At 42.1% G+C, this 288,358-nt stretch overlaps 8 protein-coding genes across 24 annotated transcripts in view; 5 read left to right on the top strand and 3 right to left on the bottom strand.

Moving 5' to 3' along the window:
* The window catches only part of BDH1 (3-hydroxybutyrate dehydrogenase 1), a gene marked incomplete at its 5' end in the record, with an annotated part of 13,352 nt that extends 11,812 nt beyond the window's left edge, over nt 1–1,540 (top strand). Inside the window, one exon of the mRNA XM_084267252.1 lies at nt 915–1,540. Within this exon, the coding sequence (XP_084123378.1) occupies nt 915–1,384 (470 nt within the window). The 3' untranslated portion in view covers nt 1,385–1,540. The remainder of the gene's footprint in view (nt 1–914) is intronic.
* A 48,145-nt stretch (nt 1,541–49,685) lies between these two features.
* On the top strand, nt 49,686–194,001 carry DLG1 (discs large MAGUK scaffold protein 1; the record flags this gene model as incomplete). Of its 17 annotated transcripts, XM_084267345.1 has the most annotated exons (26): nt 49,686–49,704; nt 50,005–50,136; nt 62,838–63,004; nt 102,662–102,826; nt 138,088–138,186; nt 141,963–142,016; nt 145,539–145,589; nt 146,558–146,682; nt 147,808–147,977; nt 148,589–148,725; nt 149,085–149,229; nt 153,382–153,508; nt 155,339–155,495; nt 156,590–156,692; nt 168,142–168,256; nt 172,204–172,380; nt 173,017–173,086; nt 177,604–177,703; nt 180,960–181,001; nt 182,519–182,554; nt 184,071–184,125; nt 186,608–186,705; nt 186,954–187,126; nt 190,520–190,629; nt 191,002–191,093; nt 193,663–194,001. In XM_084267345.1, the coding sequence occupies 26 exons, from the start codon at nt 49,686–49,688 to the stop codon at nt 193,767–193,769; spliced, it is 2,826 nt and encodes a 941-aa protein (XP_084123471.1). In that variant the 3' UTR covers nt 193,770–194,001. The 17 variants fall into 17 exon arrangements, with proteins under 17 accessions (XP_084123471.1, XP_084123462.1, XP_084123472.1 ...); XM_084267336.1 differs by lacking the exons at nt 138,088–138,186; nt 177,604–177,703 and adding an exon at nt 178,414–178,447; XM_084267346.1 differs by lacking the exons at nt 177,604–177,703; nt 182,519–182,554 and adding an exon at nt 178,414–178,447.
* Nucleotides 194,002–195,080: 1,079 nt separating this feature from the next.
* Nucleotides 195,081–221,744, top strand: MELTF (melanotransferrin; the record flags this gene model as incomplete). The annotated part of the gene is made up of 15 exons (XM_084267182.1): nt 195,081–195,210; nt 204,632–204,786; nt 208,243–208,342; nt 208,969–209,151; nt 209,471–209,627; nt 210,522–210,589; nt 211,307–211,494; nt 211,673–211,853; nt 212,746–212,897; nt 213,285–213,381; nt 214,238–214,432; nt 216,068–216,224; nt 219,194–219,261; nt 219,366–219,553; nt 220,361–221,744. 15 exons carry the CDS (start codon nt 195,081–195,083, stop codon nt 220,637–220,639), a joined length of 2,298 nt encoding a protein of 765 aa, XP_084123308.1. The 3' UTR covers nt 220,640–221,744.
* Nucleotides 221,745–222,556: 812 nt separating this feature from the next.
* On the top strand, nt 222,557–224,808 carry PIGZ (phosphatidylinositol glycan anchor biosynthesis class Z; the record flags this gene model as incomplete). Its single annotated transcript, XM_084267461.1, has 2 exons — nt 222,557–222,674; nt 223,256–224,808. The coding sequence occupies 2 exons, from the start codon at nt 222,557–222,559 to the stop codon at nt 224,806–224,808; spliced, it is 1,671 nt and encodes a 556-aa protein (XP_084123587.1).
* Nucleotides 224,809–227,325: 2,517 nt separating this feature from the next.
* Nucleotides 227,326–228,134, bottom strand: NCBP2AS2 (NCBP2 antisense 2 (head to head)). Its single transcript, XM_084267748.1, has one exon. The coding sequence runs from the start codon at nt 228,114–228,116 to the stop codon at nt 227,835–227,837; it is 282 nt and encodes a 93-aa protein (XP_084123874.1). The 5' UTR covers nt 228,117–228,134; the 3' UTR covers nt 227,326–227,834.
* A 177-nt stretch (nt 228,135–228,311) lies between these two features.
* Nucleotides 228,312–230,493, top strand: NCBP2 (nuclear cap binding protein subunit 2; the record flags this gene model as incomplete). Its single annotated transcript, XM_084267423.1, has 4 exons — nt 228,312–228,392; nt 228,506–228,687; nt 229,422–229,560; nt 230,112–230,493. The coding sequence occupies 4 exons, from the start codon at nt 228,312–228,314 to the stop codon at nt 230,181–230,183; spliced, it is 474 nt and encodes a 157-aa protein (XP_084123549.1). The 3' UTR covers nt 230,184–230,493.
* Nucleotides 230,494–242,741: 12,248 nt separating this feature from the next.
* Nucleotides 242,742–262,263, bottom strand: CPB1 (carboxypeptidase B1; the record flags this gene model as incomplete). Its single annotated transcript, XM_084267670.1, has 11 exons — nt 242,742–242,929; nt 244,082–244,166; nt 251,942–252,144; nt 252,831–252,921; nt 253,020–253,130; nt 255,418–255,519; nt 256,267–256,368; nt 257,744–257,843; nt 260,289–260,413; nt 262,022–262,097; nt 262,193–262,263. The coding sequence occupies 11 exons, from the start codon at nt 262,261–262,263 to the stop codon at nt 242,742–242,744; spliced, it is 1,254 nt and encodes a 417-aa protein (XP_084123796.1).
* A 24,741-nt stretch (nt 262,264–287,004) lies between these two features.
* AGTR1 (angiotensin II receptor type 1) lies at nt 287,005–288,109 on the bottom strand (the record flags this gene model as incomplete). The annotated part of the gene is made up of 1 exon (XM_084267181.1): nt 287,005–288,109. The coding sequence occupies exon 1, from the start codon at nt 288,082–288,084 to the stop codon at nt 287,005–287,007; it is 1,080 nt and encodes a 359-aa protein (XP_084123307.1). The 5' UTR covers nt 288,085–288,109.
* Nucleotides 288,110–288,358: the final 249 nt, after the last annotated feature.

Genomic DNA, 288,358 nt, shown 5'->3' with positions numbered 1-288,358 from the left:
GAAGCTGCTGGCTGAGTGCTGTAGTACCTCAGGAGCCAGTAATGCTGAGAGATGGGGTTTGTATGGCAAAGGAACACAGACCTGGAGCTTGCATGGGTTTCAGCATAAAGGGGCAAAAGCTGTCCTGTACTGGGGCCAACTACCTGGCTAAATGAGAATTGTTTTTACTCTTGAGGCACCCACAGACATGAACAGTTGTCATGTGCTGCAAACCTGGGCAGTGTGTGGCCTAGGCAGTATTTCTTTTGCCATGGAAGGGTACCCACTTCTGTGGTCTAACACAATTCGGAGATGAGCACTGATAGAAAGTGTAGAGAGCTGCAACCTCTGCAGCATCCTCAGTCTCCTCCCAGCATTCTCCCTAGCCACAATGGATGATTTCTGGAGAGGGGTAGGGCTCTGTGCCTGGAGCTGTAATCCAGCTATCACACAGAAAAGAGTGCAGTGGATTCAATCAGTTCCCTTGTAGTAAACTACCATTGGATCCTGGATTTTGTACCTTTGACTTGCAAATGAACAAGCTCAGCCTTGGTGCCAGAGGCTTCCCTTGCGCCTGTTCCCCTTGTGTGAGCTCAGCCCTGATTGCTGCTGAGCAAGCCTGTTTCCCACCTTGCAGGCTCTGTCCAGCCTCTTTTGTGTTCCCCAGAGCACTGAGCTTTGTGTGTCGCTATGTGCCTGTTCACTCAGGTATAACAAGCCAGGGAGCACAAGAGCTGGGCTCGTTCTCCTGCCTGAAGGCCACTGAGTAGGACAGCAATACTCACATAGAGCCAGGAGCAGGTCTGCTGTGCAGCCCCTACGATGTGCAGCGGGGTGGGTGGATGTGTGCTCAGGAATCTGTTGGGTGGCGTGTCAGGTGTCTGCTCTGGGTCGGGTACTGGAGCTCAGCTGTGCTTTGCCTGGCCTCTGCCTAGGTCGTGTGGTGAACATCAGCAGCATGATGGGTCGGATGGGCAGCCCTGCCCGCTCGCCCTACTGCATCACCAAGTTTGGTGTGGAAGCCTTCTCCGACTGCCTGCGGTACGAAATGCAGCCCCAGGGGGTGATGGTCAGCATCGTGGAGCCTGGCAACTTCATAGCTGCCACCAACCTGTACAGCCCCGAGCGGATCAAAGCCATCGCTGACAAAATGTGGGACGAGCTCCCCGAGATCGTGCGCAAAGACTACGGCAGGAAGTACTTCGACGAGCAGGTCAGCAAGATGGAGACGTATTGCAACAGCGGCTCCACAGACACCTCGCCCGTCATCGAGAGCGTCGCCCACGCGCTCACCTCCACGGCCCCGTACACCCGCTACCACCCCATGGATTACTACTGGTGGCTGCGCATGCAGATCATGACGCACATGCCCGCTGCCATCTCGGATCGGCTCTACGTCTACTGAGAGGCCTCGCGCTCCCAGGCTGCCCAGGTGGGGAATTTGGTTTCAAGAGAGCATTGTGCACACTTCCCATTAGTCATGTTAAAACCTTTCTAACCTCATTTCTGAGTACTGTACTGTAGCTGTAAAGGTTCATTTGAACATCTGACATATCCTCACGGGCGGTGATTTGCGAGGGATGCTTCACAGGCAGGAATGTGTTACGTCTGTACAGGGACATTAATTCTTTGCTGTTGATTTCCTGTAATCCTTTTTTTTTTATTTCCCACCTCAAGTATCAGAATCATTATTTGAGCTGCAGATGTCCTGAAGCGCTTTCAGAGTAACTCCTGCTGAAGGCTGAGCACAGGCTTCACAATTCCTGCCTAGGATGCAGCCTTCGCACCGTAAAACAGAGACCCTCCGTGCTGTAATGGCAAACCACTGCCTCCTCATGACAAAGAGTGTCCAACAGATTTTTCCAAGCCTGGTCACAGGAGCCCAAGGCAGAGCAGAGACTTCTTTAATTTGGGGATCAGAACTCAAAATGCTCGACGTGCTGAAACTGAGCAACTGACCCTGTCCCTTTCTCTCAGAATTACACTGATGAAACCTTAGAGAAAAGGAACCAGTCTGCTTTTCTTGCATGCTTTCTGGCAAAGGAGTTCGATGATCCAGGGACTCAATCCTGCAGACCTTTCCCGCAGGAGTTTCTTACTCATATGAGCATTCCCATGAGTGTGAGCAGCTTTTTACGCACAGGACCGCAGGCGTCAGGATTGGCCCACACTATTGTTTCTCTTCAACAGTGATTAAACATCAACTCCAGACTTAGTTTGGAGTAGAGCTTCTCTCCAGCTCCTGTAATTTGTGAGGATCACTGCTGAGCAGAGGGAAGCAGAGGCGGGTATAGTCCCCTCAATGAACACTCTTCTTACCACTCTTCTTACCAGGGCCCTCAAAGTTACACCAGGTATTTGTACAGCACCTTGCACAGAAGGGCCTCAGCCCTCACAGGGGCCTTAAGGCACCATTGCAGTGCAGGTGAAACAATTTTAACTCTCACTGAAGAAGTCATGGAGCTGAAGTCCATCTAACACGGCATAAATCTAACAGAACGTCCATAGCAATGAAGTTAACTTTAAGAGCAGTTGCAATTCTGTGATGGTTGTTTACATGTCTGAGAAATGTTTGTTTTGTACTGTAAGAAAAGAAAAAAAAGTGAAAGAGCCTTTCATGAGGAATGTAGGAAGAGAAGGGGTTTTAAGCTTGAAAGGCAAAAAGAAAAAAAGTAATGAAAATAACCATTTTTAGTCAAGTTTAAAAGAAGGGATCTCACGTGCTCTAGTAACATACCGTGACATGATCAAGCTCCTTTGGCTTAATAAATGTATACATGAATGGTAATACAATTCAGAGGCTCCCTCTCTTTATTTTCTAAATACTTAAGGTGGAAAGCTCATCTTTAGTGGTGGGGTTTTCGGGAGGGGGGGATTGTTTTAAATTAGGTGAGGTTCATGCCTGTTACGCATGCCTACTGCGCTCAGTGGCTGATGTGCAGTCCTGCACCTCAGGTGTCTGTGTTGGATGGTGCAGGAGTTCTGTACAGTACCAGATGTATCCTGCATCTTGTGACAAACACACCTAACCCCTGGACCCTGTGCATCCACAGCACTCAAGCCTGCACCTGGACTGGACTCCTGCAGATTACAAAGGATTATTATGGATTATAGTCCATAATAAAGAAACTGGGCTCTGAAGAGGGGAGGGGGATGGTTGTGATTGAGCACGCATGCAACAGGTCACTGACAGACCCTAAATAAAGGCCTGAGAGAGACTTGCTGGCTTTCCAGACCTTTGTGATCTTCTCTCAAGTCCCAGCAGTGACAGCTGCAGGGAGTATGGCTTCATTTCCCACCCTCTGGGCTTGCCTCTGGTGCAAAACGTAAGGGTAAGAACCACAGGAGACCCAGTGGGCACAGGGACAAACTTACAAGGCAGAGCAAAAGACCTGCCTGACGCTGTTTGCTGCAGATGGCACAGCAGAAGGAGGTCAGGCTTTACAAGAAAACTTCTTGTAGTCGGAAAATGTAGCCCCAAGATACCAAGTGACACATAAAATCACATCCATGTGGGATGTGAAGCCCCAGTTTTACAGGTAGTGCTGGGTTTTAACAGACACCAGTGAGGCTGGATACGGAAACGGCTGCACAGCTGAGCACTTGCGGTTTAGCTCAGAGACCCCTGAGAGCCAATGTCGCAGACAGAGATCTAAGAGGGGCTGTCCCCAGACAGAAAGGTAAAGCCAAACAGCAATAGCTCTGCTCAGGTCTACACAGCACCTCTCCTGGGGGCGGCTGGACCCTTCGGCATGAGGGTCCACAGGGCGCTCTGGAGCTGTGCCACTGCTCGAGGGCTGGGGGAGATATGATGGTACTGGGGCTGCATGCGATGGAGAGGGGATGGCCAGGATGCTCCTGTGCACCGTGGCTGTTACTAGGTTTCTGTGCAAGTTTTCCTAATGCCATCAGAGTTTGGTAGTTGATCTGTGGGCAGGAGGGCAGCAAGCTGCGTAGTTCTCCCGCAGGGACCTTGGCAGTCTCAGAGTTTCCCCTGAGAAGTGCACTAAAAGCTGATCCCCTCTGGTTCTGCACGACTGTTCTTGTGATGCAGTGCACTCAGGGTCCTGCCTGCGTGGTGCCACTGTGGCTTCAGCCCTCCAAATTTATTTGAAAACTGAAAAGAACAAAAGTGTAGTGAAACAGGACTTGGCCAAGCACCTGGTCTTCTGAACTCCCAGAGCTGCCTCAGTGGGGCTTCTGCCCTCTCAGGAGGGGCTGGGGAGCCTGGAGGGGCCAGTAGGCAGTGGTGCCCACCCCTGGGCTCTAACCTCGCCCCAGCTGGCTGCAGGGAGGGCTCTCCCCAGATTTCTTGCTAGGCAAAGATTGTTGGTGATGACGCAATAGATCTCACCGTGCAGCATCCCTTGGGCAATCTGGAGTTAAAAATAACTTTCCCTTGTGTGGTGGGAGGCAGCAGAGATGGGGTAATTTTAACTGCAGCTGTTACATCTTGTTCTGAGCCTTAATGAGGAAATCATGAAGTCCTACCTCCTTCAGAACTTCTTGCTCCTACTGCTCAGGGTGGTCAATGCTGCGTTTGAGACCAGTGACGCCTTCCTGCCACGTGTTCAGGAGGAAGTGCAGGGATTTCCCAGTTAGAAAGAAAATCACTTTCACAGCAGGGCTCTGGGAGGGCTGGTTCCAAGCCCGTGGCAGCTCCCACACCCTGGCAGAGGTCTGGGCCAGGCTCCCTCACGGGTCTCAGCCCTGTGAGCCTGGCTGAGATGCACAGCCCTGGGCTGGCAGTCCGGAATCAGGACTGCTGGGAACAGGACAGAGAAAAGCACCACTGCTCTTCAGGCAGCGTGAGAGAGCTGAGCTCAGGGTGTCTTCCCTGATTCAATTAAATATAACAAATAAATACTTAATTAAATATATGAGTGGCTCAGTTGCTGAGCTGCAAAGTCAAATCCCTGCCTGTACTGATCCGGGAGGGAAGCCAAGGGGCCTTGCTGCAAAGTGTACGTGCAGCTGCTGGTGCTTTGTGGGCTCTGGCTTTGGAAAGAAAGTCTCTTCCTACCAAACACGAAGGGAATCACAAGCCTAACACAGACATGTGATGACACCTCCCTGGGGAGATACCTAACCCTCAGGAGCACAGCCCCAGTCTCTTTCCCAACAGCGATGCAGGGCTTGCTGTCAGCCTTGGGGTGCTGCAGACGGAACCTGGTGCTCCCCCATGTGAGGTGAAGCACTGGCCTGGTACCCCCAAAGCAGGAAATCTGCCCCACTGTGCATGAGTGCGAGAAGCAGGAGATGCCAGGGCCAGGAGCAGCTCATGTGCCTGTTGCATGATGGCGGGTAGCGCTGGCTGTGCCATCCCCTGCTCCTCATCACCCTTTGCCTGGACATCACAACCCTCACTGGCCGGTGGTGAGAGGGGTGCTGCGAATGTGCTACAATTCCGGCACCCAGCCAGGGGAGCACCGGCTGCCGACAGGACAGGCTGACTGCCTGGGGCTGCCTCTCCATCACCCGCCAGCAGAGCGGGGAGGATGGTGATGGCAACCGTGTTACTGGGGGCTTCTAACCCCGACCGCGCAGAGAGGGATGTGCAGCGGCACAGTGCCATCCTGCAGCTCCCCTGCAGCTCCCTTGCACCCTGTGAGGGGCAGCTGGAGGTGGCCATCACCCCCTCTGACCTTCCGAAGGGCCCCAGGACTCGAGGACTGCCCGAAACGCTGCAGGGGAGGCTGCTCTGCTCCCGCAGGCAGAAGGCAGCTCGCTGCGGCCTGTGGGGAGCGTAGGGGTGAGGAGCCTGCTTGGGATGTAGGTTGCCAGCTTAAAATAATTTCTGCTAACACAGTGTTCTGTTTGCTACCGAGTGTGATTACCCAGAGATGCCTCTTGTCAGCATCTGTCCCCGGTCACGAATGAGGCTCTTGTCTTTCTGGGACTCCACCACCGCAGTGAACTGGAAGAGGGACTGGACCAGATCACAGACTCCACCAGCCATCCTCTCCCCTGCCTTCCTCACCTGAAGGTCATGTATTATTTGTGTGGTATGGAGCAGCTTTAGCAGAGAAGCTTGGGAGGTCTGTCCTCAGCCACCCCGAGTCGCAGGGTAGCAGAGCTCTCCTGGGCTGGGGCACTCTGTTTTCACAGCCGTGCAGCAAGTGGGTCATCCCACCTGGTATCAGACTGTGGTACCAAGGAGCTGTGGCCCCACTGCAGATACTCCAGACCCGTTCAGCCCTCAGCAGGGACTTCAGCCCATCCTCCCTTCACATTTCTAGTGAGCTTCAATGTGCTGGTCCCTGGGGTTTTGCTCCCCTCACTGCTTACCTCTCCTTCAGTGTATGGGGATGGGCACTGCAGAGGGGTCATGCCTTTCCCAAGGGAAAAGAGAACATAGAAGACTAAGATGCCCCTCCTGGGATGTGCAGGTGTGTTCATCCTTGAGCACAACCTTACTTCATTTTCCAGACAGAATTGCAAGTTGGGAAACTATCAGGAGCCTGATCCCCCCTTCCCCAAATACCAACTGACCCTCCAGAAAGCTTAAAGCTGGGGGTGAGAGAGGAAGTGTTCCTGTCCTCACTTCTCCCTCAGCTGTGAACGTCAGAGCAGTAGCATAAAACATGCAGTAATACCCAGGGCCAGCACTGGGGTGATATTTCTGCCCGCCTGGAGCAGGGTGGACCATGAATCTGGTGAGATAACGTTGCCACAGAGACTTCTAGACATTTTTTGAGGTCTTAGGAATGCAGATGCTGCTAGTGGATCTGAACCAGCCCACCCAGGGCTGGGCATTGCTGGCACGGAAAGCAGGAGGTTTCTGTTGTACCTGTGAGCACAAGGTGAGTACTGACCGCTTTCCTTATCGTGGGATCTTTGAGGTACTGTGGGAAACCTTGCCAGGATCCAACCCACAGCACAGTGAAACTGCAGCATTTGCTGTCAGGAGACTGAGCCTACAGGAGAGACCAGGAAACATTACAGGTTGGTTCAAGAGAAGCTTTGGGTTATTATTGGTGTCACCTCTGGATCTGCAATGAGTTTGAATCACTGAGAGATCTTGTGCCCTGATGGATCATCAGGACCTGACCGGCCTCAGCTGGGACCCCTGACCCTGCCGTGGCTGAGGATCCCATGATCCTGTTTCAGCCCTGCCTGGGGCTGCGTGTCCCTGCTGGGGTGGGGATGGCAGATGCTGGTCTTCAGCCCCACTGGGCTGGATTGACCCCTACAACCCTTGCCTACTTCTTTCTTCTGAGGGGAGCGTGCATGATCCTACTCAGGGGTAAAGGGATGGATCTGCTCTGATGAGGATGCTCCTGTCAGCACTGACGCTGCTCTTACTCAACCTACAGCTCTTGGGAATGGTCCTGGTGGCACCGGGATGTCCCCCTCCCTCCTTGTCCTCCTGCTGCTTCTTAATGCTGAGAGGTCCCTGGTTGCCTGTAGCCAGTCCGTGTGCCTCTGGCTGGGTGCTGCCACTCAGCAGAGGGTGCTGGATCCACAGTAGCAGAGGGAGCTGCCTTCCTCTGGCTCACCAGCGCTTTCCCTGAAGTTCCTCTGGATGCCACCCTGCTCCTAGTGTGCCTCTTGGTGCCTGCTCTGTGGGGATTAGCCATGCTTGGCAGAGACCTTCACAGACAAGGGGCTTTGCCTCCACCCCACGGATGCAGGGACTCGTGTTGCCGTTGCTGTCGCCCTGAGCCAGCTCTGCGTCTCTGTCTTAGGAGTTTTCTGTAGCACTGAATCCCTCAGCCAGGAGCAACCTGCTGTTCTTCCAGCTCAAATGCGGTGGAGCAATGCTTTACACCAGCAAGACCAGCACGCCTGGGAAGCAAGTCCTGCTTGGGAGAGAGGGGGTCAAACCTCTGACCCAGCACAGCCCAGCCCTGTTGTACTGCTGCTGCCGGGCAGCATCCCCCAGGGATGTACTCCTTCCTCCTCCTCCTTTGCTTTCTTCTGGTCCTTCCTTTGTGTCTCAGCTCCTGGGAGATCCCTGGGGTGAATTGCTTGCCCTTCTGGCTCTGCTCCCACACTAGTTGGCCAGTGGCTCTGGTGGCTGCACGTCCTGAGGGGCAGCAAGTGGCTTCTGGGCTCCTCACAGCTTTTTGTCACTGTGCTGGGCCAGTCTGCTGTCCTCCTTTGTGCCCGGGTGGAGGGAGGGTGTTGCCAGTGCAGGGGTAAGTGCTGCGTGGGAAGTCATGGTGGGTGCACGCTACTGTGTGGGGTGACGTGTTCAGGGCTGGGGATTTGGGGGTCTGGGTGTGACTGGAGGCAGAGGGGTGTCCCTCTGCTTTGCAACATCTCATGGATTTGGGGGTGCCCAGTCTGCTTTTTGTTGCTGGGGAGACAGAAGCAGGCAGGCAGGTGCACAGGGTCTTTGGAAAGGTTTAGCTCAGCTGTAGTTAGCCATGCAAAATTGTTCCTGTGCCAGGGGGATGATGACCATCTCTGGCTGAGGTCTCTGAGCTCTCTGCATCAAAACCTGGCCACACACCCACAGCTGGAACTGGTGGCCCTGTGCTGGGCAAGGTGAACATCATCAAGAGCATCTCAAAAGGTTGGTGGACTTTTTTCCCCCCTGTTGTTCCTTAAAGCAAATTTCTCTCACAGACTCATCAGGCGTGGGTGGGTGTGCCATGGGGGCAGCATGGTGGGGTGACATGGGCACATAGAGAGGTGGTGGGGTGCTGCAGGGGACAGTGTGGTGAGGCTACAGGGCACAGGCCCCCAAATGCATCGGGTGTTGGTGCTATGGCCCTGCCAGGTGCCACAAACACGGGGTGCCCCAAGCCCCGGGCAGAGGTGAGCAGCCATCCGCAGGCCCAGACAAGGTCCCTTTCAGCCCTGGCAGAGGGAGAACAACGGGCAACGCATCGGTCAGAGGCAGCTCAGCTGCCGGCACAAAGCGCAGACAGAGCCGAGCCGTGTGCCGGCGCTGCCGGCGCGCGCGGGCTGGTACCAGGCCGCAGGGCCGAGCCCCAGCCGCTGCCCGCTGCCCTGAAAGGCCTTTTGTAGCCCCGGCTGCTGCGGCCTGACCCTGTGCCACCCATCTCCCTGCCCAGCCACCGGCTTGCAGCAGGATCCCACGTGTGGATGGATGCTTGTGTGACTGACCTGCTGCAGATGTGCTCCGGTCTGCACCGTAACCGAAACCTACACCAGAACCCGCCAGGGATCCTTGGAGTGAACACTGGAGCACCAGCAACGGGGGCTTTTTTTGGTTTGCTTCAGATGTGGCCACTCTTGACCTGCACCGGGCAGAAGACCAGTGTCTGGGTCATGATGCTGTCCCAGGGCACTGCTGCCCCTGCATGCACGTGTCCCACCTGGGTGCCACATGCCTCGCATGGTGCTAAGGACCACCAAACACACACACATGCCAGAGCCACTCATGCTGCTCTGAGGTCTGTGCCCAGGAGCTAACCGTGGCTGTGCACCAGCATGCAGCTCTGCCCAGCAGCACGGGGACGTTGCTGCTGGTGGCTCTCTCATGGGATGGAGGATCTGCCACTAAAACAGTGGCTTGGGAGTAACTGGGGCCTTATACGGTCCCAGGCTGGGCTGGGTACCGTGTGCCAGGCACGTGCAGGGGGTTGTGTTAGGACGTAGAAATGGGGCAGATGTGCTGTTGTCTGGAGACAACTCTGAGCACTTTTCTGTCCTACTTCAGGAAAGTGTTGGTGCCCCAGAGTGCAGTTTTCTGAGTGCTGTTTCCCTTTTTCTCTAACTGTTTGGAAAAACTCAGGTGTGCCAACTGCATCCTAGAAATGGAAAAAATGCACCTGGATTCCCAGCCCAGCCAATAGCCAGGTCTCCAAGGACACAGGACAAATGATACAGCCCTTGTGCCCAGTGTCTCTGGCAGGATGCCACCCAGGCTGAGCTCCTGCTCCTGGAAAACTGCTTTGGCGCTGCCTCCCAGCCACCCGGCTCCAACCAGCGGAGACAGGGCTGCCGACAGTGCAGGGATCTTTGAAATGTGCTTTTCAGCAGGCTTCATCCCGGCTTGATGCAGCAGAGAGAAAAGGAATCCGCAGGGAATTACCCAGGGGCCTGTGGATGTCTGTTAGACCGCAGCGAGGATGAAAGCAGATGAGCTTTTTTTAGGACTCGGCTGAAACGCTCTTTAAGATCCCCTCTCAGCTGTGCTTCGGGCTGAGCTGCCGGCTTTGATCCTGAGTGCAGTGGGAGAGCTGGCAGGAGCTCCCGTAGCGCTGCGGCAGCGAGCAGCGGGCAGGCGGGAGGTTTGGAGCTGGTACTTGTGATCCCAAAGCCACCGCAACTGTTTGGGAGGGTTTCTGTAGGTGCAGGCAGCAAACAGGCTGAGCTGGAGTTTTAGCCAGCTGGCACCCGGGTGGTGGATGTGTCTCGAGCTGTAACCCCACCAGAGCACCTCGCACCCCCCTCAGCAGAGTTTTAGAACACCACATTCCCCAGAAGACCCAGTTTTGGCAGTGTTCTGAGTGCTGTCCGTGCAAAACTGACTGAAGCTTCTGCACGTGGCTGCTTGGGGATGCTGCCCCCAGCCTGGGGGTCTGTACCCTTGGGGGTGAGCTGTGGGTCATCTAGCTCAGGCTGTGACTCCCCCGAAAGCCAGCTCCTTGTCATCCTCCCACCCTTACGGGATCTGCCCTTTCCAGCCTGATTACAGGCCTGGCTGGAAATGCAGCTGGCTCATGGTTTCGGTCTGAGTCACTGAGGGTTTGGTGGCTTTTCTCTCCCTGCAGCTCCAGGCTCTCGTTGGGTGGCAGCGTCAGCCTCCTCACCCTGAGGAAGCAGATCTGCTGCCCTTGTACTCCTGGAGAGGAGTTTGGATGCGTTCTGAGTGGGCTCAGGGGAGGAAGTAAGAGTCCCGAGAGTTATTTTTAAGACCTTTCCTCTTTTTGGGGAAAAGAGACCCCTGAGGCGGGTGGCAGGGAAGCTGGGCTTCCCAGGGATGGGGAAGCCCAGGGATGGGGAGATGTGCTCCCTGGGCCGGGCTTGGTGCCTGCCATGCTCCCTCTCCCGGCCCCAAGGCAGGCAGAGCCTCTCTCCTCTGCAGAGAGCACAGAGACCTGCCAAACTTGCTCCCCTCCATCGGCAGGAGTTCCTGCTGTGCCAGGTTTGCAGGGAGAGGCAGGGTTTTTAATTAAGCAGACTTATGGTGGGGGGGATGCTGACCAGTGCTTGGGTAGAGAAACCCTTCCCTGGGTCTGTGGGGCCAGCGCTAGCTCTCAGCTCTCCCTGTAAGCATTGCCTCGTGCTGCGGGGGACAGAAGCAGCAGTTCTGGTATGCAGAGGGTTACCCCAGAGGTCATGTAACATCTGGGAGGTAAGGGGAAGCCTGGCTGGTCATAAAGCACTTCAGAGAGGAAACATCTTACCTGCATGGTACATGCTGCTGCCTTTGGTTTAGTGTGCTGGGCTCAGTGAGAGCACGGTGCTGTGCTGAGACAGGGACCTGCAGCTCAGTCCTGTGGCACACAGGCTCTGCTGTCAGACATGTCCTCCACTCCCTGGTCTCCTAAGCCTCATGTCCAAGCACTGAGCACCCGCAGGGCTGGGCTGGGTCCTGGTGCTCCCAATGGACGGGTGCAGTTTGCTCAGGTACCACTGTGTCTGGGCTCTGTGGTGTTTGCAGCATCTTCCAGCTCTGCAGCAGACAGGACCATACAGAAGTCCAGATGTCCCACCATCCTCCGCTTTGTAACCCTCCCTGCCTTTCCTCTGACCACCACCCTGCTGTGAGCCTCCTCCCCAGGCTGGAGCCCAGCAGAGATGGGTGCTTGAGGCTCAGCTGGCTCTACCAAGGTCCCTGCTCAGACTTATCCCACTGTTATCAAGCTTTCTGCATGCTCCAAGATTGCTCCCAGCCATCAGAAATGCTGATAATACCCCTTAGTACTCACATACTTAAAGGGGCTTGAGGCAGTTATAAACTGGGAGCTGTCTTTTGTATAAACCATTATTATTTTGTTTGTTCTAAAAATAGCTTGGAAGTGTTGTCAGTGAATAGATATGGAAACACATCCTGAAGCAACCTGAAATGTCTCAGGGTGAATCTGCAGCAGGCACCACCGATGCCCTGCCTGGAAGCCCAATGACCCCAGCACCACTTCTCCAGCTTCGGTTTGTAATGTCAACATATCCCTCCGGAATAGCAACAACCCTGTCATATATGCTTAATTATCAGTCTATTTATAATGTCTCTAACCAAGACCACTATTTATTGGGGTGAAGGTGGCTATCCAGAGAGGCTGAAGTCTGCACAGGGTCAGGAGGAACATGTATGCTCATTTTCTCATTCTGACACCGTAAACTTCCCAAAGGCAAAGGCTGTCAGTGCTATTAGCAGCGTTACTGCACCACAGGAAGACAATTAACTGTGGGAGAACCACTTCTCCTGGGCTTAATGATTCACTAGCACATGCCAGTGCTGCTAATTCCCAAGGGAGCGGGGGCAGGTGGCCTCATGAACATGCTATTCCCTGCTCGAGCGTTGCAGTGATGCTGGTGACGCTGTAGAGAGGTTCTCCCTTTCTCTGGGTATCTCAGAAAATGCTCTGAGAGGGTGCAGGGCTGCTGTGGAACTCACAGGGGTCAGGTGCTTCAGCTGGGCCACACTTTGGGCTTTTCCTGCAATATCTGCTACCCTGGAATGGGAATCCTCACTCTCCTGATGGGGTCTTTGCCACAGAGCAAGGACTGTTGTTGTGGTGGCAGCCATCCCAGGAGATAAGCTCAGCACATTCAGTTGCCTTTTAGGTGTTCAGAAGGCTCCTAGACCCTCAGTTGCTCACCATGGGAGAGATCACAGCTTGGCTTCATGGACAGGGCATGTTGAGCCCTCCCCTGACAGCAGCTTCGGCTGTGCCGCAGCCCCTGTGCGGGCTGCTGGGCTCTGCTGGGGCAGTGCCTGGGGATGCTCCTCTCTGCCTTTCTGGCTGTGGGGCATCCCAGCTGCAGCAGTCGAGTCCTGCACGGAGCTTTTCTGTGCCAGCTGGTCCAGTGCACACAACACAAGCTGGTGTGGCTGTGGAGGAGTCAGTTTGTGATGGAAATGTTCCCTGCAGAGCTCCCTCTGCTCCTCAGCAGCACTCCCGGGCCTCATACTGCAGAGTTTGTAGGAAATCATAGGTGATTTCTGAGCACGATAGGCACAGGTAAAGGTCTGGTGATAAATGGAGGAGCTCACACTGAGGCTGCAAACTGGAGAGATTCCCCTTCCCAGCAAAGGCTTGTCCATTGGATTTGCTGACTGCAGAATGAAGGTTTATAAGAAAAAAATGAATAAAAGGACCTTTTTTTTTTTTTCCCTGGTAAAAGTCCATGTTCAAGTGCAATTTGTTGCCACAAAATATTTGTCTGACATTTGTAATTGCTGCTAGTACCTTCAATGTCTCTTAAAGCCCAACTGCCTGAACTTCTCTGTTAGAAATGAGATCACGCAATGACTCTCCTGTAACAGCAGTTACTTCATCCCACAGCAGCTTGCTCTGCCTGCTGTCTCCTCCTTCAGCTCTGTGTGCTCAGGAAAGGCTGTTTGCTGGTGGTGCTGTACTCCTGTGAGCCTCTGCCCAGCACGTGTGGTGGAGCTGGGGTGCGGGTGGTGATGGAGGTGGGAGGCCTGGGGGAGGAGTGGCTGTCCAGGACCAGGAAGGCAAGCAGTGACACAGGAGAGTTACATACAAAGAGTTAAACCAGCACAAATCCTTCTGGCACAGAGATCCCACCAAGCTGATGATGGGCTGCTTTTCAGGGTTTCCCTGGCAGAGGGCCCTTGGGATGGGTAGGGAGCAAGGACCCTCACCCAGCGCAGCTGAAGGGTGTCTGTGCATCCTCCTCACCCTGTTGCAAGAGATGCTCCTGTTCACCCAACCCCTTGGGTGACTGGGTGCTCACGCAGCCCCCGCAGCGACTCAGTAAGGAGGAATCGCCCCCTGGCACGTTGAGAGGGGCAGCATGCCATTAAATTCCTTACCCACAGATTAGTTTTATTCCTCATGTAAAACACATTTTGTGTCTAATCTTGGTAACACAATGTCCCTTTGCCACCAGCCAGGCAGCGTGCTTTACTGCTGACGAGTAACGAGAGAAGCTTCACTGTGAGGACGAGAGCAGCCCTGCTTGGCAGGCACATATGGCACCCTTTTTCTGGAAACATTTTCCCCCATCAGGCTGTTTTGAGCTTCTTTAACCTGAAATCACCAGCACTTGTTTTACAACGCATCACATGCTGGGTGAGATGCCACCTCTCCGGCTCCGTAGCTGGGTGGATGCGCCCTGGGGATGACGTGTGAGGCTGAGCTGGGGGTCCAGTCCTGGCTGCTCACAGCCTGGGAATATGTGTGGGGTTCGGTGCCCGTCAGGAAAGCCTTCAGCCCATGGCATGTCTGCTCTCCAGAATGAGCCACAGGAGCCATGTTAGACCGGGACAGGGTTCATTTCTCCTTATGGGCACCAACAGCTCATTTAAAAGTATTTAAAGTAGTCTGCAGAGAGGAGCATCTCTCCACACTACCAACAAAGCAGCCAGCACTCTGCTGGCCCCATGGACAGAAAACCAGTCTTCCTTTCTTCACCAAAGGCAGGTAGAAGGAAAGCCAAGCTTTTATGCATTGTACCAGGCTGTTGGGGTTAACCAACAAGAAAGCCAGCCCCCAAGAGAGGCTGCAGAACCAGCAAAACCACTGCTGGGCAGGGGCTGCCTGCGCTCCCCACACCCTGTGGGGCAGGGGCTGCCTCCCCACACCCTGTGCCAGCTCTGCCCCCAGCCGTGCAGCATCCCTGGGCCCTCCTCTCCAGCTCTGCTCACTGTCCCCTGCCCTGAGATAATCCCAACCACACATTACTATTTGGTTCACGTTTCGGCATAGGGGGAGGTGGTTGTAGCATCCGCCTTTCGCTCCCATCCTTGTTCCAGAATGAGTCACCGGGATGGAGGAGCTGAGCAACAGGCGAGAGGATAATTCGCCTTGTGATGGTGATTCAGCCTCTGCAGGCTGGTGACAGAGTGAGCAGAGCTATTGTTTCTCCCCATCAGCTGATGACAAAAGCGTTCTTGCCCCTCTGTGGCATGTCATTGCAGAAGAAGAAACACGAACAAAGTGATGTATGAAATAATGCTGAGTGAAGTCCCTGCTTCAGGGAACACCCTCTGGCTCTCAGCCTGCCCTGGATGCCAGGGCAGCTTGCTGTGCAGCCAGCCAGCCCTTCTCTTGCCCAGGGTTGCTGTCACTGCACTGCAGGTCCCAGGAGCAGCTTGGTGCTCGGGAGGGATGGGAGCCAGCTCAGCGCCTGCAGCTGGAGGAGCATTCTGCTGTGGCAGCCTCGGAGTGTCACACGCAGAGCCTGTCAACAGATTCCTGCATCTGTATGTCACCCAGCATCACCTCAACCAAGTGGTTTATCAGGGACACGACACAGTCGTGCACTGTCAAGATGGTCAGGGGTTTGAAGGGCTTCCCCATGAGGGTTCAGTAGCTTAGGGCAGTTCTACAGACTGCAAAAATTAATGACCTGGGGAGAATATTACAGAAGTCTCCTAAATGCTGAGCACTGTGACAAACAGGGAATGGTTATCCTTCTCCTCTTCTCATGTGAGGTTTGGAGGCATCAGGTGAAACTAGCAGCAGCCTGTTCACAACAACAAATGAGGGGACAGATAGGTTCTTTACAAAATTAGGAGCTAAGCTGTGAATCTCTTCACTGCATGGCACGGAGGCTACTGAAATTTTACAAGGACTCAGAAAGTCATTCACTTCATTCATGGAGGAAAACATTCGGTGGTCACTGATTCAGATACAATTCTGCTATGGAGTGCCTGAACCAGGTGCCAGCAGATGTGGGGGGGACATTGAGGAGACACAAAATGCAAGCTCCCCTGGACACTTACTCTTCCCTTGGCACACACTGGGGTGATGCACCACTGGTCTGGCTCTCTGTGGCTGGTTCCACATCCCTTTGCTCAACACACATGAGAAGTTAGAGGTTGTGCATATAGTCACACATGCATAAATGATAAGTGACCTTTCAACAAATACTACCCAAAAACCCAGAATGGCAACATGAATATGACGCTGAACTGGGAAAGCTTAAATCAGCATTTACAGAGTGTTTTCTCTTCCTGGTTCTTTGTGTGCTTTGCATTTGCATCATCGATGCAGTGCCAGGAGCTGTGGGTAAGCTTGACACCCGATGGATAGAGGCTTCAGGATGTTCAGGCAGCAGAAATGAGTCTACTATTGACAGTGAGTATTCATAGGGATAGATCAGCTGGGAGGGTTAAAAGACACATCCTGGAGGGGTGGATATAATGAAAATGGGGCAATCAAGTAAATGAAGCAGAAAAGTTGTAGCTTTACTGGCCCTTTATTACAGTCACTGCCTGGGCCTCCTTCAGTTCCTAATTACTGATGCTGGAAGATAACAGCTATTAGCAGTGCCTACAGATCCCTGGGCTCTTTGAAGTCCTGAACAATGGACCACAGGAGGTGCTATGGGACCTTCTTCATCTTCTCCCCAGTCTACACCAACCCTGGGTCGTGCAAACAGCTGATGGCTGTTTCCCCCAGCAGCTTTCCCAGTCGCCTTTGATCGCAGCCGCCCTTGTAAATAGCTTCGAGGAAAAGGTCCCATTTTGGTGGAATATAAATCATTTGTTGCCTGATCGTATGAAAACAGCCACGAGGAAGGGAGTCCCCATATCTGCCTGGGCAGAGAGGGGAGGTGAGCTTGTTTGGGCAGCGCTGAGATCCTGCCAAGGGAGTTTCTCCCCTCCCGACTGCCTGGTTCAGGTCAGTGATGGCAGCACCCCAAAGCCCAGGCTGGGAGCACCTCAGCCATGGCTTAGTGTAAGTGTGAAACAACACTCTGGGCTAATCCTCAGGTCCAACAGGCACAGTGAGGTGCAGAGAGGTGCACAGGAGGCCAGCACTGACCTCTCAGTTAAACCTGTAATCTAATAATAAAATCTCAAAATCAAAACTAACACGGCTCTTTGATTCAAGTGTGTTTCCTTGATTGCTAGTGACACACAGAGAGATTCATCCTGCACAGGATGAGGGCTGTAGATACGCTTCAGTTTCTCCATAAGAGAAAATCCCCACTGCACTGTTTGCCACAGGGTTTCGCTCCAATTCCATACCATTCCCACACCATTCCAGTGGTTGCACACAGCAGCCCCGTTATTGCATGCCACAGGGGTATGTGCAGATGGTTTGTTGCCTGCCCACTGACAGCTGATTTTCTCTGTTTGGTCTAAGGCTTTGCAGCACCAGTAATAAATGACTCAGGCTGAGCATTTTGTGCCTTCCATGTGCAGAAACCATAGGAAGGATGGAGCTCTCCCTTCTCACATACCTCACACCTGCCAGGTGCTGCCCAAAACTTTCTGCACCCTTTTGTACAACATCCTTGGTACAGTCTAGGAGCCTGTATTGGTCCTTGGCAGGTGGGGATGTTGCCTTGGTCTCTTTGCAGGTGTTCTCCCAATTAATTAGCTCTGACTGTGGATGCATGAACACCCTCTCCTTGGATCACAGAAAATAGGTCAGGAGGAAATTCATGGATCCTCAAACCTGATGGCTTATTACATTAAGCAACCAGATGATGCAATCCCTTTCACACACAGAGGGGCTTGTTCTGCCCTGTTCCATTATGGAAGCTGCTGCAGACACCCACAGCTCTGGTGGATAGCAACCTTGGGCAGGGAGAGCATCACAGGGTGAGTTTTAATTGTGGTCAGGTGATATCAATTTGTTCCTGTGGCAACCCCAGCCTAGACAACCCTCTCACTCCTGGCTGCTCAGGTACCTGTTAGTATATAACCACCACTGTTCAGGGAGGCATTTCTATCAGTGAAGGGCTGAGAGTGGTGGGGGCTTCTCTGAGCCACCAGTTTGCTGTCTGGGTGAGTACATGATGGGGTGATAGCAGCATTGTGCAGTGTTGTAAGCACTGTGAGAGGTGGTAGAGGGCTCTGCAACAGCTGGAGGTAGAGCTGCCCTGTCTTTGCCTAGTTGGGAGACATTAAAAGGTTTCTGACCCCCAAAGCAGTGCTCTGCTGTAACTAGAGTAAGGCTGGCCTTTGGACATGGCAAATGCAGCTCTCGCTGCTTGGTTTGGCTCCCCTTGTGTTCTGTGGGGTGATAGAAGGTGTTGAGCTCCAATTTCACTTCCTGCTTCAGCAGGTCTCAGCATCTCCTGAGCCACAAGTCTCACTGCAGCACAGCCACCCTCTTTTCCTTGCTCTTATGGCCAAAAATCTGGGTGTTGTTTGCTAACTCACTGCTAACCCAGCGCTGCCCCCCTGCTACCCCTCCCCACCTGGCCCAGAGCTGCGTGATGCTGCAGGGTGCCCTGCCCCACTAGTTGGAATGGCTGTGGGGATTTTTGTGTGTTACCAGCAAGTCTGTTTTCCTTGTTATTTTGGGTCCAGTTTTCTCTGGGCTGTACAGCACAGAGAGCTGCTTGGCTGCTGTGGGTACCAAACCACCCCTGTGGCCTGCAGCTCTGCTGTGTAAGAGGCTTCCCCATGCCCATGTCACCCCAACATTTCCCTGCTCCTGTCGCTCTGCCAAAAATCCTGCCTTGCCTGGGAAGCCAAAGGCTCCTCTCTTATCCTGGGAAATAGGATGTGGCAGGGCACTGGTGACCATCCTCTGTGCTGGAGCTGGCTTGGGGCATGTGCTGTGAGCTGCCTGAATGTGGGTGGGTCTGTGGTGGGTGTTTTTGTGGATGGAAGGAGGTGAGGAGCTGTTGGAAGGGGTCTGGGCTGCTGTGGTTTATAGCTGGGTAGCAGGTGGGCTGGTCCCAGAAGTTCCCAACCTGGAGCAGGGGCTCAGCCCTTTGGTCAACCTACACCAGCCACTAGTGTTCCCCTTGAGATCTCTAGGTCTTTTCTTTGATTTCTTTGTACTTTGTGGACTTGTTCTTTGGTTTCTGATGTGTGGTACAGAGCTGGCTCTTGGTGAAGTATTTGAAAGTTTTGGGATACTGCAGATGTTCCTGCTGCCCAGGTGTGAAGCAAGTGGGGGGGGACGACTTGCCCAGGCCTGTTCCTCTGCTGTGGCTCCATCAACAATCTTGCTCATGGGGATGGTGTGGAGCGTGCTAGGCTGACAGTGTGTGTGCTGGAGGGCAGAACTGGGGCTCAGAATAAAGGCAAATTGAGGAAATCTGGAATCTGTGCTGTATTTATGCCATAGACTTGGCAGAAAACAGAAACTTGGACTTTGACATCTGTTACTACCAAATGCCTTGTTGGCTTTGCACTCCTGTGTTGCTGCAGATCCTGTCCTGGAGGCAGGAGGACCCTGATGGCAGCATGAGAGCTGTCTGGGGTGCTTTGTAGTGGGTGTATCCACCATGAGATGGCACAGGTGTTGCCTTCTGCACAGCTGCTGGTTTTCCTTGTTGAAGATCCCTGTGTCTCCTGACACTGGGCTGTGCTCCAGCTCTCACCCTTGAAAAACACCCTGTCAATCCCATCTTGACCACCCCCTCCCAGCTCAGTGAGTCAGACCCTCTTTGGCTCCTGTCCTCTGCTGCTTTCCCCCCACTCTGCTGCTCTGATCCTGCTTGAGTTGACAAGCACAGCAGAGTGAGATTGTGGCTAGGATGTGCTCCAGAAATAATGTTTCCTTTTTAAACCTTTGGTAACTCTTTGGTAACTCTCTTCTCTTAGTGCTTATATTGTCAGTGCTGTAGAAGTTGGGAACACAAGGTTAAAGCACATCTGTGCTGATGGCAGTCAAGTGGAAGGGGGGAATCACATATGTCTGAGCTCCCCAGCACACTTGCTGGCAGGTGTGCCCCTGGAAAACAAGCTGGGTGTTGTCCTGTGGATGTGGGGTGGCAGAAGATTGCAAGTGGCTTTAGCAGTTGTATACACTGAGTTGTCTTTTTCCTTCCATTCCAGGGCTCACAGTCTGGGGTTGAGTTTTTTTGTGACCCTTCTGGCTTACACCCCTTTGAGTGAGTGTCGCTTCCAGCGAGGGGACTGCCAGTGAACTCAGTTTTGGCAGGAAAAGCTAACAACGTAATTTCAGCTCTGTGGGAAGTTTCCTGGCAGGGTCTGTTGCTGTTTGAACCTAGAGAAGTTCATTAAAAGCAAGGACTATCTGACAAGGCTGATGCTCTGCTGCCTGACACACAAGCCTGTGGTCTCCTAGGTGCTATCAAGGGGCCCAAGCCAGCATCCTTAAACCTTTACCCACATTAAATCTTTAACTGGCCCCTTTATCAGAGTTTAGCCTGGGCCCCTGATTTAATTGCTTCCATGCTGCTGCAGATCTGTCAGCTTGCAGCTGTACATTGCTCAGAAAAAAATAATGTGTGGGTCATCCTGTGAGTTCTGGAGCTCAATGGCCTTGGCCTGTTCTCCTTCACAGGCAACTGATGAACGTCAGCACCCAAACAGAGCAAAGACCCAGGGAGTGACAACTCCTCACAGATGGGGCTGTGAGCCAGGAGAAGGGCAGCTTTCCTGGGAGGGGATACTGAGCAGCCTGGGGATGGAGGGGGAGTGGAGCACTGTGTGCTGTCAGAAACTTTGCAGGTGGCTGTAGAATTCTGCAGCTCTGACACTCAGATGGTCACCAACCTCTCTTCACTCACTCAGGGCCTTGGCCAGCATTGTAAAAAAGCTGATTATGTGGCATGCTGCTTTGCTTGAAGAATAATACAAAGTACTCACATAACAGTGACAAAAGTGTTCTAAAGCCTTCCTCAAGCATCTTCTCACATATGCCAGTCCAGAAACATCCCTTATGCCATGGAGAGTCCAGCACTGGTGCCTCTGCTGTGTGGCATCCTGTTCCTGTGCATTATTTCCATGCTTTTGAGTTCTCATTCTCCTCAGCATCTGATGTGTGTGGTGGGAGAGAAGGCGAAGAAATGAATAAATCAGAAGAAAGAAGAAGAAAATTCGCTCTATTTGCATTCAGAGCTTTGAGCAGCCTCTACATGAGTCTTCCTGAAACCCAGGATGTGTGAGTGCTGGTTGTCAGCAACGAGCAGCATCAATAGACAATTGCAGAAATATTCTTTCCACAGGAAAGGGCCTTACAGCCTGAGGCAATGTTTCCACAGTCATCCAGGGGCTCTGGTCACTCATAACGGGTTTTCTCTGTTCTGTGCAGCTGTGGTCTGGCACGTCGTGTGACAGGGAAAACTTTCAAGCTATGTTTTGCAGACGCTGGTTATTAAGTAAGTCCTGGACAGACAGAATAATAGCTGCCTGTGTCTTGTTTGTTTTGAGTTGGAACAATTTTATTTTCCTCTCAGAAGAGCAGGGTTTGAATGTCTGGTTTTTCTAAATACAGGATGATTCTGATGTGTGAAAACATGCAGGGACTCCTACCTCTGCTCTTAGCACACAGGACAAAGTGTAGAGGCTCCTGGATTTTGTTTTTGGTTGACTTCTGTAGAGGTCAGGTAGTCAAGTGCTCTGATCCTTTCCTGTCTCTATGCCTGGGACACTTACCTGCTTCCCATGTGTCCTGAAAACAAGCACAGTAGAAATTGGGATGCTTGTGTCTAAGGCCTGAAGAACAAATGACTGCTGGTTTCTTGTTGTGTTGGCTCAGGTCTGAGGCTGATGGTGTGTCATCCTATGAAGGTATAGGTTAAGGACATCCAGCTTTTAATTCTGAGCTTTTCTTTTACAACTTGGACAGAGCTAAGTATGCTCAGTGCTGTAACCAGCAGGAAATAGGCGAGTGCACCTTGTCATGGCCAGATGATGGCCAAGTGGGGGCATGGTTTGTGTGGCACTGCAGCCTGCACTAGCAGCTTGATTATGTGGGATGGAACTGCATCTTTGGAAAATGTCTCACTCCAACAAGGCAAAACCCCTGGGCAGTGACAGAGTACAGCAGCCCTGTACTGACCCAGGAAGGGGCAGCTCACCTGCCAGTGCCCTGGTGGTGTTTGTGCTTTGCTAACACAGCTCTTTGCTCCTGATCCTCCCTCCAGCATGTCAGGCTCCTGGATCCCACCTGTGAAGCTGCAGGGGTGTAATAGTGTGAAAGCCTTGCTTTGAGGAAAACTCCAAGGAACGAATGAAGTGACAGGAATTCCATCACCTCTTGATACAAAGACTTTTCTGGGGAGTAACTCCCCCTCTTGTCTAAACTCAGAGGAGAAGGCCCCTGGCTGGCTTTGGGGTTGATGTTTATCACTAGAAGGGTCTTGAATTGTTTCCCCAGGCACTGACCCTCACCCAGGCCCTGTGTCTGGCAGGTGTGGGCATGTGATGGCAATAACATCTACCATTGATCTGCAGTGCCTCATTAACATGCACTGAGTGGCAAGACTCTGCACTAAACCTACTGAAAACCCAAAGCAAAACATCCCCAAGGGTGTCTGCTTTCACCTGGTGTCAGGAAAGGAGTTTCTAAAGCAACACCAGTGCTGCTTGTCTAGAGAAAAGAGCCAGGTAGTTATTCCCTGCCTGACACAGAACTGGTTTTGCGTGATTTGCAGATTCTGATCCTTGTCTCCTTAATCTGCCTTCCTTCTCTCACCACCCACGCAAAGCTTTTCTTTCTACCTGCTTCTGGCTCCTGTGTGGTGATAGGAGTTATTACCTCCATTCATAGTGCCAGGCTCCAAACATTCTGTGACATCAGTTTGCTGCTGCAGCTGATGGAAGCAGCCCTGTGTGCTGGACACCTGGTGAGAGCAGCCCATAACCCAGCAGCTGTCCTGACCTGCTGCATGGCTGCAGGTGCTGACCGCTGTGAGAGCTCTCCCTTTGTCAGCAGAGCAACTGCTGCTGTGCCCAGGGCATGAGTAGGTGTGTTCTGCAGGCAGTGCTGCTGTTCTGCCTTACACAGGCAAAACTGGCAAAAACTCAAGTTAATTTTGTCCTGGTTCTGGCCAGGGCAGAGGCAGCCTCCCCAAGCAGCCAGCCCAGGTGAGCTGAGTCAGCCTGGGCTGTTTCCACACCAGCTGATATCACTTCCCCATAAGAGGGGCTGGCTGGGGAGGGGTGCTCCTGGGTGCCTCCAGGGCAGTTTGAGTGGGGTCAGTCCTGGCATCAGTGCAGTTCAGTACTCTGTGTTACTGTCAGGACAATAAGGTAGTGAAATTTGCATTGGGCTGCTCTTGTTCCCCTTTCAAGGTGATTTTGTCAAACTGTCCTGATCCCAACCCACAGATGCTCTGTCTGTTTGTCCTCCGGGAGTGAGTGGCATGTGGTGCTTAGACACTGTTTGGGGGCTGAACGACCTCACTGTTCAAACCTAATTCTGTTTAAACCTAATGCTTCCAGTAAAGACTTTTTTGTGAATTGCTCCTCTGTGTATTGTTACCAGGAGGAGTAGTGTGTTGGTAGCTGCATGAAGATGCACAGGTACAGCAGCAAACAAAGCTCAATAGGAATAAGATTCATACTTCTGTAAATATGAATTTTTGCTGACTATTTTTCAACCAGAGGAATATACTATAGGCTGTGGCTTGGATGAGAGCCCTTTCTGTGGATCACACAGAGGTACTTTCTATGGAAAAGCCATGTCAGAACACTCCTAACAGACCATTCTGCTGCGACTTCCCGTGCTCAGAACAGTTGAGTAAGGCTGTTCCATCTGTGATGCACACCCATTCATAAAATGCATGTCACCTGGAAAACAGTCTTAAGACACAGGATGGTCATGGCAAATTACAGGAGCAAGATGCAGATGGTCCTGCACCAGGGCTGTTCGTTGGGAAGAGCTGTATCTACTTCTCTGCTTCCAGAGAAGAGGTGTGATGCTTCTGGGGTTGCACTAAAGGTCAGGCTTGACCAGAGTCAAGTCACGGGGATTTTTGCCAAGGAGTTGCTGCTTCAGACAAAAATGAGAAGGAGAACTGGGGCTAGGACTTGAAGTTATTAATGTGAATTTACATATGAAAACTTGTTTTTAATAACTTCCCACATCACAAAAATTTCTTGCCAGAGAAATAGGTCACTTGATGAAATCACCTATTTGAATATTGTTCTGGTTTTCTGGGAGACTTAGCTGTTCAACACTGCAAATATTTAGCTATTAATTCAGCTGGCACTGCAGTGAGTTATAAGCCTGCAAGAGGGGAAATAAAAGAACAAAGATGCCTTGATGACATGCAATTCTCTGAATAAAATTACTAGAGAAGACAATAAATTTCTCTATAAAATAGGGTTTGGGGTGGGTTTTGCAAGGTTGTTCTTTTACAAAAAGGGACAAATGTGTCAGTTTGTTACCCAGATGTTTCCAAGGGCCTTTGTGAAGGTCAGTCCTCCTGAGTGCAAGACAAGTGATGCAGGGGCAGCAGAACAGAAAGATAGTGTGCTTGCAGGGAGGTGTGATTACCCTGGACAAACCCTTGCTCTGCCCCAAATGCTGCATGTGCATCTGCCTACTGGCTCCTGAAAAAGAAGCAAGTGTTTCTCTTCCAAGAAGTGTTTATGTAACTGCTGCTCTTAAGGGAAAGAGAGCTTGTAATCAATTTAGAAACAAAGCTGTGATTGCTATTTTTTTCTTCCTAGCCAAGTCCTCTCTGAGAGAAGTTCTGGCCTGTTTGGGGAGGGGGGCAGCTCACTTTGGTCTCTGGTGCTTGCTGCAGCAATGCTCATTTTCTTCCAACATGTCCTGTCCTCTGGTAGCCTGGCCAGAGCAGATGGGACCCTCCATCCCTTGTCCCATGACATGCTGCAACAAGTACACAGCAGATATCACCTCTCTGTGTTTCTGCTGAGTTTCCTTGTGTTATTTTCACCTGTTGAAGCCTTTTGGCACTTCTGCTTCTCTCTGCCTTTTCGCCTTTTCATCCAAGGATTCCTGAAGGGTGGGGGCTGCTCTGCAGTAACAGCTGGGAAAGCCACATCTCTGCTCTGATACTTCCTAGCTGTCCACCTAGAACTCTGCCAAGCTGGGATTTTGCAGTGGAAGCTTGTGGTGTTCTGATTATTGCTCCATCCTCTCTAAAACTGCTCTTTCCCCAGCCATTTGGTGGTTTCGCTGTGACCAGGAGGGGTGGAAACTTAACTGGTGGGACTGGGGATGCTACCAAGAGTCAGGGCTCAGGAGGTAGAAAGCTTGTCCCACATTGCTGGGTTTATAGATTGGGAGCAGAATTAATCTATGTATTCCAGTGTCACTTCATTCTTTGGCTGGGGAGAGCTGAAGGTGTGTGGTATTGCAGGCAAAGCCAGCTCTGGCAGGTGAGGGGGCCTTGGGGGATGTAGCAGGGGCTGATGTTTGGATCGAAGGGGTCAAAAGCAGGGAATAACTGAGGGGCAAGTCCTGCAGGCATGCCCAGCTTGGAGACCAGCACTTCCTACTGTGGACTGCCTCAGTGCAGCAGCCAAGGGACCTGCTGCTCAGACCCTGGGAGTAACTTGTCAGCTTTGTGAACTGAGCACAGCTCTGCTCCTGCCTTGTGTAATCAAGACCTAGAGAGACCTGCTGTGGGTGACACCAGGGAAGGCTGATGAAAGCTCAGGTCTCCTTCCTGAGTGTGGCAGAGGTGCCAGTGTTGCCAGTAAGGCTTTGCATAGAGATTGCTGAGCTCTGGACCCTGCTAACTTGTACCTGCAGGAGCCCTGTGCTGCCTTGATGAAACCCAAACTGCTTGGGCAGTGCTAGGTGTCCTTGTATCTGCCTAATAGAGGAGAGGTGCCCATTTGATTGTGTGATGCTAAATAATATTTTGAAATGTTTGGTCTTTAAGTGTGTTAGTGGGGCAAAAGCCAATGGGAGTGCTCCTGCCTTCCCTGTGGCTGTGGCACTGCAGGGGCAGCAGTGGCACCATGTAAATGGAGCCACTTTGTGTGCCCCCACATCAAACCCCTTTCTGCATATCGATGTCCTCTGTAGGACTGGGCTTTTTTAGGTTCCCTCCCATAGCTCTGAATTGCCAGGGCTCACTCATGGCTACCTACAATTCCATGTAAGGTGAAGTTGGGCCAGTAAAAGGCTTTTAAGTCAGTAACCTGACACAGAACTCTGCACCACTAGCAGGCAGCAGCAGCCTTAAGTGAGCTCTGCAGACTCATGGAAGTAAAGAGATGGTTACAAAGGGGGGGGATAGCTTTTGGACAAGGAGTGGACAGCCTGTATGACCACATTAGGTAACTAATAATGGCAAGCAACTGGCAAATGGCCACAGCGAGCTGTGAGGGATGGAGTGGGTAGTCCAAGCTGTTGAGAAGCTTGGTCTCTGAAGGAGATGCAGAGTTCTCTGCACAGTTCCCACGCTTGTACCAGACCAAGCGCTGTTAATTTTCTGGCTGTGCAATTAGCCTTGCTGTGGAAGCTCAGCAACGGATATTTTACCTTGTCCCTTGGGAACCTGGTTCATTAGTTTATAACTTTAATTAAAATTGTGCTGCTTAATTTGGTTGAGCTGTACTGGCTTCACTGGAGCGGTGCCATTATCTCGCAGCGCAGGAGGACACACCTGCTGCTGGCTGGATCGAGCAGTTACTGCAAGTGGTCCCCAAGGAAAGCCAGGAGGGCCTGGAGCTTCTTGTGCTTCCAGGCATATGCTGTTTCTGTGAGCATTTTCCTGCTATGTGGCTGTTGCCACCTCCTGCACCCAGCCATTGCACCTCTGGGTCCCTCTGCTGCTTCACCCCACAGTGAATGTCACTAATTCCCTTGGTGCTGCAGGACACTGGGTACCTTTTCAGTGGTAGACAAACTGGGTTAGAGATGCCAAGGGGCAGTGTGACCAGCTGGGTTTGTGGCATCCCATGGTGCGTTGCTGGCTGTGGAGATGGGAGAGATTTAACACTGGGGTAAAGAATCCCCTACACCTTAACTGGTGGTGCCTGTCTGATGTCCAGCCATGTCAGTCAGAAACTTTGCTGGAGGTTAACAGGGGAGCTCTGTATTAGAGTGTTCTGCAGAGCCTGAACAATGAAATTAACCTCCAAACAAGGAAAGAGTTTGTGCCAAGAGATTTTTATCTTCTATGAATGAGCTGGATACTGAAGGGCTCCTGGCTTTTATGAAAGGCAGGAAACTCAAGCTACTATTTTATGAGCCAAGAGGTTTGACCACCATGAAGCAATGTCTGTATCATTAGCCTAGCTAGACAGCCTAGAATGTGTCAAGACAAGGGCAGTGACTAATGCTGCTAGAAATGCTCCCAAATGACTTCAAAGCAATTGTTCCTGGAGCACTTGCTGTCATCATGGGGTCTGTGCTGGCAGCACTGGGTGCAGAGCACCTCTGCCAGCTCCTGGGCTCTTCCTGCCAGTGCTGCTGGTACCATGGCTGCCCACGTGCTTTGGCACAGCCTGAAGTGAAGCCCTGCCCAAATACAGGTGGAAAGAAGCAGATGGCAAGAGAGAAATGCTGTGTTTCTAGGGAATGGGATGGCTTTGCTGGTGTGGGTGTCTCTGTGGCACTGTACCACTACTCTGCCCTTGTTCTTCCCAAGTGAATCCCTTTTGATGAGCTCTGGCTGTGTGCCCCTGTGGTGAGTGGGCTGCTGATGCACACCAGGCATACCCAGCCAGCCTGCACCCCTGCTATTGGTGCCTGAAAGAACTTTTTCCTCTTTTGTGCATCATTCCTGCTCTCTTAGAGGAACAGGGTCTCCCCTGTTTTTCTGTTGTAGCCTGGACCAGCCAGCCATTTAATCCTGCTGAAGCAGGCTGGTTTCTTGGTGGTGCCCTCTTTTGTGTCTGTTAAAATTAATCCAGCTCTAGTGAACGTAGCAGGCAAGAGCAAAACTTCACTTCTTGTGCCAGAGACACCAATGAAATGTCCAACTCGATGGCAGACCCTTAAGGACTTGTGATCGTAATTCTTCTGCAGGCTCCCCCTGTCTCTGTCAATGCTGTTTTTCACTGCCTCCCTTGTAACCGGCTCCTTCCTGCTTTGTATCCTGCCTGTTAGCAGCAGCACTTTCGGTTTGTTAATCTCCCTTTGATGCCGTGACAGCGGCTGCTTCTCTGAAGTCCAAAGAGATGAGCTCTAAGGGCCTTCTTTTGGCTTTCAAAGGAGGGAAGAACAAAGTCTGACAAAACTTCTCTTTGCAAAGGCCGTGTTTAATGTTATTGTCTCTTTCATTATCCTGTATTATTTCAAAATTTAAACCCCACTGCAGCCAGACCAGTGTGCCTCCAGCTTGCTTCACCACTTCTCCCTTCTGCACTATAGATGTTCTGAGTTTCCTGAGCTGTATGGTGATGTCCCAGGCATGTTCAAATACTGCTGTTCCTGCAGCCTCGTGTGTCAGTCTGCTCCAGTTGACTATGTCAAGCTGCTTTTTCCTCATATCTGGGCTGAAACGTTACCCAATTATTTATCATATTTATCCTGTTGCCCATCTGCCTATCCTGTTACCTTACTCATAGGAAAACAATAATGTTGAACATAAGCAATGAGTTAAGTTAGCTTGGGGCCATCCTGAGATCGGTATTTACCCCACTGCCTCTGTAAAAAGACCCTCCCTTCTCCTTTCTTTGATCTCCTTCTCATATAGCTGACTAAACTTTTATGTTTAATACCTACTGTGAGGTGTCGTTTGATCTGAGGATTGCCAGAGGTGATGACCAAATGTGTTTGACCTGCTGTGTGTTGGTACCTTTGCTTTTATTCCCTATTCCTTTTCAAGTCTCTGCATGTTCCAGCTGCTCTTCCAAGGTGGAGCAGGGACTTGAGCTTGCAGTGCTGCTCCAGACCTTGCTCCTTTTTGTGTGAGATTCAAGTCCCAGAGTGGTCTAAGAGCTTTGCTTCCATTTTTTGGTCCTCAAATGCCTCACCCTAGCTGACTTCTCACTTTCTAGACCTGATCAATTTGCCTTTTGTTATTTGGAATTGGGAATCAGACCTATGTTTATTAGAGGTCTGGTCTAAATCAGTATGTGCTCAATTGATAATTTATTTTTATCCATCCCTTTTTCACAAGCTCTGGCACTATTGCTGGAACAACTGTCACCACGTGTCCCTCATGGGTTACATGTACCTTTGTGGCTTTGCTGTGTCCTGTCTCTGCACTTTGCATTCCCTCCACGCTGTCTTCAGAACTGCCCTCATCTTTGCCCCTGCTTTGCAGGCAGATAAATCCCTGCTCTCCTGTTCACTGCCCTTGGCTGGTGACTGCTTAACTCCTTTATTCTCCTGCCTCCATCCGCCCTGCCCTTTCACTTAGGGCTCAGCCAGTTCATGGTCCATCAGCTGAGAGTGAAGCTTAAATGGTAAAAGGCTTATTCATGCGCATCAGGTGATGGGCACTCCTGCAAAGCCTTGTCTGGAGAACAAAGAATTTTTGGGGCTTGTCCAGTTGCCTCTGAGGATGCAAAAACCACCCCCTGTGCAATTCCTGCCGTAACAGAGGAAGTTCAAGCCTCCCCACACAGCCATGGGGCACACACGATTAGGTAGGCACAGTGACGCGTTGGTGGTGGCCATGCCTTTGGAGGAGCTGGCAGAGGTTCACAGCTGGGCTTTAGCTAAAGCTGATAGATCAGAAGCCAAAATTAATAGCATGTGAGCTTCCACTGCACCCTCAAACTTGGGCAGCCAAAGCTTTCCCTTGTTGCAGTTTGTAGATGTTCACGTTCTGGTTAATTATTTAATTGAGATGTTTCCAGTGATTCAAAAGATTTCTGACTAAGATGTTGGCATAAAGGGGGAAAACTGAAAGCCGGAGTCAGGGGGAATCAAGAATTCAACAGAAGCCTTTGAACCAGCTTGTGATTTACATATGAATAACGCTGAGCTGCAGGGGGAATTGTGTCCAGCCATCCCCAGCGGAGGCACCAGGCAGGAACCGGGTCCTTGCTGGGAGTGCTCCCCAGTTCCTCCTAGGATTACTTTCCCTATCGTGCTTTCATGACCATGTGTTTCTACCCAGTTTTGTAGCATGTGGTCCAGACATGAATTCTCTTGATCATGGGGACACTGAACCAGAGCCCAGAGTGACTGTGGTGCGTAGAACAGGGACAGACCAAGTCCTGGGGTATCACATACTGAGGTACAAGCAGATGCAGCGGGGAAGATGTTCAAGTGCATCAGTGCTTGTGGTGGGACCGTCTTGCTGGGACGAAGCTGTACCTCAGCTTCTGGTGTGGCTGGTGATCAGTTCTGCTGCTCCCGAAGGTGTCAGAGATGAGGGACTTTGCAGGTTTTTGCTTTACTTGGAGGCAGCACTGGGGCATAACATACAGCCTATAAACTGCTTAGGAGACTCTAAGCTTTACTTACAGTTCCTTCTGGGGTAACCAGCGTCACATGCCTCGTCTGACTAATGCTTTTTAAAATGCAGTAGATTAAAGGTGAACGTGTGGATTTAGCAATGAAGTGACAGCACTTCTCATGGCTGCTCACATACTGCTTGTCAAGGAAGAGGAACACTTCCTCTTCCCGAAACCTGCCAGTCAGCCTGAACGTGACAACAGCATTCAGTGAGCATCTCTGCCCTCCTCACAGGCAGCTCTGGCACCCAGCTGTATGCCCTTGCTTTGTGCTACCTGACGGTTGTTTAGCAAGTCAAAGCTGTGAATTTTCATACAGGTGGTTTTATTTTTCTGGGCTTTTTTTTCTGCATGTTACTTAGAAGATGCAGTCAGTGGGGTTGTTCCTCGGCATTGTCACCTGCTGACATGAAAGGGGGAGGTGGCCAAAGGTGTTTCAAGGAGTGAATAAGAAAAGACTTGCAAATACCCTGCCTGCCATCCCTCCCTAAAGGGACTCTGTGGCCACAAACCTTAGCCCGGGTTGCAGTAATGTTAGAGTAACCGAGGTTTAAACAGTACCTTAATTCCCAAACGGTCTGTGCAAATCCTGTTTGCATGGGGATGTCACTCCAGATCCTTCCAGTACTGTAGGATGCTCAGTGTTGTGTTTGAGTCCCAGTGCTAAGGTGGTTTCAGAACACACAGGGACCCTTTGTATTGAGTTCTTTCCTCTGCCACCTGCCTTTTCCTGCTTCAACCTTATCTTTTCCACTTGCCCAAAAAATATCTTTGGTGCTGACAGCTTATAACAAAATTAGGGTTTGATTTGGGATTCCTTGCTCAGAATTTTTACTTGCAAGCGCTGTGTGCCAGCAGTACGCTGCAGGACATCACATGCCTGTCGGTGCTGGTTTAGACTAACCCCACATTCCCAGCAATTTATATTTAATCTGCTGTCCAGACCTGGTGTTTGAGCCACTTCAGTCCATGCGCCGCCTTCTCCTTCCTATTTTGGGCTCCTGGGTGTGCTTTGACGCTTCTTCTGTGTAGCTCAGCCTTCCAAGCTTCAGCTTACGTGAAATCCCCAAGACAGCCAGCTTATGTCACCATCAGCCATCAGGGACAGCCACAGAGAAATCTGCAGCTCAGTAGAGCTGCTCTTGCTCTTGGTCTTCTGGGAAGGGACACTGTAAGCTTAGTGTGCAGGCAGGCATGCTGCAGAGCTCCACATGCATCACAGTGTAAAACATGCACTTGTTACAGACCCCACCTTGGAATGTGTTCCAAAAAGCAATTGCTTGTTCCTCTGTCAGAATAAAAAAGTCAAGTCAAGCATCATGTACAGATGGGGTTGTTCTCTCAGCAATAGGGAATTAGTTTATTCATGAGATGATGGGAGTGTCCCACAGAGCTTGTCTGAGCATATGTCCTGGGAACCACACACAGATAATGTGTATCTCCTGGTTCTTCCTTCAGTGGAGCTTGACCCTATCCCATTCCCCTTCTGTCCCTCCTGGCAGGGCAGATGGAGGCTCTAAGTGAAGAGCTGCAGCCTTCTCTTGTTTTTTCCAGAACCTCGAAGGGTGCTACCTCAAGGGCTGTTCTGCAGAAAGCCTGACAGCTGCTGTGTCCTGCCACAAATGTGCTGTCCCTTTACCATGGCAAGCTCGGGGCACTGTCCCCAGGCCATGGTCACCCATTTCAATAGAGCTTTGCGTGCTTGTGGTCAGCTGGGTGATGCTTGAAGTCCTTCCCTCTTGGGTCACCTCTTTGCTGCTCCTGGCCCTGCCAGCACACAGGGACAGGACTGTCCCTGTGCACAGATGAGAGACAGCCCAGAGGTTCAGCTGGCCCCATGGGCTCCTCAGCAGGTACCAGAGAGAGCAGAAAGAGCACAGGACCAAGGCATTGTAAGGTGATTGCTGCACTGGACAATGCAGGCAGAAGAGAGGCCTGATCTCCAGGCAGGTTGCCACCACAATAGAGGTGATGGGCTGATTTTATGTATCAGGTAGCTATTACCTGCTTCTCAAACCCTCCTGGCCCTTCCCAGATCCATGTGGTATTTGTTTCTTAAACAGCCTCCTACCATGCTGTTAACTGATGAGAATTTCACGCTTGAGGAGCTGCTCTCTTAAATGGCTGTTGTTGTTCTGTGTTGCAAATTAACAACATTGTCTTGGGTTTGTAATCAACAACAGTTAATTTGCCCCAGAGATTGCAGGAGAAATCTTCAGCCCACATCAGAGGCTCTCCTGATCCTTTCTGCAGTGCAGAAGGCCACAGTTGCCAGCGCCTTGCACAGAAACACTCTTGGCTCTTTCCTGTGCAGAGCCAGGGCTTGAGGGGTCTGCAGGGCTCTGTCCCCTGAGCCAAAGGGAATAGCCTGGAGGTGTGTCCCACAGAAACTCTCTCTGCCCCTCTGTGTCCTTTGTGTGCAGACCTGGCTCGCACTACACCTGTACCAGGCTGACCCCTCCTCACTGGTGGGAGGATGAGTGGCTGCTGGGGTGCCCCAGTAAGCTTCAACTCCCTGCAGATCCCCCTGGTAGGATCACAGGAAGCCCACTGCCTCCTACCCTCACCTGGCACTTCTCTGAGATGGCCTTGTGATGGAAACAGCTCCTAAAAATGCACCCAGGACCTGCGCCTCCATCCAGGGACCTACTAAACTTGCACTGAGTTCTCCTTTTAATGAAGAAAAAAGGCTCCTCTGATCCTGCCCTTCCTGGGCTGTGCTGCTGTACTGAAACCCCTCCGTTAGCTCCATGTTGGATCAAGGAGATCTCTACCCCCTGGGCTGGAGGAGCTTGTCAGGCTTGTTGCTTAGGGAATGTGCCATCCCTGGAGCAGGGCTTGGTGCTCTGCCCCTCTGATGACAGCAGGGACCCAGCTTACCAGCCAGCTGCTTGTGCAGATGATGGCAGTATCAATGAGATATAACTAGGTTCCATTTATTTCATGATCAGTTATGCTCAAGTTCTTACTGAGACATCTTTATTATGTTAAATTAAAACTAATTAATTAAATTACTGATTCTGAGGAAAGATTGGCATCTAAAAGCTATGTAAGATTTAGAGGGCTTGTCTGTTTAGTAGTACTTCAGTTATTTCTACAGACCTGATCTTGCTAAGTTGAGAGTGAACTATGGAGTGCATCAACCACAAGTGAACCAGGTGTAGGACCTGCACAGGAGTTTGCATTTGCTCCTGGTTCACTTCTCCTGTTTGCCTGAAGTTTCCTGGATATAAACTGGCTCTGCTGGTGGATGACTGAGGACACATCTGATGAGCCTGAGAAAGGAAGCCAGAAGACAGTTTGTTTTGGGGTAGGGCATTAATTTTGGTACCTCTGTCAAGGGGTGCTTGCCCACGTGGAAGTGGAATTAGCTCTAGTGTCTCTCTCCCACATCAGAATTCCTCCTGCAGATGAGTGCTGCCTCCATCCTGCCCTGCCCACTGCTGGCAGACAGCTCCTGTCCACACAGATGAGGCAGGTTTCTGGAAGGTGAAAAAATATTTCCATTTTAACCTTAAGTGTCCTGAGATTTCAGGTGTTCAAGTGTCATAGCTGCCCAGGGAGCAGAAAGAAAGTCTCTAATCCACGTTCTCTACATCTGCTAACCACAAAAGGCAGAGCAGCACTGCTCTCAGGCTCTAGTTTAACTTCTTGTACCAGCAGTGTGTTTGAAAGCAGATAACATTGCTCCTGCAGAGGCTGACAGGAGATAGTGGATGAGCACCCTAATCAGCCTCTGAACACAGGGCTCGTTGTTCAGTGTCCATACTTTTCAAATAGCTTTTGGAAGTGAGTTTTATGGCTGATCACTGTTTTGGTAACCTGCTCTCTCTCTCTGCTGTCTCCCTGCCTGTTCCCATATCAGCATCAATGTTCTGACAGCTCAGGCCAGTGTTTTATTTCTGTCATTCCAGTTTTTCTCCTGTGTTGTTAGATCAAGATGGTTGTCTCTGTCTCCCTTGGCTGAATCTGCTACAATGCAAAAGCAGCACTGACAGAAGGGTATTACCTCATCTGCAAGCACTTATCAGCAAACTTTTCACTTACCCCACAAACAGAGATACTCTGTGCTATCTGTGGATGTCTCCACTGTGGTGAGAACAGGGTTTTCCATCGCAAAAGCCTCAGACCACAGGATGTGCCATATGTCAAATGCCCCAGAATAACTCTGGCTTCAAGCACAGGTCTCAAAAGGAGATTTGCATCCCACTGCAGAGGCTTTCTCCAGGATTTTGATGCTTTCAGGCAAAACAATCCCTATTTTGGTGGAAAGTTTTTTTGGAGAGGGACTCCAAGTAACACTTGCACCACACAAAGGAGGTGTCACTCCAGCTCTGCAGCAGATCAGGTTTGCTGTGAGCATGGGTCCCATCTCCAGACACCCAGCACCCATGAGACCCAAACGAAAAGCAGGCGCAAACTTCCTGTTCTTGGGTACCTTTGGCTGGCAAAGAGACAGGAATCCATTCTGATTTCCTCACATCTCCTGCTTGTTTGAGGTTTGAGCCTGAAGCTGCAAATGTGTCATGTCCACCAGCTGCCATGTTGCACCGATACTGACTTTTAACTAAAAATTTAAGTCTCCATTTGAGTTCCAAAACCTGTAACCACTCTTTACCTCCTCCTTTTCAGTGTCTTTCTGGGCTTTGGTGTATGGAAAGAACTTGCTGTAGGAAAAACAATGTGAGAAAAAACATCCATTCTTTCCCTTCAATTCATTTTTGTCTTGTAAGAAACAAATGGCAGGCTGCAGCTGTCAAACCATGAAGGGGCGGCATATATTCATCATGCAGCATATCCCCTCTGCTTGATTACGTCTGCCCTGGCACAGGCTACTTCTGTAAAATCACAAAACCCACCACTCTTTTACCTCCTGGTTTCTTCCCCCTGAGGGAAAACCACCTCTTAAATTATTGTGGCTCCTGGGGGAGAAGGGGAGAGCATTGAATTCCTTGGTGGTGTAGCAGCTTTTCAGACTTCCCTCATCCTCAGTGGATGGGGAGTTTGCACTGTCCAGTCCACGAACTGACATCTGCAGCCTAGTCTCTGACTGGAGAAGTTCACCTGAATATTTAATTACAGTATTTCATAACACTTTTAGACAGGACTAAGCAGGTACAACTCCTTTAGCTCTGTGGGTTAGGTGTCTTGCTCTGGATCCAAGCTTGGCAGTTGATTTTTAAACATCATTATAGTTCAGATGAAATTGCTTCCAGCTGCTTTCACAAAGCCCAAGTAGTGCCATGGTCCCAGAAGATGTCCCTTTTCTGCCAGACCATTGCTGCTTCAAGTACCAGTTTCAACAAAACCAAATTATTTTGGAATACAATTGCCCCTCACCCCTTTAAATTGCACTGTGCTCTGAAGGGTTTCCTGTGGAGAGATGCTGTCCTGCAGAGGAGCTGTGTTATTCTGCGGCGCGGACGGAAGGCAGCCCTCGCCAGGCTCTGCTCCATTAGCAGCTTTGGACAGGCGGTGCTGAAGGAGCTTGTTATGTGATAAAACGTCACATTTCTCCCCACCACTACCACTTGTGCCGAGATTCAGCTCCTGCAGGAAACCATATGGCTTCCAGAAGCCTACCCACATACCTGTGCGTGCCTACGCAGTCTGTGAGTCACTCTCACTGTTTGGATGCTCCCTGAGTCATGCTGAAAATCTGTGAAATTTCCACATCTATTTTCCATGCAATCTCTTAAGAACTTTAGACAGTATATGCATAACCATTTGCATATGTATGTTTTTTTTTCCCTATTCTGCTTTTAGTTTCATGGGTGGAAATGTAATGGTGCTGCTTATTTTGAAGGAAATCAAATCTAGACGATTGCAGGGCACTGACTGCAGCTGTCTAGGGTCATGGAATCAAACTGGTAAAGGGAGAGCCTTCTGAAGGTAGAGGGGGCTTTAGGAACAGAAACTCCAACACAAAACCCCACAAACTGGGTCAGGCTCAACTCCAGTTTCTTCAGACCTTTCTTGCTGCTGTGGAAGGACCCTTGCCCGGTGGGTTTCTGTGTCTGAAGGCTGTTGCCACACTGCCTGTGGTAGGATGCAGGTACCCTGGAGCCTTTGCTGCTGCTTTGCTGCAGCCTGGAACAGATGGAGCACACTCAGGCTGCTCTGGCACAGCCTGGGCACTGACCCAGGGCAGTGGGGCATGTGTCTATCTTCATGCCATCAGGTCCTCAACTGCAAGGACCCCAGTCTCAGACAAGTCCATTTGCCTGTTATCAGTCTCATGACATGGTGATTTCCCTTCCCCAGCACAGCATAGGCAGCCTGTAAACTCTCCCTCTTGCTTTTTGCTGTTGGAAGTAGAGAAAAGAGAGATCTTCCATCTTCCTCTACAAAGGGCCAGCACTGGAGCCAAAATAAAGAACAGCAGCCCTGAGGTCTGCTGCCAGAGCTGTGAATGATGTAATGAGCCTGTCAAGAACAGAGCTATTTTTGCAGCTGTACCTCAAATGCTAGTGGTATTAGGTGTTAAGCAGAAAAATCTTACAACTCATCGAAGGGGCGGGGATGTGTAGGCAGGATGCTCTGCTGCAGAGCATCCGAGCTGGCTGTTCCCATTAAAAACATCCATGTCCCCTCGTAAGCATGCCCTGGCCTAAGGATAGTTCTGGGGTCTAATACAGCCTGAAAAAGTGGCAAAAGCCATGTGGACTTTTGAAGAGCTGGAAGGAACAATGTGAGCTTGCAGAGAGCTTCTTGCTGTAATTTAGTGTAGTAAAAAAGCCAGAAATATTCATTAGGGCAAAATAACGTAGCTGCCTCCCCCGCTGTGAGAGAATGTTGCTTTACAACTCTGCCCAAAATGTTGCTCAGTGGAGGCAGGGACTTCCCTAGTGTTACTGTATTATCTCAGGTGTGTGTGACCTGGAGAGTCACCCATAGGCACACAAACCCATTGCTAATTTAGACCCCTCCTCCCTCCATTTGGATTGGTACTGGTTTCAAAAAGACCCAAACTGCTCTGTGGAATTAAGAAATACCCAAACAAACCCACAGATGTTTTGAAAGAGGGTGCTAGTGGATCTGCATAACTTGCAACAGTATTCTTGATCATATAATACTGATAATTGGTAGTGACTGACAGGAGTTAGTCCGATGGCTGCTCTGGAAACAACTTGCTTCAGCCCACTTCCCAGAGGCAGGAGGAATGAGGGCAGGCAGTTTTGGTATTCCTTATCAGCAATCTTACCCCAGGCACTGAAGAGGAAGTGTTTGCATCCTTCCACAGCAATGTTCAGGTGCTTTGTAATAGATTTTAGTTTGGCTGCCTGGACAGCACCTGTGGTGGGAGATGGAGTTTGGAAATGTCAATAGTCCTTCAAATGCTTTAACAAGATTTCTGTTGATATCAAGAAATGAGGTTTACTATTATTTCAGTGAACAGCAAGATATACTGCATGTGAATGGTTATTAGGATCATGGGAGGTGGCGGGGTGGGGTGGTGAGATGACAGCAGAGCTTCAAGAGAAAGCTTTGGTGAAACTGCTTGGGTGCAGGGCTGTACTGCCAGGGGAATGGCTCTGTCTGCAAATGGCACAGCATTGCCCAGTATGCAGCTCCTGGAAGCACTGGCAATAACATGCTAGCCAGTAAGAGGAGGAATAAAATGTTGACGTGTAAGTAGAGACAAACTATGCAGTCTGGATGTGTGCTTTCACACAGGAAACAGGAGCTTAGCTGGGTGGTTGCTATCAGAGCGGCAGAGTTCTTCCACCAGTGCTGCTGGAGGCACTGGTGTAACAGAGCAGACTCCACATGGTGAGAAGAAAGTTTAGAGGCTGTTTGAAACAGGCTGTGTCACTGTGTGACTACAGCAAAACAAATGCTGCAATGGAGTGGCTGTGTCCCAGGAAGCTTTCTGCTCCCCCCTGAGGGGTGTCCCTGCCAGCTCTGGGGCAGCCCCAGCACCAAGGGGCACTTCTGAAGCTCTCTGGCTCAAGCTGAGAAAGCTGAAGTCAATCGGTGAACACAGGTGCTAAGCCTGCTCTCCCCAGATCCTTGCTGGCTTGTGCTGCTCCTTCCACACACACTACCTAGGGCTTAATTTGCACTTCCCATGCCACTTCATCTTTCCTTCTAGCTGAGTGGCTTTCCTAAAATGGTCAGGGGAAGTCTGTAGGCTGGGCTGCTTTTAACAGCATTGTAAAAGTGAACCAAGAAATGAAGTTTAATGAGTCTAAAAATGACTCCTGAGGTCTGCATGGACATTGAAAAGCTTTTAAGGGTCTGTAAAATGAAAAGCTCTGTTCTGCTTTCAATATATACATTGCTGAAACTGTTGTAGTATGAGGCTGATGATTTAATTCTGACTGTGGTGATTGTGGAGTGATTTCCTCAGCTTTAATAGTGATACTGTTGAGAGGGATCGGACTCTGCCTGCCTGGGGCTGGCAGTCTGCTTTCCATTGCGGACACCAGCAAGGACATGGAGTTGGTCCATGTGTGGGCTGTTAAAATCTGCAGGGTATTTGGAGGAGTTTTATGTTTTCCACATTTTCAAAAGCACTTTCCATCCGAAGAGTTTACAGAAGTAACTTGCCACAAAAATATAACAAGCAGCAAGTGTTTGTATGGGGTGGGGATGTTAATTCAGACTTACTGGGGCTAGACCACATAGTTTACTTACTAGTGTTTACTGCACAGGTAGTGAAATTTCTGAAGCACCGTGAGTCAATAAGGGCTGAAAGCCAGCCAGGTCTCCTTCAGTCCCCTTGCCAGTATGACTGCGGCCAGGAAGGTGCCATGACCCTGCATGGAGAGCAGGGTGCTCTGTGTGCTAGGGCAGCACGGGGCAGGGGAGCAATAGGAACAAATGCTTCCTAACTAACTGCAGCAACTCAAATGAAGTCCACAAGCAAGGAATCAAGCAAGGGAGATCTGAAGGGGCCACTTTATTCTCATGCTATATCCCTCTGACACTGGTAGTTCTGTGGGCCATCTAAACCCCAGGCACGATGGGTATCTAGAGCTAATTCCAGCCACGGATAGGAAGTAGCACACTTGAGTTGCTAATTCCTTGAAGCTATGAGCTGTTTCTGATATAAATATGAGCATGTGGCTCACTGTGCAGGGACTACCCACAAAATTATCATTTTTAGTTACATTAAGCCAAGGCAGAGGGAAAAAATAAATCCGCAGAGGCAAAAAAGCATCAGAAAATCACTGGAGCTGTGCCAAAGATGTACGCTGCAGAAATAGCCTTAACAAGTGGTAATTAACACAGCCAGGCTGCTTCATCAGATTGTATTGTTAAAAATATTAGAAATGGAGTTAGTTAATCCCGTCTGAATTGTAATGTAATGCCATAAATAATGATACAGCTTGCCTTGGACCGCTGGCTTAGCTTTAAGTGACGGAATGTCTTCAGAGAGTCTAAATTAACTGTTCCCAGCGACACCGGATGCTTCCTCCAGCGCGTGGTAGAATCATAATCAAATGAGATTTTAATTAATAATTGAGGAAATCCTTAGTGAGTTTCTGTGATGTGAGGCAAACTCTGCGCCTGCATGATGCCAGGAGATCTGTGAGAATACTGAGCTGTTTCTGATTAGGAAAGTGAGTGGGAGACCTTGAATCCAGAGTGCTGATGGCAGGCTGGGCTCTTCTCTCCAGTCTGCCCTCAGTGCACAGGCCTGGAACCTCATAGCAGTTCTACAACAAGAATGAAAGTTCAGTGCAGCTTTGAAGAGAGGGATGCCACTCTTCCTCATGAGCTCATTTCTGTCCCTTCGTATTATTAAGTATAAAGCAGTAAAAAACCTCAAACCTAGCAGAAGTTTTAGTCTGTCCTGTCCTGTGCACCTTACAGCAGAGGAGTGTATGTAGTGTTTCACTGTGCCAGAGCTGTGCTCAGGACTCCTGGCTTTCATCAGGTTGCTACCTTCGCAGCGCTGTCTGGGCCACCTACCAGAGGGCTGGAGAAAGTCAAGAATGAGAAACAAGGTGAGAGGGATAATTTACTGGCATAAACCAAATCTACATCTTTGTACCATTGCCCCTCAATACAGAGACATTTCAGGGCAGATGCAGCCTGAATCTGGCTGTGCCATTTACTTATTAAATACGTGGTGCAGTCTGAGTATCCTGGGTGCAAGGCACCAAGCCTGCAGGACGTGGAATTGAAAGGACATCGTGTTGTGGGGCTTCATCAAGCCCCAGCCTGAAACCATCTTAGTGATTCTCTGTACTTTTTGAGTTAGGAAGCAGCTCCAAACCTCACTGCTCTTGTCCCAAGAAGCCTTCTGCTTTCTGGGGGGCCTTTTTCTTTTTCCTCCATAGCCATGCTGTCCTTCAGGTATCCTCTGAGGCATTCCACTATGGTCATTATCCCAGGAAGGCTCCTCTGCCTTCTAGGGTGAATTCACCTTTGTGGAGCACAGATGGCTATTGTTAGATGCTGCTCTAGGTGAGGTCACACTAGTGTTTGGTACAGGGCCATCAGGATAACACTACCTGCTGAAAATTTCTCTCCTGAAGCTTGCATCAGTCATCACCCCCTTTCATGGTCACACTTCAGTAAAGGCTCACAGTCATCCTGAGTTGTGTGCCCATATTTCTTGCTTCTCCCTCTTGCCTGATGACTAACTACACAACTTCACAGCGTTTATTTTGCTGTAGCTCTTCGTGTTGCCCCATGCTTCTGCCATAACTCTGTCTCCATGGAGTGTAAAATATTTACTGATGAAAGAAAAGGGAAAAATATTTTACCTCTAAGTCCTATTCCACATCTCCACAATCAAAAGTAAATGAAGAAACTTCAGTGGGCTTGGCATTAAGCAAACAAATAAATATAAACCCTTCCAGAGAGGGGCCAGCACATCATCAAGTTTATGTTTGGGTTTTTTTTCTGCCACATTTCTAAATTATCAAGGAAATAGGACAAGAACTGCAAGCATACACCTGTCTTCCAACTTTTCTTGTCCTTAATGAGTCAGTCCTGGTATCAGACAAGCTAGTTACTCAACACAGTCTGCTGTTGCAATAGTGTAGATCTGAGAAGGAATGTGGTATGGCCTCTGGTGATGTCACTGTTTACCTTGCAAAAACCACAGCTGTGGCTAAGTGGAAGATCCCCTCCCCACTCACTTGAAAATCTGAAAATAAGAAAGGCTGATGTTTTATTTAAAACAATGCTGTGTTTTGAGGACCAAAATCAAATGGAAGGAAAAGAAGATCTCTGACCGTGCGTGTTTGATTATTGCAGCCACCTTCCCTGTAGCTTTCTGTAGCAGGGAGAAATCCTAGATCCTTGGACTCAGCAGGAGGATTTAGCTGTCCCTGCTCCCCTTAGCCAACAGCAGCAAAATGCTTAGGTGGGTTAGTCCAGAAGTAGTTCTGATTCTGAGAGTCTGAAATTAACTCCCTGGGAACTTACCAACAAGCACTGTTAAAGCTTCCATTGACCTCAACTTGCAGTAGTATTTGATGAGGGAATTGGGACCAGATAAGTGATAAGCAAGTTATAATGCTTAAATGAGCTATGTATCACAGGATTTACAGAAAGGACAAATGGGAATCTGCTTGTGAATCAGTAACAGGTTCCTTTGATAGTGTCTTTTATATTCAGAAAGAGTATACACAATATCACTAGGATTTAAAGGCTGGCTTTTACAAAACCCACCTGAGTGCTCTCTGCAAAGTCCTTCCTTGGAAACAGAACACGTTTACAAGGACTTTCTATACCTGAACACTTAGGAAAATATAAGACAAGCTGTGTAGGCACTGCAGGATGCTTGTGGTGAATAGGAGCTCAGCACCACTGACTGCTCACTTCAGGCTGCATTAAACGTGAGCAGTTTCTGCAGCCCTGAGGTCCTTTTCATCAGTAGATCCCTGCACAGCTGGACACAGTTTTGCTGGGTTCTTCACCACTCAAAGTTGCTCTGCAGTTTTTCACTGGTACACTGGAGGACTCACCCCTCAGCTTCAGTAGCCTCTCCCTCCTATAACATAAATTATTCATAAAATTCCAAGCAAGACAAAACTTTTCTTGAATTCTCCAGCTGCATTCCTTTCCAGCACCATTATTTTTTGTACATGTAGCTGAGGAACACACTTACCTTTACCCTTACAAAGTTTCTACTCAAACATTAAAGGGAAGGTGTGCCTGATAATTCAATTGCCTGCTGGAGTCCTGGGAGCCAGCTCAGGACTGCTGAACAACTCCTCTCAACTGATCCCTGGAGAAAGCTTCTACAGTCTTGAGCAGCAGGGCACGAGGAGAGGGGAAGACTGTGCATTGGGTGACTGTAGCATAGCCTGTAGCTAGCAACAGGGAAGAGTGTTACAGCAGAAGCTGCAGTTTGTGAAGGTCAAAGCAGCAGCCTGCTCTCTGTACTCTCATTAATAGCTCACAAATATGTATTTCCCCTTAAAAAGGTAGGTGTTAGCAGAGGAAGAGGGAACTTTAAAGAAGCTGTCTGTCATCCCAAGAGAAAGAGGGGTTACTGTGAGAGCTCCACATGCTCAGTGTGTTACTGTAGTGTGAATGAGAAAGTCTTAATACCTTGCAAGCAAACTTTATTTGGAGATATTCTAAACTGTTAAAAGAAAGTACTTTGATTCCCATAAAAATCACTGCCAGACTCCCTTTCTAGTCTTTCCACTCACCTAATCAGCTACGTGTGCCTGTAATCCCAAAATACAAGGACTTCTTATTTCTTCAGGTGCAGGTGATGGACAAGGTGGTGTTAGCAGCTGTATGTAGATCTCACCCTTGTGTGTAGAGGCATAAGGCTGGGCACAAATACTACATTGTTTGGGTTGGGAAAACAAGGGTATCTTGATGTGATGCGCTGTGATGTCATATTGCTTTGTGCTGCTGGATGGCATGGTTCAGGCACACCACTTCCTGTATGTCAGGGGTGATGAGGGTTCTGTGGGTGTCTGAACTGACATTAGGTGCAAAGACTCTGGCCAAAGGGGGCTCCTCCAGAGAGCAGCTGCCTGGAAATCATCACAGAGTAAACAGGGCTGTGGGTAGCGGCTCTGCTTCACGGTGTGGTGTGGGCTGTGCCACAGAGATAAGGAGAAAGCATGAAAGTGGCTTCTGTGTTTTCTGGGAGAAGGTTCTACTGTGCATGGTCTGTGTCCAAATCCCACAGTGAGGTTTAATACCACTTCTTGTGTTTCATCTGAATTAGGTAACCTTGCTCTTTAGGGGGGAACTGTTACGCGTTCATATGATGTGAATAATTTAATTTACTTTTAATAGATTTTGGCTTAATTAGGCAATACATTATCATAGAAAAATTCCCAGATTAGCCAGGCTCTTCTCAGGGATGTCTGATGATAGGACAAGGGGCAATGGGTACGAGCTGGAGCATAGGAGGTTCCATGTAAACATAAGGAAAATCTTTTTCACTGTGAGGGTGACAGAGCCCTGGGACAGGCTGCCCAGAGAAGTTGCTGGGGTCTCTTTCTCTGGAGACATTCAAAACCCATCTGGACATGTTCCTCTGTGATCTGCTCTAGGTGATCCTGCTCTGGTAAGGGGGTTGGACTAGGTGATCTTCAGAGGTCCCTTCCAGCCCCTAATGTTCTGTGATTCTGTGATCTGTTGGTATTTCATCAGGCAAACCCCAATGCAGCTGCTGGGCTCCTGACAGTGAAACTCTGCTGAAGAGCACATAACCCACTCTCTGAGGGTTTGCTGCTTGGGTTGGGTTTCCACACAGACCAACTCATTCCATACAATACACCAACCTCGCTGCTTAATTTGACTGGGAAAGTTAAAATAGGCACGTTATATAATGATGTTTATCTTTACATCAGGAAGTCAACTAAGAAGCTGTTAAGCTGATATTATATAACACAGCCCTGATTATAGAAAGTGTGGAGGAAGATGATCTAGGTTGATGCATGTCATATTGGCAGTAATTGTTAATGGTTATAATTAATATTGTTTTGTAGGCTTTTGTTTTTGATGTTTTGCAGCCCTTCAGAAGGCGTTGGCGCATTCGCAGCCAGGCACCCAACTTTAATTGCTTATGGAAATTCCAATTACACTGTTCTACACATTAGGTGAAGATATTAAAATAAAACATGCTGAAGAATGAAATAGAACTCGCATATCATTTCCTATAGTGCTCTAGCTCCAGAGGTCGCTTGCTCTTTTGTAGGATTGCAAACTGTCCCAAATGGAATAGAAACACCTTATTACAAGCGTAAAAGAAAGCAGAGATGACTCTTTACACATGGCACACAGTCCCTATTCGAACAAGAGCTCAAACAACTTTGGAACACACAAACTGCACAATGATAGGAAAAAAGGGGCCTTTTTTTAGACTAAAAGAAAAAGGCCAGTTCTCTCTTAGTCTTCTCTGTAAACAGGAACACGTTCATCTGCTAGTCATACTCAGCTGGACTCTAGCCCTAAGAATAAAGGCATCCTTGTATTCTGATCCAGATCGAATTAACCTAAGACAAGTTTCAGTTATGAGGACAAACACTGGATATAGAGCTCACAATTTAAAAATATGAAGCCTGTATTACTGGGGAAACTGTGTTCTCTCTATAAGAAAGATAAAAATCTAACAGAGATGTGCAAGATGATCCCATAAGAATTTTGTTGAGTAAGTTTAATTAAATAAGTTAAAACTGTGATTTTTTTAATAAAACTTTAACAACTGGAATCAGATTGGATCCTTCTGTGTGTGATAGGCACCAGAACAAAGATGATAGAAAAGAGTGAGCTTGCATTTTGACTGTCAACAGCATATATGACAGGCACACAACTCATTGGCTGGTGTGACACAGTAACTGCACAACCTAATGAAAAGAGTAGTTTTAATGTTTACTAGCCTCATGAAAAACAGCTGTATGTAGTAGCTCTTGCAGAAAAAAGGCATATGCTGCCATGTGTTCATTCAAGCAGAATGCTTCTGTTAGAAGTTGTTTGCATCTCTTATAACCCACAAAATTACAGATGATAAAGAAAAGGCAGCTCCTGGAAGGTAAGGCTGTAGTGCATGATCCAATCTTATCAGCCATCAGAGAATCCAGATGAGTGGAGGCATAATGAACGAGCTAACTTCACTCGGGCTTCACTCCTTATTAGCCAGGGGAAATTAGGCTTCATTAGTTTCATTGCTTCCCCAGTTAGCTGTGAAGCATTGCAGTACGTCTGCAGGGGACAAGTGAAAGCTATTCTGCAGCTGTCAGAGATCCTTTTATGAGTAACAGTTCCCAGCTCTGTATGAAAAAGGGAAATCACCTGCTCTGTATACTGTATAGTGACTTTGAGATTGAACAGGTGACAAACATAAGATAGAAAGGATTAAATTTCTTGTGTTTTATTGTTACTCCAGATGTAATGAGTTTTACTCATTACTCTTCAATTCAATTACTCAGCAATTCTTTTTGCTAAGGTTTAATATTATTGATTCTAGCAATATGCCACCTTCTGCACCAGTGTCCAACTCGAGTGTGAATACACAGGACTCAGTGAGTTCGTCTACCCACCTTCTGCTGTAGTGGAGTTTGTCTCAGCTCATCACTGTTGTATTTTCTTGGCCATACTGATAGCTGAAAGCTCTTGCAATGTGGTCATGTCCACTGTCCTTTTTTGTCCTGGTTTTCAAATGGTTGTTGGTGTGTCGACTGGTGAGCTATGTGTGAATCTAGTGAATGTTTCTTGAAGTCTCCTGCTCTGAGTTCATCATACCTCTCCACTTACTGTGTGGGGTGCCAGCTACAACACATCTGCTTAGATCATCACTTTGAGCAGTCCACGTGGTTGTCAACTCCTTCCTGTGGGACTCAAGGGGTCTGCCAGGTAGCTGGTGTGAAGTCAGAGCCCTCCACATGATATTGCTCTGCCCGTGTCCGAGGCATGGCTGCTGCCAGGCTCAGATGCATGAGCCTGACACCACTCCTGCTCCCTGCAGTTGGGTGCCAGTTGTATAGGTGACATTTCAAGAGCACAAGAGCCACTTTCAAAGTGGCAGCTGGCCTGCTGAGGAGGTGGGAGCTGGTGTACGGTCAGGTACAAAGCAGGTGATTTACAATAATTTTCAGAGCAGTGTTGCCAATAAGCCCTGACAGTTTCTTGAACTGGAAAAGCACGGGCTCTGTTTTACTACAGGTTTGTAAACTGGGTTTATCAGCCTCTGGCTTAGGGCTGGCTCTTTCCTCTGTGCACAAATGGCATGGGCTGGGATCAGGTGGCTGTTAGGGAAAGTTCCTCCACATCTGGGCCACATGCTTGTGCTGTACTGGCCCCTTTGCTGTTAACAGCTGCCTGCCCCTGTATCACATGTGTCCCCTAAGCACCATCTCCTTGAACAGGCAGAGTGACACATCACTGCAGCAAGCTGCCTGTCCCAGCCAGAGGTATGGCTGCAGACTGAGGGTCCCACACAGGCTGCTGGCAGGGGTCACAACAGAAGGGTTTTAATGGTGAGGTTGGAAGGTAGGCAGAGGGGGCTACAATGGCGACAGGCTACTACTTGGTGTAATTGTTCTGGAGTTCCTATGCCAAGGGTCATTCTGGAGCACGGCCAGGCTGTGTTGAGCACAGCATAATGCTGACTTGTATGCCAACCACACCAGTGGTGAATTTAAGTACAAGCCTTTCTGTATGCTGCCTGTAAGAGTTTGATTTAAATGATACAGCTTAAACTGTGTCATAAACAGTGCTCTGGTTCATACCCACTTTTTCCCTGCCTCCAAGGGAACCACACAATTTCTTGAAAACTGGTGCCTGGAAAAGCCCGTGTGTGATACATGATGGTTTGCTACGCTGTCTCTTACTGCTATGTGCTAGTAAAAATGCTGTTTTCCACTCAAGGGATATTTTCTATATCCACTGCAATTTCAAAACCACTTTATATACTGCAGTTTAACACTCTGCTTTCTGGTTCAACCACTTTCAATCAACAAATACCCTCCTAGAACTGAAACAGAAGCGCCGTGAACCAGCACCACTCTCTGAGGTACAATAAGGCTCACCTAATTGCTTCCTGGCTTGCTGATCCGTCATCCTGACCCCTTCTTTGATGTTTTCTTTCTTTTTTTTTTCCTGGACCATTAGTAACAAGTGAGAAATGCTGTCTCAGGGTGTTATATGTGGGATTATTTCTCTATCCTCAGCACAATGACCGTATGTAATGGGATTATCTCTTATTTGAAACAAAAAAATAATCCTTGGAAACATCAAATCCTGTTTATGAAAAAGTAGTTTCTTTATGGTGGTTCCTTTAATTGAAAAAAATGGGCTTTTTTTTTTTTTGCTTTGTAATAATACCTTTTTGTCAGTCAGCAAAATCAACCTAACTGCTGCAGATGTCTCCTTTCTGCTAGCTAAATTTAGGCTGTTCTTCCTCTTCATATATATTTCTCTGACATCAAGAGGACTATGGCCCCTTTAAAGTGCATTTATTGCTGTTGTAAACAGTGGAAACTGATGAGGCCAGATGACGGAGGCTTCTGCCAATGCTCTTTCTTAGCATGCTTTCATTTCAAAATATGGGAACTGGTACCAGTTAGTGCCAAAACTCTGAAAATATGAAAATACAGCTAGAAAGGAGGAGATGTGTGTCAGTCAGCTCTAAATGTATACTCTGTTTTCCTCAATGAGCTCTGAGGACAATTTTGCAGTGCATAGTTGTGAGAGGAGGAGAAACTCCTGGTCCAAATCAAAGTACAAAACATGGGAGTGTTGGGGGAGAGAGAGGATGGAGGCCTTGCCTAGATCTGGGCTAGATTTGTTGCAGTCTAAGTTTTTTTTTTAAGGGATTGGACTTTGCCAAAACCAAATCTACTCCTGATTTTTAGACTTCAAATTTGCAGGAGCTGCCCAGAAGGTTATTTTTAGGTACCTGGGGTAAGTTCTTGTAAATTTTTAGTTGTGTCTAAATAAAAAAAAAAAGTGTAAACGGAGATGCAAACTTGGATTAAAAACAATACCATAGCAGGATTTGCTTTGAACTTTCACGTCTCCCTGGTGCACATACAGACAGTTTGAAGCATTTCCGAACTGAGGCTCTGATCATCCATCCCATTGAGAAAGAAGCAGCATCCCCCTCAGTACAGGTGTTTGAGTTACCACTGAATTTAGAGGCTTTAATACGCGTTTTCCTTTCCATGGGCATCTAGAAGATGCTACAAAGGTCGTTTTTACCTGTGCACGTTTCTCCCCAAGCCACCCATGTCTGTGCCTTCGAAGGTGCCAGCTTTGAGGCAGCAGCTCTCCTGATTCCCGTGAGCCGTTACCTCACCCGACACAGACCATTTCTTTACTTTTCAAACAAGCCAGGCTTTTGTGCTTCTCCCGTGATGTCCTTACATTCAACTTACGGCCTCTGTCAACCACAGGAAAGCTACAAGCCCTTCCTTTCCTTCTCATGCCGCTCTGCGCCAGGATGGCTGCAGGGAAGCCCAGCCACAGGCGGGTCCCATCGCCTCACGCCGTAAGGGGCTTCAGGTTCCCGGAGGAAGGGGCATCTCCAGCTGCGTTTCTGCAGCGGGAGGCACTAGGGGAGCTGGCCCGTGCCTGGGACTGCCAGCACCGGGCGCCAACCCGGCTGTTTAAGCCCTTTGTGCCCGTTAACTCCTGTCAGCGGCACGTAGGTTTGGTAAACGGCAGCTGGAGGGGATAAGCGGTACCGCCCGGTAACTGGCAGCACACCTGCAGCTGTCCCGCCGGCCCGCCCGGAGCACACTCCGGCTCTCGCCAGCGACTCGCCCGGCAGCGCCTCTGCCCGCGGCCGGGACGGCTCCCAGGGACGGGGCGCTCGAGGGCGGTTTCGGCGGCAGGACCGTCCCGGCGCGGCCACCCCGCCTGGGCCGGGGGGCGGGGCAGCACGCTGCCGCCGCCGGCCGCGGTCTGTTCACCGCTGAAGGGCCGGGCGGAGCAGCGAGCCGGGCCGGCGGGAGGGCTCGGGGGCGGATAGCGGACTCAACCTCCCCTTCCCGCGGCGGACACCCCACTCCACGGCCCCCTGAGGGGCAGCCCGGGCGGGACGGGTCTTAGGGACCGCCGCCTCCTCCCGCGGGCCTGGGCGGGGCCAGGGGCGGCGCGCCAGCCCCTTTAAGGCGGGCCCCTCGCGCTCACCTTGCCTCTTCTCCGCCCGCCCCGCCGACTAGGTACCGGCCCCGAGCCGAGCTGAGCCCTGATTGGGCGGCCGCCGGGCCCGGTCACGTGGGAGGGGGGGGCGCGCTCCCCACAGCCTCCAGGCCGCCATTTTGGCTGGAAAGTTTGGAATTTCCAAGCGGTGCGAGCGGGAGGCGGCGGGTGGCGTGAGCGGCTCGGTCCTGCCTGTCCCGGTACGGGCCCGGCCTGTCCCGCCTTGGCTCGGCTCGCTCCGGCCCGGCCCTTGCGGAGGCGTCGCGGCGGGCGCCGGCGACAGCCCCGAGCGAAGCCGCTTTGCTCGCCGGCCGGCGGGCGTGCGGGTCGGTCGGTGGGTCGGTCGGTCGGTCAGGCGGGGCGGCCGCCGTCCCGTCCTTCCCCACCCCAGCGCCCGGCCGGCGGGGGCAGCCGCGCCGCCGCCCCCCGCCGCGCCGCCCCGAGTCGGGCTCAAAGTTTGTGAGGCGGAGCCCCGGCCGCCGGGGGAGCGGCGTAGCCCCGGAGCGCCATGCCCGTCAGGAAGCAAGGTGAGCGCCGCACGCCGAGGGGCTCCGGCAGCTGCCGGAGTCGCCGGTTGACAGCTGCGGCGGCGGCGGGACGGGCGAGGAGGGGCGGCTGCCGCCGGGAGTCGTGGGTCCGCGGGCGCTGCGAGCCCGCCGAGGGGGCACGGTCCCGCCCGCGCCCTCCTGGCTGCGAACAAAGGAGCTGCCGGGCCGGGCTGGGCTGGGGCGGTCGTGGGCGCGGAGGCTTGTTGCTTTCTCGGCGTGTGCATCCCCGGTCCTGCCTGGTGCGCCGGGGTCACCCGTGTCTCTGGTCTCCGCTTGCAGATACCCAGCGAGCCCTGCGCCTCCTGGAGGAATACCGCTCCAAGCTGAGCCAGGCGGAGGACCGGCAGCTGCGAAACTCCATAGAGCGTGTCATCAGCATCTTCCAAAGTAACCTCTTCCAGGCTTTGATAGGTAAAGGCTGGCTGCTCTCGCTCTCTGCTCAGGCCGGTCGGTTCTTGCTAATGCTGTCGCTGGCAGTGTGAAGCGTGAAAGGTATTTTGCCCTGACGGCAGAAACCATGTGCTTTTTAGTCGTTGTGTTTTTGTTTTGCGTAGTAACACACACGTGCTGCTGCAGATCAACAGTTCACTGTCTCGATGCTCAGTTTGAGGCTTTTGACTGGCCCTAGCTGCTCAGAACTGTAGTGCAGTTTTTTCTTCTGTGGCTTGTTATCATAGCTCACTTTATGTAGGCTGGTTTTCCACATAGCTTTATTTCCTTGAACAGTTCTTAAAGAGTATCTTTCTTTTAGTCCATTTGTTATAGTTTAAAGAATGAGTTAAAACGACTTTAATACAAGCTAGGACTTAAGCAAATGTTTCTGCTGAAAGATATTAAAAAATCAAAGTGTACATCTGAAGTGTGAAGTTAACTTAAATGAGAAGAAACTTCTAATGCTTTCAGCAATACTAGTGTTGTTTTTCTCTGTTGTCTGTTGCATGTTAAAAGTGAATTAATTCTTACTTCAGAGTATTTGTAGTAATTCACTTAAAATGTTCCCATAAATCTTGTTGAACTACTTACATGTAATTTTGAATTTTCTGTATGGCTGTCAGGGGGGGGAAAAAAAACCCAAACAGCAGCCAGCCAACCAACAAACTGAGCATAAATATGACTATCAGAATCCTTACTTTATTTGGAAACTTCTGCAGGGAAACAGTGAGAGTGGTTTCTCCAGGATTGATTGTTACTATCTTTATGGCAGCTGATGAATGAAAGGGATTTGTTAGTTTACCTTTAGGAGGAGAAGTTGTAAAGTTCTGTATCCTTGTCTTTTAACAAAGTAATCTGTGTATGAATTGTACTAATAACAAACACTGTTGCTAAATTTGTTATCTGGCTTACTGCTTAGTGTCACACAGGTGTACACCTTTGTAGTACTGAAACTGCTTTGAATCGCTTGTGGTGGAAACGCAGGTACAGGCAAAACATTAAACATGCGTTGCTGCATGTGGAATATTTTCTTCTGGAGCACATATTTAATCATCATTTCTAGGTTTTCAAAAAACAGTAATCTTTCTGTGTTGTTTTGTCATGCAAGTTCATGAAAGGTATTTGTGAAGATAGGTCAGTTAGGGAAGCCTTTTACTCAGAGGAACTCTGTGCATTTCCCTTCAATACTCAGTTGATGCTGACTGACTTGATGACAAGCTAGCCGTAATCGTTGTGGGATACATAGGAACAGGATTCAGTTATTGGTGGATCAGGTATTGTGCTGCAGTTGGGTGCTTTTTTCACCCAGCAAATTTCAATGTCGACTACGATGTTTCTTGTTCTGAGTGTGTGTATGTGTGCGGCTTTTTTATGTTTTTTAAAAGCTGTCTTGAAGATCCACACAGTACTCCCTGTTCTCCCTGTCACTGAATTCAAATGCCCATCTATTAGCCTTGGATCTTCTAACCTGCAAGACAGTTTCTTCTCCTGTCCAGATAGGGTTTTTCATTGTTTTATTAACTCTACACCTAGTTGTAGTAAACTTGAAATAGCAGGCAGCCTCGTAAGTGCTGGCTTCGTTCTGCAAGAGCAGAAAGCAGAAAGCAGCTGTTGCACGGGTGTGCTGCCTGGCCTGTGTTCTGCTCCTGTAAGAAGTTTGAAGCTGTAACCGTATGACCCTGTTTTGGTTGAGTTCAGCTCATCTGAACACAGTAGGTGCTGTGCTGCTCGGGTGAGTTGTGTGAACTGTGCGTTTACTGGCTCGCCGTGTCTGTTCCGGAGCGTACGTGTGTGTGTTCCCCAAGTGTTTGTCTGAAAGGCGGTAACAAGGCCAGTACTTTCCAAGGAATTTATGCAGTTAACTTGAGTCTCTCTTGTTTAACCTGTTCCTCTCTGTGGAAGGACGCCAGGGGAGTTCTTGTTTATGGCAGGCTGCTCCTGGTTATTGTTTTCCCGGAAACATCATCTTATGGTGTGACTACAGCATGATGGGGGTAGAGTGAGGTGACTCCTTGGGAAAGATGCTATCTGGAGGATGGCTGCAGTTACTGGGAAGACCTTGAGTCTGTTCCTGCCTGTCGTCTTTCCCTAGAGATTTGGAAGCAGGCTGGATGAAATACTCAGTTGTGCTGCAGGTTTATATTACCTCATAGCAGATTTTCAGGTGTGTCTTTTAGAGGAGTTGTGATGTGTCCCCAAGTTAAATAGCCAATGCTATTCTGACAGAGAGCTTCAAGCTCAACTACCACATTACTTCTGATATAAATATTTCTTCCAGAAAGCGTGCAACTTCTAGTTTCTATTTTTTTTTTTAAATAATACTAAAAAAGCCAAAATCCCAACAACTTCATACATTTATTTTCCTGCTAAGTTACTGCACTTTATATCCAGGACCTGCTTGTCCATGATAGGTGAGAATGTTTGTGAAAGCTGCAGTCAGGATCTGTTGTCAACTTTGTGTGTCTTTTTTAGTAGAATTTTTAACTTGGCAATCAAATGCTGTTCTTCTGAGCAAAAAATAGACATGACTTTATGCACAGAAATGAATCTTTAGATTTATAATAGGGGAAATAAAATACTCCTGAAAACTGCAGCCTTATAAATACTTCATATATTTAGATACATCTAAAGGAATTTAGGCTTTTTCTTCTGTGAATTTCCATTTCGATGCTTAAGAATAAATGGTGATATTTTCTCATTTAAGACTTTTTTTAAAATGTTGTTCTCTCCAATTAATTACATCAATAAAACTTCAGTTCAATCTACAATCTTGGCCTGGTTCTTAAATATGTAATTATGGCTTTAAATGGTTTGACTTGGAGCATTCACTAGTCAGTGTGAACAGCCAGTGAGTGTTGTGAAACTGACATTATCGTGTCAGATCTTAGTGAAATAACTGTAGGAACTTCAAATTAGTAACAAAATGGGTAACCAAATGTGTCCTCCTTAAAACAGTCTCTGAAAAAGCTCACTTAAATTTTCTGTGGCTTCTGTAACGTGGTGTTGTTTCAACCAACCAAATGTCATGATGTCTAGTACTTTAATTAAATGGATAGCAGTGGCCTGTAATTAAAATGAGCTTGAGACTACCGCCAGTAAATTTCTTCCTGCACAGTCTCAGAATGGAGTGCTATCTTTTCTAGCATGTGATTTCTTGCTTGTAGTCAAAACAGCTTCTTATTGATATTCTGATAATTGGTAAGGTGACTCATGTTTATTGAGAGACAAAAGTAAGATATGCATATACAGAGGCATGGGATAGACTTAATTTCACTTTGGTAAATAATTGATATTTATCTTCAACTAGTTTGGTAATAATCCTGCAGGTAAGTTCTGCCTGTAATTTAGGAGTTTTTCTGCCATCTTGAGAAGATACAAGCCCTTGTAAAAGTACAGATATAGGATGTATTTGTCTTTTTTAAAAATAGGAGAGGAGGAGTACTTGCATGCATAAGCCAAACACTTCCAAGGGAAAAACATGTGAAGCAGGCTTCTGTTTACACACGTAATCTATTTGTGTAATTAAAGCCTGTTTTTAATGGGCTGTGTGCTGCAGTTGACTGTATTAGAATAGTGTTATAAATATTACTAGTTATAGCTAGGAACATGAAGTAGTTTACTACTTTAAAGATGTTCCTTTTCCCTGGCAATAACTTAACTCCATTTGCACAGGTGTCAGAAAGAGGGAATTCTAAGAGTCTCTACATACCTTGGCAACGCAGCTGCCTGTGCTGCCTTTCTTGCCTTGTCTGTCTGAAGTGTTGGTTGTCTTCATATATTATTCTATAGCTCTGCATATAAAACCTTTTTGATATAAAATTAACCACTTTGACTAGGGAAGTTTGAATGTGTTGAATTTCATATGTGTAAGCAGCGTAACTTATTTTGCTTGGAGAACTTTTGCATGAAGATTTGCTTTGAGTATTGTGCTTACACACTGGCTAATCTTAATACTAAATATCCAGTGTGGGAAATTTTGAAGAAAAAATAAGTAATGGTTTCAGTAATCCTTACTGAACCAAAACCCAGCTCTTCACTAGTAGTTCTTAATTTTTTTTAACTATAGATTGAATTAATGAGCTTTTTGAATTGGACAGAATATACTAAAAAATGCTGTTAATACATTTTTACACACCAAAGAAAGAAATCCTGTCTCTGAAATTTTTGTAAAATTGGTGGTTGCATTAAGATAAACTCTTTGCTCAGATTTATCAGCAGCCTGACCCAGACTGAAGCATCTAGGAATATGAAACATTCTGCATGTATCTTGGATCTGTGCACACTGGTTTTCTGAACTGAATTAGGGAAACAACCCTAGATGTCAGACTGGATTGGGTCAGCACTCTTTAAATGTAGTCGCCTTTGGAGTAGATTGACGATGTTTCTGCTGGGTGACACATGGTCTCACCTCTCTGAGCTCTGTGGTATCTAGACTTTCTTGTTCTTTCAGCTAACACTCAGTTATCCAGCATGGAAATATTTTTCTGTGCTTGCTGGCTAAATTAAACTAGAATACAGTTAAAGCAGAAGCTCTTTTTCATAAGTGAAACCAAAACTACTTGCTTTTGGGGAAACTTCAGTGTCAGCTTTTATTTCAGTGATGCAGTTAGTTAATAGAACATATGGCATGGTGACACAGTCAACTTTTTTCAGCTTGGGCCTCGGAGAGAATTTCAGTTGTGGGTATGTGTCACTGTAAGTCAGCTCTTCAGTTAACTTGAGGAAGGCTACTCTGGACTGCCTCACATTTTCTAAATGTTACTGAGGTCCTAGCACAAGCTTTTTTTAGACTCAGTTGAATAATATTTACATTAAGAAATCAGAAATTCTTGATGGTAAGTTGAGGATTGGGTTAGTAAATCAGTGAATATTGTTGGGTTTTATTTTTCCTTTAGTAAATGAAAGTTTGGAGTGAATAGGTTCTTTTGTTGCATTAGGTACCGATGAAATTGTTGTAGATGCTAAACAGGGTATTTTCACATTGAAGTCTTACCCTTGTCACATTTCTGTGACCCCTTCCCCATTTCCCCCCCGATTACCACTTCTGTATTTTATGCATATTTCCTCATATTTGAGGTGGAAATATCCATGGATGTAATTCTTGCAACTTTGAGGTATTTGTTGTCTTTTCAGAGAATTTCCCCAGGGGTGCACTATGATTATGCTTACTGTGGTCTCCTCCTGAAACTTAGGCAAGAGTCAGTCAGTTTTAGAGAGGTTTCAGGTGTCTTCAAAGGAAGTGAAGTACCTGATTATTTTCATGTATCTTTCTTTATCCAGATGAGGGGGAGGATAAAACACTTCCATTGGTGTCTAGGTGATGGGAGTGTTCGCTTGGTTGTTGTTCGTGTGCTTCTGCCATGTAGTGTGTCATTGCTTCAGAATGTCTCTGTTTTTGGAATAACTTCTTATGTTCCTCTTTAAAGAACCTAATCGTAAGCGAAATAATCTCATCGCTTCTCCATTTTAAAGCACCACTTAGTGTTTGTATGTAATGCAATTTGGCAGTGTAACAAGTCCTGGGGTGATTGCGTGCTTGCCTTAAGTATTTTTCATGCTGTATATGTGTGTGCCTGTGACAGTGCAATGTATTGAATTTTTAGGATTAGGTGCTGCTTTTGGTAGCCTAAAATAGCAAGTAAGACTAGTGTAAGTTGAGTAGCTACTGGTATGCAGATAAATAGTATTGTGGCAAAAGATTATCCTTGTGGTTATTATACTGTGTATTCAGTGCTGAATAGCTGCACTGTAGAATTTATCAATTACTGTATTATTCTCTGCAGGGTTACCATTAAAAGGGGCTATTGACAGGAGAACTTTGTCAATAAATCTGCTATTCATCCAGGGGCTGAAAAGAAAGTTGGGAGTAATTGGTATAGTTTCCAGATTTTGGAAAAGTTTATCTTCTGTCCTGTTCTTGTCTCACTTTCTTTCCTATGTTCTTTCACTTACTTTGCTAGTTCAGATGCTTATCTCCTCCCATGCTGCTGTGTACCTGGTTTCCCTCCTAATCTCCCTCAGTGTTTGCTTCAGTGCTTGGGTACCTTGTAGAGGAAGGGGTAAAGTGCAAGAGAGGATATTTAGTCTTCATCTCAGGCCTGCAGCAAGGTTAGAACATCTTGTTCAGCTCTGCAGCTGTAATGCCCTGAACCTCCTTTGCATCTAGTTGCCTGTGTCTTGAGGGATGTTTGTTTTGGTGCAAGTGGAATGGATCTTCAAGGAAGCTGAGCTTTAGCAGCTGAGTAGTATTCTCCTTGCACAGATGGCTTCCTCAATTATAACTGGGCCAAATTTGCAAGAATGTTAAGAGACTGCAGAAAGTTTAGGGCAGACACTAGAATAACCTCCTTAGCTTCATGCTTGTTCTCCAAATTAGGGAAGTTTCTAGAGCTCTTTGGTAAAGCATTTATAGGAACCCTGTCATGTGCAAGTATTTTCCTAGCCATGTCCTCAAAAAAGCTGAGTTATTTTGGCTTGAAATTAAAAGGTCAGCCTCAGACAGAGGTACAGCCAGGAAATCTTGTGAACAACTAGTAAAAGCATTGCAAATTGAAGTCCTGTTTTCTGAAACTTGAGTCAGAGTTTGGCTGCAGGAAACATGCAAGTGTTACTGCTGGTGGAGATGGCATCCTCATGTTGCCACCAATGCTAGATAATTACCTTGAGGTCTGTGAGCTTAGTGGTGGTAGAAGAAACAAATGCTTGTGCTGCCTCTTTTAAGCAGAGCTACGAACCTGTATCAGAATTCAGCTTGGAGTGTTGAGTGAACTCATCCTCAAAATAGTGTGACTTTTTAATGCATTTGTCTGGACAGAAACCTCTACTAGCACTACTTAAGGGATGTGCTGTGAATAAGGTTTTTGTTGCTACTAAAGACAGTAGTAAAGCCAACCTTGTAGAAAAAAAATGTGCATTATGTTGGCTGCTAATTTGCAAGTGGGTTTGGATATTCTTAGCTTCACACAGCAGGTGAAGTAAGCATGCAGAATTGAGAATTCCTTAAAATTAGGAGGAGTTGCTTTACAACTAAATAATGAAGGTCTGTAGAAGTGGGAGACTCTTTTTTTGCTTGTTCTGGTAGTGATCATAACTCAAGTTTTGTCTATACATTTTGATGTGGGGCTGCAAAGGATTTGGCAGATGCCAAACATCTCAGATTGCCCTGAACTGAAATAACATGTTAACCTTTAGTTTCCTTTCTAGTGGTGTTAAGTTTTTTGGTGCTTCAGGTGCTCTGGTAGGAAGTCCTGAGTAAGAAACATGTCCTTCCCAACCTCCCTGAGTGGGATTAGAGAAATACTTCCTTTGAAAGGGGTTGACATTTCTTCTTGGACAATGTAGAGGTGGTCAAATTCTTAAGACCTCTTGGTTTATGAAGTTACTCATATTTGAAGAATAAAAAACCTAAACCAACAAAGTGACCCTTGCATGTGCTGTATTTGAGTAAGTGTGTTTGGAGTACCTCATCAGTGCCAGTGGGGAATTAACTCTGTATTTGGAGTGCATAAATCCTGGTCATGCTGCTGCACAGAGGGATCTCAACAGGCTGGAGAAATAGACTGACAGGAACCTCATGGAGTTCAGCAAGGAGAACTGCAAAGTCCAGGACCCAGGGAAGAACAATCCCATGTACCAAATACACTGTGTGCCATCCAGCTGGAAGGCAGCTTTGTGGAAAAGGACCTGTGGGTCCTGGTGAGCATCACATTGGATATGGGTGAGCAGTGTGCCGTTGGCAGAGGCAGCGAGTAGTCTGGCCTGCGTTACAGAGAGTATTGCCAGCAGTTGGAGGGAGGTGACCCTTCTCCTTTGCATTTTGTAAACTGTGAATTCACATTTCGGTTTCTGAAAAACCAGAAGACAAATACAGGCTTCCTATATTTGCTCGTGCACCAAGATGTTAACGACATTAAAACTTCAAATGAGGATACAGTTAATACAGATGTGCTTGTTACCTTCATGTATCTGGCGGTAGCAGTTTACAGCTTTGTGTGGTGTATGGTGTACAAGCAACAGGCCACTGTGTTACATGCAGTGTCCAGTGGAGTCTGTTGTAATAAATGTGTCAGTGTTTTAGTTCATGAAATGTTAAGCTTGAATGGAATTTCCTGGCATTTACTTAAGAAAAAACACCTATAACCCACAAATGGTCAAGATGCTTAAAGTGTAAAACTACAAAGCCAGTAAGCTACTGTGATCATCAAAGGACTGCTTTTAATTTTTTTAAATACTTTAAATAAGCAGCAAATGTCAATGACATTTTAGTGATTCCCTCTATACCATAACATTAGAAGTCCTATATTGGAAACCTAAAGAACAACAACGTGTAGAAATAAGAGTGAGTTGCTTAATACTTGTTAGAAAGCCAAACCATATTAAAATATGGTCAGAGAAGAAGAGGGAATGGGAGACTGTGGTACAGGGAATCCTTCCCACTGAGATCTATGCTGTTGATGGTTTCTTCCTCCTCACTGTTGCGGTTTCTGGAAGTTATTTTTGTTTGCTAACATACTCGGTGCTTTATTCTTTTTTCATGACTTTGCAGTTCCATGTTAAAGTTCTTGTATATTCAGGGTGTTTTACATATACTAGATGCTTGTTCTTTGTTACCCACCAGTTTTTGCCTGGTTCTCAAGGTTGGTTGCCTTTGACCTGTAATTAGCAGTTGGTGAGTTGTTGATAGCCTTGAGGCCTCTGGTATCACCCTGTGCCTTTATTTTCAAGGCCTCTACAGTCATTCTGTTTGTGCTCCTCTATGATGCTTTTCACTCTTGGGTCATAGTGGATTAATTCCCTACAGAATAACTACTTGTTAGTGATATCCATTAGTTACAGAATTGCAGAGATGTTTATTTGTATATACAGTCTGTGTCTCTGTCCTTACGTATAGCATTTACTTCACTTTGGATAATTGTGCAATGTGAGACCTATTGGTTTTACATGTATAAAGATATAATATCTATGGAATATATAGCACCTATATGAATATTATTTATCTGTGTATAATCTGTGTGTTTTTATATAAATATTTATAAAAAGAGGTGTTGGATCACACAATGGTCTGAAGCTAAGTAAAAGCTATACAAATTAGATAGTGTGCCTGGTCTTTAGATAATTGTGGTTAGAGTTGGACAAGCTCAAACTAAGCTCCAGGGAGGCCAAGACAAGTCCAGAGGTCTGGTTGTTAGCTTAGCCTGAGGCTGGTGGCCTGTTACAAGCATTGTCGATGTCTTGTTTATGGGGTTACACCGTTCTCTTCAGGAAATGCAATTACAGGTGTCCCATCTTTGACTTGCAAAGTTACAGCTGTCAAAAGGTTTATTGCATAAGTGAATGCAGAGAATAGATCTGCTCAGCTTCATTTTACTAGCTGACTGTATTAAAATGACGTACTCCTTTCTGTGGGGAAGGTGTGTGTGGAGAGCTTGGCTTGACAGGGAGATGTTCAGAATGCGCGCTGGTCTTACGCTGTCCTGATCACAAGTGTAGCTGCTGTTGCATATATAGCAGACAGTATCAGACGCTCCACGTGCCAGTAGAAATGGCAAGCAGAGGCCTGATTTCTAAGGAGCCGGGAAGAAATCTATCTGAAGGACTGGTGTCACGTTGCTGGTTGGAATCCTTGTCCTCGGAGGCAGATCCTCTAGTCGGGATTGATGCAGGCTCTTGAAGTGCCATCAGATACACTCAATTTAGGAGATGTTGCAATAATTTGTTTGCTTCTGCGTTTCTGCTGTTTTAATTACTGTGTTGTGGTTTCTAGTGAACCTGAAACTCCCTTGTGATGTCAATTTGGGTTTCAATTTATGTTTGGTAGGTAAGTCTCGTTTGCTTTAAGAGTGAACAGGTTTTAGCTTCTAGTGTATCATGTTACTGGTGAATGAGCCCGTTCAAAGAACAAAACTAAGATGAGTGGAGAATACGAGAAGGGGGAAAAATACACAGCAGCAAACTGCTTGTAGTGGGTCAGCTTCTACCGTAATGAATACTGAATAAATACTGTGCTTGTCAACACTGCTGAGCTTTGCACATTGCTAATAAGAAAAATGTTTTTTCCCCTCGTGTCTTAAGTGTTCTCTTTTTCAGAACTGGTGGTATGTCACTTGGCTTGCCTAGACTTTTATTCTTGTTGCCATCAAACTTATTGCTGATTTGTCTGCTTTATGTGGTTTTACTTCTAAGCTGACACAATTCTAGGATGTTTTTTTCTGTTGCCTCTCATTCATCACTTCTTGTCAGTTTGGCTTTCGTGAAACTTTGTGCTCCTGTTTCTCAGTGTCAGTCAGCTGCTCCCTTAAAGTTCGCCTTCTAGTTGGAAATGGTCCCCACCTATGTTTTCTTTTGCTATTTTTCTCCAATTTAGTTATCTGCAATTCAGTTTGAGCAACATGGAATTAATATGGGAGGAAAGAGCTGGGACATGAGAAAAGCACATCTATGTTGAAGAAAGAATCTAAGCGTAAATGTAACTAAACAGTATTTTACCACCTGCTCTGTGTAAGAAGTAGGAAAATGTATGGTTTAATATGATTTTGGTAGATATTTAAGTGTGTTCATGTGATGAAACATTTTTGTGAACTGATAAAGCGGTAGATGAGAAGAAGAAATTTTTTAGGTTGAATTTAGTAAGGTCTGTTTCTGGCTTTAAAAAATGTGAATGTCCATCACTTGTTCCTTGTGGACCTAATGTGTTAAGGGTTCAGAGACTGCCTGCACCAGTAAGTACTTAAAGGTTGCATTTTGAATAGTAAGAATGTAAATAAACGTGGGTTGTTTTTTATTTTTCTTAAAGAAAAGGTAGGTATTATTTAGACACCAAGTTCCTAGGAAGTGTGTCTGTGGATTTGGAGCAAGCTCAGGATAAACAGAAACCAGTCCCCTTATGAAGTAGTGTGTATATTTCTGACCTCTTTCAATAGTAAGTCTATTGTGGTGTTGGTTGTAGAGAAGTTGAGAAGATGTATGGGAAATAACGTGCTTTTTGAAGCAAGTCATTCTGCAGTATGCATAAATGGCTACCTCCACAGGAAGGGACTTAAAAGAACAGTAGCAGAATTGAGAATTGGTGCCCTAGATTTCTGTTGCAAAACAGTTGCACAAATAACCCCTTCCCATAAATAATGTAGTACTCTTCCTGGCTGGGTTGCTGTGGATTGCAGCTATAGAATCAATTTAAACCACTGCCTATTTTAATATACAAAGTACTCTCTATTGGGGAGGGGGGAAGGGGGGGAATCTTTACTCTGTGTACTTGATTGATGTATTAATGCAGCTACAAGACAAATTTGAGGGAGCCAAGACAAACTGAGGGAGCTAATGTGAAAGATAGATTTAAATGCAATTTGTATCTCTCAGGCTGCTTTGGTCCTGTGTATCTAGGTCACTTAACATCTTCTGCAACCTTCAGTGCTATTTCTTCCAATCAGCAGCGCTAAGAGCAAGTATAACTTTAAAAATTAATGTAAGCAGTTGTTAGGAATTTGACTCTTGCTCAGAGAAAAGATACAAATGGAATTTGAGAATTGCAATTTTCTGAGCTGGTACAGAGCAAGAGTGCAATGTCTACATAAAAAAAACCAACCTAAGACTGGAACACCAGCGACAGTAAGATGTCTGTTATTTGTGTAGTCTTTCTTTTATGGTGCAGCTCTATAAAGAAATTAGTTATTGTGCCTTGGTTACTGACTGAGAAGCTGCTGAAAAGCTACAAGATTCTGCAGATTAGAGTCCTCCTTATTCACAGCTGGGTCCTGTTTGCTATTTGAGCTAACCATGTCTGTATGCTTGTCTTCTGTGAAGTTGGTGTAATTAAATATGTGAGTTTACAACTCCTGTTCAGCAGATTTTAACTTTGAAGCAAGACAGCTTTTTCATTTGTCTTTTCTTCTCTTAGCCTATACCTTTTCAGATTTTTTTAAAAATGTGTTTATGGATGTGATGATAGTTGTTTTGGTGTTTCACATCCTTATACTTCCATAGAAAAGTCTTTGATGCTTCTTTAGACTGTTATTTTTATTGGCACTTCATGTGGTGCATAGGATGTCAAGGAATAAAAAACACTAACGTAGCCAGATTCTTCTTCCCCAGAAGTTTCCACTGGAGTCTTCAGGGTTATAGGAAAAGCTGTTCATTACCTCATAAGTATGACTTGTATTTCATATTGCTAAAGCTTCATCCTCTTTCTGTTACTTAGTGAAAAAACAGCCTGATTGATCGTTTTCCTAACTTACTGCAAATTCACTCTTGTTACTTCATCACTATATTTATATTTCCATGAAAATATGTATACCACAAAAGAGACCACCTAATACTGCCCTTAAACATTAGATTTCACCTAACCAGAGGCTGCACTGGCTGAAATTATTGTATAGCATAATTTGAAGCATAGACAGCCATCCCTTCCAGTATTCCACATGCAGTTATTCCATATGCTTCCGCTCTTCCTGCTGCAGAATTCCAGAGTGAGTGGGGCCACTTAAATTCTGTGATATGGGGCACAGAGAGTGAGTTGTCTGTCCTGTGGGGAAGTTCGTGTGAGCTCGGTGTTACAGCTTCATCACTAACCAGTAGAGTAGTAGGTACCTAATTTGTTTTGTAGGGGTAGATTATATTAAAATCAGAATGTTATAGTAACTACAAAGTCTGACTGCTCTTTTTTTTTTTGTTTTTCATGTCTTTAGATATTCAAGAATTTTATGAAGTGACCTTACTGGACAATCCAAAATGTATTGATCGCTCTCAGCCCTCTGAACCAATACAGCCTGTGAATACCTGGGACTTCTCCAGCCTTCCCAGCACAACAGTGACATCAGAAACACTGCCCAGCAGCCTTAGCCCGAGTGTAGAGGTATGATACAGAAATCTGGTTTGTTTTTCTTGGTGAAATTATTACATTTTTATAAAATATTGATTTCCATAGAAAACTTACATTATTAAGATCAGTAGTCACAGGGGATTTAATTATCTAGATCTTTGTTGTGTGCATTTTACTTAGTCAAAAATTTATAAACTTGTTTGTCACATATACCATTAAGTGACCATTAAATTGGATTTATGCTCTGAATTTGGAACCTTGCTGACAAGCTTTGTATGCCTGTACTCATCCATGCTGACAACTGTTCAGTCATTACTTCATTAGTAATTTGGGAAATCTGAAGGTGTGTCTTTCTGATAGTAAATTTTACAGTCTGTTTGTAAGAAATTATCTGCTACTTGTACAACTGTGATTTGGAAGGACTATTTTTTTGAAAACTGCATCAATCCAGTTGTTACTAGTGAGTGGTGAGAAAACTGACCAGGGAAATGCACCTTAATGCATGTTTTCAGGAAATCAACATCTCTGCCCAAGTTACAGTTACAACATTGCTTGCTTTATTTATTTATTTGAATCACACCTGTTACTTGTCTCCAAAGAGGTGAACTTTGTTTGAAGTGCGTCCTTAATACTGATAGCATTGGGAAAGGGGTGTGAACTTTTTTGTGGTAACTGAAGGCAGTGTACTGTGATGACGTGTTCTACTGAAACTGTAATAGAACTCAGGAAGAGCACTGGGGGAGATCAGCCAAAAAACTATTGGTGCAGCTTGTAGGGAAGCTTGTATTGCCCAGCAAGATAAGGTGCTTAGGGTGCCTTGCTGAGTGAACTGTTTCAGAGGCTGTTGGGATTGTGTAAAAAAAGCCCACTTAGCTGCAGAGCAGAAGCACTCCTGATTTGGTAGTGAGATTGTGCAGTTAAAAAGTTGTTGTGCTTATTGTAGTGTTTCTGAAATTTGCCATATTGAGGCTAATATGAAATGTGTCAGAAATGCCTTAAAGGAAACTACAGAGGAAATCCAAGACTTGTGCTGTGTTCATTCAAAGTGGAAAATGACTAGTTAATAAACGCCCTCCTCTCCCCAGCTTTTAAGCCTAGCCAGGGTCAGCAGTGATACATTGCCAGGAGCACTCATTACATGTCTTTTTGTGAAAAAACTGGGCAGCCTAGATAGACAATATTTTTCAGATTTGTAAGTAACTGAACACTGAGAGATTAAAATCGAGTTGAACTGACAGTCTAGGAATGGATTATTTTCCTTTGATTTTTGTGCATCTTGATTATACACTGGAAAACTTGAATTATATGACTCTCTGGAATCTTTATTTACCTGAAATTGCATTAAGAGGGCTGCTGGTGTCATAGAGAAAGTTTTCATTAAGGTGACTAAAGAGTTGTCAATTTTGGAGAAAATGGAGTAATTGTGGGTATATGAGAAATAATATAAAAAGAGCATTGTGCTATTTACTTGTTTGACATCACCTAAATCTTAAGCTTAGAGCTGTAGAACTTACCTTTCTGCAGATTTGGTGGAAATGGAGTCTCTGAGAAGCTGAAACAAAATGGACTGTAGACAGTTGTGTGGGCAGGGATAGGCAAAGTTTATTTTGTCTGCTGGCATGTTTTGAAATAAACTGGTTCTAATGCATTTCTTGTTTACACGTGCAAAGAACTTAATGAGGCAGTTTAAGAGTCGTTACAATTGTCTTTAGTCACAGAGGATAGATCAATCTCTGGGAAACTGCAGATGGGCAAACTATCTTTTAAAAGGTTGATATAGGAGCAAGGCAGGAAAGGAGGATCAGAGTTGAACAGGTACAAGGAATGATTTATGGTCTCTCTAGTTCCTTGAAAGCAATAAAGGAGCCAAATAATAGCCAGCATAGTTGTTAACAGTTTTGCCAAACTTAGTTTCCCTATAATGTGGTAGTACTTCTGGTAGTAGGAAGAAACAGTAGCTGTGAAGAATTCTGACTTCAGTCAAACTTTGCCATGGTTTAACAGGCTATATTTTGGGATAGTATATCACTTAAAGTTTCCAAAAATGCATCCTGGTTGAGTTGTTAGTGCAAATATCTTAAGCTATAAATTGATCCATGGGAGGAGAATGTTGTGTTGCTGCTTCAGAAGCTAAAACTGGAATGAAGCCTTGAGCAGTTGAATGAATTAACAGGCAGGCTCTTGTTCAGCAAGACCAGTGCAATGTCCTGCACTGAGGTGGTAGTTCAGTAGCACCCGTGGAAGTTCAATAGTTAAGAAGCAGCTTATCAGAAAAGATCTGTGTCATTTTTTTAATATCAAGTTGAGTCAACCATGTCATGTTAATACATGAAAAGAAACACCTGATTGACATAAGTGTGGTGAAAAATGTTCTGCTCTGCTGGGTCTGTATAAGGCTTTGCTGGAGATATTATAAAACTTAAGGTACTATGGTGCAAAAACCAGTAGAAGAATCCAAGTACTTAGAGACTGACAAGGTCTAAAGCTTGAGAAAAGAAATGAAGACCAATGGGAAGATTTTGTGGTGCTTAAAATAATTGAACACTTACTTGGGAAACAGAATTTTCCTGTGTTTGGAGGCAAATGTGAGAAAGGAAGATAATACTTTGTGCCTATGCAAAATGCATTAGAATGGCAATATGGTAATAGGCTTGGGAAAGCTGTTTTAAATAGCTGTACATGGGCAGTGTCCCTTATTGAAGGTCTACAGAGGCAGTGTAACTGTCTTAAATATGGTTGTTTCTTTTTCCTGTCTCATGCACCTTGGAACAATGTAACGAACTTGAGAGTTTGTTACTCCTGTATCTTTCTGAATTTTTCAAAAAAGATGCATGTGAAGGTGTAATTTAACAATGAAGTTGCGTCTTTAGTTTTAATTCTCATGTGCTGCTGGAGTGCCAGGCATCCAAGGACTCATCTGTGGTACTGGACTAGTGACAGTGGGGATGTTACTGTGGTGGGATGACAAATGTGTTGAAGAATGGCCTAATTTGGGAAATCTCATGATAGACATAAGTGAATGTTCTCATCTCAGCTGTTGGCTTGGTGATGCTTCTCCATTACAGTCTGGTGGTCGTGGTATATGGTCTTACCTAACAGAACCTGATACAGTGTGGATTACTTCAATATTTTCTTAAAGTGGGCCAGATTTGAACATGTATGACAATGCCACCGGCCTGCCTTCAGACTTTGTCTCAAGTGTCATAGTATCATGTGGAAGTCAGTTGTTTGACCTTCAGTATGTGAAGGTCAGATGTGATATTTACTGCCAGTATTTAAAAACAGTTGTATATATTGGTGGTGTTGCTAGTTTATATGGACCCAAACCCAAACTTTTCTCACAGTTTGTCACCTACAGTAAATGTTACCTTGTATTTTGTTAGTTAGAATACTGCTTCCACATTATGGTTGTAAAAATGGACAGTTTTGAAGAGTTATAGTTCAATGTTGGGTTCATTTGGTTTTTCTAGTATCTATGAGTGTCTTAGTTTAGCTTTTAAATACATTTATTGTAACATTTTTCATATATATCTTGTGCATATTGTCATCTTTAATTTGTTCTTCAGGGTTTTTTTCTCATATACCTCATATACCTTTCCTTCAGTATTTTGACACATAAAACTTTCTCTTTGTAATTTTTATTATTGAGAGTTTATTTAATGGTTTGTTTGCTTGCTGAAACTTAGTAGAAACTGGAGGGAACTTGTGTTTGGTATATTTGAGTTTTTTCTAAGTCAATGTTTTTAACAGAAACTATCGCTTTTTAGACCTGCAGTGTAGCTGCCCCATTCAATATTAGCTCATTAACCAGCTATAACCAGATTGGCACACCAGATGCACTTTTGAGGTTATTTTACTACTTTTCTCTTGCTGGCCAGACTAGTAGGATTGTAGGAGATGAGTCGCATGTGTTTTTCTTGCTTGCAAATTGTTAGCCTTGGAAGTAATACCTTTCAATCCTGTTCATTTTACCTTAAGGATGTGTTTTTGCTGTAGTTACCCTGGGAAAAATGAGTTTTCTTCCAGCTGACACTGTGATGGTATATGTGAGAGTTGCTTCAGAGTGAGAATATAATGCTCTCCTAAGGAGATTAGGGATTGTATTACAAGAACTTTCTTGCACAGCTGACTTTGGGAATGACTTTGTAGCAATGTGTGCTTGTGTATATACATAGACTCCTGGTATACAAGCTTGGGTGCCTGAGGATTTACAATGGGACGTAGCCTAGTTCTGCTTTTGCCTTCCTGCTTTTGGCTCAAGATGGGAGTTCGTAATCCCCACAGGTAGTCTATTACAGCAAGTTGGAGCAGCAGATTGTGGTTTTACTGCTCACAGCAATCTGTTTTCTTTTCCATGCTTTAGTATTTCCCGGAACCTTATTTGACAGTTTTATTTGTTTCAGTCTCCAGTACAAGATGATGAGGGGAAAAAAAAATATTCAAGGCAGCAATAAACACGAAAGGAATGTGAATCCTCTCAGTGCTACTGACTAGCAGTAACAAAAGTTTATATTTGAAAAGGACAGAAGGTGCCTATCTTTCTCATATGCATTAAATGCTGAGCTTTTGGTATGCGTTGGCAAAGTAGCTAGGACATCTAAAGCTTGATCTCTTCATGTTAGTAATCGTGTGGGAGAAGTATGTGTACAGGCAGGAGCAGCCTTAAGCTGTTTGCTGTGATCTGTAGTGCCATCTGTAGGTGGGACAACTTGTGTTTGAGAAATACGTGGAGAAATGTAAATGACTGGTAGAAATCTCCTTGACCTATTTGAGTTATGCATTGTGAAGGAAATAGTTGAATAGTTGTCTTGCAACTCTTTTTATTTTTTTTTTTTGTAATCTGTAGGGTATGTTTTAAAATTGTGGTTGTTTTAATCCAAGCTAAATGACAAACACTTTTACTTCTCAGTAGCCATCACTTCATTTTAGATGTTGGAAAAACTCCACTGAACACTGTCTCAAAAGAAATCTTTTGTCTTAAGAGGTGGAACCTGGTCTGGAGTGTCTTACAGTTGGGCTGGCAGATTGCTGTTTAGTGAGTAGTGGTGGCTGAAGTACTTTGGTCTGGGGTTTCCCTATTTATCAGCATGTGCCCATGTGTTTAATGTCTGATATGTGGAGAGACTGGCTCACTGTCTTCAAAAGTATTTTACCAGTCTCTTTAACAAAAAAGAAAACAAAAGAGGAACTAAGGAAAATATTTGAAGCTATAGACATGCCGAGGCAGGTTGGAGATGAAATGCTCTAAACATCTTGGAAGGACAAAATAGTTCAGGTGTCTCTGAGGTCAGCCCAATTGCAAAGGGTTCCGACCAGCTGAGCCCTGAAAATCTCCAAGGCCGAGAGCTCCATGAGATTTTTTAGCTGATCTGTACCAATGCTTGACTAGCCTCATGATTAAAAAGCTTTGCTTTTATTTCTGATTAAGATATCTGTTTCAATTTGTGGTTTCTCTTGCCTTTCCATCATGCGGCATGCATATGGCTCTTGTCTTCTAGGTAACTTCATTGTAGGTACTAGAAGACTGCTTTTAGGTTCCACTGAACATTTTTTTCAAAAAAGCTGAAACAAACCCTGCACCCTCATTCTCTCCTTAAGGGGCAACTTGCTGTGGGCTGTAAACATCCTTGTTTCACTGATGGGCCCATAACTGAATGGCTATCCAGATGCCCTATTAGAGGTGCCCAGTACAGGGCAATAATTGGATATTACCGACTGCTCCTGCTAATACAGCTCCTGTCAGCCTTCTTTGCTATTAAGGTGTTCTGCAGGCTTGTGCTTAATATCTGTAAAAAGGAGAAAAGCAATGTGAATATTTTGAAAAGGGGTAGAGTTAAGCTAACTTAATTTTCACCCACAAGATGGGAATTGGTTTTGTTAATAAAGCAAGAGTAATGCCTTTTTAACCTTTGCAAGATTTTGATAGTTTTGAATACATTCTTAGTAAGATGAGCTGGCATAGTCTAGAGAACAGAACTTTGGATGTGTGGTTGCTAGTGGGATGAAAAAAAAAATCTGTTTGATCAGTAGCAGTTTGTATTCAAAATGAAATGATGCATCAAGCAGTTAATTTGGATCTTAGAACACGATACCTGCAAATATAGAACATATTATTAAAGCGTTAGGATACTCTAGTTCTGTTGATCTGTTTCTAATTTTTGTTGACTGCCATATCCTCACCTGGCCTTCACAAATACAGTTACTTGCATCTGTCATAATGAGAAGTTGATGGGAAAATCCCAGACCTGTTGCACTGTTTTCAAATACCTTCTTTGCTGTGATGTTTACAAAAATTCATTACAGGCTGGCTTGATGACATGCTGTGTGTGATTGTCGTGCTCCCTGTTACCACACTGTTCCTTTATGTTTCTATCCATATGTTTGTGTTGCCCATTATTTACGTCAGCACCTTCTCTGCAGAAACGGTGTGCTTGTTTTATCAGGGCACCTGCCAGTGGATAGTCTTGGGTCACTCAAACCTCATTGTTTCATCTGTGTTAGTTTTACAGTGGGAAAATTATATTTAGCTTGCTGGGTATTTTGCCTAACACACTCGTATTTGCATGCACAGCCTGGATTTCAAGAATTGGGGTTTTGAACCAAAGCTAAAAAAAGTCTTCCATGGCAGGTTTCTGGTCAAACTGAATGTGAAGCAAACAAAACCCCTGTGCTCAGTGCAGAATGCATACACAGGCAATCAAACCCTGCTCTTTCTAAAAACTTACCTTTTGCAATTCAGAAGCAAATTAAGAAGTCACAAAAAATTATGTGAATTTAGTATCTGTTTATGGCTTTTCAAAATTACTTGTAATAATTACATCTTGCAGTCAGGTTCAAAGGTAGCTAGATAAATTAGGTTACAGCATCTGGCAACATTAATGGTTTCTTTACTAAAGGAGCTGAGAAAATTCTTGCAGTGATGATAGTGCTTGATCTTTACTGAGTCTTTGAAATGTCTCCTCAAATATGCTGAGGTTGGGCAATTGACAGCCTCACACAGCTGAACTGAGCCTGCTTCTCTGGTTACACCTGTGACAGCTCTGTTATGTGGGTTTTTCTCATAGAATCTAAAAGCAAATTAGCATTTAACCATATGCACTTTTAAAGTTGTGGATAGATGAAGAAATGAGTTATCTTCAAGATCAGTGTTTTTCTGAAGCATTGTTTTAATTTGCATTAATTATTTCTATGTATGGTTTATCTGTACATGAGTTTTCCTTTATTCAGTCATCTGGTGACTTTGTAGATGGAAGATCTCACATTGGAAAAAGATTATGACTGTGAAGGCACAGAGTGTGACTGCCAAACATAACTTGAAAGAATTGGTAGATCTTTTAAGGCAAGAAAAAAATCTTTCCTTTGTGTTTCTGATATTCCTTTGTGTTTCTCTTGAGAATCATCCTTTGTATTTAATGCCACAAATAGCAGTGAATGAAAATGCACTTCTTCCTTCTTGCCAAACTGTATAGAATGGTTGTTGCTGATTGTTATTGAGATCACTTGGAGCCAACAGGACAGCAAGGTTTGTTTTCAGTAAGTTTTTGCATGACATGAATACATAGCAACACTTCTCAAATTCGGCAGAGTAATTGTGATTTTAATGGCCAACAGTACTGTGTGGAGAGGTCTTATTCTTCACTGCCTCATAAATGGAGGTTTTCTTGTGTTTCATGACTGTGATTCAAATTTTGGTGTGCCCTTTATCTTTCTTTTCTTCCTCACAATATAATTTAAAGAAAAGAAAGTTCTAAGTTATTTTATGCAGTTTAGTTGCAGGAGTTTTCATTCTGGCTTCCTTACCTACTTCTCACCTGGAAAAAAACATACTACTTCTGATCTCCAAGATTTAACACATCCTCATGCAAGTTTGTCTTCAAGCAGCTGTGCTGTTGTTTCTTATGATGATGTTAAACCTTGCAACTGTTGAGTGCAGTATTTCCAATGGAAAGTCTGCAGAAACTGCTTTGGGGCTAGGAGATGCTTCCTAATGTACAGTGCTCTCTGAGTGCTCAGCCACTGGTGTACTCTATGAAAATGTGTATTGGTATTTGCTACAAAATGGTTTGTTGTACCAGTATGTATGGGTGTATCTTTTTTATTTTCTGTTTTTTCCCTGTCCTGGGTGGACACTCAGTGCTTTGCTGAAGGTGGGTCTTGAGAGAGCTGTGCAGTTACCAGGAAGGACTTTAAACCCATCACAGTGGTGCCCTAGTTGGTAAAGGGCTCTAATATAGCTCAGGTACACATGCTGTTCTGACTTGGGCAGTGAATGTGTTGCTGCTTTTCAAGCATACTGCTTAGGAGAGTTTGTGCCCTCTGTCTTGGTGTGTTTAGTGTGCCTGTTGATGATGAGCAGCCTGACCCACAGATCCTGCACTAAGAAATGTCTCTTCTCTACCTCTCTGGATGGGCTGCTTTTCCTCATCTCATCCTCTGCATTAGCAGGACATTACATGCTCACTGTGATAAGGCTAAATGGGTCTCCAACCTTGATAAGGGGATGCTAGTGAGTGGGAGGGGCAAAAAATGTAGTGGTGAAGATAATTGGCTCTAAAAGAGACCCAGAGAAGGCAAGAGAATAAAACATTGAGGGAGAAGTAGTGATTGACTCTGAACATAAGTGGCTGTAGCCAAGGTTAGTTTGCAGGAAAGTACTCTTGAATCAGTGTGGCTGAATGATTCAAGCGATGAGAAGGTGTCACTCATCTTTACCCTTCATAAACAGAGCAGGGGACAGGCAGAGTTTGTGTGAGCTAATGGAGCTTCTAACGTGAAATTTGCCAAGAAGCATACATGTGGACTGGCCAGATGTCTTGGACTAGTCCTGGAAGATGTTTCGGGTGAGGCACTGAACGCATGCCAAATTGCCTAAAATGTGTTCTGTCAGTGTCCCTGATGGTTTTGGATACTTGTACTTTGTTAATTTCTCTGAACTTCAATCTTCCCAACAGAAGACTTGGGAAACTGAAGGATGTGTGTTGGGCACCTCCTGTGCATTCAGCTACAAGAGGAACTCTTTTTCTTCCTCTTTTCTGAGAAAGAGGAAGGAAAAAAAGCTGGAACTTCTAGAGTTCTGTCTGGATTGAGCCTTATTAATCTGAAAGATGCATATTTTTCCCACTGATGCTTTACAGCACTGAAAAATTCACCTAGGTGCTTGTAATAGAAATTCTTCACAGTCTATGTAGACAGGTTAAAAAGGAAAAGTGTCTGGCTTGAATTGGGCATACAAGGTAAAAATCCTGGGCTTGATGACTGAGTGGTATAAGATTTACCTTGAATATCCATTCAAGTTGAACAGAGTTGCTTTTATTAGCATGCAGCCAAGCTTGCCTTTAATAGTTGGGTTTTTTGCATATATTAATATATATTAAAAAGTATATATATTTAACTGGAGAAGGATTTTTGTAATGTCCACCTTTTTCCTCTGTTCTGTAAAGGTACCTCTTGCAGACAAAATAGAATAGTTTCCATATTTCTTACATGTCTTTACTTAATTTTCTGACCTGTCTCCCCACGCCTCTATATATGGCAGAGCCAGGGAATCAAGTGGAGTGAAGTGGCAGAAAATCTCAAGGGAACAATAAGAATGCTCTAGATACATACTTAGTATATTCTAGAGTTGCTTCCTGATGCAAAACTTTATCAGTTTGGGTAGTTGTTCATCTTGGGCCAAAAGCAAAATGATGCAGATGATATTTCACTATTTGAAGGGATTTATTGATTTTTTTTCAATATACTTCATTGTGTTTGTAGCAAAGGTGTTAGTGGGAGACCTAATAGGACAAGATAGTGTAAACTGAGTTAACTAGTTGTTTTCAAAATTTCTTGAGGGGAAGTGACTGTCATAAGGTTCTTAGCCATGTATGAAACTGTCAGTTTACTGTTTCACAGTACATAGAAGGTTTTCTTGTGCCCAAGTGTTTGACTTTTCCCAGATGTGCTAATTGGGCTGAGAAGACAATGCCTGTGCATACAAACTTTGCCTTGTGACTGCATTACAGCCTTACAAAAGGAAATGAAATTCTAGGTTAATTCAAGGCTCAAAATAGCATTTCTCTTGCAATATGCATTACTCTTTCCTCGCCACTTTCTTCTCTCCCTGTTCTACTTGGAATATTCCATTCATCACAGCCTAAGAAATCAGTTATTTTGCAGTCTGCAAATGCTGAAATGACGTTAGAGGAGAAATACTTGCTTGCAACCAAAACTATTTTTGAACAAACGCTTCATTTTAGAAATTGTAACCAGCTAAGAAAAGCTGAATTGAGACTTTTTTTGCTGTAAAACAATTTTGTATTGCATTTCATCAAATGATTCCCTGTGATGCTCATGTGTTAGGTAATCCTGAAAGAGGAGTATATGAAATCGAATACGAGGAGGTACTTAACTGGTATGGAATAGGATTTGACATCTTTTATAGGATATTTTCAAGGATAAATTTAAGTTTTTCAGACATAGATAATCAAAAGAGGTTAAGATTCTTTCATGAAACTTAAAGCGTTTGTATTTTAGCCTGCTTTTTTTTTTTTCCTCCACGGTGTTTCTACCTCTGAATGAATCCAAAGGGAAACCTGGCATGCATTCTACTGTTTTGACTATTAAATAAGTGTGCTTTTTCTCATTCTGTTGAGATGGTCTTTAGCTGTGATTGAAAATAAACCTTTTAAATGTTTGGAAAGTACCTGCTGTGCTGAAACGATGGATTGCTTATGCATTGTAACAACAAAGGTAAGATGATAAAGCTTTTGATTAATGCCTACAATCTTGGAAGTTTGTATTGAATCTTTTTTCCAGTTTTTGTCTACCTGTAATGAAAATGTCTTGATGGTTTTCTAGTGTTGTGCTTTTTTTTAACTTAGCTGCAGAGCTTGCCAACATAAATTCTGTAGTTGTTGCTAAGAACAATCATAGATGTTAATTCTTCCAAGAGGTAATTATGCACATACTGAAAAACTCAGGTGTAGTAGAATGATTAATTATTTCAAAAATTCTGCAGTAAGAAACTCTTACATTGAAATTCTCTCTTAAATAAAATAGTAGTTTGCTTTTTATTCCAAAATGAGGATTTCCAAATGATGTTTTGGATAATCTTTAATCAGGACATGTTTGAAATAATAATCAAAGAAAAGATGATGTCTAGTTAGGGATGGATATATTTCAAGATGCTTTGTTATTTTGATATCTTGCTGCTTTGAGATGAAGACACTCAGATAGCTTAGTGTCATCATTTCTCTGATAGGATAAAGTTTTATGTATGATTGTTTTTAATACAGTCCACTTGTAACTGCTAAAGATGAAGTCTGATGTATAAAGAGCATGTGGTAGTGGTATATTTGTAAAATATTGAGATGCTGAGCCAGTTGTTTTAGAAGCTTTTTATTTTCTTGCAAGTGTTAAACTGCTGTTCCATGTTGCTCTCTCTTCTCTGGAGGGAGAAAACAGTTGCAGGTTTAATTTTTTTTCAACAAGCTGCTTTGACTTCTAGCATTATTCTGGATAAGTTGAAACCATAAAACTTGTTCATAGAAATAACCTTCTCAAGAAGTACAATAAAATTTAATGTCCTTTAGGATATTGTGTGAGTTTAGTGATAGCTTTTAGACAAGAAAAAGGTCTAGATGCTTGTCAGCCTGTTTGACCCAAGGAAGCATGGGCCGGTTGGAATGGGCAAAGTCACCTCCTCAGAGGAATCTTTCTGGTATCTGAACATTTGTGGGTTTTTGGGAAATAAAACCCTTTTAAATCATGTTAGATTAATAACATTCATTTGTGGCATTTCTGCTTTATTTCTGTTACAGTAATCTCTCTTATACACTGAGATTTGGATCGTATATTAGTTCATCAACTTCGGTTAAATGATGTGTCCCTTAATCTTCTGGTACCCCTTTCAAAAAAGGGAGGGGCAGTACTCTCACTTTTATAATTAAGCTGTTCCTCTTTAGTTTTATTTTGTGCATTTGTTTACCTTCCTATATCTACTAAAAAAAAGACAACTTACAAGAAAACTTCAGCCAGGAGAATACATACAGGGGGAGTAAGAAGGGGGGAGGGTATGATTTAGCCTGGCTCTGAGTGCTAAGTGAGACTGCTTACAGAAATGCTGCACAGGAGAGGAAGCGATCATCCTGTCTGCACAGCATAGTCTTAGGTGGGCTTAGACTGATCATGCATTTCCACCTGGAGTTATCAGCACTTAATCCTTCCTGCCTGTTTCCTGGGAAGTTTTGGCCTCATTTAACTAAACACTGCTGTAGTCCTTGCAGCTTCAGCAAAAGCTGTGTGTTTAAAGTGGGGCTCAAAAGAGCAGTCTGCTTCCCTATGAATACATGTGCATTTGACTTCAAAGTTGAAGTTTAATGAAAAATAAATTCCTTGATTTTTGTGCATAAACCTATTTCTCAAATGTAAAGGAAAATGAATGCATATAAGTAAGGCAATATTGAAAATTGCATGATAGCATTAGTAATAGTGTTAAATGCTTCCCCTTTCTCCACCTTGGGTGGAGGAGTATTGGAAGCAATTTATTGTTGCTCTCTATTTCAGATTAAGGAGGAGAAGAATTTGGTCATCAAGATGAATTTTTTTCACATATTTGAGAAATAATTTGTAATTCGAGCTTTGAAAACTCTGGTTTATTTAGTTCAGAATTAAGATCTAGTCACAATGGGTGGACAGGTCCTTAAACTACTTTGTCCTGTCTTCTGAGGTCTAACTGGTTTGCTTTGCCCTAATGTAGCGCAAAGAGTACTGATTAATGTGGTATTTTTTTCTCCTTATGTGGGCACATTTGGTTTGATGTAGGTAGGCAAATTTGCATCACTGCAACCATGGATACTATTAAGAGCAGGCACGTGGGCTGAGCTTACAGTAATGATTTTTATTTAAGTAACAGTTTTAAATGAGTTCATGTCACTTAAAAATATAGAATATGAAAAATAATGAATTTTTCCAGAAAAGCAATTTTTAGGCAGACATTCTTAGCTTGTCTTTTCAGTAGTATACTTTGGGTAAAACAGTTAAATTTAAAGTGATGTTAAATTTTGTCAAATAATATTTCTGGGAAGAATAATGCAAAAGAATTGTTGCTTTATATAATTTTTATTTCAAAATATCTAGAGGCATGCTGCTGGAACTCTCTAAGAGCATTATCAGTCTAGTCCAGTACCTTGTTCCTGACAGTAGCCTAAGCATGGTATCTTGAGAGAGGGGAAGCCTGTGTGGTGCATTGGCCTATTGCCAAGGGAGAAAGATGAGCATTTGGTTTTGTGGTTTGTTTTTTTTTCCCAAGTTGTTCAAGTTGAAAGTCATGAGTCCTCATAAAATTCTGGGTCACCTCTGTTCTGTATGTGCACAGTGGTGTGGCTGCACAAGGTGCCTGAACACAGGAGCACAAAGAGAGTTGTTGTGGCTGAAGTTGGAAAGCTGACACTGGGTTTGTGTGGTTCCCATGGGTTTCCTCGCTGGGCTGTGCAGGGTACTGTAGTTCAGAGTCACATTATTGTCAGTTTTTGGAATTTCCCTCAAGTGAACTGTGCCTCCCAGCCTGCCAGTTGCAAGTCCAAAAGGGAACGACAGAATTTTTTGCTTTGGAAGTGACCTGGTCCAGCTACCTGCTTAATGCAGAGTCAGCATCAACTTCAGACCAGGTTACTTGAGGCTTTGGTTAGGTTTTGTAAACCCTCTCTCCCTGTCTCAGTTTAAACTTCTCTGTCTTCCTGCTGTGTATAACAAGGGTCAAGCTTTGTTTTCTTGGTAACCTCCTCTTAAATGTTAGAAACCTACTGCTAGCTCCTGGAAAGCCTTCTTTTCTCCAGGCTGAACATGCCCAGTTCCCTGAACCTTTCTTCTTTGTGCTTAAACCAATTGACCATTTTGGTGGCTTTCTGCTGTATTGTTCCTATATTCTGGATGTCTGAAAAAGCACAAGGAAAAGTTACAATGCAAGTTTTAATCTTCTGGAGGTACTGTGTGTGTTTAAAAACTCTGATGTTGGTAGGAAATAGTGTGATAGAGAAGCTTGTATGAAAATGAAACGGATTTTAATAAAATTTCAATAAAATATTAAGATTTTGTGTATAAACTTGATGCAGAAATTACTAGGTAGGACCAAAGGAGGGTGCTTCCTTTAAGTGGAGGGTAGAACAAAATAAGGAATTTTGTGAGTTTAAAATTGTAGAAGAAATGGAAACAGTTTTATAGGAAATTATTACAGTAAAGGCTTCAGAAATCCTGTGAGTGCGAAATAGTTGAAAACAGCCCTTCCAAGTTGGCATGTGTGAATGATGTATCGTGATGGGTTTTGGCAAGGAACTTAATTTTGCCAACATTCCATGGCTTCACTAAAAAGCAGATTTTTTTTTTTATATATACAATTGGATTGTGTAAAATCATAGCTATCTGGTGAGCCAATTGAGCTGTGCTAATAATACAACACTTGGCTTTGATACGCCATCTGGTTATAGTGTGGAGGAACTGCCCGCAGAATCAGTCACGATAACTTTGGGAAGTGGAAAAAATGGTGCATCACTAACATTGGTGCTGTCAGCAGATGGTATGACGTTGCCTTTGTGTGTAATCTTGAAGTGTAGTGCAATGCCAAAGAAATAGCTACCTACTAGGTAGGTATCAAAGCAAGGGTGGTTGTCTGCAGATTTAAAGATTGACTAACTTTCATTTGGAATAGGAGACTGAGTGTGTGAGTAATATATGCTATAGGTGGGTTTAAAGGGTATTTGACAAAACCAATGAGGGATGCAAGCAGAGAATACTCATCTTGTGATCTTGCCAGAAGAAATGATGTCTCAACTTATGTGTTTGTGGTTGTGAACCAAGCTTTTTAGAAGTTTGAAGTTTTAATACTCAGAATAGAATTTGGCAGGGGTTCCTGCTTCTAACCACTGTGTGGTAAAGAAGCCCAGTGCAACTCAAGATAGCATGAGGTTGGTTAAATCCAGAGGTTGTAGCTAAAGAACTTAAGAAATACTGTATTTTGGACTCCTTTGGGACTGAAGGTGGCTTGTTTGAGTTCTGAAGATGAGTAAGTTTGAAGGTGGTGAGTGAGGACACCAAGAGTGACAAAGAAGTTGAAGGTGGTAAAAAGTGACAGTGGTGCAAATTAAAGGGACATGATATGCCATATCTAAAGCATGAGAAAATATAATTAGTAAAAGTTTTCTGTTACTGTGTATTGCTTACAAGGATATAATAAGCTTTCTGCATTTAACTTCAGGAGGATTCTCTTAAACTGTTTCTCTCAATGTGCTGTTTGGTGTTCTCCCAACCAGTGACAGTTTAGGACTCAAGGACTGCCTGGGCCAGAAGTGGTTGCTCTCTTTTACAAGGGTTGTCTAGTTTCACCAAAATTAACGTAAAATACAAAACAAAGGTATAAATTTGTGGCATGTTCTTCACATACAGAGCATCTCCAGAGATACTCTTTATTTGTGTGTATTGCATGCTCTAAGACAGCAAGTATGCAGAGTCATTTCATTGCTTAACCAAAAGTTATTAGAATTGTGTAGTTTTTCAGCCGGATACATCAGGGTTTGTGTGCTCAAAGACACTGGATATCACATACCTGAGGTGTTTATATGAGGCTGATGAATCTTACATGAAGCTCTTGAGTCTTTAAGTTTCTACTTATTTCCCTTCCTGTTTTAAAAGTAAAAGCTGCTAATCCATGGCACAAATAAGCACCAGTTCTGGGCATGGTTGGTTAGGAATTGATTGAAGAGCAGGTAAGACAAATGCCTGCAAAATACCAGTTTTTCCAACAGTTCAATTATGCCCCTTGTGGAGTGACTCTGAGAATATGGTATGGAATATGTTTAGGTTGGAGATGCTGAGATATGGCAGTGAAAAAGGAGAATAGCTCTCTGAAATCAGTCCTATAAATAAGACCCCTTCAAAGCACTTTCACAACTCTCTTTGCCTGCCTGGAACTGTGTGGGTTTATTACAGAGGAGCTGATGATCATAACCTGACTAATTTTCCAGGTAGGATTAATAGGAGGAGAGCAGTGAAATATTCATTCCTGATCGGTTTTGCTTTGTTGCCCTTGTTTACTATGGGAGAAGAATTCAATCTGTGGCTTCGTGAGTGACAGTGAGCTGATCAGTCAGGTTGCTGCTACTGAGTGCTTCTGCCTCCTCATATTCACAGGTCACAGTAGAACCTGATGTGCTTTGCTGCTGGCTAATGGGTGAAAGCAGGTCATGGAAAAATCTCATGAGCACTGGAGCTATTAAGAGGTAGCTGCTGGGATGGAGAGTTGGAAAGCATAGAGCAGCTGAATTGTCTCAGCTGCCTGTTAAAAGGCAGGTAAAATAGAATGGTAATACTTTAACAGCTCAACACTTCTGGAAGAAGGGGAAGAGAGCAGTTGTTTCTCTCTGCAGTGGAATCAAAATGTTTGCTCTGTTTGGCTGCTCCGCGTGAAACTGGACCCTCGGAGTGGAGCAGCTTTGGCATAGTTTCCTGTTGTAATGAAAACAGTGGGAGCAAACAGTGGGTGAATAAACGTAGGGTTGTTCGTAGTTGGACATATGGTCTCCAACACGATTCCTTCAGTAGGCAGAGGCATTTAGATTTCTTGATGGCAGAAGCCCAAAAGGCTTCCTGTCTTACTTCAAGTGAGGTTTCAGGATGGCTGAGCTCACTGGCTGATTATCTAACGTGGCACCTAGTCAGTTTGGTTTTACTAGTTGGCACTGTGCTTGATCACTTCTCCCTTGTGAATACAGTAAGTTATACCAGGTCTTTGTTAACATGAACATGTTTTTTGCACCTTATTTGAGGCTTAATCATAGCCTGATTTATTGTCAGTAAGTAGGCATTACTCATACTTTCATAGGTGGTAATAACATTACTTGAATCTTATTTCTAGGACTGGTATTTACCAGACCAAAAAAGTAAAACATCAAAGCCCTATTCAGGTGAAGACTGTCAGTGTTGAAGTGATATTCAGCCTTGCAAGGCGCCTTGTTTTTTTTAAAGAGGTTGTCTTTTGAAGACCATACCCTGCCACATCTGGGCTTTGTAGGAGGGAAGGACACACTTTAATGAAATTCTAATACATACTAAAAGTGTAACTGAAGGCTGCTGTCTTAAAGGTCAGTGTGGGCAGGAATCATCAGCATTTTCTGAAGTCATCTAAATGCCCAACAACAGAGAATGAACAGTCCTTGGGGTGTTCTAGGGAAAGACCCCTGTTGCCTGGGAGCAGAGTTCTCTCCCCTCCATTGTGTGAAGGCATGAGAACAATAATTACTTCTTTCTGTCTGTGTGTGTGCTCTAACAGTGGATTTACTTGTGCCCATGAATAATTTGAGGACATTTTTGCTTCTTCCTTATCTTGGTGGGCCTGAGTGTGCCAGCCACCCCTCAAGATTCTCTCACATGTGCCATTGAGATAGAGCACTCCATTCCAGTGAATTTTTGCTCCTCTGTGCCCTATTCTTTCTTTCCTGTTGGAAAGATAGTAAGTATGGTAGATAGTTGCGTTTAGCCACCCACATTTTGAGTGTCTTTATTACCTGGTGAAGACAGCACCAGTGAGGAATGTTCTGTTTACCTGTTATGTATGTGACAGATGATGTGTGAGTGGTGTAGCTCAAGCTCCAGAGCTTTTACCTTTGAGCTGACTGGGAAGGTGATTCTGACTTAGGCTCTTGCAGCTGTGGGGGTGGTGGGTGGGCCAGGTGCGGTAGCAGTGAATATGGAACTGAACAGTCACACTTCTTGTGTTCTTGCACTTTGGTTTTTATTTATCTTTGTAGCAAATCTGTTGAAGTCATTGTACTGTTACAATGATGAACTTGATCTGTTTTTATTTTGCAATTCAGAAATGGCCTTTCACATTTGTATGCTCATTACTTCTTTGCAAAGTACATGGTAATTCAAAACTGTGCCTGTTTGACTCATAGTTCATTCACGTGGTAAAACACAACTGCTTATTACATGAGTCTGAAAATCTACTTTAATTGCTTCAGTTTTAGTGAAGTGCAGTAGTAGTTAAATCATGTACACTTCTCAAAAAAAAAACCCACCCCAAAACAAAAAAAACTAACCCAAAACGAAGAAGAAACTTCTGTTCTAATCCTGCAGTCCAGAGTGATGCTGCTGTTGCAGTTCATTTAAAAAAAAGCAAGCTAAAAACCACACCAAAAATTCCACATAGGAAACCACCTTTCTGCTGCTATTTGTAATTAATATCGATAGTAATTTAGCTCTTACTCAAGAAGGCAGAAGTAGAACTATTTTACTACTTAAAATGTTTTTTACCTGATGCTCTCATTTTCCTTCAGTCTAAGGAAATGGCTGGGGAATGCTTTAGCCACTGGTTTTTGGTTGTTTTTAATTGAAGCCTGACTCTTTATACGCTATAAAAATTCCAGTAAAGTAGTAGAGGAGTGGTTAACGTAGTGACCTGTTATTAGCAAATGCATTTTAAAAGCTGCTTGTAGAAAATTTCCTGGAAATAAGCATCATCTCTTGTATGCTGAGAAATGCATCAGTTTTCCTATTTCCTCAGTTCCTAGTGGCTTGTTCAGAGGATTGGATGTACACAGCTGGCTTCATGCAAGTAACTGGAGTTCAGTTGAGAAGTTTGAGGTTGAACTAGAAGGAGCAGGGCTTTTATAAGTCTATCCCTCATCTCATTTTGATTGAATGTGAAATGCTCTTTTGAGACCATCAGTGTATTTTGAGGAGATGGAAAAGTACTGTTTTATACAGTGTTACGTAGGTGCCACTCCAGATTGTGCATACAAAGCTGGAAGTACTGTCAGAATGGTGAGGGAAGTGCTGGGTGGGGTGGGGGTGAGGGAAAGGGGGGGCTGGAAGAGCTTGTCTTGACAGCATAAGGAACATGTTTCCAAAACAGGAAGGTGGCAATGACTTTGCAAATGAGAATATGTTGAGATGGGAACAAAGAGTTAAACCAACACAAATTAAAGCTGGAAATCAAAAGGTTCCATGCTGCTCAAGTAATTGGTTCAATAAAAGCCTTTTGTAACAGTAATGTAGATAACAGGAGCTCATTATGATGAGGCTGGATGATTTTAAGGATTATATTAAGTTGTTTATTAAGGGTTTAGGTTGTTTGAGAGACTTAGAAAAGTCTGTCTCTGCATATTTTTAAAGCAGATGCATCAGATTGCGTTGGGTCCAAAAAGGACCCAAGGTGTCATCAAAACCCACGTGAGCACTGTTGGTAGCTCATTGTAATGTAGCTCTCCCGTCAGCAGGGTTGTAAGAGCTTGTCCCTGATAAACAGGACAGTTACATTTCAAAGTAGGATTGTTTGAACTTCCACTGGCAATCTGAACTCCACGGCTTTTTCTCCCATTGATTAGACTGTCCATCTGTGTCTTCAGAGAATAAACTCCCGGTGAGTGCGTGTGCATCAGTCCCCAGTGCCCCGCGTTACAGGGAACAAGTTGGAACAAGCCGGGCTGTGCGGCTGTAACGAGGGGCCGGGAGCTCGCTGGCACGAACCGCTTGCGTTTCTCTGGTTTGTTTCTTTGCCTCGGCTCTGACGCTGCGCACATATCGAAGGCTTTGGGAAGGAGGAGGGGATTGCCTGGCGAGTGTGCCGCATCCTCCCGTGCGGGCGCCGCAGCCGGGCTGGGGGATGCTGCCCTCTGCCGGGCCGGGACGGCGCCGCGGCGCAGCCCGCGGGACTCGGCACCCCCCGCCTGCCGAGCGGGGCATGGACAGGGGTGGGAAGGTCACGGGCCTGTGGAGTTCGCGTTCAGATTGTAGAGCAGGAATGAAATTGTTGCTTTTGCTGATCGTGAAGCTGGAGAAGTCTTCGTTAATGTCATTGTTTTCTGGTTTTGTTTGGTCTTTTATTTAAATATTCCTGTATTATTTTGGGGAATTCCTTGATCAAGTTACAACTTTCCAAATCCACTAGAAGTATTTAATAACAAAAGTATTTAACTATACTTTTTGTTAAAATTGGATTATCCTAACCCTCGTTAGCCTAGGTAATAATTTCCTGTAATATGAGAGGTGGCAGCACAAAATCACTTAGATATTTGGGGATCTGTTTGGGTGTTGTGGTGTTTCCTTTGGTGGGTGGTTTTCTCTCTTTTTTTTTTTTTCTCCTAAGAAGTGTTTTAAAGGGCTTCTGTGAATCTTGGCATGCACTGTTGGTGCCATCTTTCTTTCTCAAACTTGTGTGTCCTCAGCAACCCAAGTACTATGAAAGTGTCCTCAACTCTGTGTGATTATTTCCCTTATAACATCAAATACGTGCACTAGAAATGTGAAAAATTTCTGTCCTGCTCATTGCACTGCAGGGCTTATATGAACACTACAGTGTGCGAGTGTGTTAAATATTTTACAGTTTTCTTTCACCTTTCCCTTTTGCTGTTCCTGTCTAGAGATGCTAACACAATGACAGTCAGCAGTCAAGAGGCTCAGTGGGAGCCTAGATGATCTGGGTCTCTGGTGTCCTGCTGGAGTGTGGAGTGTGCTGTTGCCCATAATGTATGTAGCAGTAGTTATGTGTTGGCTAACCCTTTGAGCTTTTTGATGGACTGTTCTCCAGAAACCACTGATAGTTCCCATGTGCAGCAACATTTTTCCTCTTCTTCACTGTTTCCTTTCTAGTTCTGTTGCCCCTGTGTTCGTACTGGACAATGTGTAACAATGTCTGCAGAAATTAACCACTGATTAGCTAATTTCACAACAGATAACCATGTGCAGGTTGAACATTCGCTTCAAAGTGCTTGTATTTTTCTCAAGAGTTACTATTCTCTTAGTACTGCTTTAGTTGACAGAAGTCCTTCTCACCTTTTGGCTTTCATGCTTTTTGCTCAAGTGCCAAGTCTTAATAAGACCACTTTGACCAGAGTTGGAAATAGATATATATTTTGAAAAGGAAATTATAGGACTCTGCTGCTTTCCAGGTACAAAGTTGCTCTTTCAAGATTTTTTTCTCTCTCATGTTTAAAAAACGAAACAAAAGATGTTATCTTTGAATTCCTTGATTACCTCACATGGCCTCTTTTCAGTCGTGGAAGTGGCCTAAGAACTGAAGTGAAAGGAACTAAGTTTGCTTTGGTGTGATGTACTTTTTCATTGATGGATCAGATTGTGATGCTGCAAAGAGAAGAAAAATGCTCTTCTGCTTCCTAAGTAAAGTGCCTGTACTCCTTTCAGAAGTACCTTTTTGGTTAGGTGAGTGTGAGGCATCATTCTTATACACTGCCTGAAGTCCCCATCAGTGACTGTGGACCTTTGTTTAATGACTCAAAAGGAATTCTTTTGAAAAAATAACAATAATACAAAATATTTCAGGAGAATTATAATGTATGGAACAAAACTTGTATAGGATGAGACCAAAAACTTCCTGCAGTGTTTCTGAGTGTGACTGGTAATTCATCTTAAGGAAAACTTCGTAGTTAAGGATAAGTGCTCCCTTCAGTTGTCTCACTCCAGTGAGAAAATCTTAAAGATTTCCTGAGACAGTGATTCTGATTGTATGTTTTTTAGACCTTGGTCCGCACTTGATTGACAGTTGTGGAGTTCCTTTTTGAACATTTGATGTATTTGGAAATGGGTTCTATAGCAGTTTCTTCTGTTTACTTTAAAACATCAGCTAGATAATTTAATTATCAGTGAATGTCTGTGGTATCTTAAACAGTTAATAATTACTTTTTATTTGCCTTTTTTTATGCCATACATCTCTTTAAAGATCTGATCTCATCCTCAGCTGCTCACTTGATAAGGTGGAGAGAGCTGTCAGTTTGTTCTTGAATGGACAGCACTGAGCATCTTCCTGTTATTCTCTGTACTCTTTAAATTTTTGTTGCTACTTTTCTCAAAGGAAATGACCAGAAATGTTTTCAATAGCCAAGATTTGTGACCACCTCAACAATGTACAGAGAAATAATGCTTTGTTTTTCTCCAGGTTTGTGTCTTGAAAATGGGAACTGTTCCTTTGAGCTATCAGCTTTCCTCCGCTTAGTGGTTTAAGAACTCTCCTGTCTTTTTAGTTAAGGTACTATTTTCTAGGTGGTTTAAAGGCAACAGAGGGGAGAGGGAAGGGGAGAATGACCTACATTTGCTGTAACATGCTGTCACATTCACTCAGGTATTTGGGTCCTAACTGAAGCAATTTCAAAGCTGAAGTGGGGCACAATTTTCTGTGGCTACAGCATACTGAGAAGGAATATGTGGTTTTGGAGAGCTGTGCTATTAGTTTGTCAGCAGCTGGTGGTGTTTAAGGACTGATATACGTGTGGCCCTGGATTCCTGCAGAAGTAGTGTGATTTAGAAAGGTGTTTTAGTATGTAGAGGGTCTAGGGTCAATAAGTAGGATTGCGTTTAGGGTCAGTACTTTGAAGTTTTGCTTCATAAACTGTGGATACAAATCTAAACCAAAGTTGAGTTCAATTGAAGCTGTTAACATTCAAATGTATTAACTTAAAATAATAATTTAATAGTCATAGACTTTAATAGTTGGGAGTTAATGCTTCAATACGTGTGAAATAACAAGAAACAAATATTACCTATTTACAAAGATTGCTTTCAACAGGTTCAGACCTCATTGCCAGGCCAAGTACCTACAGTTACATTTTTACTGGTTTGCTCATTGTGCAGGAAGGGGGGAAGTAGGATTTGAAAATATTACTAAGTAAAATATGACTAAAAGAGACCAGGATAAGCTTCTGGTCAGGGTAATAGCACACGGTGATAATAAATCAGATATCACTGAACTCTTGGCAGAGTTTGGCTTTAATTTGACAGCGATTTTTTTTCCTGTGAGAAGTGTTTTAATTTGTTAGCTATCATTAAGATAACTCAGACTGCTGTAAGAAAATTGATTGGAGCTACACAAGGAATCTCAAATTACAAGTAACAGTCCCCACACTTCTCACTTAAGCTGTTATGTCATGGTGATTAAGTTGTAATTTGTGGCTTTTGCGTTTTAAAAAGGATAACACCATCCACACTCCTCACCTCTCTCTTTTCTGTTTCTCCTTAAGCTTGCTAATCACTTATTTCCTCCTTATTTGCAGGCTCTGAGTGTTACTGCCCTGGCTACTCATTACTAGAGTATTGCATAAGAGAATGGATTTGCTAACAACAGCAGAAATAATTCGAAAAATACTTTGTAAACACTGGGGAAGATTGATACTCACTTTTTAGGATTGTTTCCTCTACCCTAAGCAGCTTGCTCAGCCTGCTGTCCCAGTAATATTAGATGCTTCTCTGTGCCTCTGTAGTTCCCATTACAGGTGGATGGGTTTGTTCTATCCTTGCTGCAGAACTTGGCACATCTCCTTGTTGAACTTCATGAGCTGCCTTCTGATCCAGTCCTCCAGGTCAGAGGTCTGTGTTAACGACTTGCAACTCCTTGATAGCCACTTTAACCAGCAGTGTCTCTGTCAGTTTGCTTGGGGTGTGCAGTGTCTAGTATCTGTGCTTTGCCTTTTTGCAACTTTCCCTGTACCTTTTAGTTTCCAAGAAAATGGTAGGGGGGTCAGTGGCCTGCAGGGACCTTGTTGTCTTCAGCCCCAACAGCAGTCTTCCTTATCTGTTCTCAGTTAATAGCAAAGTGTAAATCAACAGTATCCTTCCCATCTGGAGTGAGATGGCAATCTTAGTGCTTTCCTGTAAGAGGATTTGTATTTTAAGATGGAGAAAGTGATGGAATTTCAGTGAATTGAAACTGTAGGCTGGGAAATTCTTTATCCCTTGGAGTCAAGTAGTAGCATTGTGGATATTTTGCCTTTAAGCATTCTACCAGTTTTATTTGAAAATTCTTTTTGAGAACAGTTTTCTCATAGGACCTGGTGACATCCCTTTGTACTCAGAAAGGTATGGCAGTTACTTGAGCATCTGCTGCCTGGACTCTGTCCTGATTCAGTAGACTATTTTCTGTTGTGTGATTTGTTTTCACTGTTTTTAAAGCAGTGGGACTGAAGGACCGATTTGTGTTTGTCTCTGGGAACAACCAGCTCACTGTCTGCAGTGGAGGCAGAAAGAAACACAGTTCTTAGTATTGTGCAAGCACTTCATCTCCACTGGCTATGAGAGGCTCTTAGTGTCTACTCCAGCACTGCTACATCAAAGCAGCAGAGCAGAAACATGTCATTGGAGCCTTTTCTTGATGTGTTAAGGAAGCACGAATGGCTATTGAAATCAATCTGGAGTAGTAGACTTCACTAGATAAAAGACATGAGGATAGTTCCTCTCCCTCATTTTCACCTTTTTTATTTTACATGTGTGCCCTTATTTTTCCAGAAGGAACAGGTGCTTGATGAGTACTTTAAGAGTTACTCAGCAGTAGAGCTAGTTTTCCACTGCTGAAAACTACTGCTTCAAAAGGAGTCCTTTCAAAAAGATAGTATGGGATGACTCAGATGCTGAGTAATCCTTCAATACCTGAAGGATCTTCATATGTTCTCTATCCTGGAGTATAAACCTTGAAGACTTCGTCTCCCTTTTCCCATCAACATGCAGACACACACCTAATGCTAGTTTCTGCATGCTAGTTGAACCAAACTAGCCTTCTATTTCAGCCTGATAGATGCTTGAGGAAAAGGATGTTTTGGAGGATATGTTTATCCTAGTCAGCCTGGGTCCTACAGAGAACAGTCCGGAGTTACAACTTAGATCCTTGGTCCAGTGTGGTCTTTAAACTGGGGAGAGCAGTCCCAGCTAATCACACCCTGCTGGATTCAATCTTTCCCACTTAGAATAGCCTTGAAAGTATAACCTTGCTTGAGTTCAGAGTCTATCCACTTCAAATACTAACTGGGTTGAAGCTTCATTGTTGGTCCGGGGAAGGGATGAGAGAAGAGCATGAAAGCTTTTGGGTCTCTCAAAGTCTGTTACTTAATGGGCTTTTATAGTTTGTCAGCTTTGTCTTTGGCTCTGTCCATTGCTAGAAATCTTTTTTAGGGTTGGATAGAACTATCAAGGGCTAAGTATAGACACAGATGGGAGCAATGCATCAAAAGCAACTTTAGGATAATGACATAAGTTTATTCTAAGTGTGGTTTCAGCAATGTTTTTGAATGCAAGGATTTTGTAGTTCTTCATTTTAAGGGACTTTTCAGGTCAGACTGGCAGTGGGTTTGACAGGGATGGAGTTAATTTTCTTCATGGGAGACCATATGGTGCTGTGTTTTAGATTGACACAAACTGTTGATTAACATACCAGTGTTTTAGCTGTTGCTGAATAGTGCTCACACAGTCAAGGCCTTTCCTGTTTCTCAGTTCTACTGTTCTAGCAAGTTGGTTAGGGGGGAGGTAAGAGGTTGTTAGGGGGGTACAGCTGGAGCATTGGATGCAAACTGACCAGAAAGATAAATTTTTTTTTTTTAAAAAAAAAGATGCTCAGTGATAATACTGGGGGTAGCCTTCCAAAGTAGCTGTTGCTCAGGCTGGCCATTGGTCTGTTGGTGGGGGGTGGTTAGTCATTTGCCTTACATCACTTCTGTCTGTGATCAGGTTTTTTCCCCTTTGCTTATTTGTCTTGACCTATGAGGTTTTCCCCTTTTACCCTTCTCATTCTCTCCCTCATCTCTGGGGTTGGGAGTGGGCAAGCGACCCAGTGGGCATTTACCTGCCTTCCAGGATCAGCCCACTGCAGGCTGTTTCTAGGCATGTTAAATATCTTTGAAGTAATGTAGGACTTCTTGATTTTTGGGATTTCCTAATTAGTTATATTCTAATCATAGTACAGTCTGTGCAAATTACAGTTACCTTTTTCTTTTTCCTCACAGTTGTTACCAATATAATTAATATTCTGCAGTGAATTTAACAGAGTGGGTCAGGTAGGCTTCCGTTATCTGCTGCATTTATATCCTCTTTATGTGGTCAGACTTGAAGTCTTGCAAAAGGAACCAATTGTTTTCTAGCCTATCCTTGTCTGTTTTGAAGATGTTCTACTGACTTTGGTGGCTTGTACCTAGTAACATTGAGTTTTTGATTTCAATGTGGCCATACTAGCCATTTCTGTAACCTCTCTATAATTCCCAGAAGCTTGTTGTGCGGAAGCTAAAGATGTAAAGGCATTTTCCAGTAGTGCTAAAATAGTTTCAAAACATCAGAAGGGGAAGAGATTTCACTCTGTGCTTTTTAAATTCAAAAACATGAGATGTATTATAGCTGCCTTCCAAAGCATGGCTTCCTATAACTTTTTGCCAAGGTGCGCTACCATTTTAATATAAGCTGCTATATAGCATTTCACTGTACTCTTAATACCTTTCCTATCATAGAAATTCTGCCTGTTGCTGCTTAGGCAGCCTTCTTCCTTCTCACTCTCCCTTCATTTGATGGGGATCTTTTGATATTTATTCTCCTGCCTGCTACCTCCTTTTACAAACCTTGCAGATGGTTGACACCTCTGCCCCTCCAGTAAATTTGGCTGAAATTAACCCATAGGGTTAGAATTACTAAGAGAGGCAAGGGCTGACACCTGAATTATATTATTAAATATAAAATTCCAAAAGCAAGTTCATAGGAAGGGCCATAATGAATGGTCACTCAGTTGGGATGGGAAGTATTCTTATCTGGTTTTGGCTTGACTTATCAAGGCTTATGAAGGACCTCGCTGGAGTGATGTCCCAGATCTGTCTTCCACTTAACAATTTAAGACTTGGGATAAACTGAGAGAAAAATCACAAACACCCACTGAAAAGTTTCTATTCATAGGACTTGTTCTGGGTTTAAATGCCATTGAAGGGAAAGGTTTAAAAAATACAACTATTAATGAAATTCCCTTTTCCAAAGTAACGTTTCACCTTCCTCCTGAAGTTAATGGGGCTGTGGTATTTTTCAAGATTTTGGAAGCTTAAGATATGGGTAAATGCATTTACAATCTTGTAATTTTCCTGGTAAGCATCTTTTTATTGTTGGCATCCAAACAATGGAAAGGATTCCCTCAATTTTTGGGAGTTCAGTGTTGATAATTTTCAGAATATATGGGTCAGTTTGAGTGGGCACTGCAGATAACCTCCCTTAAGGAGGAGCATTCTGAACTGGAGGTGCAACAGTGGCTGCTGGTTTAACTCCTGCAGATGTGTCCACGTGCCAGGCTCCCAAGAAGGTGCTTCTAAGGCATGGATGTCTATTAGAGGTACCCTTTAGAAGGGCGATTTTCAGCTCATGGTGTTTTCAGTACATAAACCTGTTTGCCTGAAAGTACAACACAGTTGATTTTTCTGGCAGCTTCGTAGCATATGCAGGAACAAGGAGCTTTTGGTTGCTTTTTCAGAATTGGCTTGGGTGGTCATCTGATACTTCAGGGAGCAAGAGCTGCAAAGTCAGAGCTTCGTGGGTGCTGATGGATGCAGTTTGCACCAGACATCAGTTATTATGAAACTAGTGTTCAAATTTCATTTGCCTTCTAGAAAATGTGTATAAAATGACTACTCCTTGAGTAAGTGTTACAGCCATTACATTAGAGCGCTGTTAGTATAAGTAACCTTTATCCAGTATCCAAACTTCTTTACAGAGACTAATTTTGGAATTCTGAGTATTCTTTCAAGACCATACAGACTATGATTATGCAGAACAGAGCTTAAAATAGCTGTATTAGATTAAAAAAAAAATCTGCTGAAAAGCACTTTTAGTTTTTTTCTTTCTTTTTGACTTGATTGTGTTAAGTATCCTGAAATTATACCAGTTCAGGCGTTGGGGAAGAAGGACCTAAGCTAGGGTCCCACCAGCTTGACAGGTACCTGCAGCGATACTTAAAGCACATCCAAAGGTTAGTATAGTGTTTTCTCCTTAGGTTTGACAATCTGAACAGTTGGTACGTTTGTCAAGCCAAACTTTCACTTACTTGTTTCATTAAAGGCTCCAGGTCTCTTCCTGCTTATGAGATTGCTGTTTCCTTTCCTGTGCTGTATTGAGGATATGGGTGGAACATGTGAGTTGATGAAATGGGCATTGTGTGTTCAATCAAGAGTAGTTGGCAAGTGCTGAACAGAAACATTAAGTTTCTGAAAGCTTTGTAGTGTGGTTTTTTTGATGCTGATTAACTCTGGTTTCTCTCTGTTTGAAATTTGTACTTGGGGAGACTTGGAAGTAGGATCTTTATTGTTTTATGGTCATAGAATTAGGCTTGCTCACTAATAAAAGATCATAATGATGTTGATATTTTTATCATGCACATGGGAGTCATGCGTAAAGATAAGTTATTACCAAGTAAGTGTTTAAACAAAACTTGAAATAAAGGCAATTCATTTTATGTGGTGTGTTTATAAGAATGAAATCAGTCACGTTTACTGGTAAAGCTTTTAAGTAAACACAAGTTTTTAAAAGTTATGAATTGGTTTCTTGAAATTGTTCTATTTTAAACTGTCATTTTAATATTTGTATGTAAGGTGGAAGCATCCTTTGCAAGAAGAAAATTCAGGTTTTTGTTTCTCTCTGTTCAGTGAATGCTGACGTGCCGTTACCTGTTTGTATGGCAGCATGGAATGAAGTCCTGACACTGTGTGTGTCTTGCTATCTCCCAGGTTAAAAAATGTTCCTTTTGTATAACCAGCACAGAAACAGCAGACTCTGGCTGTAGGAACTCAAGCTTATATGTGAAAATACAAAATACAGCCTGATAAATTGGGAGAGTATTGGTAGATACTTCAGGGGTTAACACCATATTCTTCTTATCAATGGTCTAGGCATTGTGTTACCAATGTTTTTGGTGTGTTTTGAAATGTTAATCCAACCTTCAGTTTGAGTCAGAGCAATAGTTAAATGGGGACATGCATGTAGTGATAGGACAAGAAGCGTAATGGCTTCGAACTGGGGGAGGGTATATTAATTAGATCAGATATTAGAAAGAAATTCTTCACTCTGAAGGCGATGGGGCCCTGGCACAGGCTGCCTTCTCCCTGGCAGGGTTCAAGGCCAGGGTGGATGGGGCTTGGGGCACCCTGGGCTAGTGGGGAGTGTCCTTGCCCACGACAGGGGATTGAGACTATATGATCTATGAGGTCCTTTCTAACTCGAACCATTGTGGTTCTATCTCTTTTTACAGCTCAAAAGTCAATTTCTAAATACTCCTTTCTAAATGTTTCTCTATGTGGTAACATACTATACATTCACATTTCAGAAAGCCTTTTCTTCACAAACATGTATTTAAAAAGCCCTTAAATTCAAATAGTTGTTTTGGACAACTGAGACCTTCATTACAGTTAAATTTCTGGATTTAGTCAGAAAAATATTTAAGAATATTTTAATTTTACAAGCTTCAATACTGTAAGCTTGTGGGCAGCAAGTTGTCTAAAAAGTTTCATCTTTATAGTGATGTTTTTACAGCTGTAAACATAGGTCTGAAAGATTCAGATGTTTTCTGTAGTCTTCATTCTGATGTTTTACGTGGTCTTCACCAACAATCTTGATGTAATTGCCTGAAGTTACTTAAGCTTTCTCTTCTTTATTGTATCTTACTGTGATGGAATCCTTTGTAGATGTGTAGACTGTATCTTCCTCTTATTGATTCTTCTATGCCCCTGGCACATTAGAGCTTATATTTTCTGCATTGCAAAAAGCTATTTCTGCAACATTCAAGAACTGCTTTTGGCTCTTTGACTTTATTTGTTGTCATGAAATTGCCATGCGTTTGACTGTATTATTTTAGTGAGAAATTACATTATTGCAATATGATTAGATTTATAGATATAAGACTGCTGATCTGTGGTGCATAAAAAATGTGGTTTTGTGGGATAAGAACGTTCTTGTGTTTGGCAGGAGAAAGTACTTAGCTTTCCTTCCCCATTTGTGGATTTTTTTTCCCTTTGTGTGATGTTTGAGTGTGTCTCTGGTTGTGCTCTGCCCTATTTCTTCAGACAAGACATTGTGCTCTGTGACCCCCAGCCAGCTGAAGGAAAATAAAGGGGTGACTAGGTTCTTCCCTCATTCTGTGATGCTTAGGGCTACACCTGGATTTGAATATTCTTGCTACAAAAAAAATAACCTAACTTCTGGGAAAAAAAGTGTGATTTTGTTTTGGTTTTTTTTCCCCTCCTTTTTTTTCTTTGTTTTCAGTCTTTGTTTCTTTTTCAAGGATTAAGTGTTAAGAGACTTACTTTATTCTTTGGTCCTGCCCTGTGGCTGTACTTGCATGCAGAAGATGACCTACTGTGGGAAATAATGTCTAAGGATATTTGGTGAAAAATTGTAGGTCATAGCGCATGGTGGAAAGAAAACTCTGCTTATTAGTATGGGAATTCTATCACCCATAGTCCTTGGATATTCTACCAAGAGAAAGGTCCTCATGCAAATGAAGTTTATTTTGAGGTTTACTGTGGGCTGAGTTACACATTTCTCTCCAGACATCTTGCCTTAGTTTTGGTTTCATCATTCTGCACATTTATATAAAGATAACTGTCTCAGTATAATTCATGAGGTTTGTAGTTTCTGAGCTGTAAGTGTGGATGCCAGTTTTGCACTACATTAAACTTTCTACCTCAGGGGGTGCTTATCAGGTAAACCAAATGAAGTGAGAGTGGAGAGAAAGCTGCTACAGGTGTAAACTAAGTGGTCAGGTCTTGAAGAGGGGGGATCGAACAACACTTCCCTAGAGGTCTTAAATGCTTTTTTACATTGGTGTTCATTATTAGAAATAAAAGTGATGGCTAACTTTACCTTATTAAAGCTTTTTGGAAAGGGTTATTAGCTTATGGTACAGAGAAATCAGAGAGGACTGGTTTTGATCAAGTCCTGTAATGCAGTTCGTTAAAATACAGAAATATCTTAAAACCTTGTTAGGGACCCTTGTACTTGTAAAAAAGGAAATAAAGTTTGAATCCTTCTATTAAAACAAAAAAGCCCCAACCCAAACACAAGCAAACCATTTAAAAAAGAATTTTGTGTCTTGTTAGCATACAATGAAGGACAACAAATCTTAAGGAGACTGACCATATTTGCTTCAGTTCTAAGGAAAAAAAAGCTTTTTTTTAAGATTGTTTTGTTTAATTGCTCACATGCACATTTGCTTGAAATGAAATACTTCACTGAGGGCTCTCCATAACCGAACTGATGCGTCGTCCAGATTGTAAATGACTTCCTAGAGACAACTGGGGAAAAAATAGCAGCCTCTGATTTCCTTGTGTGTTGAATTTGGAGAATATTCATGTCTTTCTGTAGCTCATTTTTATTTCTTTTGGTGGAGCATTAGAAGTTTTACTCAGCAGCTAAAGAACGTTTTAAAACATGTGTCAAATAACCTTGAATTTCCAGCGCTTGAGAAGGAGGATTAAATATCGCAGAGCCATTCATTTTGTGGTCTGCTGACACTTCCTTGCAAAAAGCTAGCGTAAACTGCAGATCAGCAAATTCCCTGCTGTTAAGCTTACAACTTCCCTGGGTTTATAATTATGCACAGCTGATTTCAAAGCGGGTTTTCACATGCTCACTGGTGCAGTGCGAAAGCACCTTGCAGGAAGCGTTGGGTTTATCTATCGGGCCGTGTAATGAGTCCCTTGCTGCAACATCTCGCCCCTCCCCTAAGCAACCAGCATCCACTGAGCATAGTGGCTCTGCTAGAGTTGCTTCTGTTTTCATGGAGGAGATAGCAGACCTCGCACTGCAGCAGGTGGAGCTGCCTTGGTGGATCTAACCCTGGGTTCTGGCTGAGCAGAGCCGAGCATCACTTCGGGGCCGTGAGACAGCTGTCAAGCTGATGCTGCTGTAATTAAATATAAAGCTGACTTGAAAATCTTAAAAATGGACACAGGATTTTTTCTTTGCCTTCTTTTTAAGGTCTGGTTTCTAACGTGAAGCTAAATTTTTCCTGAAGGATTCAAGCTATTTATATAAAGGTTTATTTTTGAACACTATGGACCTAGATTAAATGTCAAATACAAGCAGCAAGCAGCGCTTCCAGAGGCATTTTTCTGGAATCTCAATCCCGGATCGATTGAAGTGCACAGGGTCTGAAAAAATGTCTCCTAGCATAAAAAACTTGGATTGTTTTTCTCCGATGCTATGCCACTGTAAAGTAGCATGTACCAACAACACAATATCTTTAATGTTTGGATGTAAGGTGGGTCTATAAAAGGACTTTCCTGGAAATGTAAGCTGCATTTAATGAATGATTGCTGTTATGTTTAATGTAACTGTACCTTAAATTTCTGGTTAAATAGTGTGTATTTTGTTCCATGCCTTACTCTATTATCAGAGCTCTTGGTGATTTGTGTCAGAAGTAACGAATTGTCATGCCTCCTGTTTAAAGATCCCTTTGAACAACATTTTGAATTTACTGAATGCCGCATGTAAAATGTCGTCATTCTCCATTAATCAGCATTAATCATCATGTAATCAGTTTATTGCACTTGGCTTTCATTTTCTTCAGCTGTAGAGAATTAAATACACAGGAGGCTTGCACTGAAATGCAGGGCTGGAAATGCCTCCTGACATCATATTGATGGAAGCAATTCTTAGTGGCAGGTTTGGGTTTAACAGTGCCCTCGGGCATTTAGTCATTTTAAGACTACATCAACTGTTTAGGTTTCAGAGTAATAAAACATAGATAATTTGGTAATCCTCAGAATAGTAAACAGACTATGTTTGGTGTGTTAAGAATGCTTTTCCCAGTAAAATTAATGCACACTCTGAAGGATATGATGGGGACACTAAGTACTGTGAAGCCCCTTTAATTTTAAAGGCATATGTGAGTGAAGTTACTTTTGAGACAGAGATGGAGAAATCTTTCTCTCCCCAAATGTACTTTGCATATTTGGTGTTTCCACCTCTCTGTTTATTTTTGAACTAGATTTTAATTTATAATTTAGGAACAGTGGGGGGCTGTGTGTACACACACATACATCTCTGCATGTGTGTGCTACGTTTTTAGGTAAATATACATTTCACAAAATGTTGGTGTTGAATAGATGTCACCTAGTTTGGGAGGGAGAAGTCTCAATTTTTATGGATCTTTTGCTAGTGTGAATGGTTTACTATGGAACTCCAAGTTGCATGCTTTATTTCCAGGAGGGAAGAATTTACCTTGGTTAAAATCTACTTCTCTTTCACGTGTCCAGAGCATTGTGAATATGTGTATAGTGATGCAATTTGGAAACTTTTTGGTACAAAACTAAGGTTTCTTCCCCCTTTTTTTTGGTGGAACTCGCTTATTTTTACGGTCTCCTCACGTTTGTATAACAAACTGGGGAAGAAAGCCATAGAGTGCGAACGCTACCTTGATGTGCATTTGCCGGGGAGAGATGCTGCTCACTTTAAGGACAAACAGGAAATATCCAGACCCCCTTCGGCCGGTCTGTGTCGGGCCGGAGCCGCGGCCGCGGTTTCTGCTCCACCCGCGGCCCGGCCGCTCGCTCGGGCTCTCGGGGCGCGTTCGTGCCGCCTTCCCTCGCCCCGCTGCGAGGGGCCGGGCTCCGCTGCGCAGGGCGCGGAGCTGCGCGGGGCCCGCCCGCCGGAGGGCGCGCTGCTGGGCGCTGCGCGGCCCGCGGGAGCTCCGCGCCGCCGGGGGCACCTGCCCGGCTGTCAGAGCGGCCGGGCGTGGGAGCGGGGAGGTGCAGCACCCCGCACAAACCACGGTCGGCCCTGTGGTGAATCCTACAGACTGTCAGTTTCCTGAGCAGAGTGAACTTACCGGTGGGGTGGTTTAAAATACCCTACACTGTCTATGCACAGGCTGTAACTATCTTCCAACAAACGTGTTCGGCTGTTGAAGCAGAGTGGGTAGCCTGTGCTTATCTACACCCCAGGGACTTGGATTTAGTAGTTGTGACCTGCTGGTGATGCCGAGGGAGAGTTTTGGCACTAGGTATTTGCAGGCTTCTGAAGAAAAGTTGCAGGGTTGTGTTGCACTAAAAAGAAATACTCTTGTCCTCCAGGAAGGTAACCTTGGAATGCTGAAAGAGTCAATATTTAAGTGGCAGTGTGAAACAGTAAATCAGGATAACCTGTTTAGGTCCTTTACATGCAGACACAATCTCAGACAAGTAATCCTATGAAATAGTGTTTTACTTTTTCCTTTACTCTGTTTAAACCATCTGTGAAAAGAACATTTGCAGTCTGACTGTTCTTTCTTTGATCTCTTGGCATTCTGGAACAGGTGAACTTCTTTGCTACAAATTTTCCTGGTACTTCTGTAAATGTATACGTGTGTCTTAAATGGTTGTATCATTTCTGGGTGTCCGTGGCAGAAAGCATTACATAAATACTTACATTTAACAGTGGCTGTGCATTTTGACATTTGATGGAACACCATGACCCAAATAAACATGTTCTGTGCAGTTTTATTCAAGATACAGTGTCAAACCGAAATTGTCCAAGGGGGTGAAATGCCTTATGTTTTTGTCTTAGCTCTAGTTATTAAAAGGAAACAGTGCTTTTGGGAATGAAGCAGTTGGTTCTAATATTTCAAGTCATTCAGTTTGTCAGGTGTTGAGGCCTAATGTGAAAATAATGCTGAGAGCCCTATTGCACAGTCAGTGAAGAACTTCTGAAAATTCCAGCATGTCTTCTCTTTACTTACATTGTTGAAGTTTCTTTTGTTAGCCACAAGCTTTCAGCCTCTCAGTGTGAATTGCTGCTCACCTGCAAGGAAACTCTTTCTGGCTCTCACCATCCACCCGGTTAGAAATGAGAAGTTTTCAGGTGCACTCAGTTCCGCAGTTGTGGCACATACCTCTGGGTCCGTGTCCATTTCCTCATGAGGAAGCCACTATTAGTTCCCTCAACCCCAGTTCAGGGCTTCCACTAGGCTACAGGGAAGACTTGAGCAAAATGCATGAACATCTCTGATGTACTGCTCTGATGTACTGTTATTTGTAACACAAATAACTCATTTGTGTTATTGTTGCTTTTGTTGTTGGAGTTGCTGGAGTTTTTCTGCTGGATGGTATCTTCACATCAGAGTTGTGAAGACTTGTTTTGGGGCAGGTGTGATAGTTACTTTATTTTTTTACTCATCTCCTTTTGGCTTATTGTGTCCTAGTCCTCTTGTGCACGACTGGACAGCTTGAATGTCAAACAGTGTTTCCCAACAACTTCAGTTGCTGGAATAATCTTTTGAAGGGTCCTTTCAGATTTAGTTTTTCTGAACTGGAGCAGTGACTGAACAAGGATAAGTATTTCAACCTGGGAGTCAGGTGCAAATGGTCTGAAGCCACTTTTTGTCATGCTGGCTGCTCATACTGCATAAGAGCAGGGCTCACCTTGTGACCTTCTATGTATCTATCAAATTCAAATGGTTAGATCTACTTATTAAAGTCCTCACTGATCCTTAACTTCTTTCAAAACGTGGATTGCATTTGTACAGTGAAAATTAAAACTTATCTGGGGACAGACTGTAAGTCAAGCTGTGTGTCTTCCTGGGTTTAGCTTGTAACTTTCGTTGTCTGAAGTTTGGGAGTTGTATTGATGTGCTGGTGGGGAGGGTTAAAATCTGGAGGAAGGAAGTGAGCATAAGAGGGTCAATTTAGCAACTTTAACTGTTTCTCAAGTGCCCGTTGCTCTTTCCTTAAAGCTGGTTTAATGCTGATTTTTTCCCTTTGTGTATAGAGAAGATACATTACTGTGCTCTCAGGTTTCTTTTCACATAAGACAGTGGATTGATGTGTACATCTGATGTGAATTGGATTTTGATACGCAGCCCATTTTGAAGAGATCTGTAGTAAATGCTGCCTTGCATTTTGTCATTAAATTATCTGATAGTTAGGGATGTTCTTGTGTAATTAATTTTCTGCCCATGAATGTGACATTCTGTATGTGTTGGAACTCTGGGTTAATAATAGTATTGCATGCATTGGGATATGGGTCATCAGTTTAGGGCCTGGGTTTGTTTTAAGTGTTCTTTAAATAATTTCCTTTCATTTCTCTTTCAGTAAGATTTCTCATTAGAGGATCTTTAAATAAAAGAAACAAAACCACAACTTAATTATCTCTGGGGGGAGATTACGCATGAAGCTGTTGGAAATACCTTCTTTTTATAACGCAGAGCAAAGGTTAGGCATGCTGAAGTGAGGCTTTTTAAGAATGGGTTTCTTAGAGCTTTTCTGTGAAAAGATCTGTATTCTGAAACACAGTGCTATAAAATGTCCACAAAATCCTTGTTTGTCCTACAGATACTTTATCCATCCTTATTTTTGTCTAACTGCCTGGCCTGGGAGTGGAAGCAGGGAGGCCATGGGCCTGAACAGTTAACAATGATTTTACTGCGACCAATTCATATAAACTGTCATTAGTTTATTAAAGTATATGGATTTTTCAGTAGTTTCAGTAAATAACTTAGTCCATAGTGTTTGGTGACAGTTCAAAGCTTATAGAAGGTATAATCTGAAGAAATCTTGTTACCTGTACTGCCTCAGAAGAGAAATGTTTGTGATTAATTTTGACACTCTTGTATACCTGCAGCTGCCTCCTTTGGGGCAGTATCTCTTCAGAAGTCAGTGTTAAATGCTTAGCACTTGGTTGTTTTGGACTTCAAGTTCTGATTATAAATTACACAGTGGTCCTTAAACTATGTACAAGTAGTTAAATTGCTTGGCTGCTACCTGAGTGCTGGGAGTCTTGGGAGATGTGCAGCTGGGGTGATCTGTCTGCACATTCAGAGCTGCTCTGCCACACCTGCCTTTATTCTTTCCTGTGGTATGTCTTGCCCATCACTGCTGTCCCTTCTCACCTAGGGTCTCCTTGGAGCCTGGGTTTGCATGCAGGATTGAATTCTCCTGGTTGTAGGCAGAGGAATGGACAGGGGGTGATCTCTACCTGCTTTATGCCACTACTGCTTGTCTCATCTTGTGTGCCACTTAAGGAATTAAGGAACATTTGATATTGCTAGAGGAGGGAACAAATGTTCTGCTGGATTACTTTGCTCATCCAAAGCCAGATGTGTGCTAGCAACAAGGGTCAAGGAGATGTACAGCTGGACCAAGAGGTGCTGAGAGGGCCTTTGGGCAGTCCTTGCCCTTTGAGAGAGCTAGGCTGTGTTGTGATGCAGCATCTTTAGACTCCTGTGCAGGGTAACTTACACGGGATTTCACTTCCTATGTCGCAGCTGAATTAACTTGACATAGTGGAAACACTTGACTGAGTTGTTTGGGGGTGGGAGAGGAAGGGAACAGGCGATTTTGAAGGGTGGCTGACCATGCCAAATCATTCGAACGCACTGCCTCAGTCCAGAGGCATGCTGCTTCAGAGGTGGTGATTCATAGTAAAATACTACAAAAGACTTCCTCTTCTAAAGAGAATCAGCCGTTGTAAGATACGGTAACTGGCTTGACTTGAAGCACTTTGCCCAAAAACTAATTTCTGCAAAGGGCAAGGACAGTGTGGGACCTTTCAGAGTGAGTGTCCTGGGTGTTTGTTTTCATGCACTTCTTGTTTTCTATTTGCACGTTGAAATGTTATCCAGGAAGTATTTCATTTAGTGTATTTTAAGTATGAATCTTGGTTGGGTTTTTTAGCAGTTTCAGTAGTAAATCAATCTTCAATATTGCATCTAATTTTGATGCAATATTGAAGAATATTGAACTTCACATCATAGAACTTCATGTCATAGGTTAGATTTTTTTTTTTTAAGAGCTTTTGAGGCCTTGTCAGTGCCTGGTATGAGAGAATCTTTTATTGCACCATTTTCATGTTTTTAATCTAAAATAGAATGACAAATTCATCTAGTAGCAGTTAAGATATACTGTGTTGTTATAAACACTGAAACATTGTGTAGTATAAGTGCATGCTTCTTAGTGACATGTAGAGCCTGTTTACACTGAGGCATGTCCAGATACCTGTTTCTAATAAAGCATTGCCTAAAGCTTTGTAGAAGCTTCACTGCTTTGTAGAAGAAGTTAATTTTAACTGACCTGTGACTTTTTTTTTTTTTTTTAAATAAAACTGGAGCAATCCACTTCTGGCTTTCTACAGGGTTTTGACTGAGATAAACTGGGAACTTAATCCACTTTCAGGTCCCATTTTCAAATTGAAGCTTGAGACCTGGCAGGGACATCTAGGATCTCAGGTCCAGCCAAACACTGCCTTCTCCATCAGAGCAGGCTCCTTTAAGCTTGCAGAATCCGTGCTTTGATGTGTTGCAAGACATTTTCTGTGCTTCTTACAGCTCTACTGTTTGCTTTCTCTAATTTCCAATGTGATCTTATTTATGCTGGGATAATGTTCACTCGTATTTTTTGGCCAACACTGTTCTTGAAACAGAATTAAGTCTTCGTGTCAGGCACAGGCACGGGGGTGGGCATGTGGGCAGGAGATGAATGGGCTCAGCATTACAGCAGCTGGTAACTGGTGGTGATCACTTCAAGCAGTATCTTGGTAGTTTATTCTGTAGACTTCATAACTTTGTAATGTTGAAGACCTTTTCTCTGAAGGGCAGGGATCTTTGTGGTAGCCTGAAATGGTATTTGGATGTAACTGCTAGCAGGGGTAGTTATCATACAGGGTTTATCAGGTACCGCCGGGGTGTAGTGTTCCTGTGCTTACAGACAAAGGAGCTACTGGATGATGCTGTATAAATGACTTAGCACCAAGATGACTATTTTTGACTTGAACTGTAGTATGTAGATCTTGGAATTCTGCTAGAACACCACCCTTCCCCAAAATGTCTGATATCCTAAATATACTTTTAATAATAGAATTAGCTTTTTCCAACCTTAAAATGGCTACATTTAGAAGGCTTTCCTGTTCCTTTAATGGCACGGCATACTTTCCCTATAAGGTAGTAACAACTAGGTGTGTACTCTGGAGTACAGTATTAGTGTGTGAAAGTGGTTATAAAATGTTGGGGTGCATCTTATGGATACAGTAAACCTGGCTTCAAATTTCAACTTTAGTTTTAACTAGCAATATATGCATGGACTCCCTAAAGCACCTCAGAACTGGCTGAGAATACAAAGGTGAAACTTAAATATTTAAGTTCTTTGGCAGTGTGAGCCCATGTTAGCACTGGAGTTTGAGGATGCTGGATCAGCATCTAACCCTGCGGTCTAGAGAACGGGTGAATATTATGTGTGCTCCTGATTTCACTAATACCTTTCAGTAGGGGTCTGCAGGTGTGGATGTAGCGCAGTCTGTCTAGAACACATCCCTGGTGGCTAAGTAATGGGTTCTGGTTCTTTAAATGGAGTGCCTATTAATAAAACTGAGACTGAACAATGTCTCCTGTTTCTGTTTGAAGACTTACTCGTTGGGAAACTTTGTCTGTCTAAGAAAATCACATTTTATTGTTTTGTAATGCAGTTAGCAATAGTGAATTGCTATCTTGGTACCCCTGTAAAAAAGCTAAAACTCTTTAGTTGACAAATCCCACTTTTTGTGCAGATGTGCTAAATTAGAAGAATGCAAAAAAGCTTTTGAGGCTTTTTGAGGTCAAGGTGATGAATCCAGATGGCACTGAGAGTTTCTGCTGTTAGTGAATAAAGTTGTGTTAAAGTGTTCGTAAGGGAAAAAAAGAAAAACATTCTTTGGAAAAGGGTTTGGGGACATTGCTTTCTGCAAATAGGCACAAGAAAATTGGGTAGCTTTACAGTACTTCTAGGTGAGGCTAAAGTCTGAAATATGTTTAGACTACATTAGGCTTTAAGCTGGAAATGCTCATTAAACCTTTTATTTCTAGATTTTACTGTCTTGCAGTCAGCAAGATCAGAAAAATAACTATACCTGACTTAAGTTTTCTGAATAATATTTTCACATTTTTGTGGTGGACTGATCTTTTTCTCTAATTGTTTTCTGCAGAAATACCGCTACCAGGATGAAGATACACCTCCCCAGGAGCACAGCTCTCCACACATTACCAATGAGGTGACAGGTCCAGAGCTGGTTCATGTATCAGAGAAGAATCTGTCACAGATTGAGAATGTCCATGGATTTGTTTCCCATTCTCATATTTCACCAGTGAAGGTAGGCGTTTTTAATAAGAGTGTACTGTTTTGATCTACAATCCAGGGATATCATTTTGTGTGTTTGGGAAACACACGAGATATTCCTGCTTTGGTTTTCTTTTTATGGAAATGCCCATTTGTAAAATAGACTTTGTAGATGTTAAGTCATTGTCTGATAGTACCAGGCAGTTCCCGCAAACAAGTGAGGTTCACGTTTAGAGTTGTATATGGGACCCCTAATTAGCTGTTTTAATTGAGCTTTATGTAACTACTGGAACTTTCTGTAAAGACTCTGATGCAAAACCCAGAACAGGTATACAGAAACAGGTATGAGTAGTTGATCTCTGCCCTCCTCTGCTCAGATGTGATCTAAGCTGAAAATGTTTTATTTCTCTTGGGGTATGTTGAATATAAAACTCTGCACAGTTCTGTAAGAGAGAAACCACATCTCATTTAAACTACTCTGGAAATAAGAGTTTAGTGTGTAAGTAAAATTGCAAACTGTGGTGAGGCCTTTACAAAATAGTGTGTATTGTAGGTCTCTGAGGAGGATCACTGTTCTCTTCCTCAAATTAGTTAGTGCTGGGAAGTCACCGTTTAATAGGAAAGCATGTGTGTTAGAGAAATAGCGTAGTACAACTCATTATCATTTATACTGTACATACAATTATTTTCAAGTGACCACTCTGTTAATAAATTTCAAATCAATCAATGGTAGAACTTTGGTCATCTGAAAACTGGGGTGGGTGCTACAGGTTTCGGTTGTTTACCAGCATTTTCTTGAACTTTGAATGCTAAGTTGGCTGCTGGCTTGCCTCTCTGCTGAAGAAGTTAACTTTTTTCAGAAATCATTTATCAGAATCTGAGGTCTTAAGGTATTTGGAGAGAGGGGTGTATCTGTGGTTTCCTAGACCCTGTGAGTCTTTATGGGACCTTTTAGAGTAAAATGCCTCTGAGCTCCGAAGCCTCAGAAAATTTCTTTCTGATGTGATGACAGTTTGCTAAGAATAAATGCTGTTCAAACTTCAACTTGAGCATGTCAGATAAAACCCCAAGGTTGCTATTGTATTATTAGTATAGCTGGTCCTCTCTTCTTTTGTCATGATGATCTGCAAGACTTTTTTAGTTTTGACATATCTCATGCTGAAGATCAATTTAGCAACAATAGCTCTAAGTTACGAGTTCTTTGTGTAATTCATTTGGTCGGTCAGCTTGATGCACTGTATAGGGAGCAGGTCTTGGCGAATAGGCAAGATCTTGATTAGCTTTGGTCAATAGTACATTTACTTAAGGGAGCTAAATGCAATAGGGGATGTTGTGTTTATTATGTAAATAAGATAAGAATTTTTTTTTTTAAATGTTAAGTACAATTGACATTTCAATTACAGACCTGTTAGTTTGAAGAACAGCTGCAAACAGATTTATGATCATATGCTGCTTTTCAAGAAATGCTGCAGAGGGCAGTAGAATCAGATGTTGAGGAATATCATCTTTCACAAAAAGCCTTCTGCAATCTAGGACATCTAGTAATGCAGAACATGAGTAGAAGACAGTGAGTGAGAACATGCCTGGTTTTCACTAGTTTTTTATGTTTCCTTCTTGAGAGAAGCTTTCACACAGCTCTTAGAGCTTCCTTGGACAGGTGGGTGCTTGAGAGCAGCTTTCAATGACCAAAAAGACAAATGTACATCTTGAATTTTTAGAGGATGAGCATGTGACTTGTTTTTAGGAAATGTTCCATGTTAACTATGATAGCAGCTCAAGGTGGTTTATCTTGACAGAGAGGGGCTACCCCAGATTCAGGTTGGGGTAGAATATTGCATGCTCACAACTAGCACGAAATACCTGATACTAGCCATGCTGATTGAAAGTTTAAATATGAGGCAGGGCTTATTATAGGTTTTGTCTGGTTAGGATTTGTCAGTTTAAGAAGAGGAAATGTATTACTTTGTATGGCTTGAGCATCAAAGCCGTAAACTTGACTCGGGAGATTTTGTGTCCCCAGGTCCCCAGTTCCCTGTTTAATACTGTGTGAATTGGAACTCTTACTAATTCTATAAACCAACTCTTTTTTTCCCGTTCTTTTTCATGTGTAATGGTAGGGAATTATGAACAGATTGTGAAAATAGTGAAACCTAAATCCTTCACAAATATCCTGTCCCAAACATTTTAAGGAATATTTTCAGGTATGTAGGCAGCTAGTACTGGAATTTCTTCCATATGAGGTTCCAAATTCCACATAGAAAGTTGTCATTGAAATGTGAGGTGGTTCCGTGAGTTGTTATAAAATAAAAGGTGATTGATTGACACTGCCTTTGTAATTGAAACAGCGTGTTGCTACCAAGACTGACCGCTAGATGGAGATGCTACAAAAGGATTTATTGTAAAACTGAATTGTCTCTATCACATCTTCAGATGGACGTTTTCTGGATTTAACGCTTGTTTTTATTTAATAGCTCCAACCGAGTTAAATCTGTCATAGATTTACCCAACAAATCTTTAATCCACGGGGTTGATGTTGGAGTTTCCTGTCAAGGAAAAAAGCTCTGAGCAACAGATTATCACAGGGCTTTAAGATAATGAGCCATAATGTAATAAGACAAAAAAACCCCACTGAATTGTCTTAAATTTCAGTATTCATTTAAAACAATCTGTTCATGAACGTGTAAATATTTTATCTGTAGCTCCATATTTATGAGAGAGTGTGGAAATTCACTATTGCAGTGTAGACCCTCACAGGGGCTTGTATATATTCCTGTATTGTTTATGCATCATATTGGCATTTTTGGCTGTTATTTCACTGGTAATACAGAAGCATCAAAGGAAATATGCAGTAATTTGTGAACTGCTACATGTATCTTGTACTGGAAAGATACACCATGACTAGTATGATAAATGTTAATCTTTATCCTGCTGTGTAATAATTTCTCAGTATTACAATATTCACCACAGTTCTATTATACCCACAATTCCCTTTCAAAATTTGTCTGAGGCTGTTCTTGGAGGGTTTCCCAAGTTTATACATGATGTCCTGGTGTGGCTGCCTGCGGTAACAGGAAGATGTTATTCAGAAAAGTCTCTTCAATTCTTTTTTTCTTTAACCAAATTTTTTTTGCCGATCTCTGAAGATTTCCAGCACAACACCAGTCTTCAGAGGGTGTGAGAGAAGTGCTTGCACTCGGTCTGTTTCTTATACATGTAGCAGTCATTTGACAGCTGATCATAAATGTTTTAGTTGGAACATTGTACTGGCTTTATTAGGCCAGTAAGGTATCTAAAATAGCTTATTCATGCTATACAGTAAAATTTCAGTTTAATAGGTGTTCTACTGGTTAAATATTTGACATCTTCAGCTTTGTGCAATCATCAATGAAGTAGCAAAACAATCTAGTGATTGTGAGAATTAGGTTGGAGGGGGAGGGATGTTAGTCTTTAACTTATGGTTACATAATTATGGGCTCGTGTACATGTTTCATGCAACACAGTCAGCTGCTTTACTGTTCTCATGTGTGTGGAAATGATCATCTCTGCACAAGTGATGCCAGGAAATGACCATTCCAAGCAGGGATTGGCTGCCCTCAGTACTGGCTGCCTGTTTGATCTCTTGCAAAGACCAGCCATTCGGGTGCTGTTGGATTCTGCTACAGTACTTGAGCTTCAGATAATGCAGTATAATTTCCTATATCAAATATCTCTTTAGAAAATGTTTTAGACATGTAGATTAATACAGCTTGCCTATTTAAAGCGCAGTGGTGGAGTCTTGTGGTCATGCAACCTTCCTCCAGTGAGGAAAACAATGACTGTGTGATACTGTGCCATTAGATGCAAACTAGCTACTGATTTCTTGCCTTTGAACGGTGTAGTATTTCAAACTAAGGTAAAATGCTGTTCCTCATCAGAAAAGGTAGAAAGTTTTACTCCCAAATTTTAACTACCAGAATCTTTTTACTCAAGTGAAGCATCTGGTACTGGGTTCAAAACTAATATGGTATGTTGAATACTTCTGAACCTGTAGCTTTGCCCCACATCAGTGCCCTTCTACTTTATCTGTGTTTTCCTTGCAGTGTCAGATCTGGGAGAAACTTACTCAGGCCTGGTTTGCATTGGAGCAAAAGCAGTCCTTTCTTAGAATAAAAGTAGTAAAACAGTTCACCTTCTTTGGCTCTCTGAATCTCTGAACTGTTGGAGCTTGGGGTGGTGTAGTAGAGAAGGTCTGTGCTTACACTATTAGCTGCTGAGACAAGCAGTTGGTTACTTGGGCATTTATTTGACTTAGTGCTGGGATTATGTGCTTGCGGTGAAAAGAAAGCTCTTTAGCCTTACCCTGTCCTCTTGCTCAGAAGTAGTGGTCCCTGTTTCTGTGCCAGGTACCCCATATGTAGCATAGTGTACACAGTTTCAAAAAAAGTTGATAAAAAGTATGTATCAGTGGTACCCCAAACCTACAGCTGTCCAGTGGAGTACGTGTACCCTGGTTTTACTCTCTGAAATAAATGCCTTGTGCCCACCTAGCATATGCCTGGTGTTTTGGGGTTTTTTGTGGTTCCTTCCCCGGCTATTTCTAGGACCTAATGGTATTTAAGCTGAATGTGCTTATCTATTACCACTGCAATCCTGTGCAATAGTCTACTTACACTGGCTGTAGTATTACAGGAGTGAAATATGGCAAGGTGGTACTTGTTCATAAAATACCATCTAGAAGGGAGAGGAGATAGAACTCTCATTTCTGTGAGGACAAAACAAGGTGAATCTCTTCTAAAGAGCAGTAGCAGTGGGTATGTAGAGAAATGACAGATGAGAAAGCAATGACAGCATTGTAAAAAGTTTTGTTGCAAAAATGTGCATAAAGGTAATCTCGTTGATGTAGGTTCTAGGTTTTCTTGGATGAACACAAAATATAATTCCTAAAAAAAGCTTACTGAGAAATTTAAGCTGCAATAGAATAAGAAAAAACCCAACCCTGTACACTTAGGATTTAATTCTTTTAAAAACCACCACCAAACAAACAACAAAAAGTAAAGAATAACAAAGAAGATCAGTAATCATGATGGATGGTTACCAGAAGGATCTTGGAAGGACTTGTGTTCTCATTGCATTATCTCAGAGGAATGAGAAATCAGGGTTGTAATAGATTAATGGAATAATCAACTCAGTACTCAAGTTACAGTCAAAATGGCAATTGGAATACAAGGAAGAAAATGGAAATAAAACTGCATTATTTTATCTCTCTGGAAATCTGCACTGTGTTATCTTGATGAAGACGACATCAATCTACTAATGGCTCTTAGAAGAGAGTGGTCAGAGGCAGGGGCAGCAGTGCAATGAAAGATGAATCAGTTTGACCCCTCAGTGTAGGGGAGAGCTGAGCTGGGAGATACCAGTACAATTATAGTCAGTAAGGCTGGGTGAAAATAGCTAGGGAATGTTTATTTCAGAAATATAAATTTATATTCTGAAACAGATTAACAGGTGATACCTGTCTTATAGCCCCTAACCATAGTGATCTACAGTCTGCTTCTGACTTTAGATTAATATTTTAGCTGCTTTTGGGTTTTAGCAAGGCCGATAGAGGTATTACAGCATACATTGCTTGTCTCCTCTGCCCTTCTTCAACTGAAAGCAAGCACTTTAACTCCTTCCCATTAATCTGTATGGGAAATAACTGCTTATATTAATGTGCATATACACACATGCTGCTTTTAATGCAGGACAACCTCCTTTCCCCATAAATGTGAATTTTGTTCTAATAAGCTCAGTAGGTTTCCTGCTCTCTGTCTTCCCCTCAGCCCCTCCCCATTCTCTTGAGTGCCTGCCCAGAAGTTTTCTGCAGCTTGTGGAGCTTCTGTTTAATTGGACTTCTCTGCTCATTAGGGCAGTTTTTCTGCTGTCGGAGAGAACTGATATTTATGATTTGAGGGGCTACAAAGCTAAGAAAACAGGCAAAGTAACAGTAGCTTCCTATTTGCCTATGTACATTCTCTTGCTTTTATTATTTCCTGAATCCAGCTTCTGTCTTGAGCAGGTAGGTGAGATTGCCATGAAGATACTGTTTCCAGTTAGAAATGAAACACTGGTTGATGTGTAATTTGCACGATTGGTTACGACTGTGAGACAGTTACCTTTTTTCAAATGGAGACCTTTCTAAAGGTTTGACATCTTCCAGAGTTAGAAATATACCTAGAATAGCGGAGCTTTTAAAGAAAAACTTGAGCATACTCTCAGAAATACTAATTTTTAGACTATTGAGAGGAGTGGTGGACTCTTTAATTAAAATACCTTGTCTAAGTTCTTGGCAGGTTACTACTTCTAAACTTACAATTGAAGGACATACAAATATGCACAAAGTTTGTTTTTTATAGTAAGCAGCAGTTGACAATATCTGCTCATTGCTCAACATGAATCTGCACAACAAACTCTTGTCAACAGACAGGAAAGACAAACTGTAACAGATGGACTGTGGATTAATCCAAACATTAGAACAACCTAAGATACAGTAATCAACATCAAGTCTGCTTAATAACTGGTTATACTCCTTTTGCCTGAGATTTCCCCTGAGCTTTCAGTGCAGTCGGGTTCATTTTCATGTCTGAAGAAAGCCCTAAAGAAACTTGCACTAAATACAGGATGTTTTTATCAGTCTGGCGTGCCAAAAAGATGGGCAGGAGATTCATGAACAGGGTGCGGAAGACCAGGCAATTTAATCTGCTCAGACTGGTAGGTTGTCTGAGGTCTAGTATGAGTAATAATGTAATAATAATCTTTTATATTCAATATTTATACTAAAATGCATCATTATAGAATGATCATGCTGGGGTGTTTACTTGTTTCAGCAGTAAAATATCTTCTTTTTATTGACTGTGTAAATCACACTTGATCAGGGACTGTACTTTGTCCTGTGTCTCAACTGAAAGCTAAGAGAAGCTTTCTAATGTAACTTAACAGAAAGGGTTAACGATTCTTTTTCCAGTGCCCAGTTTGTGTGCTCCTGGGCTTTGGCTTAGAATGTTGCATATGCTTGTTAATGAGAATTAAATTTGTTGTGCCAGTAAAAATTTATTAAATGTCGTATTCTGAAAAGTGTCAGTAGTAAACAGGAATCTGTATCTACATTTTTGGGGTGTTTTTTCTTACCCTGCCTGGACAGTTAAAGTTGCACAGTCTGTATTTGAGTGTTTAAGTTCTGCACAATTCTTTTGTCTCTACTTTTGCTGTAAAAATCCAAAGTGGTATGGAAACTAAACTAATTCCCTGCCATTGTTTTTGGGGCTTCTTGAATTTTCTCCATTCAGTATATCAGTTTATTCCTTTAGGGCTGTGCTTATTTTGGCCAGTGTTCTTTTTAGCAGGATGGTAGTGAAACTGATACAAGACTTTTCAAGTGCTTCAGGAATTTTGTTGTTACTGTTCAGAAAGTGTAACTGAGTTATACCTGCTGTTTGTATACACAATTTTTGTTGCTATGCATTTTTAATTTCAAGGTATGTTTGCTGCTTGTAAAGGTATGTCCAGGAAAACTGTACTTAGGAGATTAAAATATGACATTATGTTGTGTTTCAACTTGTCCCTGATAATAAGAATCATCTTGGGTACAAAGTCTGAGGAACTTTAGCATCAAATGGAAATTTATTTGACACTAATTTTTAAATGGAGTAACCACTGCAATTACTAGATCTTGTTAATTTGCCACAGAGAAAACAACGTTACTCTGCATCCCTGCTACAAATGCAGATGTATCTTGCAGTAAACTTATCAAGCTGTAGAAAGGAATGTGTACTGATGTAGAAATCTTAATTGTGTGCTGTCTTGTTTGGTGGTAATTTTGTTTTCTTTAATCTGCAAATTCTCAGTTCTTCCTTTACTGTAAATAGGGACTTTTTTGGTTTTGCAGTGGCATTTGGTTTTGGTATAGCGTTTTGAGGTTTTGTTGGTTTTGGGTTTTTAATCCCTGTCAGTTCAGTATCTAGAATATGAAAACTGGATGGTGGAGGCGCTCTGCTCCCTTTAGGACTTCCTGATATTCCCAAGTGATCCCCCCATCCCACCTTCTGACTCCAGAGGTAGTCATTCATAAATGCTGTTACAGCTGCTGCCTCTGTGTTGGTGTTTCTTGTCTCCTTTCTCTGGATACTTTGCCTTTCCAAATAGCACTTTCTCTGATTTCTACTTGTAGGTGTTGAAATGCCCTTTGACCAAAACAAGTCCTTGTTTTTACTCCACCCATTGCTTGTTTCCATCTGCACAAGTGACCATTGCTCTAGTCTGGACCCCTTTGCATTATCCTGATGTTGTACCATCTCTAGAGTTAGACCTTTATTTTTAAGTTGCTTTGTAAGTTGCAAAAACCAGGATTTATCTCATCACCACAGTACAGGCTCCTTCTACACTTCCAGAAATAACTGCAACTGCATCTTCATAGGCATCAGCAAATCTTGCTCAGTATCACTGACATCCATATGGAGTGTAGGTGACACAGATTGCTGCCTTGTATCACCAGCACGATTGCATAACCTTTTCCTGAAGTACTTTTGGATTTCTGTCGTCTTTGAAATTAAATCACCATATGAAATTAAATCACCAGAGCTTCACTTCCAGGAGATTTTTTTTTTTGGGGTCCATATGAGCCTTTCCTGAAGTGCTGATTTCTAAACTCCTCTGATGCCACAGTTGATCATTGGCTGGGTGGGAATCATCCCTGGAAGAAATGGCCTTAAATGCAGCAAACTGTTCTCATCTTCAGACAGATTGATGTAACAGCAAGAAAAATAGGTTCTTGGTAGATTGTTCATGTGTTTTGGTGCTTGTTTTCAGAATTTTAAACAGTACTCCCCTGTGTGAGACTCAGTTTGGACTATATGGATATAGATACATGTATGTATCTATTCATACACACGCATATATAAAAAAATGAATCCTTAAAGATGTTTTTTGGAAGTTATCCTAATATTGCCCTGCTGTCAGATCTTTTACAGATGTGCAGCACTGTCACCATTCGAGACTGTATGAAGGGAAACGTGAACAATATTTTCACTTTGACTTTTCATAGAGACTCAAAATTCAAAGCCTGTGATTTGAAGTTTGTTCCAAAAATCTTCAGTCATAGCCAGGGGTTATGAAATTTCTCCAGTAATAAATTAATAGGTATTTTTCAGGCTAGGTAATTTTTTTCAAGTCTGGAAGACTCTTCTCATGAACAGAATTCCCATTAGAAAAGCTTGTCCATTTAAAAGGATTGTTGCATCTACTCAATCTCAGACGTTTCTTTATCTCCATTATCTACCTTATGAATGTGGCTCTGAGGACACTGCGTAAGTCAGACTGAGTTTCATATGACTTGAGCTGATAAGCCATTGTATTTTATGAATATTAATAAAGTCTGTCTGAAAGAAGCACTCGGAATATTTGTATGTGCTATGTCACTGAGCTATAACAGTGACTGCAAGTAAATGGTGCATTGATCTTATTACCACAGTTTTAAATTAATGTACTTGGTATTTCTGCTTGTAATGTAAGCTGTCAAGAAAAATTTGTTACACAGAATAGGATAGCTGTCAGTAAGAACTTGTTAAGCAGCAGAGTATATTGCATCAAAAAGAAGTCTGGGGGGGAATTTGGTAATCCCCACTACACTGTACATCATACAGTAGATCTGTAGAATCCTTGCCTCGTAACTTGTGGCAGCATTGTAAGGAGCTGTTTTGCCTTTGTTCGTTGTGCTGGGAGTTTTCTTTGTTTTGAAAACACTTGCCCTGACGATTATCACCGTGAGAGCATTTTGTTCAAAAAAATGCGTCTCAGACAGTTTTCATACCTTTTTGTTGGATTTCCAGAGGCAAGCTTGTACTGAAAGCCTTGATACTTGGCTGATTTCCTAAAAAATCTCTTTGCAAGCAGAAGGACTTTTCTTAAAATAATTGACTATAAAAATTTGAATGGTGAAGTCTGTAAGGTAACTTGAAATCCTATAATCTTTTAGATATTTACTGTATGACTTCTCCTGTTTTTACTGTAGAGAGCGCAGAGAAAATACATTTACAGCAGTAATACTCTTGTGATTTGCATTGGAAATGAAAATGATTTTTTGGCAGTTCAGTAATGCATGGGAAGAATTTTTCGTTTTTGGTCAATTCTTGTACTTTGGAGAAGTCATGTTTTTGTATTATGCTTACAGTATTCAGAGAGTTTTGGAAATGAGTATTATAATCATGACACATGAATCATGGAATAAGAACAACAGTATGTTGACTTCTAGTGTTTAATCTCAATATCCCTAATTGTTTTCCTGATTAAAACCCCCCACAGCCCCTCCAGGCACCTGTTGATAGACAGCACAGAATGACTGTTCTGTGGCACAGCATCTTTCCTCTGTGGTTTTATGTAGTGAGGAAGGTGGAAAAAGAAGAAACCAGCAAATGCTTCTTTCTTGAATATTTTTTTTTCTGAACATGTTGTTAAGGTCTTTTTGCTCTGAAATGTTCTCAGAAAGGCAGAATCAGGGAGCAAGCTCAACTATACTCCCTGTTTTATTCATTTCAGGTTTATAATTTATGCAAGCAAGGAAGTGAAAAGATGCTATTGGATCTTACTACAGGCAGTGATTGAAACTTGGTTATTTTTGATCCATGCTTTCTCCACCCAGTAGCTGTTATCATGCACCACCATCCTCATAGCTGTGAATTTCTAACGTTGTACTGTACCTGCTACCCAGTTTCTCTTAAATATCTGTTGTCAGCTAGGAAGAGAAAACAAGCTTCTGATCCTGGGGGCTCTGAAAAAGGAAAAATAAGGAAAACATTTGCTTGCTTTTTTTCTTAAATCGCTCAAAATTCTGCTTATCACTGTAATCACAGGTACAGAAGGGATGTAGGGAGTGGAAAAGCTCAGAAGAAAAACAGCATCAGCTATCAAGAATTTTGTTTTCCTGGTTTGTAAACGATGCTGCTGTAATTCTATCTGCATTTTTTTTTTTTTCTCCCCCCCCCCCACCCCCCCTTCCCCTGCTCATTCACCACTCAGCAGCTGGTAGGGAAGTAAAGACTGCCTGGCAACCACCTGCAGAGCTGCAGAGATGAATTACATTTTCGGAAATAACACACTCCTCTATTCTCGCGCCAGTCGAGGCAACACTAGCTCCAGCCACAGCTCTGTAGGCCCCAAGCACAAGCAGTGGGCAAAGAAAGGCTCGGCAGATGAGTTACGGAGCGAGCCTTCCCGCTGGCAGCAGATAGTGGCGTTTTTCACTCGGAGACATGGGTTCATTGACTGCATTTCTGTTGCTGCCAGCTCCACCCAGGTAATATGCCACTTGTTGAAATGACTGTGTCTGCATGTTTTCTGGTGACTTGCTAGCCCCAGATAGCCATTGTTTATCTGTGCATGCTTCCATATCGTCGCTGATATATGAATGCTGTTTTCTGCCTGCTTTCATTCTCCTGTCTTACAGCTTTGCATAATTTTTAGTGTTAAAGCATGAAAATGGAAACACTAAAAGGGTTCTGATCTTTAGTTAAGTTATTTTGCGAGTGATGAGCCTCAAACAAGCTTAGATATGAAGGATTTAACTGAAATAGTGCAGTACTGAAAAATGTAGCTTGCATTCTACTGCCTAGCTCTGGAGGAGAATAGCGTAGTTAAAAATGCCAATTGCATAGCTGTAGGAAGATGGCAAGTCAAATAAAGACTGCTTATTTCCTGGTTAAGGAATTGTATTTAAAAGATTCCATAATTTAAAGTCTTAATTATATGTAGCACAACGATTCTCATCTGTGTCAGTTTTCTGGGTTTTTTTTTGGCTGCTAATAACTCATAAATAAGATTAAGGAATATCTTCCTCACATACAGAATATACATTTAATTGTGAAGTCTGTTAGAAAAACATGGCATTTTTAACCTGACAATCTGCTCGAAGTGAGGTTTTTATTAATCATCACTGAAAGTCAGGTAAAAGGAGGCAAGGCAAATTTCAAGTCTCTGGATTTGGGGTGAGTTCTTAAGGTTGATACTGAGAGAAGTTTAAACTTACTTGCATTAGCAAATGAGTTGTATTTGGATAAGACAGAGATCTAAGATTGCGATGGCAGCATTATTTTAAAATGTGAGATTAGATTTATTTTCCTTACTGTCAAACTGAATTCAGCTTTAATCAAGATATCAACCTGAAATATACTACAAAACCTTGTAAAAATCAGAAAAACTTGTTACCCTCAGATGCTGTCATATTATTAAGATAATTTGTGTCTGTTGGTAATTGTTTCAGAGATGATAAATTGGCGTGTCCTCTGAAGTCTGTTTATTTTTACCAATGTTATTGCTTCTGAATTTGGAGTAAACAATGAATAAGAGATTTTAGAGGGGGATTTTCACTTCCTCCTTGCGAATGCAGGTGAATGGCAAGCAGATCCTGTCGTTTCTGTAATGGGTCATTATACAACTCTAAGCGATGCATTAGCTAGGCATAATAGCTTTTAAGTGCTGGTTTTTTAAAGTCAAAACATACAGTATTAACCTTTTTAATAAATATTACGGCTGCTCTTATTTGTTTAATGCTTGAACAAGTAATGTTAGAATGCATAAAATTTGCAGCTGCACCGACTAGTCAGGACTAGAAATTTGGTAATAAATATACAACTGAATAGCCTCGGCTTTGAGCATGGATTGGACCAGATAAAGATCCTGAGATCCTTTCAAACCAAAGCTGTGGTTCTGTGAATATCCCAATGTTTGTTCTATTTTTCTGCCACGAAAAAGATAGCTTACCTCTGTGAAAGCCTGCCAATTTTTTATTCATGTGACAGTTCTTCTGTTAAAAGGAACTGCTTATGCATGTTCATGGCCAGAAGGAGGAAAAGAACCATCAAATAGTTTGAAGTGGTTGTAAAAAAAATACCATAATGAGCATATTCAGAAGTAATGTGCTGAAAACATAAGAGCTTGTTGAAGCCTCTTCCTCTGGAAAGATGCTGCACTGTCCTCGTACCTTATCCACCCATTGCAGCTGTTCTAGCCTCAGGGAGGGAAAAATACATTTAGAAGATTGCTCATTGTGATGCAATTTTGTTTTTAGTTCTCTTCAGTTTTTGTCCTGTGATGTATCATTTTAAAAATTCTCAATGCCTTTTCTTTGTGCATTGAAGATCCATCCCCATCGCCTGGATGTAACCACATCTGCAGAGGCCAAATAAATAATGAGGTGTGATGTACTCTAGCCTTGTCTGTTGAAGTTCTGATTGTCATAATGGGCTTTATGTACTCTTATTGCTGTGACATCATGATTTTTAACATATACCAAATCAAACTGATGGTTTTTACAGTGCTGGTCCCCTGTTTCCCGTGGGAACCTGCTACACAGCACCCATGTTTTGCTGTCCCTTCATTTGCTTGGCTTTCTCAGATGGGGTGGGGTGGCACAAAATGGTGATACTGAAAGGGAAGCGACTCCAGGGCTTGGGCTATGTGCCCCTGCCTTGCTGTGGGGCTTGCCAGAGGTCACCTTCTCCCCAGCAGAGTGGTCAGAGGACTTTTGCTGAAGGGACTTTGGATTTTGTGGTAAGGCATTTTTTGAGTCAGGGATCTGGTACCCTAAAGAAGCAAGAAAGAAGTTGGTGATGGATATAGTAGTGCTGCTTTCTGCTAGGTTTGTGCCCCAAAGAATGCACACGTGCACAAATGCTTTGTGGCATGGAGGACTAGTCAGGAGGGAGAAGGCTACTGTAAAAAGCCACAGCACCCTGCACACTAGCGATGCATTTTCAAACATGAAAAGTGCCTTATTTACTAGCACTGCCCCTTTTAAACGTTACTAGAAGCTTCACATCACCCATCTCTCCCTCATAGGAAAAAGACAGCAGTGGAAACAGATGGTGTGAACAGATAAGTGGTCATTCTGAATCTCTGCTGGTGTCCTGCCCTAGCCAAGGTCTCCGGGCTGCTTTGCATGGAACATGAGGTGGTTGTAGTGATTTGTAGGCTTTGTGTAAATTACAGAGTTCAGTGATCAGGCACTGCAGTCTGTCCATAGAGCAGCAGTACATCTCACTGGGTTAATCCCTGTTCCTTGTGCAGTGGTGAACTGCTGTAGGGGCAGCAATGCCATCCTATCCACCTCACCACAGCAGTCTCCTATGAGCCTGGGAGAGCTGATGTAACATTCTCAGGCTTTTGAGGCCTTTACTGTTTCTTCCTTCTACTTTCTGCATTCCCTGTGATGAGGAGTTAGTTATGCAGTTTGAAGAACGAAGGAATTTTGTTAGAGTGGGAGATGAGGGGTAAAAACAAGCATAAACCAAATAGATGCTGTCACAAGGGTGAATAATTAAGCTGTGAGCTTAGTAAATATATGGTTATGCCAGTGAAAAATGCTGGCTGATTTTAAGTATCAACAGAGAGAACTCTCCATGGCAGTTGCTTCCCCCCAAAGTCTGTCTCAGGCTCTGAGGAGCGCCCGTCCTTGATGGTGTACGGGACTGTCATGTCCCAGAGTGTATTTTAACTGTCCCTGGTGTTTGGCCCATGTTGTGCTACAAAGTCAGAAACTGATTTGTCTGAAACTCACATGGCAGCAAACTGGTTCTAACAGCAATGCAATGAGGCTGTTCTTAGCACGTCACACAGTAATATGGTCCTGCCATTGTTGCTCTGTGAATATGCTGTGCTAATTTATACTTTTACTTTTATAAGATTGAAGGGGGGGAGGACACCCCCCCCCACCTTAGCTGTTTTAAAACCTTACAATTTCAGAGCTTATCAACTGCTTCTGTGAACTTGAGCCCAGTCATTTCTTTGAGTCCATCTTTGGATTTCTTTGAGACCTGGATAAAAGTTTTACTGTATGTCATTACTCGCACGCTCACTGAAATATACGAACATAGCTCTAGCATGTGTAAATGCTGTATGTAATCAGACAGTGACAGAGAGAGAGGTCTTCTAAACACATAATGAGTAAAGCCCCCAGATCTCTACCCTAACCCACTTCTTGTGCTTCTTACAGTTCAGTTACAGTTCAGGAACTGCATATAGCATGTGGGGGCTTAATATAAGAAATGGAATTAAACCTGGAATGTGCAGCAGGAGGATAAAGTTCAAACAATTGATAGCAGTTTAACTATTAAATGTCTTGGTTATGTCAGGATGTGTCACAAGAGATGGTATGTTTTATGAACAATATTAAACTTTGCATCTCCTCAGGTTCAGAGGTGAAAGTGGGACTTCATTATGCCAGTGGTTGCATCACATAATGTTCTTTACTGGCAGGATTTGGCTTAATGAGCTGATAAAGAAGTTACAGGAGTAGGGAAGTTTAAGTGACTTCACTGGTGGCATGTGCAGTGTGTTATTGAAGCGTGTCACTTGCAGCAGTGATGGAAACTGCACCAGTGATCTGACTTACCAGCAGGTACTGCTTGCTGTCAGAGGAGTTCAGGGGTCCCCCTTCTGTCACCTGTTCTCTCACAGTTGTTCTGTCTCTCTCAGAGTTGGTAACAGAATTTCTTCATATTTCTGTTATGTTTTATCTCAAGAAAATTACATTTTCCCAGAAGGAGTCAGAATTCAGGGAAGCAATGGAGAAAGTACCACAATGTTTTGCTTTTGGAGTACAACTGCTATGGCAGGGGCTTTCTGTCCTCTCTCTCTGTCGTGCCCAGGACCTTGAACCTTCAGGGGAGGCAGGCACTGGGTCCCCTCTTATTAGCTGGAGTTGAAGACAACAGATTAACTTGGGTGGACTAAGAGAGTCTTACCATATGAAGCCAAGTGCATGGAATCCTGTGGAAGAGGTAGAACTCTCTAGGTCTATTACATAACTTGGCTACTTTATTTTATATTGGGATAGCTGCCCTCTCGGTGGAGGCTTGTATCGATTGACAAAGTGTTTTTATAGTCAAATACAGGCCAGTCTGTCTTTCACCAGCTGTCAGCTTACTGAACAGCTCCAGCATGGCTCCTGTGGTATACCATTTCTGTTTTGCTGCCAAAGCTGCTGTATATGTTTCAGTTAATACAGTTACGAAGTAAATGACTGTCTGACAGAACCACTGACTCTAAAGCAAACACCATCTTCTTCCTGTTCTTGTGTTTTGGTCTGCAACATCAAAAACACAGGATGTTTCTTTTGCTTGGAAGAAGCCGATGCAACAGAAGTGACAGCTGATTTTTAGAAGACATGACTTTGTCTTTTAGAATGATCTGCATCCATGTTTGAGAGCTGACATGATATCCTTTGTTGTGCAGCTTAAGAGTTTTAGTTTATACCCAGCTCTGAGTCTTGGCAAACTCTGTGTCCGCAGCCTCTGAGACTTACAAGTCACTTGTTAGCCAAGTGAAGCTGAAGCCTTTGTGCACACTTGCTGGGCAGCCTCTTTGGAGAATAATTTGGTTCTCTTTTCTAGAACTTCTGTTATGGTCACTGCTTTCCCTTGTATTCCAAAACCGATGAGGTACTTGAATTTGTCTATGAATAACAATGACTTAGTAAAATTTTCAATGAAGCAGGAAGGATCTTGAGCGCTCTGGGGTTTTTTTTTTTTTTTGGTTGCACTTGGTTTTTTCTGTTGGGTTATTTTTTGTGGTTTGTTTTTTTTTTTTTTTTTCTGAAGGGTGTTTTCTGTGGTTCAGGTTTTGATATGAAAGTTTGAATTGTTTCGTCTTTTGTCAGAACTTCTTTCTAGTTCTCGGAAATGGCTCCACTTTGTGTGAACTACTCTCAGTACTGAGACCTGACTTAATACCACTGTCTAGCTAGTCTTCCCTGAATCCCAAACATACCTTTTGAGGACCTGCCTTTTCTGGTTCTGCCCAAAGAAGCCTTGGCAGCGGTCATTTCTGTACCTGTCAAAATTAATTAGGTCAATAATATCTGTGAAAGTAGTCCATCACCACCACACCTCCACCCTCCCTCACTCCCCCAACCCCCCCTAAAAACCCCCCCCAAACCTTAAATGAAATTGTTGTCTCTGACAGAAAACTGCAGCGTCTTAAATGAAACTTTTGTTTACTTGGGATCATCACTGGCCACTTCACATGAGTTTCTTCCAGGACCTGCTTGGACTCCAAGACAATAAGCCCAGTAGTGCCTCCTGACTCTTCCCAAGCCATATGTGTTCTTTGTACCTCTGTGATAACAAACCTCACCTGCTGGAAGCTGCTGCTAGAATAGATGCTGAAGATGTTGCAGTTAAGTTCTAATTTTCGCTCAACCAACATGTCTGATTCTCACCTTCAGGTGGGCAGAAGCCACCTGTTCCACACCAGGGTGCTTTTCAGAGAAACAGGCCTTTTTCTCTGGGGAGGCGGGGTACAGGGTGGCACTTGTTTCAGTGGATTGGGATGGTCTTTTCTTGCCTTTCTTTAATGTCCTGTCATGAATTGTGCCCATATAGTTGTCTTATCCCCAGGAATCTGAACACTTGTGCAGTTGTGTCACTTGCCTTGTGAAATACTTCAGGCTCCCTTCCATGTACCAGGTTTTTGTGCACACACAAGGCCCTGGTATCAGAAAGCACCCTGCAGTACTGCAGTCAGTGCAAAGCAAGGATTTCCTTCTGTCTCTGATCGTTTGTAATTATAAAAAATCTCTGCCACCAACTGAAGCCCTTTGGGGCGTGTTTTCCGGTTTGGTATTCCTCAGGGTGTCTGTTGATCGCTGTGCCGGGTGGCTTTGGCTGTGGGTATTGAATTTCATCTCGCTGCCTGTAACCCGCTTCCCTAATCCATCGGGCTTGCTCTGCAGTCTCTGTTGTGCATTTGCTGCTCTTCTGTTTTCTTTTTCTCCTGGTGTTTAGCTGCACATTAGGATGTACTTGAGCTGATGTGTTCTCCAGGCAGATAGGAGATTTGACTCATTTTCTCTCCCTGATCTTGGCATTTCTGAATTTTTAGCCTTTTACTTCATCAAGCTGTTTCCAGTGTGTATCGTGGTCCCTTGCAGCAGTCTCCTTTGCAAAATGATACATCTGAGCAGTGATTTAAATAACACCAGATCCTCATATCCTTTTTTTTCATAGAAAAGAAGAAAGAGTCAGGACACAATATTTTAAATTTCACCAGGATATTGGTAAAATAGAAATGCCTATTCATTTTTTTATGTCTTTGTTGTCAGGTGGAAGAATTTTTTAAATTTTATGTTACCATTGTTTTTTAAACTGTGTGGAAGTTAGTAGTACTGTTACTGGACACTAGTTTCTATGTAGTTGTGTCAGTCTTCTAACACAACTTAGGGTATTTTATGGGATGCAGGTATAGTACAGGATTTTTCCTTTGACCACGGAACCTTCAGTCTCTTCCCATGGTTGTGTCATACCTGGAAATGTTTTGGACAAGACTTCTAGCCTCTCCTTCTTTACCCTCTTTATCAGTGCTGCCTCACAGTGTGTATATTTGCTTATTTAGAATTGTGTGTGTGAGACTAGTGCCTGCAGAAGGTAGGTGAGCAGCTTGTACTGTGTGCCTCCCAGGTAATAGCATTTGGTTTCATAACAGAGCATGCAGCACAGTAAAGATTGCTTATGCTTCTGGTGTGCAGTTCTACTTCAAAGAAGATGTAATTTAGTAAGTAAACTGTGATTGTTTTTCTTAGCTAACCAGCTGTATCTGACTACACCGTGTGATGTAGCAGGTGAGAAGGGAGTCAGCTTTCCATTTAGAGGAAGGGAGAAAGGGATATCTGGGTTCTGTCTGTAGCACGTACAGTCTCCAGTCTGAAATCCTGGCCTGAAAAGGGATCCTGATGAATTTGGAATGTTCAGAAAATGGTTTATAATTGTATATGGTGCTCAGGAAGACCTCTTTAAATTTAGAAACCTAAGAACCTCTGCTTAGTTCATCCAAAGGGAAGTCAGGAGATGATTTGATATAGGGATAGCTTTGGGAAAATAAAAGGCTTGTTTACTTAGTATGAAAGGGCATCTGCATTCCATGTTAGGGAACTGAAGCTAGACAAATTTAGATGAAAAGTTAATTTTAAAGTAGTATATTAATATAATAATTTTAAAAGCTTAGTGGGACATAATGTAGTTGCTGAGTCAGGGTCATAAATCAGTACTTCCTATGTAAAAAGCAAAGTGACAAATAAAGTTTGTGCTTGAAAATGTCAAAATAGATCACAGAATCTCTGATTCAATATCAAATATAATGATTTTAAACTGCTATTTGGAAGCTGTAAAATACTGGAAAGTAGTTGATTTTTTTTTTAATCTGTCTTATTACATTCCTTCTACTACTGCTTTTAATTTTTATTTTAACTGTAATTTTTAAAAAGATGAACATCATAGGGGAAAAATCTGTGAACACCTTTTTAGAATTTGAGCACATTAAGTCTCATTAGAGTGGCATGTCAGTAGTTAGGTGCTAAATAAAGTGTTATGCAAATTGACTGTGAAAGGTGGTGATAGTATGGACCTAAGACTATATTCCCAGGTAGTTGTGGAATGTCAACGTAGATGCCTGTACCTCCAAGCAAAAAAACATTGAGGGCTGTCCCACCTTTGAGCTCGGAGTAGCTCCCATGACTCATTTTACTGTATTAAAAATAAGATTCAGGTGAAGAGAATTTAAATTTATGTGGTAAGAGGCACAGGTGATCAATAGGAGATGACATTTGTTCAGGATTTCTTAAGGAACTTGTGTTTAATATGACTGAACTGTCTATCATGCTGTCTCTGACCTTTTTGTTTAAACTGGGTATTCCTAGAATAAAAACTTTAAAAAAAGGCAAATATGATGCACTCTTTAGAAGGAGCTAAGCTGTACTGTCTGAGACTCCAGCTGAGCAGGTCTGATTCCCTTATTGTACAAACGTTGAAGAATTCTTCATTATTAAAAGAGAATTACAGGTAGATGGATAAATGGATATTTTGAAGTCAGCTTGTTTCAAGGAGAAGATAAGGACTCTCAGATTCTCTGGGCTTCTTAGAAACGTGTAGATAAAAAGCTACACAGGAACATGTGGTCTTCAGAAGGTCATTATAATGGTACTTGGATCAAAGGCTGTTAAAATTAATGATGCCATGAGATAAAGGGGAAGGGTGTTTTGTAAATTTGCAATTGATTAAAACCCATCCCTTTAACTGGGACTGGACTCCCAGAGGGTTCTATTTGTGATTGTTCTGCACTGGGGTTGTGGGGGATGCTGTGAGGTAGAGGGGTGTGATTGGTGGTGTGTTTATTTGTCGGGTTGGTTGGTTTGTTTGGTATGTGGTGGGTTTTCTGTTTTGTTTTGTGCTTTGCTTTTTAGTTTAGGTAACCTGAAAATAAAAATGATTTATTTGCAGAAAATAGCAAACAGGAGTGAATGAATGGTGGTGTGGTTTAACCCCAGCTGGTAACGAAGCACTGCACGGCTGCTCGCTCACTCCCCCCTCACTGGGATGGGGAGGAGAGTGGAAGAAAACCATCACACTCAGGGCTAGAGATAAAGACAGTTTAGTAGGATAACAAAGGAAGACAGTAGTAAGTCTATATTTTTATTTATAAATAATATTATAATATATATTTAAATAAATGGAAACCCCCAAGTGAATCACAAATGCATTACCACCTGCACAGAAAAAAACCCACATCTGATGCTTGATCTGTTTTGGAGTAGTGATCCCACCTCCTGGTCAGCTTCCCCAGATATATATGGAGCATGATGTCATATGGCATGGAATATCCCTTTGGTCAGCTGTCCTGGCTGTGTCCCTTCACAACTCCTTATGCACCCCCAGCCTACTGCTGGTGGGGTGGGATGAGGAGCAGAAAAGGCCTTGGCTCTGTCTCAGCACTGTTCAGCAACAACAAAAGCATCTTTAGATCTGTTCAGCACAAATCCAAAGCACAACTTTATACTATAGCTACTATGAAGAACACTAACTAGCCCAGCCAAAACCACCCTGACTAGGCACAAAAATAGCTGGTGACACTCCTTGTGCAGTAACAAATGAGCAACAGAGTTAGAAGGTGAATTCTGTGTGTATTTATATAGTGATAGGCTGTAAATAAAGTATTTCTATTACAGAAAAAGATTTTGGAGTTCTCTGGTGCTTTTCTGAAAACATCACCTAGGTACTCTGTAGTAGTGAAAAGGACCAACAAAGTATTAGGTATTACTAAAGAAGTAGTAGAGAGTAACACATAACATGACACTAAGTATCTGTCTTATGTGTCTGTATTTTGAATTTTGTGTGGGGTTCTGTTTGCCTTGTCTTAGAAAGGATACAGTGCAATTAAAAAGCCAAAGTTTGGTAAAGTATTAAGAGGAATAATCTTGTTATCTATAGGGATGGTTAATTTAAAAATAAATAAATCTGTGCAGGAGAATATGATAGAGCCTTTAAAAATAATTGAGAAGGTTCTCTGTTAGAAATGATTTATTAATTCTCCAATTCTAAATGTCACAACTGTCCTGTAAAGCTTTTGCTGAAATTCTGAAGATCACTGCCACAAAATGCTGTGGAGAAGAGAAGGCTCAAAGAGAGAATGACTTCAAAATGGAGTGAAGTAGATTTGCAAAGGGCAGGTGGCAGGTAGCTGTTAGACAGTGGTGCAGGGAGACCTTGACAGTCCGGTTATGAGATGGCTTTCAGGGGAAATTACTGGGCAGATGCCTACTTGCCCATCTATCAGTTTTTGCTGTTTGTAAGATTCTTGACTGGTTGGGCCTTTGCTCCCTTCCAGCGTGGCAGTTTTTACTGTTTGTGAGGAGTGCAGATTTTTACTGGAGAGGGGCGTGAACCATCAGAACAATCTGCTTGTGTCTGTAGTTCATTGTGTTGTTTTGGTATCTCTGAATAAATTGCACTAGGGGCAAAAATATCTCCTTGATAAATTTCTGGAGGATGTTATGAAGCTTGTTGGTATGTGAGATAAATACAGGGAATCAAACCTCAGTTTCTGGTGTTTGTGTGTCACACGGTGCTCATGATCATCTGACCAAGAGATCTCCAAGCTTCCGAAGAAAATGCTGTCTGATAGATTCAGCTTGAGTGATGCATCGGTCATGAGATGATCAGAGTGGCAGGAATTAATCTTGAAGTGTATCTGGGAAGGGCTTAGTGGTTAGATTCGTAGTTTCAGAGAAGATGATTAAGAAAATAAGTAACAAGTGAATTACTTATTGTCCTGAGGCATGGGCTAAATCAGAAACATTTTACTTGCCTTGATGTGCCCTCTAAGGCCAGTAGGTGTATTGCAATATGTTTTACAGACTCATCCTGTGCTCTGATGCAATTGGAAATGGGGGGAGTGCTGGCAGTTTACTTTTGTCTGGTGTTAATTTTTATACCATATGTTATTACTGTCACTGACTTTATTTTAATGTAGGACTTGGAAAATTTATTTGACAGCTGCTAATTTGGGTTTAAGCCTCAGTAACCAGCATAAAAGACACATTTTGTTTTCTCATTCTTGAAATTTAAAGTAATGAAGTAGTTATTTATAGCATTACCACTTAATTTGCTTTTAAATTTACATGAGCCCACTTTCTTCTTTTGTAGTTCTCAATCTTTCACCCGTTCCATTAGCTGCTTGTTCTTACTGGTTTTGCACTGCTGAAATCGTACGAATCTTTGTCCTTCACCAATCACCATCAGATGAAGTAGAAGATACTGTAAAAAACAATTTTCTTCTTACATTTTTGCTTCCTGGGAAAGAGAAGTACTGGGATGTCTGTCCAGATTGTGCTGTGCTTCTAGCAGCAGCCAGAGCAGAGAGCTGGGGAAGAGTAGAAACACAGGATAGGTAGGTATGATGCTTCCCCTGGGGGCACTCAGAGCTTCTGCCTGTTGCATTTCAGGGGTTCTAAGACCTGGAGATGACTTGTGTGTTTAGTATCCCTGAGTCCATGAGTTTTCATGGATGTGGCCAGTCTTCTTGTAGTGGCAAGGATTCAACACTGAAAGATCAGCTTCAGCTTGTTTGGAGCCTGATGAGGAGGGAGAGTCGGGGTTATGGCATCTGTTCTTGTGCAGTTTGCTCAAATTTTTATTGCAAGCCAGTACTGGAAACAGAATTTATGTGTTAAGGAAATACCCTTCTCATGGCTGGACCACTGCTATAACAGTGTGGCTGGAGGTAGATTTTAGGCTTGGTATCGTGTCATTCTGAGGATGAAAGAATGAAGAAAGTACTCTTTCTGTCTTGGAGTAACTGAGGTAGGGAGGTAAATGAACACAGGCTGTAACCTCCCTTCTTTTTCCTTTTAAACTGTTGAGTGTTAAAAGGTTTTTATTGATGTCTATTAGCCTTTCAATGTTGAACCTTTAGTAGAATTGTGTTGTACAGTTTTGTTGGAATTATAAAATGAAACTGCAAAGTTTTCTTTTTAAATAGTTTGTAATGTTGAGGCTCCGATGTTTTGTTTTTCCTGAATGGTAAGTTCAAGTCCTAGTTCCAGGACAGACAGGCTGGTTTTGTAGGGAGCCCAGAGAGACTGGCTCAGGTTTCCTGCTCTGCTTGAGTGGTTGAGCAACTCCTACTGACCTAGGTCTGGGTGCACCCTTGGTTTAGTTGTGCAATCAGTGTTGGTAAAAATAAACTGATGACCTCCGAGTTGTGTTTCTATGGTGCTGTTAGCCCGAAATTCAGATAAAATGCCTGTGGATAATTACAAACCATAAATCAGTGTATGTAAACCTTATTTGTAAAAACATGATGATTTCAGTCAATGCTTTAAACTTAAAATTATACATAAATGTTTGTTTTCTCACTGCCAAGATTGCATAAGGCTGTATTCTTTCCTAGTTTATACTGAAGTGCTGGAATACTTAGAAATTTTTAGAAAACAGCATTGTAAGGAAAAAAACCCCCAGTCTATTTACTAGTGAAGTGAATGTTTTGCTCAAGTAATACTAGGCATTAAACCTGTTATAACATCTGTAGTATTTTAATTTGCTGACGACAATGAGTGTTTGACACTACAGAAAAGGTGCCTATTTTGCTGAAATGTTGCAGGGCCCCTATGAGTCATTCTAAAGCCTGGATGTGTTGTATAATGGTATTTATTTTGAGATTGTATTATAATTGCATGTTGTCATGGAAGCAAGTCTGAGGAGCTTCCAGTGTTTCCATGGTGTAAGAATGAATAAGACCAGATGAGGTACCTAGCTAGTGATTGCATGGTTAAGATGGGAGCCTTAGCTTTGAGTGATGCAAAGGCAAAGCATCTGGCTGGCAGGATAAAGCTGTCGGACCTCTAGTGAAACAGGCTGTGTTTGGGAAGGGTGCAGCATGCGTGAAGGCAAAACACTAATGCTGCTTATGTGCGTGAAGCCTTTTGTAAGTGCAGTAAGGAGTGGCTTTAGTATAAAGCCACATTATGTGTAAATCCCAAAATTTTCTTCCATTTACATCCTGAAAAAGCTAATGGACTGCAATAAATGGGTTCTGACTGATGGCTTTTCTTGTGTAGTTTTCTGTTTGCTGTTCACGAATGTGAGCTAAATGACTTTCTGCTCTTGCTCAGTGTTTCAGGGCAAATTTGTTTATTTTTATAAAGAGATCTTAGGACAGATAATAGATTGCTCACAGAATAATACAGTTGTACTCAAATAATAAATACTTGTCATAAAATGGAAAGCTATGGCTTGGATTCATTATCTTTCTCCAGATTACTTCATTACTTGTTGTTTTAAGACTATACCCATAAGTACTTCAAGGGCAGTGAAGTGCTGTAAGTGAGCCCAAATGTTTCTTATCCTTAAGAAAAATCAAATGGCACTTTAAATAAGGTGAGGTTAACATGCATCACTTTCATATTTTATTCATAAGTTTCTTATGGATTTATGCAATTGAAAACAGAGAAATGCCTACAAAAAAGCCTTTTTTGAGCAGAGTGGTGGGATAGTTTTGAGAGTTACCAGCTGCATTTCTAGTATCGAGAGCGATTGCATCCTAGTGTCAGAGCGAGATTAGGTATAGGGTATCTTGCTGTTTGACTGAATTATGAAGAAGAAAATAAACATGAAGAGGAATTAATTTTTCCCTGAATAATTTATGAATGATTGGAAATTATGTGTTCTTAGAGCTTACAAAAAGTGTGCATCCATTAAAGCATGTAAACAGTTACCAAACTTTATTATTGTATTTTGATTTAATAGTGTTCCCAGGTTTGACCAGAGTCTATCACAGGTCAGGTCCATGCCACAGTCTACCCTTTCTGCTGTGAATTTAAAACCAGAAAATATTGACACCCTAGAGCTGCCATTATTTTTCTATATTAAAGTCTTAGAAGACATTTTCTCTTTGCCTGATCTCTTTCTGATGCTGAAACCCTGCCTGAGCTTATTTGCGGGCTCTTTAGCATTATAATGAAAGCTACTATTCTTAAGGCTGATGTTATTTAAATGGAGCTTTCTAGGCCTTACTTGAAGTTGCAAATTAAATACATTAAATTAATTCTCAATAACACTTACAAAACTAAATGAGGAGCCTTGTAATTCTGTTTTGAGCTTAGAGTGCAGAATTGCTTGGTGAATACAGATGACTAATCTGCTGCATAGGGTTTAGTGCCAAGACGTTAATTTCATATTTGAAAAACAAAAGTAACAAATTACCTTATTAAAACGAGTATTAACTTTCTGTGCGTTTCTTATATTATGGATTTTAAATATGACTTGAGATTCAATTGTTTAAGCAGTGCTGGAGAGATATGGCAGGACAGATTAGTTTGAGTGAAGTACATCTTTCTGACTACCAGATGTTAAGATGTGGACAGTGGTGGTCTCCATTCTCTGAAACCTTGTCTGCAATGTTAATTCAAGTGTGTAAGTGTCCATTTTCCATTGACAGGGAGATGAGAGGTGGGTTGCCAAAACTATTGTTCTCTTGAGACTTTTGTTTGTATTTGTGTAAAATTCTTGGCACCTACAACTTTTACAACGGCTGGATACTGTGTGAATGTGGTGGTGAGAGTTTTTTAGTTCCAGGTTCCCCTGTTGTGCTTTGTGGGGGTCTGTTGGTCTCCTACACAAAGCTCTACTTTTGCTACAGTAGAACTTCCATCCCACAAACTGTTGGGCAGTCTCTCTTGTCCTGTATTGCTGGATTGTTTTGGAAAAGGAAGACTGCAATAAAAAATTGTCAGTAAATGAATTGCTTATTTGTCTTTAAATCAGTTCAGGTTCCAGTCACCATCTGTGATTTTTCTGATATTTTGCTTTCACTGGGTTTTGCCTTCAAAGCTATCTAGCTATTTATTTATGTTCTGAGTTCATTTGAGTTCATTGTAAAATGCTGTGGGGTTTGAGGAAGAAACTAGGTTAGAGAATCAATTTGTCGACTGAGTTGAAAAACCGCAACAACGAACCACCAACCAGATAACCCCTGTAGTTCAGCCATATCTAGCGTGCTAGCTGCATGTCTTTAAAATAGAGTGCTTGCTTAGATAGGATTTTTCAAGAGCCATGGTTTACTCTGAAAAACATGAGATCTGCAGTAAAGCCACAGGCATTCAGACTATTATTTTTAATCTACAAGGCCTGGATGGATAAACCTTTTCCTTTTGGGAATCCAGAAAAACTTTCCTCTCTTTGTTACAGTTCTTACCTGAACTGATGTCACAGCTCCAGGATAGCTTTCCTGTCTTCAAAATCTCTTTGTAAAACTGTTATGTACTTGGCCCACCCCATCCTCATGTAGACATACCCTGACGGGCTTCAGACTCAGCTGCTTTGTTTCTGTGCTTTCTGTCCAAAGTCTCCTTGGAAAGACCTGGATAGTATCTTGGTGGAAGTCTAGGTATCTTTATTCCTTCATCCTTGGGCAACCATGGGAATTGGCTTTTGCTCTGTCATGGCAAAGAACAGAGGGGAGCCCTTGAGAGGGGTAGGAGGGTCTGAAGCCAAAAGTTCTCTGTCCTGTCAGTGCAGTGTGATAGGCAGGCCTCACTGTCATCACCTGTGGATTGAGGACATAATAATTAAGCTTATCATTTACCCTATCCAGTCCTTCCTAAGGTTTTTGTTTGTGGTAAATCAAATATTGGTTGAAAAACAGTATGGTGTGTGCTGACTTGGATAGGAGAATCTGAGCAACACCTTCATCCCCATAAAGTACATGCTATACAAATGCTGTCACAAATTTATAAGCATGAGTGGCTAGCTGAAAAAAAAAGTGTGTATCTTAAATAATTTGGGTTTTGGTCACTGTGAAATAGATATGTTGTCCATGTCAGCCACTGCAGAGTTCCTCTTCTATGCTGACCAATGTGGGCATGGGAGTTCATTGGTTGGGAAGTGAATTTTTAAAGCAAAGTAATGGTCTCTTGATAAGACAGAACCTTTCTCTTGTGAAAAAAAAATGTGTAGAGAGGGGAAATCTTGAGTCATGCTTGTGTTAATGATACTCTTTTTTTGGTGCTTCTGCTTCCTATGCTCTGTATTCAGCATATCTTACCCTCTAGACAAGCGATGGCAGTACTCGTGCCTGGGTGGAATTGGGCCTTGAGTCCTTGTGGTTCTCAAAATTCAGCTATATGCCGCATAATAGCGTGTCTGGTTTGTATGCCCTTTCGATATATGGACATCGTTTGGAACTTCAAGTCAATGTTTAAATGGCTGCTTACATTCAGTAAGTTTTTACAATTCTTTAGTTCTTGGGAAACTTGGTGATTATAGAATTTGGTTTCTGTGAGATGTAGTTCTGACACTAGGGAAATACTTGTCCTAGGTCTTATTTCCAAATCCTCATGGTGCTACATTTAGTTCAAAGTCCTGGAGAAATACACTCAGGAAAAATATGGATGTCTTAAAAGTCAGCAGCTTCAGTTGTTACACAGTACATCGTGGTGCTGGGTACTGCTCAGGCCGCAGACTGGTGCTCACTTGGGGAGGAACGTGGTAGATGTGATGCGTTGGTGTTGAAGCTACCTGTGTGCTCAGGGTGGCATTATGAAGGAGGGGGGCTGGCAGTTGTGCTTTGCTTTTACCACCAAACAGCCCCCAGGCTCTGAATGTATGATTAGTTGTGTATCAACTCCGTAATTTTGAGGCAGATGGATGCCAAGTTGTTGAAGCAGCAGAGGTGGCTGGCAAAATGTCCTGTGGCATCCTAGGACGTAGTCAGAGAACTACGCTGCTGGGCCTTACTTTCTTTCTAGAGATAGATAACTTGTGCCTCATATGTTCAGCTTTGTCACTGGATGTCAAATCAAGATTGTTCCTTCCTACCACTTTCAAGGTTTTATTCGGTTTGGAAGGTATTTTATTTCCCGCTTTCAGGAAGAGGTAACGGACATGGGCTTGTTGTCATCAGTCAAGTCCTGTTAGCAGAGGTTGCTGATTTTGTGCTCTCTGCTTGAAGGCAGTGGGGAGGTGTGAAATGCAGAATTATTTTTGGAGGATTCTCCCAGCTACTAAATTGCTTTTTGAAGTCATACAAGTTGGCTGTTGAAGCTTTAAAAAGACCTTTGAATCTGACATCGCTGGTTAAATACTAGTGCTGTTTTCCCTTTCCACAGGTATTGTTGCTATCCAGTTATTGAGTGTTATGGAATGTAGAAAGAAATTATTCTTGAGGAAATACTACTTGTAACAGGTTACTGGCACGTTAACAGATTGCTGTAGAGAAGTATGCACTGTATATTTGATGTAGTCATTTAAAAGAATGAAATATTGATGATTCAGATTTGTGTTAGCAACAAATTGTTCAGAGTTTAGTATGTAATTTGAAAGCACAACCTGATCCTGAACCCCCTCTGGTTATTCAAAAAAAAAATCAAAAATCACTCAGTGCTTGATATTAGAGTGAAGCAGTTCTTACTGGTAATTAATACAGTCTGCAGAGAACCCTTGTGGGTTGAAGCTTTCTGCAGTCCAAAGGTGATCTGCCAAGCCCACGCAGCTTTAGTTACAGAAGGGCTTTCTCCTCCTTGGAATTACGCGTATGTCCCACTGCTTTGGCACTTTGCTTCTTCCAACCCGTGCAGTTGCAAGGCAGGCTCTGCCTTACCTCCCATGTGTGAATGGAATTGGCAGAATGACTCTCAAATGTCTGATTAATCTTTTAAAACCGTTCTTGCCTACACACTGATTATATATTCCTTTCTTCTTCACATATATTTTTGACTGAGATGTTACATTCACTTTCCATATTTGTGTAACACTGAGTTTCCATGCAGGTTAAGCTTTTTCCCTGGCAGTTGCCCTGGCACACTGTGTAGCCCTGGATGAGTTAGGTGTTTTGCCTGTACCTCCTGTTCCTTGGCTGCTTTTTGGTGCTTGAACTACAAGTGCCTTCAAATTTTTGTTTTCTTTTAATTATTGATCCCTTACTGATACCATCTCAGGGACCAAAGGCCCGAGGACTTCCAGAAAAAACCTTGTGCTGTTACCACTTATCTGCTGCATCATCTTCATTCTTTTGCCACTGAAGTCAGTATGTCTGAAAGTACACCAGAGAGATGTGAATTCCTTTGTCTCATCTTCCACCTTGTGTCTTCCTCTTTCTTGTGTGGAGGAGAATATAGGAAGCCAGAGAACTGGTTTTCCAAGAATATGGTATCCAGTCTCTCCCCTGCCTTGTCTTCACTTTCTCACTTAGCATGCTTCAAAGCTGATTATCTTTTTAATTCAGAGGCTACTTGGTCTACATGCTTTCACCAAAGTTGATGCCTCCAGGAATCAGATGTTACTTTTCAATCAGGAGTATCATCTCTTTTGGGATTTATTATGTACTCCAGAGAAAAGCCTTACTCCCAAAACCCCTTGCTGCCTTTCTTCATTTTAGGAATTAGGCAATGCCATGCTCAGTAGAAAGTACAGTACTGATACATAAGCAAAATGGGTGGGGGTGGTATGAATGCAGCCTGCTAAACATCTGTGATCTTGATGATAAATCTGGAAATAAGAAATGTTTGTGATCTACAAAAGCAGCCAGCTGGCACGCTGCTGCCAAAGAGGATGCTGATACTGATGCCGATACCAAGACTTTGACAGAAGACCCAGCCTCCACCTGCATAATCCCTGCAGTCTGGGGAATGTTTTGCACTGTTCAGCTGTATGCACATTCAGGACCTGCTTACCTTCCCCTCTGCCTTCGTCCTTCATTAACAAAACCTGGAGATTCTTGGTTTGTCCAGCACAGGGCAATCTGGATGTGACTGCCAAGATAGATCTATGTGGGGGACAGTCCTCCAGCTCCCTGGTGCTTCAAAGGCAAAAGACAAACCTACCATACACAAGCCCACAAACGTTGGTCTGGCCAGCACATTCCCAGCTTCCTGTCACTGGCCAGAAACCTTTCTGTCTCTGCATTTATGAATATTGCCTTAATGATATGTTATGCAGCTCTTGATTACATCCATTCTGGGTAGAAGATGAGACATGGCAGCTCTTGGTGATTAGAAGAGCATCTGTCAGTTCCTATTTATTTCTTAATACCCATACTATAAATAACTGGAAATGTTTGTACTTAGGTCTGTATTTCTAGTTTTCTGTTCTGTGTGTAAATATTATGCTGACTCATGTAAATATTCAGATTTGCTGTAGGAAAGCATACAGTGAGAGGGGGAATAACCAGGTTTCAGTGCTATGAGCCTGTTGAAGCCTCTCCATTTTATCCAAACACAGTACAGCAGACCTAACCGAGCTGTGTTTCCTACAGCGGGCACCCTTCGTTCTTACTATAGCCAGCTGTGTGTCTGCTGTTGAGAAAACTGCATGGCCACTGACTTGAACTTTCCTTCTGTGAAGCTGGGAATATAGGTGTCTGTTTAGCTGTCAGCTTTTCTGTAGAGACTCTGGGATATAAACTTTTGATCTTTCTTTGTAGAATGACTCATTCAAAATCCTGCTGGTAAATTGAAATATTTTACAGCAGGATTAAATCAAACTAGCTCCTTGTTGAGTGTTTGGGGTTCTCTTAGTTGTTGTGTTTTGGTTTTTAGGGGCTAGAAGTTGATTTGGAGCTTTTTTTGTTTTGAAAATTGGGTTAAACATGCAATATAGAGGTCATGCATCTGTAGCATTAAAAACTGAATGAATAAAATAATAAAGAACTCAGATTCATTTAAGTGTCTTTTTTTTTAGCTTTTAATTAAAGCCGTGTACACCTTGAAATTGTGGTCTTACAGTCCTGTATTTCATGGAAATGCAACTGTTAAATTACTAAAACAAAGTAATTCTTGTTATGGTCTGAACAAACTGAGGGTTTTTTTCTAAGTCTAATATTGAGCTGTTGTACATTGTATCTGCCTGTTCACAAACCGTATACTTACCATCATAGGCTGCTTGGAATTCATTAGTTTTCAGCTTTCATGAAGTATTCAGAAAAGGGCAGGAATTGGTATATTAAAATTTTCTAGATGTACAGCTCGGAGAAGTTTTGAGGTGGCTTAAGGATAGAAGGAGTTTATGGAAGAAAGAAAATTACTGTAACCTTTCATAGCTTCTTTTTAATAAATAGATGACTCTTGCCATCTATTCAATAATTCGTGCATTGTATTGATTATTTATCCCCAGCAAAATTGACTGTCGTGTGGTGGTTCAATGGTGCTCTTTAAATAGAGTGAGAGAGTATGCAGCATGCACTACTAGCAAAACCAGCCTTTAGTGGGTCTTCCTATGACCCTAACCGTGACCATAATCTAGAAAACAATCATATTTTGAACTTTCTCAGGAAGCAATACTTTGGCTTATTTCCCCTCCATTTCTTTGGTGGGGTTTTGTTTGGTTGGGTATTTTTTTCCCTTGCAAAAAGGACTGTTGGTCTTGCTAGTTTCATGACTACTCACTGTCATGACTACAAATACTGCGGTGCCACAGATGATGGTGAAATAGGAATGCTCAGCCTCACTGATGTGATGGGAAGCCCGAGGATGGAAATACATAACAATCTTCACGCGCAGCCAAAGCAGCCTCTCCAGCACCCGCAGCGGGCGCTGAGCATCCGGACATCATTTAGCTCCTCCACGCTGCCAGTGTCCTCCAAACACAGAGGAAAATTCATAAACCTACGCGACAGTGTGAAAAAGAGTCCTACAAAAAGCACAGCAAAAGTAAAAGCTGCTAGTGGTTGGGTGTCTGATGGCTCCTGCTCTAATTGCTCTTTAGAAAAGGTATGTATTGCGCCAGGTTTTTGTAATTCTGCAGTTTTGGTGCAAGCTGTGGGAAGCATGTCACTCCCTTTCTTTCTGTAGTTGTATTCCTGCTGTTTCTAGAGGCTTAATGTTAGTTAGTTTTCTTTTGTGTTTTAATTGCTAGAAATCAAAGTAGTAATAATTAAAATTGAAATGGCAAAGAGATCCCCTATGTTCAGTGTTTCCCTGTTCAGATTGTTGCATTGCAAACAGTGTAGGATTTCAAAATTTTTTTTTGAAAGTGAGGAAAATCTGGTTTGCTTGATCTCTGTTCTCCAAAATATGTCTTTTAGTAGTTGACAAGTAGTAGCGTTATGGAATTTGCTGGTTTAGTTGATCTGTTTTGGAATGTGCAGGGTTCTTTGATAATTCCAGGTTAGGTGGTATTTCATCACACAAGGGACTTATTTGTGTGTGTTGGCAAATGGGTTCATCCTTCCTTTTTGCAACATCTGGGCTCTGTTGCATTTGCATGGGCTCCTTCTAATGGATCACTAAAAGATATTATCATCTTAGCTCTTCTAAAAGTACCATTTGATATTTATTTTGTTTATAAATATCAGAAGGTTCTTCCTTACATTTCAAAAAATAATTACCTGAAATGTACTGTTGTAACCAAATGGCTTTTCACTGTCGATGTTAGCACATTTATTTAGGTGATGGGCTCTGTTCAAGTGAGTTATTGTTCAAGTCATGCGTTCCTGTATATAATGGTCTGTCACAAACTATATGTGCTATAGTTCATATACATATATATCCAAAGCAAGGAGTTGCATTGGCTTGTTGCTTTCTTTGTTGTCTAAATAAGTTTGTGTCCATTTAAACCAGAATGATGCAATGTTCTATTCAGAGACATATTTATTTAAAACTATTTTGAGGATGAGCTTTTGTTTTTCAGAAAACTTTAACATCTTGATTTGGAGTATTCTTAAAAATGACAACTTTCTTAAGGATTCCTGAGAAGCAGAGCACTAGAAATGATAACCCTAAGCTGATCTTGGATGCCTGTAGCACATAATTTCCAGACTGATTACATATCATACTAAAATTAAATTAGCATTCTTCGATTATAGTGATGTTCCAGATCATCTTGCTCTGATGGCTAGAAATATTTAAATTTCTTGTCTCTCACTTCTTTATGGTAGCCATGGTGTCCTCATCAATGCTCTGTATTCCATGAAATGTTGTAAGTGAAAACAGTCTTGCCTTCGTTTGGAGTTGCATATCCTTTCAAAGGGCTGCCAGTGGTGTCACCTCCTTCATCCACTTGGCAGTGGAGGAGACCCAACAGGAGGACTGCCAAGAGGCTTGCAGGAGCAGGGAATGGCTTTTGAGAGTCAGGGTACTAAACCAACAGCATGAAGGGAAAAGCAGTGAGAGTACTAATAACTTACAAGACTGGAACCTGATAGAATTCAAGGACTTTGTTTTGAATCTGATGTTGTTCAGGAAGGATAAAAATTGCAACAGGTTGGGAAGGTTCTTAAAGCATTTGGGAATGAGAAGCCCAGAGGCAGAATGAGGAAAGGAAGGAAGGAGGAAAAGGAAACTGCTGTCTGGTGCTGAGAGAGGGGCCCAGATTGTGCAGCCCATGAGGAAATCAGCTGTCAGTTGTTTTGCTAAGTCAGAGGTATGGGAGTGTGATCAGTATCAAATAATGACCCGAGTTGGTTTTAACCTCCTGTTATTGCAGGAGTTACAACTGTGAAGCTGGATTTTCTGCCCTGTGAGCAGTTAGCATGTCAGCCTTGAGGGCTTTGTTATATTTTGATATGTGTATGTCTGAAATTTTCCTTAACAGGACTTTCTTTACTCTGTGCACACATGGGAAGCTGCTTACTTTGGAACAAGGCAGACTTGAAGGGTTGGCTTATTTTTTTGCATATGAAGGGCTGAGTGATTGCTCAAACAGTTTAATTTGATCTGTCCTCTAAAAGTTGCATTGTTCTTCCATTAACTGGAGGTTTGTTGCACTGAGCATTTCCTGCATCCTCTGCAAAATGTGTATTATCATTTTCTAGACCTTGGAAGGTCTAGAAGGAAAAAACCCAGCTTGAAATATTGTGCAATTTCCACACACGTAAGAATACTTAAATGGCAATAATAAGTTTTTCAAGATATTAAATATATCCTGTTCTTATGTCTTTCCATAACTTCAATATTTTGCACCAGCTGTTCATTTTGGGTAGAGTGAGCTGAAAAAACCTGTGGAAACACCATATGTTTATTTAACAATGTTTTCTACTCTAGGGCTGGTTGGTTGGGGTTTTTTAATACTTCCTATTACCACTTGATTTGGTGTATGCTATTGGGGTGTGTAGCTTTATGTTTTAATGCGTCTCAAACTTGTAAAATATGTTTAATACTTGAATGTTCTGGGGTTTGGGTTCAGTTTCAGGATTTAGTGTTTTCTTTTGCCATTATGCTTCATTAAACTTAAAGATCACAAGAATGTCTTGGAACAACTAAATTGCAAGAGCTTTGATCTGCTGTTCAGCTTGTAATTTTGATGATAGTTGCCAGTAGTTTATGTTCCTGACAACTTGTTGACAACCAGTATGTTAACATCTCAAAATGATTTGAGTCAATGTTTTGCTTCAAGTGCTATTTATAATCTTGTTTCCTTGCAGCTAAAGTGTCAGTAGCTTTCATAGGACCTAAATTCTGCTAGTTTGAAGGTGTATGGTAAACCTGTATGAAGATCTTTGAGAGGTAGTTTGCATCTGTTTTAGGATCTTCTCCCCATGTGGCTAAAAGCTTTTCTTAGATTTTTGCCTGGTTTAGAAGCCTTTATCAGAAAGGACTGTTGGCCTTGTTCAGTGCTATCAACTTTAGCCAGTGTTCTCCCTGCTTTTGCACACTGTGGGATAACGGGGAAGGGCTTCTGTTCTGAAACCAGCCCACAAAATGCCCGAGTCCCTTCAGGACATGAACAGGTTTTCTGTGGCCCCCAAAGTCTTGTTACTCCACACGGGACAGTGAGTAACTGAACACAGTGTGAGTAAGAAGTGGGGTATGGCTCACTGCTCTGGGGTCTGCCCTCACCTTCCTGGGGATGCACTGCCGGGTACAGCATGGTTAAAGGTTAAAGGTGGTTGGCTGTCTTCAGTTCTGGTTATAGTCTCCAACTGCATATACTCCTTCAGAATTTTTTAAAGCTGTTAAATTTGAATCTTGTTTATTTTAAAATGCTTTTGTAGTTTTCATTATTTTTGACATTTTGTTGGTGATTTTTTTAGCCCACAGAAGCTGTTCCTTCCTCTTCTCCCATTGTCCCTGTGATCCCTGTCCCACCAGTCCCTGCTGAGACCACTGTCATCCCATCCACCATACCACAGGTTTTTATTCCTTTTTTAATTAAATCTGTTCAACCTTTACTTCAGTTCCATTACTTTGTTTAAATTCATGTTTTAGTACACTCTCACACAGGGTTGAGATGAACTGTGAAATAGCTGAATTTAGCAACATGCTAACATTTCATTCTAATTTTTGTTTGTTCTATAGCAGCTTTCTTTACATTTAAAATATCTATACTTTCATATTAAAGCATGTTACTAAGCTATGAAATAACTAAAGAAAAAAACCCTCAAAAGTATGGAAAGAAACAGTAGGTTATTTTGTCTTTTCACTTAATAATTTTAGAGCCATTTCACCCCTATTGAAGTGTTATTGCTTAATTTATGGAAATATTGTCATCTCATCCCATATAGAAATGATTAATATATGTCTTTCATCACTTGCACTTGCATGATATCTCTCTTCTGTTCCCCAGCCATTTGTTGGTATTTGTGTCCTGGGCAGCATTTAGAACAGGGTTTTGGTGGTTTGTGGTGGTTTGGTTTTTTTCTTTTTACCTATCTGTTGCTAACATACTGACTCATAAAATGTGCTTTCCTTCTGGACCTTCATCCTTCAGGTCACGTCGTTTTGACACACAAAAAACCCCAACTCATCAAAGCAGCAAAATGAGTTAACGTTAGTGTCTTGCATATAACTTGGAATATGTGACCACAGCATGGCATGGAATAATTTCTAATATGTAGTAGTTTTGCATATAGGATGGCATTCTGCTTCTGTTGCTTTTGTAACCTTACTGTAACTTGGTGGAAAATGTAGAGTGATGGGTGCTGGCCTTCTGAAAAAATGAGTCACTTCTTGGAATTGTTTGGTGTCAGGTATTTGTTAAATTAAAAGGGAATTAAGCTATTCAGAATATTACTGAGATATTTTTGTGGTATACCTGTTAGTATTTTTCCCCTCAAGGTCTGCTTTCAGCTACCTGGTTGAACTTGAAATAGGTGGTAATACTTTCTTTTTAATCTTCGCTACATTGTTAAATGTTAAATAATCTAATAACAGTCAACAGGTTTTGGGTGGTTTACAGTGCAATTTCCAGTGGATGTGTGTTCACACAACCCGTCACCTGTACTGTTCTCAACAGGCTGACCAGAGATCTGGTAGTTTCAGAGCCATTTCTCCCTTGCAGAGGGACTCTGTCCACATCAGGACTTGAGGCAGACGAGGGCAAACAGTGCACTTCTGTGCTCAGCCTTGATGGATAGAGATTAATTCATCTCCAGTAGCATTTACTTTCTGGGAATTGCCCGTAGTCTAAACATAATTTAAATAAAATAAATAGTGCTGTATGTATCTATATACACTGGTGGTGTCAGTGTATTGATGATGATGCTGGATTACAAGCAAAATAGTAAGAATTGAGCGGTCTGTGCCTCTGACTTCTGAGTGCATATCAATATCTGGAGGAGTTACCCATCTAATTCTGCATCATATGTGATTCCATGCAGTTTGAAAATAACCATAGAAAGTTACCATCAACTTTGGATTTGGCAGATCCATTTTTGTGCAGTAGGCAGATCTTCCTGTTATGTTAGTCCCTTTGCCCCTTGCACAAGCCTGTAGTCTGCTTGTAAACAAACTTGTCAGATGGGCTTAAAATATTTGAACATGCCCTGGCACAGAAGCTTGAAAGTGTTAGGTAGTTTGGAGAACTCTTGCATAACAGTCTGAAATACCAGGTCTTTCTTCCAAAATCATTTAGTGTGTTGACTTCGATGTTGTCCTGTGTCTTGGCAGCGTCCAGGCGTAGCTTTGGAAAGCCTGGCACAAAGCTTTTCTCCTTGCTTGGAAATTATGGTAAATTACTACTTCTTGATGGAGAATTCGGATGAATATTAAGAACAATCACTTAACTTATGGAAGCTGGTATGCATTGGTTGGTTAGTTTGTCTCAAACATACTGTTCTCATCAAAACCTCACTGGCTAATAGCTATTTGGTTTCAGCTAGTCTTTGTTGTCTTTTTATGAGACATTAAAGAATGCTTGTCAGCCTCAAGAAAAGGATTAATGGGAAACCAGCTTTCCCTGGCACTGTGTTGGTTGAATATACTTGGATATTACAGAAACCTAACATTAAATATAAATTAATTCCAAAATTGAATGAAATGTAAAGAACACGACTGGTATTTCAGAGTTAATCCTTGGGTTTTTTTCTGTTTATCAATTAAAAAAAATATATTTGTGTATCAACTAGGAAAATAAATGTATGTATGCTGGGCTCTTGTAGACCCAGTGAGATTAGACTCCTAATGCTGCGTATTCAGTGAGGTTCTTTTTAACACAGTGTAGTGTATTGTTTTGTTGAAGTTGTGTCAGTTGTGAAGCTCTTGCAGGGATGGTGATGCATAATTCAGTTGATTGGTACTCCGAGTACAGGATCTTCTTTTTGATTTAATATTAGGCTAACAGAGCTTGCACTTGAATAAGAAGCAGAAATTGGAACCTAATGGCAGAAAACGGTTGATAACAGTGTTTTGACAGATTTTTATCGTGATACTACTACTAGATTTCTGTTCGGTGTAAAGCATGCCTGTGCATCTGCTGATAGCTTTGCTGGGTGAGAAGAGTGCTTGATGGCATTTTGACATATAGATGTCATAAATGTCATCCTTTTTGTTCCCTTTATTAATAATCTGCTGTGCTAACTTTGGTAGGTACCACCCCATTTTAGTACTTATGAAATGATACAGGTCTAATTTCTGACACAGCAACCTGGTAGCAGGTTGATGGCTCCTGTCTAGTGATGGTAGATTATTTATCTCAGTCTTTAGTAAGGAGCTTCTGAGTCATCACCTACTTTGTATCTTTTCGGGGCTTTTAAAAATCATGAATTCTTCTGAAGTGGGTTGTTGTCATGGTAATGAAACTAAAATGCAGAACATGAATAGGTTAATGTAATTGCCATGCTCTTGTAGGTCTAAGTTTATCTTTGAATGAGTTCAATACTAATGTTTGTTGCAGCCTGTTAAACTCTCCCTAAATTTATTTCCACCTGCAAACATAAGATATTTTAAAAAAACCCTCTTAATTTTAAATGTAATGGATTTCTATACCTATTTAAAAAAGCACTCTCACTTTCATTAAAGCAGTAAGGAGATTAACTTTGTTTTGTGCCTCTGAATTTGTAGTTCTTGTTGAAGTTGATACGGCAACTGTCAGAAATACATCTGCATGCTGCTTTTTTTTTTGGTGGTGGTTGTTTTTAGAGCAGGCTACGTGCTACCTATTCCAATGACAGATAATTGATGTGAAAATAGAAAACCTGTGTGTTTGGTAATGTTTCAGAGAAAGGCTACCAATCATAAACCACATTTTTCCCAGAAAAATTCTCAGTAACATCAGAGAGTGGAAGAGTTAGACTGTTCTACCATTTCCTGGCTAGCGAGAACGCTACGCTGACTTCTGTATCACTGTATCAGTGATCTCTGGTGATCCTTGTGGAACGTCTGGATGTCGTACCACAGGTGTAAGGGGAATGGACATCATGCCAAATCATGCATGACTCAGTCTTTTCTTGTGCAAAACAGGGTAATAAATGACACAATATGTATGTGAAACACGAGTTCAGAGTTTGGGAAGAACATGTTTTCGTGGAATTAAAGGAATTTGTTCAGAGTAGAAACAAGTGTTTCAGAATGGGAATTTTTGTGATTCTCAAGCTGAGGCTGCCTTTTAACAGAACAGCAACAAATGTTGCATAATTATGCTTTCTCTTATGCTGTATAATTTTTCTTTTTTATTATTCTCTTGTTAAAGGCAAATCCCCCTCCAGTGCTGGTGAATACAGATTCTTTGGAGACTCCGACATACGTAAGTCTACACTCACTTTCAATTATAACATTAGATAATGTTTTATGTAGTTAGTTGTTTAGGTCTGTTGTTATTCCTTATTAGAACCTGTTTTAGCTCTTCTGGTGGTGCTTGTTTTCATCAGCTGTCCTGATGGATACTTGAAGTCCTTTAATAACTGTTTCATGAAAAAATACCACCAAAAAAATTGTGGATTGCAGGTGGAAGGTTCTGTGTGAGTACCAGTGTGTGCCAGTGCACAACACAATTGTTTCAAGTTCCAGAGGCTCAATGTTCAGAGAACAATCTGTATCAGGCAAATGCTTCAATAGTTATTTATAAAAACACTTCTTAATGCAGTGGCTATACTTGACATTCTAGTGTTCAAAATGTTCATAAAAATATGTGTGTTCTGTTTGAAGCATTAAGGTTGTAAGTGTAGTTATGGGAGGTTAAAATTTGTGTTTGGCAGTGTGTGTGTGTTGCAAGAGGAATACCACTGGCAAATAGAGACTTTGGCATGTATTTATTATTTTTTGTACTTTGTGTTTATTCTAAACACTGGTATTAGCAAATAAAGAGTAAATCTTGTCATTGTTAAATGCACTTGTAACTTAACTTTCTAGAAAGAAGCTGTGCTAGCTCAATGCAGACAAAAGTGTGAAAAGTTTAAGCAGGAGATGGGAGATTAGTACAGTGACATAATTGAGTGACATAGCTTAAGTTCTGAGTCTAATAATGATGTCTCAGAGTAAAGGATCGCAGCAGTAGCCTGCAGCGTGTTGCCCTTTTCATAGAATCACAGGCTGGTTTGGGTTGGAAAGGACCTTAAAATCCTGCTGTGGGCAGGGACACCCCCCAGTAGACCTGGCTGCCTGAAGGCCCATCCAACCTGGCCTTGAACTCTTTATTTTATCAATGGGATGCAGATACACTTTAGGAAAGTGTACTGAAGATAAGGTGTCTCCCTGCATACACTGACTAATCCAAGAAGAAAAGTGATAAATAACTACATATTTGTGTTGTAGAAGGCCCCATCTGATAGAGGTACTGGAGGACAGCTGATAATAGAAATGGGAGGGGAAAATAGCACTGCCAGAACATACTGTCATTCAGTTATAAGCTATCTAAAGTACCAATTTGCAGTGAATGTAAAACAGGCCAACCCCATAACTCTGTAACTGAACCTACTCTGTAAGCATGGGAGGTTGAGTAAAGGAATATGCTTCTGGGTTCCCAAGTAGCTAATGGAGTTAAGTGATAAATATCGTAAAATCATACTGGTGAGGTAACTGCATCATTAATTTACACAAATAATAACTCTTACATCTTTCTAAAATTGAAAGAAGAATAAAGCACGATAAGAATCTAGAAAACGATCAAGAAACAACTGGTCATGAACATGGATCTCATTATCCAAATCATAAAGCTGCTGAGGAAGTAATCCCTCTTAGGAGTCAAAACTGGGTTGGAAAAACACAAGCAACGGCATATAATTTTATTTTTTGAAGCCCTAGGAAATACAAACAAAATACATGCTGGTGGTACATGAAAAGATTAACTGTACCAGCAGAAATCGACTTCAGTACAGCCAAAAGGCTCTCACTAAATTCTGCTAAACTGCTAATATGTTTTCACACTCCAAGAAGATTGCTGTGCTGTAATCTCAGCACTTCTACAGAATTTACTTCAGCCAGGGGAAGCCCCTGCAAATAAAGTTTTGCTGAGTGGATTTCAGATCACTTCAAAGCTTGCAAGAGGTGGAGTAGGGCAGTGGTTTTTTAATCATTGCATGTATCCTTGCTCCCATCTCTCTGCTAATGTTCTGTTTCTTAGATAAAACCAGTTCAAAGGTAAATAAAAAAGGGACTGCAAAACTGAGCTACATCAAAAATAGCAGTAATGATGGCAGTTCTTGTTTGCTCCTGTTTATGGAGATGATATCTGTAATTGACACTGTACATGGAAATAAACAATGGAGATTGCTTAAATGTATTAGGATTGGGCTTGTTTTGCCTAATGGGAATAAGGAAATGATTAATTACCCTGCTTATTAAATAAAAAAAAGACCCATACTGATCAGTCACCATGAACCATTTCCCAGGTACTGTAATATGAGCTGACTGGCTCAGTTAGCACATGTTGTCATTCGTGTAGGTAATAGCTCAAGGGCTGTGCTAACATAAAAACATCTTGATCACAGTGGCTCTGTTGTGCTGCTGTAGTGACAGATCGGGTTTCATGTATTCTGGGGGTCAAGACCTTTTCCCTTGTTAATGGAGAAATATCGTGTGTTAAAACCACAGTATCTTTTCCACTGAACAGACTACTAAGGACGTATCATTTTTGAGGTACTGTGCCATGAAGAAGACGATAACCTGTTACGCCTGGCATGGGTGTGGCTTCTGTTGTGTTAAGGGGAGATGTAATTAGAGATTGAGGGGAAAAATGTAGGGAGGGATAAACGAGCTGGATAGTAGCCTGTGAAAGTTGTGGTGTCTCCGGCTTTTGGAGCTTTTTAAATATGTTAAGTGGACATCTGAAGAATGACGTAGTTGTGAAGTTAATTTTGGGGTGAATTCAAGTCCCTTTTTTAATTCTCTCTTAGAAAACTGTACAGATTTTAAAATGTTTTCTTCTGTACATATATTTTTATATCTTTATAAAATCTCGAATAGGATGTTAAGTGTAGAGAAGACTTACAGAGGTAGAATATATTAACAATAAACAAGATGGTTTGTAAAATAATAGTTTAAATTGTTAAATATTTCATCCTTGAAGTAGGGAATTGCCTGTAGCAGCATGTTGTACATGCTGCTGCAAGTATCTGTGAAGGAGAGAATTTGTTACTTCTGTTATTTGTTTCTGTTCTAGTTCTGGAGGCAGCAAAGAAGCCAGGTATCCTTTCTAACTTAAGGATGATGAGGCTTACCTCTAGTATTTAGGGTTTTTTCCGAGCTTTATAAAATACTCTTTTAAACCCTTATTTGGATTTTGGTCCTGTTTTAATTTGTGGATCTTTAGTATGTATTCAACATGCCAAAATACTAATATAAACAGTTGTTAAACATTGCTTTAGGAAAGATCTTACCCATTTCTAGTGAGTCATGGTGCAAAGCATGATGTATTGTTTTTTGCCTCCCCTGAACACACACTCTGAGAGGGACAGCAGTTTTAAAATACTGTCGCTGTTCTATTCAATTTCTCCTCTAGCCCACCACCCTTTCCTTTTTTCTCAGTTTCAACTTGCTAGATGGTCTGAGAAGCATCTGGGGATCTTAGGAGCATTGTTTAGCCTTTGCAGTCAGAGGCAAGGAGCCTCTGCTCTGCAGTATCTGTGTAGAACAGCCTGCTCTCTGAAACCTTGCTCGTTTTGTATGAGTTTAAAAGTTACCTGGTTCATGTCTGAAGCTGTGTGAAAGTGACACATCCCCTCTGATCTGTGTGAATCAACTGAGATTTGATGGGTGTGAACTGCCAGCCAAGAAAACTGCTGTGTGAAGTGTGAAATCCTCTGTAAGTCTCACTTTGCTTTCCTTATAGGTCAATGGCACCGATGCAGATTATGAGTATGAAGAAATTACTCTTGAAAGGGTAACATCATAAATGTCTTTCTGTACTGTTTTAGATGGGATTTATGGTAGTTTATATGAAAAATTAACCTCTGGACACTACTAAGCGGCAATTCAAAACAAGCCTTACAGTTGTTTTCTTTAGGTAGTTTATTTAACCTATAGTAAGAGTTGCTTCACAGTAATAGAAGTTTTTATTAATATCCTTCACCATTAAGAGTTAAACAGGGGAAGGATCTCCCTCAGACATACTGCATTTTATGTTATTATCTAGGCTTGTAGAAAGTAATAACACAAATTATGATTTCATTTTCTATATTGTCATTTATTACAGGTTTTTATTTGTACTGTTAAGTTCTATATAGAGATTCAAACTTCAGTTGAGATTAGAAGTAACACCTTGTGATATGCATGGCTTTGTATATTTGTGATACAGAGATCTATCTCAGGTCTCTCTTTTTCAGCTGCACTGTTAATAAAAAGAAATGATTCTATTTGATACTCATGCAGCTCTGGTAGTTACTGAGAGGGTGAAGAGGTCTTTCAGTAGATAGTAAGGGCAGGCAGCCTTTCAAGAGAAAATGACTGCATCTGTAAGGATATGCTATGTATGTGACACATTACTTGGGCCCTTTCCTGAGAAAAATGATTTGTCACTAATAACTTAACGAGGGGCAAATATTTGCATAAATAATCTCAAAGATTCCCTCTAGACAATGAAGTGTTTATATAGCTCATCAAGTTCAGGTCAATGAGAAAGCTCTGGGATTGGAACTGTATCTCTTAGTTTTACAATGACTTTATGGTCTCTTTGCTTCTATGAAAATAAGTATAATTTTATCTTATATATGGTTCTATGTCATATACTGCATAGAAGTGTCTTCTAATATTTTTTATCAGTGAAATTTACATGGATTTGGTTATATATAGATGTACTAGAATGTCTTTTCCACAAAAAAGATGTGTAAATTTTTTCCCCTTCACCTTTAGGGAAATTCTGGACTTGGCTTTAGCATTGCAGGTGGTACAGATAACCCACATATTGGGGATGATTCAAGTATTTTCATTACAAAAATCATAGCTGGGGGTGCAGCTGCACAGGATGGAAGATTACGGTAAGATGACTTTATTTATTATTATGCTTTCAAACAGTGGATGGAATGCTTTTTGTACCTTTCAGTAGATTTATCAAGCTGCATTACATTTTAGTTAAGGTTTTTTACAAAAGTATTTTGAAAACCATGAAAAAGTTTAATTAGAACTCTCACACACACACGCACCCCTCACCCCCCAATGAAATCTGCAGCAAAGTGAAATACAATTAACTTTATCTTTTCTATTTACTGAACTCCAGGTGAGGAAATGCTGGCATATTAGTAGATGGTAGCAAGTGGTATTTGCAATTTCCTTTTAAGAGTACTGTTAGGAGTTGTTAACAATTTGCATTACTGAATCATTTTTCTAATCCAGAAAAGTACACTTGGGTATCACTGCACAGGGAAAAAACCCCATGCACCCAACTGTAGGACCAGCTTGTTTCTCTTGTGTTGTCAAGAACTTGGCCTATCATTTTTGTCACAAATGCATGATGAGTTTTAGTCCTAATAAACTTATTTCAAGGCTTTATTTTAGCTTATTGGCCAGTGTTAGAGGTACATCTGGCAGAACATGGTGACAGGTGGGTCAGGCATTGTACTTAGTGTAATGAGAGCTCTGTGTTACTACAGCAACATGTTAAATGGAGTGGAAGGCCAGCAATTAAACAGCTTGTGAAAAGCAGGAATGGAGGTTGACTTGTTCACTTCATGGCTTAAAACTAGCATGTTCTCATTGTGTGCCTCCTGGTTTCCAATTTTTTAAATTCATTCTTATACCCCTAATAAAAGGTAGCTTGTATGAAGCTCTGTTCAAAATGCTATTTAAGGGAGTTGGGACTCAATCCTTATGGGTCCCTTTCAACTCAGTATATTCTGTGACTCTAAAAGAAACACGTGTAAGATGGTGTCCACATCAGCTGCGAACAGAACATTCCCTTTAAAGGTTTTCCAGGGATACTGGGTTTATTTTTAAGGATTAGTAGTGAATTTTAGAGTATTGCCTTGAAATGATGTGATTTGGAAGCAAAATCTATGTATATTAATTTGTTTCCATGTTTGTTAGTGTATTGCCAATAATATACTCGACTCTTCATGCGTGTGCTCTGTGTAACAATGGCTGAACATGAATGTTGCTGTCTCCAGGGTTAATGATTGTATTCTGCGAGTAAATGAGGTGGATGTTCGTGATGTGACACACAGCAAAGCAGTTGAAGCATTGAAAGAAGCTGGATCAATTGTAAGATTGTATGTCAAAAGAAGAAAACCAGTCACAGAAAAAATAGTGGAAATCAAACTTGTAAAAGGCCCTAAAGGTACGTAGGAAGAATAAAGCTTCTGTTTCACAAGAAGTGTAGAGTTGGCAACAGATTTTGGGATTTGTTTTTAAATGCAGAATAACGAAAAAGAAGATAATGGCATCTCAGATGCTTCTGAATTTTTATCTGTGTGTCTTGAAACTCTTCTTGTAGAATGCTTATTTTTCATTCAAATTATAAAAATGTTTTGCTGATTTTATGTAGTAATTTAAAATATATTTAAAATGGGAGTAATATATTTTATTGAATTAACTAGAATTGAGAGACTTTAAAACATTTAAAGAAAGTATTATTTTGTTTCTGTATCTGCAAATGTTGGACACCAACTCTTTAAATATCAGTGATGGTGCTATAGCTCTGCTGTAAACATCTTTTACAAGGCATGAAACAGTGATTTAGCTTTTCATTTTCAGAACTTCTGTAAATGTTACATCTTTTCCAGAACTTTCTGGAAAATTATGGAGTTCACTTGGAAAGGCATCCAGTGTTGCTTCAGCAAGAGCCTAATATTTTGCGTATGTGTGATACAAATAGCATTATCATTTATGTAATAATTTGAATCTAATGAATGCTAGAGGTTTCTTGAGTAATTATGTTGTCTTCAACAGGTCTTGGTTTCAGTATTGCTGGTGGTGTAGGAAATCAGCACATACCTGGAGACAACAGCATCTATGTAACCAAAATCATTGAAGGTGGGGCAGCACATAAAGATGGCAAACTTCAGATTGGGGACAAACTTTTAGCTGTAAGTAGGAGCTGCATTTTTTTAATAGTCTTTCACTTTTAGGTCCAGTAAAGGCATGATTCACTTGGATAAGCTGCCTGCTCGAACAGTGTTATTTCATAGAAATTAGTAAAAAAATTTTTATTGCCAAGAAATCAACGATAAAAATGAAATTTGCAGTGTTGAACACATCAGGAAATCTGAAATTGGATTAACACCACCATAAAGTACCTCCTACGTAACTTCCATATAACCAGTTGTGTCTGTGGCACATGAATCTTAATAAAGACTCAATGCCCAAGTGCTCCAACAGTTTTCAGTGAGTGTTCAATGAAGATTTGCATTTTTCTGTATTGAGGATTTATTTTTTTTACCTTCAGGTAAACAGTGTTTGCTTAGAAGAAGTTACGCATGAAGAAGCAGTGACAGCCTTAAAAAACACGTCTGACTTCGTCTATCTGAAAGTTGCAAAACCCACCAGCATGTTCATGAATGACAGTTATGCCCCTCCTGACATCACTAACTGTAAGTTCAGTTTATCTTTGAGATTTAACTGTTTTTTTCCTTAAGGTTTTAATGTACCCCAATTTCTACGATTTTAACAGTTTCAAGCACATTCAAGCTATACAGTGTGAAAATATGGTACAAGAAAGTTGATAAATCAGCGAAATTATATGCTAAGCAGACTAGCATCCTATAGGTCATATACTGACAAGACAGCAACACTGGGGCTCTTGGTGTGTTTCCATGAGAGCAGTGGCCTTGTCCTTGTGACTCAGTGGCTCTGATCACTTACTGATGAGTGCAAGGGGAATTTGTGCCTCATTCTCCGTGAGGCTGCGAGGAGTAGCCAGCAGTGTGCAGCGTCGATGTTCAGTGTCTTGTGAAGCAAAAGGCAATACTGTTTCAGGTAGAGGTTAGTAATGTTCTGACTTAGTTTTCTGTTTTCCTGCTTTTTCATGAGCCTCGTGTATTTGAATAGATTGGACTGGGAGAAGAGGGGCAGGTCTTGTGAATGTATTGCAAAATTCCCTGTTAACTTGAAATCTTACTTCAGTTATGACATAATTGTTGATACTTGGAGTGGAAAAACAGTGAATGCTGTATTCAAAAGAGTTATAAGAGTTTCTTCTTGACAGGAGGTTTGTTTGAAATCAAACCTCTGAATTTGCAAAGTTTAGGTTTGAACTACTATATAAAGAAAAAAATAACTTAATGTACAGTTGAATCTTCAAGGGGAATTTTATTACTGTTTAGTGTCTGAGAATGTTTAGTGATGAGAATGATAGAACTTTATCTTTCTCAGACCAAACAGGTGGACTTTTACAAATGATCAGTTTTGCTTATCTTGTTGCATAAAATTGTTCTAGGGGAAGAGGTATTTTAGGGGTTATTTTGTTTCTTGCTGTTAGATATGAAGAAGTGATGTTTAGCACTGATCAGGTGCTACCTCATATGAATAAAGAGAAGTTTTCAGAGTAACAATCCATGGATGTAATTTGAAATAGTATGTAAAGCACATCAACAAAAAGGCAGCACTATGAAGGACTGAAAGTACCTTGGAAGCCCATCATTTATTGGTGATTGCTACAGCATCTTTACATCTGTTTGTAGGATTACTGAATTACAAGTTGGAGCTAATTATCTTTTATGTGTTTACTGTCTTACTAAAAGGGTGTTCTTGAAGGCTTGAAACTAATTTTCAGCCTTCAATGTTTCATCCCCACGTTTATACTCCTCTATAATGCCAGAGAGCAGCCATTTTTCCTTGTGGTATCTAGTTTTCCAGTAATTCAACCTTTCCCACTGTTTGCTTGGAAGGCAGACTTCTTTTTCTCTCCTCATCATAACTGACATATGCTTCACCTTGAATTCAGGTTGTGTGGAACAGATGTAACCCAGTTTGTATGTAGCGTTCCTGGTACTGTCGCAGTAATGCAATTACACTGCTGTGGATAGTGATGTGAGCTGCAGTGCTGCCTGCACTTTGGAGCAGATTCTCTGAGTTGTGTTTCATTTAGCTGCAGTTGTAGTGTTGACCTCTCTGAAGTTAGTGGTGTTTTTATGCTGTTTCTGTAAGACTTTTGTCAGCAGTTAACCAGAGACCATTCTGCTGCAAGGTGCTGGGTCCTGTGATGAAACTTCAGTCTCAGTTTTCCTTGCTACAGGAAAGCCAGGTTGTCTTTAAGACTTTATCTCTGGAACTCGTCTAGTTTAATTATAGGCTGCCTCACTTTCTCTGGTGATTTAAAATGGAATGCTAAAGATACTGAAAACTGTTTGAAAACTAGATTCACAGAGTTCATTTTCTAGGTTTTCTGCTGCAAAATCTGTTTATTTCAATACTCCTGTAGTAAGACCACCAGCTAGACAGTAGTATGGTTTTGTCAGGTGGTCTGATGATGTGTAAGATGGGACAAGTAAGTTAGCATCTGTAGAGATAATTTAATAATTTCATATTTATTTGGGGGTCGTGTCTTTGAATCAAGACATGTTTGATCAAGAGGTTTCTGGGATTCTGATTTATGGGAGTACTTGCTGAGAAGAGAACAGACCCTGCCAACTAATTCTCTGTGCAACTGGGGCTGAAAGTTGACCTCCATCATTTGGTATTTATAAGAGTGAATGAATGCTTTTGGGCTGCTGGTGGAGGAAATTAATGTTAAAAATCTTGTTAAAGAAGAGTTGGGGCTGAGACCAGAGCATTTAGCAGGGAATGAATGTGGAAAAAATATCTCAGGGTTATATGTTGTAGCTGTGGAGATTGGTACTGTGAGCAATGAAAGCTTGACCACAGCCCTTGACATTCTAGAAAAGTTGATTGCCATGCCTGTTTCTCTTGCTTTTGTGAGACTGTTCTTTTAACCCTTGAGGTGCACATTGCTAGTATAAGCAGTTTCTTTAGTGGCCTCCATTTTGTGATTTAAGAAGAATGCAATTCCAAATGATATGCGGTTCCTTTATCAGTTATGAACTGTTTTGTTGTGTTACAGCTGAGTTTTAGTTACGTGGTGAAAGGATACAAAATTTAAAAAGTAAAAATATGTGACAGTGTTAGATGGCATCTATGTTTCTGAACATGATCCAGTTAAAAGCTTTAGGAACCTTAGAAACCAAATGAAAAGCACTAAATCAATGAACATAGAATTTGGAATGAAAAATCTAGTTACTTCCTGCAAAATATACATTGTTATAGCTGCCACTGATGACTTAAAAGCAATTATAAATTCATTTTGTGAAATAAGATGATTTAGTGCATGAACAGAACATACAGAGCTGCTGTCATTGAAATAATTTTCTAGCACATATGTTGTGTTTCAGGTAAAATGTGCATTTCAGGCACAGGGTTCCTGGCCTGTTATGCAAGAGTCTAGACTAAATCCTTTTAGTATTCCTTTCTAGTTCTAATCAATGAACCTGTGAATAAGGCACTGACCTTTGCAGTACAGTTGGAATATTTTTGCACTGGCTTGTTTATTCCTTTCAGCAGATTAATGGGTCTTATCTTGAAGAGTAGGAGGTGGAATCATCATACCTTTTTTTTCTTGATGCATGCTGTTGGCTGTGTGCATAGTAGCATCACTGCTAGCACTTGTGCTATTAAAGATGGCTTTGTTCAGTATCTAAGAAATGTAACATCCCTCCCTGGTCTGACCTGGTATCCAGAGTGGAGTGTTCTGGAGGTGATAGGGTGCTCCACGTCAAAACATTGACAAGAAAGAAGTAGGTAGCTTGACAGTTTGGAAGCAGTGTAACATTCAACTGTTGTATTTTTTACTGTTGCTCTGACATAGTGACATTAAGAAACTGAAATTCTTAATTGATTTAAATTAAAAACTGACAGCCAGCTGAAAATGAGCCAGCAGTGTGCCCAAGGTAGCCAAGGCAGCCAACAGCATCCGGGCTTGTATCAGAAGTAATGGGCCAGCAGGACTAGGGAAGGGATTGTCCTGCTGTACTCAGCACTGGTGAGGCTGCACTTTGAGTTCTATGTTCAGTTTTGGGCCTCTTGCTACTAGGAAAACACTGAGGTGCTGTAGGGCACCCGAAGGACAGTGAAGCTGGTGAAGGATCAAGAGGAGCGGCTGAGAGAACCGGGGTTGTTTAGTTTGGAGAAAAGGAGGCTGAGGGAAGACCTTGTAACTTTCTACACCCATGTGAAGGGAGGTTGTAGTTGGTGGGGTTCTCTTCTCCTGGGTAACAGGGTGCCCAATGAAGTGGTCGAGTCCCCATCCCTGGAGGAATTCAGAAGACACGTAGAGGTGGGTGCTAAGGGAGAAGGTTTAGTGGCGGACTTGGCAGTGTTAGGGTAATGGTTGGACTCTGCAGCAGTGTTTTCCAGCTTCGGTGATTCTTTGATTCTAAAGGCAACTTTAAAACCAGATAAATCTCCAGACTGTCCACATGGGCATCACATATCCATGGCTTCTGTTTCTGAAAAAAAAGGTGGGTTTTGAGACCATCAGTTTACTTGCTGACTTGGTGTGAAGAGATTAGGGAACATGTTGCTGTGACACAGTTTTTAAGAGCTATGATATTTACAATGTATTATTTAAATTGTTATTTTTTAGTTTTAGAAGAGGATGCTCCTGATAATACTTCTTCCAGTTTCTCCAGCTTTTTTTGTTATTTCTTAATGCCTTTTGTTTTTTCCTTCTTCCCCATCCCCTTCTGAAGCTTATTCTCAGCCAGTGGATAACCATATCACCCAATCTGCCTACCTGGGACAGTCCCTGCCTCCAGCATCACCAGGCCGATACTCACCAGTGCCCAAGGGAATGCTTGGAGATGATGAGATTACCAGGTAATGAATAACTAAAGCTACATGGCAAATTACTTAAGCAAGGAAACCCTTATGATGTGTTTGTGGGTAAAGTACTAGTGATTGCCATATTTATTTCAAGACATAAAAGCAAATCTTTAGTTTCTTAGCGCTTGCAAACATTGGTTTGAGAAAACTGTATTTTTGTACATATATACATACACATATTTATATATACATAGGCATGTGATTTACCAGTCCAGGAGTAGTATTAAAATCAGAGTGCCCTGCCAAAGTGTTCCAAGAGTTGATGGAGCATTTTAGGATGGCAGTATGAGGAGACTAAAGATTATTTCTTATTTTAAACCCAGCAATCTTTTTTCATTTTTTTTCAAACAAGGGTTGGTTTTGATGGATTAGTAAATCCAGAAGGGCTAGAGAGCTCTTAATCCTTTCTCATTAACAGACAATTCATTCCTTCACTGATTCAGTAGATTGTATTAATCTTTTGTTCGTCACCGCTGATAAAGGGAGGCTCTGGTCATTTTGTTGCCCTTCTGTCCTGCAAGTACAGGGATGTCATCCTGCCTTTTCAGCACGTTGTTGCTGAATTCTGTGTCCGAGCATCATCCAATATGGGTAATACCACTCTGTGTTTGAGGCAGGGTCCACCCAGGATTGAAACAGAAGTGGTATAATGAGTTGGAGGGTTTATTTTACCATACTGGAAAGTCGGAGAGCCTCAGATATGTCTTCAGAGTTAGAGTGGGCATAGAAGCCAAAGTGATTCTGTCCTGCAGATGACATTGCTGAACTTAATTTTATAGCTTTCCTTTAAAATTACTATAAAGGGAGGATTTTGATTTTCTTCTGAAACGCAAGAGCTATTCAGAAAAGGCTTTAGGTGATTTTCTTTAAATTACCTTCCCATTTTCCATCCCCAAAAGAGGTTTAGAAAGATGGGTAATATTTTAAAAGCTATTGTGTATTTATGTTCTGAGTGCAGCAATTTTCTTAATGTGTTAGTGTGAGCGACAGCAATGTGCATAGGTTTTCAGTATCATTTATTTCTATGCAGTGGTGATACTCTGAAAGGATGAATATGATAGTTGATGGGGGGTGAAATTAAGTGATTTTAAATCATTGGACTAGATGTTTCTTGTTTTGGAAAAATGCAGCATCTTACTTTGTCCTATAAATGAATAATTGTCTCCAAATACTTCAAAACGTCCATTAATTGTTCTTTAGTGCTCTCTAGTGATTTTTCAAATGCAGTGCACAGTTGTTCTGCTTTATAAGAAATGTCTGTTTCTGAAATAACGTATGCTTTCCTTGTGGCAGATTAGTAGATTTTTGGAAGGAGTGTTCTGCCTTAGAAATTGACTGGTCTTACCTTCACATGATCAGTATTTTCTCTTCTCTTTCAAGCTGGGAGAAAATGCTCTAAAAAGGATGCAGCAATTTGGTTTAGGTTTAACTGTTTCAATTGAAGTTGCTGTAAATAAATTCCAGATGTATTTGAGACTACCATAAATCCTGATTTTTACATTTTTTTAAGAGCTTATGCATGCTTACTTTTTAAATTGTGTTTTGCTACATTTGTTGCTTGACCAGCTAAAATTGAAGCAGTAAGAACATACTTTTTTTTTCCACTATTGGTTTTTCTATTACAATTTGTTCTTTACATTTCAGTCAGAAGAGGGGTGGCCAACAGGGACAGGGAGGTGGTTGTCCCTCTACTCTGCCCTCGTGAGGCCCCATCTGGAGTCCTGTGTCCAGATCTGGGGCTCCCAATGCAAGAAAGATGTGGAACTGTTGGAGAGGGTTCAGAGAAGGGACATGTGACCAAGATTTCATATTTCTTTCTTCCAGGGAGCCTAGAAAGGTTGTACTGCATCGAGGATCAACAGGTCTTGGTTTTAACATTGTTGGAGGAGAAGATGGAGAAGGAATTTTCATCTCTTTCATACTTGCAGGAGGGCCAGCTGACCTGAGTGGAGAGCTTCGGAAAGGAGACCGTATAATTTCTGTAGGAGTCCTTGCTTCTTTTATTTAAATAACAACAAATGATTTTCCCTTCCTGGATATTAATGCCACTTAATATGATTTATAGGCAAAGAATGTCATTAACTGAGTAAAAATTTGAGTTAGTGGAACAGATTCCAATATACTTCTGAAGTATCTTCCAGAACTTCAGTCTACCTGTAACCTGATTAAAATATCTTTTCTCAGAGTCTCAGAGGTATTTTTTTCAGTGAGATATTAACATATCTTAGTCTGGCAGCTGAGAGGTATGAGGTATGTGTGTCTATGAAAGGATGCAGTCTTCAGAAATAACCCTTCTAATGGGATGGAGGCACTTGGCAGTAGTGTCTGAAAGTAGTGGCTGCTTTATTTCCTGGAGTAACTACTAAACTTCCCATTAGTCTTAAACAGATTCATCTCATACCTGTCTGAAGGCATTTTATAGTAGTACTGAAGGTCAGAAAGATTTTCTGTGTGTTTGTGAAATGACTTCATTTATTGAGGATTTTTTCTTGGGACAATTACATAGTAATTTGATAGTCATTTAAGAGGAAAAAAGTAATTTTGGCTCTGGTGTTATTAAAATGCTAATTTAAATGCACCCATATTTTAGTTTGAACTATGGAAAATACTTTTGGTTTAAAATGTCAAGCACTTCTCTGCTTCCATGTTTTCCTGACAATATGTTAATTCTGCACATAAAACCAGGCTAGGCAGTGTCATGGAGAGTGTGGTCTGGCACTGGGCTCTAAAGATAATGGTGTGCAGGCAAGCTTTGGCTAAGGAGGTCCCTGAAGCCCTGGTGTGGAAAGGTGAGGTGAACCATTGCAGGAAATAAGGTACTCTGTGTCTCCTTAAAAAGAATGAAAAAGGTCTGAAACAAGTGAAAATGGGACCCAGTGAATACAAACTCATTAAGTGATAAATTACAATGATTACAGTATTTTGTAACAGGGGGGTGTATGTAAGAGAGGATTTATTGACTTCAGGTTCCAGTAAGGATCTTTGTATTAGTTTGTAATGTTGGACTCAGGGACATCTCACACGGTACAGGAACTGCTCTGTGATGATCAAGAGCTTTTTTTGTATTTCTTGTAGGTAAATGGGGTAGATCTAAAAGCAGCAACCCATGAACAGGCAGCAGCTGCTCTGAAGAATGCAGGCCAAGCAGTAACTATCGTAGCTCAGTACCGTCCAGAAGGTAAGAGGTGCCTTACACATTCAGAACTTGGTAGAAACACCACGTTGCTTATGCATTTCACAGTTGTTGTCACCCTTTAATATGGTGGTTTTATTTTCCTTAGTGGTGGAAGAATAAATGACTAATTCCTTCTCTCTTGTGTTGATTCAGATGACCTAAGTGTGCCATCACGTTTTGATTCTGTTTTATACTGAGCTGGTATTTCTGTTTATCCAGCAGTTTCTTCAGGTGCAGATGAGAGTGCAGCTGATGCTTATAAACCATCCTTGGGTGTTCTGCAGAACCCAAATAATTCCGCCTCATCACAATACACCTATTTGTCCTCTTGTATTTCTACAGCACATTTGAGTCTATTTAAGACTTTAAAAATCCAGTGGTCTAGAATGACATGCTTACCTTGAGTGACAGAATGTGAAATGGTCTGAAATAGTGTCAGGGGAATTTTAGGTTGGATATTAGGAAAGATTTCTTTACTGACAGGGTTGTTAGATATTGGAACAGGCTGCCTTGGGAGGTGGTTGAGTCACCTTCAGTGGAGGTACTTGTAAGAAGAGTAGATGATGTACTTGGTGACATGGTCTAGTGTTGGACCTAGTAGGGCTGGAGATATGGTTGGACTCAATGATCTTGAAGGTCTTTTCCAACCAAAACCATTCTATGATTCTATATTCCCCTCCACCTGCATCAACCTCATGTATCTCCACTGACCCAGGAACTCTAATAGTAATAAAGCTAAAGGATTTGTTTGTGTCTAGTTCATGGCCAAATCCCTGCAGCCTGCACATGTTGTCAATGCCTGTTTTGTCTTGAGAGGCTGTGCATCCTGTTCACATGTTGAATCTGTAGATTGCTGTGTTCCAAGATTCATTTTTTAGGAGTGTTCAATCTGAGGCTTTCTTTTAGAAAAAGCTTAGCTGCGTAGCTAAGCAGTGCTAGTTCAGTGCTGTAATAGATGGATCACCTTGCTCCTTGCATCAAGATCTCTCACCTTAGTAAGAAATACAACATTTATTTGATTGTGAGTTGTCCTTTTTAGTATCCAGCCACTTTTTTGTTCAAACAGGTGGTTTTGGTCACTGTTTCTTCTGACAGGAAGATATGTTGAGATGTGGCTCCTAGTAGCAGAACAAATGTTTCTCTGGGAGAATATATCCCAGGACACAAGTGTTGGGTGGTGTCAAAAAATGTATCCAGACTTCATGCAGAAGCAGCAGCTTTTCAGTCTTCTCCTTCTGGGATTCAGGCTCTAAAAAGGAAAGAATTGCCTCATACTTTGCAAGTCAGAGCTCTCTTTTCCTTTTAAAATAAGAGAACTGAGCAGTTTGGATGGTTCCTGCTCTTTCTGCGTTGGAAGTAACGCCTTTCTTCTCTACCACTTGTTCAAGTAGATAACTGATTTTCTTGAAACATGTATGGAGGTGCCTGACTGATGGATAGGATTTTGAGTCACTGCCCAGAGATTTGCCCAGAGCAACATATGCTGCTGCCTCTTACAAATTTCTCAACAACTGTCACTTGTAGACTTCAAACCTAGAGCTGTACTCATTACTTCATGACTGTGGAAGCATTGGGAATGAGACTGCATGCAGCTGGGTTGTATTGAGAGTGTAGTTCTCAAAGAGTTACAGGGCCCATTTGAGAGAACGCATGTGGGAGATGTTACTTGAATTATCCTCATTATGGGCACATATCTGACACTTTATTCAAAAAAGGATTTTGTTCTTTTTAAGATACTTGGCCTGCACAACCACCTTACTTTCTGAAATAGTGCTTAAAATCTCCATTTGGAGCAAACACGTTGGAAGCATGTTAGGGCTTACTGTACTGTTCTGAAGTATGCCATGAAGGAGCACTGTCACTAGGACATAGAGATTGTAAGCAAAGTATGAACCAAGTCATGGTCAACCTACCTCAGATACCTCCAGTTACTAATGTCTGACCTGGACATTTGTGCTTGTCTTTTTCTTACTCCTCATAAAAAGAGGTTGACTGGAACTACAGCTGATAGCTTCTTTCAGGTCTGGTGTGGAAGGTAAGTTGGATCAGATACTCACCGTTCATATCTTAGAGATCAGTAAAGAGAACGTTTCCTCAGAGATTACTGTTTGTTTGGTTATTGTGGGAAAGCAGTCTGTCTGAGATTTGACTTTCTAAATAGAAAACATCACCCATGTGAGTATGTTCTTTGATCATCTTCACATTTCCTAAATTATACCTGCAGATGGTCGTCTTTTCACCTTGATTCACTTAAGTTGGAAAATTTTATATATGTATATATAATTAACTCTAGTTTTTGTTTATGCCATTCCAAAAAAGTTAACAAATTATAAATTTAGTTCATAAAAAATATTGTTCATCATCGATGTTTCTCAGATCTTTTTGTAGAGATGAGGAACATCAGTTATAACTGCTTGTATTGCACATATATAATATTTATAAATCCAGCAGGATTTTGTAAAAGATGCTGACAGCTAGGACAGATCAAGGAGATTCTAGACAGCCATCAGGGCTCATTATGACTGGGTAAGTAGATTCAATATGATAGGAGCATTTGGAAGACACTAGGGACCAACTCACTTCACTCCCTGTAATTGTATATGACAGTTTGTATGTTCATAGGTGTGATGGGGAATGCTAATTTATGTTTTTTACATCCTACTGTATTCTATTAGAAGTTCCCCATTTGTCTTTCTCCTCAGATTTCTGGGAAAAGAAGATTCTTTCAAACAGAAAAGCCTCAGTAGGCTGTAGAAAGAAAAATTAGTCTTTGGAAAAACCTCCATAATGAAAGGGTTGAGTTTTCTGTGTCTGAAACTTCAAATCCAATTAGACAGCACGGTTTATCAGGCAATAGTTACTGGACTTTTGGGGGAGGCTAATATGGCTGAATGATGCTGCTTTTCCTGTATCCAGGCTCAAATTACAACACTGCTGACACTTTCCCTTAAATCTCAAAAATGTTCCTTGGTTATAAAATCGGATGAAAACAGATGCAATCTCATTCCTAAAAATATCCTTCTGGGCATTGGTTTAGTTTCCAGTAATGCTCAATAAATTTGAGGGATGCCTGACAAGATTTTCCTGCTATACTGAATCAGATTTCAGCAACTTGGCAGCACTCTTTGGGACAGTGAAAAGCCAAATAGGGACTGTGAAGGTATTCTCTCAGCAAAAGTGACTTGCACATTAGGCACCACTCCTGTACTACCACAATTGTAGTCAGTTGGCTTCTGCATTTTTCTTGTAGATTCCATGCTTTTGTCTTGCAGCTTATCTAGGAGCTGAAGTTGTAGTTTGCTGAGTCACCTGTTGGTTTCTATTTCTGCATTCTTCAGTGATATGTACACAGATGTGTGTGTACAGATCTCCCTAGTTGAAAAGTTCACTGGGCTCTGACCTGCTGGACCTGGATGCTGCGGAGGAGAGGTCTGTAGGAGGAGAGCACAAGTTTGGGAAAGGGGAATTACCCTGTAGAAGTGTGGTGGAGAAGTCAGGGTGTCATTTGTGTTTTCCTCCTTGTTTAGAAGCCTTTTTGTATCACAAGTTTTTGAGACATTGATTTGCTTTACTGTGAATTCCACTGGAAATGAAGTACCATGACCTGCAGCAGGGTCAAAGAAAGAGATGTTTCTCCAGTACACAAAAGCATTTTGATGTGTCTTTTTCATTTGTAGAGGTTTCTGAGGCATTCAATTTTCCTGTTGCTCCCTGATTCTGCAGAGACACCTCGCTGCCATACTGCCATCCCCTTTCCTTAGGTTTTCAACAGATGGAGAGTGGCAAGGAACTTCCACTTCTTCCATGGAATAGCAAGAGAGAGATGTGTTATCTCTGGGGAGTGGGGATTCACAGTTGGTCAGAATTATATCTCTGCTACATAACAGAGATACAGGAGCATGAGTGTCTTGGTGCTTGAAGGGAATGTAGTGAGGAGAGGAGCAGCAAGGGGGAAGTATAGGACTGTCCAGAGGTGGAAAGCCATTGGAGGACTCCCCCCTCATTTCACATTGACGTTGTATCTGTTCAAATTAAAAGGTCATCTGAAACATTCTTATCTGCATTGAGGATGACATAATGTTACCTCAAAACGCAGAATTTCTGAAGGTGAAATTTTGCCCTGGAAAGGTACGAGGTGCCATAACTGTATTGTAGCTTGAGTACACGTAAGTATTAAAAAATAAGACAAGTAGCCAAATGAATAGATGGAAAACACAAAAATATATTAGGTTGAAATTGGATGGAAAGTAATTTTGTTGATTAAACATTTTTTCCCTCAAGGATCCACCTGATACCCCCAAAAATATTATTAACTAGCGCAGCAGTCTTTTTTCCTATGTGAGTTATCAGCTGCCCGTTATTTAGAATTTAGAATCTACATTGGTCTTCTCTGTTATCCAGCTGATCTAGTCCATCCCTGTATGAACTTGTTTTCTGGAAGAGGAGTAAGATGTTTAAATGATCAGAGCAGCTCCTTGTTCTTGGGTGATTGGGTGGATCGGTGTAAGATTAGAAGTGGAGCCAAAGCCTCAAGAGAAGGTTTTAAGGTCTTTTTTTGAAACTTCTGTTTCTGAATTTAGATTGTTCATATACATAGTTATCACGTTTCTCTTTCAGCTTTATTGAAGGAAGCAAGTGATACTCCGTTGCAAAGTGTATTAAATATTTATATAATTCAATAAAAACACCTCATACTTTGTTAGACAGGTTTTTAGGTGAATTTTCACAGGTGATTTTTTTGTTTTAAAGGAATGTATTCATCTACTGAAAACAAGATCCTTTGTATTTTTCATTCTCTCTTCTCTTTAAAACAAATGAGTGAAAGGGGGGGGGGGAGGAGAAAAAAAGCACCTTTGTTAGAGCTTGCCTTTCAATGGCCAGAATTTGGCCAGTTTTTCTGTTTGTGACACATCACTGATGAACTGTTTTCTAGTGGAATTTAAAACAGAATAACTAAGCTCTGTGAAATGGTACTGCTTTCATGTCTATAACCTAAGGTTATTTTCTGAGCATTTGGCTTGAAATATACGGTAAAACTTGTGTTTGTAGAAGTCTGATTGGGGCAGCAGAAAGCCAATAATGATTTTGCAACAGTTGGTTTTCACTATTTGTTTTGTATCAAGAGAAAGAGCTTCTCTTGCTTTCTGGCTGAGAACCGGGATTGTCTTAACCAAACCAAAGACAGTTTTAAAAAATCAGTACATCCCAATTTCATAAAATGAAAAAGTCTTCTGAAAAAACAACTTTAAAAAGTGTATCCTGTTTTGGGATATGTAGTCTCTAGCCTTCTAAACTTCTCTTGCTGCTTGTTTTATACCTGGAGCTACTCATTTGCAAGTAATCCAGATTAGTCAATTAAGTATCTTTAAAATCGGGACTATTAAGATTAGAAGAAGGGTTCTGCTATATATAGTCCTGATAGATGGCATAAGGCAGCTTACAGATGCTTTAATCCTTTAAAACCTCACTCCTGCTCTTTAATATAATAAATAAAATTGTTTTCCTCTTTAAGAACAGTTCAGCCTTTTACAAGCTGGGAATGCACGGGAAACCTTCATCAACATCTCTGGCGAAATGAGTTTGGCAGTGCCTGGGCCCAGTCTCTTTCAGAGCTGTGCAGGCTCTGCAGGACATGTTCTTAGCTGAACACAAAAGCAATTTTTCTAATCTGTTTTGAAATTCCGTGGCCTAGTCTTTCAAGTGATTAATGAGGCAAAAGCTCATTACACACTGGAGTGCATGAAAGCCACCGATAGCATGTGAAATGCATTGTGGTCTCTCTCAGGTCATGTTAAGGTAAAACAAGAAGCACTGAAGCGACGTAATATCTCCTCAAAAATTATTTATGATGTTTTTGTTGTGGTCTGTACACTTTAATAGGTACCCTCTTTGCTAGTGCTTTTGAGCAGTTGAAGTAACCATGCTCTGTACTCCACAGCCTCCTCTGCCAACTAAAGTTTATACTACAGCCTGTAACATAAGTGGTACCTGTGCATTTATCAACTACCAGTATGGATAACCAAGGGATGGTGGTAGTAGTACCTGCCCAGAACTCATGAGTGCAAGTTCAGCTGTGGCAGTCCTGCCTCTCAGACTTAAAACTGAAAATGAATGGATGTTCAGTACAAGATCAGTGTGATAGTGGCCATCCAAACTTAGTACCAGGCTCCGTTTCTCAGGTTGTTTGGAGGCCCCATAAGAAGGAAAATTGAGCATCCTGAGAGCGGGGAAAAGAACACAAATCAGTAGTTTTATAAGATTGTCGGTGTGAGAGTCCACTTTTGACAGATCCAATGGGTCCTTCTTCTAAGGAGGGCTTTCCACAGACACACGGGAAGAGGGAAGAAAGGGGTATACTTTTTTTTAACTAGACTGAACTTTGTCAGCTCTTCGTGGGTTCAATATATGCAAGAATCTCTGCTTCTCAGTGCTGTGCTGCCATCTGTTCCCTGTGCACACACCCGTACTTCCATGAGTTGCTTTGCCTTCTGTGCAGTTTTCTGAATTTTCTATCCCTTGTCATAGTCTCCTGTTCTTTCGTTAGAATGTGTGTTCCAGGCCAATGTAATTTTCATTATGGCATTTTTTCTCTTCCCCTGCCCCTATGGATTTCTCAAGATGTATCTGTGTTTATCACTGTACTGATTTCTGTTAAAACAAAGATTTACATTGAAAGCTGTAAATTTTTCTAGATAAAAGCAGTTTAGGAACTCAGGAGCAGAGGAATTGTTCAGTATTTCCCATCTTTCCTCCCCTGTTCAGCCCCCCCCCCTTTCTCTTCATTACTGTACAATCCATGCAGATACAAAATAGAGCAGATTTATTCTAGTTTTACACCATCTGCTTATCCAGTATAATTTTGAAGTTTAAACTTGAGCCCAGATGTATCCATCCAATGTTCTTAACAACTGATTATGTGTAACCCAGAGTAGGCTTTGGGTTTTTTTTTTTTCCTTTGGTGGCAGTGGGGCACTGTTGGATAAATGCCATGAACTGCAGCAGCAGATGCTTCACTTTGTCAAGCTCTGTGTTATGCAAGGTACTAGTCCCTTCGACTCTAAACTTACTGGAAACTTTAAGAAAATTCTATCCTAGAAAAGATACCATTATTCATATGTTCTCATTTGACTGCATTTCATGTTAATCTTGCTGCCTGTTACCCTTAATTTGATGCATAGCATCAGCAGCTTTCCTGAAATTCAGAACATGAGAGGAGATCCTGAGCTAAGTCCCATTCGCTGCTGTTGCATATACATCAGTTTTCAGATCCTGGTCAAATTCCTACCTGAAAAGATGGAGGTTTTGGGTTGTGTGGTTTGGTTTTGGTTTTCAGTTTCATGGGGATGGAGGGCAGGTGGCAGAGGGAGAGGCTGTTCTTCTGTTACCATAGTTCTTACTGAGCTTCTGAAGTAGTATTTTACTATTTTGATGGCTGTAGGAATTGGAGGCATGCTTGTGGGTACAGTTCTATGACCAGCCTGCTCCATTTGGGTTAAAGTCAGTTTTGCCTTTTCATTTAAATAGCTTATGTCCTTTCTGTTTGCTTGCCCTGATCACATTTGTCCAGAGATCAATCATATTCCTTCTCAGCCAAGTTCTTAATTCTTCTCACCCAAGAAAGCAAAGTGTCCTTTTCATCTTGGTCACTGTGCTTGTTACAGATCCAAATCTCTGGAATGTTGAAGTGGCAGAATTAAAGTTCTTTAAACTTTTGCATTGCATCCTCTGTCACACTTAGCCATGTGGAAGTGCTGTTCACTGTGAACCATGGGGAAAAGCAAGATTGTTTTTGTCATGCACTCTATACATAATATTATGCATTAGTCCCCTGTAAAAAAAAGCTGGAATTGTGAAGAAAACACTTCTTTAGCATTTGGGAGAATTTAGTGATGATAAACTGAATTGGAAAAGGTCATTTAAATATACAATGAAATTCTGTATATGTGGAAAAAACTGGAGGATGAGAAGGTGCTTGAAGGGAAGGACATCGCTGTGCTTGCTGAGCTCTCCTCCCGAAGGACTTGCTTCTCAGTGCTTCTGCTTTTGTGTTATTTTAGCAAAGGGGTTTCTTACAAACTCATGTATGTCTGGTCGGGAAGTCTTTCGTCAGTGTAAATGTGATGCTATTTCTCTGTAAGTTGTTTTAGAGAATCATGGAATATCCTGAGTTGGAAGGGACACAAGGATCATCAAGTCCAACTCCTGGCTCCACACAGGGCCAGCCAAGTCAGAGCATGGGACTTGAGTGCATTGTCCAGATGCTTCTTGAACTTGGTCAAGCTCAGTGCTGTGACCACTTCCTCTGGGAAGTTTGCTGCCATTCCTTTTTTTCCCTCTTTCCCCCTCCCCCCCCCCCCTTCTTTCAATATGTACTGAAGTATTACTGCAGTGATTGATTAAAACCAGAGGTGTGTAGGTAACTTTTTGGTGCTTCCTCTCTAATCAAATAAAACTGCGTTTTGTATGGACCAGATTTGATCTACATCTTGGATACGAGTCTCTAGTCTTGGTAACAGCTGTTGGCTTTTGATGCTCACCTTTTGTAGAGCTCATAAGCTGAAGGGAGGAATGGACAGTCTTCTGACTGTTGTCCTGCAACTACTTTTCTACGTTTCATAAACTACCAGATGGCATCAGCATTCTTCAGTTTAGTAAGAGATTGAAGGAGCTAAGGACAGTTGATATCCAACTTTTCTGAATCGTAGAGATAGAAAAGTAACCACTCCTAGGCAGATCAGCAGAGTTCACACTTCGCTGTATAATGACAAAAGTTGAATCAAGCCTCATCAGTCCAGAGGGGGATGGGTGTTGATCCTTGGGGCACCAAATTTATACTGCTTTACTGATGCTATCAGGAGTCCTCCTGTTGTGTTATTTTCTATCTCCAGATTCAGTTTCAGTTCTAGTGTACCTGATTTCTTATTTAAAAGAACAAGATCCTGTCTACTTTTCAGCTCCAAATCAATAATTTTGCTATTTCTATCCATCCTGTTCTTTACAAAACCTTCTGCAAGAGGAATATAACTCAATCTTTTAGCTTGCTCCACATCAGAGGAACTCATCAGATTCCATCTGCACAGAGTGTTTAAGCTTTTCCTAAATATGACACCTTATTTTTGAACAGAGCTTTCTCAGTCCCAGCCCATTAGTTTCCTTTTTTTGCTTTATATTGGTATGGCAGGAGCCTCTATGTAGAAATTATTCTCCTTCTTACTCCTACAGATGTCCCTGTCACTTACTCTTCACTTGCTTTCCAACAGTTCTGGAGTAATGTAATTTTTCTCATCAGAAAACTTCAAGACCAGCAACCTGAAGATGGAAATGAAGGGTAGAGTGAAGTGATAGTAAGGAAGAGCTTCCCCTCCATGCCACATAGTTTGATTCTTCCACCAGATGACACATGATACTTTCTTAACAGATATTTGTAGACTTTTTCATCAACTACTGCAGAGCCCCACAGATACTTTGTGTACAGACCAGGCTTTAGCGCAGGAAAAGGGATGGGTTATCTGGTCTTTTCCATGCTTGCTTTGCTTTCACACAGGGTACACCAAGATCTGTTATGTCAGAAATCTCAGCTATCATTCTTGTATGTTTGAAGTTTAGAGCCTTAATTTTGTGAAATGCCCAAGAAACTGGTGAGAGGCTTAAAAGATCTTACTTCTGAGGTATAAATGAATGAATTGAGGTGACTTACCGAAGGCCATGCAGTGCAGCAGTAGCACAGCAGGAGTGGACTTATTCTCTCTGCATCTGGGCCTTCCTCCTGAGGGATATTACTTTCCAAAAAACGTTGTTTCCTCTCGATCCTCTTAGGTTGGTTGCCTGATGTCTAAAATTCTTTTGCTATTAGTTTATAGCACTGGTTGTAGTGGAAATGGGGGTTTTGTTTTTCTTGTAAAATAACCTCATTAGTCTGATTTAGTGCTGGTAAATTATTCAGCCTGCACTGTAGTTGTAAAAAGGTACTTGATGATGTTTTAAAAATTAAGATGTTTTCTTAACCACTAACTTTTGGTTTTAAGACAAGAGTCATGATTATTTAAGAGACTGTTTATATTTTCATAATCTGGGTAGGGTTAAACATAGTTGCTATTACTGGAGTGTTACGAATGAAGTGATAAACAACAAATTGGTTTACAGAATATTCATCTCTAACTTAATAATTATTTTTTGCTCCTTCGGTTAGTCTGTAAGCCTTGTGTGTGGGGCAAAAGTGCTGCAGAATGTGGTATGCTAAATTGTTCATGGTATTTAGATGACTGCTGAAGGAACCTTAGTTTAGAGATTTCCTGAAGATTTTTGCATTTTAGAGCCCTTGTTATCAATCTTATGTTTCCTGAGTAAATGTGGTGCCCGCAGGGGGTCAGGGTGCAGCCAGGGAGAGCACCACATTACCCAGTTCAGCAGCTGCTCACTGCACACACCCTGGCTATCCCAGTGTTGACTTGTTCTAATCTGGCATCACGTGGTCTCCTGGAGAAGGTGGTGGCTGCAGAACGGTTTCTTTAACTAGCAAGGTTTTCCGAGTGGATCTGTTGATCCTGAAGTCGAACTGAAGTCCTTCAACTGAAGGAAAAACTTGTTTTGAGTTCGTATTTTATGCTGACAGCATGTAAGTACCTTGCTTCAGGAAATGCTTGTTCTGAAGAAGCTATTACTATTTCACTGCCTGCCTTTGTAGCTAAAATCAAATGCATTTAGCTTAGTTTTCTTAGTACACAGTGCTGCTTAAGGACACAATCCGTTTTTCCAGGATTAGCATTGCACATAATTCTATAGGGGGAGTTTGAATCTCTAATGAATACCATTTACAAGTGGATCGAGATTCATGCCAAAATTTTGGACTTCTTTTTTCCTATGCTGAGCTTACTTGGGAACATCGTCTTATTCAGAAAATGTTTTGCATATTTCCCACTTTCTAGTGCTAAATTCTTTATCTAAATCGATCCAGTAACGTTAAAATATCTGCTAAGTAGTTTTTGAGACAGTTTTCATTCCTGATTTAAAATATATCATTCTTCTTAGAAACGTGTTTCAGATGTATGTTTTGAAGTTTTCTTTTTGACATGGTTGAATCTTATCTCTATCAGTCTTTTTATTACTAGTAAAATTGTAGTTGTTAGTAGAAAGACTTGTTTTAATTAAGGAAAAAACAGTTGCAGTGAGCTATAGATTAAAACAATGACATTTTAAAGTGTAATGGATATTTGCTTTTGTTTATTTGCTTTGCTTAATCACAGTTATTACAAATATTATTTCAGTTAATATTGATAAAGATTAAACTTGGCTTAGCCTGTGTTTACAAAACGTGGTGCTTAATTAAAATGTTGGGTTTTTCTTGTATTATAAAAGCTGTAACAAATATATTTTCTCTGAGATTTTCAGCATTCTTGTAAGCAATTTAATTGCTGAAGTTCAGAGGACTTTAATTGCTGTCCCTTTCTTACAGAATACAGTCGTTTTGAAGCTAAAATACATGATTTGCGGGAACAGATGATGAACAGTAGCATTAGTTCAGGATCAGGATCTTTGCGAACCAGCCAGAAGAGATCCCTATATGTCAGGTAATCATCTTCCATGGTATTGCAAGTGTGGTTTTCTGCATTTCTGTACACTTAGGATTTCTGTGTTTGCATTTTTATACAATTAATGAACTTAACAAATCGATATGTATATGCAAAAAGTAGTAAAAATAAAGCTTAATTTGGATTGATTAATGTAATACAGCTGAAAAAGATGCAGTAGCCCTGAGAACCTTGTATGGAGTTGAAAGAGTGGTGCTATTACTTGCTTTCTGTCCTGCCTCTCAGACATCATAATCAGCAAATATATATATTTATTCTTTAAGTCAGTGTATGTGAAGTCTTGACTTAATTTAGATTGTGGGTATTGTGGCAGTAGTCTTCACATTTCTTCATTGTTCTTGAGTTCAAACATATAATCTCCCTTTACTTAAGCTTTGACAGATTTCCATCATCTTTCCTTCAATTTACTTTACCTATATTCTCAGCTTGCGTTATGAAATCTTATTTCTGTATCCAGTAGTGTTTTGTTAGAGAATGTTTTCCATGGTAACCAAGAGAGCAAATGCATCAAAGTAAATGATCTGCATATTCTTCGTTAAATATGAAGGAGTGGAAATATAAAAGTGCATGAAGCACCTAAGAAAAAAAGTGGTTTTACTGGGAAACTCTGGCAAGGTGCAGCTCATTAATGCACCAAGCAACTCCTACCTCATTTATCATATCCTGGTAGAGCAAAATGTTTCAAGTAAGGAATGTGAGTGAAAAGGTTGCATTTTTTTACATAAATTGATTTTTGAGCTCCCTAAATGAGTTCATCTTGGGGTTGAAGGAAGGCCTGCAGTAGCCTCTTGGCAGGGGTCTGAACACTTCAGTAGACCATGTCAGTGGTCCTGGTGCTTTGGTTAAAGCACCTTAATTTAAAATACCGTAGGACCTCACTGGCTTACCTGCTAAACTGTGAGGCTCAGGCGTTACTGACTCTTGGCATTTGAGGCAGATGCTGTTTTGTTCATGGCGCTGTATCTATTACCTGAGTAACTGCATCTATGATCAGAAAAGTTTGTCTTTTGTAACCTCTCTCTAAAGACTTTGAAATAAGTGTGGCAAATTACTTGTACAGGGCTTCTGTTAATATTGACTGTAGTATATAGCCCTTGTGTTTTGACCTACTATTTTAGTGGCTTTATCTGGATTCTAGCTTTCAGAGCTGGTCTTGTTAATTTTTTTTTGGTTTTGTCTGCCTTATATATTTTTTGGGGGTCAAAATTTAAATATCTAAGGATAAATGCCTTAAATGCTGAGGATAACTGCTTATTGGTTATCCATGTCTTAAGAACTTCCACAGGTAGGTGTGCATATAGATATTGTGGTGAGATCTTCCTTTCCATAATCCCATGATTTATCGCTTTAGCCCTCATCATATAACTAAGCCTAAACAATTCTAAATGCTTTTATTTTGCTTGGTTAGCTATAGCCTGATTAGGTTCTAAACCGCTTATGCTCATGTTCACACATTGGTATTTTAAGCCACTGACAAGCATTTTGTGTTTCTGTAGCTTTTATTACACTGATGGAAGTTGTTAGCGGTAAATGATTGAACTTTTGCCTTTGCCAACTGCTGCCCAAAATGCAGCCTTCTCCAGGTCGTTGGCACAAGCCTTGTGGAGACTGATGATTCCTTTTACTGAGTCTCAAAAAACCTTTCTTGGAAATAGCTTAGCTGTAAGTCAGAACAAAAATCTAAAATGCAAAAATTCCTCAGGAAAGTAGCTTCCACCCACCTCTCTTCTCAGAGGGTGCTTCTAGGGCTTTGGAGATCTACTCTTGTCATCACACCAAGAGATGCCAAAGACTGGTAGGCAACATGGTATGCACAGGATGGGTTCACATCTGTTCTGTCTGGTTTCTGATGTAATTTTGACCTAATTGAAGTTAGTTTTATGGATCTTTGCACATATTCCTAGATACTGACAGAACATGTTAGTTACCAGGGTTATGTCTCATAAGTCACTCTGGTATGATCATTCTGTACTTTTAATTATACCAGTCCAAGGGCAATTTTAGTAACTGAAGGTCATTTTTTTTTCTGTAATATTTGGTTTTGGATATGCCTTAAAGGATGCCAGTTATATAATGTAATGCTGAATTGAATGGCAAACCCAACAGTCAAATGCTTATAGGCATTCAACCACAATTGCAGAAATTATTTGCCAAACGTCAGTCTCTACAATTTGTGTAAAATTCACAACTGAAAATGACTTGTACCTCTGTGCATTTTTCTGACCAGCATGATGCATTCCAATTTCAAACCGCGGTGCTGACTCCAGCTCTGACTAGAGCAAATAATAGCTACACCTTCGAGTGGAAGAAACTTTATGGTTTGGAAATCATTAGGAAATTTTAACTAAATGCATTGAAAAGAAATTTTTATGGCCCCAAAGAGGCATGGTGTCTCACCAAATCTGATTCTGCAGTAGACTTTATGCTAAAGATGAATTGATCTTGATAGAATGTTGAATTTTTTTCCCTGTAAGGAATTTGACATTTGGTTGTGAGCAAATACAGTTCAAACCACAAAAAGTACATTCTGTGCTTCAGAAGGGTAAAAAATCCATAAAGCCAAAATACACTTTGGAACAACCAATTAGGACTTGCAGGCACTTAAAGTCATTCTGGAACATTAAAAATGTAGCAGGAAAGGTACGTTATGTTAGTGTTTGGGAAGAAGGAACTAATTGAATTTGGGCAAGACAAAGGACACCATTTAAAATCACCCAGTTGTAATCTGTTGTTGCTCCTTTCCAAAGGTTGAGGTGGATTTGTTGTCAGGTCTCTAAATCAAGGCAGCGTGTCATTTAGACAACGCATCACTGACAGATTTATGAGCTTGCAGATAAAATAAGGTTGATGATTTTTTTGTCCTCTGTTGTACAGACACTTCTTACTTTCCATAGGTGAAGATCACACACCTTTCTCAAAGGTAAAATACAAGTCCTTTCTAAGGCGTAACCTTAGGAGCATCTCTTACAGTTTGGTCAGAGGCTCCTGTCATCATTCATTTCCACATCTTCACTAAACCCATGATAGTGCTGGAAGAAACGTACTGCATGTCTCTTCAGTCCCTCAGGGAATGAATCTGGATATAAAATGATCCAACACAGAGAAAAGAGTTTAATTTTAACCCCAATCAGTTCCACACTATGGTGCCTTTCCAGACAATTGTGCTTTCATAAATCAGAAAGGGAAAGGAATCCGTACAAAGCAGGCATAGATGTGGGTATGGATAATAGTGGACTTGCACAGACCAACCTTGCTGGCAGGAGAACGCTAATAAAACTGTGTAGCCACGCAGCTGGTGCTCAGGTAATTGCTAGTACCTATTGTTGGAAACAGGCTTACCTTATAAAAAAGGATGAGATTCTCTTGAATGGCTGGGTATTTTCTGAAAGAATGCACATAAAGTTTCTTGCCTTCGGGCACTGCAGTAGCAAAGTTGTGTTCAAATCACATTTCTGAGCTTTTTTTCTCCTGACACACAGTAAGCAGGATATCAACTTTTACTTTAAAGATGGTAATTTTTAATTAATAAAATAATTCCAGTTTATAACTTGGTATAAACCAGCAAACATTACAGAACTTCTAACAGTGCTTTATGCTTCAGATCCTTGCCTTTTGTTCCTTAGGCTGACGTGCTCTGTGCCAAGTTTTGACCTCTCCTGTCGCCCTTGTGCAAACTGCTAGAGCTCTCAAAGTTGGTTTCTTGTTCAATAAAACTTCCATGTGTGCAAATACTGCACTGTATGTTGTCAGTGTGTGCATGTATGTATGCGAGAGGGAGAATGCATTCGGCCTTCTTGTTTTAAGCAACTGCCCCAGAGTGATGAAGGTGTTTGTGAACAGTATCAACAGCTTTGTATCTAGTGCTATTTGTACTCCCCTGGTTTTTTTATTGCTTTTTCTATATGCATTTTATTCTTTCAATTTAGAGCTCTCTTTGATTATGACAAGACTAAAGATAGCGGCCTTCCAAGTCAAGGATTGAACTTCAAATTTGGTGATATTCTCCATGTCATTAATGCTTCTGATGATGAATGGTGGCAAGCACGGCAGGTAACTCCAGATGGAGAAAGTGATGAAATTGGAGTTATCCCAAGCAAACGCAGGTATGTCATTTTGTTGACTTTGAGGTGTCTGCTATTAAATATCTGATACAATTAATACATATATGAATACATATATAATCTGTAGTGGGATTCTGACTAACTCCATGAGAAGCTTGTTAGAATCATGTTTAGCCTTAGAAGTTGCATGCTGAAGTTGATAAAGGTGATCTAAGTCTCTGTTCTCAATGGAGGCACATTGTAGGCCTAACAGCATTAGACTATTTGTGTATGAGAAGGTGCACAATAAATTTTGTTTGAAACAGGACGCTACTGTGATTTCTTTCTACACAAAACTTGTGAAACTGCAAAGTCTTTCTTTGGTGGCCAGAGTTAAACCAGAGACAAGGTGTTTGCTGGCATATTGGAGATCCAAATAAGAGAGTAGGTGCTCTGAATCTTGATAGCTGCTCACTTACAGGGATGTGATTTCTTGAACCCATATAATCACAAAATACTCGAATACTCTCAGAGCTCATCTCTTGAGGAGATAATACCCTACTTTTCCAATACTTTTGTGGAGGTGTCATCACCAACAAGATCTATACTATCAAAGGTACACCTGCATGCTTAAATTGTAACAAGTAGTAGTTGGAAGTTCTGGAATTTTGCTGATTTAACTCTTTGATTTTGTGATAGAGTTGAGAAAAAAGAACGAGCCCGTTTAAAGACCGTGAAATTCAACTCCAAAGGAAGAGGAGATAAAGGGGTGAGTTAATGAAGTACTAATTACACCTGGCATTGTGAATAGTAACATTTTTCAGTGGTTTATCTATGCAGACTCAGTTTCAATTTTTAGTGACAAGATGAAATTCTGTCAAATAGAAATAAATAATTGAGCACCAAAGCTACCTTTGGTAGTAAACCATTGCCATAACACTGTGAGTTGTTTGAAGAGTTAGTTAGCTTACAAATACATATTACCATTTATACTACAATGCAAAAGGTATGGTAGTTACTGAGTATTGAGTAACGCCATTTCTAACAGCTCTGCAAGTGCTGTTTATAAGTCTTTCAGTATGGATAGCGCTCCTGGCCTCTTTTTTGGGGAGAGGCTTACTACCAACTTACAGAAAAAGTAGTGTTACGTTCCTTAAATTCATACAGAAAGGAAGGAACCAGAACTCCACGGGGTTCCTGTGATAACATCATTAAATTTCACAATGTACACAGGCAGCATCAGGTAACTCGTTATAATTACAGATTCAGAAGATTTAAAGAATTTCGTGCAAGGGTGTAGGCCAGCAAAAACTCGAGGGCAGTGCCATGGCTGAACAGAATCAATCCCCTACTCACAGCTGGTTTTCCTTGCCACCACACTCTATTGATGCAAATACTGATGTGGTTGTACTTAAATCATGTAAAATAACCAGTGCAGATGGGAAAACAACCCAATCCAAATGAAAATCTGGTTTTCATTTCAGTCAATCCCTTGGTGCAGTTCACTGCATGATATGCTATGCCTGTCCCACTACACATGATGGGAATGACTGGTGAGAAAGCAGGATAGTAATAGGAGTGTTTGTAGCCAAAATTATAGCAATTTCTTAATGGTAAAGGAGGCATTTTTTTATTTTGAGGGTGAGGCTTTTTTGCAATGCTTTGGTCTCTTTGAAATTTGAGAAACAGCTTCACAACCTTACAATTTCATCCCATAATACATAACTAGTAATTTTAAGACTTAATATGCATTTTAGATGTAAGAACCTTCTAAAGCAATAATATAATGCTGTTTTTTAAAATCTGAAACATGGTTTAAGCTTCGAAGAAGCTATTTCTTAAACAGTGAACATTTTTTAATGGGACTAATATTGTAACAGTAATCAGTCATTATTGTAGATCCCAAAGATTCCTTTGAGTAATTTTTTTCAGTTATAATGTTTTTAGGACTTCAAAAATCACATATGTAAAGTATTAAAGCTTCAGTACTACATGCTGATGGTGTAGGACTTCATAATTTCAAGACTGTCAAATCCATATGTACATCCCTCTGCTATATGGCAAAGGTTCCACTTTAGTTTATTAATGATCATAGTTGTTTTAATAAGTATTTGTTTAAAAGGAAATCAGTATCTCTAGTGATTTTCTGATGAACAGTTACAGTACTGCCTTGAGGATTCATTGGATTATTTGCAGGTTTTAATCTGTTTTGGTACATTTGTTTGTTGGCATTGGAATAAAATGTTATCAACTGACTGACATGGTAATGTTTAACCTGATGGTTTTTATCATTTGAGTTCAGTTTTTAGAAATCACATGAAGAAAATGGCTTAAATACTTCAGATTGTTTTAATTTCATGAAGTAATTCTTCGTATGTTATTTGAAGGATGATTGCATGGTTTTGTAGTTTGTCTACCAATAAACTGCAAACAGTTAACTTACTGTCAAAATTAACAGTGTGTTTGAAGTAGCATTAGCAGAGTTAGTACACAGTCACTGTGTACTCATGTAGCACCAAAGATGTGCATGGAATCCTGAGTGGAAAAGCACCTACGCTTGCCATTGATACAGAACTGCAGTTCTTTTCTTTAGTAACATCTCATTTTGCAAACACGCTTACACTGTTCACAATCTTTTGCTTCAGCTGTAAATGTCTTAACTGGACAGTTTCTCCTTAAAGTATTCTTCTTGTATTTGTCATGGTGATGTTTTTCCCAGCAAGGGAAGCACTGTATGTGTCCTCATGGACTGTGTGCTTTCCTGTGTCTGTATAACACTCCATGGGCAGGCTGGAATACCAACTTCAAATTTTCTGTATTAAAAGCTTAAAGAATAACCCTAGAGATAGCAACCATTAAAATCCATGTTCCTTTCATTTTAAGGAAAGCTAAAAAATCTGGAGCAGAAATAGTTACATTTTTCATGTTTGATCGTTTCATGCAAACATTTATCTCATTCCCTGTGCTGCTTCTGTTTTAATATATTCTTGCTTATGATGCCTGTTTATGATTTGCAGTGGGCTTATGAAAAATTTAATACAATTACTACGCATTTTCAACTAATAAGCAATTCTCTCTAGCTTTTTATAATCATAGTATCTTTTAAAAGTAATCTTTTGGCTAATCTTTTATGCAAAATCAGTATAATATTACTTTTACTTTCTCTTTGTTTTGGCAATGGAACTGACTCTGACCATTATACATGCAGTATGTAAAATTTAATATTCAGTAAGATTTACTGTACAGCAAGTTAAGATAATTATTGTTATGAAACATTTTCAAAACTAAATGAAAAAAACTATTATGTTTTATAAAGTACAATAAATCAGCCAGTTATTTTAATTCTACAAAATGCAGGGTCTCAGCATCTCAGTTAAACTGCCCTGTTCTGTATATTATATTAATCATTCTGGTTATGAGAAATCAATTGCAATGACTTACTGACTTCGGGTAAAGAAGGTCAGGAGGGCCATAACCTAAAACCTGGCCCATGCCAACTGTGGTTCCTGCAAGCATATGATTGGCTTGAAACCAGTTCTTCTGTCCCTATGCCAGGTTGATAATTTACCAGTTCTTACAGTGGAGTGATAGCTCTAGTCAAACAGATGCCAACCCATTAAAGGTTTTCTGGAGTTCCTTCCAATAACACAGTGTTGCTATCTCCAGAGCACAGTGTCACTGATCGTGCTAACATGGTACCATGTGGCTCTTTAGTACCTGGTGACTATAAGTTGGGTTTTTCTTTTTAAAGAAGCAACCAATGGTAATGACAGTATCACTGGAGGTTTCAGTATCTAATATTGCCCAGCAAGTCTGTATTAAAACAGATGGCCAGAAGGATTCTTAATACGGTAGCAGGATGCAGCTCGTGTGTTGCACTCCAGGCATTCTCTTTAGGAAGGCCAAATGCTAGTTTTGTAATTGAACCAAACAAGGTGGCCCACTGTTGGAGAAAAACTTCATCCTATTGAGCCCCAGTTGTTCCTACATTTCATTCTGTACTTAACACTGGTGGAAAAGATGATAATATCTTTTTATAACTGTATTGAGTATAATAGAGGATGACAAGCTCATGCTGGCTAAAGACAGATAATTATTTGAAAGAAACATGCTCCAAATTTTAGAAATATCTGATAATAGAATATTTAATGTATGAATTGAAAATATTTTGGGGTTCTTTCCTCAGTAGCTTTAAAAAAATGGCTCTGAGGAAGTTTTAGCGCTTCCTGCTGCACACAGGCTCTGCTTGCTTAGAAATAAACAGTCACTCTGCAGCATAGGATCTCAGGGGCAAGTTAGGCATTTTCTTACTCTTGCCATCCTTCCCATAATAGAGTCTCTGCAAACCAAATGACAAAAACATGGCAAATTCCATAGGTAACTCTAGAGACATTTTTGTTGCGACTGCGAAGCAGAAATTATCAACACAAGCAGTTAATGTTGAAAGCTGCTGAACATGATCCCTGGCCATACAGGGTTTGTTCATGTGGTAATTTGCTATAAATGCATCCTTGAAAAAAATAATTGCCACTGCAAACAAATTCATTTGTATCTTTTGAAAAAAATCTTTATATTGGGTTGCAGACATATGTAGAACAAAGTAATTTCTTTCAGTGAACTTCAGTGAATTGTAATTGTGAAAGACTTAAACAAATACTGACACAAATGGATATTTTAGACATATTTTTCTTATTCCTTTTGTCCTCTTTCACTCTTAGTTTAATTATAAGAACATTCAGTACAATACCAGTTTTTCTTTGCTGTATGATGTTATCTAGCAGTTGTCACCAAAGTATTTACAGTTTTGCCTTTGCAAATAGGTAAGACTGGCAGATATGTCTGGTGTGCTGTTGTGATGTCAGCTGTTTGCAAAAGCATGTGTAAAACCTCAGCATGTTTTTTTTTAAATACAGTAACCCCATAGATGGACAATATCAGTGGTTTAGTTAACTTGGAGTTAATTATGGTTTGGCTCTCTTACAGCAGCCTAGATTTTCACATCTTTTTACACTCCAAGGAAACCTAAATTTGTCAAATACAGGTCAGGCCACATAGGATGAACCAGCCAGCCAGCTGTCTCAGTAGTAAGGATGTGAAATATGGAGGGTGTGAGCAAAGCCATGAATCCCAATTTCGACTGCTAATGAGCTAAGATGATGGTGTTAAACTGAAATATGCACTGCATAATGTGGTTACTGGAGTCAGCTTCCACAAAGCTGCTGGTCGGGGCCTTTGTTCACACAGACATTAGACATCCTTTGTTTTGCCCCTCCTTCTCTTCTTCAGCAGTCATTCAATGACAAGCGTAAAAAGAACCTCTTTTCCCGAAAATTTCCCTTCTACAAGAACAAGGACCAGAGTGAGCAGGAAACCAGTGATATTGACCGTAAGTATGTGGCATTTGATGGAGAGAAAAGCACATGTAGAAGGGCCTGCTAGATTGCAGTAGGGTGTTACCATGGAGACAGTTTCATGAGCTGCAACAGGCTAAGAGATGCTGACTACAAACCAATCTACACCACTGATAAAACCGTTTGTTTGCTGCTAAAATAAAATTTAACCCAAGGGTATCCCAGTTTGCAATAAACTGGGCAATACTGTTGAGTAACAGTGTGTGCATAACTGGAGGAGATAACAGCCTTCCAGCGCTGTCAGTGATGGTTCCTCACTTCTGACTGGGAGAAGAGTAAAGAGCACCCCAGAAAGCGTACCAGAGCATACCAACTTCTGGAATCAGTCCCTTGTGACTGGTTTCTTCAAAGTCATTCCATTCTAATTCGGTTTTCCTAATGAAGAGATTTTTCCTCATGAATGCTTTGGATTTCATCATTGTTTCCAACACAGAAAAATTGTCTTCTCAAAAAGTCATCGCATAAGTTCGCTAATGCAGACTGAGTCTACTACCAACTGTGTTCTCTGCCATTTGCATCACTGATTACACTTCACATGCCAGTCAGGTCAAATCCCAGAGATTTATCTTCCCCTGTGATGTTCTGGGAACTGTCTCCTGTCGTAGCGCCAATTTTATATATTACTGACAATTATTTTCTTTGTGATTGTCTTTTTATTGCTTGCCCTCTGGGGACTACTCTGCAGGAGGTCCCTGACGACATGGGATCAAAAGGCCTGAGTAAGTGATCAAAATACTCCCAAGTTATTTTAACCTCCATCTGAAAAATTACTACTTTTTTTTTTTTCCCGTTAACAGGTCTTTTTGAGGCTGGTGCTCTACTGGCACAAGGAGGTTGATTCTAAAAATGTTTCATAGCTTCTCCTAGTTTGTAATGCTCTGGGGGTTTTTGCTTTCAGGAACGTGTCACTTGAAGTTCACGTGACTCTCACAATAGATGTGGTGTTTGTTGTGCAGAAGCTCACCAGCGTTTCTGTGTTTGTCCTTGATAGTACTGTGTTTTTAAATTTGGTAATTATTTTTATGTTACTTTTATCTTGTCTTTGTGATTTTATTTATTCTAAAATAACCTATAGGTTTTTACAGCAACAGTACAGCCATTGCCCTGATACTTTAGTTGCAGTTTTCAATCCTCTCTCTAGGCGACTGACGTTTGCAGCTACAAAAAACTTTGCCTAACAGGCACCATGAGAGTTTTTTCTGTCTGACTTGAACTCTTATGATGCTTTTGTTGTTCACGTTTCTGCAGGACATACTTCCTAAATACAGTAAGATATGAAAGTTGTGGAGTATTCTTAACGGACGGTGTCTGTGTACACTAAAATGACAAATAAAAGACTCCAATAGTTTGCTTTCCTGACAGATATTAAACACCTGCATTATTACATGCTTATGGAATCTCAAAGTTAGTCACTAAAGATAATGACTAAAGGTCATTAAAGATAACTATTCTTCCCAGGGCATCACTGTTCACAGTGTTTCTGAAATTACATGTAAGAAGCCATGTACTTCTATACTTGCCCTCAATCATGACATAAAAATCCCAGTAGCTGTAACATTAGTTATGCATTTCTGCAATAACCAGGTTCAAGGAAATCCTTGGACTAAAGCAGAAGACCTTAGTCACCTTTATGGCCTTATGGCTTAGAGCAGATGATCAAAAGCAGCCTTTATGGCCTTATGGTCATACCTAGTTTATGTGCTATGGTCTGCAAGTGGCACTAGGTGATTCTGCTACAAAACCAAATGGCTTCTCGCCTGTTTGCTGGCACAGTCAGACTTTCTGAAACTGCCTTACCACAGTTAATGCAAGCTGTGCTACTTGGGCTCTGCAAGACTGAAGATTGCTGCTCTTGCTGGCCTGGTGTCTTTACATCTTCACTGATTGTCCTCATTATCAGACTATCACAACACTTACGTTCTCAATGGAGAATATCTCCCTTTCATGTTCTACCATGAGGCTTTTAAACATCAGTATTTCCCTCTTCCCTGCCAGTGTGGATGTTCTTTTTCTTAGACAAGAGAACAAAACAGAAGTAGATCCAAATTGCCAGTACTCAAGACATTAGGAAACACTTGTCTGTTCCTCCTGCACAGAAATGAAATGAGGGTGTTCAGTTTAGTCAGCGATTTGTGGGCTAAAGATATTAGTTCACTTTACCCAAAAACATTATAGAAGGTTAAATGTATACGTACAATTAAGAATTTTTTCACGTTCATTAATCACTAGACACAAACTTGCTTCATAACTGTATTCTGATTTCTAGAGTCAGATTGGTCCTACTGTTCAATCTGATTTGGGAAGAACCACGCTGAATTTAATGCATTGTAAAGGCTGCTCATGACAGCAATGTGTATTATCATATGCACACAGTTAGGGATATAATTTCATGCTAATTGCATTTAATTTTTTATAGGTAAACATCGGTTTCTCCTTACAAATAGACACACTCATTGGTGGCAGGAAATTTAATTCTTTACATTAAAGGTCAGCAATACCAAAGTTCCTACTTGTTCACCAGATTTGCAGAATTTTTTGGTGACAAAATGAATTGAATTGCATTCACTTCTATCACAAACATATTTAACACAGTTACACATAGTTTAAAGTAGTGAATATCAAACACCTCATAGCTATTGAAGTATATTGATTACTATGCCAAAGGCATGAAAGTCAATAGCCCAGAATAAAAGTCAGAAGCTTTTGAAAACTAAAGCATTACTAGGGGGGAAAAAAGCCCCAAATCTTAATTCAGCTTTGCACTTCAAGTAAACTATTTAATAGACCTTAGGAAAGTGTCTCTTACTGAATGTGCTACACTGTTTTTCCTGCAATGTAGTCTCAATATGATCAATAAATTGCCTGCATAAAAGTTGAAATGCATTGTCCCACAGTTTTTACACAACGAAATTCATCTCAAAGAAGTGAAAACCTAAGCTCTTGCAGGGTTACATGTGAACTATGAATTAGTGTACCTTTTGTAATCTTATTTTGATGTGCTATTTAATGTTTTTCTTTTTATTAACATCCATTCCTTTCGTATGAAATTAAGCTTGGTCCTGAGAGCTATGAGAAGTACCTTAAAAATTTATCTGCAGTATGTATTGATTTCAGCATTTTGATATCAGTATTGTCTTTCATCTGGATTATTTTGTGTCTATTTGCTTTCTTTTGGACTCATGCCATTAGTGTATGTTTCTCATTTTTTTTCCCATTGTGTTGCAATTTCAGAGCATGTAACCTCTAATGCCAGCGATAGTGAAAGTAGTTACCGTAAGTGTTTTTAAGTTCTTTGTTTATTTAGAGCCTTTTGTTTAATAGCTCTTTCTTTGGTTTTGTTTGTCTGTCTTTTCTCTGGGTATTTACATGTTAAATAGAACACTCACCTTCAGACCCAATATGAATTCAAGTGTTTATGGGGTACTGCAAATTCTTCTGTGTCTTTCTTTTTTAGCAAACTGACTGGAGAGAATCATTGCAAAGCTTCCTTTATGGACTTTTTTATTGTGATCTGTGATTGTCTTAGTTCAGCTTAATTTGAATCAATTCCAATTCTTTTTTAATTATGTGAGCTAGCTAGACCTATTAAAACCTAAATGTAAATTTAATGCTGACAAATATGATTATATGCAGTCGAGCTTAATACTGGAAGCATAACTAAACTGTGTAATCTGTTAAATAGTGCAATTTCTCACAACTGATACTCAGATTTAATATGTATATACTTCTAATGAAAGTGAAGATAAGTAAACATGTATTTACCCTTGCTTTTAGCTTTCATTTATCTATTTTGTCAAGTGTGGGTGCTTAGTAAGAATTGCTGGAGTCAGTTATGATTAATAGGCACTCTAGGCACACATGCACGTTCTCCCTCTTAAGACATAGTAGCCTTTCAGTACTAGACTGAGTTAGGTTTTTTACCAGCCTAGGCTACAGTACTGTTTCCTGTTAACCAAGGTGAAGGAGAGTAGTACCTCTTCATAGTGGGTAATCAGCTGCATGATGCTTATCTGCAGTGCTTTAAAATCTCTTAAACCAGAAGCAGAACTTCAGTCCCACTGGTCATGTCCAGTGAGCATTTCCTCAGTAAGCTTGTGTGGTCCAGACCTGGTACCCAGCACAGAACAGAGCAAGAAGATGAAGTTGGTGATTTGCAAAGGGATATGGAAAGAAGGAGCAGTGGAAGTTATGCAGTGTGGCACTGATCAGCTCCGGGTTGCCTGCTAACTGGGGATCGGTTATGTCAGGGTGGTAAGGAAGGTGATTCGTTAGCAGATGTGTGTGTTTGGAAGCTGTAGATCGTCTCAGAGGTAGTGATGCACATTCTTCTTCCAGATGTTTACACTCAAGGAGAGAATTTATACACATACATAAAATGCTAACAATGTCATAGACTGTAATTGAAAAGAAACCAACTGGGGAGGCATTTGTGCTCCTCCAGAATAACACAAAACTCAGCATGTGGGGAAGTTTCCTTTGCTAATACAACAAACTTAAGAAATTAACCATTTTTAATGACACACCATTAAAACTAACAAGCTATGACTGTTTCTTCACAAATTTGCTGCTTTCCTCTCTTCCCCTGCCTCCCAAGGTTATTTTCAGATTTTGCTTTATGTTTGAAGCTCATTATTGGTACTGCTAGTTAGTTTTTTACTCAGTTGTTATTTGAGAAGCCCTGATTTTATTATGAATGTCACGGACTTGCTTATCTGAATGTCTAATTCCAAGCACTTTTTTTATTAAAATACTTTTTTAAAATTTCTTCTTACTGCTGTCTAATATGAAAGTTATCTTGATTACAGATGAGTACGGTTGTTCAAAAGGTTCATTCTATTAATACTCATTTTTTCAAAGTATTTGAAAAGTGGTGACAATATATACTTTTTGCCCTCAGTCAGGGGATGCTTTTACTTGTTATGATCTCCTTAATAGTTTGCTGAACTAATGTTTGACCTTATAGCAATATGACTTCTCCAAAGAAGTATCTAATTTAAATGTGAGCTGGATCTTTAATAAATGAGTTCATAGCCGGTGATTCCCTCTTCCTCTCCCTAGCCTAAAAGGGGTTCTGAAAGTATATACTGTCCTCCTAAAATCCATTTGCATGAGTAAGTTTTTAAGATAAAAAAATGTACAGGTTGCATGTTTTTGTGTCTGTCTTACATATTCCTCACTTGCAATAGTTGAAAAAATTATGAATGTTGATTTGTGTATTACAGTAGTACAGTACAGAGTGCAAGCAAATTAGAGAAATACTTCATGAAATCATAAATTTTAGATTTAAAATATCAATGGTATTTACTGTGAAACAAAGCATCTATAGAAGCAATATATGAATTTCTAAAAGGCTGCTTCTGCAATCTGTTTCTCTACAGCTGTGGTATAGCTTTGGTACATTCCTTTGCCTGTTATGAGTATGGCCTGTGAACTCCAAAGTACATTCTAAAATTACACGGCTGAGTTGAAGGGCTGCATTTTACTCCAAGTTCATAGTAATGTCAGATAATTCAAGCTTGTATCTTCAGGATTATAAATTCCCTGCTGTTGTGCATTTAATTTGTAGTGATTCCATTGTAAGAAATCTTACTCAGAGGCATCTTGTTAGGCTAGAAATTGTCTTATAGAGAGACGGCAACTGAGGTATATTTCAGGTGCTTTCACTAACATTTGAAAAGGCTGCAGCTGTCAAAGGTCAAAATTCAGTTATTTTAGATTCATTCACTGCTGATGTGCTTTCTAGAACAATACAAAGCATTATTTGTTTTCAAGTTAATCTTCAAAAAATAATTACTAAATACTAAAACTATAGTATTTAGTTTTTTAAGTTTGTAGAATTAGAGTGATTGATGGTGTTTATGTAAATGCCACTTCGTGATGAAGTTAATGGCAGATACGTGCACCTTGACATACGTAACTGTCAGTCAACAGCAACTGGAAAATCTTCTTGTAAATGCTGGCTTCAGAGTATGTTGAATGTTGATGATGAAGGTGGCATTGCCTCTAGCAGTGAATGATAGCATGCATGCATTTCGTTCAGGGAAACGTGTGTAAGAGCATTTCAATAATGCTTTAAAATTCTTGTGCTTGCTGTCAGTTTGACTTGCTAACATAAGCCAGGATGTTATTTATACTGTATGTGTCTTATGCTTTAAAATTTTGTGTTTGGCTTATCTTTGTGAGTTTTATAATTCATTGCTCTTGGAAAAGTGTCCTTCATCAGTATCATTGTAATGCATATTGCTAAGGAATGTCTATTGTTACAGTTCATTGAATGACTCAATTTAAATATGTTGATTTAGAAAAAAAATACATAGATTTGTATTTGCATTTACATTTTAGGTGGCCAAGAGGAGTATGTCTTGTCATATGAACCAGTCAATCAACAAGAAGGTTTGTAGATCTCACTAAGTATAAAATGAACATAATCTGAATTATTGGACTGCTTCATGTGCCTTTCTGAAACTTCTTCACTGTTTTGAACTTGTTGCCATTATTCAAATGAATAAAGCATAAAGACATCAATTATTAAATGTAACTGCTGAATTATTTAGTGCACAATCCAAAGGTGTGCTGCTTAAACCACACACAGTAAGTTCCTTTCTAGAACATAAGGAAAATATGGCATGTTTAAGAGTTTCATCAGTGTGAATTCAAAAATGATAATTTTCTTCTATTTCATGTTGCTTTAGCACTCTCACTGTTGCAGCTACTTTGTTCTGTCACAGTGAAGTAGATCAGTTGTCTGGTTTAGTGCATTTGAATTGAAATGTCTCTAAAACATGGCAGTCTCCCACTTCTGTGTGACGTTGTTATAGGGCTGATTTGTTTAGTTATGGGCAGGAAATTTTTGTCAGGAAAAAAATGGAATTAAATGAAAACTGATAGGAGAAAATATTTCCTGACAGTTGCATTTAAAATAAAAGGCTTTTCACTGATTTTCCCATGGGATAACATCATCATTCCCTTTTCACCTTGGTCCTGATCTTGCTTCACAGTGTACAACAGATACAGAATTAAGAGTGTTCCCATTCACCACCACAGGTGCTAGCAGTTGCCTTAGATTATCTGCTACTTTGCTGATACATTTGTTAATTAATCTGTAAAAGGGATGTCCTTTGGGAATAGTTGGTATCTATCACCTGTCAAAGTGGCAGTTGAAGAAAATAGGCTTCATGTATTTACATGAATTTTGAGTGCCAAGATTTCACTTTTGGTTTCATGCACAGCTTGGCACAGCTCAGTTGCTTTTAATAACTGTGGAACACGTGTGCCCATGTGGACTTACCTCTCCACCTGGTTACTCCTGGATACGGGCTCCACTTCATCAGGAAACTTCCAAAAAATAATTGTTATACAGGAGTAACACAAACTACACTTGTTATATCGTGTAACTTGTAATTTTGGTAGGCTCCTAAGAAAACTGTGGATGAGAAATGCATGAGTTAATGCTGTGCTAGAGGTGAGGAAGTGGTAGGCCCCCCTTCGATGTGCTGCCTAAGCTGTGCTTAAGGAGTGGACCTTGAGGTTCGTTACCTGTGAAGGAGCAGCTGTGTTAGGTGTGCACACTGGCCATCTCACAAATTGAGAAACTTCTTTTTAGCTGCCATTAGCCTCCTAGATTCTGACAGCTTAATGGTCTGAGTGAGAACTATAGCAATATCAAGTGAGTTAATGTCAGGGTTGAAGAGAAAAAGTTGTGAATGAGACTCTGCACAAGCCGATGGTTTAGTAACTACCATATTGTAAAACTAAGGATTTTGGGAAGCCAGGTGCTTTGGCATTTAAACATGTGGCTGCAAATTCCTTTGAGTCTAACACAGTACATGGGGAAGACCAGAAAACAACCAGCACCTCATTCCTTTGCTTAGATGCAATAATACATTCCCTGCATATTCCCTGCGTTTGTCCACTAATTCATTTCCACAATATTTTTATTAGCTTTAGGAAGCCCAGAGGAATAAAGAACTGAGATGACTTAAATAGATTGAAGGATGCTTGAGTCTGAGACACTAGTCAGCCATCCTTAGTCTTTAAACAAAGATATTTATCGTTACATTAACAAGTTGACAGTTACTGGTTCTCAGACATTCCTTTTATGAATGCTTTAATACCCCTGAAAGGAAACAGCTCCAGGAGTCAAATTAAAATCTATTTTATTGGTCAGGCTTTAACTTCTATTTATTCACACAATAAAGGCAGATCAAACCTAGCACTAAAATTCATCTGTCTGAAATATATGCTGATATCAAGATACTTGGACATTGTGTTTATGGTTCTTGAGGTGTAATCAGCTGTTTTCTGCTTAAGCTTAATTTACAACCAAAAGCCCTTTATAACTTTGTAAAAAAATTAAGCTGCTTTTAAAATATGCTGCTGCTGTTTACAAGGGTGTTAACAGTTACAGGAGCTACATATAGTCTATGTATGAGTATTTACATTATATATATACATGAGTATTTATGTTGTGGTCTTAGAGAGGAAAAAAGCAGCTTTTCCCAACACAGAACTGGAATGTCATGAGCTCTGCTACTTCTGAGGTACATTTTTGAAGTGAAAACACTTGTACAAAAGTGAATCCTCCTTTTGCTGTTTTCATGGATGATACTTTGAGAACAGATTTTTTTTTCTTCCCAAGACATTTAATACATCTTCAGTTCCCCAGGATAGTGATTTGAGAGTGAAGGTCTAACATCTTAACTATCACTACAGTATTAATTGGTATGCATTCTTCACCATGCTTTTCTTCTCTTTAGGGGTCCATATTCCTTTAGGTATTAAACGCATTACCATGTGGTAAAGCATATTTTGCTGAAGTGTGTAAGTTAGCAGTCATACTGAAATGTAACTCATGTTACTCCTTTATGTTTTATAGTCAGTTACACTCGACCTGTGATTGTCTTGGGACCCATGAAAGACAGAATAAATGATGATCTGATCTCTGAATTTCCAGACAAATTTGGCTCATGTGTTCCACGTAAGTCTCAGCAAATACTGAAGCAATTCTACGTTATTTTTATGTTACTTTTCTTAATAGGCATCCTGTGTATGTTGAGTTAAAAGAAGTTAATAGCTCCACAAAGTTAAGACAATGTATCTTAGCTGTCAGTCATCTCTGCTTGTGACAATTCTGCAATATAAATGGGAGAGTATTTTTTGGCTATTGTACAGAAAAAAGTCGCTGTGTTTTGCTTTGCTTCACAAATGACTCGTTTCTATTTACAGACACTACCAGACCAAAGCGGGATTATGAGGTGGATGGGCGCGATTACCATTTCGTCACGTCTCGAGAGCAAATGGAGAAGGATATTCAGGATCACAAGTTCATTGAAGCTGGCCAGTACAATAACCATCTCTATGGAACAAGTGTGCAGTCAGTGCGAGAGGTAGCAGAAAAGGTAAGTCCGTGCCAGTTACTTTCTCTTACTGAGGTGATTGTCTGACTCTGCTGACAGGGGAAAAGAGGAGAATGGCAGGAAGCCATTAGGAACCCTCTGACTGTTAAAAACCATTTGTACAAAGCTGGAAACTAGAGTGCATTGTCATGAATGCATTTAGGGAAATAATGAGGCTTTGGAATATTGAAAGCATCACGATTAAATTAGGGGAAAAGAGTAACCCTAGTTTGTGCCTGCCTATGAAAAGAAAAGAGAGAAGAAATAATTGGAATTACAGGCTAATAAGGCTAGCTCACATGCATAGATCATTTAATTAAGAATAGTGGTGGTGCAGTTGGTTAGTATGATGATCCATTTGATATAGACCCACGCAGAAGCAAACCTCTAAAATTGTTGTTCTTTGTGCCCTTCATGGACTTAGCTGACAAAAGAAGAGTGAATGGAATAAACTCAAACTTTAGTAAGACTTTTTACATAACAACCATTACATTTTAAACACTGACCTTACTGTTTCAATCTTGAATTAACTATTTCTTCCAAAATCTAAATATTTCTGAATTCAAAGGGAAGTTTAGTTGAGGTCTCTGAAACAACTTTCTTACATCCTGTTCTTAAAGATGATATTTTATTTTTAAAAAAAATTCTTCGCAAGGATTCCATATTTGGTTAATGAGTGAGTGGTGCTCTGCTGCTTACAGATACAGTGTGTTTACAGTCGACAATGTTATCTAGTCTGTTTGAGAGAGTAAACAGCTATTTTCTAGGAGGGAACCCACAAGTCTGAGCACTTTTTTTCAGTCCGGAAAGAAAGTGCATCTCTGCAGAGGAAGTGTGTGGCTAGCCCTTGTGATGCAGGGACAGGGGTGTAGTTATTCCCCCAGAAAACAGTGCAGACCCTTTTGGCCAGTTGGCTGAGTATTGCTATTTCTGCAAGTGTCATTTACTGGAATGAACATGGGGAAGAACATAGTGAGATCCTGTGGTTCATCATAAAGTTTTCTTCTGATGACTTTCTCACCCTGTGGGATAGGACATGGCCCTATGGTATGTAGCAAGAGAAGTAAAGAAAATTAATTACAAAATTGTTAAAGTAAATAAACATTACTTCTTATGGGAGGCTGAACAAAGTTGTGAAACTATCACATGTGGCTAAATGATGATTGATATGTTTAAACATCATAAACCTGTCAGCAGTGGGTTCACCTGATAGCGCAGATACAATCCTTCAGTTCCATCCCAAACCTGAAATTGGCTGTTGTCTTTTGCCCATCTAGTGGGATTAGTAAGGTACAAAACAACTGTGAATCTTTTATAAACTGATGTGAAGAACGAAGTACTACCAGATGTCTCCATGCTATTAAATCTTTTACACAGGCACCATGGGACTTCAGGGAGATGCAGCAATTTCTCAGTTCCAGAATAAATAACAGCTAATGTTATTTTTCTGGGGAACAATGGCCTGTCCTTCAGAATTTGACTTCAGAATCGTAACAGGGCTGCAGCCTGGTTGATCTGGGGCTGCTCCCTCCTTGTATTTCTCTCCATCTTGCTTAAGAGATTAGTTCTTTCAGTGGGTCTTATTAGGGTACAAAAGATCATTTCCAAGATGTCTGTCATGAATTCAGGAGTAGACCAAACAGAAATAACTTGTGTTCTTGCTGTAGCTTTACATTGTGTTCATTCACACCTGCTTCCAGCTGATCCCAGTCTCTCCATTTCCTTACCTGTAAGGAACACGGCTAAAGATGCTTTCTGATGTCATTGTATTGTAAAAGACACCAAGCTCTCTGCTGTGTTTCTCAGTCAGAGAAGTGCAAGTAAGGAATTAAAAAACATGTAAAGTATTGCTTAAATGCAAAATAGGTTGCCTGGATGAAAACATCTTTACATCATGAGGTACTTGCATTTCTTTGTCTTCCAAATCTTCACTTGAAAGGAACTGTCATGTCCTCTTTGGAAACACTAGCAGCTTCCACACTGCTGTTAATGCACGTTCGTTATCAGTTTGGAATAACTTGTCACAGTTACAGCCTGTAAGGTCCAGCACAGCTACGGTGCTGATGATCCAGTCCTCAGCCCTTTGCCAAACACAGCAAATAGGAAGTGTTTTGTCCCCAAAAGGGAAATGGACCAGGTGACGCTCTTTGCTCTCGATTCCCAGAGCATGTGCCACATTCAAAGAGAAGCCATTTGAAAGGTGTGGACAGGTCAGTACATGCAGTAAAATGCTGTGCTAGAAAACAGCTATTGTCAGCTGAAAGCGAGCAGATACACACTGTTATGTGGGAGGAACACTTCTGTTTGGGAATTCCTGAAATAAAATTCAGTGCTTTTGTTGCACAAGAGATCAAAGGTAAATGACCCAAATGCTCTCGTCTGCCAGAAGGGTGTCAGTGGCTTCAGACTGCAGTCACTTCTTGTTCTTCAACGTGCCTTCCGGCAGTGATCTCCCAGGAATTCAGGAAGTAACCTGAGTAACCTTTGGTTTTATGGTGCTTGTGGGCTTTGTATCCTGGCTTATGGAATTCTGCCCTTCACACTGGCCTCCTGCTAAAGGAAAACACCTTTCTTGAGTCACCTGACAGTGGTTTTCTGATTCTCTCTCCCCCCATTCCATTCTAAGATGGTGGCATGCCAAGTTACTGCTGTGCTACTCAGAAAAGAAAGGAATACAAATGGAAGGTGGAAATGAGCATATCTGAGACAGGAGGAGCTGAGGAGCAGGGAAGAGCCTTTGAGATGATAGATCCCTAAGTGGTGGAAAATTGCTCATAGTGGCAGTATAGAGGTGGGGAGAAAAGGAGCCCGGCCACATTGTCTTCCAGCTGCCCAGGGAATGGTTAAGTTACTATTGTTTCTCAAGAGGAAAAAAAAAAAAATCAGCCCAAATTCATTCATGGAGTCAAAACTTTGTGTTCTACTGGGTGGTACTGGTGGGGAGGAGAGTGCTTGCATTCAGACCCTTGATGGTGCCATGCTTATTTCCCTGCCCTCGGGGCTGGGTGGTGACTCCCTTGGCTATGCCAGCTAACCCATCTGGCTCCTCCCTCAACTGCCTCTGCAGCGTGGCCACCTCCCTAATGGATCCTCAAGTTAGGAACACAAAAAATACTGTTTGGTGGTGTTCTGCTGGATGATTCTGTGTTGCTGATTGGGCTGCAGCTTTTGGCAGGGAAGGAGAGGAGGAAGGGTCAGGAGCATCTCGACTGATGTGCTGTCCCGACGGAGGAGCATTCTGGGGCCTTGGGCCAGAGGGGTGAAATCATAATCTCATTGGTGCCTGTGCTCTAATTTTGTTGTCTGTGGTGGAGATGTGTTTTCTAAATTCTTAGCTGTGCAGCCCTGTGACTTACACTTTGCTGAGAGCCATTTTCCTTTCTCTCTCACTTCCAGGGTAAACATTGCATTCTTGATGTCTCTGGCAATGCGATCAAAAGGTTGCAGATTGCCCAGCTGTACCCCATCTCCATTTTTATTAAACCCAAAGCTGTGGAGAATATCATGTGAGTAAATGTAAAGTACCTCAAGCTACATTGTTGGACTTCATTGTATTTGAAAAGCCAGTCAATTTATATGAAGACAGCTATAACAGTTGTGTTCTAAACATTGTTTAATTTCCTGAGTTTAATTTCTGGGGACTTACAGGTGGGGTTTGTAATCCCAATTAAAATGCTTGAGAACAAATGTCATTGCACTAAATTCCATGTAACACAGCATCACAACAGCTTGTTCCTGCTGCAGCCTTTGCTTAAGTGTGTCATGTAGGAGACTGCCTCTTACCGGGGTTAGTACTCAGACAGCAGTTTTAAAACCGATTTCAGAAGACTCCAGGTATTTGATAGTACTTTTTAGATGTTTAATGCTTTCAATTTCAGGGAAATGAATAAACGTTTAACAGAAGAGCAAGCCAAGAAGACATTTGAGAGAGCCATGAAACTGGAGCAGGAATTTACTGAACACTTCACAGGTGTGTTGTGCTGGGGACTGTTACCTTGCCAGAGTTGAAGTTTTATTGCTTGCTGTAAAATAGTAATTGCTTCACTGCTGAGATAACACTAGACTTTGTTTTTTGGCTGATCTGACTGTTGTGAGGCATAGAGCCATCTCAGCACCTCTGCTCTGCATTCAGTTTGATCAATTAATTCAATGTATGCAAAAATTTACTGGGAGCTTAATTTAGGTTTTAAAAAACTATGTGACTTTCTACCTTTTTCCCATGGATTATAATGTTTGTTTTCTTGATATGCTTAAAGCTTTTCATCTGCAGAGCTGAGATTGCCCAGCAAAGCTCCCTGTAGAAAATGCTTAATTATGTGCCGCCCCCCCCCCCCTTTTTTTTTTTTTTTTTAAATCAGGCAGTAAAATATGATGGCCATTAATTAAACCTCTGGAAATTCTGCACTACAGCATTATGGTACTTAGCAAATCAAATTTGTGTATGCCACAGACCTAACTCAACAGCAAGGGATGGGCAACAACCACTCATGCTGTGCTAATTATTTGCATTCTGGCTTGCAGGAGGAGGAGGTTGATCAGGTCAGGATTTTCTGGACAGAGGTGTGCCTAGACAGACATTCTCTTCATTCCTTCCCATTATGCTCCTTTCTGCAGGATTTCCATGTTTGCTGCCCCATTCATCTCCTTTCTGTGACAGCTCCTTTGCCCAAGTTCTCCTTCCACATCCTGTGTGGGCAGAGCTGTGAATGCAACAGTCTGCTCCACCTGGGCAGGGGCACAAGGAGGAGTGGTGGCTTCATGTGGAAGATAACTGCCTGCCCCAGTCTTTCTGCAGACTTTTCTCTGCATTGTGTGTTACACACACAATGAGAAGCTTGATTTTATCCCTTTCTGTCTGCCTCCTGCCCACTGTCAGTTTGTCCCAACACTCTGTCTAGCTCTCCCACTCTTCCCATAGCTCTCTCTCTGCACCAGAAAGTCATGGGGCTCTTGACATATATTGCAGATTCTTCCTGTTGTACAGTCCCAGTGACTTGCAAATGTGTCAGGTTTGTTGCTCAAGAAATGAAGGAGTGCATTTTCATAAATAGGAATTAAGTATTTAATTAGTAGCTGGTAAAGGGCCCTTTTTCAGGAAATTGAAGGATCAAAAACTTATGGGCCTTTTTAAGAGCTCTAGTGCTCAGGGCCATGTTCCTTCTCAGAATTACAAGGCTTGTTGATGAAGGCTAGCAATGGTCAGGCTTCTGTCCTTGATAATCCAGTTCAGGGTAGAAATGCTTTTCTGAATCTGTTTGAGATACCCAAAGATGTGCCAAATCCCACTTACTGCTTACAGTTTGGAGGCTGCCACCCAGGACAGTCATCTGCTAAAACAGAATGTGTGAGCATTCCCTAAGATGTTAACAAGTACCACGTTGTGTGGGATAAATGGAGTCAACTTCATCAGTAGGCTAAGTTTAAACAGACTTTAAACTTTGCACTGAGGCACATGAAGAACGTGTCCATCTTCTGTTTTGAGGCTGTGGAGCTTGGAAGAGGTGTGGTTCAGCGAGAAGATGAAGTCTATTTGCATTGCAAAGGCATTTCTAAATGTTTCTAATGTCCTGTTGTGCTGTGAACATTATACTGACCTATAATAATTTAACAGCCTCCTCCCACATGCACTGTGACAATGGGCTGCAGATGGGGAGAAAGTTTGTAAGAGATGGGAGCGAGGAGTAGGAGCAAGAAGGAATTAATTTGCATGAAAGAAAAGCTTGCAAGCTGCAGTATTTTCTTGATGCACGCAAGAGGGAGTCTGGCCTGCCTCCAAAATTACCATTCCTGCTAAACTGTTTCCTTGGTTATCAGCACTGAGGTGGCAATCCTAATGAAAAATAAGTTGCCATCTCCTGGTGATTGGTTTTTCAGACTGAAGTGTGGTGAGAACAGCTCAAACTTCATTCTCGTTCCCACCAGACCATGCCTCACCTTGGGATGTCAGAACACGCCCACAGTGGCTCAATATTAATTATTTTGTAGCCTTGGAGAAAATAGATCTGATTTATACCACCTGAATATAAGTGACACTTTTAACTCCCTAAGGAAGCCTGTTTATAAAACCTGGATCTGTTGGCTGGGCAGCAGGCTCTGTGAGCTGCTGCTCCTCTCAGGCAGGGGCAGCGCCAGCAGGGAGCGATCCCCAGGCCAGCCAGCCTTGCTGTCCAGTGTCAGGACTCGGCTGAGGAGCACCAAGCCCTGAGCTCTGACACCCCTTGTGCAGGAAACACGAACAAAAAGAGTAGTGGAGGATGTGAACTGGCTCAGGCAAGATCTTCACATGTGGTTTTCCTAACCACATGGAGGCAAAGAAAAGCCTCCTCGGTGGTATGGGTGTACTTGTAGTACAGCGCAAAGCAAGTGATGGTGCTGTGTGTGTCACTCCAGCACAGCAACCAGAAGTCTCAGTGGGTGTCCGTTCCCTCAGCCATCTAACATCCTCTTGAGCTCTGAAAGGAACAGCCTGGCTTGGAGCATGTTGGTTTCTGTAGGGAGCTGGGAAGGATGATTGCTGATTGCCACATTGTGTTTTGCAGCTATTGTCCAAGGAGACACGCTGGAAGAAATCTACACCCAAGTGAAACAGATCATAGAGGAACAGTCTGGGCCTTACATCTGGGTTCCAGCAAAGGAAAAATTATGAAACAGATTTTTATTTTTCACTTTCTAACTGACATCACCTACTACATCTGACGACTCTTAAGCCCTTCCAGTGGAGCCTGCCTCTAGTTCTCTCCAGCGTGGTTCATACCCTAACGTTCACATTCTGCAGTTCCCATAATGCTTTACATTTGGTGTCTCTCTTAGTTTAAATAATTTGTATTATTGTGTGTTGTTGGTTTGCCATTTTTCAAACATGACAGTGGAATGGCCTGACCAGCTATTAGTTTGGGGTGGGGGTGGGAGGGAATTGCTTGGTAAAATTCCTTAATGTTTAAGGGAAAGTAACTTTCAAAGATTTTTCAAAAAAGCTTTATAGACATTCTTTTAAAATTTCATAACAATTGAAAGAAAAGTTGTATTCAAGGAAGTTGTAAATCATGAGTAACTTTGCACGCTTAACTTCAATAGCATGGTTTGGTCAGGGCAATCAATTTCAGGTTTTATTTTCTGAGAGAAATTCTACTCTCACAGTATTTTTATTTTTTTTTCTTTCCAGGCAGTTAGAGAGAAACTTTCAAATTTTGAGTTAACATTTCCATTAACTCCCATTACTACTCCTCAAGGGGTATTCATTTTCATAATTTCATATGGATATTCTTATAATCTATTTTTTCATTTTTTTGCCAATAAAATTGCTAGGGACAAAGATGTGTAATGTTTTTAATCTTCCTTGTGAAACACTATTTATAGTGTCTTACAGAAATTGTTTATAGATAATGGTCATCACACTTTTTGAGCCTAAAATACGTTTAGGTGCTAGGAAACCGTGTCTTTTCCAGAGGAATGCCAAGTTTCCATTGGCAGTAATACAGGAATCAGCTGCAGAGATGGTCATTAGGGCAATGAGAGAATGATTCGTAGCCTAAAAATGTGTGTTCTTAGGGGTCAGATTTTAATGAATATTTTACCCACGATAACTGCCTATTTTGTTATAATAAATATATATATATATTAAACTTTCTTTAACTAAACTCTGTAACTATGGGAATTATTTTCTTTACATAGTTGCGCACACGTATAAATATATATATATAAAATATATATTTTTCTTTTACCACCTACTCCTAGCTTTTTGTTTTGAATAAAAATACCGATTAGACTTTACCTTCCTGAATCATGAGAAATCGAAGGGGCTGCGGTGGCTGGGCACACGAAGTCCAGGGATTATTAGTTACAAAGAATAATACCTGCGAGTTCTCCTCTTTCCTACGGAATTTCAGGTGTCTGTCTTCCCCTTCCCCGCCCTGGGAACGTGCGTGTCTGGAACCAAAGGGAGCAGCCCCAGCCAGCGATGCATCTCATGTCTCTCTACCTGTTCACCTGGGATTGCACAAACGGCTGCGCCGAGCGCGGAGCTGCCTCGGGGGCGAGTCCGATGCCCGCGCTGTGTGGTACCTGCGGTTGCTCCTTCGGAACTGCTGGTGAGAGGGATGTGCTTAGGGCAGTCACGGGGCAGCCACACAACCAGATTAGCTTTGGTTTGTAATGAATTATCAACACTATCCATTCCATTTGTTAGAAAGAGGAGAACAGCTAATAAACTTTATTGTACAATGTATTTGTCACGTGTGTTTTTAATCAAGAGAACTACAGGTGGTGCCACACTCTCAAGTGGCTCAGACTGGTCATGGAGGTACTGTGCTCAGAGGACCACGCTGGGGAGAGAGAAGTTACTACTTCAGAAGCAGGTTTACGCTTGGGACACATGTGTTGCTGGAGGTCTGTGGAGTGCTTGTAAGGTTTACAAGCATGTGCAGGCTGCTGGTATAGGCCCAAGATAATTTTTGCTTTTCTAGATGTGTGAAGCAGGAATGCTGTCTTTGGGACTCCTGTCTGGGAGTGCAAGGTATGTAAGGTTGATGCAACTTGTGGTAAATGACGTCATACATTTTTAAAGGAGCTAAAAGTGAAAGCTAGCCTGCCTCTTTGAAAGTGCCCGATTATCTGAGGTATGCAATGAGGCACCTTAAAACAGATCAACTTAAAAAAAATAAGGGCATCTAAATCCCAGCTACCTGCAAACCGTAACAGCACGAGCAGCCTCTGCACTGCAAGTGCTGTTTTCCCTTTTTAAATTTTCTTTCTTTTTTTTCTTTTTTGCTTTTTGTTCTACCCAGCCAGTTGAGTAGGCAGGTGAGGAATTTTGTCCTCTGGTATATGGGAATGTCTGAATGACTCTCATGGAACTTTTCTTGCAGGCATTTGTCCTGTACCAGCCAGGTGTCACCAAATGCCACGCTTGGGCTGAAGGCCACAGTACTTCCCTTCGGGGCTGTCACACTAGAGCGAAAACACGTCTTGGATTGAGAAAACCCAGAGGACTCTGGGGTACCTTCTTTGCATTTTTGGTTTGGCTTCTTTCAGAGGGTGCCCTTGAGCCCTGGCAGAAGAGTTGACTGCCAGCCCTGATGACTTGTTTTATCTTGTCATCATTAGGATTTTGCATTAATTAGTGTTTCTCTGGATCTCATTTTTCCAGTACTGGGATCTGTGTGTGTCTGATTCAGGGGTACACGTTACTTCCTGTATGTTACAGATATGTTTTACAGTGAGGGTACTTCTCTGACAGCTTTCAATTTAACAGCCAGGGTAATGAAGAAGTCTGAATGGTGTCATACTGATGCATTGTTGTCCTACTTTTGCTGGCCCTGTGAAGGCACCATGGGTTTCCTTCCCTGCCTGCCAGTGCAACTGTTTGTAACTGCTCTGCAAAAGCATGCATGATGAAGTATTTGCTGCTCTCTATTACTATGTTAATCATTTCCTTTATGGTCACTTTTACTGAATTATGCTCACAGTTAGGTTAAGAAATTTCCTGTCTCCTTAAGGCATCACTTATTCACAGAGTTATGACTAAAACAGGAAAAGGAGCTAAACTTTCATGAACTGTGCTTGTGTGATGGATTAGAGGGGGTTGCATTCTCTTGTACTGAAAAGCTGCTCCTCTACCTTCCACCTTTCCAGAACCACAGTAGCGGCCTGGCACTTAATTAATTCCTCAATCTTGCCCTTAAGCAACTGGTCTAGGGCCCTGCATCAGTCTCGTCATCTTTACGTTGCCTGCAACCGTCAGAAGGCTTGAGAGGTTTATCTGGCTGGTGGGAAGGGCACAGGAGGGGTCCCAATAATGAATCCTTACAGAAGTTGGAAAGGACTCCAGTGGTGCCAGGGTGTTAACGGCTGTAGATAACACAGGGACAACTAATTCCAGATGATCCAGACAGCCAAGAATCCGAGTTCAGACACAAGGCTGTGTTTGAGGAGGAGGTCTGGAAGGGTCATTATCTAATTAACTAACTGAAACTCAGCTGTTGTCCTACAGGTGCTAGTAGATGTTAGAGCTAGCAGCCTGGCCCACTTGCAGTCAGGCAGCTGCATAACTCAACTCCTGAGAGCATCCGTGCAGCACCACTGGACACACAGGCTGTGAAGGACACACAGGCTGTGAAGGACGCGCGCAGGTGGCGTGTTGGTGTGTGGCCTGGGGAAAAGATTCCTGGGGAGCCCAGCCGTTCGCTCTGTGGTGCCTGGATGCTGAGCTGAGCAACAGCTGGACAGCAGCAGTGAAGGGCTTTTATCTGAACCCAGTGCTACAGGCAGCTGCTGGTTGGTGAGAAGTGAAGGGCAGCAGGAGTGAGGGCTGTTCTGTGAAGGTGACACTGAAAGCATGGCAGTGTGTACCGGAGCTGTTATCAGCAGAGATTTTACTCGTTCTGTGAGAGAAGAGCCTTCCTGATCCTTAAAAAAACAAGCAGTTCAGCTCTTCCATAGCACTGGCTATTGAATTTCAGGGGCTGTGCACTGGCACATGCTGTACCACCTGTGGAGCGTTCAGGCATGGCTGGTGTAGCATCCCGGGTGCCTTGTTAGGGCTTTATGAAATTCGTGGCAGTGCTGAGTGTGTTGCAGAAAAGGTGACCATGGGCGCTGTGGGATAAAGGTCTGAGCTTGCCTCTGCCTTTGTTCCTGAGCCCCAGCACACAGGGAATACATGAGGATTTCTTTACACAGCCCTACCTTGCCCTCTGAGTCTGTGTATAACTGTTTATCCAAGGCTAGAGGTGGTGCTTGAGCAGTAACAACCCCAACCCCCTGGTGCCTCAGATACTTTGTGACTTCTTCCTGTCCCATTCGGCAGTCACAACCTCATTGGGGTTTGATACCTTGACTTCTTGTTGCTATTTTGAGTGGCTGGATTCAGGTGGAGAAGGGGGGCGCTGCAGGGTTGGCTTCTGCAAGAAGCGACGAGAAGCTCTCTGCAGGGCCCAGGGGGCAAACACCAGCAGGCTCAAGCACCTCTGGAAATCATATTTAAGAGAAATGAGAAAAAAGCAAGCAGCAGCTTTTTGCTGCCAAAGAAGGGAGTGAGAAGATGTAACGAGGTGTACAGACCCCAAGGCTGGGGAAGTGGCCGGAGGAGGTGCCCCAGGTGCCAGAGAGAAAGATGCCCCTGCAGCCCATGGAGAAACACATGGTGGAGCGGGCGTCCCCTCACAGCCCATGGAAAAGGCTGAGACCCCACCTGCAGCCCGAGGAGAGTTGCCACACTGGATGGAGCAGGTGGAGACAGAGAAGATGCTGTGACCCACGTTGGAGCAAGCCCCTGCCAGCACTTGCAGCCTGTGGAGAGAGACAGAGACACAGAGATGAGTGAGGGACAGATCTGCGCCGGAGCAGGTTTGCTGGGGGGAGGCTTGTGACCCTGTGGAGCACCAGGCTGGAGCAGTCTGGGCCTGAGGGACTGAGAGACATTCAGTGATTTATGACTGCACCCCACAGAAGTGACCCCCACAATGGGGCAGCTGGTGAGGAGCTGAAACCCTGTGGGAATGGACTCACGTTGGAGAGGTTTGTGAAGGACTGTCTCCTGTGGGTGGGACCCCACGGTGCAGCAGGGGAAGAGTATGAGGAATATCCCTCCCCGCCCCTGGCAAAGAAGGAAAAAAACTCGTGGGGAACTGATTGAAACCCCCATTTCCTGCCATTCCCCATGCCACAGTGGGGAGAAGGGGGGGCAGAAGAAGGGACCAAAATCTAAAGCCTGCTAAGAAGGGAGAGGTGGGGGAGGTAGAGGTGTTTTAAGATCTAGAGAAGGAAAGCAGCTTGTGAGGAACTGACTGAAACCGCATTCCCCCAGTCCCTGCCACCCCACCCCCATGCCACAATGGGGGGGAAGAAGGAAGTGAAATCCTGACTAAAATGAAGTCTGCTAAGAAGGGAGGGATGGGGGAAGGTGCTTTAAGATCTGGTTGCCCTCCTCACTATCTGACTCTGGTGTCACTGGGGGTGCAGGGCAGTGCCATAAATTAGAGCGTTTTCTTTCCTTCACTCTGCATTGAGTCTCTTTTGTCCATGACACTGACTGTGGAATGATCTCTCCCTGTCCTTATCTCAGCTCCTGAACCTCCCAATTACATATATTTTCTGCCCTGTCCAACTAAAAAGGGAAGTGATTGACTTTGGATGTCGGGCCTTCAGCCACAGTCAAACAGGAGGGATTAGAAGCCCTTGTTACTAAGGGACACTATGATGTGATTGTCGTCACTGAAACGTGCTGGGACAATTCACATGATTGGAGTACTGCAATTGCTGGTTATAAACTATACAGGTGTGACAGCCTGGGTGGGAGAGGAGGTGGGGTAGCCCTGTATGTCAGAATGCTTTGTCTGCCTGGAGCTGGAGTATGATGATGAAAGGGTTGAGTGCCTCTGGGTGAAGATCAGAGGAAGACAAAATCAGGGAGATACAGTGATGGGATTCTACTATAGACCACCTGATCAGGAGGAGGAAGCTGATGAGTTGTTTTTTAAACAACTGGGAGAAGTCTCATGATCACTAGCCCTGATCCTTATTGGGTACTTCAATTTACTGGATGTCTCCTGGAAGTACAATACAGCAGGGGGGAAGCAGTCTAGCAGATTCCTGGAATGTTTGGAAGACAACTTCCTGACCCAGCTGGTGAATGAACCCACCAGGGAAGGTGCCCTGCTAGACTTGTTTGTAAACAGAGAAGGCCTAGTGGGGGATGTGAAGGTTGGAGGATGCCTGGGGCATAATGATCATGAGTTGATAGAATTCTTAGTACTGGGAGAAGTAAGAAAGGGAGACACCAGAACAAGCACCTTAGACTTCCATAGGGCTGACTTTGGTCTGTTTATGAAGCTGCTCAATAAGATTCCATGGGAGGCAGCCCTTGAGGGCAGAGGAGCCCAAGAGGGTTGGTTGCTCCTCAAGAAGGAAATCTTGGCAGCAGGAGAACAGGCTGTCCCAGTCTGTGGGAAGAGGAGTCAGCGAGGAAGGAAGCCAGCTTGGCTGAGCAGGGACATCCAGGGAGATCTTTGGGAAAAGAGGGAAAAATATGACCTTTGGAAGAAGGGGCAGGTGTCTTGGGCTGACTATAGGAATTTAGTGAGATCATGTAGGGAGAAAGTCAGAAGGGCTAAAGCTGAACTGGAACTCAAACTGTCCAGTTCTGTAAAAGATGATAAAAAGTCCTTCTATAGGTACATTAACAGTAAGAGGAGGATCAAGGAGAGTCTCCAGCCCTTGTTGATACTGAGGGAACATTAGTGACAAGGGATAACGACAAGGCTGAGGTCCTTAATTCCTTCTTTACCTCAGTCTATAATAGTAAAGATGGTTATTCCCTGAGTACTCGTCCTCAGGATCTGGCTGACAGAGAGGGGGAGAATAGCATAATTCCCATGGTTAAGGAGGAAATGATTAGCGACCTACATGGCCAGTTAGACACTAACAAGTCAATGGGACCTGATGGGATTCACCCTAGGGTGCTGAGAGAGCTGGCAGATGTACTAGCCAAACCCCTATCAATCATCTACCAGAAATCCTGGCAGACTGGGGAAGTTCCACTCGACTGGAGGCTGGCAGATGTTACCCCCATATATAAGAACAGCCGGAGGGAGGATCCGGGGAACTCCAGGCCTGTCAGCCTGACCTCAGTCCCGGGGAAGATCATGGAGAGGGTCATCTTGGGAGCTGTCATGCAGCACATGTGTGATGGCCAGGGGATCAGGCCTAGTCAACATGGGTTTACAAAAGGTAGATCCTGTCAAACTAACCTGATCACCTTCTATGACAAGGTGATCTGCTTAATGGACAAGGGGAAGGCTGTGGCTGTGTCTGCCTGGACTTCAGTAAAGCCTTTGATACGGTTGCTCACAGCATTCTGACTGAGAAACTGGCTGCCACTGGCCTGGACAGGTGGACCCTTAGCTGGGTTAAAAATTGGATGGATGGGCCCAAAGGGTGGTGGTGAATGGAACCAAATCCAGCTGGAGCCCAGTCACGAGTGGTGTCCCCCAGGGCTCAGTCCTGGGTCTGGTCTTGTTCAACATCTTGATCAATAACCTGGATGAAGGGATTGAATGCTCCCTCAGTAAGTTTGCAGATGCCACTAAATTAGGAGGAAGTGTTGATCTGCCTGAGGGTAGGGAGGCTCTTCAGAGGGATCTGAACAGACTGGACCCATGGGCTGAGACCAACGGGATGAAGTTTAACATGGCCAAGTGTACAGTGCTGCACATGGGACATAACCCCATGCAGCACTATAGACTTGGGGGAGGTTGGCTGGAGAGCTGTCAGGAAGAGAAGGACCTGGGGGTGTTGGTTGACACCAGGCTGAATATGAGCCAGCAGTGTGCCTGGGCAGCCAAGAAGGCCAATGGCATCTTGGCTTTTATCAAAAACAGTGCGCCCAGTAGGTTTAGGGAGGTAATTGTGCCCCTGTACTCAGCATTGGTGAGGTCACACCTTGAGTACTGTGTGCAGTTCTGGGCTCCCCACCATGAAAAGGACATTGAGGTCCTTGAGCAAGTGCAGGGAAAGGCAACCAGGCTGGTGAAGGGGCTGGAGGGCAAATCATATGAGGAATGGCTGAGAGAGCTGGGGCTGTATAGCTTGGAGAAGAGGAGGCTGAGGGGAGACCTTATCACCACCTACAACTACCTGAAGGGAGGTTGTAGAGAGGTGGGTGATGGTCTCTTCAGCCAGGTGACAGAAGATAGGACAAGGGGAAATGGCATGAAGCTGGGCCAGGGCAGGGACAGATTGGTTATTAGAAAAAACAACTTACTGAAAGTTCTCAGGGCCTTAAACAGGCTGCACCGGAGCGGCAGTTGAGTCACTGCGTCTTTTTTCAAAAGAAGGGTAGATGAGGTACTTAGGGATGTGGTTTAGCATAGGACTTTCTAATCTTCAAAGGACCCTTCCAACATTGTGTGATTCTGTGAAACCACAGAGAAAACTGATGCAGACTGTTTTTCTTTCACTGGTTTCATTCAGTCAGTATGGGATGTCATGTGCCAAGATAACCAGTGAGCAAAGTACACCTGCAATTGACTGCTGCTCATTTCACCAAAGAGCAGGCAGGGGAGAACACGCTTGCAGAAGCCTCGATCTCCGTGAGCTCTGAAGGCTGGAAAAAGCACAAACAACAAAATTTCACCATGAGGAGCCTCAGAAATGTCTTCTATTTCCTCTGCTTTCATGCTGGTAAGTGCTCTCCAGAAGCTTTTGCTGTGGTATGGTGTCTTTGGGGTTGGCTTCTCTGTGATATGAGAGAGCAGAGGGAAACTAGAACCGTTTCAGAGCCGATCTCATATGGCCAGGGGAAGAAAAAAGAATAATAGGAAAAAAATAGTTAAGTAGAAAAAGCCATATTGAACAGCATGTATTTGTCTTGACTCACGGTGTCAAATGCTGTGTTTCCTCAGCATGGAATCTGTTGCTTTGGGTTCAGGGGTGTCTGTTTCTCACAAGTGTGATCAATTCTATGATGCTTCTTTTGTACAAATAGAAATAATTGCCTTATTCTGCTCACCCTCTGTGTGACGTGTTGCCTTGCTCCTGTCACTCCAAAAATCTAATGGTGAATGCTTTTAATTTCACCAGAGGTGTTTCTGAAGCAGTTCCCAGTTCTTCAAAAAGAAGTGATCCCAGCTTACTCTTTTCTTTTCCTTTTACATTGTTTCTGCTGAAAGCCCCTGAGCTTGCATTAGTAGTTGTATTAATGGCTGTTTGCTAAGATGCTACACAATGTGGTACTACTGCATTCAGCAGAGGAGTTAATGGGATGTTTGCCAGTGATAGTTGTGTGTGTTTAGGACCCTGGGCATATTTCAAAGGGGTGTTGCCAGCTCCTGCCATTTCATGCCTCATGTATACCTACAGATACACAGATGGGCAAACGGTGAATAAACTTGGGTTCAGAGACTGGCTGACTGTTTTAAGGTGCCCTTGGTTGGCAGTAGGAAGAGGGGAGAGCTACAGACTTCCTCTGTGCTTGAGTTCACTTTGAGGGGCTTAACTTGGAGGGAAGGAAACAGGAAATTGCCCAGGATGGCTCTGCTGTAACAACAAGGTGCAGCAGCTTGGTAAAGGACAAATTAATTGTCTCCTCTACATGAGTGAGGGGGGGGAAAAGCAATTGATTGATGCTGTTTCACTCTTTGGCTGAAGTGGGGAGCCAAATGAGCTTTGTTTCAGGTGGATACAGCTAATGATTTCTTCATACAATTCATGGATTCCCCTGTGTGTTGACACCCCAGACTGCTGAGGCTGAAGAATGGCACTTACCCACACGCACCGAGTTGCTGCGACCCCAATTTCATTTCCATTCACTTGTGTTTAGGAGAAGAAAATGCCAAGCCCCTTTCTCAGTGAAAAACTGTGTTCTTCCTCCTGCCCCAAGAATTACTGGTGAAAATTCCTCCCAGGCAGATGAGGCAGACGTTGGGTTTCCATGAGCTACCTTTTTACCACGACCCTGTTGTGACTTTGGTGCTCTAAACATCTTGGCTCTCAAATCCCTGCAACTCTGGGGTGGGCACTTGTTTCTCCCTCTGCCAGCACATGCTGCCACGAAAACCTCTGTAGCTTTCCAAGCCTGACTCAATGTTTGTTGACAGCCCAGAGTGTCAGCAGCACAGCAAGCCCAATGCTCTGCTGCAGCATCCGGTGTAAAAGGAGCTTTCTGTCATCAAAGAACTAGCAGTCTGCTGATCAAAGAACTGCTGTGAGTCTCAACAGCCTGTGTGATTACTCGAGTGTTGGTGGAGTAACTTTATGTGCAGTGACACAGGATGACACAGTCTTACAAAGCAGCCAAGCGTCCGTAGCTTTGGTGCTGAGAAGGGTGGAGCTTGGGCCTGCTGAAAGAGACCTTTCTTCACTGGTTAATGGAATCTCCACTCCTAAACCCAAGTGTTTTCATTCATGGAACCGCCCTCCCCTTTTGGTGACCGTAGAAACCGCCTCTTATGAAAGAGTGTTTTGAAGGGACAAGTTTACTTGCCTGGTTGTCACAGCCAACCTAGTGATGAGGCTCTTGTGCACCTAGGATTGCTCTTTTATCCAGCTGGGAAGGGCTGGGGCAGGACTCCAGGTACCAACTAGTAATGTTTGACACAGAGCAGTCTTTTGGACAGGCTCTTATTCTTTAGCACATCATCTGACATAATGATTTTATACACTTTTGACTCAAAAGGATGGTGCATTCTGCAAGGTTTTAAGAACAGCCTAGACACCCTGACCTATTCTGTGGTACCTGTGTATCTTATGTCACAAACAAGTGCCCTTGGGTCTCTGTGCTGAGTCTGAGCATTTCCTGCTCCCAGGCCAGAGAACTTCAGTATTTGTGTTAATCTGAACAGAGGTGGGAACCTCCTCACTCTAAAGACTCTGTGCTGAAGGAGCCCTGATTTTCTCTGTGGTGTGGGAGGAGGCCTGGAATGAAAGCTTGGCTCTCCAGGAGCCGTTACATGCTGAGCTCTCTTACAAAGGCTCCCATGTGCTTTATGTTTTCTCTTGGTGTTGTGTTTGCAGCTTTCGGCCTGGGACGTATCCGCTGGTGCACTGTCTCTGAGAAAGAGCTTGCCAAGTGTAAGGACATGAGTAAGGCCTTTGGTGAGGCTGGCCTCCATCCCCCTCTGGAGTGTACAGCGGGGGGGTCAGCTGCTAACTGTACCCACATGATCAAGGTGAGTTGAGTGCGACAGCGGCATCACTGATTTCATTGCCCCACATGCCTGATAATGACCCAGGGGCAATGAACCCAGCTCCGTGGTGAGTGTCTGAGGATGCAGGCAGCTGGCCATGTGCTTCCTGGTGTCCCTGCCTCTGAAAAGGCAAAGCATACCTTTTTTTCTTTAAAGAAGGCATAAAGGTACGTGTGAACATGAATGTCTGAACGTCGTCTCTTTGGCCAGCCACATGTGGCCAGGCATTAAGAACACAGCAAAGGTCTTAAATATTTCCTCCCAGATGCTAATCTTTGATTTGGGAATTGTGTCAGATTTATTTAGCAGTTGTTTAAGAAGAGCTAGAAGATGCCCACAGTAGTTAAAGCTGTGCAGCTGAGCCTGTAAGTAGATTGTATTTCAATGAACTCTGGATCAAACTCCCATTTCGGGGTCCCATCATGGAAATCACTGCATGCACAGATAAGATGAGTGTAAAGCCAAATCAAATCTCCCAGGAACAGAGTATGAGAGAGACAAAGCAGCAAGTAGGGTGAGCAAAGGGCACGCAAACCCTGCTGCATTAATTCGGCTGGCCAGAGTGGGCTCAGATTCCAAAAGGAGCTTGGCTCTGGGGAAGGTTTTAAAGACATATGGCTTTGCAAAATGATGTATGGAAAATAATCCCCTCTTTAGGAGGGGGTGGGAGGCAACAAGTGGATGTTGGAGGAAATGTGGGGGTGGGTAATCGTGGTCATCTTCACTGGCAGAGCGTAGGGGAAGGGGAGGGTGGCTGGTTGTGTTAATAAATAATATTCTTTGTGTATCCTGTGTAGATGTGCCCAAAAATCAGGGATTGTGGAGGAGATGCAGCCTCTCAAGGACAGGAGTTTCAGATCTGGGGAATGAGGCCCAGAGGGTACTTTGAAGAGAGATGAGGCAGGTGGTTGTGTGGCCAGAAAAAGGGAACAGATTTACGAACAGGCTATCTTGCAATCTTTGGGTACCAGCAGCAGAAGGGTTTCTGACCCCCAAAGCTACCTCACTGCCTTTTGCTATATACTGTTCCTGAGTGAGGGCATCAACACTGCACTGAGGAACTTTAGGAGCAGATATCGATACGTATGTGGATCTTGCCTCGGGATTAGTTGGGAAGTACTTACTGTCGGATCTTCCTAAACCTGCTTGGCTGATTGCTGCATTCCCCAGAGGGACCTGTTAGGCTCTGCAAAGAAGGGGATTAAAAGGGCTGATGAGTGGCTGCTTCTGAAGCAGAGGGCACGCAGGACTGCCTCTGTAAGCCATCGCCAGCAGCAGGCCCCTAGCTAAAGCCCTGGGTTCATACAGGACGTGATTAGCTGAACTCAGAAACCTGGGGGCGATGGCTTGAGCAGCTTTCTGACAGCAAGAACTTCGCTGTAAGGCCCCAGATGCACCTTTGTCCTTCAGAACTCTCTTTTTTCCCCCCCCTCATGTGCTAATAATCTGCTAGCTGTTTAAGCCAGCCTGCTCGCTGCAGGACAGCGTGGAACCCCCGAGTTCACATCTGCTCTGAACTCTGCTCTTTGAGGCCACAGCGGGACTGCGACGCAGAGGCTGAGGAGGCAGAGATAGGCAGTTTTATAGTGCTGCATAACTCGGACTTAGTCCTGAGAATGTGTTAGCAGAAGGATAAAGTAAAAAACCTTTTGTCTTGGAAGGTGTTTAAAAATTGAGAAATGTCTAAATATTAAACCAGGGAGCCTGACAATATGTAATGTGACCAGAGCTGGTCTTCAGCAGGTCTTTAAACACTTCTGCAGGTAACCTGCAAACGTTGTGACACACAGAAATCAAGTCCCTCTGAAAATAATTAACAGGGTATTGCTGTTGCACATACACTTATCAAAAGCTCATACGTGGAATAATCCCATGCTTTGCTAAATCTATTGGCAAACACTCGCTACAGAAAAAACAACATACCCACACAGCTGCTGACAGCCACCTCGGTGTGATGGTTTGTGTCTACGGGAGAGGTCTGTAGCCTGTGAGCTACTCCACATGAAATACAACACTTGGCATTTTTTCCTGTCTTGTTCTGTTATACCCAAGCTGTTGATAGGAAGCTATTTGGTTGAAGAGAGCTCAGAAGCTCAACTGTCCCATCAGAAAAGTGCTGTCTCGTGTGTGAATATGCCTGGGTAATAGTCCTCCTCTTCTGGGACCAGCTCTTCACATTTTATCTGCTCTGTTTCCTGTCCACCCCCAATTCTAGAGGCTGACTTTGGTTTTATCCCCAAGGATAAGATCCTTCTAAAGCCCACCATCTCTTTTTCCTCACACTGTCAGATGTCCCTTGGAAGCAACAGGCTGTATTTGGTTGTGTCATCCTGTGTTCTGACTCCCACCAGAGGAGTATCAGATCTGCTTACTTCAGAAAGCTGCTGCCTATTCTTTAAGATGCAAATACCTCCCAGCCCCGACACCTCTCTAGGTTCCTTGGGAGCTCTGCTCAGCTCTTGTTCATGAGAAGCAACTCTCAAGGCATTTATTACTTCAGCTAGTTAACGATATCATGTTTTTTTCTAGCTTGAGCCACATCAAAGCTTTCTGTTCACACGGCGACTTTAGATTTGCATGCTGCTGTCAAGCTTTTTGTATGGCTCAGCTGTGGGAAATTGCTGTGGTATGCCGGTCCTAGCCCTACCCTGCCCCATGCTCAGCAAACTGCTAAGGGACGGGTGAACTAAATTACCCCTCCAGTGCTGAACCAGAGGTTAAGCAAACTGATAAGAAACTTGGAATCAGCTTAGAAATGCAAAACGTGGAGCTGCTGCTGACTGTCTCAGCAGTATCATGTGGCTGTGCCAGATGCCCTCTCCTGGTTTCTGCTCGGCTCAGTACAGAGTGAGAGCTGGGTTCAGCAGCAGGTCTCTGGTCCTTGCTCTGTGGGAAGTCCTGCCCTGTGCTATCCAGAGCAATCCAGAGCAGGATTCCCACCCACTGGGGTGCACGCCAGCGTGCCTTAAGGTTGCTTTTGAGCACATGTTGGCATTCAGATTTTGCAGCCCCAGAAGACATTGCTTCAAACTCTCTGTGTATGACCTCAAAAATACATTTACTTTATTTAAATCTTCAAGCTTTGGAACACTAGCTATATAGACATGACTGAATCTCCAAACTGATGGGCCTGAAGGTTCATCACAGAGCTAAGATTCCTTTGGACTGTGAAGACCATCACAGCCCAGGACTGGTTTCTGCATTATTTCTAAAGGAATGTGGTTTTGAAGGTCTCAAATTCCTCTTGGTAGTTGTTCTTCAGAGAGGAAAAAAAAAAAAAAAAGTGCCCTTACAAGAGCTTTTGGAGGAAAGAAAACTCACAGATGCAGATTGAGGGCTCTTCTCTTAAATTAGTGGGTGCTCTGCTGGCTGTGCTGTGGCCATTGAGAAACACCCATAATAAGCTTCATCCAGCATTCTGCCCTTGTGTCTGCACAGGATGGTTTGGCAGATGCGGTGACCCTGGATGGCCGTTTGATTTACCAGGCTGGAAAGGAGCACGGTCTGAAACCTGTGGTTGGGGAAGTGTATGACCAAGGTACGTTCTGACTAAACAGCTGCTCGATTACTTGGTGTGAGCTTTTTCTTAGGCACTTTTACTGTTTTAATTTTATTTTGAAATTAATTTAATGAGTGAAATTTAATGGTTTCTGATCTAAGTAATGTCAGATTGAATGACCTTATGGTCACTTTAGACACTGAACTCTTGTCTCTGAGTTATATCAGACTGTAAAACAAAGAGAATGAAATCAGCTGTGATGCTCTTGTGACATCAACTTGCTAAGCTGAATTAAGGTGAAATTAAGGAATACGTATCTTTTTTAATATTAATTGTATCGGTTTCCATTCAATCAAAATATAATTTAGAATCATATAAAACTGCTTCTTGGAAGAAACCTCTGTATGTCTTTCATCCCTCCTCCCTTGCAAAGCAGGGTGAACACCAAAATGAGAGCAGAGTGGCCTGTGTTTTTTAGCTGCAACGTCACACTAAAAATAGCACAAAGGACTCACATCCTCAGTTATCACCAAATGTGACGTGTGGTTTCCCCGTGTGGTTCCCCCGGTGTGGGTGGGGAGGCACAAGAAGCCACAAAGCAGTGTACTTCTCTGTGAGGCTGCTGCAAGGCTACTGTGCTTGTTGTCTTTTTTCCTGCCCCACAGAGATTGGAACTTCCTATTACGCCGTGGCTGTGGTAAATAAGAGCTCCAGCATCACCATCCACAGCTTGAAGGGTGTCCGCTCGTGTCACACGGGCATCAACAGGACTGCAGGCTGGGATGTGCCAGTGGGATATCTGATGGACAGCGGGCGCCTGGCAGCAATGGGGTGTGACCTCCCGAGGGGTAAGAGTCTGGGGACCAAGCTGTTCTTCAGCAGAGCCTGTCTTGGGACCCTGCATTGGATGGCAATGTGTGGTTCTAGCTGCAGGCTGGTTCCTTGGCTTTGATGCTCCCTGTGAGATGGAACAGACCCAGTGGAGGTCTGATGAAGATGGACGGGTTGTGTTTTGGTTTGGTTTTCTTTAAACTTGCAAACCATCCTTTGTGAACAAAGTGACTGTTCCCTTCTAAATGTTCTTAGAGATGTGCTGTGTGAATGTGTTACAATGAGATTGTGGGATCTTGTTTATCCACAGCTAAAATTCTCTCATTTCACCTTTAGCTGTAAGCGACTATTTCAGTGCAAGCTGTGTTCCTGGGGCCAATGGTGTGAACTACCCCAAATCCCTCTGTCAGCTGTGCAAGGGGAATGCAGCTGGGCAGAACAAATGCGAGCTAAGCTCCCAAGAGCAATACTATGACTACAGCGGGGCTTTCAGGTAAGAATTGTGGCTCTGTTAACCTTTTACTGCTGTGCTTTTGTCTGTGGCCCTCCTGGCTGTCCAGGCTTCACTGACAGGAAATCAAAGCCAGGGAAGTTCTAGTTGATCTTGTTAGAAATTGTGCTATTGTGTTAGGACAACCATGCTTCAAACCTAGAGCCTAAGCAAAAGTGATTCTAAATCCACTATTTCAGGTATTAATACCCGAGTATTAAAACCAAATGGATTTTTAGCACTAAAACTGGGCAGAGCAATCCCGTTGCTATTTGCTTTGTCCAGCAGCTTTTGACACAAGTCTGAGTGTGTGTTTCAGCAGGCTGCATCCTTCTCAGTAAAACCTGATGACCTTTGGAGTCTGGGAGCTGATCTGCTGCCCTACTCCGCTATTTCAGCCGTGCTGTTCCAGTGCCGCTCCCTCACTTGCACTGAATTACCCATTGCTCAGCTCTCCCTTTGCTCACGCTGTCCTTTCCCTTATGCTCCTCCTTCTGCCTGTGTTGCAGCTCCTCATCCCTGAGTCGCAGCACTGGCAGAGCAAGGGCAGAGTTTGCTCATGTGAAGTGCTTGCTCCTCTCTGCATGTTCCCCAAAGGATTGTGCAGCTGCCTTAGACAGGGAACTCTCCTGGACAAAGAAGGTCATGGGGTTTGTCCCAGGCAGCACTGAACGTGCTGTCCGTGTGCACCAGATGACAGGGATAGTTTACTTCATGCTCTAACAGCCGCTAGTCCCTGCCTTAAGCAAAACTCTGAGCACAAGGAAATAGGTCAGTGTCTGTGGCTGATGGAAAGCAGCAGACAGCCCTCGGTCCATCAGCCAGCACTGCCCAGTGCAGGGAGGGGGGGGCCTCCGCTTTCTGATGCATCTTTGTGCTTGGATTTCTGGTCATTAGGTGCTTGGTTGAAGGTGCTGGAGAAGTCGCTTTTGTGAAGCACAGCACAGTGCCTGAAAATACAGATGGTGAGTAATCCAGTGGCTCTGATGACAGTACAGTGTCAGATGTTCGATTTACTTGGAATTGAGGGATCACCAGAAAGTGCTCTAATACCAAACCCAGATGTACCCACAGATGAATGCACCAGGAGATAGAGGAGGCCATGTGATCCTTTGGTTTCTTAAATAGCTTTAAAAAAAAAAAAAAGTTTCAGTAAATGCTGGAGGTGGAATCTTTAAACTGCTTCCAGACAGAGAGCTTAAATACCTCTCAGCTCTTAGTTTATAGAGACCTGAGCTGTTACACTGCTCTGCCTGCCCAGGGATTTCAGCAGAGAGTGGCAGAAATGTGACAAGGTGTGGCATGCCCTGCCTGGCTCTTTGTGAAATGTCCACTAACGTCCCTTTAATATCATGGGCCTGTCTGGCCATTGCTTACAGGGTAACCCCCCTCCCCAAAATACTGCATGTGATCCTAGATGTAGAGGTGCCCTTGATACTGCCACAGACCCCGGTACAGCCTGATGCAGGCTCACAGGTGTTAAGCTGTTTATTGTCTCATCTGAGACACAAGGCTGAAGGACCAGACAGCAGCATGGGGTATATTTTCCTGTCAGGACTAGTTCACACTCAGGAGATGTATGTCTGCTCCACAGCTGCATGTGATGCTTGGAGCAGGTACGGAGCCCGATGCCTCAGCCCCACCTGCTGTCTGCTCCATAAGCGTGTTCTGCCCGATTTCAGGGAGAAGTCTGTCTTCGTGGGCCCAGCGGCTTCGCTCCCAGGACTTCCAGCTTCTGTGCCGCAATGGCGACACGGCTGATGTGACGGAGTGGAGAACCTGTCACCTGGCCCGAATCCCAGCTCGTGCCGTGGTTGTGAGGCCTGACACAGATGGGACGGTTGTCTTCCAGCTTCTGAACCAGGGACAAGTAGGACACCGTTTGTTTCATCAGGGTGTTGCATTTTAGAGGGGTTCTCCCCTGTGTCTTGCTGAGTTGAAGACCGGGCACCTTCAGTTCTGTGGGGCTTGAGAGAGCATGGGGTGTCACACGTCCCGTGCAGAGCCAGGTGTGACAGGTGCTTTTTTTCCTTTCTTTAACGTTACAGCAAAGATTTAACGGGGCAGGCAGCAAGTTTCAGATGTTTGACTCTGCAGCCTACGGTGCCCAGAATCTTCTGTTCAGAGACTCCACCACAGAGCTCGTTGCGATCACATCTCAGAATTACCAGGTGTGGCTGGGCGATGAGTATCTTCATGCCATGGAAGCTTTGAGCTGCAACCCCAACAGTAAGTTGTCTTTAGATCCCTGTTCATAACCAAAACCAAAGAGAGCTGATAACAGACACCAGCTTTGTTCTGCTTTATTCTGGTTGGGCTCTGGAGGGTTGTGGCAGGATGCCAGCCTAGATTTCAGCACGAAAAAACGTCTCTCTCTGCCCTAGAAACAGTTCACATTGCAGAATACTTTCCTATGCAGATTGGCCCGCTTTGTGTTATAAAATGCAGGCTTTTTCTGCCCTTCCTGGGGTATAAGAAGCACTCACCTAGTGAGCTGCTATGGGGTACTCCATTCTTATGTGCTAGCAAGGGAAAATAGCAATGTGCTGCTGTGTGTGTATAAAGAGTGGACAAATGGGTTCTTAGCAGACAGTTTTCTCCTGAAGCTGAAGAAGCCCTCAGCTGCTCTTTACCGAAATGTTCCAGTCTTTTACACTATCAGAAGAGTATGGAAATTACTTGACCTGTGTTCTGGTGGAGTCAGAAACTCCAGTTGTAAGAGTCTCTGCCTTGGGAAGCCTAATAATGATGGCAATGGAGCCACCCAGACATGCTCTGTGCTGTGGCAAAGCTCCCCACCTCCAGGACTTGTCTCTTCAGGGGTTGCTCAGGGACTCTCGGGTCCGAGGAAGCCTGTGTTCGGGGTGCATCTGTGCTGCGCTCCACTGACACGTGGCTGCGCTCAGTGGCCAGCAGTTCCTTTGGTGCAGACAGGTTTGCAGTGTGGGCACACAGCTGATCTGGAGAGCTCTGTGGTCTCTAGTCAGGTGTAAGTCTGAGATGGAGAGAAGCACAGAAGTTTACTAACACTTGTGGTAGGTGAGCGAGTGAGCGGCACGTGTCCTGCCCTGTCTGTGCCAGAGGAAGTGAACTCCAGTATTTTCTCTCCCATTTTGTGCAGCGTTGCCAGAAACCCTGAACTGGTGTGTTGTATCCACTGAGGAGGTTTGGAAGTGTAGTGAAATGGCTGTTGCCTTTCGGGAAAAGAATCTGAAACCAGCGATTCAGTGTATTTCAGCTGAGACAAAGGAGCAGTGCATGGAGCTGACCCGGGTAGGTGCTACAACCCTTGTGCAATTACCCAAATTAGCACAACGAGCTGCTCTCAGCAGCAGGTGGGGTCAGAGGGATGGGCACTTAGGTGACTGGTAGGAAAACTGGATTTCAAGGAGGGGTTCTGTAGCTCACGTGGTGTGGATAGGCCTGAACCCTGGAGATCCTCTGCTGGGATTGTTGCCCATTTAGCTCAAGCCTCTCTGTGTGAAATCTGTCGCTGTTTCACTGACGATGCTTTATGCAGGTGTTGGGGGTTCTCTTCAGCAGCGTACTGTCACACTTGCCCTTTGAGATGCAACAGGTGTAATGTAGAGTTGTCATCATTGTAACAGAAAGCAGGTACCTGCTGTTTTTTTCACAGAAATCCTAAATTTTATTTTTCAGAAGAAGGAAAGTGATGTTGTAGTTCTGGGTGGAGCTGATATTTACACAGCTGGGAAGACATATGGCCTTGTACCAGCTGCTGGAGAAAGTTACTCTGGTAAGAAAGTCAGGGAACATAAATATAGACCTTATTTTTCCAGGTTGCTTGAAAACAGCTCTAACCGCACAGCCTGTGTTCCCTAGCCCTGCTGGGAAAGCTGTTTTCAAAGGAAATGAGAATTACTAGCCTCACATCCTGGGTAGAGGAGAAAATAAGTATGGGATGGGTTCCTACAGTGAGTTTGTGGCAACTTTTATCTGTCCTGCTGCAGGACCCAATCAAAGACCAGGTTGAGCCTTGGGCAGTTTTGGGACTTGTACCTCTTCATTTGTCTTTCCAATTCTGGAAAAAAAAATAATATTTACAATGGAAAAAATTAGTGCTCATAAAATGAATGTATTTTTAACAGAAGCAAAAATACAGAGATGAGCTAGTTAGAATTTCTAGTTAGAAACAACCTTTTCCTGTCAATGTGGCTGCTTCAGGGTGACGGATGAAAAGAGGCCTTGTGCCCGCTGTGTCACCAAGGCAGCATTTCAATACGCTGCAACACTCAGGGACGTTTTCATACAGGTTTGAGGTTCTCACATAGAAATAAGTTCATAAAGCCCTTGTGCTCAGCCACTGATGCCCCAAATGTTGTTTTTCCAAGGGAGGCATTTCTGAGGGCTGTATTTACCAAGAACAGTTCATGTTTGCCTCTAGATAGTTGAGTTCACGTGCGCGGCAGTAGCCGTTGTCGGGTTGTAAGTGAACACAACATTGTGAAGCAGTACAAGTGAAGAGTAGTTACACATATGTTCATACTTCCTGGCTAGCCCTTTGTTGGTAATGGGTCTGTAGATGATCATTAAGCAGAGGGAGTTCTCAGAGGAAGGTGTAATATGAGGTTTCTTTGTTTGTTTTCTGCAAGCTGACGACAACAGCAACGCGTACTATGCTGTGGTATTAGTGAAACGAAACCTGTCCAATGCATTCACCATCAGTGACCTGAAAGGGAAGAAGTCCTGCCACACAGGACTGGGAAGAACTGCTGGGTGGAATATCCCCATTGGCATGCTAATTAAGAGCGGTTTTATTAAGACCAGGGACTGTAATATTCCTCAAGGTAAGAAAACAGTATTATGCAACAAAAATAACAGTCTAACTATAAACTTTCATGGGGGATTTTGGTGTTTCATAGCTCAGTATTAAGCTGATCTGTTTATGAAGGGCTGTTGTGTTTTTAATGTGACGATTTGACATTTTGTCACTGGAGGCACATACTGAGAATGTTACATCTAACACAAGAGTGTTGCTTTCCCTCTTTGCTTTATCACAAAGTCATTGGCTAATTTACCTTGGAAGGGACTTTGAAGATCCAAGTCCAACGTACTGCTCAAAGCAGGTTCAGTTAGATCAGTTAGGAGTTGGACTCGATGATCCTTACTGGTCTCTTCCAACTCACTATTATCTATGATGCTACAGATTGCCCAGGCCCATGTCCAGGCAGGTTTTGAGTAACTCCTGGGATGGAGTTTACACACAACCTCTCTGGACTCTTGTCCCAGTGTTTGACTATCCTGGGTATAAATAATTTTTTCTTGTATCTAATCAGAATTTTCCTTTCATAACTTCAGGCAGTTGCTTCTAATCCTTTTGCTCTGTGACTCTGAGGAGGCTCTGGCATCCGAAAAACCCACTGTGTAAATGAAGGCAGCAATACCCTGTTGGCAGTCTTGCCTCCAGGCTCTCAGCCTGGTACAGCACGTGCTCCAGCCCTCTAGGCATCGTACTCTCCTTCCACCAGATTTGCTGTAGAACATCAATGTCTTTCTAGCACTGGGAGCTCAAAACTTGAGACAGATGTCAGAGGAGAATAATCACTTCCCCTGACTCTCCACTAGCACAGTGCAGTATGCTGTTAGCCTCCACTGGCACAAAAGCACGCTGCTCTCTCTCAGCAAAGATCCCCAGGTCCTCCTTTTTTTTTTTCCTCAATCCCCCTGCCAGCTGTTGTGCAGCATGCAGCTCCCAGCCTTTCATGGTCTTACTCTGTCCTTAAACCAGGATTCTGTATTTGCCTTTGAACTCTGAGGTTTGTGTCACTGTCAGCCTGTTTCTGGAGCCTGTCCAGATCCATCTGTGGCAGCCCTGGCATCCAGTGCATGGAAGTGCCAAAGTTTACTCTGGCTTTCAGCAACGCCTTTGCAGAGTCCATTGCTTTTTGTATTTAATCAACTTTGAGTTTATTGTGTGGTCTTGAAAATCCTGCTCTCCAAGGTCCTGCTTGGGGGATCCTGACCCAAGTCAGATATCAATAATAGGACATCCACAGAAACTCACCTTGCCTGTGCAGATGTCTCCCCTCCAGGTGGTACTTCCAGCTCTGGGATGTCATTGCAGTACGTGATGTGTCCCTGTCCTGAATGTTATTCCATTTCTTTTCAAGCTGTATTTAGTAATGGAGCCATGTAGCACATCAAGCAAATGATTTATGACTGTTGGACTCCAGATTTGAATTTTCCTTGCCTCTTTCCTGTCTCCCAGGAAGCTCTTTGGGTTTCATTAGCAATCAGCTAAATGGTGCTTTGAAACGATCTTAGAAATTTTAGTTTGTGAATTCCAGTAAGGCAGCTGAACTCCTGTTTCTGGTGTTCCACTGAAACCTGCATTGATTCAGACTTGATGACACTGTAACTGCCTTTCGTGTGAAGAGCTCACACTTTTCCTTCCTTACACTGGTTTGTCTGTCTTTCCCCAGCCGTGAGCGAGTTCTTCTCTGCCAGCTGCGTGCCTTCAGCTAATCTGGACAATTACCCCTCAAAACTCTGTCAGCTCTGCATTGGAGATGATAGTGGGAACAATAAATGCAGTGCAAGTAGCCAAGAACGTTACTACAGCTACAGTGGAGCCTTCAGGTAATTAACGTCTAGGGTGGTGCTTAGTCTGGCAGCTGATCCAAACGCCAGGAGGAACTGTTTTCCATCCCAGCCAGCAAAAAGTGTTGCTACAGCTAGATGGTATGTGCCTGAAATGCAGTGTGGCAAGTGTCCCCAGATGTCCTGGGCGATACAGGTATTACATAAGGCATTACCTTAGGTCATGTCCAGGCCTCGTGCCAGCTGGCCCACAGCCAGCCCATGGCCACCAGCCGCATCCCTGTCTCTGTTAACAGAGCAGTGGGTACCTGCTAGTGAGGACCCAGCCTCGGTTCCCAGCCTTGCTCTCACCCAGAGTGGCAGGCAGCCTGCCGCCCTGAGTGGTGGGGTCATCTGCAAAAAGCTTTAGCAGGGAAGCAGATGAATAGTAGCCAGGCTCTGGCTGCTCCAAGTCCGTGCTGAGCAGGGCAGGCTAGTGACAGGGAGCCAGGAGTGGGTCTTCACTGTCTGTACTCGCTGATGGCTGCAGGTGAAGGTGGGTTTCTGAACAGTGCAAACAACTATGGCCAGTGTTCAAGTATCAGATCCTTTTCCAAACAAGATGTTACAGGTTCTGTGGGGCAATAGTAAAAATGGAATAAACACGTTGTGTGCCAGCAGACATCTACGTGTGGGGCCCTACTCAAAGACGGTGAAACATACGTCTGGAAGTAGCATTTCCTTTTCCTGACCTTCACCTCTGGATGTAATGGTGCATGTAACAACTGGCAGTGAGCGGGCTTTTTCCTTCAGGGAAGGAGACTCCCACAGCAGCTGCCCAGTAAATACTGAAATGCTAGACTTAGACTGCTACTTTTTGCAAATCTGTGTGGTTGTGTCCAGCTGCTCTTGCGGTACATGCCTTGCAGGCAAGCTCTGGATCCTCTGCTCAGCCTCCTAGATTAACAGAGCAGCTACTGGACACCAAGGGAATAAGCCACAAATGCTGTTACAGGCTGTATGAGCCTTGCTCATATCTAAGGTTGTGCATTTGGTAGTGCCTGTACAGCCCAAACTTTATATGGAGATCACTACTTTTTTTTTAAAAAATAGAGAAGTTTAATTCATTGAGTGATGGGGAAATTTTAAAGTTTGTAAAAGGTTAGGATTTGGGTGAAAAAATGGTTATCTTCTGCAAGGTAGGGGTGGGTTTGGCTGTGATCCTCTCTGAAAGAACAATGAGATATGGGAAGTGACATAGGACCTTAAAGTTCAGCTTCAAATTTTTAGATTCCTTCAACTCTGGGTATCTTCAGACTAACCTGACTAGAGGTATGTGAGCTCATTCAGTTTGTGTATATCCCACTGCCTGGGGTGAATTTAACCACTCAGAGTAATGACAAACCTACTGGGAGCAGCCTTTTCTGATGGGAAATGTGCTGAAGAGCATCCCTGAGTCCTCTGCTCTCTATGTGACAGAGGTGGTAAGAACTTTAATTCTAACTGCTCATGTCAAACCAGGAGTCACAGAATTGTAGGGGGTGGAAGGGACCTCCAGAGATCATCGAGTCCAACCCCCCTGCAAGTTCCCTAGGACAGGTCGCACAGGTCGGTGTCCAGACGGGTCTTGAATATCTCCAGAGGAGACTCCACAAACCCTCTGGGCAGCCTGTCCCAGTGCCCTGTCACCCTCACCATGAAGAAGTTCTTCCACATATTGGCATGGAACCTCCTGTGCTCCAACTTGAGGCCATCGCCCCTTGTCCTGTCCCCACAGACCATAGAAAAGAGGTTGGCCATGTCCCCCTGTGTCCCACACTTCAGATACTTATAAACATTGAGCAGGGGCATGTGAAATGTACTTACTTTGGATAACTGGTAGCAATAATAATTTCCCCCACACATTCTGTACTACGTAAACCATGCTCAGTTACAGAGTTACATCTTCTTGGTGAGTTTAATAATCTTGGGTTTGGAAATGTGTTGTGAAAACACTTGTAGAATAAACTACAAGGTACTGCTACTAAACCCTATTGCCCACCGATCCTCTGCCAGCACTTGCTACCCAGGATACCTGGGAAGTCACATCTCTCTGCTAGCTCGCCCGGCTCACTGATGTGAGGTTGATTTTAGTTATGTGTACCCCTCTCTCTGAAGAAGCACCACGTTTCTTCTACCTGCTGACTTTGGTAATTCAGCCCTACCCACAGAGTCTGTGGCGTCTGTTGTACCATGAGCTAGACAAGAGCTCAATGTCACGTGGGAACAACAAATGCTGGTGAAGGTGCTTTGTTCTACAGCTTTGCCATGAAACTCTGTGGTGGGAAATGCACTCATAGGAGAGGAGGAGATTTTAGGGTGCCCTTGGCATGTTGGGCTGCTTCTGTCTCAGGAAATTAAAGGGAACTGAGTTCAGGAACACTGGCTATCTCCAGTGTGCAGGACTGTAAAAGCAGAGTCTGTGGAGCACTGAGGTCATTTGAACTTGAAAAGAAAGAGGGAAAATAAAGCATAGGAGTGAGTGTGATCACATGCACAATCTGACAGACACTTGGGTTACGCACTCAAATGATTTTATTTTAAAACATTTTACTGACATATACTTTGTATGTGATTTAAGAAGGAGTGAAAGGGGCTGTCAGTATATGGGGAATACTGCACCGAGTATCACATAATGTATCTTCTGTTTCTTTGCTCTAACATTGGCCTTTTCTGTTATTTCTCACACTGTTTTTAAGAATAATCTCTGGCTGTATTGTTCTCCTAAAATTCTTAATTCAGAGTATTTAGTGTTATTTTAATAATTAGTTCAGAGTCGTAAGTATTACTTTAATATTTAGGAAAGAGGCTTTGTCTCCTTTCAAGATGCTCAGTTTCTCTGGTTTTGCTTATTACCTTAGGGTCCAGTGCCTCTGTTTGCAGGAATGTATGTAAGGAAAATTGAATTCTGAGCCTGTCTGTTACTAGAAAAAAAAGGTGGATGACATAAAGATGCTTTGAATTGAACATTTCTCTCTTGTTTCCTAAAGGTGCCTGGCACAGGGCTCTGGGGACGTGGCCTTTGTGAAGCACTCGACTGTGTTTGAGAACACAGATGGTACAGAATTTTACATTTCTCTGTATTATGATTCAGTAATGTTTTGAGAATGTTTTTGCTGTAGAGCACTCAGTGAGCGACACTGACCAGTTTCCTTCTTTCAGGTAAGAACACTGACAGTTGGGCCCAAAACTTGAAGTCCAGTGATTTCCAGTTACTGTGTCCAAATGGTGCCCGTGCTGAAGTCACCCAGTTTGCTGAGTGTCACCTGGCTCGTGTGCCAGCTCAGGCCATTATGGTTCACCCAGATATCAGTGTTTTTGCTCTGTATGGACTGCTGGACAAAGCCCAGGTATTAACTAACTGTTTATTCTGGGGGGGAGTTATGTATGGTCTAATGCAAAGTGAGGATAAAGACAGCAGGACCATTATGTCCCCTGTATCATGGGGCTGGCAGCATGTGCCTGTGCAGAGCCCTGTTGTTGGGTTGGGATGGAGGAGGTAAAACACACCCCGTGTAATTCTCCTAGTAAAGTCACCCTGGTGCACAAGGGATTTCAACTTTTTGCCCAGCCAGTGGTTTCAGTAGTAATTTTCCTGGACCTTAAGGTCTTTTCCCAAAGTGCATGACTTAAAAGCCTACCCGAAGTAGAGTCCATGCTACACTTTTCCATCCTGGAATTGTCCTAGGAGTGCAACAGAACATTGCTGGGTCTGTTTCTGCTGCAGCCACCACGCACATGATAAAGTGTCCAGGCAGACCACGTGTGGCTGCCCCAGCTGGGTTCCTGTCAGTACTGCAGTTAACCACTCCAGAAGCAGTACTGGGTGCCTCGGTGCCAGGCTTCAGTCATTTCTGTAGCGCTTGTGTGGCCAAACCCTGTATTACACACCAGTACTTGGACAGAATAATTCTTTAAAAATGTAAAAACAGTTACTAAAAAACCCAAATCCAAGTAACAAATTTTCTACTTGGAATTGCCAGTGGCAGAATTCTGTATCTAATCTTCTGAAGCATCTTAAAAGCAAGCTCATAATATAGATTTTCCAGTTGTGTATGAACTTTTCATCTCCAGAACAGTTCTTACCATCTTTCATGTTGTAAGAGAGGAATGTGGCACTTAACCTTGCAAAATACTGAACTTTGCATTGTTTTCAGGTCTACTTTGGAAACAGCAGCAATGGAAATGGATTCAAAATGTTTGATTCTTCAACTTTTCATGGAAAAAACCTGATGTTTAAGGATTCTGCTGTTGCGATTGTGCCGGTAGAAGAGAAAAGAACATACACAGAATGGCTGGGGAATGAATATATTGAGTCCCTTGAAGGGATGCAAACACCACAGTGCTCTGGGGCAGGTAACAAGATAAGGCAATACCTACTCATGACTGCTGTCATTCCCCTTCTTACTTTATGTCAAATACAAGGCTTGGACTAGCACGAACCAAACAGGACTTCCAAACCACATCTGCCCTGCCACCTTTTCTTCACATAAGCTGCTCTTTGGAGAACATGCTGTGCTAATGTTTGCTTGCCCCTTCCTGCCTCTTACCGGGTAAGCACCTGCTCATCAGGGAGTGGGGTGAGGCTGGAAGCTGCCCCTATTCATGTGGATGGGGAGGAATTTGGGGCAGAGGCCAGCAACCCAGTGTCAGCATGGTTTACAAGATCAGTCCAAAACTGGTGCATCTCTGCTATCATTGCTGATGTTTAACCACCCTGGGCTGGAGGATTCCAAGGTGTTGTTACATGGATCCTGAATTTCTGACTTCTGGAAGAATTTCTGTGTCTTGGAAGGCAGTATCAAAAATCTTGTCCAGTGAATCCTCTCTGGCCTCCTGGCTGGTTTGGTTCAGACTCCTGCATCTCTGCTGATCCCATCCTACCCTTGCTGGGGGCAACAGTTTCTCCTGAGCTCTGCTGTCAGAAGAGGTAAGTGCAGAGAAGATGGACAGGCTGTCGACGGAGAGACCCCGCAGTCCATAATGCTGCTTCTGCCATGGACAGTGTCCTCCACCTTCCAGCAGAAAAGAGAATAGGAGGAATCTCCCAAGTCACTCAATGAAAAAAAGGCAGCCAGAGGGATTTGGATGGATACCTGTTGGCAGAGGAAAGAATGAAGCCAGTCTGCATCCAGTGAGGTGATTGACTTTCCACAACCAGTGCTGCCACTGCTTGACAGAAATATCATCTGCCCTGTGATCTTTAATTTGAGCAATCCCCCCAGCAAGAAACTTGCAGCTGTCCCCCTCTTAGATGGGGTTGTCTGAGTGCTGGGGCACCAAACTTGTATTGGCTGTTAGTGAAACAAAGTATTCACATCTGTTTAACTTCTCTGTATCTACTGGCTTTTGCAGGGTTTGGGTGTTATTTTTATCCCTAGCTGCAGTGACAACCAAGGCTGCTGTGCCGCTGGCAGGCACCATCCTCCTGACTACACCTACCACCTCACCGTACTGGGATGAAAAGGCATCCACCATAATAAAAAAACCCCACCTTGTAACTAAGTGGAAATACCAAATAAACACAAGAAACAATCTCAATTTACCCTGACTTTGGCCACAGAGTGGTTTCATTTTAATTTGTGTCTGCAATAGCAAGTAGAGACCTGATGCGGGGGCACCCGAGCCCCCAGCTGCAGAGGATTTAAGCCCTTGGCTCTGAGCTCTTGGCTGTGGTTTTCAGTCTGTTTACCACCGAATGTGCTGGGTTAGGTTTACCTGCTAAGTACATAGTTAATGTATTACAGACCTATGTATTAGATTGCCCCATTCCTTAGAGAGCCCCACAAGGAGCCTTCCTCCTCCTCCTCGCAGCGCCTGTGGGAAAGGTTCTTCGTCTCTCTCCTCTCAGGGAAGGACTCCGTAGCCAGGAATGGTGTAGTAATTCCATGTTCACCCTTTCCTCCTACAGTTACCCCTGTGAACACAGCGCTACAGCAACGCGGCTTAGCAAACGCCTCCGATGTGCACAGTGCGATGGCGAAGGGGCAGCAGTGGCGGCTCCCCCGTCGCCTGGCTCCAGTGCAGGGCGGCTGCTGGGAGCTCATGCCCTGCGCAGGGATGGGGGGGATGGAGGCACGCTGCGGCTGTACCCTCGGGGCCCTTCTTAATGCTCTCCATAAGGGTACCAGACCCCGCGCTGCTCCCCATCGGAGCTTGGCAAGCCGACCTCCGCCCCGGCGCCGCCCGCGGGCTCCCAGCCCTGAGAGGCAACTACCAGTGCAGGTGCCTTGAACGCCGCAGTCCTAAAGGCGCAGAGGGCGCTGCGCATGCGCGCCCCGTTCCCGCTGCGGCGCCTCGGCAGGCGAGCGCGCCCCCTGGCGGAGCAAGGGAGGGTGGCAGCCGGTGCCGCCATGGGCGCCCGTGGGCTGTGGGCGCTGCTGGCCGCGCTGCGGGCGGGCTGGTGCCTGCTGCCCCAGGCCGGCTACCTGCACCCCGACGAGTTCTTCCAGTCGCCCGAGGTGATGGCAGGTAAGGCGGCGGGCGGGGCTGGGGCGGAGCGGGCCTGCCTACCCCGGCCGTCACCCCTCGGCGGGTCAGCGGCGGGAGCGAGAGGCAGCGGCCCCGTCCGCTCCGGGCCGCGGGGGCGGAGAGACCCCCGAGCGGGGGACGCGAAGCTGCTCCGGGCAGCGTCTGGGCGCATCTCTCGTATTACCGCCGGCTCGGGACGCGGCCTCGCCCTGCGCCGCAGGTCGCGGTCAGCGCTCCGCACCGAAACCCGCCCGCAGCCGCCGCTCTGCGCGGCCCTTGCCGTGGGCGCGATTCCCGCGGAGCCGGTAGGAGCGGGTGTGCCGTGCCGGGGCTCGGTGGGGTGGGTGCCTCCTGCGGCCCCGTCCCCAGCACAGCCAAAGAGGAGCTTGGAGCTTGGCTAAAGTTCACGGCACGCTCCTAAACCCGTCAAGGCTGGCACCAGTCTCTCAAGTTTAGGGACTGCTCTGCATTGTGTTGTCTCCTACATGGCACTGTATCCCTGATGCTGAAGTACTGAATAAAGTACACCGTGTATGTTTGTTTGTATGTATGGGTTTTTTCTTTTTCTTCTTCCTTTATAGGAGATATTTTAAACCTACAGGTCTATTACCCCTGGGAGTTCCTTTCCAGCTCTCCTTGCAGAACAGTTGTTTTCCCATTAATGACATCAGGAGTTACCTACTGGGTGATCAAGTCTTTGCAGCAGCTGGACGTGTGTTCACGTTGCATCAACAGCTACACCCTTCTTGTCTCACCTCGCCTTCTCTTTACAGTCTTTTCTTTCATGCTCGACTATAGTGTTTATCGATTAGCTCCTCTCTGGGAAGCAGATCCGTGGAAAGCGCTGGTACTTCTTGCTGGATCTTATGTCACTCTGGTGTTTTATACAAGAACATTTACCAACACGCTTGAAGGACTTCTCTTTGCTCTGCTCATGGTGTTGGTGTCCTCGAGGAAGTCTGATGGCAGCTTAGCGGAGCCCACAAGCAGCCCTCTCATAGGTATTATAATGACTGCTGGGTTCTTCAACCGGCCAACCTTTCTGGCATTTGCTCTGATGCCCCTGCTTTACTGGGCAGGTTTATTCGTTGACTCTCAAAAGAGCATTAAAACTGTCATAAACCACTTACTGAAGCTTGTCCTATGTGCATGTTTTACTGCTGTTGTTTTCATAACAGCTGACACCTTCTATTACACCTCCATGGGCTTAGACAACCTCTACAGCATCAAGAAGACTAGCCTACTTGATGTAATAGGTCAATTAAATGAGAAAATCATAGTAACCCCTTTCAATTTTCTCAGCTATAATCTTAATCCTCATAATCTTGCACTGCATGGAAGTCACCCACGAGTTACACACGTTACAGTGAACGGAATAATGCTCTTTGGGATATTGCATATCCTGGCCATTGGTGCTGGTTTTAAACTGTTAAAGAAATATATCTGTCAATTACTACGGGTCAAAGCCCATGACCATGGGCTGCTGGTGCATTCTGAGCGCAGTCCGACATTACTCCTGTTTTATTTTGTTCCTCTGGCATTTCTCTCCCTGTTCAGTCACCAAGAACCTCGTTTTCTCATCCCTCTCATCTTGCCATTAGTCCTGTTCAGCACATCACGGAACAGAGCTGTGAAGTGGAAACACATCATTGTTGTGTTCAATGTTCTCGGGGCTTTGCTGTTCGGGTGCTTGCACCAGGGAGGGCTGATACCATGTCTGTTTCACCTGGAGCAACTCATGCGCTCTCCAGAGTCCTCAACCCATGCGAGACACTATACTCTACTCTTTGCTCACACCTACATGCCCCCGAGGTCTCTGCTTAATATCAGGAAGAGAGACACACATATAGAAGTCATAGATATGGCTGGGTCAGAAGAAGAAACCGTGTGCCAAACTGTAAGGCAGCGAGCACACCATTCTACCTGTGATGACTGTCATGTTTTTGTTATAATCCCTGGTACAGTCAGAGCCACAGTTACAAAATGTGGTGTCTCGTTCAAGAACGAGACTTTGATATTTCCACACTTATCGATGGAAGATCCACCACAAATACCCTTCCTGTTCAGTGCAAACTGGAGAAGCCAGTTAGGACTATACATCCTTCAGCTGGACAGAGATCAGCAGAGCATTTAGATTTTAGAACAATGTTTCAGTTTTTCACTTCACTTGGGTGCTGCCCAAAGGTGCTGTGAGACTTTCTTCACAGCCCCACCTTCAGCACAAGCGGAGGCACTGGGAGCTCCCCTGAGTCTCCTCATCCTATTTCTTTATGGTCTTACACTCACCAGTATAGCCAGTTCTGGATAGCCAGTTCCTAAAATTCACACAATTCATCCCCTGTGGTGTTTCCTATGAACTTGTGTGACTTTCCTGATGAGAGGATGTCAGAGCCCACCAAAACTGATTCAAGCTTAGCTCTTTTCATGTGATTTATTTTGAAAGTTGTTATAATCTCTGACAGAGAGTTTGTGGATTGCGTGTTGTTACTGATAACAGGCATTACCTCAGCTGCTGGAGAGGTTACAGGACTAGACAAAACCCAGTCTGATTTCATAAGGTTTTTATTTTCATGCTCTTAAAACTTCAGAGCCTCCTCTTGATCATTAGGCCAGAAATATTGCCAGATGTGGCTCTTAGGTGCCATATCTTTTCTGCCTTGAAAAATCCCCAGTGGTGACCTGATAGAACCTGATTTAGAAGATGGAAGATGGTTCAGCCTAAGTACTTGTGCTAAATCATAAAATCCAAGCTTAATTTTGCCTGTTCTGCATTTCTTACCACAGTTCCATTATTGCAGATACTCCACATGCATGTTACAGCAGCCTGAGAACACTGCATTTCGATGGCATCAAGCATGTCTGTTGTTTGGCTGTGCAAACGGGGTGGTCATTCCCTGGCACAGTCCAGCTGCACATCTTGCACCAGCAGTGATGCAGAGCAGGCCCCACAGGGACCTCCTCCAAGGAGCTGTTCGGACAGAAAACAGGTAACTCACAGGGGTTTGATCTTTGTATGTGCAGTCTGGAGATCAGACGGATCTCCAGACTGGCTTACTATGGGGTTAGAGATCCACCGGTTCTGCTGTAGGGGAGTGTGTGAGGATTCAAGGGAGGAGCCAGATTCCCTGCGCCACCCCCCCTCAGCAGCAGCTCCCCATTCAATCAGCTTGGTGGAGATGACAGATCACTTCTTGGCTCTCCAGTGGAGGGCAGTCTCTTTTTACAGCGGGATACAAACAACCCTGAGCTTCAGCTGAGAATGATGTCCAGGCTTAGTGGCACTGCACAACTTACAAATTTCCAGTTTTGTCTGCCTAAACGTCTGGATCCAAAACATCTCGACACGGAGGGAGGTACTAATTTGGTGCTTCCACTATAGAACTATCTCTCTCTCTCTCTCTGAAACGAACTTGACACTCGAATTCTTTCAGCTCACAAAGGCAGTAACGCTTTTTGCCATTCTTCATCCACCCAGATTTACACAAGCTCTTATGAGCCAGTTTTTCAACAGAAACAAGAATTACATAGGTTGATGCCAGGCTCTAAAGGAAGATAGGAATAATCCTTGTGTGAAAGATTTGCCTGTATCTTCCAAACTAGATTTTTTAAGGAACACAGCTCTTGTTTGCTTTCTTGTAAAGCATTTTGTGTTGTCTCCCCTACATGTCCATCCTACATCCATCATCCCTCATTGCTGACAGGCCTGTAAATTAAAGGTGCGTGTTTTGGGGAGGCAGGGGTTATGGGGAGGGGGGATGCATGAGCGTTTATACTGATGACTCATAAAGTAGTGGAAGTAATTAAGAAAGCATTGTGCATCGAGTGTATTTTCCCACTTAATTTTCCTTTTTGCTGTTACATTGGGCAATAGCCATGTGCCACACCTGATATTCCATGTCCTGCTTACTGTTTTCAGCTTTCTTAAACAGCTGGTTTTCAATTTTGAAAATTATTTTCATAAAACTGATGATCTCAGGCAATCTCAGTGGGGTAATCTTGAAACTCTTCAGGGATGTGATGGAGCACCATTCCTGTGGCACAATGACTTCTCTACTGCTGAACAGGTAACCTGTGATAGAGCCAGGAAGAGAATCTGGACTACAGATACCATTTCTGACTGAAATCTGCATTTGTCTCACACGCTAGATATTTGAAATTTACACTACAGATCCAGTTTTTCCATCTGTGCACACCTAAGTCTTTGTTAGTGGGAGGTTTAATTTTACCAGCAATCCTGGAAGCTGTGTATCTTTTTACCTGGGGTGATACAAAGAATGGAAATCATCCTCCCCAGGTAACTGTGTAGTCAGCTGTACGAATTAGGGAAACATACTATGAAGGAAGGTTAACTGCTTTAGTCTCATACATTCTTAAATACTGCAACTTGAGTAAACCAGCCCAGTTCATACCATATGATGACTAAATATTTTTCCACATTGATACATAGAATTGGTCATTCCCCACCCCCCCAGCCCTTCTTGCTACCATAGACTTGAGGTGTGCTTTTAGGATAGCAACTGAATTTATCTACCTGTAAAATGAGAGATTATCTTGTCCATCCACATTGACATTTAGAGCTCATTTTGTACCAAAGTTGCCATATAAATGTGGATTATTACTGTTGTGCAGACAGAAATGGTTCAAGGAACTCCAGTGAGAAACACAGTTTTATTTTAATTTCCTTATCAAGCATCTGAAGTGAGAACCTTCACGCTATTCTGGATGATGTTTAATGTGAGCCTGCCTTCTGTTTGTTACCGGGTACTGTGGAAAGTGTAATCTGACTTTGCAATGAAAATCCATCATACCACTAAGCAGCGTGCTTCACCTTGTCATGCTTGGACTCAGGAACCGCTCACGGCTGGATGCTGTGGGAAAAGCACCATAGGTCCGCACCTTGTGCTCCATGACGGGCAGGCCGGGGTAACGCTGGGGTCCTCCGTGGCTGGCGCCGCACCATGCCCGGCTCAGGAGAGGCTGATGGGGTCCGGCTGTCACCAGCTGCCTGTCACCGAAGCCGCGGGGCCCGTTCACCCGCCGGCTCTAAGCCGTTCGTCCTCCTGTGCTTGGCGCAGGGAAGAGGTCGCGGTTTCCTTCTCCTCCCTGGCTGGATCCTGCACGGGCTGCGGCTCCGCAACTGCCTCCCCTTCGGCGCGGCGGTCAGGGCGTTGCTCCGGGGCGGTTGCCCCGGCCCGGCCCGCGCCCGAGGGGCCACGGCCAGCCCCGCGCCCGGGCACCGTCCTTGAGCTCCCCGAGGAAGGCGTCGCGCAGGCGGGACAGGCGGGTGCCCAGGCCCCGCAGCGACTGGGCCGCGCCGAGCTGCTTGCGGGTGATGGCGCCGGCGGTGAGGCGGGCGGCGGCGCGGATGGGCCGCGACTCGGAGAGCTTCTCGATCAGCCGCGGGTTGCTGAGGAGCGCGAACAGCACCCGCCGCAGCATCATCCTGCGCCGCTCTCGCCAGGGGCCGCCCCCTCCCCGCTCTCGCGCGACCTCGCCACGGCGCTTCCCCCGCCCGCTCTCGCGAGGGCCCGGGGCCCGCTTCGCCATTGGCTGCCGGTCGCGTGCGCGGGGGCAGCGAGGGGCGGGAAGCCGCCGCGTCCGGGCCGGCCGCGGAGGGGCAGCGCCGCCGCCGCCGCCATGTGCTCCGGGGGCACGCTCAGCATCCTGCGCAGCGACTCCTACGTTGACCTCAGCCAGTACCGGGACCAGCACTTCCGGGTGAGCGGGGCGCCGCCGCCGCTACCGGGGGTGGGGGCCGCGCGGTCCGCCTGGGCCGGGCCCGGGGCCGGTTGCGGGCCCGCCGTGGGGGTAACGCTGTCGTTGCGGCTCAGGGGACGCGGTACGACCAGGAGCGGCTGCTGCGGAAGAGCTGCACGCTGTACGTGGGGAACCTCTCCTTCTACACCACGGAGGAGCAGATCCACGAGCTCTTCGGCAAGAGCGGAGACATCAAGAAGGTCATCATGGGGCTGGACAAAGTGAAGAAGACCGCCTGCGGCTTCTGCTTCGTGGAGTATCCTTCTGCGGGGCCGGCGGGCGAGGGGAGCGGCCCCCGCGCTGGGCCGCGGGGCCGGGGGAGGAGCGGTCCGGCCGCGGGTGAGCTGCAGCCCCGGCTCGGAGTCGCGGGCGAGGCGCCCCGGGTGCAGTTAATGGGTTGCTGAGGCGCCTGCGGGCGTGCAGAGAGGGAGGGCAAGTCCCCGCTGCGCGTCGAGTGGGGGCTGTTGGCGCTCTGATGCTTTAACCCGGGTACCCGGTAAGCCCCTGGCTCCGCAGCCGCCGCACATCCTCGGTGCCCGAGAAGAGAGATGTTTCTCAAACACGCGCGTAAAGGCTCCCTTGGTATCTTGCGTCCCTCTCGGGTGCTGACTTGATTGCATGCAGGTCTTTTTGAAGATCATTCTGTTACTGGTCCCAGAGAGCTCAGTGTAATGCCGAAAGTTTCCAGCGTGAATGGAGCATGTATGGGGCTTCTCATTCATTCCTTAGTAATAATAGGGCCTGATGCTCCTAAGGGTGAGTGTGGTTGTGGAAGCGTTTTTAATATGCTCAGATTCTGGCAGGTTGCTCTGTGTTGCCAGCAGTTCTCTCAGCACGTGTAGCTTCATAAAAGCAGATGCTGTTACAAGTGACCAGGCAGGAACCTGATTCAAGCAAATACTTGTTTTTGGGGCCTGTTTCATACCGCTCTTTGTTCTGAGTGGTGACAGTAGAAGCCCTTTTTTATTTTTTCATTAACCTGTACCTAAGGTATTATGCAAGAGGAGATGCTGAAAACGCCATGCGATACATCAACGGAACCAGGCTTGATGACAGGATCATAAGGACAGACTGGGATGCGGGATTTAAGGAGGGTAGACAGTATGGCCGTGGAAGATCAGGGGGCCAGGTAGGTTGTTGTACTGCCTAGTTTTGAAGGGACTGGGAACATCTCCAAAAGTATTTATTTTTCAATGAGCACACTGGACAACTTCAGCAATGGCAACTTAGGAGATGTTTAAGGTAGCAGTATGCACTCTTCTGTAAGGCATCTTGTCAAAGATGCACTAAGAATAAATAACTCTTTCATATATTTCACTGGAAGTAGTTCCAGAAACGTCTTGGCTGCTTTGGCCAGTAATGCTTAAGCACAGATAATGTGAGGCTGTCAAGAACACAAAGGACAACACTTAGTTTACCAAAAGTTGGGCCGGTTGTGGATGCTTCTGCTGAAGCATGAGCTTAGCCATCCTCACTGTGGCTGCCTTGATTAGAGTCCCCCTGGACATTATTAAAAAGGAAGTTAGTCTATGCTGTTTTCTGGGCTACTGCATGATGCACTTTGCCTTCTGTTTTGTCAGTCAGCTCCTTGTAGCCACTTGAGTTCACAAAGTGTAATAGATTTTGGAGAAATTGGTTTGCATTGTCTTTACTGGACTTCTTTTTTCCCTCCTCCCCAAGGTCCGAGATGAATATCGGCAAGACTACGATGCTGGAAGAGGTGGCTATGGCAAAACTGTCCAATGTCAGTGAACAGCAAATGACTCCTCAGCCTCACAGGAGAACTAAATCTGCATTGTAAATGCTGCCAGGTGCAAAGTAGATGTTGCACACAAATTTATGTAGTTAGAAAGTCACAAGAGTGACTCTCTTTTGTTCCTGTGATCACATAGTATGTTCGATATCTCTTTAGTTTTAATATCAGGATCCAAAGGATTGTAAAGTACATTAGTACATCAGACCTGGAGCAAGGTTTTAAGCAATAGTATATGTGAGAGTTGGGGTTGTTATATGTTTTTTTCTTTAAATGCTGCTGTAACTACTAAAAGGAGCAAAGATTTAACGTATGGTGCTTTTTTCACTGGCGAAACTTGATTATATTTAATCGCTGGGTTTTGTTTACATTTGAATCACAGAGTGGAGAGTGGCAATAAGGAAGATAGATGTATGTTTCAGAGATGAAAGAAAAGCACAGAGCCTGAAAAGGAAGTGGATTTTCTAGGGAACTTATCCAGTTTCTAGGAAGAGTTAGAGTTGCTGATTTTTCTGGGGTTACTGCATTAGCATGCTTTTACACTGATGCTGTTCCTATCATAACCTACATGAGCAGGCAGAATAAGTCAGATTGAACCTGGGAATCATAAAGTGAGAAGCAAGCCTAGCAGAGAGCAGAAATCAAATCCTTGCAGTTTTCTACCAAGTATAATGTGATTGATTGCAAAACATTGCATAGTACAGAACCATTTTGCTTTGAGATACAGAGAACAGCACGTGTAAGAATTACAGTAGCAGTTACTTTCACAGTTGGAGTAGCAGTATTTTGCTCCTGTCTGGTAGCTCTCTACAAATGTAGTATCTGAGGAACAGCATCTTCTCTGTGCCTACAAGGGTAGTAGTATATAGCCAGGCTGTACAGTTACCCCCAAAAATGGAAAGTTTGAGAAACTGTGGGTATGAGAAGAGCTTGGTCTCAAAATAGACTTTCTGTTGAAGAAACTTGAATTCAGACAAAGGTATAAATAAGAGATGAGTTTGGGAGGAGCCTCACTTTCTACTGAGCATGTGGTGAGAATGGTAAAACAGTTGCAGGACTATATCGATTTCCACCCCACCCACCCCCTGTGGATTTTATTAATGCTGCTAGTTTATATGATGGGATTTGGATTTAAAGCAGACTTAGAAATAAAAATAACCAGTGATTCCAACATCTGTGAAACTGACCTGCTAAAATTAAATAGTTTAAAAGGAACTATTACTGGGCTTTGGATTATTTTCATCATGGACTTCTGTGTTCTTTGGAAATGGTAATTCTTAGTTTTGCACAAATACCTTGTTGTCCATGACTCCTTAAAAACCTTTCAAATACCAGGTATGTAAAAGTTGATTTTTACTCACTGAAGATATTGTTGGAAATCTTGATGTGTTTCTTATGTACAGTTAGTCACAACTGTTGCTGTAAATTGGAAATACACTGGGGAAGAACAACTGCAACGAGACTTTGCTTACTTAGGAAGTGAGGTTTGGGGTGACTTTTGGGATCTTTTGCACATGGAGTAAAACTATATTTTCACAATCACTTGGTGCTGGTCTGCATACAGGTCTTTGAAGAAAGTTACTGTTTTCTATGTAGTACATTTGTTTATGACTTAACAACTGGCAATCTGCTCTAGGAAATCTTTGAAGTTTATTTTTCATTGTATTAATTTTGTATTAAAAACTATGTTACCAAAACTCTTAAGTCACTTTCAAATAAAGCTGCAACATTGAAATGGATTGTTAATTTTTTAAAACAGATTGAGTGAAAGGAGCTATGTTCAGGCTTGCCCAAATCCTTTATTCTAGTGTCTGTTGAGATGGAGAGCGAGTATGCCTTCACTTTGACTGGGTTTTCAGTCTTGTTCAGGTCTTAACTTGCTGCTGGAAGATGTTTGGTTAATGCTCTTCGTTCAGGTACTTCTTGGATTGCAGAACGGATTTTAAATTATTGACTGATTGAAGTGGACATTGACAGTCCTTGTTGTGTGTCAAGTAGTTACTTCTGTATAAAAATCAGGTTTAAAATTGGGTTATTTGTTGAAAGTGCTGCAAGACGACCATTCTCAAATGAAATGGAGGTGATAAGTTTGCTGACCTTCAGAGACTGCTTTCCAAAAGCAGAAGAAAACCATTCTTCTGTCAGGGCACCACAGTCAATGAAGATTACCTTCCTGCTGCTCTGCTTCCCAGCCTGCTCTCAGACAGACACACTTCTGTGAGGTAATACTCTCCAAGATTATTTTAGCTGCTACCTGAAGCTTATTTGAGTGTCTGTTAAGAGTTCCTTGCAGAGAAGAAAAAAAGATAAATAGGTGACCAAACTCTTCTTTGCAACACTTACTCTTTAATGTGTTTGGGTCTGACACAATATTTCCCTTTAGCAGAGCTGTGAACTCAGGTGCGAACACTGGAGGAGCAGCACAAGTAAAATGCCAGGTGGCTCCCTCTTGTGACTAGAATGGATAAGCTTTTAAATTCTGAGAGTGAAGGCAGAGGCTGAAAGCTGTTTTGTGTACCCTGCTGCATACTGTACTGTCTCAAGACTTCGCTTTGGTTTGTGTTTGTAAAAATGGACAAATCCTGAATTTTCATCTGTGCTCCGTTTTTCAGAGTGGAGGCAACTTGAGGTCAGGAGTTGTGGGTTTGTATCCTGTCTATATTTCTCTGTTTAGCAACAGCTTAGTTATCTTTGATGCTGGATATTGTCTGTGGTGACTTCTTTCCCTGCCCCGAGCAACCTCTTCAGATTCTGCCAAAAGCACACCTATGATACTGAAGGCAAGCTGGACTTTTAGATGCCCAGTATGTGTTTCCTGACCTGTTACTGTTTTGTGTAACTGTGCCAACAACTCCCCCTGTGCTGAAACTCTTGCAGTGTCTCGAGCAGGGCATGAGATAAAGTCCCCTGCTGCACACAAAGTGGTTGTACACAGCCTGACAAGACAGTAGGCAGGGTCTTCAATGTGTCTTGTTTCTGTGGAATTACTGTAGCCATTCAGGCACTCTGCAGGCTTCAAGGTCTACTGCTTCACAGTATCTCTGTGGGAAAGTGCCCTTTTTTATCATACAGATTTCTGATCTGAGGCATAAGGGGGCTTATGCTGTGTGTGACAGGCCTGGGGGTGAGGATTTGAGATTCTCAGTGTCCTCAGTCCTAGCGCTGACAAGACTGTCTTTCCTGCCTGTGCTGAGGTATTTCATGACAGGGTAACGTGTGAGTGTAAGGAAGACAGAAGTGCACCTCTCACATGGTTTGGAAAGATGACCAGTATTTGCAGGACACGGTTCAGATCTTTTAAACCATCTTTACCAAACAGCCATAGACACGTTAACAAAGCCTCTCCATGCAGGACTGATGTTCTTTGCTTCATATTAATACCTTCCAAAGCAGTTGCAGGCATCTTTGCTGAAGTTTTCCACTAGTTGGATGGTACTGCTGCACCATTTTACAGTTGAAGTACAGTTTAGAAAAGACTGTCTTTAAAACCTCTTTCATTTCTCTCCCAGGAGGTCTTTTGCCTGAATTTCCAGAGGGTGCTTCTCAATGGGAACAGTCTGCATGGACTGGCTTTTCATGTCTTTGTGTCATTGCATCTTTGTGCACTGGCTGAATTTGGCAGAAGCAGATATCTTAAGACTGCCTAACCTAAATGAAGTGCAAATTTTTTTTTCCCTACAATTGGAGGCCAAATATGAGTTATTCCTGGTGCAGTAATTTATTGTTTTGAAAGTGCCACAGCAGACATTTGCTTTTGAAAACCCTTTCTTGACAGTTCAGTAACAGCAGAAGTTCTTGTTGCGTGTTCCTCCCAGAAACATTGCTCTTCAGTGCTTCTGATTTCCTTTTTCAAGGTAGGCTGCTCATTGACTCCCCTGGGACTGATGGTTTTTCAATTAGGATAGTATTGAGCCACAATTTGTGTTATTTCATGTATAATTAAAATACATTTGTTTTTGAATGAGGAAAAAAAAGGGGAAATAAAAATGGCTACTTTGATATTTCTCTGGTTAAATGCAACATAAATATCAGCATAAATTAGCCTAATTCAATCAGCTTGTAAGTAGGTTTCTGGACAGTGAAGCTTTTCCTACCAATCTCTCCCTGCAAACGATGACTGGAAAAGAAGATTCTGGTTTTCTAATTAGAATAGGTAAGAATATACTAAGTATTAATAATAATATTTGTCTTTTGATCTGTAGCTCACATGCAGTTTGAAGTGCTTCAAACTGAACTCGTTTCAATTTTCTGACTTTATTACTGTAAACTCATGGTCTTATTTTATTCTTTGTGTCCTTAAATATTTTATGGGGAATTTTTCTGACTTTAAAACATGTCTGTTCAGCTTAATACGGTTATACATTCATGCTCTTTGTTGTGTGTTTGGTTTTCTGTAATACAACTGTTTTGCAACCTCTCTAATTATGTTTTGCAAAAACAAACCCCTGTCAGCTTGCTGGGCTGCCACAAGATGTCACGAGAAGCCCTGTCTCACTCCAGGATGATTGTGCTCTCCCAGTCCAGTCAGTTAAGTCTGGTGGTTGTTCTGGAACGCTGTGTTCTGACAGCATCTCATTTCACCGCGCTGCTTAGCATGGTGTCTCAGTGTCTTGAACAAACTCTCATTAGGATTCTGTGTGAAACAGAAGTGATTAGTGTCTGATTAAACTGTTTTCTGACATACCCTGAAGCAGCAGAGGTACCTTAAGGTCGCTGAGATGCAGCATGCCTTGTAACACTAAGCACTGTAGAACTGGAAGGTTTGGTGTGTAGTACCCAGGATCGTGTTTGCTGGCAAAGGACAGGTTTGTGGTTTGGCTTTTCGTAGGCCAAACCCACCCCCCCCTCCAGTTTACTCCAGTAAGAGGAAAAATGTTTCCAGGACCTGGAGAGGACTTCTTCCCATTAAATCCAGGAACATCCAAAAGTCTCTGCACTTCTGCTTTTATGTCCCCATCTGAATTTCCCCTTTGAAATATAAAAAAGAAACCCCCAAACCAACCCTTCAATTAACAACTTTGCAGTGTTCCATCCCACACAACTGTAAGGAGAAGGTGTTTGGTGTTGTCTAAGCTTGCTAGTGGGAAACTTGGCAGAGAATGTGAGTCACTCCGATCCCGGGCACACACCTTGAGCCATGGTGGACTTGAATTGTGTTCTGGAGTGCAGCACTGTTAAGAGCTTGGTTTTATCTGCTGTGAATTCAGTGAGCTCTGTGTGCAAAGTGCTAAAGCACTGAATATGCTTTAAATGAACTTCATCAAACTTATTTCTTCATAAACTAAACATGAGGCATGTTAACATGCCAAAGAGAATTCTTGAAAGGTCATGTGGGAGCAATGTTGACTCCTGAGTTGTATCTCAAAGTGAGTCAGGGCAGCTGAGCAAAACAGCATCTCAAAAAAGTAACTGCAGCATTTTGGTAGGAGAGATTCAAAATCCCTCAGGGTGAGTGTCCAGAATCAGCTGCAGGACAGTATTTTCTCAGAATTCAAGGCCATGAGGGCCATCAAATGGTGCAGTGTTTGACAGAGTGGATAGAGCAGAAAGCTGGCAGGATGTGAAAAGGGAGAAGAGTCCTGCTGGTTTGTGCTAATCTAGTAACTCAGAGTCTAGACAGAAAATGTTCACTAAGGCAAAGTTAATAAAACATTAAAAAAGGCCCAGTAGCCCAAATAAATACATGGTGTTCATCATCAGCCCCCAGATACAGTGTTGAGTCTATGTTTGATCATGTGTTTTCCCCTGAAGATATTTAATTGAACTAAAACTGACGTGAGAGTGAGTTTGTTATGATTGATGCATCCCTGTTAGAACGCAAAATCCCTTTGATGTACATGAAGTGGTGGTGTGGTTTCTTCTTGTGCCCTGTGAATTGTCTTCCTGCTTGAGCCAAGTACTTCACAGGCTGGAGTACTCTGTGAGTGATGCACACCTCCGCAGGCACAGGGCATTTGATGTCGATATGGAGATGAATAGAACTTACAATTAAGCAATTTTAACCTCTTTCTAGGAAAGAGTGAGCCAGGGGTCCAACTCCAGACAAATCTAAGGTAATTAACTATTCCCAGACCCAGAGCTGTCCTGAGAGGAGAGAAAACATACCATACAAAGCTGTGTGCTTGAACTACTAAAGCTTTAAGTACGCAGGACTGTAATGGACTCTCAGACTGTAGGGTTTGATATACAGCACTGGAGAAAGCATATTTTCACTGGATATTTGCAGAAGGACATGTCTTATCCACCCTGGTTGAAGGGCTATCAGTGGTATACCTGGTAAAGGCTTTAGAGATTACAGACAGCTGTGCAGTGACTGCCTTCTGTGTAGAGGATCGGGGTGCTTTCCTCTGCACACATGGCACAATAACAAAGCTCATCATTTTCCTTTCTTAATGCTTATGGCAAGCGCCTTCTATGTCCAGGAAGAGGATTTCACTACAGCTTTTAAGTCTGGGAATTTTCTGTGTCCTATGGGTATTCAGATGCAACCTCAGACAGTTTAGCTTGGGTTGAAGTTAATGTGAGGGCATTGGAATCTTTATTTCAGCTTTTGATATTTTAGGTTTTAATAAACTTGAAGTGAGTAGTGCATATATAATCCAGAATTGCCTCAGTAATGACTTTTTCAGTGTTAGCCATCAGTTTGTAATGGGCTATGCAATTTAATGATGTTCCCCTCTCTTAGCTGAGTATCATTACAGACCTAGGAAATCAGCTTCTTCATGATTTCCAAAATAGATACCTGTACAAGGTGCAGTGTAAGTATAATAGGGCTTTTTTGGAAGCAAGTTTTAATTTATGTTTTAAGTTCTGAGGTGTAATGGATTCTCTAGTTTAGAAAGCATACAATACAAATTCATTTTGTGTTAAGAACCTTTTAAAACAATTCATTATTTCTAAACATTTTTTTGATGCCAAGTAAGTTGTTGCCAAAGCTGTTGTTGGTGACAGTATAACTTAGAGTACAGATGTGAGAGGTTGAAACTGCAAAGGAATAGTGAGGACAAAAGCTAGGAAATAAAACATAGTTTTCTATTCAGGCTTCCTCTACATGGAGGAAAGGTATTCCACATTTATAAGGATTATACTGTTGCTTTTCAGATGTGATTCAAAGATACGTATTGAAAGAGGGAAAGCATAAAACATCCTTGTGTTATTAGGAATTCTAGTTTCATTCAAATAGGGAATGTTCTATTTATGATCTTTAAAGAAAGCCTTTAGGTCATGAACACCATTTCCATTTGTGGAGAAAAACGTAAGAATAGTTTTCTGAAAGCCTGTATAAAATGAACAGCCCCTTTTGAATCCTTTATGCATTCAATTTCTGGGCACATTGAAAAAAAAATCATTGAAGGATTAATACAAGCTATAAAATATAAAAACTCAATGAAATTCCAGTATATTTTGTGGTATTCACAGTTTAGTTTTTGAGTGAAATCAGTGTTGATTTCAATAGGCCTGAACTCATTAGGGTAATAGACCACAAGCAGGACCTGCTTTTCCTTTATTCACTCCAGGGTGGAAGAAGAGTGAATGCACAGACTGTGTGTCAGTCCTGTGCACAGACCTAGGAAGAGAACAGGTGAACTGAGTGTCTGCTGTTGTGTGCAAAGGATGATTTTTGAAGAGAGAAGGATCTCAATTTCTGGATTTGAATGTACTGCAAACATGGACATTGGAATATTTCTGCTAAGTGTGTGGAACACTTGACCTTCTAATACTGTATATATATATGAGGTTATTATCTTTGTGCATGCACCTCCTATGAACTGGGACATAAAAATACCAGTGAAAAGCAGGCTTCTGTCATCTGCTACTCTACAGTTTCATAATCTAAGAATGTTGCACATTTGCAATGGTGAAAAAGGGACCATGATGATGCAATATACACGTCACCAATAATGTCAGTGCTGCCTCACTGCATATTTGTGTTTTGAGTTCTGTTTGTATTTTTAAAGTTTACAAGCATCCCTGGATTGGATTATGGACTAACTGGTAGGACCAGAGGCGCTCTGAGCAGTACCACTTCTGGGCATGAACTGGTTGATTGTTGAGACACTGAGCTGTACGCTGTGGCCTTGCTCTCGTGTCAGCAGCAGCACAGGGATCTGTGAGGATGATAGCCATTCCTGCTGAACTGTTTCCCTTTTTAATCCAGTGCAGGCCCTTTACTGGTTCTTATGACCTGATGTATCAGTATTAAAGAGAAACGTGAATGTTTGGGTTTTCCCCAGAAAGGCAGGAAATTGGGAGTTGATTGTACATTAAATCAATATCCATAATTTTATTGAAAAACTGTGGAGTTAAGTATCTTAGGTCTTCTGCTAAATGCAGAAAGGAAACATTTCAGCTTCCCAAGAAACTGGGGCACTTTTTTCTTGAAAACTTGTAAAATAAGGTTTGTCTACCTATTTCTAGATTAAACTCTGTGTATTTATCTATTGATAGCAAATTCCCTGTTTTCTGTGGTTGCAAAGCTTACCAAAAGGAGCCTAGCATCCTTCCTGTAAAAGAGAGGGAGGCAATCCCATTCTCGAAAGTGTCATTCTGCTGTTTCCTCTCCTTTTGTGGTAAAAGACTGTGTGCAGCTGTAATGCAGATGTTCTGAGTGCAGTGAGGAGCACAGAGGCAACCTGCTTCAATGCACAGCCCACATCTGTCCTTGGAAAAATTCAAAGTGACAGGAAGCATGCTGAGGCCATATGTCAGCAAAGATGAGTTCAGAACAGGCTGCTTGGTGAGCAAAGGTTTAATTTCCAGCACAGTTTCAGGCAGTTGGGTCTGCATCATTAAGAACAAAAGTTTTCTTCTCAGAATTACCACTGTGTGTCAGCAGCTGCTTGAGAACTTTGAGCAAAGTTGGAAATATCTTCCCCAGGAGCCGTGTTTAACTCTCATCCAACTGTTAGGATTTACTGCACTTCATTGTTGTGTGTGTGATACACATTTTATATGTTAAAGAATCAAGAATTTGTAATTTTTGCCTTTGGTCTTTGCAGGTGTGGGTCTGTAGTGAAGGGACATTTCCTCTCTGAGTGGTCTGGTATCTCCAATATCAGTCCTGTGAGACCTGGCACGTGGACAGTACATTGTCTTTAAAAACTTAATCAGTTCCTAATCCCTTTTGAGTTTTGGAGCACTGAAATGAATAGACTACTTTAGCTAAACAATAGCTTAATATGAGAAAGATGTCAGGTTTTTGATGTGATTCTTAACAAAGAAAACAATCTCCTTTCCTATTATCTAATTAAAGGAGCAGTATCAATCATACAAGAGAAGCTGAAGTTGTTCTTCTCAGTCCTTTGTTGACCTGCGTCGGTCAGAGATTAATTTTACAGAGCAGTTGGGGTTGGATGGGACCACTCAGGATCATGCAGATCAAACCCCTGCTCAAAGTAGGATCACCCAAAGCAGGTTGCCCAGATCCATGTCCAGTTAATTTTTTAACATCTCCAAGGGTGGAGACTCCACAACATCTGTGGGCAACCTGTCCCAGTTGGGCACCCACACCTGTGTTCACATGGAATTTCATGTGCTTTAATTTGTGCTCATTACCTCTTGTTCTGTTGCTAATCACTACTGGGGAGAGCTTAACTCCATCTTCTTTACACAAAGATAGGCAAGATTCCCTTGAACCTTCACTTCTCCAGGGTAAACAGCTCTCTCAGCCTCTCCCTGTAGGACAGATGCTCCAGTCCCCCAGTCATCTTTATAGCCTTTCTCTGGACTCGCTGAAGTGTGTCCCTGTATCTTGCACTGGGAAGCCCAGCATTGGATCCAGCACTGCAGGTTTGGCCTCACCAGGGCTGAATGGAGGGGGGAGGATCACCTTGACCTGCTGGCACTGCTCTGCCTAGTGCAGCCCAGGACACCTCTGCCCTTCCTTGCTGTGAGTATTCATTGCTGGTATTTCTTTGATAGAACCTTCCATTCTTATCAGAATTCCTGGGCATGTCAGGGAGTTACTTCCTGGGGTTTTTTATGGGTTATTTTTTTTTTTCCTTTCTTTCTTTCCATAGACATGATTATGGTTAAAAATATTTTTACCTGCTACAAAATGGCAGTGTGGCTTATGGTGTTCACAGTAAACAGCTTAAACTGTGCAATTAAAGAAAAAGCAAAACCCCATATTGTTTGTGAGGTGGATTCCATTTGTATTTTCACATTGTTAAAGGATTTATGGTTCAGTTACAGATTTATCTGGTTTTAGAAAGCAAGAAAAAGTTACAGTTTGGAAAACACTGAAATTTTTTTTTAGAATTGTTGGAAAAGCACATATTTTGTAAGTGTCAAAATGTACCTCCACCACCCAAATAATATGTTTTTATTTGTTTTTCTGCGTCTGTCTTGGTTTTGCGTAACAACTATTTTAAAAGTGAGGAATTGGGTCCAAGTAACTACAATGGCATCTTTGAAAATATGTTGTCCATTAGTTTTGCATGTGGATTTTCTGTATTTTTTGAAAGCAATGCTGACATCTGAAGCTTTGTGACTTCTTGCTGAAGAACCTTTGCTTCCTTTCTGTGATTCTTTTTTCCCTCCTTAGTGTCTCTGCCCCAACAGCTTACCTGCCAGCAGAATGTCCTTCCCTGCTTAAAGTTCTCCCATGTAGTCTTTGTTCTATGTTCCAAGCTGTGTGGATGATCTATCGCGTTTGATTGCTCCTCATCTCTGCACCAGTTTAATTTGCCCAGAGGTGCTAGTGAGGGCCTTCTGTGGAGAAGGCACAGAAAAACTGTGCAGTGGTGCCTTGCTGTGATTTGACTTTGTGAATGTCAAAGCCACCAAATGTGTGCCATGTGCTGCTGCAGAGTCACAGTTTCAAGTTAACTGTGGTTACGCTGACGACATTGGAGCTGCTGGCCTCCTTGACCTGCCCCTTAGCTGTGTTCTGTGACTGTGTTTAGTTGCCTGCAGTCCTTCTTAGTAATGAGTGGTGCTGAAGTACCAGCAACTCACCTTGTGGCCAGTGCAAGGCCTCTTCCCAAATAATACACTTAAGGTCAGGATGGTCCCTGGGTGGTTGTTAATATTGATTAAAATTAGCCAAAATATTTTCTATTCTGAGAAATTTATTTTCCTGCCCTTTGTGACATGGTTGGCTCTGGCCAGTATGTTCTGCTTGCATCCTGTGCTATTTTTAGTCATGTTGACTATCCTTCCCACCAACTTCTGTTGCAAAACAGAATGACATGTCTTTTTACTGGTACGTGCTACTTTCACACATGGTTTCAGTTTCACCAGTGACCAAAAGCAGACGGATCAGTCATGTGTGAGGACTAGTTTAATTTGAGTGCTGCTGGGCTAATTGGAGTGTGTTCCTTTCCTTTCCTCATACATGCGAATGGAAGTGTTTTATAATGGAGCTTGTCTTTCTGTTTCCCTCCACAGAGAAGAGGCAAAAAAGAACGTGTAGTTTTTGACAGGTCTGAATTTGGTGATTTCCTTGGAAGAACCGTTTTTCTCTGTAAGAGGCATTTCATGGGCTGTTCTGAATCCATCAGCCAGGGACCTGCCAGAAACAGTGCTAATTCCAGGAGCATCAACAGACAGCGGAAATCTCTCCTCAGAGCTTCCAGCAATGGCAGGGAGATCAGCCAGGTTCTATGTTGACGTAAGGTTTTTTTCCCCATCTTTCTGCAGAGTGTGTCCCATATTAGCCGAGCTCTAAACAGCGTTAATAAATGCCAAACACATTTTCCACAGCTGCACAAGAAAGCTGCCCAGGGTGGCCATTTATCACTCTCACTCACTCCGACCCAATCAGACCCACATTACCCATACAGAAAATTGATTGGGAGGGGATAATTCTTTACAGCTTCTCATGAAAGAAACAGTTAATCCTTTATCACCAGGCTTAGGTTTATGGCTGTTCACGATTCTTCCGCTCATGACAGTAGGAACATGTGTGGCCCCAGGAAGTACCAGGACTCAGAGAATATTTTGAGAAATGCTACTGTAGTGAGCGTGAGAGCCTTAAATGTAGGGTGCTTTATAGCTTGATTGGTATCAAGTCTGGGTCTTTAATACTGATAGGAAATACAAGCTTCAGCTCTGAGTGCAGGTCGGACTAGCAGTGACCTCAGATCCAAACCAGTTTTCAGTGGTGGAGCAGATCCAGGGGAGTTTTGAGAAAATTCACAAGAGAGTATCACAGCTAACATAATTTTTAAAATATGTGATGTGAGCTTCTCCATGGTACTGTTGCCATTAAGGTGATGAAAGTGCATTTAAATTAATCACCTAGCTGTTCTTATTCTGTTTAGCATTCAGGCTGTGTGAGTTCTAATGCTCTGCATGTTTTCCATGTGTAAAGATAATTTTAATCATTAAAGCAACTTTTACCTTAGGTTGATTAAGCTTGCTCTTTTTGGACCCTCCTGACTGATAAAAGATATAGTATCTCTTGGCAGACTTACTGTTCTGTCAACCTATGGCGGACTAAGGGTATGACTAAAAACATTAGGTAGAGATAAATAAAACCCTATTGTAAAGGGAGAATAAAAAGGAAGATGTCTTTGAATAAAGCTTTCTTTAATAGTTTTTAGAACTCCATTCTAATACAAGTGATCAAGCACGTAGTTTGCAATATATTTAACAGCAAGTAGGGTCTCTTCACAGGTTGGCTGTATCTGAGATTCAGGGAGAGCGAAACCATATCTACCAGTGTCTCGGAGCTCAAAAGTGAAAGAGTACTTGATGCCTTCGTCATAAGCCCAGTCATCAGAGCCTCCTGCAGCGGGATCTGTTGATAAAGAAAGGAAGTTTAGCTGGGAAAGTGTGGCTATGCATTGAAATGTGATATCCCTTGGAGTCAAGTCACATAGCCAGAAATGCAGAAAGGATAGGGAAAAAGCAATAGTGAATGGATTGATCTATCCTGCTCATGGAAAAGCTGCTGTGATTTTCGGCCATTTGTGAGTTTTGTTCCAGCTGATGCTTGCAAGCAATTGTAAACAAGGTTAACTGCTCCCTCCTTGTCAATATTGAGGTGAGACCATGGGAGGAGTATCTAAGGAATAGGAGAACAGCATGCTTGCATGGGATTGCTTAGAAAGGTTTGGTATCAGAAGTAAATACCCTCTCACAGGGTAACTTTTAGAGGTTCATACTTGTCTTCTGGACAAACAATGCCCTCCCGTTCCAGCACTTTGGTGCATTGAAGGCCATCTCTTTTGCTAAGGGAGAGGCCTCCAGAATTGCATCACCAAAACATTTTTTTAAGGAAAAATCTCCATAAATATTCTAAACATTGGGAGAAATTGGGTTTTCAAGGTTATTTTTTAATTATGTAATGAAAGAGAAAGAGAAAAAAACATTAGTTTCCATATTTAAGTAAATTAAGAAATCTTAAATATAGGAGATAGTAAAGTTCTAGAAATCTAGATTTGGCAACCTCAGACCTGCTTTTGACTCCTGGTAGGTGAGTTCTCAAAAGGGGTAGAAGAGTGGAATTGTAATTAGTATGTTTTTCAAAATGCAATGCAAAGCAAAAATAATTAGCTGTGTTGCTAAAGTGGTGGAAGACATTTTTTTAAGCTTCACGTCATCTTTTCACTTTGACTTGGAGATACTGGAAATGCAGAAAATCTCGGGTCAGGATTTGTTTTGTTTAAATCTAAACTGTATGATTTAGGAATTCATGTTCACAGCATGGATTCCTAAATGCTTTACCATATCACTGTCTTCCAGGGGTCACACACACTCCCTGGGATCCTTAAGGAATATATCATCCCACATATTAGAACTGATAGATTCCACATATACCTCTGAGTATATGCATGTGAAGAAAGAAGGGGACGACGTGGGATGGGGAATAAGAATCACTAGAAAACTGGATTTGATAGTCTTAGTAGCACTTAATGTAGACAGCTAGTATATTTAGGCCAGTACTTACAGATTGTTGTAGCTCCTGGGCCATATGTGTAGTCAGTGTTATACAAACTGGACAGCTCGTTGGTTGCAGCACGAGCAAGGGAATTCTGTAGGAAAAGAAGAATGATAAATGCAGATTTTCATAAGCTTTTTGAGTGAATCTAAGCAAAAACATTCTTGAACAAACTGAAAAGCCAGGCTTGAGAAGTTTTTATTTGGAAACTCTTGTTCAGTGCTCAGAAGGACTAGATGTCGGTAGCTAACCAGGCACAGCTTGTCCTGTTGCTGTGATAAGAGCTTATCAGTAAGGTCTTTCTCCAAGCTTTAATGGAATATAGTCCAGTCTGTGTATTGCTCTGTTGATGTGCAGGGTGCTGTATGGACCAGCATAGTTTGGATAGGTAACAGGTTTTTCTATACTTAGAAGAAACTTGCACAAGATTAAAACTAAATAAGGAATCTTATTTATAGATAAGAGAATCTTGAATAATAGCAATAACTTGCTAGTGTAAATTGTCAACATGCAGCAGCCTTTCTTTTCCTTCTGTTTTTGCAGTTATAAATTCACAGTAGAGTCAGTTTAGTCAGTGGAGTTGAACACTGATACAAGTGGAAGCAGATTAAAGTCTTATAAATATTAACAGCCAGAAAAAAGCATAAATTACCTTGGAACCATATGTAGTCTCATTAATTTCAATTAATTTCCTTCACACAGAAGGACTCATTCAACTCCCACAGATTTCAGGGAGGGTTGGATCAGGCCCATCAGTAGCACTATAAAGCTTTCTATGTTTGCATTAAGGAAAATGACAGACTTTTCTTTGGAAGGTGTGGCTTTTCCAGTTCTTCATTATACAGCTTGTTGGTAACAAAGCATGAAAACTATTACTAACAGATGATAAACATGAGTGATTTTTGAAAGCAGATGTTCAGTATAAGGGTAAGCAATGGGTTGCTGTATCTTTCTTTACAGCTTACAGCTGAATGGCTTGCTATTCCATGAACTTCCTCAAGCCCCTTCTTTGTAGGTTGTACTCTGGCTTATTTCCCAGTGGAAAACAGATTGTAAAATATTCTCTGTTCATTCTTAAGCTTCAAGTCTTCCTGTGAATTACTCAAAAAGGCATTTTGGACAATGTGTTTAGAAAATCTTGGTTGTGAGAGAGCTTCCTCATCTTCTACAGAACAGCACCAAGATGCATTTGCATTAGCACTGGCAGGCTGCTTTATTGCCAGAATGCAAGTGTTTCCCCATTCTCAAATGTTGGCTGTTTGCTATAGGAATTTGTGGCCAAGTAGCATGTTAAGAATATTTAAACAAGGCAGCATAAAAAGTGTTTGCAGCTTGTCTTTCCACTCATAACACTGGCTATATCTGAACGTAGAGTTTGGTGTCTGGCCTCTCTTTTGTCCAGTCACAAAGATATATGCAAAGTAGAAGCAAGATTTCTAAAGATAGTCTGAAACTGTGTATGAACTTACTGATAACTAGTATTTGCTCTCTCTCTTTAGTAAACTGCATGGTAGGGACAATAGAACAGCAGAGCTACTTCTTGGGAAGAATAGGACATTCTTTTCATTCAGCTGCCACATGATGGCTTTAAATCATACCAGAACAGATACCAGAGAAAGAATAGCAGGAAATCTCTTCACCTGAGGGATTTTTTTACTGTTGACCAGGAAGTTGTAAAAAGAGAGATTTGTAGAAAGAGCAGTTGAGATTTCCAGCTGTTAAGAGTCTGGAATCCAAATAAACAACTTCCTCAAGCTCTCCAGGTTGGCGATCGTGGTAGTATTTTAAATGACCCCCTCTAAGTGAAAAACATTACTGAGTATTTATGACATCATCATCAAATGAAGCTTTTATCAAAAGTTTGGATTTTTTTTTCTCCTTTAAATGATTCTCTACCTAATGGATTTATAGTTGAAAGCCTAAAGGTAAAAAAAAAAAAAAAAAATTAATCTCTATAGGAATTAAAGTCACCTTTTAATAATATCATATAATATAAACCAAAACGGCAGTAATAATAGAAATTAAGTAAATACTTTTGAGTATAAATATAAAGTATGAGGATTTTTTCCCCTTTTACTCTTAAAATAGCACAATTACTCAAAACCAAGGAAATAACATGAAGATTTATGCAGAGGTACACAAACAATGCCCAACATTTGCCAAAAGGGAAAGTGATATTTAGGTCTTGAGAAGTGAGCTGGATTTTCAGGCTTGTATGTTATTTGCAACACAGCTGAAAGGACAAACATTGCTGTCTTTTTGGCCTTTGAGGATCCTCTTTGCTGTTGGGTGATTTTTTTCTAGGTCTCTTTGCATAACATGCTCAACTGAATTGTGGTTTGTTTGGAGTTTGTTGGTTTTGGGTGGGTTTTTTTTTTTTTCTAACATTAAAAATCTTTCTCTTGCAAGGAAAACTGCTGAGTCACTGTAGCAGAGAAAGAAAAAATGGTGTCCTGGAGCCTTAGAAATAACTCCAAATTAATACCTTGTATCTGGGAGCAGAAACACCTTTTCAGATTCTCTTGCAGCTGAACTTGCAGAGCTCGGCAGTTCAGCAGAAGGGAGTATTCCCTGCGCTGATCATCCATCTGTGTTTACACAGCAGCTACTAGTATTCTGCTTGATCTTGTGTACAGAGTGCACGGGCCAGTGAGATAGCAGGGTTGTGTTCTCAGTTGCACTTACCTTCCATAATTCACAACCTTTAAACCTATTTTTTTCAGCTATTAGCTTTTAATGAAAGGTAGGTAACTGGCCTCTGCTTGCATCTGAAGTTTTGAACTAACAAGATAAATTATCTGGCCAAACATCTTCTGTGTGTTAATATGTATTTTTTTGGGGAGCATCTCCCTCATTTTACTTTTGTATCATCACGCTGGATTTGTCAGCAATTGCGACTGTTTAGAAACACTTCAGGGACATTGATTATGCAGCTGCCACATGTACACAACTCCTTTTGCCATCACAGTCTGACAGTGATCTGGAGAAGTCTTTCCATTGACTGACTAGACCTCTTGCTTTCTTCCCTCTCTGAACTGCAAACTGATCGCCCCAAGGCTGAAAACTGTATTTTCACTTCACCTTGGTCTCGTGCACTTCTTAAGTGACCCTCAAATTCTTGTGTAATGAAAGCCTGAAAATGTGGTATCTGCAAAGTTAGCTTTAGCCAAGTGCAGCTAAACTTCTGTGGTGTCTTGTTTTGCCAGTAAAAACAGACTCTCCTCAAAAGAGTCCATGACTCTTGTGTAATTTAGTTCACTATTCTGTTGTAGCTCATTGTTAAGAATCTCCCCAAAGAGTTCAGGGAATCCAGCCATGTGGAGGATGTTACTACGATGCTTCCTTTTTACTTTGCAGGCCTGTTTGTGGCAGTCTCACAGAGTGTTTAAGAAAGGTGAGACGATTTCCGGTGTGACTGAGTTAAGGTGAATATGCCCTACATCTGTTGGAGACTCTTGTCTCTGAGCCTGATTCATACCTGAGCTTCACCTGGAAGATGGTGCTATGAAAAACATCTTTGTCACAATTATAAGACTCCATACGGAGCAGTTCAGTTGTGGGACATCTGGTGTGGCAAACTTGGTAGAGGACCTGTGAAGCCAACTCCAAATACTGCTTTTTTGGCCACTTCCCTGTTTGCTGTGTACCCCATTTGACTTTACCAATATTTACTTGTAAAAGTAGTACAATCACAGGAGTTTGCAACAGTACAGATATGGCAATGTTCAAGTCTCTGAGATGATAGGATTTTTGGTTTTCATATATCTGGAACACCTTCAGGAATAAAGTCAGGAGTGAAAAGACTTTGCTCTCAGTCATCAGGTTAAATATCAGGCTGATATTCCCAAAGTCATGCAATATATTTGAAATTCACCCTTCTTGTGGGCTGCACAGGTTCTGGGCATATCTCCACTTTCTGTTAAATCCTATTTTAAGCACTCAAGAGGAAATGAAATGCTGGGCCAACCCGATATGGAAGGTGAATTTCAGTGAGCTTAATAACCAGTGTGGCCTGTACGCCTTCAGGTAACACAAACAAATTCTTTATGTGGGAAATTATATTGGGTCATAAATGAATATAACGTTCTGCAGCCACCATACTGTAATCTGGCAGTGAATATGAGCTGGCTGTAGACATGTGTTTGGCACTGAGTTTGTTCTTTAACTGAGAGACGGAATTGAACCTGGAAAGGGAGGAAGGGCACGATGCACATTCCTCTGCTCTATCAAATCACAGTTCAAAGCCAACTGAAATACAAACAAGAATTGATAAAGATAGATTTGTCTGCTGAAAATGAGGAAAGCATGTGATGACCTAACAGAAAGCTAAGGCCAAAATACAAACTGATTAAAAAATATAGGCTCAACTGTTTATGAAAAATGCGATTAAATACAGAGTTCTGTATTGCAAGAGGACAAAAATGTGACCAGTAAAATAAAGATGAAAAGGATCTTTTTGGGGTGTGGAGAAATGCTGGTCTTGCCAAGCACGTTTTTTTGTGAAAAGCTAATGCTTCTATTCTCTGTAGGAGATGGATTCAAGTGTGCATTCTGTGTGCTGGGGGAGCCTCCAGGGCATTGTAAAGAATGAGTCAAGAGAGGGTTATGAAGCAGGCAAAATGTGATTCACTAAAAGGAGTACATATTTCTTTTAGGCTATCATCACAAGAATATTGTGCAACTTCTGAGAAATTCCTGACCTAGATTTTCCTGTTTTGGGTGTTTTTATTTTTGTTGTTCAAGTATTGTTTGGATTACAGTGAAAGTTTTGTGCAACACCCTCAGGGCAAGGGGGAGAACAAAACAACCCTGAAAAAAGGGAGAAAAGTTTTGGGAAAGTCCTTGTGAGCTGTGGAGTTGAGATCCTCTTGTATCTAAGGAGAAGATAGGAAGTTGTGGGATGGGACATACGTGACTTTCATCATGTTTTACACCCCAGGACCACGGGTGGTTGAGGGACAGTTCTAATCCCAGTCTCAAAGTAATTTACAGTATCTTTGAGGTTTTTCTGACTTGCTATCACATTGCAGTGGAGCGTAAGGGATGTCTGGCATTCTCAGAGTGCCCTGTTCTAGCTGAGAAATCAAACAGAACAATTTTATGTCTTCCTGTGATTTCTTGAGGCTGTGAACAGTAAAGGTCTTTTGAGCCCCAAGGACACACTGTTCAGTACACTTCCAGGAAAGGAAGGTACAAGCTTTCTCTAGGTCTTTCTCTTCTGCACACTTAGTGTCTTCAATCTCAGATTACTCAATTTTGTGCCCTTCTCTATCTCAGACACTGGAATGCAGTATAAGCCTCGTGATACTATGCTACCTTTAATTAAATACAACGGAACAGAATGGTGTTAATGTTAAGCAGACGTGAGGTTTTGTTTAAGCACATGTCCAGTTCCTCACTGAGAGAGATAAGAAATTGCAACTATATTTCCTTTAATTTATTAGACCTGTCATGGTAAAAATAACATCTAAGATAAGATAATGGCACTATAAATTTTGCTTCTTCATTTGCAAAATGATTTACAATCCTTTTATTTGCCCAAACAATTCCTATTAAAAATCAAGTTTCTCATTCTTCAGCATTTCTCTAAATTCTTAATCTAGACAGACCTTTTAGACATGAAACACAATTGGCATACAAAATAATAGTTCTTCTGGTAGCTTTCTCATTTCAAGCAAGTATAATTGTTGATTGAAAATCTTAAATTTTCTTTAGTCCTAGCTTAAATTAATATGTTTTAGTTATCTGAAGTAACCTGAAAAGCTGGACTTTTGAACCTGACCCAGAGCCTGTTGAAATCAGTTTTTCTATTTAATTCACTGACATCAGAGTGAATTAGGCCTTTGCTGTTTAATTATCCCAAGTAGAGGCAATGTTGGTTGGGTGATACTCTGATCTCATTCTCCAAAAGAAGGATTTTTGGCAAGAAATCCTCCCTTGTTAAAATCAGATGCTGCACAGATTGAACACCTCTGGGATCCTGCTGTCTTTTTGTTGGGATCACCAATAGAGGAAATATTTTTCCTTAATTAAGACGTGAAAAACATTCATAAGGTCACCTTGTCACGGTGGTGAGATTTGTGATTGCTTTGTAGTGGGAAATAATGGAACTCCCTCTGGGATCAGCGTGGCCGATTTAAAATATAGGATAAAGTGATATTGGAAAGACTTAACTTACAAAGTGAAATCAAATGGTTGAAAAGAAATATATAGCCTGCATTCCTGAGCTATGTATTTTTTATGCTGAATGGTAATAGCAGGATTGTCCTCTGTGGCAGGAAAGGTTTTATTTATAAAAATGGTAGAACCTTAGTATGGGTAAATCATTAAATTTTACTGTGTATTGGAATAGCACATTGCAATATGCATTTTAAAATTAATAAAATAATTTTAAAATCTAGAGTAGCACATAGGTTCTTTCTTACTGCTAAGGATTGCTTTAATAATGAGCTGTCAATGCAAGCTTTTCTCATTTAACTCTGTGAGAAACATGCTGTACTTTTAGTTATGTTTCATCACATTTGCTCTTGATTCAAAAAATTGGGCAGAATGTCATGCAAATTTTTAACATGTGGGAACTTTGTGATCTTGACAAGAAAGCAACTTCAAGGGTTTTGTGGTGGTTTATTACTTTAGACTAAGCTGCAATGTATGAAATAGTGACGCTTTTCTAAAACTGAAGACAAGAAATTACTAATTTCCTGGAATAATTATGATTTAAGATTTCTGGAATACTAATTAAGAAAACAAAATCTTCATCTAAATTTCATCCTGTCTTAAGCTGTAGAAAACATAACAAGAAACTTTATTGTTGGCCCCAGTTTGTATTTCTGCTTCAGATTCATGACATCTATTTGGGACCACTCATAAATCTGTCAATCCTGCACAGCAGAGCAACAGACAGTGTTGTTGCCTTGGACTTTTGGCAGCATCCAGGAAAGAGGGGGAGTTAGGATTTGTTTGTTTTGTTTTTCTATGTTGTTTTCCCTGCCAACAGCTTCTAATTTTTAATATGCCAGAGAACTGAAGTAATTTTATTATTCATGTTTGTTGATTTTTGGCATTATAAAATGTTTACAGCTTTTATATATATTTAATAGTTTTAATCCTTCTGTCTTATTTTTAATGATTAAAAAAGGTATGTATTCCAGACTATTATCTTACTTAAATGGTGTTAGGGTGTGGCCTTTCTCTAGGATGGATAAAAGAATTATTGTCCTTTAAAATACCACATTCATCCTCTCTTCCAAATTAAATGTGTGTTGGAATCCAGGCCTGATTAGAAAGGCCTCAGAACTGAAACTTTTTACCAGGTTTGCATCTAACTGCTCTAATTATAGTGCTGACAAAAGCCGCCTACTTGTCCTGAACCTGCACTGACAGGAGTTTTGGCATTCTACTTCATTGAGAACTGTGGGTTGGTAGGAAGTGGTATACAGACACCCTCCTCTGCTGTTGCTGAGACCAGTTCTGTCATTTCATAGTAGCTACAATCTATCAAGCTATTAGCTTGACTTAGGGGATGTAATGTTTCTATGTAAACTAGTAAAGCTACATATATATGCAACCTCTCCAGTCAGGACAAAGCATTCTGTAGAGCATGACTGGAAGATAAACCTGACCTTCTGGCAAATTCATCATGTATGTAGAAATTGAATAAGGCTCTTGAGTTTATCCTGTGCTCGAACTATCTTGAAGCCATTGTGGTTTCCCTTGTTCTTGCTATGAAAGAACTGAAGTACTTTCAAAACCCACAGTACAGATTCCTTCCAGACATTAAAGAAACTGCTTGAAGTTAAATGGACCTAAGTAGCAAGTGATGATTTTTACTGATTCTTTTCATTAAGTCAACATGACAAGAAGACTTACCAGTTCCGCGTAATTCGATGGTAATTTATAAGCATAGGAGTAAGGAAACAGTAGCAGCTGGGAATAGGAGTGAATCGTCAAGTATGCCTTGATTGTAGAAAGATGTTCACGAATAAAATCAGCCAAAGCCTTGGTCTCCTTCTCAGACTCAGGTGCAGACCCACAGTAAGTGGAATCACAGGGGGATTTTGAGGCTCCAAGTGCTGGGAATAAAGGTGAATTTAATGAGTATTTACTGAAAAGAGTTGCTTGTTAGAAGAGCCACATTGCACCGCTTTTGTAGGTAAGCCTTGGAAATGCTTCTCACACGCACGCCCTACAGGGGGAGAGAACACTATATTGCATAGTTAAGTCATTGGGCAACATGACATAGCATGAAATAAACAGGCCCCATACAGTGTGCAGAGTCAGAAGAACGTGAGTATTGATGTAAAGCCCTGTAGTATGTAAATGACTTCAGTACTTAACAGTTCTCTCCTTGCGTATCTCCCCCATTTCTAGGACATTTCCAGGAAACAGCCAAGTGGAAACCACTCAAAAGAGTCCCTTCTCCAATGATAGAAACCAACCAAAATAAAACTGTCTTGGTTTCTGTTCTGAACTCACAGAAAGGTGGTGTGTGTGTGTAGAAGTATACATGTGTGTGTACATGTGTATATATATGCACATATGTTCATAGAAGTAGCCATACTGATCACGCTAGTAGCCTAAGTCTGTTTTTTGCCCAAAACTGCCCCCAGAATTGAACAAGAGCTACTCCACAATGTTATACTGGTGGTCTTCACTCAAGATTGAGCTGGACCAACAATCAGGTAGGGAAAATCCATAATTCAGCATCTTGGCTATTGCACCTCTGTACAATTGCTTGCAGCTGTTAGGAGACACTTACTGCACCAGCCAGCATTAAAATTCCTGTTGGGATCTGTACCAATGCAAAGGGAACCAGAATTTTTAGAGCGTGTCTTTCTCCACATGCGGTCCTGAAATAGAGTGGTGAGGTGTAGATCAGAACTAAGAGACAGTGCTAGCAGTTGGCTTTTCCAGCAATACCGTTCTTGGGAAAGAAGAATGTACTTACATTTGTCCAAGTGTAAACATAACCATCAATGTTAACAACAGGCAAAACATAGAAGTCCAAGCTGTTGAGAAGTGTGGTCATGGCAGTATCTTTTCCGTAGGTCTCGACAGCCTAGTTGGGGAAAAGTAGAAAAAGCTGATGACACTTTCCTAGATCTGTATCTCCTGTGTGAACTGAAAGGTCTGGCTCTGGATCAGGAATTAGTGAATGTGGTGAATAGTCATCCAGGTCACTCCACCACATGAGATGGCAGCTCTGTGATATCTTAAGTACTTTCACAGACTCAAACCATGCTGCTGTTAGAAAGCTGTGTTGTTCTGGTAGATAAATTATATGGTAAAGCACTGTTGATTTTGAACAGAATGATAAATCACTGGAAAGAGATTTCCATCTATTAGCTTCTTGTTTAAAGACAGACTGAAGTTCCTGCCTATATATTCTCCCTGCATCTTGTCACCTTAAAGGTTTGAGTTTAATGTATGTAAGAAGGAAAAATGATGATTCCCATTTTTATATCTGTTGTGTAGGGAAATTTCATCAGTAACCAAAATAATATTCCCAAAGAACATTCTTACACATTTCTACTCATAATACTGTGGATGCAGTTACTCACAGGGAGGCAGACTTTATCCTGTACCTTTCCAGACACATACTTTGAATAACAAACATAAGAGCTCCTGCCATGAGCATGTATATCCTGATTGTTAGTGGCCTGACACTTTGTATGCTTGTTCACAGATTTCTATCAGTGTTGAGGGAGCTTGCAGTGATCATGGAAATTTGCTCTAAAAAGTTTGTTGCACCCTATTTTCTTTATTCTACACAGTTATGAAGGACACCACCAGGAGCAGTGCAATGGAGAAAGCTATCTGTTTTCCTGTAACTAGCAAGTGGGAAGGTTGCATATAGAATCTAGAAAAGTAGTTTCATGTCACTAGAATGTACTTTTTCCTGTTGCTTTTTGTTTTGGTGTTGGCATTTTTTTTTAATGCTTAGGGGTTTTGTTTGTTTAGGGTTTTTTTTGAGATATATATGATAATCTACCTTGATCATGTTTTGCTCTAGATTTTGGGTTGTTTTTTCACTTTTAGGTCTAGAAGCAATCCCAGAACCACTGATGGTGTTCAGAGGACTGTGTTTCTGAAGCACTTCTGCCTATCCACGCTTGGATCCACTGAGCAGAGCCGCTGCTGGTGTCAGGTACACCCATGAATTAAGTGACCAGACAGTGAAACTGACAGCTGTAGTGACGTGAATTGCTAAGAGAAAAATGGCAGCACATACTGTCTGCAGCCTTATTAGGAGATAATGAAATCACATTCCCATTGACTCCACTGAGATGTCACTTTCAATTTCCACTGCTCCCTACACAAAACCGCATGGCTGTCTGATAAGCCTGAGATTATACTTGCCACCAGTGTTTCTGCCAGCGTGGCTCATTCATGTCCTTTGCCTTTCATTTCCTTGGGTTTTACATCCCAGCAGCTGCTCCTGGGTTTGGGGGTTTTGTTTGGCTGGTTGTTGTTTTTTTAAATATTCAACCAGGATTTCTTACAAAATTTGAGATTCAAACAGTGAGTTCTGCTCCCACTGAAGGATTATATACCTCTTCTCTTGTAGAGAAGACTGCAGTATTTACAACAGTTGGTGGTGAGGAGAAGGAAAAGGACATTAAATTGTTGAATTCAAGGTCTCAAGAATTCCAGCCTGAAGTGAAGCTAATTTCACCTGTGCAGCTCTTTCCTGACTACAGTTTCATATTTCAGAAACCATTCTGTACAACTTGAAGTGGCCACTCAAAGGGATGTCTATGAATTTCCATCCTCCTGAGTGGAGTTCAGGAAGCTTCATCTATAGCCTTCTTCCTCTCTTGGGTACATTTTCTCAGTGCATTCTGTGCTCAGCTGAGGGGTGGGTTTTGCCCTACTAAGTAAAGCTGGTTGCAGGGAATACAGCACCTGAAGCTGTAGGAAGACAGCTGTTCTGACATACATTCAGATGCCTTCTGACGTGTCCTTGAATTCCCATGTTCTCTACTGCTAATGAGTTTCCTTACATACATGGCTGCTTATAGTGTTACTAGACCTGTTTTCTTGTCTCTCACCTTTTTCTGACTACAGTGCCAAAAGGAATGTACAGATTGTGTCAGTAACTCTTGTAGCTGTCAGTACCACTTTTAGGTAGTCTTAAACTGCTGAAAGATTATGTGTCCAACCATTAAGTTCTGGTTTAAGTAGCTACACCTTAACCATCCTAGGTGAGAGAAGGGATGTGCACACAGGCTTTTACAGCTAAAAAGACAATCTGCAGTGGCCTCTGCTCTTGCTACTCACTTAACATTTTCTTAAATATAGTTGCATTTTTGTAAAATATTTTTTTGACCATTAAGCTTACTGACTTCTTTCACAAACCACTGGCAGAAAGCAGGGGTGATCCATTCTCTTGCGTGGAAACCACAGTCCATAAAGATAGCCTTCTTATTTGAACCACTTTTCCCCAACTAGAAAAAAAAAAAACCACAACAAAAACCTCAGGTCTCGAACAAAATAATTTGTATGCAGAACAAGTTGGCTTGCTGACCTAAAAAGTGAACTTTATAGAAATATGGCATTCCTTGATTAAATGGAAATCTATGGAATGCTCTCAGCTGTAGCTGAACATGATATTCAAGTTAAAACAATAGACTCTTGATGATTTCATTTTTATTAATGTTGATAATTTCCCCACCCGCCCATGTATTTGATTATTCAGCACTGTTGATTTATATCCTGCAGTGTCTCTGAGAGTTGATCTTGTTTGCTTGAATTATATATTATTGTAAATGCTTATACAACGTTGGGCAAATAATCTTTACCCTTTATCTTTAACTCATTATATCTTATTTATTCATAAGAGTTATGCCAAAAAATATATATGATGGAGATACAAATAAATTTGTTGCCTACTGCTAGAGACTGATGTTTATAGATCCCTTTAGAGTAAATGGGTTTACAAACAACAGATGGAGAGAACATAAAGGTACATGATCATTCAAATAGCTCTCAGGGGTATGGTTAACTTTATATGTCTGAACTTCTAATAATTCATTATGCTCCTTTAAAAAAAGACCCAAAAAGCTTATAATAGAAGCCATCAAAATGTGCTAGATTTTCTGCAAAATGTGTATTACTATCTTAGAATTATTGGTGCTTTAATAGACTTCATAATCTTGTGTATGTTAGTAGAGGAAAGAAGTCAAAGCCCTTACTTTGAGCAGGTACATCGGCCGACCTTCATATGTTTCCCCAATTACACTGCGAGAGACAAGGTCCGGGTTCTGAGCGGCGATGTCAGCAGTCCAAGCAGCTATCTGTGTCATAAGGAGGTTACATTACTGATGTCTCCGTCCTCAGGTCCAGAGTAATTAATTCACAGACTTCAAGTCAGAATGGTCCTTCTGAGCATCTAACTTAATATTTAATGCAGTTTGTAGATTCCCAAGAATTAGTTCCTACTCGTATTAGAGCTACATGTCTGAATTGAGTTTTTTCTAGTACGGGTTTATCTAAACCCATCATTGGAGTTTGGCTGGTGGATTATATAACCATGCTTACTCAAGCTAGTTGTGACCTTAAACTCTCTTAACAAAAGAAAGAAACCCGCTTTTCTTGTTAAGCAAAGAAGACTGAATGCCTTAAAACTTGTAGATCAAAAGTTTTTCAGTTTCATGGTCCTTTTAGTCATCATCATTCTTGAATTACAGACAGTAGTGCTTGACAAGGACTTGTAGGAACGGTTCACCAATGCCAGATACAAAAGAAAATCTCCTTCAATCTATATTATTTAAAGGAAGCAATAACAGCCCTTATTTAATGTTGGAACAGATTCACTTTGTTACGGGTGCCTTCAGAAATTCACAAAAAACTTCTCACATCCACTCAAAAAAGCATTTCATGCCCAAAGCACTATGAAGTAAGATAAAGACAGGAGACAGCAGACAGATCCAGACAAACTGGCAAGGAAATATTAGAAATAATGGCTGACATTGTGGGTATTGGTGGGTTTTTGCATTAGTGTAAGAGGAGCTTTTGTGCTTAATTTTTAAACAGGCTTGTAAAAGGAGACTTTTTGTTAGGAGAGAGAGAAAATACAAATTTACTTGCTTGAAAATTTAACAGGTGCTTAGTAGGCAATGATTGGCATGAAAAAGAAAGATTTTTGCAAGGGAAGACATGAAAGGAGATGGTCACGCTTTTAAGTACAAGAACTTTGATGCAATGGATAATAAGGAGCCACTGCAAAGAGTGTTGTGGTCAAGATTACCTGTCAGGAAAAATGAGCATGGCTGTGAATAAAGGAGGGAGGATAGGAGAGCTTATGGTAGAAGATGAAGAGCTGGAGTTGGAGTAGGGACTAGAAGTAAGATTTTAGCAGATGAGATGGGAGAGCGAAAAGGAAAGAGCAAACTAGTAGCAAAGCACTTCAGGCTGGTCACAGGGTTTCTGTCAGTTTCTTTGCAGCACCAGGAGCAGAAGCAGAGATATAGGGGAATGGGTTATGCAGATAGATTACCTCAGTACTGAGCAATAAAGGAGAAGAGGAAGGAGAGATTGGAGATGTAGTTATCATATTAGTGGATGGAACAGAACAGGAAAAGGGAAGAAGGCTGGAAGCATGTCAGAAGCCATTTTGACTACAGAAACTAAGGTACTGAGCTGATAATGTGACAAATTTCTAGACTTTACCGTTTCCCAGTCGTTGTACTTCACATAGCTGTGTCCGGTTGTGCGAACTTTGCTGTCAAACTGAGCATCCAGAGCAGCCTGCAGGTTGTCAATCAGAACTCTGCAATAAGGCACCATGAACAATGTAAAGAGAAGCACAATTTTGCTAGCAGGAGGCTAAGCACCAAGTACCTGCTTTGGGATCTTCCTGGAGTAAAGGCCACAAGGAGTGTGAAGTAAAATTTAGGGGGTTACCTTTTGAATTTGAAAATAACATATTAGGTTCAAGTTTCAACTTGCTTCCCACCTCAGCCTTGCTGCCCGAGCGATGAGGGAGCAACAGGTTCCTCCTAATGAGGACCTGCCTACATACTCCTGTAGTAACAAACTAACTCTCATACTAACACACTCACATACTAATGACCTTTCAGGGTGGCAACAGTTTGTGTTAGAAGAATGGCAGTGCTGAGAGAGAGTGTATGTAGAAAATGAGCTCTGGGCTGAGCTCACGTTGCCAGATTGCCTCTGCCTTGATATGAAAAGGGCTCTCTGGAACTGATGGTGCTGGACAGTTAGACTGCAGTAATTTAACACTCCCATGCAGCAATCTAGAGATGTTGCCTGATTAAATTCTTTGTCAATCCAAGCTTCCAAAATTTTGGTGTGGTTTGACAGCTCTATTGCAGGTGGTATTATGCATCCTCCAAGCCATGTGAGGTGGGCTGTTAAAGTACAACCCACATTGGCAAGAAAACCTCAGCATCCTGTCTGGATTGGTTGGATCTCTCCTATTCATCTTTCCCTGAGGCTGACACAAAGGCATAGACCATCACTGAGCTTACTCCTGAGGACTTTTTGCTTATATTTCAATCTTATATTTCAAAAAATGAAACCCTCATGTTTTTCCAGTGCTAACAGTCTTCAAAATCTTGCTCATCCAGGATATGTCCTTGATCATTTGTGATTTGAATAGAAGAGCGGGAGGCCAGTTTGTGAGGCACCACCAGCCTTCAGAACAAACAGTGCAAATAACTACATTGACATGATGTCATGGCACTTGCAGCTGCACTTCAAAAGAATTGTAAGAGCTTGGGTTGTCACAAGGACACTCCACTCAAGTTTGTCAGGGACATCTTGCAGACATAACGGCCTTTGCTGCAATCAAAGGATTTTTGCGTGGACATGAGGGACCATAAATATTATAGGAAAAAACTAACCCATGTAGAGTAACTCCTCCTTTGCCAAAGAGGAAATTCCACTGAAATTGGATTCCTGTGCTGTACATGGGCTGTGGCATTATTGAAAGTTGTTTCTTCTAAAATTTGTTTTAGATTCAGTTCCCCCAGCGGCATCCAGATCAGACACGGTTAGCATGAGGCCAGTAAGTTTAGGGATGGATTATCCTTGGATTTAGCAGATCATAAAAGTTGGTGGGAACTGTGTGGTGTCTAATGAAGGAGTTTGGTCTGGTGGCAACCACAATGGATCTGTGAGACTCTCAACTCAGCCAAATGAAGTCATGAGAATTTGATCAAGTAATACTGACTTTCAGTGTCTGAGTACATTATGTTGACAGAATATCCATTACACATTAAAGAAACCTGATAATCAAGCTGGGCCAAGGCAATTTGCAAAGCTCAGGTGGAGCTAAGGGAACAATAAAGACAAGACAACCCCAATCTGCTCCAGCCCAAAGTCAACTTCTCATCCTTGATTAATGCTTGCATAATGACTGGAAGATATAGATTGTAGGCAAGTGGCCTGGTCCTGCTCTTTTCTCCTTACCCTCTAACTAGTGCTACTCAGTAAAATGCTTTTATTGCCAGGGATGCATAATGTGGCAGTGTGGTATGTTCCTCCCATTTATGCTGCGCTTGTATTTGGTCGTGGAAACTCAGGGTTTTTTTTTACTTCTGGGTAATATACTTAGAAAATATTTAAGCCAATTAAGGGCTCTCTGGAGAAATCCTTGCCATCAATCTGCTGTGTGACTTCATTAAACCCAAGGGTGGCCTGGGAGTCTGTTCTCCCCACTCCCTTGGACCTTCACCTGGAAACTGTGTTCTCCTTGTCACCAGTTAGGGTTTTTTTTGCCTCTGTAGCTATCCTACAACTTAGAGAACTCAGTGGGGAGCCCCCCCGTGGTGACCCTTGGGGCTCACTGTTTTCTGGCTTCAGTTCCCCGATACGATCATGCAAACCTGTCTGATTTACATTCTGGCTCTTTCTAGACCTTTGCTGCATTATATCTTTAGTGGGAAATCTTTCTTTCCCCTCTATACTCCACCCTTGTATATTGCATTGAGTTTTCACCTCAGAGAAAGTCCTGTTAGTAAGTCTTTACTTCCTGTCTCTTCCCTCTATCAACATTTCACCTCATGCCTGTAACGTAGAGCAGCTACTGCCCATTTGAACTGACACAGAAGGCTGAGCCCAGTAGAGGCATCCGCAGCAGGGATGAACTTTGTGACAGGAAGATCAGTTGACCAATATGAAAAGATCAAACACATTGTCCCCAGTATTTAATCCCCTTCTATTCAAAGTACAGTAGTGAGAACAGACTTACCTATACTCCACTCCACTTGCTTTCAAAAGATCTTCAACCTCAGAAGACTTGTCAGCTTCAACTCGGAAATCAACTCGCATTTTTGGCTTTACCAGTGTGACAGTGTCTGGCTGCCAAAAGTCAACCTGAAAGAAGGCCAAATGAATGCATAAACAAATAAATACACACATATGGCTGTGATGTTTATACACGATGGTGATGATTGTGATTAATACACTGAATACCTGACCTTGCTTGTGAGAAGTATCAACCTCAATTTGAAACGAAAATTGATTAAGAAGATTTTCTTAGGCCCAGCATTATATGGCAGAATTCTGGAGATGGCAATGACAGTTTTGCAAATTGCAGATATTCTACACTGTCTGAATGCATACAGACTTGTATATATTAGAACTATCTAGAAATTCTTTCATTCTTCATACATATTTCACTGGAGGATTTTGCCTATAGCCATGGACAGAAATGGGCTCCTAACTTGGTAGCAGAGGGATGCTGCACGAATACTTTACATAAAGCAGCTGGGAAAGACTGTTGTCTTTATGAGCACTTTTAAGACTCAGTTCACTGATGTTGGTATGAGGAACCTGTGCCTTCAGAAGATGTTTGGTTCAGGGTGGACAAAAAACAGTGCTATTACTATTTCATGGATTTTTGTTGCATTCAGCTTCCAGACCTCTGAATTTAGCTCATTCTTAAAGCCCAGGGAAAGCAGAGCTGATTTGCCAACCCATTGCCTTTTCAGCCTTTCATCCTGTGAGCATGAAGCAAATCGGGGCTGGAGGGCATATTCAAGAGCTATGTGTCTTCAAGGGAGATGACTATTCCAGGATACAGAGTTACATCAGTCCTTACTGTGTTGTATAACAATGGTAATTCAGGGATATTTGCTTAAAAGAAAAAGAAAACAAGCAATCCCTTTATGGTACACACTTAAAAGCAAGCATAGTATATTAATTATTTTTTTTAATAGTGGCAGCACCATACCAATAGTATGTTCTTCTACAGAATACTGTTTCAGCATGCTATACTAGCCTGGTGATTATAGTTCTCCACATCTGTACTTCATTAAAAATACCATCCTTTCATCCTACAGATAATGGCGTCTTTTTCAGCAACAGCTATTTTGCAACATCAAAGCTGAAGAGAAATATTGAAAACACATTTGCTGTCTTTATTGTTTTTTCTCATGTCACTAAGTCATCATATATCTACATCAAGGTCAGTAAGAAACATGCAGCTTGGTTGGAGAGAAAGGAAGCTTTAAAGGAAAATTAGAGGACAAAAAATGACATGAGACTAGAGGCCAAATAAAGTTCAGTTTGTTGGGAGTATAGATTTGTAGATTATTTACACTAGCAAAATGTTTTGCCTGTCATAGTCAGAGTTTTGGTAACTTCCATGTTTTATCTAATACATTTTTGAAAACACCCCATACTGCACACAGCATTTCAGATTAACTTGTTCTATTAATAAATTCTGGTGGGCATTTTGATATTCAGGTTGGGTTAACCAGACTTTTTAGGAAGGTGTTGGAATGTATTTATGCAGTTCTGCCTTTACCACTCCATCCTGTTCCTTCTGAAGTAACACTCCAGCTGACTTGAACAGATTCAAGATTTGGTCTTTAATTCACTAGCTTGATTTTTTCTTTTTTTTTTTTAATATATATAAGTTGAACAAAAGGAGAAATGTTCCTTTTAAATGCAATATAACCACTTCCCCAAGTTCTTTACCTGCATGTTGCTGGCAATGGAATTGATGATTGCCACCTGCTCATCGTTCTGCGGAGTCACACGAAACACCTTCTGCCTGAAAGGGGAGAAAAGGTTGGATTTGCAATAGGTAAGTCAGTTCAAAGGCTTTTGCTTGTGCAGAAGAAATTGTGCACAATTGTCTGTTCTTACCCATCAAAGACAGGTTCCTGCAGGTTAGCAGAAACAGCTGCAACACCTAAGAGAACCACAAGCCCCCACATTTTTAAGAAGAAAAAACAACCAGGATTTCTGTTCTTCTGTGCTGCTTTTATAGCCTGTTTTGTCCTGCATTTTGTCAATTATACACCAGAACAGCTCCCTGATCAACTGGTAAATTGTTCCCTTGGCCTTGTTTTATTTGCATAGTATTTATAATGTGTGTTTTACTCCACACCTGTGAAAACAGATGAAAGTCTCAAGGGGGGCTGGCTGAGGAGTCTTGCTACTTGAGCTGGATTAAACTTTTGTTAGGAAAAAATGGATTTATTTTACTTTAATCTTTTCTGTTGTGTGTGAAATTAGATTTTTTTTTCCCAATTATTTGCTTGCTGGATCAGAAATGTTACTTTGCAATACTTTATTGTTACTCTGTGTAATGGTAGATACCTATCACGTGTTGCTGCAGTGTGACTGGTCATAATCACACAGCATAGTTCCTCTTCCTGAACAATATGGGGCTGGCTCTGAAAAAGGAAGAGGAAACATAGTTGGGAAGCACCAATTATTTTTTTTTTCTCCCCAACAGAGAAGAAAAGTACTGACCTTGGTCTTTTCTCAGTCACTTCACCGAAACTTGTGAGTATGTGGAACTGAGAATGTAGAAATGTAGTTGCAGTGGGGTTGTATGTATACCCCATATAATGTATTCACTGATTCTTGCATATTCTCTCATTTAATCATGTAAGGATCAGAGATAAATATCTTTTAGGTTCATTCAGCACTACTGTGGGTATTGCATGTAGGCCAAGATAATCAAATGAAGTGCAAGCATATAAAAGCATCTTTAGTTTTACCTTTTATGTTGAGCCTAAACTATCTGATGAAAACAGTATCATGTTTGCATCACTATGCTTGTATCTGCTTAGTTTCATTAACGAGTACTTGGCATTAAATGTAACATTGTTGATGTTGTGTCCTGAGGTGACATGCTTTTGACAGGGAGCCTCTAAGTGAATCAATATATAAATATATAAAGAATGGAATTTATGAGCTCAGTTCTGTCTTCTGTTGTGCCTAACTGACCAGACAAATTATAGGGCTTCAGATGCAGATAATCTTGAAGACGTTCTTTGACTCCACATCCACTATTCTGCAGAAATCTGGATTTATTCATCTCATATCATATGTGAACATTTATTAGAAAATTAATATATATTAATCTCAGATTAAAATATATAGTTACAGTTCCAAAGTGCAGAAATTTGAATTGTCAATGACCAGTTTAAGAATGAATGTAGCATCAGGCTCTGCATCTAATTTTTTTGTGAGGTTCTCTGGAATCCACTCAGTAAATCTTCAGCAGCCTTCTGTACAGAATACCTAGAAATATATTTTTTAAATCACTGTACCAAAAATGCAGCAGTTTGTGTTTAACAATATGAACCATGATGAGTATGTTCCTAAAAGGAGACTCCAAAACTGCAGTGAGCCTATTTATACAAAACAGTCTTGGCCAAATTATAAGGTTTGATCTTACCTTACAATTAATGACCTAATTTGTAGCACTGAAGGCACTTGACCAGCAATAATCTTATTTATAGTCAAGTATCCTTAGAAGGATGACAGCAGGAGACATTTTGATAGAGGAGCCAAAACAATACTGCAAAAGCAATAAGAAATTTTAACTTTTTTGATGTTCTACCATATCAGATAAGATGCCTGGAGATGATCAGGCCCAGATCTTGCAATGAATAAATGATCACAAGAAGTAATCAAACAAATTGCAGATGTCATCATTCTCTGTTGAGCACTGAGAAAGATCTTGGAAGTAGAAAGCTGTCAGATTTCAATTTTTGAGTTTACTTTTAAGAAATTCTTTGCTTTTTGATGCTGTTGAAAATGATGGGGTTTTTTGTTTGTTTGGGTTTTTTTTTTTCTCCAATCATTGACACAGCATTACTGTCATCAACTACTCAGCTGGCAAGCATTATTGAATACTATAATTTCTAATGGCAGTCTTTCCTGTTTCCATCCCATACTAGGTCAGAAAAAAACAATGACTTGGAATCCTACTTAAGTGATTTATTTTTCATCTCAGGATTGATGGTTATTTCTCAGATTAGCTCATAAACCAGCTCTAAACATTGTTTTCTAACTGTATAATATGAATGTTTAATATTTGTATGATAAAGGGGCAACATAAGGATAAATAAAACAGCAAATTAAATTTGGTTAAGCCATCTGTTCTTCTTAGTGTCTGATTACAAGCCAACAGCACATCAGTTGGCCATGGCTAAGCAAACCTTGGTCTTTACTGCTTAATGCTGAGTGCAGAGGCTAACATTACCTTTATCTTTGAAAAGTTTAAGAAGGAAGTTTAATATTTTTCATCAAGAAAGTAACAACAGCTGAATCCCAAAGTGAGAATGTATAGTATTTTCCTTCAGGACATGTATATTGTCTTATACTTAAGGTGAGCAGAACTGGAAAAAAGTGTCAGCTATAGAAATTTTGGTATAGTTTGCTTTTCTGATGATTAAAAAATAAGCCTGCCATAATGATGTCACTCATGACAGGTATTCCCTAGATTTAGTGACATGAGCTATAAAAAGTTTTGATACTAATAATGGCTATATTCCATCTGAAATATATTTTTTGTAATGACATATATTTTTTGAGATTTAGAACTAGAAGTACTCTAATGCTCCATTTGAAAAGCTTATGAAGGCTAACCACAACCTGATAAAAAGAAAAAATAGCCATCAATGTTAGCATTTCAAGAAGCATTCTTTATCCTGTGAAGACTGTCATCCCATTTGTTATCAAACTGAGTCCAAAAGTCTGTTTTTTTCCTAGGAGTTGCAGTGGATACAGATTTCCTGAACCAGATTGTTCAGCTATATTTTAAGAAGTCTGTTATCTTCTACTTATCAAATATTGTCAGCTCTTATAATCTTCAGTTGGCAAACACATCTTAATATTGTTTGATATTAATTATGTTCCAAAAGATCAGTAAGAAACTCCTCAATGCCCAAACCTTAACACTAATTATATATGTAAAGTAGCAAAATCCTAATGTGTGCCCCAGACCAGCCACATGTGTTTGAAATATGAGGACTCTCTAATCATCATTTATTTGTTAAGGTAATATGTGCTAACCTTAGTTTTGAAGAGTAATACTATAGAATATATTCTAAAGACCTTTGAGAGTACTTTGAAGAGGGCTGGATCAGCAGAATCTGCTATCCAGCATGTGCTCCAAGCTTTGTTTATACTTTCTCAGCATTTATATATTTTTAATGTTGCATCTTTTGATTCATCAAAGGCTTTTCCACTTTAGTGCCTCTGGACATGCTCATATGCTACTATTTTGGTAGCTATATGTAGATATCTTTTTTTTTCCCCCACATTTGCAGATGCTGTTTTTAATATGTGTACAGGAATTCGATAAGGAGAGGAAAGAGTGGGAGTGATGCTATCTAGCATATGGAGCAAAAAAAGGTAGCTCTTATGACTTTGGTATATTTTTCTACTTTTGGCATTGGCTCATGAGGTAAGTAAGAGCAAAACCTGTGGCTGTTCTTTTGTAGGGTCAGTGGATTTTTTGCCAAGCTCTCTCCTGTGAAATAGATACTGTATTTTTCCCATTGACCTCTAGTCAGGATTAAGACTGAATGACTGAAAGCATTGCAGCTTCATGATATGATCAATACAATATACATTCAGGTTCCCCACACACCCATTGGATGTGGACATCATCTGCTTGATGAGCTTTCTGTCATGTAAAGACTGTGACAGGTTCTCATACTCAAGCCTATTCCTTGGCATCTGTAAGGCTGGCACTGTCAAGGCAGGACTCAGCAACAGATCAAAGAGAGAAAAAAGCACCAGGCTCTTCCCCTTATAGTCTTTACGGCACCAAGATCAGCATGTGGCATGTAGTGAGAGATCACATCTACAGTAAAAAGTTCAGAACCTAAAAATCACACAACTAACTGGACACTCAGTACTCTTACTAATAGTAAAAAGTGGAAATTTTCAGCTCTCATCCTCTTGCAGTATCTGATGGGTATGGGAGTTTCTCTTCTGGTGTAGATCAGCACAACATTTACACCTGTGTAATGTCTCCAGCAATGCCAGAACCAGATGCTGCTGAGGCAGTGCTAAAATTATTCTGTAACAAGGCACAGGACTATCTGCCCACCACTGAGACCTCTCCAGGATATCTAATACGGGTTGTTAGCACATTGTCTTCCTCAATATTCCCCTAGTTCCCATTCTGGGCTCTGCAGGGGCTGGATGTAAATCAGGCTGTCGGTGTGCAATCATCCACCTCCAGTTTTAACAGAAGGATTTAGACAGACAGATGAATCTCCATTTCATCCAGCTAAATATGATCCAGATAGTGATGCTATACTGGAGTTAGCACAGCAGGATCACCATGAGTGGGAGTAAAGACAGATGATAGGTAATGGGAGAGTCCAGGATGCATAAAAGAATATCAGCATGGAAGGTTCAAGGAGGAGAGTGGACTGAGCAGCTTGATTCCACACATAGGCCTAAATGAAATTTTTTTAACAGATTGCTGTGTAACTTACTCTTCTGTATTGGATTTTGTATGTGTTGGCCTTCATGGATGGTGTAAGTCATTAACATTTTTCTTCCCCTGTAAAATTCGGTTTTAATCCATAGACTTGATAAAGTCTTAGTGCTTGGATAGTTACCTTCACCTCTGAATGACATTGAAATCTGGTGCCCTTTGCTGAAGGGCAGGTTGTATCAACTCCTGTTGTACTTGGCCAAAGGTCAGGGAGTTCGTTTCAGAAAAACAACACCATTTAGAAACAAATAAGCTTTTCAGTTCATTTATTAAAGTAACACAAATTCATATGCTGCAGAAGAAAGAATTCCAGTATGATCAAGTAGAATGTCAGCTAATTCTCTGGCTTCCTCCCAAACAGAAAATATACATTAAAACATAATGAAAATTACTTCCCTTCTTACTGTCTACCAGAGTTTGAAATTAGAATTCCAGCATCTTATAAAAAGGGAAAATAAGCCAACCAAAAAGTTGTGTAAAGAAGACCAAAGCAAAGAGTCCAAATAAAGTAAATTTGGTATTCTGCACATCAATTTCTTTGTGTAATATGTTCCTTTTCACAAGACCCAGGGTTTTTCATAAAACTCTTCCTGAAGTAATTAACTGGACTAATAGTCTGTACTTGGACAGCATTATTAAAACACACTAACTGCAAAAACTGCAGTGAGAGCTCACTCATTATACAAGTATTGAGTAGCAAATTAAGCTGAATGTGTTAATCTTGGCACTCTTTGTTCCTCTGTGAATATGTAAGTAAACAAAGTTCAAACTGAGGTGAGAACCTGTCTGATTTAAGCAAGTGTATTATTTATCTGTGAAACATCATAGGGAAAAATAATAAGAAATCAAATTCATGCTACTGCAGTGTATGGAACCAGCTGTGTGGAACCAAACTGAGTGGTTTTGTCAGGGCTAATGAACAGAAACGAAACCCAGGAATGTTTTCAGCCCTATCACAGTACTCATGAGATGCACAAACTTTCCCTTTTCCCTCTGCCCTTTTTAAGATCTTTAGACCGATGCTTCAGCATGTTCTAATGGAAAGCACTGTTCTTCATGAGTAATCTATGTAGAGCAAGTCCAACAGGGTGTATGTTATAGGAGTGAGACAAACCAAACCATTCTTGACATTTAGGAGGCATGAAAAGTATCCTTGAGAGGTTTATACAGTCCCACAATGAGCTTTCCAAATTATGCAAAATGTAGAGATATTTAAGATTAAAGGAGAGGTCTTGATTTACCAGCAGCTAATGTTGGATTTAAACTTGGAAGTGCAGAGTTGAATTTGTTAGAGAGATTTATCATACTTTTAGGAAATAACACATGGAAATAACATATTAATTGAACATATCATGTTTGAATTTTAATTTTTTTAAAAAATTATGTTTAATGTCTACAGTTCTTGTGATATATAGGCCAGGGCTGTTCTACTCTGTGGTAGAGTAATTTGTATGTAGTCAAGGAGTATGACTGACAGCACTGCTGAAAGCATACATAGGCCCAAGGGAAAAAAATCTGCTTCTCCTTATCCTACTGCTGTTCTCTGATTTCCATTTTGGACGGAAAATTCTGAGAAGGATCCGTTGGTCCTGCAGTGCAGAACGCCATGGTATATTATAGAGAAGTGGATTTACAGACTTTTAAGACATTTTACAGATGGAAAGCCCTCAGATGTCTTCAAGGTGAGTTGCTATTCATACTTTTATCCTGGTAATGTTCATAGAGGTCTGTTGGGATGGTAACATTTCCACGCCCATATAAACCCTCTGCACTAATAAATTGAGCTTAATATTTCAGGTTCTTGACCTCATGAAGCCAATGGCATATGGCAAAGCAGTGCACATTTCCTAGCTTAAATCCTGATCCAAGCTTGCTGAAGATTTTTCTGCAGATTCAGATGAAACTGGTATCTTAAAGATTGCTGTAATTGTGCTCTTTGTCCATTGTACATATATGTACATTGTATGGCCTGGCAGACTATGACTCACACTTAGAGCTTTCCTATCAGTAAAATGAGGATACCTAAGCTAAAAAAAAAAAAAAAGCTGTTTGGGAAACCCAACATTTTATGTAAGATGTGGCATCAGCACATTCAAGGAAAAGCAATAGTTCAGGTTGAGTGGCAAAGCAGTTCAGCCAAGATGCTGTAGAAACAGTCTTTAAAAACTAAAGTTGATGAGTTCCAGCGGGATTTTGTTTATCCCCTGGCTGATCAGATGTAAAGCAGAGATAGGAATTTTGAAGGCATGATAGGAAGGGAAGCCAGGTTGAGAATATGAGATGCAAGGGAGGCTGACATTAGAAAAATCTCATTCTGTCTCTACTGTACTATCAGCAGATTTTCAATTCATTAGTGGATGCAGTTCTGTTAAAAAAAATATGGTTGTCATTAGTAAATGTTTTATATTTGCATGCTCAGATACTCTGCAAGGTGTGTGTTCCCACATTTATTTACTGTATGTTTCAGTATTATTTTAATAAATACTCCCTTAAGCTGTTAGAAGAGAGTAAAAGCAGTGAAAATAAATGTCATTTACAGACCTCCTGGATTTTCAATGTACAAAAAAAAAAAAATCTTATATCTATTTCCCTTGATATTCCAGATTAACAAATGCATCAAAATCAGAAGCCGTGTAATGCAGTTTGCCAGGGGAACAGGATCTTTGTGCTTCAAAACCAGGTTTGCTCCTTGCTTTTACAGGCACCCCACTGTGTTATCCTGCTCACAAACATGTCAAGTGCCACCTTAGGTCTGTTTAGCTCCCACTGCTCCTGTTGGAAAACTGTTTCTAGTCATCATTCTTCTGATGGTTGGAAATGCCTTTTAATTTATAACCTTAATTTGTTCATGATAAACTGATACTCAATTATTCATGTAGTACTGTTATCCTTTAGCTGTAGAAGAGCCTCATTTTCCTTTTTGTGATGTATTTACGAGGAATAAGCCTATCTCATGCTAGATTTTATTTTGCTAGACTAAACAAACCAAAGTATTTTCTGGATTAAAGAAGCCTTTTTTCTTTCTGTAAGAGACATGCTCTGTGCTGTTCAATTCTCAGCTTTTGCTTCTGTGACTAACCACACTAGCATTTTAGAGGAGGAACCACTAGAAACATTACTTAATAGCATCACTGCTTTTCCTAACTCTTGTCAGCTCTTCATGCCACACATCGGAGCATTGCAAGGGCTTTCCCGTGATGGCATTGAATCGGAAGCTTATGATCAGCTTGGTATTGACACAACTGAAACAAGTGTGTTCCTGCAGGTCAGCTGATAGGGAATGTGTAGGGCTGGGTGATTTAGTCAATCTTTAATCTTTTCTCCAGTTAACTGACACTTTGCATAACTCATTACTTCAAAATGCCATTGGTCACTTAATCACTTCCAGTTTGAAATCACATGGTAACAAAGGAAATTTCCAGTAAATGTTTGATTTAGGCTTGATAATTTAAATGAAAAAAGCACCAAACCATTCAAATTTATTGATACCAAGTTAGAGCAGTGTGCCTGCAGTGGTTCCTTTATCAAATACCTATTTAAAGGTATGTATATGTTTCTTTATGAAATGTGAAAAAAAATATAGTGCTTGTAGGGAAAATATTTGTTTGTGGGTGATTTGTTTTGTGGGTTGGTTTTATTTTTTTTCAGATTTATGTTGTCAACCTCAAAGCTTGTGAAATAAAAGGGACATAGCTTACTGGAAGTAATTGTGGAGCAACTTAAGAACGTTATACAGAACGAAAGATGAGGGAATGATCTTCTCATCAACTTTCTCCTTCATTGCATTCTAAGATATGACCCAACTACCAAAAAATAGTTCTAACTGTGATCACTCTAGGTGTTACGATTTCACTAAATTCTGATCGCATGTGTGGTGGCTGGGAGGGAGGTAGAGCCCTTTGTTACAGAAGAACTGTCGCATTTTACAGGGAAGTGGCTTGGAAAAAAGACCATTTCTTTTGAACCATTTTGTAGCACTTACTCTTTGAAGCTCATTCTTGTCTCTTTGTAGCCACAAAAGAAAGGAAAAACCTGCTTGGTCATTCTTCTCACATGCCTACTAGGTAAGCAAATCCTAGTTTAGTTATTGCACTTGCTGCAGATGCACAGGAATGTGGGGTGTGTGTGTGGGGGAGCTGTTCACTGTTTTACTGCTGCTTCTTCTCCAGGACTAAAGAACCACAGAAAATATTGGTAAGTCAGATCGGAAGTCAGAGGCATCCCAGACCTACTAACAGCAGCAAAATGAGAACTGGAGATCCTGAATGACAATAAAACGACTGAGTTGGTAAAAACTCAACTGTTGAAGCTCTCATGTGGAACATATTGTGTCTACAATGTTACAGGTCATTTCCTTTGCCTTTCTCTATAAACATGTTTTTCAAATGGTTTCAAGTTGGTCCCGCTGCTTCAAGCACAGTATATTGAAAGCATATTAATATGACAGATAACTAGCAGCTGTTGTTGGAAAATTGACAAAGGAAAGGGTAGATGTTGCTTCAGAGGATGAACTTGTGCTTTCAGGCAAAACATCTTCCTAGATATCTTACTTCTCCATGAGTTTTTCACTGCAAAGGCTGAGCCAGTGACACTAAGAGGTCACATTCTTTCCAGAGACAGCTCTACCAAACGTAGCCATGCCTTAGAAGAAACAGATATGCAAATGGACTTATTGTTCAAGGCACTGAATGACAGAGAAAAAGTCTTTCAATCTCTACAACACTCTCTGTTAAAGAAGATACTGTCATCTGTTAACCCTGCTTATGATTTATCCCTGTCTGTAGAAGTACTTCTGTATTGAAGACTTGACAGTAGTGAATGTAGCAATACACATCAGTGATCCAGTGGTGATCGATCCCTTTAATCATGGCCTACCTCCTATCTCTTCATTTCAGACTTTAGTTTATTTTTTTCCTCCCAAAATATTTTGGTTAAAACACAGGAAAGCTGCACTTTTCATGACTAAAGAAAGATAATTTTCTTTTCTGTGTCTTTTTTTTTTCCATTTTTTTTTTTTTGTCTAAAACACTGTGTGATTGGCCTGAGAAGGAGAGTAAAACACCATGATCAATTTAAGTGGCAATATTACACCCTTATTTTGTATTTAAATCTATCAAGACACACTGTTTCAAGTTTATTGCTGTTATGATCCTACGAGTTTCACACAATTCACATTGCCTGTAGCTGTCAAATACTGTACAGGTTCTACAATAATAAAGAATAAACATACACATGCTTTGATTTACTTCACTGTTTCAAAGTTTAAAATGCACTCTGAGAGCTGTTCACAGGATTTCAAAAAACAGTTATTGAGAGGAGCAATTATGAAAGCAGTCATTTTCTCCACTGATGTTATTTTTCTATAATTGAGAGTTAGGCAGTAAGAGCATTATGTTTCTTTTTAGTTTTTTTCCCCACAGTGTAATATACAAGGACTTTTGATTTATATACTTTTTCTTCTATAATTCACTCTACCCTAAGGAACTGCAGTCAAGCAGAAAGCTAGGAGACTGGAAGAATGTAGGCAAACTATGGAAGCACATGTAAGCAGCCTGACAAGCACTAAGTATTAAAAAAAAAGAAATAAAAATCTGCATTTCCAATATACTTGCGTTGGGACTTTTAGGCCACATGGTTAGAGAAAGACTGCCTCGAGTAGTCTGTTTCTGCCCATTCAGAAATTGTGCTGACCTTCATTCCTTTCATAATTTTCTAACATTCCGGCAGCAATTGCTTACATGGAAAAAGGGTTTAATGTATATCGTACTTCTCTTAGTGCAGTTTAGCATCTGGAAACTGGAAAGAAACAGCCTGCTTCCTAGGGACCACATTTTGAGAAGTGCTGACTTAGGCCACAATCCTGTGCAGTCACAAGGATGCAACTGTATAGAGCTCTTTGTAGATCATTGCGGGGGGGGGGGGTGTGTGGGGATTATAATGTTGCAAGTGGATTTTTAAAGATGCATTAATTTAGGTACTTATTTGTGCTTTTTTTCTTTTCTTTTTCCCTTTGTGCCAAATTGCATGTCAATAAAATAGGTGTTAAAGGTTTATGCCCTTTTAGGAAAAAGGTAATCATGTTGCTATGGAGTATCCCAGTGCTGAGAAAAAAGAAAACCTGTTTAAACAGAAAAACTGAAGTTCTCAATTTCGGAAGTGAAACCTTTTATTTACTTTTTGTTTGATTTTAGCTCCTCTGAAGTCTTATTTCAATATAATTCAGAACTAAGTTTTTTTACATATTGTTGGTTTTCACTCTTGTATGGATCCTGAAAGGACTAATTTGTGATTTGTTTGCCAGCTAGAGCAAGTTTTAAGGCTGGAGAAGGAAGTTGTATTTTACACATAGGGTTAAACAACTCATAGGCTTTGTAATTGACAAGTATTGTTCATTGCAAATCCACAAGGTCTGAAGAATTTTATACTTTTTGCAGGTCTCAAACATCACTGTTTCCAAGCTCTGCAGGGAAAATTATAAACCTTGTAAAGTACATGTTTTCACAATATAAATGGTTCATCATAAATATAAGTCACCAAGAGTCATGGCTCTTTCCGAATATGCAAATAACTGCATAAAGCAGAGACTCTCCTGCTGGCTTTGAACTGTATATCCTACTATCAGAGTTCGTAAGCTGTTTGGTGGGAGAAACTGCAGGTTCTGAGAGAGTCAAAGGTAGTTCAAGAGTATCAATCTTAATGATTTCCTGTGAAACACCACCTATTAGAGGCCTCTGCCATGGCCTTTTCTAATTTTTCCAAGCTTATCAAGGGCTGTGTTTGTCTGCTATAAATTAATGCTGTCAGTATCATGAACTGTAACCTCAGTGAAGGCCAATACTGTTTCTAATGGACAGTAGTGAGTTTGCCTGCTGTTATGAACTGCAGCAAGAGCTGAGGAATCCGAAGCTGATGTCTAACAAGGGAACAAATCCATCGGTGTGCCCTCTGCCTCAAAGGTGATCTCTAAACTGATAGAAAGTTTCTCACAAGCTAGCTAGCCCATTGCTTTAGCCCAAAGATGGATAGCCTGTGTCATTCGTTCCTGGTAGCTTTACAATGACCTGTTCTTAATATGCCAAAATTTCCTTTCATGGGTGTTGCAAAAAGAAATTATAACATTTTGAACAAAGCTGTTTATCAATGGATAAAATCAGTTGAATTTTCAAACATGGAGCCAAGTCTGATTTCTACTCTAAACAGCAAAGAACACAATGGCAAAGGTGTGTGGCTACAAGTTCAGAGCTGCAAATTCCCCTTTTAACTGGACAGCGAAGGAGCCTTGTCACTAGGCCAAACCAGGCTGTGCCACATGACACCTTCCTGCCTGGTTTTTTAATGCTTGTCAACTGTACTGTCCAGGCTGGGGAAAAGCCTTTGGTTTATCTTAAATCACCTTAAATCTCCAACTAAACTTAGACTTACCCATAGACGAGAATGAGACTTAAAAGGGAGCTAGGTGGTACGTAAGTGAAATTATTTTGGCATTTCTGACCAGAGCCCTTCCTCATTATGAATTCTGAAGTGTGATTTAATAGGGTATAAGGCCAGTGTTAGGTGAACATGTGTGGAAAGCCCTTACACCCCGCTCTCTGCTACAGCCAGGTCTTGGCCACCAGAAAGATTTCAAACCTCCCAGCCCTTTCCTTTTGGGATTGGTCCTAGCGAGGAGCACCAGGGTCAGGGACAGGCAGGGCTATGGAGATGGGGACAGAAGGGGCTGGGGAAGCACTGGAGACCAATGTCCTTCATTGTTACTGAGGCTGGGACACACAACCTCAGGCTGGGCCAAAATGGGTGCTGGGTCAAGGGTGGGGACTGGAGGCCCCAGGTGGGACTCATCAGAGTTGTTAAGGCCATGAGTGCTTTCAGGCTGAGCCTGGGGTGTGTCCTGGGCTAGGGGTTGTATTGCAGTGAGGTTCCAGGTTGCTCTTCTGGGCTGGGGTCTCTGCTGGATGGAAAACAATCTCCTTGTGCTGGGGAACAAAATGGCTTGTGTGACTGCCTTCCCCTTCAGCTGGAGGCTTGTGCCTGGTGACAGGGCCAATGCCACAGCCTTGCAGGCTGCCTAGCAGCAAGAGGACAGTGCTGCTTCCTGAGGTGAGCTGATGGTTTGGTGGGCTCTGACAGGGTGGCATTACAGAGAGCTCCTTGTCCTTTGTGCTAGCTGACAAATGAAGAGAACAAACTGTCTGATTTTGTGTTTTATTGGTCAGTGTCCTGACAAAAGGCAAACGTGCTGTGAGCTGTAGCTGATGTAGAGAATGTGAGCTCTGCCAGCAGTGAAGTTACACTGTAGCTGGGTTTGTCTGTGCATCTGTTAGAACTTATATTGTGAGGATTATGCTTGTTGGGCCAGGAAAGAAAGTATGTGGCCAAATCCTGATCTCAGTTGCACGTGTGCCGCTCCCAAGGCAATAGGGCTGCATCCTGGCTCAGCACATGGCCTAATGAGGTCTTGCATGATTGCAAATAATGTGGATGGCACACTGGAGAACAGGCAAACAACTGCTCCTTGTTTTGCTGTGCTCTCTGCACTGCAGCATCTGTTTTGCTTCATCTTTTTTTAAAAGAAAACCACAAATATTTTTCACTTGGGAGCCGATAAATAACAGTGCTTACATTTTTCAGAAAGTTTTAGAAGGGAAAAAAAGTGATTTTTCTGGTGTATGAAGTGCTTATGTTTGGATTTGAGCATTAATTCACAGATTGTCTCTTATTGTTTTGTTCCCAGCTTGGGAAATCCTATGGGGTATTCTCCCTCAGGAGATCACATGGGGTGATGTCTTAGCTTGATTTATTTTTATTTGTGTATCTAACTTTGTACAGAATTGTCTTTCACAGCAGCATTTTTTAATGGAGATTTGTATTTCTTGGAAAATTTGGCGAACTGGGGAGTATTTAACAATTTGTCAATGAAACTTGAAATTTGTTGCGACTTCGATGCACTTGATGTGGGGCTGATGGGTGTGATGTAGTAAACTAAGATGCTGTTTTAAAAGGTTGTGGTCAAAAGATTATACTATGTTTTTTTTCTGTATTAAAACAGCTGTGTTCTAGCAAATGACAGGCTATGTGTGTAAACAGCAGCAGGGCTAGCATGAGTCTAGTTTTAACACTTCTCTAATACTTTGTCTTTCTGCAGTACCTTTGTTCTTGCTTCTAAATATGTTTTATGTGGTAGATGGCAATTCTTGTAGAAAAGTAATTTTGGTTAGGTCCTGAGGTAAGCTCAGATATTTTTGTAATAAAAAATGATCTTTTATATGTGTGTATATATATAGAAAATATATATAGCTTTCTAATAGCTGAAATACATAATGTCTTGTTTCTATTTCTTAAGTAAATATCAGCTTACTGTCTTGTTGTTTATCCAGCATCATAAATATAGAAATCAATTTACAAAGCAAATGCATAATTTTGGGGACACCATGGGAACATGGGGACAACACTTCATTTTAGAATTGGATAAAACAAGGAAGTCAACAGCAAAGCAGGTGAACCAGGGTAAGCATGTGACTTGGAGGAGGTCAGAGGAATCAATGAGCCCTCTGCTCTGGTGGGGCTGTCTTCCTATAAACTCCACACACCTCTCTGGCCTCCCTTGGAAGAGTGGAACGGGAAAAGCTTGTTCTTTCTAGAATCTGTGGTGTACGCATGGGGGGAAGGTTGTCACCCCTTCTGAACAGAGAAAGTGGCCTGCAATACTTGTCAGTTCGACAGATGTATCTGCTTGGTTGGTTGGGGTGGGGGTTGCTGCATTTTTACCTTGCTTTATTGTTATGTGCTGATGGTGGTCTTGGAAGCGGTGTTTGGAGTGAGCTGTTGTCTGTCCCAAACTTTGAACAATTTTTTAATGATGGAGTTGGGATTGGACCTTTCAAAATTTAGTAAAGTAACATGATTAAATCAAAGCCAAGCTTCTAGTGACATCAGAGAATACCAAGACAGAGGGCTTTGTTAGGAATAATTGTAAAAGTTTTCTGATCTATGCAAGCCTTGCTGTATGAACTTTAAAATGAAAAATCTTTTATGTTCCATGACTGAGTAGAAGTAATTTTTAGCTATTATGAGAGAGGTTTAGCTTCATTTAAATTGTGATACAAGTGTTGCTGAAGTGCCTGTAGGACTTCATGCAGACTTGACTTTACTGCAACACTGATTTTTCTTTTTATAACATTTATCTTTCTGAATTTATTAAACTTTTTTCCACACTTCTCCTCAATAGTTCCTTCACTATAATTGGGTTGTATATTTCTCTACTGTTGTGCAGGATAATGTAAATACTGGGCACTGAAGTGCATATTATTACTTTAAAAACTCTGATTGGGTGACAACAATTTATCACAATTATAAATTACTACATAAGTCTTATATTCCACAGTGGGAACTTCAGTGAAATGCTGGCACTGCATAATTAGCTGGTGCTAATCTGTGTCTTCAGTTTTGGACCATCCAAAAAAGATTTTATGTTTCCTTTCCTGAAATAAACAAACTCAGCTTCTGAACTGTCAGAAAATAACAGTAGTTCTTAAGGGCTGATCGTTACCAGCCTTTGTCATGGGGTTGTAATTGTTTCATGAATTCTGCTTCAATCAGGGAAAAATACACTTAAGTGCCAATAAAAGTTTTTATGCTGCTATGATTTCCTCCTGACTCATCTTCCTCCTCCCAATTTATGTCTTTATTCTGCTGTCTCTGTTACTAAGCAACACTGTACATGGTTTTAATGCAAATGACTTCAAACTCTGCTAGTGAGGCAGAATAACATCAGGTTAATTTCCTGATTAATATATCCTACAAAGCAGTGCTGTGCTCTAAAAAACTCAAAGACAATGGTTAGGAAGCTGCCTCATCTCATAAGGAAATAAAGTGTTTAATTTTTGGGGGTGTCTTCTAGGTTGTCTGGCATGTATTTAAAACAACCTTTCCAAACATATGGAGTGAATGCTTGGTTCCATCATCTTGACTTGATCTGTTCTCTTGAGCCACCTGGCTGATTGCACAGCCCTTAAATGATGCAAGTGGTTTTCTCGTGGCTGTATTTTCCTATCTTACAAGGGAAGATAAAATGATTGTTCGGATGCTATTTTTTGTTCCATTTCTAAAATTGCTGCTAGTATGTGAGTTTTTTTTAGAACCAAGTGTTATCTTTTCATTCAAACCAATAGTAAAACTCCAGCTGACATCAGCATGAACAGGACTCAGCCAGTGTCCAAGCTTGCTTGATAAATTTCTTTTGCTCACCACAGTACCGCTCCCTGTATTGTGCATGGAGGGGATTGCATATTTTTTCTCTCTTCATAATGCTAAAATTCAGAGTCTTATTATAACTATAATCTTGTCAATACAGCAATCCCGTTTTAGATGGAAATAGAGCAGACTTAATTACTGCACTACAGAGATGTTAGGAGTGGTTTAGACTGCAGTAGCTGTGCACAAGAACAACTGTGACAGGCTTATAGCTGACGTTTGCAGAACTGCTTTGACTTTACTTCTCTAAATCAATGGCAATAGTTGCTATTACAGGTGGAATTTGAAAGTATGAATGTAGAAATATTAAAGGGTTTGAAGTATACTTAAATGCACACTCACAACTTTGATTCCTGAAATGCCTGAGGTCAAACAGCCTGAGGTAATATTGATCTTATTTTGAAATCTACCCATTTTCAATGCAATGGAAGTAATAGTGTGTAATGCAGCTCTAGGAAATGGGTCTGCTTTGACCAGTCTTCAAATATTTCTTGTTCTGGGTATTTTAATTTTTTTTTCTCTCTGTATAAAAACATTTTCTCTCCCAATACTTAGAGGCCCTCTGAAGGAGAAATAAACACCTAAATGTCTGCTGGAAGATTCCTGTCAAATACAGAGTTGACAGGATGAACAGAAGACCAGAAATCTAGTTTAATTTTTAAAATAATGTTTAAATTGTGATTCAAATCTTGTGTGCTAGAATGTTTGGTTTTGTATTTGGTAGAGAATGCATGAGAGAATTGCACTGTGCTTTTGGGGAACTAAACATTTCCCAAATTTAAAGCACATAGAGAAACTCTTAGACTCCTTTGTTTTATGTGGAATAACACTTGTAAACCCAATCTGGGGTTAACACATTTATGGAACACATCCTTAGTACTGTTCCTGTGTTCTCCTCCACTGTTACAGTGTCTTTAACAGCTATGCATGAAATACCCCCTGTGGGTTAGGAAAAGAACGTATGGTAGAAAAACGCCCCAAAGTTACCTGTAGATATGGTTAATGGAATACAAGGCTTTGCCAAATAATAACGAGCAATAGTGTATGTTAGTGTGTAGTTGCAGCCACGCTGGCATGTGCAGCAGTGGCACGTATCTGCTATTGCTGGATGGCAGTCAGTGTTGTATATTATGAGCAAATGAACACTGCAGGCATTGCAGGTATTTCATTGTAGGTGAAATGTAGGGATGTCCCTATCTATGGTATTTTTTTTCAGGATGTCATCTCCATGGCAGCTTTGGGCCAGAGGAGTAAACTTTATCTGCTGTAAGTGAAACTGGATTCCATGAACATGTGCTGTGCACGCTAATTTTCTGTGCAAGTCTGAGAGGTGATGATCTGCTTGAAGCTAAAAGTTATGAAGCTTTGCAGTGTTGATCAGCTTCTCTTCTGGCATGGGTAGATCATCAATCAAATGATATCGCAGGAGAGATAAAGGCATGTTCTATCATGGAATAACCTTGTCAAAATATTTGAGTGAACTTGGCAGAGAATTTAGCCTTTAAGCGGCTCCAAGATAAGCAGTGAAGCGTAAAGAAAACTTTATCTTGCAGAAGTCTCTTGGGATGGAGGTAAAAGGTCAAAATTAGAATATGCCTTTACATGTATTTTAAATCTACCATATACTTTTCTAGTGTCATGATAGCATCATGATTCAGTTCCACATTTAGATCCAACATGTACTTGTGGGTTACAGTAATGAACACTGATCCATCCAGATTTTTGGAGTGTATTTGATATACACATTAGCAGTGAGTCCCACAAGAACACTGAAGTTAGATGCTTAAAGACACCATAGGTAAAAGAAGCCACAGGAGCATATCCCTTGATAGAACATTATCTAGACTTCAGCAGTAAGTGCAATGTGCTTTTCCAATAAATATTTTAAGTTTTCTTTAATAGGAAATTGAGTCACAGGCCTTGTTGGTCATAACAAAATTATCTGCAACTTCAGAATTGCTGAGGTATGAGCTGTACAGATTATGTATGTTTTCATGTAGAATCCGATGTTCCTGTGAGACTCTGCACTTTGTTCTGATACCTGTGTTGGGAGTTAAAGCTAGAAACACAGTTACTTGTAGTTTTGGTGAGAAACAAGACTTGGAAGAAACAATCTAACCATATGATGTGAAGATTAAGTTAAACCAACACTTATTTAAAGTTATTTTGGACTGTTTAATATTCTCCATATTGCAAAATACAATCAGTCTTATATAGCTATTTCTGTGAAAAATGCTTTTTTTGCACAGTTATACTGGACAGAAACTTGTCTAAAATGTGATAAATTCTTCTGAAACCACTGTGCATGTCTACTGTCTAGTCTCACATAAAAATTACAGATGACACCAGTATGGAAAGCAGAGAAATTCAAGAATACCAGAAATACAATGGCTGGATTTAACACGTATGCACTGCAGTACAGCCCAGTATATAATGTAACTCCTTGTTTATGACCTATCTCTGAAAGGGATCCTGCAAACTGTACTCATTCCCTCACTTTGTAGGTGCTCTTATACAGAAAGGGGGCTTTGGGTCTGCAAGTTTTCATCATTCTGGGAGGTTTTTTAGAGTGCAAACCTGAATTCTTATGGGAGTAGAAAATACCTAAATGAATTAAATTTACATCTTTTGGCATCTCATAGCTGTTCAGCAAAATTAAATATACATAGCACTACTATAATATATATTGTGAATTTTTTTGTTGGTTGGTTGTTTTCTGATGTAGATTTTGTGTAAGTGTTTATATACCTTGTGTTGTGGTTTTGTGTGGTTGGGTTCTGGTAGAGAAGGGGGGAGTTTAACTCTCCTAGCCAAAACCAGTACTGCAAGCACGCAGAGGACTTAAGGCTAGGCAGGCAAAGCTCATGTAAGTCTCTAAGCATGACATTTTCATCTTTTCCTGGGCGTATCTGATGGGCTCCTAATGCATAATTTAACTTTTTTTTTCTTTCCATTGAAACAAAAGTCAATAGTAGCAAATTAGATGCTTACCTTAATCACATCCTGTGATGGAAAAATTTCTGGCTATTCATTTGATTTTGTAAAAATAGCTGAGTTTACATTTGCTTAAGAATGATTCCTCACTCATAACACAAAATTTCAATATTTTCTACTCTTTTTGTTTATTTTCAATGAGGTAAGCTTTATGGCTCACTTTGGGATTTTTTTTCAAATTATTTATTTTTAAGTTAATGGCAGTGTGAAGTATCTTTGCAGTTTTTCTTCTGTTCAGCAACGATCTGCTTTCTACCCTATCCTAACAATTTGTCACCCTCTGCTTAGGCTGTAAAGCTCCAAGGGGACGGATGTGTGTTTGTGTACCTTTACCAGCTCCTGCACCAGCGCCTATGCCTGAGTGTAGCCTCACAGCACTGCCAGTGCGTAAAGCTGAGGAACAATTAAAATACATAGGAAATAAGTTATTCAGTAGATAAGCTATAAGAATTTCAGAGGCCCAGCCTTTAAATTTTTTCACTTTTTCCAGTTGAGTGACACTATAGAACAGAGCACAAAGTGGGGCTTACTAGGAATATGCATGCTTGAATTCAATTTTATTTTCATACAATTTTGAAATGGGAATATGTGATCCATTCTACCATTCCTCTGGAAAAAAACCCCAAAACACATCAATCCCCTCTATTATACTGGAATCTGGCCCTGTTTCCATTGAAGCCACTGTATAGTGTGGTGGTGCTTAGAAACACCAAAGCTAATTCTAAATAGCTGACTACATTTATGTTGCAGACTCAGCTACAGGCAGCCTGAGTCTGGCTTCCAGGGTTGTTATTCATAATGTAATGTCATCCTGTATTCTAAGTAAGTCTGTCTCTATAATTTAATTTAGCTTCTAAAAAGTTAAGCCTAAATTCTCTTTTAACCTGCATAGAGGAAAATTAGCAATAATATCTACTCCAAGGAAACTTTATTCACTGGGAGACACAAGCGAGTTGCTGAACTGCAGTTCTACGTATGATTTTGTAGCTACCCAGGTATCCTTTCCACTGCGAACTGCAGACACAGCCTGTTCAGCTAAAGAGCTTAAGGGGAGCTGGGTTAGACTTTGTGTTAAAGGAATGAGGAATGGTGGTATAAAATATTACAGTATAAAATAGAAATACTTTGGTAAGGTTGATATTGTCTAAGACATAGCTATTGATCTGCTTATATTAGTGTAGTACTTTCAGTAACACAGAAACATATATCTACTTTGAGGAGATTACTACAGCAGTGGAGATGGCTTTCACAAAGACATTACTGATGGCACGTATGTTTTTAGTAGTACTTCAGACAATAAAAATTCTTATAGTAGTAAACTTCTACAATATAAAACTATTTCTATTGAATTAGAAAACATTAACATCCACCACTTCACAAATTACAGCTGCACAAAAATATTTAAAAGAAAATAAACAAGACCTTTTAAAGCTGTAAGCCATGGCACTAGTGCACTGAAAAGATTGCACAATGCTGTTCTCAGACGTGGTCTCTACCTATTTTTCAAGTCCTTAGCCACATCTGCAGAACTCACCGGTGGCAATGAATTTGACAGCTCTGCCATTAACATTGAAGATTTGCTATTTCAGCCTTGGTAGCAAGGACACTGTCAAAACAGACTCAGTGATTGATAGAATAACCTCATCACTTTGCACAAATGGATGATGGTTTGTTGGATGATGGTTTGGCCAAGCCTGTAATGTGATGTGGAAGAGCAGAGCTGGAGACCCTGACCTTGTGAGCAGGGTAAGAATGGTTTGATACAGTCTACACTGAACAAGACATTATTAAGAAACTTAAAATAGTCTGTTTACTAGTGATCTAAAGAAATTATTCTTAGGGGGTTTTGGTTGTCTTTCTTTTTTTTTTTTTTTTTTTCCAAAAATAAAATTAGGTATTTACATTTAACACCAAATACTTCCAAAATAAGCAAGTCCCTGCTTTAGGTGGCCTTCTGCCCCTGTCCAAAGTATTTGTTTCGCCTTTCCAATGCAAACTTCTCCCTGGGAACACTTGCATTCAGTATACTTAAAGAGGAGGTCACTAAGTAAATCGTTGCTGGAGCTATGCAAGTAAAACTAAACCCAACCTGGGAATCCTGCTATATTCTCTGCTGCTGTCACAGTATCAGGATGATGAAAACCATCACCTAAATAGTAATTCAGGTAAAGTAAAGGTTTTTTTGCCTCATATTTATCTGAAGCACTGTGATTAACAATGTAAACATGGGGAAATTGTCTGAGAAGCCAAATTAATCCCCGCTGTATCTGTAGCAGTTTTGTTGGAATTTGGGCTAACCAGTGCAGGTTGTATAGTAAGATTCAGGATAGGCATACAATAGGCAAGCAAGTAGGGAGTAGAGAATGAAACATGAGTCAATTGAACTATTGCACAATAAATAGAAATAAATCATCCTGAGAATGAAGAGCACTTTGGATACTCCTTTTAAAAATAACAGCATACTATTGCATCTTAATTAACTTCGTGGGTTTTCCTAGTGAGAATTTGTTCTTAAACATACGTAGCTAGTTCTTTCAATTAAGAGGGCCCCCAAAGATCACAGTCATACAGGGCCAAATCTTACTTCCTCTTCCTCTGCTGGCAAGGAGTAGGTTCTTGCACCAAAGGATACTCTACCCATTTCCTACCCACCCTTGGGAGGGACCATACAGCCAAAGGTCCGCAGCAGCAGCAGGTCCTGCCCTCAGTCATGCTGCTGCTCTGCATGCACAGGTCTCCAGCACTGTGCTTTCAGCAAGGAGGTGAGCAGTGTAAGGCTCAACAACAACGTGTTTCTCAGCACCTGCATTGGCTCCAGCTAGATGTGTGAGGAAAGTGGTGTGGGTGTGCAGAGCAAAACAAGAACTCTCCGGTTTGCTGACGGTGTGGAGCTTTGTGGGGATGCCCACAACTACAGGGTGGTACACAGTAACTCTGTGCTCCAAGAGTTTGCTCTCTGCTGCTGCTCAGCTAAGGGCTGATGGAGAATTTATCTCAAGATATTTGTCAGTGTACGTGGATTTGCCTCTGTTTTGGGATTTGTTAGGAAACACTAAAGTAAGATCCACTATTGGCAGCTGATAACGATTTTCCTACCCCTTAGGAGAATGAAATTTTCCAGCATTATTCAACAGCCACTTTGCCCTCCACCTTCTTTGCCTATCAATTCAAGGTCAGTCTTGCCTTCATAGCACACCAGCTGCAGTCCCTCCTGCCTTTCCTGTAGCAACCCAGCCAAATGTGCGTGCTCGTGCGTTTTCCCATGACGCAGGCTGGCACAGGTGGCAGCAGCAGCAGCCTAGGGGACACAGTCTCTTAAAAACACAGGATCTGGAGTGATCAAAATCACTAACCAATGCCTTCTCTCCTGCTTTCTGCTGTAATACAGTCATCTTTATCATTCACTATTGATTCTGCTGTCATAAATGAGTCCTTTCAGTTAAATACTTAGTTATCATTTGCTCAAATATGCTTTTATATAGTTTATACACACACATACGTATATATTGTCTTTGGGGTAGCTCTTATAGTACTGTGAAAATGACCTATGTGCTGTGGTTGTTGGGGACACTGGATTTCAAAGGGATCAGCAGGTGATGAAACGCTTGCTTAGCCCCTGCCCAGGGAGTCAACTGCCTCCCAGGTGGACAAGTTTGTGCTTCATTTCCACAGGAGTTTTGCAACAGGCCAGGACCTACAGATCCATCGGGAGGCAGGGAAATATTGCTGCCTCTTCTACACAACTTTTGAGATGAAAACTGAGCCTGTGGCTGCAGCCAGCAGGTGGCAAGCGCAGCCCGCGGAATTCTGCCGGAGCCAGAGCCGGGGTTGCTGGCGAAGCTCCTGATGCTGCGCAGCATGTGCGTATGTGCACAGAACACCACAGCACGCAGGGAAAGGGCAGCTCCGCCTGTCCCTTGTCAGCTTATGGAGTGCTGGGGCAGCCCTGCTGCTCTGGGTGCCAGTTATAATGCATGGGACTATTCCCATAGCCGTTTCTAACGAGTGGCGTTCTCACAGGCAAGGATAGAGATAAGCTAAATATAAAGCATTATATATAATTAGCCATCATTTAACTGTGTCTTTAAATGGCACCAGGTTTCAAATTTTGGGATGCTCTCTTGAAATTAAATTAACTTAAACCTTTAATGAACAAACAGCTTTAGTGAAGTTTCGGTGAATTCTCACAGTGCTTTGTGACATGTATGTCTAGGTTCCCATTTTGCAGTTGGAAGAACAAAGGCAAAACTGAAGGAACTTGCCTTAAAATAAGTAAATGAAAGAGCAGAAGTGGCAAAAAATTCCCAGACCTGGATGTAGTCCCATTTTTTTTTTTCTTGAAAAGTACTAAAGAAGTAACTCTTGCTGTGTTTAAAAGTAATTTCCTAAGGTAAAAATAATTTAATAATTTGTGTATATGCAAGAGATTGATAATCAGAAAACATGGATGATCCAATCACTTGCTACGTGTGGCAAATGTATAATTTTTATTATAAATATTGCAAGTTCTCAAGGGTCATGTAACTGTCTACATGATGTATAAAAGTTTTGGAAGCTTTTTAAAGTTTTGCTATCTCAAAGTATTTATGGACTCATTTATCTTTTGAAGACAATACATGAGTGTGAATCAAGGATAAATATTTTCTGAAGCTTGTTATTTGAGGTAAAAAAGGATGTATGAAGAGTTGAAACTTCCTATGGTGCTTGCCACCTTTCTCACCTTCCTTATTTGTTTGGAGAGTTGATCCAGACTTTTGTTCTGATTTGTGCTAGCATAAATGGGAATTTATTCCATACAGATAAAAATGGTTCTATAGGGAGGAAATATTCTCCATTTGTATAAATGGAGAGGAATTCCACGAAAGTCAAGAACGAAGTTTGGTCTCAGATGTTTTGTGATGTGACTAAAAGTAGTATTAGTCCAACTGTTACAGAAGTGTTGTCACATTTTTGGTTATGATATTGTGACGTGAATAAATGTCCAGGAATTTGGAAAAAATTGAGTGGATTTGTTTAGTTGGTAACTTCTCTCATTGGGTGCACTGGTTACTATACAAAAATAGTTTTGAGTTTTCTGATTGTCTCTGTCCCAGAACTCATGTTTTCAAATACAGGATTTTACTGTCGCATAGAGTAATGGAGTTGACCCGCTCCATAAGTAACATTCTTCGAAGTCAGTGTGCATATCATGAGGAAAGCTTGAGTGTGTCTCTATGTATACATATACTTTTTTAAAACTCTTATAAAAATAGCCAGTGGGATATAAATGTACTTTTATGAAGCAATGTTTGAAAGCTATGAGTAGGAATATAAATCTAAAAATATTGTTTCTATATTTAATAAATAAATCTGTGTTTTATTGCATATATTATGAAAAAATTGCCATTTGAAAAAAGAAAAATAGCATAAATTGAGACCAATTTCAAGGACCTTAAATTTCATTTTGAGTAAAATTGGACCTCTATATAACATATATTTGAAAATATATTATAAATATGATGCTTTGACATCTGTGACATTAAAAACCAAAACTAAACAAAACAAGCAGTGTAGCTCCAGCAATTTCATGACCAAAATTTGGAATAGCTCCTGTATGTGCAGAAAAAGTCCTTCTCAATTTGTGTAATGAGCTTTTCCTTTAAAAAGGCCTCTGAACTTGTTAGTTTCCTCTACCCTTATTTTGTAGCTCTGAGTAAACAGCAGGACGCTGACAAACTCTGACATGCCTGTCCAGCGTTTAACGTTGCTTTCAGTAAAGAAAAACAAAATGAACCCCAAGCAGTCCTCTTCACAATGTAAAAGAAAAGGCCACTGCTAAACCTTTACGGTGTGATTTCTCCGAGGTGTTCTAATGCTTCTGTAATGAGCAGTCAGCTGTGAAGTTCATGGGCTGCAGATGAATTCTGTCATTCTTGCTGCTTCGCTCCCAAGGTTGCTCAAAAAAGTGCTGCAGAACGGATCACGCCATTTCGAAAGGCCCAGCAGTCTTTTTAGTTGGCAAGCGAATGTTTTCTGGTGGCCGATATGAGAGGGAGCTCATTTTTGTTGTTAGGCTTGGATGTGTGCTGACATTTGGTGGAATGTATTTTATTAGCTGAAGGAAGTATTTTTTAAAGTTCTTCCCAAAGAAAACATAGAAGAAAGGATTCAAACAGTTGTTAAAGTAGGCGATGCAGATGGTGAAGGGCATAGCCGTATCCACGATATCAGTGATTTTGCAGTCTGTTATTACATGTAATTGAATTAATACATCCAGAAAAGTGAATACTTGATGAGGAATCCAGGAGAAGAAGAAGAAAAATACTATTGCCACAATCATCTTAAAAATATCATCGTTTCTAGTCTTATTTTTTTGAATTTGATATGCCTTCTTTAGGGTCTTCCAAATTAAGGTGTAGCTTGTTAATATGATCAGGAAAGGAATTAAAAAGCCCAGCAAATTTTTGGATAAGCCCAACCCAACCCGGAGCGTCGTGTTATTGTTGTCGTACCGAAAACCACAGACCGTCATATTCAAGTTCTCAGCAAAGAATATGTTACGGTGGATGATGACGGGCAAACTTGCCACCCCGGCGAGAAGCCAGATGGCAATGCAAGTGATTCTGGCAACAAACATGGTACGTCGGATTCGGGACTTCACTGGGTGTACTATGGCCAGGTACCGGTCAATGCTAAGGCACGTGAGGAGGAACACGCTGGCATAGAGGTTGAAGCTTATCCCTGCTGATGCCAACTTACATAAACAGTTGCCAAAAGGCCACTGGTACTCCATGGCCGTGTAGGCTGCCCAGAGTGGCAGAGTTATTAAAAAACACAGGTCAGCCAGCGCCAGGTTTAGAAGAAAGATGCTGGCTACTGTTTTTAATTTCATGTAGCAGTAAATGACAATAACGACCAAGCTGTTCCCAAATATGCCTATGATGAAGATGATGCTGTAAACAGTTGGAACCATGATGTAGATGTAACTGTGCCTTCCCGAAACAGGACAGTCGACATGGATTCTTTTAACAGTTTCTTCGGTAGAGTAATTTGGGACCATCTTGATCTCTTGTGCTGTAACCTAGTTTCAGGGACACAATATGAAGTTCACACCTAGGAGTAGAATAGGAAAAAAATATTATTCGTGACAGGCTTAATTTTTAAGACGTTTCAATTAAGTGTCATGTTTTTGTGTCTAACATTGTGTCAATGTCTCTGGATTTAAAAATAAGCCATCTTCAAGTGCTTTCTCAACTTCTAATATAGACTTTGAAGAAGAAAACAAGGGTCTGAGTGTTAGGAGTTGGCTGAACAATGTTAGATTCTTTTTAATA

The sequence above is a fragment of the Gallinula chloropus genome, assembly GCF_964237585.1.
Source record: "Gallinula chloropus genome assembly, chromosome: 8".
Classification (NCBI taxonomy): domain Eukaryota; kingdom Metazoa; phylum Chordata; class Aves; order Gruiformes; family Rallidae; genus Gallinula; species Gallinula chloropus.
The sequence above is the reverse complement of the archived record's forward strand: the minus strand, read 5'-3'. Positions and strand labels throughout refer to the sequence as shown.

What these genes read in the sequence shown, in the direction of transcription:
- NCBP2AS2 (XM_084267748.1), bottom strand. Translation starts at nt 228,116, where the DNA reads ATGATGCTGCGGCGGGTGCTGTTCGCGCTCCTCAGCAACCCGCGGCTG.